Source organism: Lissotriton vulgaris, chromosome 5 (assembly GCF_964263255.1).
Source record: "Lissotriton vulgaris chromosome 5, aLisVul1.2, whole genome shotgun sequence".
In the NCBI taxonomy this organism is placed as follows: Eukaryota; Metazoa; Chordata; class Amphibia; order Caudata; family Salamandridae; genus Lissotriton; species Lissotriton vulgaris.
Genome location: NC_141693.1, coordinates 380,456,496 through 380,744,853, shown reverse-complemented (window position 1 = coordinate 380,744,853; position 288,358 = coordinate 380,456,496). Strand labels below are relative to the sequence as shown.

The following is a 288,358-nucleotide window of genomic DNA, read 5'->3' as shown; positions in this document are numbered from 1 at the left end:
TAGGTCTCTAAAATGAGATGTGTAAAGCCTGGCTCAATCAAAACCGCAAAACTGTCTTAGAGAAATCAATATTTAGCATTACAGAATTGTTTCTTTAAGTAGTACCAAATCATTCAATCTTTTCAGATTTCCAAATACACCATAGGACAGTGTGTAACAATCATTTAAATTTGAGCACTGTAATATCGTAGCAGATATCGTTCTCAGAATCAAAGATCCAGACAATTCAAAATAAGTTATTTGTCAATATTCTTATGATTTCATCAAATTCTTTATTTTTCCGGTTGGGTCCGGACAAGTAGACCGAGAAAGCGCCCATTCTTCTTCTTTTGACTTCCTCCACCAGTACTTATGCCTTGAAAAAGTCTTAGTGCAAGACGAAATGCGTGTTGGCAAATCACGTGCTGGGAGATTTTATAAGAAATTTTTTTCAATAAAGAATTTGATGAAATCATAAGAAGATTGACAAAGAACTTCTTTTAAATTGTCTGGATCTTTGATTCTGAGAATGATATCTGCTACACTTTGTCCTAATGTCCAGTAGTGGGTTTATTGACCCTGAATGAATTATTACTTGCTTTGAATTTAAAAGAGACTAATAAGGTGTGCTTGGGTAGCCTCAGTTTTGCTTTTTCTGTTATATGTTTTTCACAGTTTGTGGGTTCCTACAGCACTTCAGGGTAGTAGGTGCTTGAGGCAAATTTAGCGCACAAATTTTACATATATGTTGTGCTTCACAATATTTGTATCACGCTCTATAAAAAAGTACAAATACAACGTGGTTGTTGAATTGTGCAGACATTTCCTTAGGGAACACTACTATCCAATTTCTATACTGTCATATTGTGTGCTATTGAGCCACAGAGCAGGGATATTCTCTTTCATGGGAAACAAACAAACAGAACATGTGCAAAGGAAGAAACGCTCATGCTCATGTATTCGTGAATAAATATTGTTCAGGTATGAGCATCCGAAACGCATATTTCAGTAGCAGTCCTGATCAAATAATTTACGGGTGCATGCCTTTAATATGCAGTGCACCTGACATGTTCTTAATTCTTATTAGAGCTGAAAAGCAGGTTAAAACAAATAAATTACAGTACCAATAGACAATATAGCTCATCATTAAACTGCAAAATAATGTGACAATGTCATGAGGTTTGGCAAACGAGTTACTCTTTCCTGAAAGGTATTGATATTTCCTGATTTAGTAGCTTGGCCTCCTAAATAGAGATGTGGGGTAGTGATTCCTCACTGAAGGACACAAGTCTTGGTGATAGAGAACTGCAGTCTGACCATAGAAATGGATACAAGGATGCAGATGGAATTGCTCTAGACCACACAGGTTTCTGATGATTGAGTTATTTCATTAGAAAACCTAGGTGGCTAACCTCTGCAAAATCAGCACAATCAACAAAGATTAAATATGAAAAGATTGTACAGGGATGACGTGTGCTTCCCATGCAGTCTTACCACAGGATTGAACTGCACATAAAGCAGTCGTTTCTGAAAGAATCCCTCCTCCGATTTCTGATTATGAGTATAATGTGCTTCGAGGTACTAGGTATGTATATATCTCATGACTCTTAGGGCTGGTCAGAGGCTTCCACACAGGCACAGTCAGTGACAACAGCAGATCAATCCACCAAAGTTTCAGTAGGTTACCCCCAACTGGTATTCCCCAGCAGTTCTGACAGTTAAAAAACACAGACCACTGCAATGTGAGTCAACACATTCGAAAAATGTTCAAAGAGAAAGAGATTTTCTCTCCAGAGGTGTTTCTGGGACTGACATCCATTAATCTCTCCCTAGATTGATTCGTTGTGGTGGCCAGACACTATGTACTGATACACTAGTAACTGTTTTAGGCAGCTGCTTTGATAGGAAACCTTAAGTGTTCCCTTCAGATAGCCCTGGAAACACAAATAGGAAGTGAACTACTACTGACTATCCTTAAACTCCTATGAGTGCAGAATAGATTTTCCACCTTGCAATCACCATTCTAGCAGCTAAGTAAAGATCCACAAATATCCAAATGTAACCTTCACAAAAGGCACAATTTAACGCTCACGTAGGCATTTAACGTGTGCACAATCGTCAGTGTTCACAATTAACATTGCCAAAAGGGTGCCCACAATGTTTGTGAAGATTGCAAGCATTAAAAAAAGTAAACATCAAGGGGCCCTTTTCTACTCCAAGTGTCTGTACTTATTTTACCTAAGAAGGCATTGAGGCATCTCCCTTGGGTCAGCTAATGCGCCCAAACCTGACCAAATGCTGTGATCAGTAAGGACATATGGATATGGGATCTAGAGGGGCAGAGTCTATGATGCAGTGACCACAGGAAGATCTCCACATCCTACAGCACACCTAAAAGCAAAGGGGCAGGGGAACATACAGGGCAAAGGAAACATGGCAGGCATGCCAATGACACAGTTAAGCAGTGTCTTTGGGACAATGCCTCAAATGCATCAAGGTAAAATCCGCTCGCAAAGGGGCATATTCTCAGAATCTGCCCCTTTGCGACCAGTATATTTGCATTTGGGATGCATCATCCCAAATGCAAAAATCGCAAATTAAGAATTTGCTAAATTGCGATTACTTGCATTTAAGGAATCTCAAATTGAGATTCCTTAAATGCAATGCATCAAAGTTAAAAAATTAGCGATTTCGCTAATAGGAGTGGCAAATTACCATGAAGTTCAACTTCACGGTAATTTACAAAAACTTTGAAAAATGCACTTTTGTGCATTTTTCAAAGTTTCATGTTGCGCACACACACATGCCCTAAGAGCATGTGTGTGCGCAACACATGTGCACAGATCAATTTCAGGGGTGCAACAGGGTGTACTTTGGACACCCCTGCACCCTTGAAATCGCATTCTCAATTTGCGATTCGCTAATTGCGATTCGCAAATTGAGAATGTCTTCCCATTCATTCCTATGGGCCTCTAGGCCCATATCAATCAATCAATCATATCATTTGTAAAGCGCACTACTCACCCGTGAGGGTCTCAAGGCGCTGGGTGGGGAATGCTCCTACTGCTCGAAAAGCCAGGTCTTGAGAAGTTTTCTGAAGGTCAGCAGGTCTTGGGTCTGCCGTAGGTGGAATGGGATGGTGTTCCAGGTCTTTGCGGCGAGGTGGGAGAACGATCTGCTGCCTAAGGTCACTCTTCGGAAGCGGGGGACTGTAGCGAGGGTGAGGTCGGTGGAGCGGAGCTGGCGGGTGGGGGTGTAGAAGCTGTGTCGTCTGTTGGTTGTCCGGTGTTGTGGAGTGCCTTGTGTGCGTGGGTGAGGAGCTTGAAGGTTTTCCTCTTGTTGACCGGGAGCCAGTGCAGGTCTCTAAGGTGGGGTGTGATGTGGCTGCGGCGAGGGATGTCGAGGATCAGGCGTGCAGAGGCGTTCGGGATGCGTTGGAGCCGTCTCATGAGTTTGGCCGTGGCTCCTGCGTAAAGGGCATTTCCATAGTCCAACCTACTGCTGACAAGGACCTGGGTGACTGTCCTTCTCGTTTCAGTGGTAATCCACTTGTAGATCCTACGGAGCATGCGGAGGGAGTTGAAGCAGGAGGAGGAGACGGCGTTGACCTGTTTAGTCATTGAGAGGGTGGAGTCAAGGATGACCCCTAGGTTGCGTGCGTGGTCGGTGGGTGATGGAGCAGTTCCCAATGCGGTCAGCCACCAGGAGTCGTCCCAGGCCAAAGGGTTAGATCCGAGGATGAGGCCCTCCATCTTGTCCAAGTTCAGCTTCAGTTGGCTGTTCCTCATCCATTCAGAAACGGCCGTCATTCCTTCGTGAAGGTTGGTTTTGGCGGTGTCGGGATCCTTGGTGAGGGAAAGTATCAGCTGGGTGTCATCAGCGTAGGAGAGGATGTTGAGGTCATACCGATGGGTGACTTGGGCGAGCGGTGCCATGTAGATGTTAAACAGAGTTGGGCTGAGGGATGAGCCCTGGGGTAGGCCACAGATGATCTCAGTGGCTTCGGAGTGGAAGGGGGAAGGCGGACGCTCTGGGTTATGCCAGAGAGGAAGGAGGTGGTCCAGTCCAAGGCCTTCTCTTGGATCCAAGCGTTGTGAAGGTGTGTTCATAGTGTGTGGTGACAGACCATGTCGAAGGCGGCTGACCGGTCCAGGAGGATGAGGGCCGCCGTTTCTCCGTTGTCCAGCAGGGACTTGATGTCATCGGTGGCGGCGATGAGGGCAGTCTCAGTGCTGTGGTTGCTGCGGAACCCGGACTGGGAAGGGTCCAGAATGTTGTTCTCCTCGAGGTAGCGGGTCAGTTGTTTATTGACGGTCTTCTCAATGACCTTTGCCGGGAACGGGAGCAGGGAGATGGGCTGGAAGTTCTTGAAGTCCTTGGGGTCTGCCTTGGGTTTCTTGAGTAAGGCGTTGATCTCGGCATGCTTCCAGCTCTCCGAGAAGGCTGTTGTCTCGAAGGAGGTGTTGATGACTTTCCGGAGATGGAGTGCAATGGATGTGCTGGCTTTGTTGAAGATGTGGTGTGGGCATGGATCTGACGGAGATCCGGAGTGGATGGTGTTCATGATTTTGATGGTGTCATCGTCGTTGATGTTGGTCCAGTAGAGCAGGCGGTTGGTGCGGATGGTGGTCGTGGGGGCGGAGGTCTCAGTGGTTGTCGGGCGGTCGTGGCATTAAAACTGTCGTGGATGTCTGTGATCTTGCGGTGGAAGAAGGTGGCCAGCGAGTCGCACAGGTCTTGTGAGGGTGGCACATCGTTGGTGTTGGAGCTGGGGTTGGAGAGTTCCTTCACGATGTTGAAGAGCTCTTTGCTGTTGTGCGCGTTGTTGTCTAGGTGGTCTTTGAAGGAGGCCCTTTTAGCGGATCTGATGATGTGATGGTGTCTGCGGGTGGCATTCTTGTGGGCGGCGTGGCTTTCCGGTGTTCGTTCACAGAGCCAGATCTTCTCCAGCTTTCGGCAGGTTTGCTTGGAGGCTCGGAGGTCTTCAGTGAACCAGCTGGCTTTCTTGTTGGTATGATTGTTGGAGGGTTTCTTGATCGGGCGAGGGTGTTGGCTCAGTCGTTGATCCACTGTCTGAGTTTGCGGGCGGCGGTGTCGGGGTTTGTATGGTTGGTGAGTGGGCTCTGGGCGAGGGTGGTGGTTAGCTGGTCTTCGGTGACTTTGCTCCAGCAGCGGTGAGGCATCTGTTGGTACGTGGTGGGTTTCTTGAAGGTGAAGTGGATGCAGCGGTGGTCAGTTCAGTGGAGTTCAGTGGTATTGTTGAAGGAGACGTGGGGGCTTGCGGAATAATGGGGAGGTATTCCTTAATTGCGACCTGCAATTTGCGAGTCACAATTACGGAATTTTAAGAATTTGCAATTTTTTGAGCAAGTTCTTCTTGCATAGCATTTTGCTATTCCTTATTAGCGATTCTTTATTTTTTGCTAATAAGGAATCGCAAAATGGATGCTTGATGCATCTGGGGGTTACACCTTTATCGACAATACACTTGGTGGTATTTTGATTCGTTCCCTGTTACACTCTATTCCCTCTATATATCTCTGTTACAAAGAGAAGTTATCATGAAAGTTCTTAAAAGTATCCTTGTGCACGTATTGACAGCCAATGAGATGAATGATGGCAATATAGAACATTGGTGCTCATTGAAAAGAGACGTACCTTCACTGTACCAACTCAATGACATCTGTCAGAATTTATTTAGTGTTCATTGTCCGTTTCACAAAAAAGATGCTAAATTACAATTGAAACAAATTGATTATAAAAACATTTACAGAACTAAGACAAATTATATACCCCACTGATTAAGCCTACCTTTAACTTGAAATAGCGTTGGAATATTTGTTTACTTTGCTATTCATTTCCACAGGGTGGTGACAAACATCTATAAATAATCTTGATAGCCATTTCTGTAATCAATAAAAACATAAATTATAGATGCGAATGCATTCCTATTAAAATGAAAAGCCTCTTTAGCTTGCAAAATCACCCATCGCTTGAAGGCAGAGATTACATTGCAATGCATGGTGGGCAATGTGCCACTGCATATTCATCCCTTTCCTCTTAGAATTAATTTTGCATATCTTCTCTATGAATGTTTCTAGCTTTGCCTCTAGGAAACTAAATCATGTTGACATAACCAATCGCCAAGGGAGACCTTCTGGGAGGAAGTGTTGCGAAGATGTCAGAGGTAGGGAAGGTGACATATTTATCTTAGGAGATGCTGCCATAGATATAATTAAATCAAGACATGTAAACATTATTATAGTTCCACAACAGTTTGTTGGGTGTTGTAAGATTTGCCATATAATTTAGCCTTTGGTACGCCTGATGGGCATACCTAACACAAATATGATGGTACAACCGGATACAATTCCACAAAACAAATCTGTTTTCTCTTGTCTCAACTGCAAAGCGTTCTGCAATGCAAAAGCTAAAATACAACTTTTGGCTAAATGTTCAGAAACTAACAAAATACCGCTTCAAACCGAAGAATGTAGATGAGTAATTGGGACGTCACCTCACAGGATGATACTAGTTGGGTAAAATTATATAAAGGAAGGGACCAGCTTAACTGTTAATCATTAAACAGAAGTGATTCCCCCTTTTCCAAAGAAACTGGAATTCACAAAACGAACATTTACTTTAGTAGAAAATTCAAAATGCTATATAGGTGCATTTCTATAGGCTATGACTGTGAACCAAACCCAGCCCTGGCAAAAATGTTCAACCCATCTCCACTCTCTTCTTCCTCTATCATCCCTCTCTTCTTTAATCTTTCCTCGCTCTCTCTTTCCTCTCATCCTCCTAAAGCACACAGAGGCTCATTTATTGGATTATGGCGAAGGACAGCTCTGCAAGGAACCTTGCTGAGCTCCCCTAAGCCAAAGTGAAAGAACCAGAATGCACCTTATTTATGCAATATTGTGCATTACTGTCTTTCTCCCTACACTGATTGCCGTTTTAGCAGCCTTACGCCAATGTATGCACTCTTGCAGCACGTTGCAAGGGTGCCTCCTTTGCATGCAGAATTATTTTTGTGCAGGAAGGGGCACATTTCTGCACAAAAACAATCTTAAAAGGAATTTTACCCTTTCTATGAGTGCTGCAGAATGCAGCACACATAGAAAGAGGAAAAAACGAGTAGTAAACATTTCTCCTCTTTACGCCTCACCTCGTGAGGCATAAGGCTACACCAGGTTTACGTGACTTTGTAAATCAGGGGCAGCATCAATTTCTATGGCTGTTGTGTGGGAAAGCCCATCGCAACTCCCATGGAATGCCTCCTGGTTGCAGAGGGAGGCGATGCAGATATATGCGGTGCATTGCCTTACTCATGACTCATGATCTATGAGGCCACTCAGAGCCATGCAGGGCGGCTTTGCGTGGCTTCATAAATCAGATTGAGAGCCCTGTCTCGTGTATGTACTACTTTACATGTTGCCAAAGTATTGTCGGGCCCCCTCATAAATAAGCTCACCACTGTGTAGCTATGATGTACCTGGGTGAGCTGGGGAAAGGAACAGAGAACAGCGGAACAGCAGATTTGCTAAAAACAGCATTCAACGGCTCCAGACCACCAGAAAAATACCCAAAGGTAAAAAAAGGATTTTCTAACTGTAGGACAGATACCACGTTTCGAAATGTTCATGGGACTACTGAGGAAATGATACAAATGATAAAATATTCTGATATTTCCAGAAACCTCATGTGTATGTAAAATAAAAATGAGAATCTACTTTCACAATCGAATTTGATGCAGCAGAGAGTAGATATATTTCTTGAATGTGTCCACTGCTTGGAGGTGTAGAACAAGATGTTAATGCTGACTGCATTACTCGATTGATCTCCCTTTACAAGCTTCTAGAAACCTCGGAGGGACAAAGCAAGAACAGACAATATCCACAAAAGCTCTACATCACCCTTTTTTAAGTTCAAAGAGAATTTTATTGAGAGAATAAAGGTATCAATATACAAAAGCTTTAGAGCTTCTTAGCTTTGGCTGCATGACAAGCACATAGTTTCAAATTAGTAAGACAATAAATCGCATATCACGGGTAAGTCAATTGTAGGAAACTCTACCTTTATTGGGCGAAGAAGCCCTAGGGCCAGATTTACTGAAGTTTCAAGCAACGTTGTAAGTGAAATTGCTGAGCTGCTTTTTGTGAAATGGTAAGAGCAGAGATGCACCATATCTTGGGTACTTCTGCTCCCTCCTTGCGCTGGTGGACTGAATGCGGCCTAGCTGCAATGCAGGAACCATTGCCCATAGTGCAAGGGTGACTGTGTAACAGGCAACATTGTTTTTGTACAGTAAGCAATACCTTCCTGCACAACAATAATCTTAAGTGGTAATTTCCCTATTTCTATGTGTGATGCTGAGTGCTTCACACATAGAAAGAGAAAGTAACGAGGAGAAATAACAATATTTCACTTTGTTACACCATCCTCTTGAGGCATACCATTTTGGTGCAGTCCCAGGTTTACTGATTTTATTAAATCTGGGATTGTGTCACATTTCATGGGTGGATGCACGGGTGTGCCAATGATACACCCATGGAATACCTACAACCATGAATTGTTATGCAACGCAGCACATGCTACAGCATTGTATTAAAATTCTTTACAAAGTCACACAAGGTGGCGCTAATCGCTCCTTGCATGGTTCAGTAAACTTGAGGATTTATGTTGCCTTGCATCAACTTCTGTGATGCAAGGACATTGCAAATACTTAATCTATCTGGGCCCCAGTCTTGATATGAGCTGTGGCCTAGCTCCCACATAACCAAAAATTGTAGCTCGAATAGGAAAAGCAGGTTTCTATGTGAAATCCCATTTCTACTATTGTTAGCTTTGATTAGGCGGCAAACACCAAAATAAACATTACGTGTAACAAATAAATAAGGGTACATGCATCAAGCCCGCCATTTGCGATTCCCAAATAATGAATCCTACCAATTCACAATTTGGGAATCGCAAAACGTTAAGCATGTAGGAATTGCAAACAAATTTGCGATTCCTTAACATTACCTAATAGCGATAAGAAAATTCGGAACTGCTATTTGTTAAGTTATGAAGAGGCAGTGGTTGATTGTAGAAGAATATATTTTATTCAGTAATACAACCCCAAAGGCATACAGGGTCCTTCTTTGTTCAGCAACAGTTCTCTTCTGATCTGTTCCCTATTAGTTAATGTGATTCCATTCAATGCTATGGGCCTACAGACCCATATGAATGAATGGTAGTGAATTAGTTAATTGCGGTCACCAAATTGGTAGTCGCAAATATAGAATGCAAACCCAAGGGTGCCTGAGGTCCTAAGACAACCCTAAAGCACCCCACAATAAGAGGTTAGTGTGCACATGTAAAGCCCACAAATGCCCTAGGGGTATGTGTGCGCTACATGGCACTTAAAAAAATGAATTTCTTTGCATTTTCTAAGTATGCACATATTATCATCGACTTGAGATTGATGGTAATTAGCACTCCCTAAATGCACAGTTTGCATTTAGGAAAGGCTACATACATCGGCATTTGGGAATCGCAAATTGCGATTCAGGTAATCACAAAACATTTTGATTACCAAAATTGCAAATGCCAAAACCTACATGTATAGGAAATAGCCTTTTTCAATTAGCAAATGGGCCAATTCTGTGAAACAGCCTGTTTGCAAACGAGAAAAGGCTTGATGCATGTGCCCCTAAGTTTACAATTTAGTTAAAACAAACAATAACGTTAATCAAGAATGAGGATCAGGAATTTCAGACCACTCTCTGGGATCACTGTGCTGGATGGGGCTGCCTGACCTTAGCTTTGGAAGACTGGGGAAATTTGCCTCCCATGTCCTGGGATTTTACTATTGCTCTTCAAACTAGACCAAGTACTAACCCCATCTGAAATGGAAGGTTATTTATAGTTTCCTTACCATAGAAGAATTACCCCTAGGTTTCAGTCTGGATCTGGAGAATTTTGTCTTAGTAGTACCCTTGCGCATCAGTAGGTGGCATTGGTTGACTCAGCGGCTGGGAAGACTTTGCAGTGCCTACTTAGAAGCATTAGATGGTGGTGGTCGCAGCTCATCTGTGCAGATCAGGGGTTCCAGTCTTCCTCTATCTCGATGACTGGGTAGTTGAAGGCGGGTTCGCCCCAGGCGGTTGTCTCCCCCTCCAGACTACGGCAGATCTCCAGCATGAGCTGGGGTTCACCATAAACGTGCTGAAGTCACACCTGACTCCCTCTCAGACACTCCCTTTCATCTGAGCTGTTCTTTTCACAGTGCAGCTTCAGGTCTGTCCTCCTGAGCAGCGAGTCCGGGATATTTGGGCTATATTATCGATGTTTAAGCCTCTATCCCAGATTTTGGTGATAATGATCCAGAAGCTGCTGGGCCCCATGGCCTCCGGCATCCTGTTTGTGGAGCATGCCAGGTAGCATATGTGGGCTCTGCAGTGGGACATGAAGTTACAGTGCACTCAGAAACAAGGGAATCTTTCAGACTACATCCAGATCTCAAAGGGAACTACACAAGACCTGCAATGGCAGATAACGGACCAGTATTGAGGCAGATGCAGATCCCTCTCCCTTTCCTAACCAGAACTCATGGTGATGACCGAATCATCACTCATGGAATGGGGCGGCCATCTGGGAGAGGTGATGATCAGAGGAGTCTGGTCTCCAGCAGAGTCCAAGCCCCACATCAACCTATTGGAGCTTTGGGCGATCCGCCTGGCACTGAAGGCATTCCTTCCTGCCTCAAGGGAAAGGTAGTGCAGGTTCACAGACAGCACCACCACCATGTGATACTGCAACAAAGAAGGCTCCTGGCCTTTGGACATGGCTGGAACATCAGGGCAAGACCCTGGTGGTTTAACACCTGGAAGGTTCCCAGAACACCGGACCATACAAACTCATCCGTCAGAGCCTGGTAGATCACGAATAGCATCTTCACTCGCAAGTGGTCCAAGGTCTTTTTCAGTGGTGGGGAGAGCCTTGGTTAGATATGTTCACCACTGAAGAGAAAAATATAACTGCTTTATTTAAAGGCAGTCCCAGTCAGGGAGGTCTGCTGACCCCAGCAAGCCACCCTCCCTGGCAGTGCTAGCCATTCCCAATGGGGTCACAAATTGCGACAGCCTCATTATTATGCAAGAGGCATGTAATTTGTGACCCCATTGGGAATCACAAACAGTGTCTCAGACACTGTTGTGCTTCCCAATTGGTGAGTTTCAAATTGCGCGTCGCTAATGCGACGCAATTTGCGACTCACTAATTGGTGCATATTACATCTGGCCCCAGGCTTTATGAAGGTAATTTAGTAATGGCGGTGGGAGTTTGGGGTAAAGGATGAATGAGGTCTGGCCTATTGGGGTTGAAAGCTTCTATGTATGGGTTTTCTGAAACAATTGTTTTAAGATGGAGTTTTCTAAAGAACCATAATAATTATAAATGCATGTCAAAGAAATCTTTTTTTCAGTAAGGACAAAAGATAGTTCCTGACATAGTATGCAAATCTCAGTAGTAGTATCACAATGGTTATGGTGTCCCTTGTGGGTTTAGTCATCCTGTTTATTGTTGTGGAGACACCACTTATAACATTTGCATATTTTTTTGTCTTTTGAATGGTGTAAGTTATTCCTAGACGGGGCAGCTAGCGGCGCACATCCTCACCTGCTGGAGCAATCCCTTGGGCTGCATACGCTGTTGGTCTCCCTGCCGCCATTTATAACACCGTGGAACGGCCGCCGCAGGGGGAGACTACAGCTCCCAGACAACAACACTGCACCGCCCACTTCTGCCCTGCAACGTGCCCGGAGGCGCTTAAACAACGGACGCTCCCTCGGTGGAGAGGGGGTCATTCCTTGACGGGGCAGCTAGCGGCGCACATCCTCACCTGCTGGAGCAATCCCCTGGCCTGCATACGCTGTTGGTCTCCCTGCCGCCGTTTCGAACACCGTGGAATGGCCGCCGCAGGGCCAGACTACAGCTCCCAGGCAACAACATTGCACCGCCGACTTCCGCCCTGCAACGCGCCCGGAGGCGCTTAAACAACGGACGCTCCCTCGGTGGAGCGGGGGTCATTCCTTGACGGGGCAGCTAGCGGCGCACATCCTCACCTGCTGGAGCAATCCCCTGGGCTGCATATGCTGTTGGTCTCCCTGCCGCCGTTTCGAACACCGTGGAACGGCCGCCGCAGGGGGAGACTACAGCTCCCAGGCAACAACACTGCACCGCCCATTTCCGCCCTGCAACGTGCCCGGAGGCGCTTAAACAACGGACGCTTCCTCTGCATCGCGGACGCGCGTGGGCGGCGCCAGGCGGAGTCCGGGCAGAGGGCAGGCCGTCTGTGGCCGTCCGGGGCCAAAGGAGGCCGGGCCGTGCTACCCCCCTTACATCTACAATGGGCAAGAGGAAACATGTATGTGCCAAAGATGATGGGGGGGTCTAATGCTAAACACCCCAGAAAGTCAGAAACCATCATCTCATACCTAACCTCAGAAGTAGGGGCCTTGACACAAGAGATTGCGATTGCGGCGAAAGAGCTGGGCTTGAACTCTTGGGAAGCTGATACGGTCTCAGCTGCAAAGCATAGCAGGGTGACACCATTGGAACCTGACATTGTGATTATTAATCGGAAAGCAAGCCCAATATATACTGCCTCTATCACTCCCCAAGAGCCCCCATCCCATCTTTTTCCCATTACACAAGTAGATACCAACGTGAAATCTCACAAGAAATGAAAGTTGATAAACACAACGAGCAGGTTGAGAAAAGACTCAATACTTACTAATCGCTCCGACCAGTGACTTAAGGGGCAAATTGGAAGAATAATTGAGTATTTATTTGTATCACGTCTGGAACCTGCACTTGTTTCCGTTGCCAAGGACATTGTAGACACTTTAAACACCTGTGAGACCTCGAACGACTTGATGCTCTTGGCTAGACAGTGGTGTGAACAGTTCAGCTCAGGAGGAGGCGACATTGCTAGTACTGTTACCATGGCAAGGAGGGTTCGCTGGGTTGGGCGAGGCCATAAGAACATTCCGGGTGATTGTGTGGTGGTGAATTTTAATAACAGGCATGTGGCTGACAGATTATTTTGGGATCGTTCGGATTTAGATAACAAAGGCATAAGACCATTACCTTTGGGATTCTTTTATCCCACACCCAGGGCTTATAGAAACCCGCAGCCTCCCACCAGGCCTCATACCCACCCACATAACAAAAGCTCCCTATCATATCAGGCCATGATGAGCGCACAGAATAAAAGGTCAGAGGGACATGCTCAGGGAGCAGTTACTGCACCTACACTTATTCCAGTGGTATCCATGGTACTCTACCAATCAAGGGGAGAGGTAGATCTCTGCAACCGATTTTCCCCCCTGTCCCAAATGGAATGTAATGATTGACTGGGCCCAGAAATCACGACACAGGGGCTTGGGTCAGGTGGGGCTAACTATATAAAGAATAACCGCCCAGATGCATGTAAAATTTTGCCCTGGATGGATATTATAGCTTTACTATCCCAGCTGTTCGAGGCTCTGTTGGAAGGCCAAAGGGGGGATTACTCTTACTTATTTCTTTAAACCTGGCTGGAACATTTAGGAAACTAAAGGGGGTTTCAGATAATTTCCTCATACTTGAATGGCGTGCCAGTAATAAACATTACCTGCTAATTAACCTATATAATGCTATGGAAGGCGCCACACAGAAGGAGCGTTTTAATGTATTAGAAGAATTTTTGTCAGTCTACAAACTTAATAACTCTTTTGTGGCAGAGATTTTATTAATGGGAGATTTTAACACACATCCATGTTTATATGATTGTCACGGGGATGGCCTTGACGCATACATGCTTGGGAGGGCTACCCACTTTGAACATGGCAAACAGGGCGACGATTTGGAGGAATTACTCCCTAATCTAAACCTACTAGAACCATGTAAAGAAAGCGATAACGAGAGCACTCCAACCTTTATAGGTCGAGGCGCCAATTCCATTATCGACTACATTTTTCTATCCCCCTCTGCTTTGACTAAAACCCTGACTTATAAAGTGTTGACGTCAACATTTAGCGATCATAACCCCCTGGAACTGGCAGTAGATCTGGGGTGCAAGACAATCGGCAATAATCAAAGACTAGAGTCAGCAAGGGATCTATCTACAAAAGATCAAGGCAGACGGTTAAAGTGGGAGGGGGTCGTCCCGGAGGCCTTTTTTGAAGACCTGGTTGCCAAGGAAGAAACAAATATCGGTATTTGCCTAGATGAGCTCGCTGTGGGAACAGGAACAATAACCGCCTTTACTGCAATTTGCAAGCAAGTTGCTGTAAACCTGCACAAGGGGGTAGTCCCCATCCCAGGAAAGCACATAGATGGTTTGATTCCCAATGCTCCAGGGCCCATGAGGCTCTCCTAAATGCCCTGAAAAGGTCCCCGAGAGACAGGATCTTAGTATCCTCTCTCCGCAAAATATACAAACAAACAATCAATAGGCGGAAACTCAAAATCAAAGAAGAGGCTTGGGACAACTTGCGGTCAACAGATGTACTAAGGGACAGTCGAAAGTTTTGGGCCACAATAAACCAGCCTTTCTTCTCAGAGGGTGACAATTTGGACACAGAATGTGTCATACCAGATGATACCTGGCTCAAGCATTTTAAGAGCATTTATGGAGACAAGGATCATCTCAAGATAACCACGGCTTTAGACACTTCTGTACGCCCTGTAACCTGCATTACCTTTGCCCCGGGGGAAGTGGAAAGGGCCATTAGAGACACGTTAAAAAACAAGGCGCCTGGACCAGATGGGGTCCCAGCTGACCTTTACATTATGTACCCTAATTTCTGGGCAAAGATTCTGGCCAACGTGTTTAATGCCGCATCGAAAGAGGGTTGCCCCGTCTCCTGGGCCTCGTCCATTAATGTGCCTATTTTCAAAAAGGGGAGCAGAGGGGACCCCGCTTGCTACAGACCAATCTCTCTGTTGGACTCTGCCATCAAGATCATGGGCAGAGTCATCCTGCTTAAACTGGGAGATTGGATGAAGGACAAGGGGGTCCTCTCGAACCTCCAGTATGGCTTCAGGCAACATAGAAGTACCATGGACCAATGCCTAAATTTACATCTCTTGATTAATAAGTACACCGTTGTAAAAGAGGGCTTTTTATATCTTGGGTTCATGGACTTAACATCAGCCTTCGATCTGGTGAATCGCTCCAAATTGTGGTCTATTTTGTTGGAACTGGAAGTAGACGCACCTTTGGTGTACTTCCTTAGCGATCTTCACCAAGAACTAGTGGCCGCTGTTAGGGTCACGCAGGAAGGCAGATGCACAGACCAATTCAGTTCCAAGCGTGGGGTCAGACAAGGCTACATTCTAGCCCCTTTACTGTTTACGATTTACATCAATGGCCTGGAAAAATTTTTGGGCGGGGCAAGTATGGACATTCCGCGAGCAGGGGGATCGGACATACCGGTCCTCCTGTACGCGGACAAAGCTGTACTGATCGCACGCACAGGCCTGGGCCTACAGAGGCTACTGGACAATTTTGGTGCATTCATGGAGTCCCTAGACTTAAAAGTAAATAGCAAAAAATCCCATGTAATGATCGTCGGGCCCGTAGAAATATCCCAAAGGTCAAAACATTCAGATGCCTAGGTGCGGAGGTCTCAAGGGTTCCGGTGTTCTCTTACTTGGGAGTACTCTTCAATGAGAAGGGTAACTGGGGACCTCAGCAGAAATATAAAAGTAATGCTGTAGCAAGATCAACAACAGCCCTCCTTAGTTTTGCTAAAAGGTTGGGTTCGAGGCCCATGGAGGCTATGCTGAAAGTATACAAATCTAAGTGCTGTGCAATAGCCTCCTATGGGGCATCGATATGGGGGTACGCGCCTGTTGACAAAATACAAATAGCTGAAAATAGGTTCCTTAGAACATTACTGGCGGTACCTCAGTCGTCTCCGACTTTGTCCGTTCATTCTGAATTAGGTCTGGGTTACATATCAGATGACCTAAAAGCAGCTCCATTGATCTGTTGGGCCAAGACGTGGCTCAACGAGGAAATTACCCTTAATCACCTAATCCTCAAAGATTGCTTGGCCCTTGATAGAGCAGATAGTATCCCTTGGCTGGCATACGTTAGAGCGGCGTGTGCCAGACTGGGACGCCCTGAACTATATACAAACCCGGAGGGCATAGGGAAAGAGGACTTGGCGTGGATCAAACACACTTTTCGATCTATGATAGAGGCAGAGAGGGAAGAATTGGAGCTGAAAAAATTAGGAGTTAGAACCATCTATGTTTTACAGTCCTCCCCAGACATGGAACCCTACCTTAAGATTGTCACTAAGCCTTTTCACCGCTTCTTGTTGACAAGATTTAAGTTTAATTTAATTCATCTCACTTTAGGAAGTTTCCCACATTGGGGAAAACCAGAGGACTCCCCACCATGCTCCTGTGACAATTTCTCTACCCAGGACACTCTCCATGTGATTATGTTCTGCGATAAATTTTCCACTGCACAAACAAAATTCTTATATCCTATACTGCGTGAAGCTTGTTCCTGCAGGCCAGACCCGCACTTTTACACTTGCAATTGCTCAGTAGCGTACGTATCATCTTCAGCGTAGCCAGTTTTCTGGTAGCTGCAGCCAGGATAAATAATAAAAAAGATATCAACATGCACTAAGCAAAGCAATGTAGTCTGAGAAGATGAGGGGGGCATCGAGTCCTTTCTATTTCGTAAAATGAATTGGGGTTTTTATATTTTTAGTGTTGTACACATTGTGGTCATATAAATAATGTACTGTTTTGCACAACTCACGTATTGTTTTGCACAACTCATGATCTGTATATAGTGTACATATATGACTGTCCATAAGTGTATATATATTTATTTATTGCACTAACTCTTTTAATTTTTATTGATTGATTTTATGTATAAATGAATGTATGTTTTGCTGCTTCTTTTATGATTTTAATTAATCAAAATAAAGAGTTTTGCCTGAGTGACTGACTGAATGGTGTAAGTTTTGTAGCTGACTACTGAATTGTCCTCTCCAAAGACTCTGATTGTTTTTGCCTAAAAAGGAGGAGTGATACCCTGAAGGAGGCTGGACTATTCTGGTGTTTTCTATTAGATCTGAGTTCTTCTGAATAACTACCAGTAATGTAACAGACTCCAAGATTTTCTTTCCAAAATCAGAAATAGCTTTTGAATTCCATGTTATTGTGCTCTAATACTGTGTTCATTTCAGGCGCCAGCTTATGTCTCGCACAAGTAGTAGCTATATGACGAAGGGGCACATGCATCAATCTAAATACTGGTCGCAAGGGAGCAGATTCGCGACCAGTATTTTTGCATTTTGGATGCATCAACACACATGCAAATTCGCAATTTAAGTAATCGCTAAATTTGCCATTACTTAAATTGCAAATGGATTTAAGGAATCGCAAATTGCGATTCCCTAAATGCAATTCATTATGCAATTTTAAATTGCGATTTCACAATTAAGGATCGCAAAGTACTATCAATTTAAACTTGATGGTAATTTGCGATAACATTGAAAAATGCACCAAAGTGCATTTTTCAAAGTTCCTTGCTACACACACATGCCCCTGGGGCAGAAGTATGCGCAACTTGTGGTCACATGGCAATCTCAATGGTGCATCAGGGTGTCCTTTGGCACCCTTGGACCCTTGAAATTGCATGTGCAATTTGCGAGTACCTATTTGGTCCCATTCATTTCTAAGGGCCTCTAGGCCCATAGGATAGGTATGAATGAGAAGCTATTCCTTAATTGTGATTCGCAATTTGTAAGTTGCAATAAAGGAATGTGCAGGAATCACATTTTTTTTATGTGATTCCTACATGCATAAGTAATTGTGATTCCTAAATTGCAATTTCTTAAAAACCGTAATTTCGGAATCGCACTTTGATGCATGTGGCACTAAATGCATTGTGGAATTTGAGGTAATTGTTAAAATTATAGTGACACTTGGATGCCGAGCGGAATGACATCGGATATTAAATATTAGGTCCCGATACATGCATATAAGAGGTGAGGAGATGTTTTTGTGAGCCATGTTTCCAATTTGTCTAGGAATAATTGGGCCTTACTAACTACTGGTGATGGTGCTGAAGGATCTATTACTGAAGGGACACCTATGATTTTCACAATGTATTTCATAGACTATGTAGGAATATTTCTGTCACTCGTACATCGAGTACCATAAACTGTGGAAAGCTCACGCAGTCTATTGGCTGCACAAATGTAGTTTAAAAGAAACAGGGGCCTTCTTTAGAAAAACAGCTGGAACCAGTGGTGCAACCGAAGTATGTAGAACAAACGTTGCATGTGGAAAAAGTATATATGAACATACTTCAATGATCATGATATCTCAATAAAACATGAATGAAAAAGAGATCCAACAAACTTTACTAGTCAGCTTTTTACTGTTTACCAAAGTACTCAGGGGCTTATTTATGAACTCCCTGTGTCACTTTTGCATCACGAAAAGTGGTACATGCATGACAGGGCTTTCATAAAGATTTATGAAGCCACCCAAAGCCACCCTTGGCTTTGAGTGGACTTATGAATCATGAGTAAGGTGGCGCTGCACAAACTGCCTAGTCATCTTGCTCCACCCCCGAGAGGCGTTCCATTAGCATTGCCGTGGGTTCTGCCACACAACACCCAAGAAATGTGACGCTTGTTTTTCCTTCTTTCCATGTGTGCTGCATTCTGCAGCATATATACAAAGAGGACAATACCTCTTAGGATTGTTTTTGTGAAGGAAGGTGCACAAAAGAAATCTTGCCTGCAACAGAGGCACCCTTGCACCATTGGTGTTAGCCTGCCGAAACGGTGCCAGCGCAGACAAAAAGGCAAGGAACCATATTGCTCAAATACTGTGCATTCCTGCCCTTTAACTTTGGTATAGGGCAGAGTAGCAGGGTCTCTTGCTGCGCTGACATATGCCAAAATGCCATATATGAGACCCACAGTGCACAATTTTTGTGTTTGTTGATGGAATTTTGACCGATTGCGGGTAATGGGTCATCTTCAAAACAATATTATATGTGAAAAGAAGTGCCATGTACTGTGATCAAAAAGTGCAGTGATCCGATGTATTGCTATGCAAAGTGTGCAGCGGAATGAAAGTATAGCATACAATTTCAGGCTACTTACTCGGTGTGAGCAGATTCTATATTAAAGAGGGTGGGATTTGCACCAAAGCTTTTGACAGTGGATGGATGTCACATAGACCTACACCTGGAGTGCATATGTCTCTAATATTGTTTTCCCAATGTTTGTGATTGGTAGCGAAAGGCAGTTGGGCCCAAATATGAAAAGTTGAAAATGGCCAGCATGTGCTGGATGAATACTCCAAGGGCTGTAGCACAATTGACTTTTATTGCGCACTGCTGAGCCCATCACCAGTTTTCTGCACTTGCAGGTTATACAATTAGTCATGTAACTGGAAATTTCTCATAGTTAGCGCTTTATTTTCAGAGAATACAGCTCACACACAGAAAAGGGTAAACCTTGTTCACTATTTCCAAGCAAAACTATCTGCAAATAAAGCAATTGGGAGCATATTATCAAGAAACAGCGTTAAAATTATCGATGTTTTAGTGGAAGGAAACTGATGGAAAAAGTGGCGAAAATGGGCTTGATAATATGCCCTTGTGGATTCCCATAGAAGCCCATGTTCTGGTGTGAACATGGGCTTCCATTGGAATTCTCAAGGGCATATTATCAAGCCCATTATCGCCTCTTTGGCTGCAGTTTCCTGCCGCTAAAGAGGCAATCATTTTAACGCCGTTCTTGATCAAATCCTCCTAACTTAGAGAAATATTCTGCTGAATGAATTCACTTTGCAGACATATTTTGTCCAAAAAAAAATGCATTTCATATTTGATTCAATGTTACAATAATTACTATGTCACAAGAAACAACATCATAAGCCTCATAGAAAATAACATTTTAAAATGCATGTTTTTATTTAATTCTAAATATATTCTATACAAAACACTTATTTCAACGATATACTACACACAACAATCATGTTAATGATTATAATTTACATATTCACCTTGAAGATGCATGCAGCCATTGCATCAATAACAACATCACTAAACCTTTGATGCTTTCCTGTTTACTAATATAGACATTGTTGGAAAGGGGTTATCTGCGCAGATGATTTAGTCTTGTTCTCTTCCTGTGTAGATACCACCCTGGCTGAACTTAAACGTGAATCTGATACCTACGGGAAGTTCTCAGGTTATGAGGTAAATAAAGATAAAACAAATGTCATGGCTTGGAATATGCCTAATCAGGGGGAAGTTTATGAGACAGAATTAAGATACCTTGGAATCACAATAACTCAAAACCACAGGAAAATTCCAACTGCAAAATTAGGCAGAATTTCAAGAGAAGTTGAGGTTCTCCTAAAAAGATGGCAAAACATACAACTCTCACAATATGGCTGTGTTAATTTAATTAAGATGTCTGTTCTCCCAAAGTATATTTATCTTTTTTAATAATATACCATTAGAGTTACCAAAAACTGAGATGCTGAAAATTCAGGGTAGGATCTCTTCTTTTATCTGGGCAGGGAAGGGGATTAGATTGTTTTGGAAAAAACGTAGGCAGAAAGTATCACAGGGTGGTATGGGCCTACCCGACTTCCAACTTTACTGTTGGTCTTATCAACTAAAAAATGCCCGGATGTTACTGCACTCCCCGGAAGACTCCCTGACGGGTATTATTTTCAAAGCTATGTTGGAGGGGATCAGGGAATCTAGATTTATGTATAAATTTGGTTACCCCAAATTCTACAAAAAGGTACGGTTGAAAACGCTGGGGATGGCGGACAAACTTTGGTCGGACTGTCGACTCTGTTTGGGGCTTCCTTATTACAGTGAGTGGGTCCCGGTGTGGGATTCTCCTGGAACGCCGGAGTGCCTTTTAGATGCCCTAGCTACCCACTAAAAGACGCAGGAGTCTTAATATGGTGGGATCTGGTACAGTACAGCAAATGTCTTCCCTGGGAGTTTGGGAATTAAACCACTGCTAGAACTTTGTCCAGATTTAAGTACTACCAGCTTCTGTCATGGTGGAAATGACAAAGTTGGTCATGTAATCTGGATGATGATATGGAGAATGACTTGCAAAATCAACTCCCAAGTAAGAAAGAAGTTCCCCTATGGTTTAACTATCTTCTGGCGGCAGCAGAAAGAAGAATGGATAAGCCGCACCGGGTCTGGGAGAACTACTTGCCCGGCGAAGACTGGAAGGAGTTATTGCAAGTATCTATTGACATGCTTTATTCAGTGATTAAATCTGCTGCTCTCAGAAGAAATCATTTCTTCACACTCCATAGGATATACTGGACTCCGTTTAATGTCTCTAAACTGAGGGGTGTAGGTTCAGCAAGCTGTTTGAGGTGTGGTTTCCAGAGCGCGGATGTTGTCCATATATTAACGTCCTGCCCCAGAATATACAAATTTTGGCTGGAAATCGGTAAGACCATTTCCTGGGTTCTGGGTCTAGAAATGGAGGTAAGCCCAATTCTCATTTTCTTTCGGGTGGCGGATATTCTGGGTGGGCTACGATCTCAGTCTGGGTACATTAGTGTTTTATTTGATATCGTTGGCAAGGAGGGAGAACTGCCTAATGTGGCGACAGGAACGTCCTCTAGTTGGAATGATTGGTGAAAGTCTGTTAAATATTATCGAGCCATAGACCAGAGGGTTAATCTTGTGAGGGGTAGGTCTGATTATGGCTTATTCTGGAACTGGCTGGATGACCTCCCCCGAGTAGAGTCTAGATTATAGATCTTGGATGTAATCTGGTTTGATGTGGATTTTGGAAATTCCCAATGATTAACACCTCTGGGTCAGCTCAAGTTGAGTATAAAAGGGTTTTCCTGTTTAGAATATATCAGCTGAGACTAAGTATCCACAAAAAGCTATATGCGCCAGGGGCGGGACAGGTCGAGAGGTGGCAGTAGCTACGGAGGTCATATCAGGAAAAAACAAAAAAAATCACAACATAAGGTCCAGTCAATGTCTCAATAAAGTATTCCTTTGCTCAACACTGGTAGCTGGAAATAAACAGGCAGGCTTAACTTAGGAGACAGGTGTGTAAAGCATTTAACATCACATACATTACATTAAATAAGTAAGACACAACATGCAATAAAAATCCAAAACCAATTTATAAAAATAGGAAATATTTTGTGATTAAAATGACACCAAAGAAAAAACAAAATCTAATATTGGGAACCGGAGATACTAACTTTTAAAGATTAACTACTTTCTAGTGAATATAAGTGAAAAGCTCCAACTTGGAACACCTGGTTGTGTTTGATAGGGACAAAGTCAAAGTTTGAGGCCCACCACCTTGGAGCGTGGGTCGGATACACTGAGCGGTAGGTCTCAGTCAAGTTTTTACCCTCGCTCTTTTTTCTGGAGTTCTTATTCTCAACGTCGAGTGAGGCTCTTCATAAGGCCAAGCTTTGAGTCAACAACAGTGGCTTGGCTAAGTACATTGCCTTGGTGAAATCCTGGAGCTCCAAAGCTTTTAGCAGGATGAACCTGAAATCCAGACAGGGCTGTGGTGCGACGTCAGTGGCTTTACTCTCGTCGACAGGTCGGTCACCGTATGGAGCTTTTCTACAAAAGTTACTCCAAACCTCTGATGCAGTAAAGTCACCACTGCTTCTTTTTTTTTTTTTTTTAAATATTTTTATTGATATGCAAGATGACAAAATAAAACAGAAGGCAACAAGAATTCATATACGAGTTCATCCGTTTGTAGGATTAAACAGAAGGCTTAAGAGTCATACAAATTAATAGTGTTATAACAATATAAAATTCTCAATCTAGCAGGGTGCCCCAAATTCTGTTAAACTTAGTCAGTGAGCGGATTCCCCTAAGGTTAGCTAAGGCTAGCTCCATAGCGTGTATTTCTATTACTAAGGTCCACCATTTCCAGACCGTCGGTGGTTCTGGGTCAATCCAGGCCCTAGCCAGAGTTAATTTTGCACATGAAAAAAGTATAGTGATTAAAGATGATTGTGGGGATAAAGAGGTGTTGAGGTCTAGTAGGACCGAAGCAGCCGTAGTGGTGGGACATGAAATATTTTTTATTCTCAGTACCCTCGATATGTCGCCCCAAAAGTTCTTTAGTTTGGGGCAAGAGTATAAGATATGAACTAAATTAGCTGCTTCCAACGAACATTTGGGGCATTTGGTACGGCTACTGAAGGAGGGGTTTGATGACCATTTGGTAATTCTTTCTGGTGTGTAATATAACATGCAGGTCGTTCTGTATTGTTGTAGTCGGAGGCTGGATGATCGTACAAGATTATTTATATTAGTAAGAGAGTGCTCTATCTGGTTAGAGGTAATATTTAGGTTTAGCTGGGTACTCCATTTCGCAGCCAGTTTGTCGCTGTCGTTGGTTCTAGAGAGGCTGAGTATTTTATAAGATTCGCTGATGACTGATTTATTCTTATTTGAGTAGAGACAAGTCCAGATATCGCAATCAGAAATATTTTGTATCTTTTTATAGTTGATCAGATAGTCATGGATTTGCATATATTTGAACCTTGAGGATTCCGGTAGATCGTATAGCTGCTTAAGTGTATTGAATTCTAGCAACCCCTGCGAGCCGTACAGATCCTCCAGCGTCTTAATCCCAAGAGAAGCCCAGCTATTAGTGATAGGATCTGTAAAGATAGCCGGGAGACCTGGGTTGCCCCACAACGGAAGTTTTGAGTGATAAAAATTTGTTTTGCAATGTTTTAATATATTATTCCAAATCCTAACAATGTCTCTGGCGGTCTTGAACTTTACCCTTTTGTAGTAATTCGGGTCATTGATTCTAAACAGAAAGAATGAGGAGTCTTGTTTCAGCATAAAAGAATGAAAAAAAAGGGGAGTTCTATCTCCGTGTAGTACTGAGCGTATACGAGTAAAAAATGAGGACCAAAAATATAGTTTGAAGTCTGGGACATTCAGCCCTCCTTTGTTTAGATTATTTTTCATTATTTTTAATGACCTTCTGGCCCTTTTGTAGCCCCATATAAAACTGCTCAGAAGCCCGTCTAGATGCTGAAAAAATGTATTGTTAAGTGACAGCGGAATGGAACGGAATAGGTATACAAATTTTGGCAGAACTTTCATTTTGATAAGATTAATTCTACTAATCATATTTAAGGGCAGTTTGTTCCATTTTTTCAAAACAAGAGTAGTTTTTTTAATCAAGTCGTTAAGTCACCACTGCTTCTAAGCTTACTTCATACTGTGGCCAATAATGTAATCTTTTTTGATGTAGTAGTGATTACAATGTATAAAATTATACATGGATAACAGTGATTTATGGGGATATTTTTCACTGAAGCCTTCTGAGTGACGTCAAATAGTTGTCTAAGATGTCATGCAGAACACCGAGGTGAAAAACATCCCTGTAATTCACTTTTTACCCACCTATAATTTTATGTTATGTATGTTCCCCAAAATCATCTGCCCCTGCCTTCAACTGGCACACAGACAGAGAATGGGAGAGCTATGCATAAAATGCCCTCTCCTTCCTGATGCAAATGTGAAAAATAAATATCTTACATGGTTTTGTTAACTAAATCCCGCTACCTTCCCTGCCTTCCTTTCCCCTCCTGCAGCTGTGCTTTCTGCTTTCAGTAAAAGGAGACAAGCGGAACTGCGCTGACAGGCTGTCATGGAGCCCTGTCAGCCTCACCTGGAATGCCTTGATGGATTCACAACAGTTAATACCAGTTTTGTTATCAACTGCTGTGATGTCATTGCAAGGAGTTATGTCTTTCTGAAACTGAAATAAACTATAAAGGCTCTCTATCAGAGTCATACATAACACTCACATTGGTAGTTCAGGGGGAATTTCAATGATTATATTTAGCTTTTAATGAAGGAAAGGTTGGAGAACCCTAAGCTAAACCATCCAATTGCCATGGCTAGGTTTCCATAACACTTCCCTTCCAGCCTCCCCTTCTAATTACTGGTGCTCCTGCCTATCTGAGGTGGCATAATGTGAGGGTGAGCCTGTGTCCTGTCCTAACTGCCATTCCCTCTTAGAAGACCAGTTTGACTACTCCTAATCTTGCTTTTTGCTCTGCAGCTGCAATTCTCCCCCCACCACAGACTTTCTTTGGCTCAGCTCAGGACATTTCACACCTCATTAAGACAGCTTGGCTCAGTCTGGCAGAGGCTGGCTAATCAGAGAAGGGCTGCTGGAAAGATAGATTTTGGCTAAAAAAAAACCAAGCTCTATAACCTATTTTCCATGATAGTTATGACAAATTTACCAGTGACAAGTTTTTGGATTTATACTAACTATCCTTTAGATACTTTGAAGTACATTTTAACCTCACTTCTATCAATAGTTATACTTTAATGAATTATTCCCATGTTACCCTATGGAGCCATTGTGCGACAATGGGAATACATGAAATTAGCAGTGTTTTGCTCACCAGGGCACATACAACATCCTTTATAATGTCTCTGCTTATAGTTACAAGGTGCCCTACCCCTGGGATGCCTTAGAGAGACCTTAGGGGTCATTTGAGACCTTCGAATTATCTTTAATTCCAAATTCGAATTTGCATCAAATATGCTTTTAAAAGCAGCCTGCAAAGCAGGGCTGACTATAAAACGACAGCAGGCAGCACTGAAGATAACTTAAGTGCATTAAATCTACTAGGCATCTAATTCTACATGACCTACCATTTACTAGGGGCTTACAGGTAGGTAATCATTCCAATTGTAATTACACCAAAATACACAGACCACTGGCCCAGTGTCTGGTTAGCAGAGCCCAGGGCACTTTCAGAGTCATTTACCACCAACATCGATCAAAAATGGGGAAGATCAGGGCAAAAATGATGACTTTCTGACAGAGATTGATTTAAGGTTGCTCCCTTACAAAGGTTGCAGATTTCATATCTACTAGAAGTAAAGTTATATATGTACTATACCAATAAAATGGTCCCACAATATCATCTTCATCATTATCCTCATCATCCTAACATTAAAAAAGATATTTTCAAAAAATTAAACTCTGTACACGTTAAAGGTTTTATGCAAGTTGCACTTAAATATTACGAAAACTTGTTTTGAAAGAAAAACATTGTTAAAATGTGTACTGGCAAATGAGCAATGTGTATTTGAAGAAATCTCATGCAATATATTTTTATTTATATGGGTATCACCAAGGAAACAAGTCCACTGTACTGTTCACTCAACTGTCCACACTGTCAGCAGAAGAAACATCACATGCCTTCAGTGGGAGCATTGACCCACCTGCCAGTTAAAACAGTCAAGACGAAACAGGAGGACCATAAGTTTTTTCTGGCATCACCCATTCACTCTCACAGGTACAATCAACATAACTGCATCCAGTAGTGTTCTGCCTTCAACTCCATCCACCACCAGTAGGCCAACGCCATTGCTCTAGTCCATGACCACCACCATCTGCACTGTGATCAAAACCTGTCTTGCCTTGTTTCACAACATGGAAAAAAAGAAACATCTTTGATGGCAAGATAAGGTAGACATGTGGCCACAACTGAAGGGTCATAAGGCTATTCACAAGCTGCTGACACAAAACAAACTGTTGAGAGGGAGCAGGAGGGGATATTTAAAAATGGCAATGAAATTTGGCAAAACAAGAATGATGTGGCAATGTGGCAGGAGCAGCAACGTGATATAATAATTTGTACTACTTCACACACAGATTGACCTCAGATAGAGGAGCTTTCATGTGAGGATAAAGCAGTGTGTTATTATATTTGATGGTGTCAAGACACTGCCTTTCTTAGTATCATGCCTTCCATCTGCAATCCATGACCAAACACCATCTTCTGTCACCAACCCTCCTTCAACATCTGAGGGTGGAAGGATCAAGTAGAGCACAACAGTGCCACTCATTGCTCCCCATTTCAACTGTGTCCTTGTTCCAGATCCTGTACCCCAACAGTCACTAGTCAGGAGTCATTTTACAGGTTCAGCTGATGTCAACATTGCAATAGTCTCCACGAAGAAATGCATGGACTAATGTCATCCTGTGACACTTGATCTTTTTTATTCATCCAATCCCATCCACGTAATGGCTAAGATTCTCCTTGTTTTTCTCGAGTTTGCTGATTGCCCCTTGAGTGTAAGCAACTACGAACTATCTTCAGACACACACGATTACTCTTTCCAAATTCTCACAAAAAGCAATAAAGTACAAATATAAATACTAGCAATAAATGTACATAAATAACATATTTAGAATGTTTTCCTATGGTTTTAAAAGATTGGTGTTGAAATATGTATAGTTACCTTATGATAAAATGGTTGGGCCCGATTCACAAAGTTAAAGTGGGACTACTCGTAAATGCCCTTTGTCAATACTGAAAGTTGTAAAGTTAGACTTTCTGTATTCCCAAAGGATATTAATGAGTAGTAAATGCTCTTTGTGTATACCGAAAGTCGTAAAGTTAGACTTTTGTCTCTCTTTACCTTTGTGAATCAGAACCTTTGCCTTTATCTGAATGTGTTTTCCTTATGATTTTTTAACATGACTTTGATGAATGTGTTCATATTAAACATATATACCCAAACTATTTATATATTAGATTTTAAAAACATTGGGGCAGATTTACAATAAGTGGCGCATCCCTGCATATCAGCAGGGATGACCACTTATTGTGCGCCACGCCTCCGCCACCATGGATGCGCCGCATTTATAATGCGGCGCACCATGGAGCATTGCTGGAGTTGCGTCGCCAGCGTGACACAGCTCCAGCAAGACTCTGGGGGGGCCCTATCTTGTTAATGCTGCATCAATCCTTACACCTGCTTCAAGCAGGCGCAGGGTTTTGACAAACCATGGGCCTCAAAGTGACTGGGTGAAATCTTGTAGTTTTCACTCAGCCACTTTGAGGAGGCCTTTCTGTGCCAGACAACGTGACGCATCTCCCAGATGTGTCACGTTGTAAATACCCCGCACCATGGCGCAAGGGGCTTGTAAATCTGCCCCATTGTATTTAAAAACAGAACAGAAATGTATTTTGTAAATTATGATATTTTTATTTAGTCATACTGTGTGTCCACACGCTTGTGCTGACTAAAGAAAATGCATGTATTAGAAGTGCTTCAAGATTGTACAATAAATGAAATGTACTTTGACTGTTTTTTGCAATTTTAAAATATGATACTCACAAAACAATGTTATTATTTTATGCATAAGATAAATGGTGAACACTTAAAAACAGTATCCTTATCACCAACGCTAAAGGAGTAAAACACCATCATTGGGATGGGGTGTATAGGCCACCCTGTTCAATGACACCAAATAAACAATACACCCAATTAGGAAATATATATTAGGATACAACTAAATAATGTTCTGTTTTTAAAATAAAAATAATTATATCTCATTATATTTGAAATACTGTTGGATATTTGAGGGAAATGCTACACGCATTATTTCATGCTGTCAACACATATTTCCTGAAGATGGTACCGCTACATATACAGTCATCTATTTCCATGTGGATTTTGAATTGTTTGCTGGCTTTAAGTCCAAGTTAACTTTTTATAGAATAACCCCACATCTGTTAGGTATGTTTTACAAACAGTCAACAATGATGGCCTACCCCTTGTGCGTTCTATGGCTAAAAAGAGTTTTTAGTTTATATTTTATTTTAATCAGACAGAGGGTGTACATACATTCTTCTGTCTGTGTGAATTGCACTTTGTTACAATCTTGTGTGGTGCTATTCACCTATATATATGTGTGTCTGCGTGGTCCACCGCCTATGCCCCTGTTCCCTCTCTCATCCAACTGTGAAAAAAGGGGGAGGGAAGGTTGACAGTGCCTCACGGAAGCAACACCAAGGGGAGGATTCTGACAGGCTGGTACTCGCCTGATTCCTCACTTCTCATCATTAGCTACTGTCAACCCGAAAATAAAATGGGAGAAAAAGATTGTGCAATCAAACCAAACAACCATCATGTGTTTACACGTGTTATATAACCCATTGTGATGTGCCCATATCCCTACCAAAATGGAATACAGACAAATCACCCTTTAAAAAGAGCAAAGCACTCTGGCAACTATATCTTTATTCTGTGCTGTTAGCTCACTCTATTAAAAGTCAACCGACATGTTTCATCACTGTATTTTACTTTACCAGTGATTTCTTCAGGGTTTCGGGTCAGCATATGATTTGCACGTTTTTAATTCTTCCCTTATTGTACCTGTAGTCGGATATAGGACAAACAACACACATATATATATATATCATACATCAGTCATGTCTCAACAGGCAGCACCGTTTCCGGTGCAGGTTAAAAAGTAGTAGATGTGCTTCTGGTTACTGGCGATAGTGAATGATACATTACCAGGTGGCCTCCACTGACGTGCCTACCCGGCCCCCGTGGAAGAATATATCGCTTTGTGGAGCCCCTATCTCTGTAGTGGGTCCCGTCGACCGCCCATAGGTCGGTATCTGTTGTAAGACAATTAAAGGGTGTGAGTCACATCGTACATTTGTCCCCTTAATCATGCCTGTCCTCATCACAACCACTGGTCCTTGCGCCCGCCTTACAACCAGCTTTAATCACATTTTACCGATATTGTTCACTGTTCAGTTCACAAGTCGTGCTAGCCTCCCTGGCTACCCATTGCGCTCAGGGATCTACCGCTAGTGCTCCTTACCGTTAGCGTGCACAGGTATGGTCTCTGCTCACCCCTCGTGTAACGCTGCTGCTGCGGCGTTCCGTATACATCCTCGTTGTCCCGATCACCTGATCGTGACGTGCAAGGAGAACGCCCACACTGTGTGACGCGTCATCGTAGCTGGACGTGCACGCCATTTTGGATCGGGGGGTTCTGTTAATAAAAAAGGGTCCCTGCCGCATTGCTAGTGTATTTAATTGATCTAGCACTTGAACTGCAATGTAATGCAGACTATGGCTGCTGACAAGTTATAGCTGTTATTACAATAATTGTCGGCCGACATCTAGCCATTATTCATTGCAATTAATGTTTTTATTTATATGATGTTTATGGTTTGCTTGTCCAGATGATCACCAGGGCAGTTAAACAATTATCAAGCTTCTGTTTCTGAGCCCTAGATCGAAGGAATTCTATGGCTAATGCTTATACCTCTAGGTTAATGCCAACGTACTCAACATTTACTTCAGCACTGTGTTCCATCATCATGCAAAAAAGTTTAATTATATGGGTGTAGCCCTCAAAGCTGGTACGCATATTGGGGATAAGCCCTATACTGCTGATACTTTATTCCACTCAATAATTTCATTGAGACCATGCTCATCCGTGGACTCTTCAAATATCCAGCGGGCCTCCTTCTTGAGCAGTCTGTTACTCATATTGTGCTGATCTCCTTGCACCCTTTCAATGACTACCCAATGTAAATCCCTTGGTTTATGGTTTTGATTGGAAAAATGTTGCACCAGATTGGTAGAGAGTTTCGCTGCTTTGAGTGTACTAAGGTGTTCCTGGATTCTGACTTTGATTTTTCTAGTCGTTAATCAAATGTAGTGCATTCCGCAGGGGCATGCTAACCTGTAGATCACATTGCATGTGTTGCAATTGCTGAAACTATTTAGGTACCAGGTCTTCCCATTTGTTCTTATGATTGAACTGGTTCTCGTAGTGAGGGAGCAAATCGTACACTCTCCACATAGGTAAACACCCTGAAAAGCTGACATCATATAATGACCAATTGTTGGAATACTGCATTTATAAGCACTTGCAACAGAGTCAAAGTTTATTGATAGATCAAAAATGCAATTCCATCACCAAAATATTCACAATGGCACCATCAATACATCATAATAATTAGTTACATTTACTAGAGAATATAAAAACCAGTGAAAAGTACAATTATTTGATTAAAAACAGCTAATCTTTCCCATACATCTCAGTTTACCGCAGTTTTTCTACTAGGTTTTTGCTTAACTGACCAGCTGCATAAAGAAATTTGGAAGCTGCAATCACAGATGAAGAATCACTCCTGAAGATTCTAAGGGCATTCATATGATTTGTCAAAGATAAGCACCTGCAGAAGGAAAAAATCCAACTACTTCTGGGGTTAGCATATTTAGGGCAAACAAATATCAGATGTTCGTCTGCTTCCACAAGAGAAGTGCACAAGCTGGAATTTGTTGGCCTAGGCTTAGAGGAATACCATGATGCTGTATAAACAGCAATTGGCAAAATCCCATATATAAATTGTAAAACCAGCGTGCAGGTGCACACTGGACAAATGTAATTGAGGAGTTCCTCTGCTTTAGCCACAGGTTTATGCATTAGAGAGATCATGATAAGTCTCCCCCTACTAGACTGATCATTTTGGGCAGCAATCTTATCTCAAAATCTTGATTTAACCATTTGGGCAGGATTAGCTGGGATGAACGAGGGGTCTTCTCATTCTCTTTTTTACATAATTCAGCTACTTAATCTTATTGGAAGATTGAAGTGTGATGATATCAGGCCTGATCTAAAGTCTTGCAAATCTCCGGTGTCCCATAGCTGTCAAATCGGTGACAGAGTAGATGCCGAGTTCAATCAATAATGGCACTAAGGGGGTTTCTTTCCCTAACCCCATGAGGGCTCTAATAACATTGTTTTGTTCTGATTCCCAGAGTGCCCAAATGTAGTTGCCCCATAATTCAGCCCGCTTATTGCCGCCCCTCACATCTGCATTTTATTGATTATTGTTGTGGGAAGAATTGGAACCCAGGAAGAATATTTGGCCAGCCCCTGTCTCGTGGGTTAACGTGTGTGAGCTTTTATCAATCTGTGGTGCCAAGAGGCCAGAGTCAGCCTATCAGATGCCCAGATGTTAGACCTGTCATCCTTAGTGTGGTCTTCCCCAAACCTTTTTCCTGCTTACCTCCACTTTTTGATATATCTTTTTGTTGGCCTTAGAACTGTGAGCACTTTGCCACTGCTCACCAGTACTAAAGTGCATGTCGTTCTCCCCTAAACAATGGCGACAGTGGTATATACCTGATTGGCCTATTTTGTTTACCTGTAAGTCCATTGTAAAGTGATATAACATATCCCATACCCCTGTAATCTAAATGCTACTGGGGGGCCTGCAGCACTGGTTGTGCCACCCACACAAGTAGCTTTTCAAGCCTGTCTCTGACCTGCCATTACAGGGCCTCTGTGTTTGCTACCACTTGGGCTTGGCATTTAAAACCACTTCCCAAGCCTTACATACCCCTTCTATTACACATCGATCACCCCTGAGATAGGCCCAATGCACAGGGTGCTGTGTAACTAAAAGGTAGGACATGTACTTTTATGTTTTTTCTGTCCTTGTAATGACAAACGGCTAACTTTGTTTTCCCACTACTGTGAGGCCTACTTCTCTCCAAAGGTGGGCAGAGTTCAAAGAGTTGCACTACGGGGAATCCAGTGGAGTTTGGCGCCGCCACCACCAACATGACCAGGGGGACTTTGGGGGGACCTGCATCTCCTCTGCGGGCCCCACTTGGTCTAGAATTGTTATTGGTGTATATATCTCGTGACGTAGGCACCAGGGTTAGACATTGCACTCACCTCGGGTCCCTCATATAGGACTACTTTGACACTATCGTTGTTTCAGTAGATTCCCCGTCCACGCTGTGAGATGCATTTAAATCTGTCATCAGGGGCAATTGTATGGGGCGTGGCTTGGACACCGATGGAGCAGGTGGCGTGAGCTGATAGTTCCGCGCCCGATCCCGGCTGTAATCCTGTTGTAACATCCTGCGGATAGCCCAATGTAACAGGGCTTGAATCGGAATACCAGGGGAGCGCTCCGGGCTCCGAATTTTAGCACACGAAGGCTCTGGAGCGCTGTGAAAGCGTCTAGAAGTGCCGGTAATTCGGGGGAGGAGTCCTGCAAAATGGCGGCGGCCGTCGGCTACGCGAGTTGTTCGCAGCAGAGAGATCCGCTGATGGGCTGCTGAAGGGCTAAAGATTCAGAATGCCGAGAGCGTGGAGCGAGCACGGCCTGCCGATGAGCTCCAGTGCCTGATAAGAGGATTGTGGCGAACTGGGGGATGCAAAGTCGGACTGGCAGAGGAGAGACTTCCCCAGCAGGCTAAGATGGCGGCCGCAACAAAGAAAATCTGAAGAGTGCTACACGCCGGATTCAGGGACCGGACCATTGGCGGCTGAACTGTGACATTCGCGGGGCCGTTGCTCTGTGCCCACCCGGCGGAGATATTGAGGACGCTGGAACCGGTGAGGTCGGGAGCGGCTTGCGAGGCGACCACGGAGACTCCCTGGTCTGGGACTGTGAGGGGGGCCCCGGTGTCCTGCAGGCATAGGTGGGAGCCCAGAGGACGGAGACCAGTCGGCGGGCGGGTTCTCTACACGACCCTGGTGAGTGTGGGGCTGCGGGCCTGCGCTTGGTACTGCGGAGGCAGGGGCAGGGACAGGCCTGCGGTGCTGCGCGGAGCGAGGGCGAGAGAGGAAGCGGCTGTGGATGCAGGGACAGCTGGGCCCAGATTGAAGTCGGACGCTGTCCCGAAATGCCATCTTGTGCCTGATTGTTGCGGGGAGCACTGGGTGTACGCTGCCAGGGAACTGCTGCAGGAGCTGCTCCTTTTTAGACTGTGTAATTAAACAACAGGGGGTGGTGATGGACAGAGTTTCTGAATTAAGCAGAATACTCTCACCCAGTCAAGAGATCAAGGCTTGATCCAACACCGTTTTTTAGCTCACTGCACCATCCCTGCTCAGAACTGGCTATATGCAAATTAGTCTATTCCTGGCCCAGTGCATCATGGGAACAGGGCAGACCAAACTACCAAGCCAATTCTTTCACTGGGAAGGAAACAAGCTTCCGGGGACCGGTTTCTGGCATTACAGCCGTCTTCGGCCCAGCTTGCTTGAAACTTGATGGTGCAATGAGCAAGGGACTCACGTCTGAGTATACCCTTCCACGCTTATGGTGGACAAAATAATTAAACAACAGGGGGTGGTGATGGACAGAGTTTCTGAATTAAGCAGAATACTCTCACCCAGTCAAGAGATCAAGGCTTGATCCAACACCGTTTTTTAGCTCACTGCACCATCCCAGCTCAGAACCTGGCTATATGCAAATTAGTCTGTTCCTGGCCCAGTGCATCATGGGAACAGGGCAGACCAAACTACCAAGCCAATTCTTTCACTGGGAAGGAAACAAGCTTCCGGGGACCGGTTTCTGGCATTACAGACATCTTCGGCCCGGCTTGCTTGAATCCTGATGGTGCAATGAGCAAGGGACTCACGTCTGAGTATACCCTTCCACGCTTATGGTGGACAATATAATTAAACAACAGGGGGTGGTGATGGACAGAGTTTCTGAATTAAGCAGAATACTCTCACCCAGTCAAGAGATCAAGGCTTGATCCAACACCGTTTTTTAGCTCACTGCACCATCCCAGCTCAGAACCTGGCTATATGCAAATTAGTCTGTTCCTGGCCCAGTGCATCATGGGAAGAGGGCAGACCAAACTACCAAGCCAATTCTTTCACTGGGAAGGAAACAAGCTTCCGGGGACCGGTTTCTGGCATTACAGCCATCTTCGGCCCCGCTTGCTTGAATCCTGATGGTGCAATGAGCTCCCTTGCTCATTTGCATATAGCCAGGTTCTGAGCTGGGATGGTGCAGTGAGCTAAAAAACGGTGTTGGATTAAGCCCTTATCTCTTGACTGGGTGAGAATATTCTGCTTAATTTAGAAACTCTGTCCATCACCACCCCCTGTTGTTTAATTATTTCCTTTTTAGACTGTGGGCATCCCAGGTCCAGTGAGGTAGCAAGTACTTTGGCGGCACAAGAGAGGCCCATCGACAGGAGGCACTGAGAACGGACTGGCATCTAGAGCCCACCCGGCGTGAGATACGACCTTAGTGACTGATGATTGCAGGATAAGGTGCAGGGGCAAACGTGTGCCTCTAGGGATTCCTTGCCCCTGAGGGGGGTTTGTGGTGAGGCAGTATACGAGACTGAACAGTGGGTGGTAGCCGAGGAGCCAGTCTTGGGCGCGAATAGATACTCGAGGCCTGCATCAAAGGAGAAACTGCTCCTGTGACAACTGGGGAGGCACTGAGAGTGGTGGTCTGAGGAGGATGACGTTTCTCTGTAGAACAATAAACGCTCTGCCAACTATAATGAAGCCGGGGGAGCAGATGCGGTGGGGCAGGTGGACGCCCAGGAACACGGGGATGAGGCAGAGACTACGGTGTCAGAAAGAAGGCTGAACAAACAATTAGATAAAATCCTAGAGGCCATCACTGCGACGAAGGACTCCCTGCACAACGACATCTCGCAGGTAGAGACGGGGCTGGGAATCCTGAAGGCTGACCACTCGAAGCTGGTGGACAGGGTGAAGGACACAGAACTGGTGGTGCAAGATTTGAAGCCAGCGGTAGTGACAATAGAACACAAGATGGAGGATGCGTTGCAAAGATTGGCGATGATGTAGGAAAAGGTTGAGGATGCTGAAAGTAGAAATCGTCGCAATAATGTAAGAGTGGTTGGCCTACCAGAAAAAATTGAGGCTGCGGACATGATAACTTATCTGGAGAATTGGTTCAGGACGCAGGTGGCCCCGGAGGGTCTCTCCCCCTTTTTCACGCTCGAGAGGGCGCACAGAGTCCCGGCCAAGCCGCCCTCGCCGGGCCGTCCACCTCGACCTGTTGTGGCTAGAGTCCTTCACTACAAGGATAGAGATCTGTTGATTCAGAATAAGCGGGCAGTGGGACCTTTTAAAGTGGAGAACGGCACAGTCACGATCTTTCCGGACTACACACAAGAGATACAGAGACGCAGAGCCTCATATTTATCCATTAAAAAGGAGCTCAGAGATGAGGGAATCCAGTATTCACTGCTATTCCCTGCCAAATTACGAATCATCATGGACGGCACGACCCAATTCTTTATGACGCCTGAGGAAGCTTGGTCCTGGCTTGAATCATACAGGGCGGGCACAGATCGAAGGGGTAAGAGAGATGGGGAACAGCCCAAACCACCAAGGATGCACCAGTCGCAACCTATTCGTAAGTGGGTCAAGACTCAGCGGGCCCAGCAGCAGGCACGGCTGGCCGCTGACAAACAAGATGCGCTAGCGGCAATGGCAGCGATAACGGGATCTCAGAAGAAGGACTCGATCAGGGGGTCAGAATCAGAAGACGACAGACGACAGTCAGGGATGGACCTTTCGGATGTGGACAGCTCCAAGGGACCGGATATAACGCCGAGACTGGCGGACGATCTGTAGACGGTAAGGCCTCTGGACGACGATCCGCTCAAGAACGGACACTAGAAGAGCTGGAGTACCTAGTAACTTGGTAGAACACTACAAATGTACCGTGCTACAAAGCGGGATTGTGGAGCGGGGGGCTGGGGCGGGCGCTGCCACCAGTCGGGGTTGAACCAGGTTCCAATTCCCCTTAAGGCAACCTGTAGTGGCTACTGCAGGATAGTTTGGTGTGGGTTTTTGTGATAGTTTGGATGGGGGCTGATACTACGCTATTGGGTCCTGTCCTGGGGGGTACATAATGGGGGTTTCACTGGGTGTTAAAAGGGGGGGAGTTAGCAGTTATGGTGTGAGTTGGCAGGGTCTGGGGAGGGGACGTCGAGGGGAAAGGACAATGGGGCTATTACCTGAATTGAAATGTATCACATGGAACGTGCGTGGGTTGCATACAATGTCTAGGCGTCATAAGGTGCATGCATATTTGGTGCAACGTGGGATTCAGATTGCGCTGCTCCAGGAGACACACCTTAACAAACAAGAATGTATTGCTTTACAAAAGAGATGGAGGGGTCAGGTGTTTGGTACGGCCTATTCGGCGTTTGCTAGAGGGGTCTTGTTATGGGTGAGGGCGGGGATCCCCTTTCAGGTCACGAATCAAGCTATAGACCCGGAAGGCAGATATGTGGCAGTAGAGGGGAGACTGTATGGCAGGGAATTGGTGCTCTGCAGTGTTTACACCCCGAACATAGATCAATCCAGATTCTTCAACATACTATCGGGCGCATTGGCGCACTATTTGGCCGGGCCAATAATATTGGGGGGTGACTTTAATTTGATTACTGACATAGTGCTAGATAGATCACACCCACCACTGGTTGAGTCCCCGATACGCAGAGTAGCGAGACAGAGAGTGGAATGGCAGGACAGATGGGGGCTGATTGACATATGGAGAGGGCACCATCCTGGAGAGAGGGACTATTCCTTCTTTTCCGCACTCCACGAATTGCACGTTAGGATTGATGCGATCTTATGTGATTGCTCGATGGCTCCTTTGGCGACACATTCGGAATACTTGGCTAGGACCATTTCTGATCATAACCCCCAATTGATCTCCATTCAATGGCAGCGGGTGAGGACAGTGATCCCCAATTGGAGATTGAACCCAGATACATTGGAAGACCACGTTTTTAGCGCGCAGATTAGGGAGGGTGCAGAGCAGTACTTCACAATAAATAAGGGGACGGCGTCTACCAGAGGAATAGAATGGGATGCCTTCAAGGTGGTGATGATGGGGATATGCATTAGCAAGCACACTGGGGTAAGGAAAGTCGCACTGGCGGAGGTCAACAAAGCAGAGGAGGCACTGAGGGACAAAGAGAAGCAGAGGCCAGGACACAAGGAATTGCAGGCGCAGCTCCTAGAAGCTAAGGAATTAGTAATATACAGCGAAGGTGCATGCGGAGGGGGACAAAGTAGGCACGCTACTAGCAAAACTGGCGAACCCGGTTCCTAGGGGATGCCCGGTTTTAAGTGTGCGTACAGAAACGGGGGAGATAGTTTATTCCCAAGCAGCGATTCTATCACGCTTCTTAGACTACTATACAACCCTTTATCGGAGCCACATGAGGGCAGAAATAGAGGACATAGAGAACTACCTGACAGGGGTACAGTTCCCACAACTGGAGGAGGAAGATGCTGATAGCTTTAGTCACGCTATTACACTGGTGGAGGTCAGAGGAGCGATTGCGCAGATGGCGAGAAACAAAACGCCGGGTGTGGACGGACTCCCGATAGAATTTTATGCCAAGTATATAAACACTGCAGGAGGTCTTTAATGAGGCTCCCGGGTCCATGAGGGAGGCGCTGATAGCTCCCCTGTTGAAACCTGGGAGGGAGAGCACTGACGTGACTTCTTACAGGCCGCTGTCCATGCTGACGGTGGACTATAAAATACTGAGCCGCACATTGGCCACGAGACTGCTCCCACATATGACGACATTGGTCCATGAGGACCAAAATGGGTTTATTCCCACCAAGAATACATCGGCTAATATTCGCCGCCTCATACGAATATTGGGGAGTAGTCTGAACGTGGATGAGATGCCGGCAGTGTTGTCCATAGACATAGAAAAAGCATTTGATAGCCTGGAATGGGAGTACTTGGACAGGGTGCTGGAGAGGTTCGGCCTGGGCCTCCAGTTTAGGGAATGGACTAAAGTCCTATACTCCTCGGCTACCGCTAGGGTGCGTTTGGGTGCAGTGATATCGGAAGAATATCCGGTAATGAGAGGAACGAGACAAGGATGCTCACTTTCGCCTTTATTATTCGCATTGGCAATTGAGCCTTTCGCTATTCTGGCTAGGTCAGGGACAGCGTACGGGGGCATCAGATGTGGAGGAGATCAGCAATTTATTTCGCTGTATGCAGACGATTTATTGCTGTTCGTAGAGGACACAGATGTGGCGCTGCGGGGAGTGGTAGACATGCTCGCAGACTTCGGAACGCTGTCGGGCCTTAAGGTGAACTGGAACAAAACGTGTATTTTCCCGCTCAGGGCCGACACACCCCAAACATTACTGGTCGCAGACATGATATGGGAGCGGTCGTGCTTCACCTATCTAGGAGTACGGATCTACCATGGAACAGATAACATGCTGGAAGGGAATATAGGACGCTGTATTAGTGCCCTAAGGGGCTGCATGACGTTCTGGGCTACCCTCCCACTTTCGGTGGGTGGAAGAGTGGCGCTGCTCAAAATGGTTGCCCTACCGCGGCTGCTCTATTATTTCCCAACACTGGCAATATGGATTCTGCCTAGGTTCTTTAGGGAACAGCGGTCGCTCACCATTGACTTTCTGTGGGGGCGCGGGAGGAGACGGGTGGCGCTGGACACGCTGCGGAGGCCGAAGTTGAAAGGAGGAATGACGGTCCCTGACTTCGAACTCTACTATCTGGCAGCGCAGTTGCAGGTCCTTACACAGAATGTCGCGAAAGTGTTTAGGGGCCCAGAGCAGAATCTGGGGGCAGGGATACCTAGGCATGTCTTGTCATGCATAGTCATGCAGCAGCAGCTTGATCTGAAAGACTTGACCTTGGAGGAAAAAACTCGCATGCCCACACCAACAGTAGACAGAGGGGAGGGGGGTAAAGGGAGGGGTCCTACCGATGAAAAGTGGATGACTGACTACAAGTGCCGAGGTTGCAGGTGCAGGACTGGAGTGCATGTGAACAGAATTCCCCCGAGTTGGGGTCGACATATAGCGAGGGACGATTAGACAACACACACGTGAGAGGATATTTGTTGGTGGGGGAGAATTACTGCAGACGGATGGCAATGTTCATCTGTAATGGTCATTCGTGAGATGGGATGAGTTACTCGTTGGGGTTAGGGGTTCGGTAGATATAGAAAAGCAGAACCTAAAACACCTGCCGAGCAAATGTGAATGTTTCCGTGGTCTATTATTTTTCATTGTCTATTATTGATCGCCGCCCATCCTCCGGGATGTGGGCTAAATGGCCGTGTGATTACTTATATGCGACCTGAGTATATGATATTTGTTAGGGGTGGGAGAATCGGACCAAACGGTTGTATACTTGCTCTGAATCTGCAATAAAAATTATTAAAAAAAAAAAAATCATGGGCAAGTGCATTGCCACCCAAACAGACATTCTGCACTCGTTAAGGAAGAATCTGAGGTGGCTTGAAAGGGAGATATGCTTGCTCGAATCTGAATTTTTCGAGTCCAGTTATCACACGGTCCTCGTGCAGATTAATGCTAAGATAGCAGAGTTTGAGAAGGCAGTGCACAGAGAAACGCATTACTTGGGGTGGGAGGCTTGTGCCCGCCAGTACGGTGAGGTCGACAGGGCATGCAAAACCCTCGGGGTCTACTTAAAAAGCCATGGGCAAATGACTATATAAGCGAACTGCGCATGGATGAGGACACGGTCCCGGTCAGGTTTGTATCAGTTCAAGCCGAATTGACCAAACATTATTCTTCACTATATGCCGCACAACAGCTGGAGGCACTTCCCGATCTGCTCCCCTTCTTTTACTCCATTGTATTAGTAGGGATCAGCGATGCAAATCAAAAGTATCTGGACGAGCCTTACATGGAAGAGGAGGTGATTAGGGTAATCTGAGCCATGTTGGGGGACAAGGCGCCGGGAATGGACGGATTGACCCCTGACATCTACAAGGAGTTTGTGCTGCTTCTTGCACCCCACCTCCTCAACTTGTATGAGGACTCACTGGAACAGGGCGCTCTCCCTCATCCCTCCATGAGGCACTGATAATGACCATCCGTAAGCCGGACAAGGACCCGATATCGATGATCAACGTGGATATTAAAATCCTTGCTAAGTTGTTAACTATGTGGCTGCTTCCGCTGCTTCCCATGATACATAGGCCCGACCACTGTGGCTTCATTCCTGGCAGGAGTAATGCAGGAGGTGGATCTCTCCCTCTCCGCAGCCACCATATTCCTGGACGCAACCAAGGCATTCAACACGCTCTACTGGCCCTATCTGTTATCACTTCTGTTCCGTATCGGCGTGAGCCCTGCCTTTCTCTGAAAGATTGCATTATTATACTCTTCCCTGACTACCAGGCTGCGGATTAACGGCGTGATCTCCCCTCAGTTTGCTGTGGCTCGAGGTATGATACAGGGTTGTCCACTATCATCCCTCCTCTTTGCCATAGCTATGGAACTATGGAGCCACTGGCCGCCAAATTGCATCAGAATCATGCCCGGAGGGGGCTCGATTTCACGCCTAGGGTAATCCTGGTGTCAAAATGGTGGGTTGCTATCAAAATTCCTCTATGTATTTGTGAATCTCCCAGTCCCCCTCACCTCTGAATTCAAGAGAAGGCTACGCTCAGCCCTGATTTCCCTCGCATGGGCTGGCATGTAACCTCGTGTAACCCGGGAGGCCCTCACGCTTCTGTTTGAGCATGGTGGCTTGGGAGCGACTGACATGGAATTGTACCACAGCTGTGCGCAGGCTCATTTCGGGTTTCATTGGATTTACCCGACCCTATTCATGGCACACACTGCACCTAAAAGTGACCAAGCGGACCCATTTCTGCTACACATGACATTGTTTTGTCCATAGTGTCGACCAGGGCCTGGGATTGACACAGTAGGATGCACGGTTGGAGCATGACAGCAACTTCGCTGCAGAGCACGTCTGCGTCTCACTAGACACCCAGCATTGCCTTTTCACGACTGAGACGGGGTTTGTCAGCGTCTCCGCAAGCTCCAGTTACATATGCTGGGGCATGCTTTCCAGGAAGGCATCTTCAGTGATCTAGATACCGCATTAGGAGAAGATCACACTGGCCTGCTTGACAGAATGACCTACTTTCAATTGCGGGCAGAGAATCGAGCTCAATATCCCTCGTTCCCGATGGCGCCCCAAATTTTCCAAGCTCAAGAGCATTTTTAACTAATCCCTCACCACGCGTACTTATTTCACGTATTTGCTGTGGCATGCAGCGCAAATCTCCAATCTGCGCAACCCCCGCCCAGCGTGAATTGGAGGCAAGCTTGGGAATTCCATTTGGGAAAGGGGTATGGGCCTACTGCTGGGCACAATCAAGAGATATGTCCCCCAATTATAGATTGCAGCTAATCCATTTCAGATACTTTCACAGGCTATATATGACTCCTGTATGACTGTGTAAAGTGGGAATGAGTTCAGATGCGAAATGCGTAGGCTGCAGAATGCCTGAGGCCTCCTTCATGCACTTTGCCTAGGAATGCTTGGACGTAGCGAAAATATTGGGCCTGCGTTTTTGTGGTGATGGATGAAATGTTGGAATGCAGGCTGGAGCACTCTCCGCTTATTGCTTTGATGAGATATGTCAAGGACCTCTCGGCAGACATTAGGAGACTGGCTGCCATAATACTGCTATTGGCCAAGAGGCAGGTGGCTAACTGCTGGAGCTGTAAGCGTAGACTGCTTAGGGATGACTGGCTTAAGGACACTTATTTTTGCCATAACCAATTGTCAGAATTCTGGGAACTCATGATGACACAGGCTACAGATTAATGGTGTGATCTCCCCTCTGATTGCTGTGTCACAACATCTGGGAACCTCTGCAAAGTTTTTTACGAACTCATTCTGTTGACCGCGCAAATGCCCCAGTGCCTGCGGTGTAAACGGCTGCCATGATGCATGCTCTACTATCACGGGACAGCTCCACACGTCGGAGTGCCCCTCTCCCTAATTTGACCAAAGAGACATCCCTTGCCCCCCCTTTTTCCCCTTCCCGCTCCCATTTCTTTTCCCCCTCCCCATGCTGATCTATGCTTCTGATCCCTTTCTCTATTCTATCTACTTTCCTTCTCTCTGTTGGTTAACCAGCGACTGCTGCCTTCCGAGCTGATGCACAGACTGGCAAGAATATGTGCCACTACAGAACTGTGCACGTATGGCTGAGCTACCAACTATCATAATTTGATAACTAGGGCAGTTGAATATATACATGTGCAGATCTACCTTCATATGAATCTCCATATCCCCTCTCCCAGGACAGCATGTCACATTTTTGTACTTGCTAAAAATGTATAAATAAAGTTTAAAAAAATAAATTAATGGCCATCCAACTCACAAGGCAGATGACTCAGCTAGGATCCTTGGATTTCTGCCACCAGCACTAACTAGATGTCAGAACATTTTCTGGTCGGTGGTCGACACTGACTCTAGGAGATGAGCCCACATTTTATGCTCCTTGGCAGCTTTTGCTTGCCTTATTTTAAGCCTATACTGAGCTCTATATACCCTGATCTCCTGGTTGTTTCCATTTTTAATTGCCTTTAGTAGGATATTCTTAGCCTTTCTGCAGGAATGGGTGAACCTCCCTTTTGCGTTGCTCTCTCTCACAGCTTTAGTTGGCCCAGCAAGAAAAAAATCACTGAGCCTGTCAATAGTTTATCATGTCCACCAATGATTACTTCACTATTCACCCAATTATTGACTATGACCTCCACCTGTGCAGAAAGGACCTGCCCATTATAGCATTCGGAGAGGAGATCACTGTCTCCCCTTCACATTTCTAAGGTTATTGGAGACCTTCAACTGTGGCTCATACATTTCTGTTGAATTCAAAGGGACTGACAATAGCCGCTGTTAATTACATAATACTAGGTGATTATTGTCGCTTTTATCCAGTGCTATTACTGCCATGTCCTCCATTTGCCCCATAGCCTAATTTCTAGGAGAATGTAGTCAATAAAACTTGTGTATGTCCCATGTCTGAATGTAGAGACAGATATGGCATTGGAGAGCAAATGGCTGTTACACACTTTCAACCCATAGACTAAAGTAATGCAGGTGCGTAACACAGGCCCCCGCAGAGCGGGGGGGGGGCCGCAGGTCAGTGGGGGATCAGGGGGCCCCCCTGGCCTCACTAGTCTCAGCAGGGACGAAGACGGCTGCAAGCAATGCAGCATTGGGCTTAGGCGCTAACAGACAGTAGCGGGTTAAATGAATGAAACACTCTGACTGTATTAACACAGTCTCACCCCCCTCCCGGAGGCACAGGGACCCCACGCACGCTCCAAGGGCCCCCTCACACGCTCGAAGGGGCCCCGCCCTCACGTCTCTCCTCTCGGCACCCCCAGCCAGCCAGCACACACCACGAGGGATGGCCCGGGCCAGACTGCCTCTATTTAAACATTAGAGGCGTATCACAGGCAGCCCCCGCACATGCTGGGGGTGACGCACCATGCACGTTTGCCGAGTGAGAGACTATTGTTACAGCGGCAAAGAGTCTGAGGAGAAAGGCGGGCGGCTGGCCCATAAACTAAACTGCAGTGCAAATCTTACAAGTAAGTGACAGTTGCACTCGGAGTCAGGCGAGTCCAAATCCACAAATTTGTTTGTTCGTGGCAGCGCGATCATCAGCTGCCTGCAGGCAGGGCCGGCGCTAGGCATGGGCAGTGTGTGCAGCTGCCTAGGGCCTCGCGCTCGGCCTCAAGACAGGGGGCCACCACGCTTCACTGTGAAAGGCCACACTTTCACAGATTGCCCATCTGCTCCTGCTGGGCCCCCTCCCCGCACAATCACAACACAATACACATGCAAGTCTGGAGTCGACCTTGCTGATCACGGCGTGTTGGCATTCCTGGGGGTGCAGGGGTGGGGGGAAGGCAGAGCAGCCAGCCAGCATCACAGTGTCAGGGGCGGAGCAGCACCTCTGTTAAGTACCGGCCATTCCCTGTCTGCATTTTGTTGCCAGGTGACAAAAGGCCCCCTTTGTTTCCAGGACCAGCCGGACACAGGTAAGGGAGGTGGGTGAGGGGAGGAGGGAGCAGCCAGATCAACTGGCTTTTGTTAACTTAATGTATGTAGAACTACCAATGCTAGGGCAGTGTTTTACGAATTGACTCACAGCTTCAAATGCCCAGGGGAGGGGGCCGCCCTTTCCCTGTGCTTCTAAGCACCATAGAAAGCTGCAAGGTACAGGTGTGGGGGGGCCCTTTCTTTGGGCCTCTAAGCACTATAGGAAGCTGCAAGGTCCAGGTGTGGGGGCCCCCTTTCCCTGGGCCTCTAAGCACTATAGAAAGTAGCAAGGTCCAGACGTGGGGGGCCCCTTTCCCTGGGCCTCTAAGCACTATAGAAAGTAGCAATGTCCAGGTGTGGGGGCCCCCTTTCCCCGGACCTCTAAGCACTATAGAAAGCTGCAAGGTCCAGGTTTGGGGGCCCCTTTCCCTGGGCCTTGTAGCCATTACTACTTTATTTGTTCTCCAGTGAAATGAATCCAAAAAATAAAAACAGTTGCTGGAAAGGTCGTCTTTTTTCTGACATTTTTCTCTTCCAACCTGCAGCATTGGGATGGAGAGAAATAAAAGGTTCAAAATGTAAGTTTCTCCCAGTGGGGCAGTATGGTGTTCAGTGAGGGAGAGGATGTGGCACTATGGTCAGAGCTGCCACATTTGGAACTGGGGAACCAGGTTCAGCATTCATGACCAGTCCACCAGGCCACTCTCCTAAGAGAGCACATTTAGTAGGCCCCGAAAGACTTTAGAAGAATAGTGTCTGAGCACCAGCAGGTGGACCATAGCGGTGGCAAGTGTGGGTTAAACTTGAAGGCCTGTCCATTACAACCCTTATTGAAGCTCAACTTGAGTCTTTTGGGCAGGCCTTCGAAGCAGCACACCCTAGTGACTGTCATTGAGGTCATAGGACCCTTCAGCAGGAAGGCTCTAGGGCGGTTCGACCTATGAGATTGCACTGAGTGCTGACTTCGGGTGGGGGAGTCATGTTTGCGAGTATGTTATGTTTCTAAAAGCACTTGTTGCCTCCTTCCTGGCCTCCAACAATTTTGGTCACAATAAAATTGTCATGAATACTCCGATGATTAATGTTCTTCCTAGAGAGAGATGGAGTTTTGTCAAGTGGAAGCTTTGACTTCTTTAAAAGGTAGCGCAGAGGGTTAATGTGCCTGCTGAAAAGAACATGTACCATGCATATCACTAAATCCACATAATTTAAATAAGCCAATGGGTTACTGCTTTTATCAGAGAGATGCTATTGTTACTTGCAGTTTATAAGTCAAAATCCTAACATTGAACAATGAGCTATTAACTGTCATAAGAGCTGCATGCAAACTACAAGGTATAAATTACAGTGTTATGTTTTTTTCCCCAGTCTTTGATTATCCCAATGTTGCAAAAAGGGTTAATTTGGACAAAAATCAATTCTAGTTATTAAATAGAACCCTGAACCATGGTATTGCATTCTAAATTCAGAGTTTGTGTTTTTCCAGATCAATCACTAATGCACCATACTGCCTACTAGTATGATTGTAATGTGACTTCTAGTCCTTTGTCTTATGTAACATTACCTATTGTGATTTACACACGTAGGATTGATTGTCTCCATGTAAAGTGTGATATAAATTCTCTGACACCCTACACTGGTATCAGCGGCTCTGTAAATCAAATTAAATGTATCTGAGAGAGAGTGTGGTTATGGAGACTTGAGTGGCACTGTTAAAGGGTGGTAGTGAGGGAATCCATGGCAGAGTCATTGAGGGTCACCAACATTGTCGCACAGGGCTCCACCAGCGCTAAAGGCGGCTACTTCTACTTCCTACAGTTCTACCACCAAATCAAAAACGTTGATTTGACAACCCTTGAATCTGAAGTTTACCTTCAAGTCAATGTATGATTTAGCAGTGGTCTTGGTTGTTTCAAGTCTTTTTTCATTTATGTACAATCTTTATTTGTTTGCAATGGTGTCTTGTAATTTTGTACTAGGCGTTGTGTTTTTGCACTTAACATAATTCTGGCGAGTAAAGATCCCACACACAAAAAAGATTGTCCTACATCTCTTAGCATGTGTATGCGGGATACTGGTGAGAGGATTTATGTTAAAACAAATTAAGAAGTATTAATGTCATCTTAAGGTAGCACAATAATGGCACAGAAAGATAAGGGAGCCTTTTCAAATTTGCAATTATTTCCATAGTGTGAGAGATTTTCTCTTGTGTCATTTTATATTTTGAATGAACCCGCCCCTCATTACCTCAACAGGATCTCCCCCCTTTATGAGGCAGAACTGGAAATGGAATCTTGCACTCATCTGGAAACAATCAGTTAACGAGGAGTAAATAATATACATTTTTGTGAGAACTGCACCTAGCTTTCCCATCCAATGTGACAAATGTAATCCATTTAATACAGTTTTAAAATATATGGACTTATTTTATATGTATATTTATCTTTTTGTCCATGTTACTGGTATCCAAGTTAGGTCTCTTCGGGATGCCAAATAAGATCAATTGTGCTGAGATGTCAATTTCAGTGATGTCACTTCTTGTGATGTTACCAAGGGCGGCTCCTCCACTCGGGCGGAGGATCGTCGCCCTACTGCTTTCTCACAGTGCGAGAAGCAGAAACACAAAATTCTAAAACTCCCATTTTATGTTTCTGCTTGTCGCACTGCAAGAAAGCAGAAGTGTTTGGTTGGGGGTGGACGGGTCCCTTGCCCACTGCTAAGGGCGCTGACTGTTTGGTCCGGGCCGACCAAATCAGTCATGGGCACTGCACCCTACATGGAGAAAAAGGCCTCCCCATAGGCGCCTGGCTGGTCGGCGTATCGACCAATCACAATGCTGCTATTGCAGCCTTGTGATTGGCTTAGGGAAAGGAGGCTGCCTGCTTCCTGTTCCTGCCAGAGGCAGGAAAGCAGGAGAGCAGGTCAGGAGCTGAGACGGCTACGAGACCTGGGAAGGTACGTTTATTAATTTTTTTAATTACCCCCCGCCCCCCGCGCCGAACCCCTACGAGACCCCTTACCCGTGCATCATGCCGGCCGCGACTGGATGTTACATAGAAATTAGGGGGGCCTCACATCTTCCCTTTCGCCCGGGGACCCAGAAGTTCTAGGACCGGCCCTGCCTGCAGGTCCTGTCTGAATGGGGTTCTCTTTTAGTGTTTTAAATGCTTCAATTTCATGCAGTGCATTGGGCCGTTCTTATTGACCTCCCCTGCTCTCTACCATCATGCCGGTGAATAGTTCGTCCTAACAAAACAACTTCTCTTATGCCAAAAGGTGTAAGAGTCGAGAGGCTGACCCTTCACCTCCCCCTTGCCTACATACTTTTCCTAAACCCTCGGCATCCCCTCCCCAAAACGTAATCTATCGCCTGTTCTGGCCTGCTCCATTCACGAAGCTGCACAGGGTGAAACCGGCTTACGCCTTAAGCTCCCCCCTGGGCACCTTCATTGCAGGGGCCGCCCTGCAGTGCAGCCTGCATTTGGCAAGAGGTCTGTAGAGTTCACTGGTTCGGCTGGCGAGATGGTAGTTGATGGCACAGGAGTAACATCCACGTTAACACACCAGTTTTACTACAGGGGTCAAATGAAAATTAAAAACCGCAGTTGATCGGAGATGTCCATCGTGGTTAGCACACTGACTTTTAGGTCAGGCACAGACTAACTTCTTAATTTTACAGGAGCTTCAGACTTTGTGTCCTGTTCTCCTTTCCAATCAATAAAGATTATATTACCTGTAAAAAAAATCATGCTCATTGTCCACTTTATTCATGGATGCAGTCATTGTAATGCCCACTACAAGAAGGGCAGCCTTTGATAAATTACTCCTTAGTGGAGATATTAGCTCTGGGATACGCCATATTCGATCCTCTTCATAGGATAATTCCTATCTTATGGTGTTATGCTCATATGTACGTTTAAGAGCCCCCACTACAATGAGGTAATGGGAACCTGAGTGGCCAGCCAAAATCTTGTCCAATAGATGGAGAGCTGATGATTCACAGCGTTTCCCAAAGCTTTAATTGTAAATATTTGTTAACAAAGAGGCATACCCTTCGAAAAAAGAAAATATTAAGCCCTGATGTCCCGGGATCCTGCGTGGAGTTCAGTTACTGAACAGGAGGGTGATGTTCTCATCCAGGTGAGAAGTCACTCGATAAATGCCCAGCTGAGGATGTACTAGCTGGGATCCAAAAACTCTTGAAACCACTCCTAAATATATGTTATTTAGCCCAGGACCCCTAAAAAAGACATATTAAATGCTTATTAATGAAGTACCCCATACAGGAGTAGCTAGCTGATCCCTGCGATGTTCCAGCTGAGAATGCCTATATAATTGAATGATCGAGTAATAGAAGGAACACTAAAGTCCAAGAAGGATGGTGATCGTTGTAGGCTAGAGGACGTAGCCAAGGAAGGTTCCCCAGTGTATGGTTGTGCAGTAACAGGCAGCAGACAGCATGGAGTTGGCTACATCACCAGTGGGTGTCACTGGTAGCAAGACCGTGAATATATAAAGGCAAGGGGGGGTTAAGGAACTAGGGGGCATAATATCGAGAACAGTGGTAAAATTAATGCCGCTTTAGCAGCAGGAAATTGCCGCTAAAGCGGCGATAATGGGCTTGATAATATGCCCTTGAGAATTCCAATAGAAGCCCATGTTCACACCAGAACATGGGCTTCTATGGGAATTCACAAGGGCATATTATCAAGCCCATTACTGCCACTTTAGCTGCAGTTTTCTGCTGCTAAAGCGGCGATAATTTTAACACTGTTTCTTGATAATATGCCCCTAACGTTGTTAGATCCAAAGTTTGGGTAGTCTGTCTATGGGCTACAAGAGTATTCAGAGAGCTACCGCCAATATGATGTCAATCCACCTATGTCAGGGAAGAAAGGGCCTCGGCATGGCCTCGCACTTGCATATGAACAATGTGTATGCACTTAATAAGACTTTAGATGTCATAATGAATTAGCCAATGAAACAATAAAAATGCAATATTTCAAAATGTATAATAAATCACCTACGATGATTTTAAAGAACTTGACAACAGTGATAGTCTAACTTTAACAAACGATTTATACATTCTTCATGAGTCTTCAAGTTTCAAGTTTTGTTTATTAACTTTGTCAAAGTCTCCAATCATGGGCCTAGAGAAACTAATCAAGTAACACTAATCGTTACAGTACAAATATAAATACAATTCATAACGTTAACCATTATAAGAGAAGACTGTCAAACTATAAAGGTTATACTTAAAGTATTTACCCTTGGTTTATCCATCACAGGGTTGCATACAAAACTCATTGTCTGTTTCACATTACATTTTCTATTAAATATAACATTGTTCGTAGAAAGTGTCGTCTGAAAACCGTAAAACGGAGGCAAACTAAAATATTTAAACTGCTGTTGTCCTGGAACACAAAAGAGACAATTCTTAATTTCGGCCAATATCGGGATACCATATGTACAAATGATTATTGAAATGAAAACCATCTGGATTGTGATTTACAACAAATCTAATTAATTGGTGACCACTAAGAATAAACAAATATTGTTATATTTTCTTGAATTCCATGCTTTCAATAAGTGTAGCAAATGCAGTAATCTGATATACAATGCTTTTCCTAATATTTTTAATATGCATACATTGAAATTAATGAAAAAGCATAGCCCGGCTACTACCCAGATGTTTAAAAGCAATTGACATATTTTTATGAGAGGCAAATTTTGGTCCGTTGTATACCACAGTTCTTATCTTACATAATTATGTTTTCATGGTTGAGTGTTCAATATGAGTGGTAATACTTAGCACTTTCCACATATAATATCTCAAGTATTTAAGTAAGTGTACACATTCAAGGAAGGTCTTGCTAGCACCATAACATTGATTTTGTCTTTATTAATTGTTAAGTATGCATTTGAGAGGAAGAACCGGATGAAGTGCGCAGTATGACATTTACTCCTCAGAAAGACAGTTTGTCGTCTTGACAGAGTACCCACACTGCGCATTTAGAGATGTCATCTGGCCCTGCGGCCATCTCCTAACCGTAGAAGAACTGCTGCGATGGCAATTTCTGACAATGTGTTAAACGTTGATGAACGGCTTTGTCAAGCATGATGGCCACCTGTCAAACTTTTAACAGGTATTTGCTCTTGCATAGTGGAATTTATTTTAGGAAAGCAAAAATGAATGACCCCCCCTACACCACAAGAGTTATTTCTGTGGTTTGGGCATCATTATTTTTTTTACTGTCTCTCACCACAAGGTTTTTACCTGGTGTTGATAAACAGCATATAAAAATCTAACACCGTCCGCTCTAAACTCTGCAGACAGTGTTATATCATGTGAACCTCTGTACTTCATTGGGGTGACGGAGGCATATGTCAGAGATGGAGGTACAGTAGGCTCCATCCAGGGCCTTAGCTTGGTCAGTAAGGCTGGAGGGAAGAACTTCAGATTTTCTAACACTCACGATGGCATATTATGTTAATCATTATATGGGAAGCAGGGCGCGAGGGGGGCTTAGGGGCAGTGGAAAGGGAAAGGAGTGAGGATTGTGAGGGGTACTTAAATGTCAGGATTTTGTAAAAGAACCATGTTTTAAGATCTTCAAAGCAGTGACAAGTATATTTGTATGTATTTTTGTCTGGGTGAGTGTTTAAAATCCCAGGTGAAACCAAACAGATATCTTACCATACCTGACTGAAACCTCCTGTACCCAACTATTTATATAATAATATATTTATGAGGGGGGTGTAACACCCCAAACATTCCCCCTGAAGCTAAGCCACTGGCTGCACTGCTAACATACTAAAGTCTACTTGGCTGTTGGGTCCCAGGATGCTTGTTTCTGATCCAGGGAAGACAATCAATCAATCAATCAATCAATCATTACATTTGTAAAGCGCGCTACATACCTGTGAGGGTCTCAAGGCACTGGGTGGGAAGGGGGGCTGCTACTGATCAAAAAGCCAGGTCTTGAGAAGTCTTCTGAAGGCCAACAGGTCCTGGGTCTGTCGTAGGCTGGTAGGGAGAGTGTTCCAGGTCTTGGTGGCGAGGTAGGAGAAGGATCTACCGCTTTCGGTGGTTTTTCGGAAGCATGAAACCGTGGCGAGGGCGAGGTTGACAGAGTGGAGGCTGCGGGTGGGGGTGTAGAAGCTGAGTCAGTCGTTGAGGTATGCTGGTCTGGTGTTGTGTAGGGCTTTGTGTGCGTGGATGAGCAGTTTGAAGGTGATCCTGATCCTGTTCTTGACGTGGCTTGACATTTCCGGCTGGACTGTTCCCATGAAGCTCAGGGTCAAGACTGATTTGCATATAGCTTTGTCAGAACTGGGGTGGCGAAGTGAGCTAAAGAACAATGATGGATTCAACCCAGATGTGTGACTTGGGCGAGTGTCTGAAAGGTTTCAGCTCTCCGTCCATCATCTCCTTGGGTTTGCTTTGTTCTCCCTAAGTTGGCAGGGCATGCCCAGATGTGGGTCCCTTGCTCACTTTGCCACTGGATCCAAGCTAGCCTGGCTGATGAGGGCTGTTAGCCCGAAACCGGTCCCAGGATTCTTGTTTCTGATCCAGGGAAGACATGGCTTGGCAGTTCAGGCTGGACTGTTCCCGTGAGGCACAGGGTCAAGACTGATTTGCATATAGCTGTGTCAGAACTAGGGTGGCAAAGTGAGCTAAAGAACGATGATGAGTGCAACCCGGATCTGTGGCTGGGGGTGAGTGTCTGAAAAGTTTCAGCGCTCCGTCCATCACCTCTTTGTGTTTGCTTTTTTAGCCAACCCAAAACATGATATTTGTTGCATAGTTTTCCTCAGGAAAATCATTTGCATGGTGTAAGGCATGCTCTAAATAAAGCCTCGTTGCACTGAACTGGCCAATCCTTTGTTCCCCAAAATGGGCCTAATAAATCACAACCAGAAAAATAAGCAAACTTCTGACCAAATGTTTTTGAACTACCCTGTGGTAATGTTCCCATTGTGTATAATTAAAGATAGCATGTGGAGTACTTGCTTTATGCAATAAATGGTGACCATAATGTTGAAAACAGAACATTTATCATAGTTAGTCGTGACGTTGTATAGTTCATCAGAAGAAAAAAACTGTAGAATGCTTAATATATTCTAGCATTTCATGTACTATATCAATATCCCAAATATCGGAGACAGTACTAGGGTTAATGATGTAATTCAGAGAAACACAGAATATATATGTTACTCGTAGAAGTTCTGTAGGACCATACCCATCATAAGACACCCTATGCCAAACAATACCATCAGGAACTGGAACAGCTGAAATGTTCACCAGGGAAAGGTTTCTTTGTACTTTGTGTGATGAAGAATGTGGTGTTAGAGCCAAGTCCACCAGTTGTACAGCAGAGCGTTCTAGGAGATAGTGTTTATTCAGAAACAAGAAAAAGACTTTTACAAAACCAATCGAATGGTCAAGAAATAGTAACAGAATTATAAACAAAAGGTGTAATCATGGAGGAACAAATTATGTCTTTTTCAGCCAAAGATAGAAAACACACAGTTTCATAAGTAAAGGTAGAGGTAGAGATGCCTGTGGATCAGATGAGTCAGAAGAAATGTCATCAAAGTCAATGAAGTAGCAGTCCGATCTATTTTTGGCATCTCTGCAGGTTGTTTAGAACTGGGAGGGGACTTGATCTATGGTACATTGACTTAAAATGCATTTGTTGGACAACATAAACCTTAGGATAATGCCAGGCTGATTCTATGCACCCCCTCAGGATATGTTGGCCTAAAGTCCTGCTAGCTTACAGTACCTCCATAAATTCCCCTAAGCCTAATAAATGGATGTGGCAACCTCAGAACATGACAACCCTGTCTTCCCAAGGAATTGTGCTAACAGATCTAGAACCTTTTTGCTCAGTCACTTGTGCATACCCAGAGAGATAGACCATAAATACACAAAAAGGCATTTTAATATTTATTGAACCATTGTGATTCTTCTGTAAAATATATGCACTGAAATGATTAATAGACAAAAGCAGATGAAAGTGATTAGCAATATGAGAACAATGAAAAGGATAAACAATCCCACCATTGTGCTAAAGCAGTATTTATGTGCTGGCATGTAAGTGCGGTGTATATTGTACTCTTACAATAATCTCCATAACCTAGTTATCCAAGGTGGGTAATCTGCCAAAAACCCTTACTAGATGGGTGAATGTGGGTGAAATGTGGTCAGGGTACCATTTGGTCACAAGTTAGCAATCCCTCCCTGCAGAGGGAAAACAGGTATCAGCTGGGCTGAGACTCTGACAAACAGCGACCTCATAGTGTCAGCGCCAAGACACCTGTTAGTGTATTTGAGCTATAAAAATACCCACGTAACATAACATAACAAAGTTATCCTCTGATTTGGACACGGAAATGCATGTGTATATATAATAAGCACATCCATGCTTCTGTGCCAAGGCTTCAGCCAGGTTGCAATTGTTTATCCTCTTGTGATAGCTGTGTTGCCATAGGAATAAACAACAACTTTTGCACAATATACATTTAGGCCTTGTACTAAATGTTCAAGGCGTTGTGATAATGTTCGTACGAAGTGGAAATCTAAGCAGTATGGTTTCACAGAAACTAATTCTGCACTGTCACGCATGCAAATGTGTGTTAAAAGTCATGGTGTAGAAAAGAAGACAGCTTAACAAATGTGTGCATGGAAAATGGCAATGTTTCTTCCTGGACCTGACCCAGCTATGTGACAGCAGGATGATGAGAGTCCAAAAAATTATCACATCATCTGCGTACAGAATAGCATTTAAGGGGGTATTTCCTATTCTATGATGAAATTCATTGATTGAGTCAAAAATACTTGGTAGGCTGTGAATATGTATGGAAATCAAAATGGGCACTAAAAGGCACCCCTTCTTTCGACAATTGAGTAGCTTTATTTTAGGGATTACAACTTCCTATGTCCCTAATACCACTTGTGCCCAGTTCCTTAAATAAAGGTATATACAAATCTCAGAAAATCAGCCAGAATGCCAAGGCAAATCTACTTTCACCAGAGGGTTGGTCAATCCATATTATCAAATGCAAAAATAGTCTATAAAGGTGGTTTAGTGCAATTGCCCACTTTGTATTGCATATTTCTCAATAACAAGTTGTTAAGTACATATTCTGTCTAACATGGAACACTGATTCCCAAACCCAATTTGTTCCATGGGAAAAAATCCATTATTATTTTCACTCCAATTTTGCAGGTGATCTAGGATGCACTCTGAAAATATGACTGCAATTCGTTTATATTTTTGAGAAGACCTACATTATTTCTTTTATTTGGGTAAAATTGGTGCTCCTTTCCATGATTGGTGAAGACACCCACATTTCAGACTTTCGGCAATAATTTGCTTTAGTTACATTCACAAATACTCAGGGTTTGCTTTTGAGTACAGCAATAGGAAACCTATCATGGTCTTGCACCTGTGATCATCTTTCAGTTTTTATATACATCATTATTTGTTTATCTGTGGACAGAGAGAGAAAAATAACATCACAAAAAGATGATTGGCCGGTTTAGAGGTATCACCCCTCATCAGTGAGGCTAGCTTGACTCCAGAAGCACAGCGAACAAGGGACCCACGTCTGGACATACCCTTGGCCAGTTAGATAGAACATAGCAAACACAACAAGATGATGGAGGGAGTGCTGAAACTTTTCAACTACTCACCCCCAGTCAAGAGGACTGGCTTGTATTGATCTTTCTTTGGCTCACTATGCCACGCCAGTTTGGATCTAGCCATATGGAAATCATACTTGATCCTTCTCACCATGGGAACTGTCTAGCCAAACTGCCAGTAATGCAGTGTGTCATCCCATATTTACAAGGTCACATAAAGCCACCTTGCGTGGCTTTTCATGACTTTGTAAATATGGCCCCCTTTCACCCATTACTCTGTGTGAAAGGGTGTTGCTGTGGGTGTTCCCCTGCAACATTCATGAAACATGACACATTCCAGAATTTACAAGGTTTTGTAAACCTGGGGATGCATCAGATTCCTACACCTCCCAAAGGGAGGAGTAAGTGAGGCACAGCAAGGAGAAATACCTTTACTTCTCTTCTTTTTCCCTTTTCCTACGTGTGCCGCATTCTGCAGTATGCATAGAAAGATGAAAACACCTCTTGTGATTTTTTTTTGTGCAGAAAGTTGTCTCTTCCTGCAAAACAACAATCACCCCTACAGCACATGGCAAGGTGCCTGCAGTGATGCATGGCAGTCCATTGTGCACCAACGCAGGGGAAAAGGACAGAAATGTGCAGAATCTTGAAGATACAATGAATTCCTGCCTTTCTCTTTTGACACATGGCAGTGCAGCAGGAAGGCTTGCTGTGCATCAAAATATTGTAAACGAACCCCCCAGAGTGTGGAGCTGCGCTAAATTTGGAAGCGTCTAGCTCCAACATTTCCAAAAAGCACTGTATTTAAAACAATATGGTGCGCCACTGTGTTTTCCCTAGCGCTAAACTTAGCTGCCTTGCACCCATTCAGGCACCCTTGCACCATTGTGCAAGGGTGCCTGTATTGCAGGGATTCATTGTTTATGTGCAGAAGGTGTCCCTTCTTGCACATAAACAATAAATCAATAATGACGATGTGTTACTTTTATGTGTGGTGCATTCCAGGCACACATAGAAGTAGCAGATTGTCTTTATTTAATGATTGTTTATGTGCAGAATGGGACAACTTTCTGCACATAAACATCATTATTGGTGCTTTGCTCTTTCTATGTGTGCTGTAGAATACTTCTGTATTGTATTGTATTGTAATTTCATTTATATAGCGCTTACTACCCCTGACGAGTCGTCGAAGCACCTTTTGGGCAAGTAGTACGCTAGTATGGAACCCATAAAGGATTAGTGTTCAATTAGTATAGTGAAATATGAAAGTCATTTGAATTGTGGGTAAGTTAGTCAGTTATTTGGATTCAGAAGGATAGCGGAAGGATAAAAGAGGGTAAGAGGTTTGCATTTATACGGCGCTTGCTACCCTGATGGGGTGTTGAAGTGCTTTTTTGGCGAGTAGCACACTACTCTGGAACCCATAAAGGATTAGTGTTGTATTAGTATAGTGAAATATGAAAGTAATTTGAGTGGTGGATATGTTAGTTAGTTATTTGGATTGAGAAGGGTAGGGTAGGGGAGGGGTATAAGAGGGAAAAAGGTTTGCATTTATATAGCGCTTGGTACCCCTGATGGGGTGTTGAAGAGCTTTTTGGGCGAGTAGCATGTTACACCCGAACCCATAAAGGATTAGAGTTAAAAAATTAGTATAGTGAAATATGGAAGTAATTTGAGTGATGGATATGTTATTCAGTTATTTGGATAGGGAAGGGTAGCCGAGGGATAGAAGAGGGAAAATGGTTTGCATTTAAAGTGCTTGCTACCCCTGATGAGGTGTTGAAGCTACTCTGGAATCCATAAAGGATTAGTTGTGAATTAGCAGGGCTGGACTGGCTACCGGCCATTTTGGTGTGCTGCCATGATTTGTTGATGGGGATCTGTGTGTGCTTAAAACCATTTTTTTTGCTTTGTTTATTTAAAAACACAGGTCCCCTTCAACGAAATCGCCCCCCACCGCAGTGAAATCAGCCCCGAGCCTGACAGCACACCAAAATGCCTGGTAGCCAGTTCGGCCGTGGGAATTAGCGTAGTGAAATATGAAATTTGAGAAGTGGACATTAGTCTGTTATTTTGATTGAAAAGGATAGTGGAGGGATAGAAGATTGAAGGATTTTGACTTTTTTTGTTTGTTTTGGATGTCATAGCAGTAAGAGGAGGCTGGGGATGAGTAAAAAGGGAAATGGAGGGGAAGAGTCAGAGGGAAGAGTTTAGAAAGGCTTTTTTGGGGGATGAGTATAGTAAAAGAGGTGTCAGATGATGCAAGGAGGGGTAGCATAGGGGAGAGTCTAGCAAGGGTTATTTGGGGGATCATAGTAGTGGTATGGGTTTGGGATACATGAGAGAGTGGATGTAGAGGATATATTGATAGAGGTATCGGGTGAGAAATAGAGTAGTGCATTGGAAAGAGTAGTATAAAGAAGTTTGAGATGAGTCAAAAGTTGGGGTAGAAGATATATTGATAGAGGTATAGGGTGAGAAATAGGGTGAGAAATAGGATAGTGCATTGGATATGCATTGGATATGAGGAATTTGAATAAAGTAATAAATAAATAGATCCATGAGTACATGAAAAGTATATAGATGCATAAAGGAGGTGAGTATATGTAGATCAAACATATTGATAGAGGTATAGGATGAGAAATAGGGTAGAGCATTGAATATGTTTTTTTAGGAGAAAAGTAATAAATATATAGCTCAAAGTACATGGAAGGAATATAGATGCATAAAGGAAGTAAGAATATGTAGAATATGCATTAGATAAACTCTGGTTTTCAAGTGTTGTTGTGGTACTCACCGAGTGTCTCGGATCCTTGAGCACTTTTTACTGAGTATCTGGGATACCCTAATCCTCCTCACTAGTAATCACTGAGGATCTCAGATACCAAAGCCCTGTTCACTGAGTGTATCAGATGTCTCATCCCTGCTCACTGAGACTCACTGAGAGTCTCGAATACCCAAGGCCTGCTCACTGAGACTCACTGAGTGACTCAGATACCCGAGTTATTCTTCCTGAGACTCCCTGAGTCTCTCAGATACCTGTGTACTGCTCACTGAGACTCACTGAGTGACTTGAATACCCGGGTCCTGCTCACTGTGACTCACTGAGTGACTTGAATACCAGAGGCCTGCTCACAGTTACTCACTGAGTGTCTCGGATACCCAGCCCTGCCCACTGAGACTCACTGGGTATCTCAGATACAAGAGATCTGCTCACTGGCACTCATTGAGTGTCTTGGATACCTGAGCTCTGCTCCCTGTGACTCACTGAGTATCTTGTATCCCCCAGCCCTGCCCACTGATGCAGATATAAAAGTGATGTTCCAGCGGCGCACAGTGACTTGTAAATGAGACCCCAAGTTTCTTTATGGGCAAATATGTTTTTTACCTAAAAAGTATTTTCTTTAAAATGTTTCACTCCTGCACAATTCTAACCACCCAAAATGATTTTTTGCCTACCGCTCATGTAGTGAGCTGCTGGCAATAATTGTAGATGAAGAATGCCCGCCACCCAAGCAGGTCACTCTGCTTTGCATATTTAAATTGATCTGATCTCTTTGGGGATTATTGACTTTCCTAACTGTTACTGTCACATCGATTGTCAGATTCGATGGTGTAGATTTTGTGTTTATGAAAGGTTCTTTAGTACAAACCACTGAATAAGGATCCGGGGTATTTGCACTCACTCATATGGCTGAGATACCCGCCACCCCCTCTCAACACAATCCCCAAGGATGGGAAACCGGAAACAGTTCTGAAGTTTTTGGAAGACGGGAGGGAGTGACCCTCCCGGCCGTATTTATTAAAATATGAAACAAAATTAAAACATTAAATCAACAGTTTCATATTATGTACAATTTCATTACCACATTGCGATGTTTGGCTAACCTTAACATATTCTCTAATACAAAGGTTCTCCTAGCCGAACTAACATCCTACAAAACATTTACTTGAAATTTTGAAATTGTACATCCTAACGTTTAAGGGCCAACGGCAAGGTCGTAACCGGTGTCAAGATCCCTAACCCAGAAATATCCCCCTCACTTGTGAGGGGCGACCGCACAGAGGCGTACCTCAAGTGCAACTACCAATTTCCCTTGACTTGACGGGGGCCCCAAAAAACTCGATGCCACTTAAAGGTCGTACGAGGACTCGTGTGAGGTATCTAGAAGGTAGCGTAGACCCCCCCCCAAACCCCACACAACTTACCACATCTGCCGTCGCAGACGTCCTGGCCCCGGGAAATTCCCCAGGAGGGGGCTGTAACCCCTCCTACCCAGGAAGGGGCCTTGACCGCCTTTCCTTTCCTTTCGGCGACCCATCCTTAGAAGGGACCGCCTCCCCGTTGAGGGGCCAATGGCCACCTCCCCCGAGCGCTCCCATCCGTAATGGGTGACGCCCACTCATAGGGATCTTCCAATTAGTGCTCACCGATCATGACCTTACCGCCCGACCAAAATAAATACGACAATGCTAACTAAATTACTAAATAACTAAATTATGAACAAGACAGTAGAAACACAACTTTATTAACAGCATGCTTTTACTGATGAACACTAAAGCAGAATTACTTTATTTCACAAAACATAACACACATTTACCATTCTTTATTGCATACTCAAAATCAACACGATAATAACCACAACCTGTAAACGAAAATCAGAGTTATCCATCAAACTTTTCAAAACAACTTGCTGTCCTCAGGGGCTGGTGGGTGGGTCAAAATTGGCTCTTCGTTCCGTCTCGAGCTCACGTGCAGCGAGGAGGTGCAGCTTCAGAGCACAGGAACAAGAGGATGCTTTCTTGGCTTGTTGCTCCTTTTATCCGTCTTCAGGGCGGGCGTAAACCCGCCCCTGCCAGCCCCCAGGGCGTGGCCGGCCGCGTCAGTGTCTAGGCCAACCCACTCTAGGGCGGGAAAAGGCGCGCCCCGGCTACGCCGCTTCGGGCATACCAGCCGAGACTCGCCTCCCGCCCAAGATGGCTTCACGGGGGGATCGTGGTACTCCGCCATACGTTCGGGGGGACCGAAAGGTCGCCCCTTTCCATATGGCTGAGATACCCGCCACCCCCTCTCAACACAATCCCCAAGGATGGGAAACCGGAAACAGTTCTGAAGTTTTTGGAAGACGGGAGGGAGTGACCCTCCCGGCCGTATTTATTAAAATATGAAACAAAATTAAAACATTAAATCAACAGTTTCATATTATGTACGATTTCATTACCACATTGCGATGTTTGGCTAACCTTAACATATTCTCTAATACAAAGGTTCTCCTAGCCGAACTAACATCCTACAAAACATTTACTTGAAATTTTGAAATTGTACATCCTAACGTTTAAGGGCCAACGGCAAGGTCGTAACCGGTGTCAAGATCCCTAACCCAGAAATATCCCCCTCACTTGTGAGGGGCGACCGCACAGAGGCGTACCTCAAGTGCAACTACCAATTTCCCTTGACTTGACGGGGGCCCCAAAAAACTCGATGCCACTTAAAGGTCGTACGAGGACTCGTGTGAGGTATCTAGAAGGTAGCGTAGACCCCCCCCCAAACCCCACACAACTTACCACATCTGCCGTCGCAGACGTCCTGGCCCCGGGAAATTCCCCAGGAGGGGGCTGTAACCCCTCCTACCCAGGAAGGGGCCTTGACCGCCTTTCCTTTCCTTTCGGCGACCCATCCTTAGAAGGGACCGCCTCCCCGTTGAGGGGCCAATGGCCACCTCCCCTGAGCGCTCCCATCCGTAATGGGTGACGCCCACTCATAGGGATCTTCCAATTAGTGCTCACCGATCATGACCTTACCGCCACAGGCCGGATAGTTGACCGGCTATCCGGACCCCCCACAACACTCCTACCTAAAGGTCATGTTTTAACGTCTTCAGCCAAGCTATGAAGTCTCCTATGAGTAACTCATTCCCCACCCGAGACAAATGAACACCATCCCTTAGATACATACCGTCATCAATAATACAACCATGCGAAATAGAATGCAGTGTATTGGAACGGAACAACCTACTCACTTTATTATTAATTTTTCTTACAGAATGATTCAAAGCAGGAACAGAAAAGGCCCCCCGCCACACTTTTCGTGGGATCATATGGGACCACGCAATTGTGCACCCTGGAACTCTCCTCGCTAACCAACTTACAGTGGAAAGCATCGCCTCAAGAAGAAGTCGTCTACCAGTGGTGACCAAATCATTGCCCCCAAGATGTACTATGACTACAGACGGCGGTGACCTCGTCCGCCCTAGCAAGCCCTCGAAAAAAGATTGAAACTGGTCAATACAGAGACCGCCTCTTCCGTAGAAGGACACACTGTACCCGTATTCCCCAGCCACGTGAATCATGTCACCTGCCTTGAATACGTCCGCGGCACGCCTCACGTATGAGTGGCCCACGACCCACACCTCCTTTTTCACAGCCGGTGATGTCTGACCGCTGGCCCGGTGTTGGGTCGGCTGCATAGTCCGCCCCGCCTCGTAGGCTTGCGCAACTGAAAACCAAACAAAAAACAAGAAGCGTGAGTACATCATTACAGCTTCACAACCTGTGCAACCGCACATACCTTTTATAACAACTGGAGGACCAACGCCCCACACGTTTAACTTGTTCAACACTCAGACCCTTGGCTGTAGCCTCTGTAGCAGCCCCTATCCGAAAGGAATGGGTCCCAAAGTCGCCCGGGTTCAGGCCCGCAGCGGTAATCGACATCGCAAGCACCCGCTGAAACTGAAACCTTGTCAGTGGGGTGGCGTCGGCGTGTCTCAACAAGGTCCCCCCCCCATGATGCCACCCTTCGTGCTAAATAATCCTCTAAACACTTCACCGGGCACATGGAGGACCCGGGAATCCTGTGTATGATTACGCAATCACCCATCCCACTTTGATCGGTCTTGGACCTGACAAACGAGACAGTCAGTGTCTCCCCTCTGATCTGAACGTGCTCTTCGCACAGTCCTCCCATCACATCCAGCTTGTTCCTCGCCACTAGTTCGCTTACCCGCATAGCCCCATGAAATGCCAGCGTAAAAGCGGCTCGGAATAACACTGTCTCAAACTGAGATGAACATGTTGCAGGGAGTCTGGATAATAACAGGGCCAACCTATCCAAACCTATCGGGCGCCTCTCATCTACTCTGCGACCCTCAAGGCGTTGCCACCCCCGTAGCGCTTTTTGTACAACGAAAGACGCTGTCGGGTCCTGGATCCCATGAGCCCTAGCAACAAAGGAAATGGCAGCCCGATGCCTCTGGGCCGTAGCCACCGATTTCCCCGCCAGATGTAAAGACATCAGAAAATTCACTACCCATTCCTCCTGGCCCCAAAGCTCCCCTCTAACAGTCCCCAAAAAGGCCAAATAGGAACGGAACGCCCCTTCATATGCCTTCCTCGTCCTGGGTGCTAAACTCTCTCCCACGAGGTTACGAAGTTCGGGGCACCGAGAGACCAGAGAGCTTCGGGAAAGGGTGCCGGCTCCGGGTCCGCTGTGGGCAGAAAACCCCAGAAGGCCTGTATACGAAAACGAGAAAGGGCATCAGCCACCTGGTTCATCACCCCCGGGACATGTCTTGCTTTAAATAGCACATTCAATTGCATACACAGTAATACGATTTCCTTGAGTAGTCTCAAAATCCATTTGCATCGTGCTGCCTGGCTATTGATACACTCAACCACGGTCATATTATCAGACCAGAATACCACAGAGTGATCTCTGAAACCTTCGGGCCACGTTCTCAGGGCCACCAGAATGGGGAAAAGTTCCAGGAAAGCAATGTTACTTGTCAATCCACTGTCATGCCACCATGCCGGCCATTTTTGAGCAGACCATCGAGTGCCGAAAATGGCACCAAAACCTACGCTCCCTGCCGAATCTGTCCACAGCCCTAGCTCCTCAGAGGACACAGCCGGTTTGTTCCAGACAACTCGACCATTGAAATCCGCCAGAAATGCCAACCAAATGCGCATGTCCTGGCGAACCTCAGCCGAGAGCCTTGTGCGATGATGACCCTCCTTCAGGCCGACCATGGCTTGAGCGATCGAGCGGGAAAAGGGGCGGGCCATTGGTATAACTCTTAGGGCAAAATTCAACTGTCCCACCAACTGCTGTAATTGATGCAGCTTAACCTTAGACTCACTGATACAGATTTGCAGGGATGCCCTGAACCTTAACACTTTGTCACCCGGTAAACGAAAACAACCTTCAACGGAGTCTAACTCGATCCCCAGAAAGTCGAGGGACCTGGTGCCAATGGCACGCCAAACTGATTCATTAAGACACAAAATGCAGCCAAAGCCTGCCCACATTCCGGATCCCCGGCTGCCCCCAGGAACAAAAAATCATCGAGATAATGCATCACATGTTGAAAACCCGTCTTCTTTGTGAAGACCCATTGTAGGAAACTACTGAATTTCTCGAAATAAGCACAAGATATAGAGCACCCCATCGGCATACACCTATCCATGTAATAATGACCCTGAAACATGAAACCCAGGAGACGCTGATCGTCTGGATGTACCGGGAGCAACCGGAACGCTGACTCGATATCAGATTTTGCCATCAGCGCACCGGGCCCCAGGCGATTCAAAATGGCTACGGCCTCATCGAAGGATGCGTACCGCACCGAACACACTTCCGGGTCTATCGCTTCGTTTACGGAAAGACCACGTGGGGCTGATAAATTATGTATCAGCCGAAACTCGCCCGGGTCCTTCTTGGGTACCACCCCTAAAGGGGAACAAACAAAGTTAGCAACTGGCGGTACACTAAACGGACCAGCGACTCGACCTCGAGTAACCTCCTTCCGGATCTTTTCCTGTACTACGGTCGTATGCTGTAAGACCGATGTCTGGTTCTTACATTTAGCTACACCCTGAAAGTCCCCCACTGGGATGCGGAAACCATATGAAAACCCGTTCCGCAACACCCCAGCGGAAGTACGATCCGGGTATTCGCTGAGCCAGGGAATCATTGCCAGGGTATCAATCGGGGTAGGTAAAGGCGCCCCTCGGACAATATTAGACCTGTTTGGCGCCTCCTCTACCCCCGTTATCACCCGTTTTGGCTCTGCACGTGGACTCAGGATGGGATGTCTGCCCACACCCGCTACATTCGTGTCTAAATTTGCATGACCCCTGGGGCCTAGTACATTTACCCCTGTTAAAGTTCCAACACACCCCCTTTTTACCTGCGTTGCCGGCAGGCCTCGAGTGATTGTCGGTGATTGTCGGTACTCGTACCTGATCGAAAGGGCGTCCCCGCATATTGGCGGGAGGATTCGCCAACATTACTCCCTATCAATGGCAATTTCAACATACCAGTATCCTCCATTTTGGACCAGGACACAGAATCATAACAATCCCAAGTTAAGCTTTTATCATGTTCTTTTGCTTTTCTGAAAATATTATCATAGCAGAACCAATGATTGCCCTCGTGTGATACGGAATACCCCATGATCCGTGACTGATAAATCGGCAATTCGGGTAGCAATTCGGGCCTACGTTCACCCAAGATGGATGTAAAAACCCCCCACGCTTTGCCCCAATTGCCAATGTTTTCATTTACCTTAAAGGCGGCCATCTTTGCGCGCCAAACACTCGGCTGCATGAGGTCCTTCTGGCCCTTAACATGCTCCATCTCATAATGATCAGTAAGCAACGAGAAGATGTTTATATACTCTCCTGCCCAAATCTTCTCTTTAATAGCTAGAGGGACATGCTGACCTAACTTTTCCCTTCGAGAGGGTGCCGACTCATCCCTCGCAATCGGCAATGGCCGCTTACCTGAACCGGACGCTGTCCCTGCGACTGAACCGGTCCCCTGTGGATTCTCCACTGGCGCAGCCGGCGTGGATGCCCTCGCTGCTTCCCGTGTTTCACGCAGTTGCTTCATCAACACCTGCGCGTCGACAGCCGTGGCGCCCTCGCTACCTTTACCCAACCACGCTGCTAACTGTGCTGCCAGCTCGGGCGGCATATCTTCCCCGGACACGGGGGTGACCACAACGGGAATCGGATTCCCTTCTTCCGGCACGGGAGTGGGTGCTTCGAGCGGGGTACTGGGATCCGGGATGCCTCCCCCAGCTGCTCCCCTCCTGGGCCTCTTGCCTTTTCCTCCCGGGGCTTCTCCTGCCAAAGGACGTTTCGGCCCCCCTTCCTCATCCTTGTCCGCCATTCGCCTCTTTAGGTCGGTCACCTCCTTCATGAGAACGCGCAGCATCTGGTCGGTAGTCATACGCTTTCCCGCCTTCTTCGGCATTCTCCAACAGAGTATCTGGAAAACAAACAAGAACGATTATAACGCTCAAAATTGGCTCTTCGTTCCGTCTCGAGCTCACGTGCAGCGAGGAGGTGCAGCTTCAGAGCACAGGAACAAGAGGATGCTTTCTTGGCTTGTTGCTCCTTTTATCCGTCTTCAGGGCGGGCGTAAACCCGCCCCTGCCAGCCCCCAGGGCGTGGCCGGCCGCGTCAGTGTCTAGGCCAACCCACTCTAGGGCGGGAAAAGGCGCGCCCCGGCTACGCCGCTTCGGGCATACCAGCCGAGACTCGCCTCCCGCCCAAGATGGCTTCCCGGGGGGATCGTGGTACTCCGCCATACGTTCGGGGGGACCGAAAGGTCGCCCCTTTCCATTTATTTTGCAAAGCAAAAGTTTCATTTGGGGAGGTGATCATATCAATCGACATCATATGGAAATGATGTTTCTCAGTGAGGATAGTTTGTACTTCTGACTTTAGGGTAAACCCACCCTTACTCTTGGAATATCTTTTGAGATGGTTACTGGTAGTATACTTTTAGTATTAAGTCATCACTAAAACGAAATTCGGAAATAGATCTACATTGTAAAATGTGCAAGATTCTCTGGTGTCTTCATGTGGAACCAACTGCTTGCATATATTGTGTCCATATGCAAAGACGATTCTTTAAAAGATTGGAATCTGTATAGCAGACCTTGAGGTGGGAACGTTGGTACTATTGGACCTAAGGTCATCCTCGCTTTTAATGAATGAAAATCAGGCTAGTGTTCATGTTAGTAACTGAGAACAGCTAATGATTCATACTGAGGTCGTTGTCACGGGTGTAAGAGTCAAATGTATGTAATTTATATAGCAATAGATGTTCTTCATGATTCTTCAGGATTTTGTGTGTCTTACATCCTTTGTGACTTTTGACTTTATTTTGTTGAATCTCTTTAAAAATAAGAAATACATCTCTTAAAGATGTTTGAGTCATCATTCAGAACTTCCCCCTATTATGTGTAATTTACAATTATGTTATTTTCTTTTTGCTTTCCGTTGCCGACTCTGCAAATGACTCATTCGGTGAACAGATTTGATCTATTTTGTGTTATTTATTCTGACACAACAACCTTCTTTTGAAGAGGGGGTTTCCATTTCATCAGACACTTGGAAGGCAACTGATGGTTCTGCAGTGTTTAAATGAAGGGCAATCCTATTCTTCACCGGCTCTAGGGTGGTAAGACTGGCGCAGCCGTACCTGGAGCGGTGCTGTGTTAGAAATAACAAGGGTTTAAAAGCACCTGCTGCAGAGTTCCTTGTATGTCCAGTAGTTTTCAGGCAACAATAAAAATTTCAAGATAACACTGGTGATTAATGGTCCTGCTGGAGAGAGATCAGAGTTTTGACTAGTTGGAGTTTTGACTCATCATAAAGTAGCACAGATGGTTAATACACCTGCTGCAAAGAACGCATACCATGTAGATCACACAATTGTATTTTATGCAGATAGCTCAGTGGGATTCTAAGTTTGTCACAGCAATCATTTTGTTACCTGCAGTTTATGTTACAATTCTCAACCAACCAAACAGCCAACCATCAACAAAACTATGTTCTTCCTACCTCTCTCTAGCCCATACTATCCCACATCTACCTAAGCAGAAGTGGAGGGCGCTCCCTCTCCCACAACGCAGCAGAGACATTCTCCACATGAAACTCTGGACCATCATCTCACTTCAGGAATTCCAAATGGCCTTCAAGAACTGGCTGTTCGAATAAGCTTCCGGGACCTGCAAGCACCTGGATACCCTATTGGGTGATTAGGCTTGCTTTATAAATCCTGTTTATTAATGGACAACTCAAATATAACAGAGTGACCTGTGAACTGCCATCAAAGATTTTCATGCACATTGCTTGGTAAATGTTTTTGTTTTTTCCCCAGCCTTTTTTTATCCTAACGTGTCTTCTTTTATATGGAAATACAATCTTTTTTGTAAAGCCAGCCCCAACTACTGAGGTACATTTAAAATCCTGAGTTTGAGCTTCTCCAAACCAAACACTCTTAAAATATCATGACGACTGAATGACATGGAATGGAATGAAAATGAGATTTGTAAAGCACTCTGATGCCCTGAAGTGTCTAGGCGCTGAGCTTGTTGCAGGTGGCTGATGATTTTGAGAGAAATAAGAGGGAGATAAATGATGGAAGATACAGGTTATAAAGCTTTCCTGAACGAAAGCAGATCAGTAGTTGTGTTTTCATTTCAATAGAAAGAGTTCTAAAGACATAAGGTGCTGGTTATGAAACTCTTTCCACCCCATTGAGATTTTTTAAATCTGTGAACAACCAGATTAAAGGCTGAGGCAAAGCGGAGTGTTCTGCAAGGAGTGTACCAGCAAAAACATTTCCTAAAGAATTTGGTGTCATAACAATGTAGTGCTCTATAGGCAATGCAGAGAGCTTTATAATCAATGTGCTTTTTGACAGGAAACCAATGGAGATGCCGAAGGGATGAGGATACTGATTTATGTTTGGGAATGCCCAGAGGAAGTCGAGCTGCTGCATTTTAAATGATCTGAATTTTGTTCAAACATTTTTTTCTGGTTGACGAAAAGGGCATTACAGTAATCTATTCTTGAGCGAACAAGAGAGGTAGTCACTGTTTTGTGCTGGTCTTTAGTCATGAAAGTGAAGATTTTCCTGAAAGTTTAATTTTTAAGAAGGAAGCTCATGTATTTAAATGTACATGACCCTCAAATAAAAGTTTGCTCTCAAAGATCACTCCTAGCTTTTTGACTTTAGAGGAAGGTATTGGAAGTGTGCCGAGTTCTGCCGGCCACCATGAAGGGGACCACAAGTGGGTATTTCTACCAAAAAGTAGGACCTCCATTTTTCCAGAGTTGAGCTTTAAACAATTTCCCATTTCCCAACATGGTGCATGCAATTGTGAAAACATGAAGCCGTTTCTACCAGGTTGCTTACCACAACACAATGATTTGGGTGTGGACAGCGTATGATATTGCTGAGAACTGAAAGGACCTGGTCAGTTTAGCGAGAGGAGCAACATAATTGTTAAAAAGGATAGGGCCCAAGGATGAGCCCTGAGGAACAGTGCATGGCAAAAGAGGAAGAAGGGGAATTAAACTCTTCAACTGCTACAAATTGCTTTCCGTCAGCAAGAAAACACTTCAAAAGGGCAAGATACTGATAGAGGAAAGACGGCCGCGGAAGATATCATGATTAACGGAATCACACGCAGCCGAAAGATCTAATAGGATCAAGCTGGAATTACCTCCTGCATCAATGGTCTCTGATGCAGTAATCAATTCTGTGGTGTGGTGGCCTTAAAACCCGAACTGGGATGCATCAAAATGGTCATGTTCCTCAATGAAGACTGTAAGTTGAGAATTTATAGCCTTCTGAATACTTTTTGCTGGGAACGGGAGGCGGAAGATAGGATGGTAGTTGTTCATGTTTGAAACATCCAGATTGGGCTTCTTAAGGTGGGGGAGGAAAGATGCTAATTTCCATTTTAGTGTAAAGTAGCTGGTACTTAGTACCTGATTAACATTTTTTGAGAGGTTCTCTGAGATGATTTTGAGTGCTAGAAAATTGATTTTTGGGGTGCACAGGTTCAAAGGGGAACCCTATTTTATTTGAGTAATGAAGCTCAATACTTGAGTTGGGGAGAAAGAAGAAAAAGTGGACATGATCCCAGGATCTTTGCCTTGTTCCGAGTGAATACACAGATAAATAGGAACTCCCTACACTGCCTTGATAGGGTGGCTAAGCTCCTTCCGGGGAGTCAGACCTGAGTTTGTGATTGACTAACAAAAGGTAAAGACTGCATCTACCTTTTCCTAGAAGGAGGACGCTAAGGCGTTGTAGAAATGTTGGCTAATATTATTATTTCATTTTTCAGGGGGCTTAGTTAATTTTTTGACTGTTGCAAAGAGCTCTCTAGAAAAGTTATTTGCTGATTCAATCTTGGGAGTGTAGTAACTAATTTTTTCCTTTTGAATCAGATTTTTGTAAAGTAACAAGGAGTCCTTGTAACGTTCTTCATTTAAAGGGTCGTTGTTGACATTCCATTTCCTTTCGAACTGCGGCAAGCCTGCTTCTGGAGTCTCAGGTTTTGCGAAAATTAGGATTTTGGACTTTTCAGGGCCTTGAGAGGAGCTAATTGATCTAAGGCTGAGTTTATCCAAAGATGATATGAGCCGTGCTGTCAATATCAGAAGAGGCTACTGGCGGAGTAGAATCTGAAGTCATTTCCAGAAGATCAGACTTGGAACTGCTGTGATATGGTTTGTTTACTATTGAACATAACCACCAAGTGATCTGACCAGGTCAGATGCAAAGTGGGAGGGATTTATAAACAAAGGTTGTCTGAGAAATGTCCGTCAAGACAGTGGCCTGCTGACTGTGTAGGTCCCCGCAATAATTATTCTAATCCTAACCTGCTCATCACAAATCATAAGGGAGGCTCAGTCACTATTAGCGAGGTCATCAAAATGGTGGTATAAATTACACACCACAGTAAAATCAGAGGAATCTGCTTTAGTGTCTAGTAGCTAGCAAAGATGCTGCATTTGGGCCTGGGAGGCATTAGACCAGCAGGCCATTAATAGAGTAGAACTTTGGGGCTGATTAAAATGTTGTTCGGAAATTTTTCAGAACAAATCAGCCTCGGAATTTTTTCTGAATGAATCAGGTTCTGTGAGTCAGAACGACCGATTACGATGCTTCTCAACATCGTTCAGTTTGACTTGCATTGATTTCAATGGGAGCCTGTGCTCCAAATGAGAACACAGGCTCCTGTTGAAAAAAGCGTTGGTTGGAGAAAACCTTGCACCCTGCGGTGCACACCCAATGATGCCTGCCACATTGTGCATGTTTGGATTCAGGCCTCTCTTGGGTACCCAGACTGGCCCCAACCGGACACATTCAATAGAAGGGGGCTTGCAACGGTGTGCCAAAGACAGACTCCTACAGCCATTTTGTGTGGGGTAGACCGAATCATAATGACTGTCTGTATTAGTCATTGTAACCGTTCGCTTAGAAACCGTGCCCGTTGAGCTGTACGATTCGGCTCCGAAAGACTCAGGCTGTCCAAATGCCTTTCAGAACCAATTTGGACAGCCCAAACATTTTTAAGGCATCATAATCGGTCTTTGGGAAATGTGTATGATTAGCTGGGAAACAATGCTTCTGAATCGGATTCTGAGATACTGAATCCCATTTGGAGCCTTTCCGAATGACCTCGTAATCAGCCCCTCTGCAAGTAAAATTTTAAAGAATAGGGCTTCAAGTTCTTGAAAACCATAATTTCCAACTAACGAGGTTTTGAATGGATGATGGCTAATCTACTCATCTAATTAGGAGAGTAAAATCTGTTCTATTTGAAGTATAGATTTTGATACAACTGAATACATTGTAACATTAAGTGCAATTAACGTAAAAGCAATAATGTCAACAGTGTCATAGCGCTCAAGCTGAACACACTTACAATACTCATATAGCCACAAGCTGGTCTGAAAAGGCTTGTGTTGCTGTTCAGAAGGGATCTGCCTGACAGTTAAGGCAGAACTGTTCCTATTGAGACATATGCCTATTACTGTCTGAGGTAGCATGGTGGGAAGAAAAAAAACATTGAACTGTATTGCGGCCCAGTTTAACCCCTCCCATGCTCCTAACGAGCTCAGCTCATCATGAGCCACTGTGCTCGTGTGCTCATGACGAGCTGAGCTGGTCACGGCCATTAAAACGCTTGCATATTGGGCTAATTCCCCTGCTATGCTGAGCGTTCTACAGAAACGGGTGTGGCCATGATGAGCTCAGCTCGTCATGAGCACACGGGCACTGTGGCTCATGACGAGCTGAGCTGGTCATGAGCACCGGGGCGCTGTGTGCGCCCCACCGCCCCCCAGCACAGGGGAATCAGCCTCGCAGCCAAGGGGATAATTTCATGTGTTTTTGAATATTTCAAATAATCCTCCCATCACTATTAGTTTTTCAATGAAACTGGAGAATAATTGTATCTAAGCATATTCTATGAAATGTGCAGTACCATGCTCTGTGTTTTGGGTTGTTACTTCCTAAAGTATAATCCAATTCCTGAGCACACTTTTACATATGAAATGCACAACAATTTTAGAATACTCTGTCTTTTGTTCTTTATTTTCTTTTTTCAAAAGTGCCTGGCCAACACGTGTTTTGTCATATCAGTTATTTCACACAACTTCTTCAGGGATGGAATACAACAAGATATTTTGGGTTGTAGTGTGTAAACATTCACAACTCATATAAATGTTTATACTGTTGGTGGAAACCAACGAAGGTTTACCTAGGTGTAGTGGCACATTGCTAAAGAAATATATAATGCAATTGTTGAAACTTATCCTTACCACCCTTTATACATTGGAATTTAGCCATCACCCTAAACATAATTCTGAATCAATAAGTCCAGTGTGATTGACTCATATAACCCAGAGTACATGCATATAGTTTTGCGGGACATGGTGCAATTCATAACCCTCATTTAAGGGCCGATTATGATTGCGGAATTTCCGCATCCTCTGGGCCGGCGGAAGCCACCGCCGGCCCAGAGGATGCGGAAAAACCGCAGCGGACCCACCAAAGACCCACCGCCACATTAGGATGGCTGGTGGGTCCTGGTTTCTGTCTGCAGCTTTTCCGCCTCGGTTGGCTTACAACCGCGGTGGAAAAGCTCTAATATGGTGGCGGTGTCTCTCAGACACCGTCCACCATATTAGGATGGGCTTCCAAAGATGCTTTTCCGCGGCGGGTTTTCCGCCGAGGAAAAGCATGTGTATCTTCACTGCGGGGGCCCGTTACGGGCCCCCTAGGTGAAGGGGGGTGGGGGTGCACATGGGGGGTACCTATGGCACCCCCCTGCATTTGTATACAGAAATCGGCAGGCACCGCGCGGTGGCTGCCCCTTTCTGCATACAAATGCATTGTATGCATTTTTAACATTGCGGCGGGTGCAGCTTGAAGCTGCACCCGTAGCAATGTTAAAGATATAGGATGTGACCGCCACCATGGCGGTCACATCCTAATCAGCACAGAGGGAACGCCGCTGCCCATGCGGATGTTCCCTCATACTCTGGGGTCGCGGACGGACTCAAGTCCGTCCGCAATCCTAATGACCCCCATAATGAAAATTATTTGTGTAAGCAAAAGTCCAATTGAAGCCCATGTTAGATGTGAAGGACATCTAACATGGGCTTCAATTGGAATTCCACAGAGCATATTATCAGGCCCATTATTGCCGTTTTAGCTGCAGTTTTCTGCCGCTAAAGCGGCGATAATTTTTATTGCCTGTCTTGATAATATGCTCCAAAGTGCCAGTGGGCCCCACCTGCAACCACCGGCTGCCAGCAAGCACGATTATTTCCCCAACTATACATGGGAATTTGATTTAAAATACTTCATTGAAATACGGGGGCGCCCCCCCTGCCAGCAGCATTAAAAAAAAAGAACCAATAATAACCCTGTGTTTATTATCTTTTTATTTTGTTTACAGTAGTCTTGGGGTGGGGCCATGGAGATAACAGGCCCCCACAGGGAATGGCATGCACTGTTATCACTGCCCATGAAGGTTTGGCCAGTCGTCTCAGAACTGCCAAACCATGCGCATTAATGCTCTCTCCAACCCACCTACATTGCTGGGTTGGAGAAAGCAAAGCACAAGCTCCAGGTCTCCCTGTGAGCACAAATCATTGATGCGCAGGCCAATCTTGAAGCTGCTCTAATGTGTGAGAACAGCTTCAGGATTGGCCGCAGCGGAGTAGGAAAGTCTCTGCCTGCAGTGAAGCCACGAGAGGAGCAGAAGTCAGCGATGAGGCGGGCTGCAGGTGACAGGTAAGGCCTTTTTTTAAATCCTTTTTTTTGTTGTTCATCATCTCCCTCCCTCACCCGCCCACACCTCTCCTCCCCCTCCTGCAGCTACTGTTGAAATATATTTTTATTACCAGTTTTCTTCTAAATTATGCATGCATTATGTTGTCATTTCTTTGGCTCGGTATTTTGAATCTAGTGCCTGATCAAATATTTGACTTTGAACTAATCATAAACAGCACCATATATCAATGCGTAGATCAAATCCCACTCCACTGCCAGTCAGATGCAAACACAAGGTTCTTGAGATCAGGAGTGCACTAAACAAGCATAAACCATCTATCACCTATCACGCTGGGCAAGTGTTGTGTATTTGCTTCCAAAAGACATCCGATGATGTCCAATATATTTTACATAAACAGATCCAAATTGGAGTACAATATTTTTACCATGCCTAAAGCTTTTTGCATCGGCACTAAAAATGTATAAAAAGGAAATCTGTATTAGCAATTACACATGCAAATAAATGTTCTGTGTTGCTATAGCAACAACAGTTCTAGGGCAGAGCAATGTGATAAAAAACGTACATGCAGTAAGGGATTAACTGTGAGGTGCAAAGTTATAATGGCTTCCTTTATCATTCTGTTGTGTAAATCCTTGAAAAATGTTTATATAATTCATCAAAAGCTCTCTCTATGACTTTCAAGTTCTTCAGTTTCCTGGTGTTTAAATAAGTGTGACCTTTCATAATGATATATAAATGTGACCGTCTAGCAGAACTGAAGACAATTGCTATGAGGCATGTAGAAATGTCTCATATTTGTCAACATTAGCGGCCATGATAATTTGCCTAGTGATAACTCACTTTCATCTCTTTTTGAAGGGCTAAGATTTAGGAAGATGACATTTAGGTGCAGTATGTTAGGTCACTTCAATATACATATATATATATATATATATATATATATATATATATATATATATATATATAAATAAATTCCTTTATTCTGTTTAACACGTTGGCAAACCATAAAAGCAAATTTTTTTTAAAATACAGAAATATAAAATCTACATAAGCATACAAATATTTGATCCAAAATAAGTCAATACTTCAATATACAATCTTATACATTCCATAAAATACAGTTTATTGTGTGTACGGATAGTAAAAAATGTTTTATATTTCACCAACCCCCTTTTCAGTGTACACCTAAAATGGCTTTCAATGCACAAATTCAACCAATTATAGCTATTCTACAGTTTGTTATCTAGTAGTTGTATTTTGGTTGTGTGCCCTTCAGTTCAAAGTTGTGTCCTGAAACTACAACATGGCAACAACTACTATGGAGTAGTCTTGGGCAACAAAGAACTCCCTTTCACAGGCCATGTACACGATTTGGAACAGTCTTCCTTGTCAATTCCCAACTCACAGTACTTTACACCTCTATATAAATAAATGTCCATCTATTGACCTAAATATGATGACCCTATTCTCTATTCATTGAAATTGTTTCAATGTATGCTTTGCTCAAACGTTCTACCATGGAACAGATTAACAGGAAGATAATGTGAGTCTCTATCACCCACTCCTAGGAAAGGAAGACTTAAGGGGGATTCATCTTCCATTTCTCCACCTTGTTGACAATTGAAAGCTGACCCACCTAAGATTAGGTGATCCTGTAAGGAAAGTTTAGTTCTCAAAGCTCTTTTTTGAGTTGAGGTCCTTTAGAATGTTATAGTAATGGGACAACAGCAAAAACGTGTAGATGTCCCTTTCATCCCACTCTTGATCCCCCACTTTATGTAGAGAGAGTAGATTGACTGTTTTGTGCCTCTAGTTGGCTCTGATATTGAAAACCATTCCCAATCACTCAATCTTCTGCTAAGACACTGCTTTTACAGGATGAGAAGCACAGTTATTGAAATTAAACCAGACTTTATGATTTATGATCTAAGATCTGTGAAACGTGAAACGTGGTGCTTTCAATCCATAAAATGAGGAATGTTGGATTAATACAATATCATAGGGTGCTCTCTGGTCCATAGTTTCAGACGTGGTGCCTGGGCACTCTCTTTCACAATGAAAACCTTACCAACTAATGAGTGGTTAATACTTTAAGTGGTTATGTGGCCAGGGTGATGAGGATGGGGCAAAGGCATCTCCAAAGATGTACCATCTGACAGTATGTTACACCATGATAAAGATTGAGATAAAGAGACAGCATTGGAAATCAAGTTGGTACTGCGTAGTGTCTGAGGACCCACCTTAACATTAGTTGCCGTGGCCACATTTTATAAATGCCCTGATTCTTCAATAATAGTTTCTATTAATAATTAAGCATTGGCAAATCCAATGTGTCTGGTTTTAATATTTTAATGGATGAAATATCAACACATCAAAGCCAAACAAAAAAAGGTGGACTGAAGGCTTACTTGTCATCAATTCAACCCTGTTTTGGTTCTCTTTGAAATAAAGGTTGGATGGTATGAGAACTTCCATTTTAATCCTTCGTTAGGTACCATATGAAAATAACTGAATGACTGTAATGAAGGACTCTTGGTCAGCCACCCAACCTTCTTTTGACAAAGAAAAGTACAGATGAAGGTATTGAAGGCAATGGAGCCTTCAATGTAACCCACAATTCCTTTCTATACAATTGATAATTAAGTACCCATTCCGCACATGCCTTTTATGCATGGTCACCTCAGAACTGTTCTCCAGATCTGGATCATAATTCTGCTGGCATTATCACTCTGTGCACTATGACACTGCTATTCTGTGAAACAGTGTGCGCTTCACCCCTAAAATGATGTTAGTAAAATTAGCTTCACCCATTTGGTCTTCTTACCTTTCTTGTAAAACCATAACAAGTGGTGTGAAGCTGCACCAATGGCATTAGTTAAATAGTATATTTAAGCTGCATTTTATATTTACACCACTCACATATATGACAAAATATATGGCTGCCAGGAGCACCATTGTACTGTGGTTGGGCTATAGTTTAAAGGCTTGGCAGAAAAACATAGCAAGGTAATGTGCCTTTGCCACGTAAGAAACATACTTTTATATTATAATAAAATATTTCCAAACTGTGCCTTGTAAGCCCACAAGACAGGGTGTAAAATAAATAAAAACATGACACACTATGCATTTAAAATGTGAGCACTCACTTTAACAGCAGGCCTATAGGTTTGGCTACAATTTACATAGGATAGGCCGTGATGTGGTTAAAATATTTAATTCTAAATCTCCACCTGGGAAAATGCTACAAAACAAATTCACAGTTATTTCCTAATTAATTTCATGAATCATCTTTAATGGTTAAATCAGATTTGTGATATCTTAATTAGAAAAGTAACAGAAAAAATGTACTTTAGATGCACCAAGGAAGAAATGATTTAAGGTTCTGCCATTGATCTCACCTCCAGAGCTGAAATATGCATAATTAGTTGGGAGAGTTACATAATATGGCTGAATAGACAATGTCCTGCCTCTGCTTGGAGGACAGACAGGGTGGTGTTAAACGATGACCACTTAGCAGCATTTAGCTATTTAGGAGTGAACCGGAACTGTTGGTGGAACAAAGGTGAAACCTTGACCTCTGGTCCAAGGCCAGCACTCTCCCCAGCAGCTCCGCCTTACAGTTGGACTGCTCCAGCACAGAGCCCTTCTCCGAGCAGGGTTCGAGTCGGCAGCTCGTTCCTGCGCCGCAGGTTCTCCTTTGCTTGCAGTCTGTTCCGTTTTCACTGACATTTCCCAGTGTTTCTTCCTTAATTGCTTCTCCTCATAGTTTGGTCATTGTTTGCCTCTGTGCACTGTTTTACTGGGTTTTCTTCTTTTTTTCTTTTCCCCAAGGCACTTGGTCATATCCTTTCTGCCGCTGCTGCCCCTGCGGCCCCGCCCCCCGATTCAGCCCGCTCCCACTTCCCTATTTCTGCTCCTGTTCTCCTCCCCTACCTAATGGCAACCGCTTCACGCGTGCCTAAGGCAAGCTCGTCTGCATCCGTCCGCGACCGACTGTGACCAGCACCAGGAACCCTGGTTCTCCTAGACCCCACCACTACGTCTCAACCACCCTACATGCACTCAACCCTGGAAGACACGACAACAGCGCAAGATCCTCGCCAAACACTACCCATCGGCAGGTCTCGTGCAGACCCTGCCGCAGATCCTTCACCATCGACTAAGCTCCCACGACCGCCAAAGGCCTGCCTAATGCATGCACTACCGAAACCCTGAATTGCATCCTTCTCAACGTGCGCTCCCTGCTCCGATACGCCATATAAATCTGGGACCTGATCGACACCCTCTTGCCCAACGTCGCCTTCTTCACAGAATCCTGGACAAATGCCACCAAGATCCAGAGAAAGGACCGCCCGAACCACCCTGGAGGAGGACTCGCAATCGCACACAAGACCCCCCTCCGACTCTCCACATCCAGCAAGAATAACCCACACTCCAACACAGAACACCTCCACTTCCAGATCCAAACCAGCCCCAAGACCATGCTACGTTGCACCCTCATCTACAGACCGCCAGGACGATTCAGATGCTCCGTCCATCACCACCCCCTTTTGTACCGCTTTAGGACGTCACACCCAGCACGCAAGTACCATTGCGGGGCTCGGCGCACCCCACGCCATCACCTCCAAGGACTACATTCTAATCGGGGACCTGAACCTTCACCTCAACAACTCGTCAACCCACCAACCCACAGAGCAGGTCACACGCTCAACCCCATCTTCTCAGGAGAAACAAATATCCGCTTCAGCCACACCACCTATCCCCTCAGGACCGACCACCACTGTGTCCACTTCACCTTCAACAGCACCTCAACACCCAAGCCCGCCCTCCATCAAACCCCCCCCTCGCCACGACCGACACCAACACCGCAGCCAGGGAATTTCACTGCTGGGTCTCCAGGCTCACACCTCTCTGCCTCCCAGCTAACCAATGCCCTTTGAAGGTCGATTGGTTCGCCACAGAACTTCAAGAAGCCTGACGCTCATGCAGATGCCTAGAGAAAACCTGGAGAAAACCACAGAAGCATGGAACAACCACAGGAGCGCCCTGAAGGAATACCACCAGCGCATAAGAGACACCAAGCGGACCTTCCTAAGAGACAAAGTACAGACCAACGCGACCAACGCCAAGGAACTGTTCAACGTCATACAGCAGTTCGCAAACCACACCTGAGAAGCCACAAACGTCACACCTTCCCAGGAACTCAGCGTTAAGCTCAGCTTCTACATCCACCTGGGAATCAAGGCCCTCTATGACAACTTCAGTGAACTAGCGCCGGACCCCACCCCCCTATCCACCACCCCTTATAAGCCAACAATCAGGTCTGGGATCCAGCTATCGTTGAACTCATCACCGCGACCATGAAGAAAACACACTCAGGAGCACCAACGGACCCCTGCCCACCACACAACTCTTTGTGTTAGCAGCACACATATTCCACAGGCCCGCCACAGTCATCGCACCTGAACTAGGACATACCATAAATGCCTCCCTCAGATTCGGCATCTGTCCAGATGACTGGAAACAGGCAGAGGTGAAACCCCTCCTCAAGAAACCACCGGCCGACCCAACTGACCTGACAAACTTCGGACTCATCTCTCTCCTCCCCTTTGTGGCCAAAGTCACAGAGAGATTCGTAAACACCCAGCTGACCGCCCTCATCTAAGATAACTCCATCCTAGATGCCTCCCAGTCTGGATTCCGCAGCAACCAGAGCACCGAGACCCTCTTCCTCGCCTCCACTGATGACATCCGCATGCTACTAGATCAAGGACACACTGCTGACCCCTCTGCAGCCTTCCAAACCTTTTCAAATTGCACGATCACAGCCAGACTTCATGACGTGGAGATGCAAGGAGCCACCCTTGACTGGATCCAATCCTTCCTCTCTGGCAGATCCCATAGGATTCGACTCTCTCCCTTTCTCTCCAAACATACGGAAATCAACTACAGAGTACCCCCGGGATCATCACTCAGCCCCAGGCTCTTCAACCTCTACATGGCCCCCCTCGCCGCCATCGTCAGACAGCATTGACTCAGCATTGTATCCTACACCAACGACAGCCAGCTCATCCTCTCACTCACGAAGAATCCCAAAGACACCCGACACTGCTTCCAGGAAGGAATGAAGAACGTGGCAACCTGGATGAAAGACAGCTGCTTGACGCTCAACTCAGAGAAGATCAAGGTCCTCATCCTCAGACCCTGCACCTCCTCCTGGGACAACATCCGGTGCTCTCAGGAGTCCACCCACCCCTACAGACCACACTCTGAACCTCGGCTTCATCCTGGACTCCCCCTCTCCATGAACTACCAGATCAACGCTGTCACTTCGACTAGTTTTCACTGGCTTTGCATCCTCCGTAAGACCTTCAATTGGATCCCCTCTTACTGCAGAAGGACTGTGACCCACGCACTCATAACCAGCAGACTGGACTACGGCAACACCCTCTACGCCGGAATCAAAAGAGCTCTTCTACACAAACTCCAATCCATCCAGAGCGCCACAGCCAGACTTGTCCTTGGGACACCGTGTCATGAGCTCATGAACCAACATCTACGAGGCCTCCACTGGCTCTCTGTCAATAAGAGGGTCACCTTCATACTCCTCACCCACGCCTACAAGTCCCTTAACAACATCGGACCCAAATACTTCAACGAGAGAGTATCCTTCCAAGTACCCGAGAGGAACCCCCGCTCCGCCGACATCACCCTGGCAGTGGTCCCCTGCATCCGCATAAACTGAACAGGTGGGACACGATCCCAGGGATCTGAGATGGACTGTCCTCGAGAAGGTGGTGGGCGAAACACATAACCCTGAAAATACATTAGGAAGAAAGTAGGCCAAATGGATCTTTTCCGAACGAGCAGATAGGTAGGGATTGAACGATTCCATTGAATGGAATGAAGTCAGTAAACATTGAGATCGGCAGGCAATTACATGAAAATATTGAGGCATGTAGGTGGAGTAGAGTATTCAGCCCTCTTGCAATCAATAAAGAGTGAATTTTTCCGTATCCAGACCATTCTTTTATATCTAGACTATTTCTGAGCCATGATGAGAATTGGTTTTCTGGGGAGTGTCTATACATATTAGGATGTTGTCTGTGGGCAATGCTGGGAGTTTATCTCTCAGTTTATCGCTAAGTTTAGCATGTACCCATAAGAGTTTATACACCTCTGTCTATCCCTTCTCCTCCCTGTGCCTTTGTCGATGGGCATCATGATCATGGCAGAGAGATAGGGAGGTAATTATTGGTAGAGGTAGAATTTTAGTAGGATCATCGAGTTTGGTCCACTTGTCATGATGTTTTGGGTAATGAAAGAAGCTTGTGAAAGCAGGAGTTGGCATATAAGATCGAGGTATTGAACTGAGGATGAAGTGAAAATGAGGCTGCTATTTGCTTTATGATAAATTGACCTTGTTGAATGGTCTGCTAACTAAGTGTATAAATTATGAGGTCTCACACAATCTCTATAAACGAAGTAATGTTTGCAACATAGAAGTGGATCTACCAAGTAAATAATAATAATAATTTTCTGTATTGCCTTTTAGGAGATGCAGGATGCATGATACAAAGTTGCTAAACATCTTGCGATCATTTCTGGAGTACATGACATTAGAACGCGAGAATACTTGATTTGAATTGAAAAACTTTATTTGTAAACACTAGTCAGGGGCGCGGTGGGCAGTTTGCCTGTTCTAAGATGGCAGTCATCGGAACACCAAGAGCGTGTTGATGCCGGAAGCTGACGCGTCGAGAGGGCGGGGCTAAGAGCGCTGTAAATTCCCATGGCGGTGTTAGCTCAACGCTGGTGGGACTCGGCACGGGTAAGGAGGCTGGTGACCTTAGGTTACACAGAAGAAAGGTGTGACAGTCAAGGGAGGTATTGATAACATGAACTGTGGAGAATGCCATGTGGTTGTTTTAAGTGAATGACGGATTGGAATGGGGAAAGTAAGTTTTTTTGGACCGGGCACAATACTTAATGGCAGAAGACAGTGATACAAGTAATGTGGGGATTGAGTGATCCACACGAGTGCATAATTCGTGTTGAGGGTGACAAGTTTGAAAAGAGTGATAAGGGCAACAGAAGCTAATAATTCTTAATGTCCTATATGTTGTTCTAATATATGTGCAGGGGGCTAGACATTGGATAGTCCTGCCGCGGACACGTGATCAGAAGACACAGTGTCCTTAATGGTGACGGTTGCAGGTATGCAGTGACTTTGTAACCGTCAGGTAAATAATGTGTGCTGAAATTGCAGCTAATTGTGTGCTTTGATAAACTTTGGATTCCATTATGCCTCCTATGGAGGCAGATGGATACTCACGACTGACTCTTGTTTTTAATACCATCAAAGGTATCAGGAGAATTTTAATGTGCAGACTGAGAGTCTGAACCCCCATCAGCCCTGATGAAGTTGTGAGAAATTGTTGCAACAAAACATGTTGACAATGTTAAATTGATTATGGTTAATTGGTAACCATTTTTAATTGGGTGGGCTTGCAGCTTGGATTAAAATTGGTTGGCCAGCAAGCCCTACCGGGTTTTAAAGGTGAGAATTATGTTCACTGGTTCTCACAGGGGTTCAATGAGCACACTGATTGAATAGCAAGCACAGTTGCTACATTCACTATTACTTTTTCACTACATTCTGTTTAAGGGAGAATATACGCTTTTCTTTCTTTCTTTCTTTCCACACACAAAGAGAGAGAGTGGCCGATGTTGATAAGTGGGTAAACTGGCGAGTACCAGCCAGCAACCCCTTTGGTGTTGCTACAGTGTGGTACTCTCTCTCCTCCCTCACACATTTGTCTGGGTGGGAGGTGGAATTTAGCCTGGACGATGGTTTTTAAAAGAGTAGAGATAGATACACTGTGACAAATCAGAGTACTTTATACTTGTATTACCAAGCACTGACTGAGACTACCATGAATACGACATACCTCTGTTTCCTTTCTGCAGATATTGTGTGACATAATACAGATAACTGAGATCCTACAAAACCCCAGTGAGAAATATCACCATTTACTAAGCGCATAGCGCACCACTGCAGAAGACAAGCCTAGTTGATTTCAGGTACCCATTTTGATATACTGCTTGCCACATATACACGATGTGGGGAAAGACACCAACACGGAGAGGTCATAATCTCATGATTGTTCTGTTGTGTCTACTAAAGGTACGACAACAGCAAATAGGTGGGAATGGCCCTTATACCTTTATCCTCACAATAGGATCTCCTTCCTCAGTCCCATTCCTTGCAGTTTGTCTTGCGATTAAGAGGTAGGGCTTATGGAGTTGATCCACATCATCGACACAGGGCATGTCGATGGCTTTTCAGGTAGGTCTATATCATCTCTGCGGTGGCCACTTTGTGGGCTACTAAGTCCACTTCACCTGACATACATCTGATAAAAAGCCCTGCTGGAAGAAAACTCCTGACCTCTGCTGGAATAACAAGACTCATTCAAGGGATCAAGGACGGCTGACTCCTGCTGGCACCCAGGGATTGGAACTGCTCTGAAACCATCCTGTATTTTGCTTCCTGCTACAGAGAAACAAAAATCACAAAGGCTCTTGAATTTAAGAGTGCCCAGCTGACCACAGACCTGCTGGAGACCTGACTGGAGAGAAGCCTGGTGCCTAGATTGCGTGCCATAATGAGGTGGGAGCTTCAAGATTGTCCAGAAGGAATTAATAGGCTTTCCAAGGAAGGTGGCACCCTGATTGAGCAAAAAACATGCTCTTCATGCTCCAAGTATTTTACTGCTCAACAAGCAGGTCAGATGGTATGCTGCCTGGTGGAGCCCTGCCCGCTACAGTTCCACTCTGACCTTGGACACCAAAATGAATGGCTTTAGCAGTAGTCCAGCTTTGCTGGGCCTTGCTCTGCTGGACAATAATGGTGTTCATCTTAGAAACTAATGGCCACATGCATCATTGCACCCGTTTGCGATTCCTAAATTGCGAAAATTAAGGAATTGCAATTTAGAAATCGCAAACGGCAATGCATGAATAATTCGCAAATATTTTTGCGATTTCTTAATTTTCCTTAATTGGGATTCACATTTTGCGAATCGCAATTAAGGAAAACCTTCCCATTGAGGCCCATAGGAATCAATGGGAAGGCATTAACATTTTGCGATTTTCATTTTGCGAGTCGCAATTTGTTAATGCATTTCAAGGGTGCTGAGGGGGGTCTAAAGGACCCCCCCTGCACCCTTGAAATGTTTTTTTAAGTGCAAGTTTCACACACACATGTCCAAAGGACATGTGTGTGTGTAACATGACACTTTCAAAAATGGTTTTTTGAGCATTTTTGAACGATTTCGCAAATTTACACGAGGTTCAACCTCGTGTTAATTTGCTCCCCCTATTTGCGAATTCGCATTTTTTTAAAACATTCATGCATTGCATTTAAGGAATCGCAAAAATGTGATTCCTTAAATGCAATCGCATTTTTAGAAATCACAAAAAGTTACGATTTCTAAAAATTGTTTAATGCATCCAAAAAAGTGATTTTGCGATCGCAAACGGCCGAATTTTGCGATTCGCACCGTTTGCGACTCCAAAATCGCTTGATGCATGTGGCTGTAAGTCCGGAAGGAAAAACCTTGACTGCGATAGCCTGCTTGAAGTATCCAACATGTCTTCCATCGTGGTGGACTGAAAATTGTGACAAGGTCCCTGTCAACTACAAACTGTTGTTTTCCAATAGTGCTTTATTGTTCTGGGATTTCATTGCCTTAAAACTTCAAAGTGGACATTTCTGGTTCCCCTTATGTCATTTGATATTGTATATTTTTTGTACATAAAATGTTTCTCTATTTTTCTGTGTGTTTGGAAATGTCATTGCTTTGTACTCCGTACTTTGAAATCGTTGGTTTCACTTATATATAGCACACACTTCTCTGGGAATGGCCTGCTGCTTGCGTCATAGCTACCATGATTTAAGCGGATATTCTCTCAGAACTGTCTTTTGGCCTAACAAGATTGTGTTTATTAAGTTGGTACGGGTTACACCCCTCACAAAATGATAACCCAATTTCTGACACAGCAGCACTCATGAGAAGTCACCAAGAGGGCAGAGCAGTTGGAGGGAACAAGGATTGCACATAGAAGATAGAGGCAGGAAGGCAATAGGAGAAAGTGGTGGACGGAGGACCATGGTACGTGTAGAGCAGAGGTCTTCAAACTTTTGGATGCCGAGACCCCCCTGTCAACATTTTCAAGCGTAAGGACCCCCTCCTGACAAAAATTTCTAAACGTCTAGGTTATGAGGATGGTGAGGACCAAATTATGCGACAGGCTTGACTAAATTGTGTGAGTAGAAAATGTAAATAATGTTCTGTGATGCTGCATATTTTCGGGTAGCATTGCTTTATTTAGAATTTTTTTAAACACAGTAATACTGAGGAAAGATTTCACCCCACCAGTACCAGTTTATAACCAAAATACAGCAATTAACATCAGAAAGATGTCTAGTCAACCTCTGTGAAGGGCCTCCCAGTCCGCAGGAATACGCGCTGCCACATTAGAAGCTCACCTGGCCATGGCCGGGAGCAGCAGGGGTCCCTTAAAACCCTAGCGGTCTTGTGCAGAGTTAAGCAGTTTACCCATGCCCCTTTCCTCTCACCCCCTTCCTTCCACTTCCTTCCATCCCTCTCTTCTCTCCTCTCCCAACCCCGGATCCCTCTCTCACATTGCAGGCAGATGGTTATTAGCCCCAGGACACCTTTTGGTAACAGTAGCGCACTACAATGTAAATAATAAGCAGAAGCAGGGTATCCACTAGACCCGAAATTCGGGGGGGTGGGGTCTTAACACTCCCAGCCAGGGCTTGTCCAAGCACTGTTAGCATACGGTGCAACAGTCTTTCCACCTTCTCCATGAATTCCCTCACTACCACTCACCAACAATACACCTCATCTCTCTATAGCACCTGTCTGACAAACATTTCATTTTTTTATAGCGCTACTCATAGTTTACTCGCACTCAGTTCTGTGATGTGCATGGTACATCTTCTTTGTACCAGGCACTTTAACCTTCTGCACTGTGTGGGTGACAAGAGTGCCCATGTGACTGCACGGTGAGCAATGCAACAGTGTGAGAGTAGGGTAAAAGGAGTGACTGCAGGGTGAGTGAGGTGACCATATGAATTTGGGTTCAGCGGTAAGTGCAGAGTGGGACAAATTAGTGCATGGTTAGTGATGGCCTTGTTTGAGTTAGCTACAGATTGAGCAGTAAGGGGGGGACAGGTGAGTGAAGTGTCACATGAGTGCAGGGTAAGAAGTGTGCTCGTGTGACTGCAGGGTGAGGTACAGAGTGAACAATGCAAGCAAATTTTTAGTGCAGTGATCACTGTGAGAGCAGGGTGAGCGGGTGATTGGTGTGAGTGCATGGCGATCAGTGTGAGTGCATTGTGATCAGTGTGAGTGCATTGTGATCGCTGGGAGTGCAGGGTGAACGTGAAAGTGAAGGCGAGAATGGAAGTGAGTAGTCTAAAAGCAGGGTGCATTCCCAGAAACTTGAAGCGTAGGGTTTCAGATATAAGTTAAACTATTGCTATAATGGCATTAATCAGGGTTCGAGGGTGGAGGAAATTAAGAATGTGCTGATCCTGTAACAAACTTCCAGTCTAATGATTAGGGTTACCAGCTCATTATTTTGATGGCCCAGAAATAAGCAGTCACCTACAGCTGTATTTTTTTCACTTATCTGTGAATACTTAGAACAGCAAATATAAATAGAAAGCACTTTTAATTGTGTTCTAGGGATGCCTCAATGATCCATGACTAATAATTAAAGAGAATAAAGACAGAAAAGTCACATAACTAATTAATACATACTTTTTTATTTATAACTCAATTTAGTGTCAAGAGCAGGTCTCTGCAGGATCTTTAAACAACACATAGCAGGGATGTTTCTTTTGGCAACCCAACTTTATATTTCTTTTCATTAAATGCATTCTCACACTACAGCAGTAAGTGTAAAAATACAAATGTAAGGATTAGGCAGAGTGGGGGACCAGGGGGATCACATTTAATGAGTGTCTGCCATCTTAAAAGCGATCATGATATAACTTAATTCCCAATGCAGGTGAGGCACTTTTCAGCTCTCAGATAACAGCGGTCGCTGCACAGCTGGAGTCAATGTGTGCCACTCATTTATTAACACTTCGCCCCCACGCATGCAGGCTGTGGATGGCTCCAATGCAGGATTCAATCAACAGGCAGTAGTGGTACATAAACAGACTGTGATATCACTTCCTGAGTTTCCACTCATAGATCATGTGCACTTTTGTTTCACCCCAAACTCGATCTTCATTTAGAATGCAGAAATACATGCAGTCATTTCTTCTTTAAAAAACTATCCCCCGAAATCGCATTTCTTTGTCTGCTCCTAGCCATCCCCTCACCACCACTTCCTGCTGGTCAATTTAACTCCATCTCCCCTAAAGCATAGTTTAATGTGAGCGTGTTTAGCTTCGGCGCCTCGCTATGCCTTCCCCATCACTGCTTGTAAGGTGGCTGTTCTGTGTTTAAAAAAAAGAAAGGCGCTGCTCTTCAAACGCTTCAGCAGGTCTTTAAAGACCATTAGCATATTTACATGCCTTTGTTAACTGATTACCAAAGCTTAGTTTTTTTTATGGTTCCAGTACCCCCTGGGCCCTGGAACCATAAAAAAACTAACCTTTGGTAATCAGTTAACAAAGGCATGTAAATATGCTAATTGTCTTTAAAGACCTGTGAAAAACTCGGGATGGAGATAAGACTCCAGACACTGCCCAGCCGAGGCCCCAGGAGCGCGAGCTGCACTGCAGCAGCCCGGGCTGAGACACAGGATGGGGGAGGAGGGGGGCTGAAGCCCTGGAGGGCAGGGCAGAAGTGTCACTGTGAAGGCGCGACCCCCTTTGCATCGCTCCACGGCCCCCCTGGGGGTCGCGCCCCACAGTTTGAAGACCCCTGGTGTAGAGGAACAGTGGTGGCTTGCAGAGGGAGTGCTGTAGGCGGTGCAGCAGGGTGGAGGAGGGGCAGGGTGTCGGGTTAGTGAAGTCGGACACACGATGGCCAGGAGTAAAGTAACTAAATAAATAAATAAAACTATTTACCTTGCGCTCGCTGCATTGCCAACTCGGCAATGCAGCCGAGTTGGCTGCAGCTACTGGCCGTCATATGTCTGACTCCACTGCCCCCCACCCTGTCCATTCCCCACCCGCCCCACAGCACTCCTTTGCGAGCCACCACTGTAGAGGAAGGAGGGAGGGTAGAAATGGCAGGGAGATATGAGAAGTTGGTACGATGAGGAAATCAGGGCACACAAGGGAGCGAGGAAGAAGGAGGAAAATATAAGAGGATGAAGGGTAGGGTGAATGGGGATTATACAGAGGAAGGAGCAAATAGGTGGAGGGAACAGAGAGAAGGAACAGAAAAGCAACAGAATAACTTATGTGGGTGAAAGTCAGAAGGAGTGGGCAGGGAGGGCTACTCTTGCAAATTGCTATCTTTTTAATGGTATTCCTGCATATTTTTGCCTTCACATGCAATAGTAAAGTGCTTGTTCTTCTTTTCAAACATGGTACAATTGGCATGCACCTAATTGGCACATGTATTTACTTATTAGTTCCTAGTATCTAGTTCTACATGTACCTAGGGCTGGTAAGATAAATGATATTGGTGGCTGCGCCACTCATTGTGCCACCCACTTCAATAGTCTTGTAAAGCATGCCCCCAGGCTGCGACTGCATCCGAGGTGTGCAGTTTTACATTTCAATTACCACCTGGCAAGTCCACTAGCACCAAGAAAATGGTATTTAAAAGTCTTTTGCTGGCCAGGGAGTTGGAAGTTGCTGCTCTATTTAGAAATCTCCTCGGAGACAGACAGGCTCAATCCACACTTTGGACTTCTGCAGTCCCTTGTTAATTTGAGGTAAATTTATGTATACATTTTGGGGAACTGTCTTCTGCTGCCTGCTACACTGTGGGAACTGTCATCTGCTGCCTGCACTTGCCACGGGCGGACTTCATCGCCCAGAACCCCTTGCTGAAGGGGGGGAGCCGCCAGGCGCATAAGTGCGCGCACCGCCGCCCGTGACGAGGGAACTGTCTTCTGATGCCTGCTACACTGCGAGAACTGTCATTTACTGCCTGCACTTGCCGCAGGGGGACTTCATCACCCAGAACCCCTTTTTGAAAAGGAGGATCTGCCAGGCGCATAAAAGCATGCACCGCCACCCGCGACGCGGGAACTGTCTTCTGCTGCCTGCTACACTGCGGGAACTGTCATCTATTGCCTGCACTCGCCACAGTGGGACTTCATTGCCCAGAACCCCTTGTTGAAGGGGAGGAGCCACCAGGCGCATAAACGCGCGCCCCGCCACCCGCGACACGGGAACTGTCGTCTGCTGCCTGCTACAATGCGGGAACTGTCATCTACTGCCTGCACTCGCTGCGGGGGGATTCATTGCCCAGAACCCCTTGTTGAAGGGGAGGAGCGGCCAGGCGCATAAAGGCGCGCACCGCCGCCCGGGAGGTGAGAACTGTCTTCTGCTGGCTGCTACACTGCGGGAACTGTCATTTGCTGCCTGCACTTGCCACGGGGGGACTTCATCGCCCAGAACCCCTTATTGAAGGGGAGGAGCCGCCAGGCGCATAAACGCGTGCACCGCCACCCGCGACGCGGGATGTGCCCGGGCAAAGCCCGGGACAAGGGCAAGACCGTCTTAGGCCGGATGAGGCTGGACTGGGCAACCTCTCTAATATCTATAATTATTGAACGGACCATGAGGTACTTTTGACTTTACACAAAAGTTGGATACTCGCTCAGACTCTAGCATCTTTCTAAGCCAGGTTTTGATACAATATCCAGTGGTGTATATGTGTTTATGGTTTATCCTCTCTGATATCTTGTTGTTCCTCTGGATTGCAATAGTATGGTATGGGGTTCCTCTTGCCTTCCTTTCTTATTAGAGAAGTTTAATATTAAGATGGAGAAGCGGGCCTGTGTTGTGAGGCAACAAAGTTTAGCTCCCCCAAAAAGCAAATCTAACCCTACGTCCATAGATAGAATGCTAGAGAAAGCACTAGGAGTGGTGGCCACAGAAATAGAACACACAGAGAGGCGTCTATCCATCACCCCAAATTTAGAGTTGAGCCCATTAGTCTGTGACTCGCCAGTTGATCTAAGGGCAACAAGGGCAACAAGTATAGAGTCCACTAAAGATCAATCTACTGTGGAGCCATTGAGTTTAGAGCCACCCAAGGTCACTTCCCCAAGGTGCCCAGGAAGAAAATGTACACTGAAACCTAATGCAAAATTGCCTGCAAGAAGGAAAAAAGCGCAGGAATTATGCATGGAAAAAGGCAACCTAGGGGGGAATCAAACTCAGGCCAGGTTAGAATCCATCAATGACCAGCCTGTGTGGGTTACACTGCTGGTGACGAATCTCCAGCAGCAAATGAGAATAATTGTCAAGGAAGAATTAATCCCTGTATTGGCAAGGCTAGATGGGCTGACAGTAAAGTTGAATGGATGGCTAAAAAATAGAGAGATGACTACAGATACAACTAGCACAGTTAGTACGCCGTGGGCCCAGGCCACTACGAGTAATTTGGTAACTGGTCCCCCTCTAATTATAAATGAAAGCCCAGTGACTATAAATCCGGTAAATCAGGACCCCCCACTGCCAGTAAGAAGAGGGGATTTCGAGAAAAACTCCAGGCAGGGGGCGTTTGACACTACTCCAAATCAGGATTGCAGCGTTTTAGAACGCAAAAAGCAAATATATTCCCCCCCAACCATAAATCTACCACTGGAGTCAGCACCATACGTACTGGTACTTGCAGGGGTTCCAGAACTAAGAAAAGGATTAGTAGAAACGCATCAAGAGCTAAAAATAAAACCATTCACTGGTTAGCAAATCATAGCAATTTTGGTTATGGAGCACCGAATGAGCACCGAATGAGCGCCGAAGGTGCGCCAAAGGTAAGCCCGTCTGCGCCCGTCTGTGCCCGTCCATGCCTGGCCCGTGCCCAGCGCCAGACCCCCTGGTCCCCGCAGTCACCAGCCCACCCGCCGGACCTACCACGCCTCCGAACTCATCGCACTCAACGCCGGCCGAACCCCGGGCTGCTACCGTGCCACCCCGAGTCGCACCCACGGACCCTTCGGCTGCCACTCCTGCAAGTTCACCTGCATCCGGACCTGCACTACACCTGCTCCGACCAAGACGAGCAACAGCAGCAGCCACCTGAAGTGCATCCTGCTCAATACCCGCTCCGTCCACAGACACACCGTCGAGCTCTGGAACCTGCTCGACTCAACAGCCCCAGACGTCGCCATCCTCACGGAAACCTGGATGAACGCCTCCTCAGCGCCCCACATCGCCATCGCCATCCCAGACGGCTACAAGATCATCCGGAGGGACCGCATCAACCAGACGGGAGGAGGCATCGCCATCATCCACAGGAACACCATCCGCATCACGACCAACACCGACGACACCCTCGCACCCGCCGAGCACCTGCACTTCCAGATCCACATCAACCCCAAGACCACCCTCAGAGGCACCCTCATCTACAGACCCCCGGGACCACGCACACAATTCAGCAAGGACATCGCCGACTTCATCAGCCCGCACGCCCTCCCCTCCGCTGACTACATCCTCCTCGGGGACCTCAACTTCCACCTGGAGAACAACAACGACCGCAACACCACCTCCCTGCTGGACAACCTCGCGAACCTCGGACTCAAGCAACTGGTGACCACCCCCACCCACTACGCCGGACACACACTCGACCCCGTGTTCTCTTCCAGCAAGGAAATCGCCTTCAGCCACGCCACCGGACTCCACTGGACGGACAACAGCTGCGTCCACTTCAGCTTCAGAAGGACCACGATCCACCACCACCACCAGCAACAGGTTGCACGCAGAAGCTGGAACAAGATCACAGCCGACCAGCTCGCTACCTCCCTGTGTAAGAACCCACCCACCAGCACTACGAACCCCAGCCAAGCGGCCACCAACCTCACGAAGTGGATCAGCGACTGCGCAGACGACCTTGCCCCCCTAAAGACCCCGCCGAGCAGACCCGGCAGCAAGAAAGCCCCATGGTTTAACGACGAACTCAAGAGCTCCAAGAAGAACTGCAGAGCACTTGAGAAAGCCTGGCGCAGAGACCCAACACCGGACAACAAGACTGCCCTCAAGCTCGCCACTCGAAAACACCACCAACTGATTCACACCACCAAGAAAACTGCATTCAAGGAACGACTGGACAACAATGCACACAACAGCAAGGAACTCTTCAACATCATTAAAGAGCTCTCCAACCCCAATGCCGGAAACAACAACATCACCCCTTCGCAAGACCTCTGCAAATCCCTCGCCTCCTACTTCCACAACAAGATCGCAGACATACACAACAGCTTCTGCACTCAACCGACGCATGCCACGACCGAACCACCGCCCCCCACCACCACCCTCCATGCCTGGACCCCGGTCAGCACCGAAGAGACAGTCCGCACGATAAACTCCATCCACTCCGGATCTCCGACCGACCCCTGCCCTCACCACGTCTTCAACAGTGCCGACATTGTCATCGCACCCCACCTGCGGGACATCATCAACACCTCCTTCAACACCGCCACCTTCCCGGAGAGCTGGGAGCAGGCCGAACTCAGCGCCCTACTAAAGAAGCCATCAGCCGACCCCACCAACCTCATGAATTACCGCCCCATCTCGCTGCTCCCGTTTCCTGCAAAAGTCATCGAGAAGACCGTCAACAAGCAGCTGGCCGCCTTCCTCGAGACGAACGGATCCCTCGACTTCTCGCTGTCTGGCTTCTGAGCCAACCACAGCACCGAGACCGCCCTGATCGCAGCGACCGATGACATCCAAACCCTGCTCGACAACGGAGAAACAGCGGCCCTCATCCTCCTTGACCTCTCCGCGGCCTTCGACACTGTCTGCCACTGCACCCTAGTGCAGCGCCTCAGCAACGTCGGAATCCAGGAAAAGGCATTGGAGTGGATCATCTCCTTCCTCGCCAGTAGGACACAGAGAGTCTGCCTCCCCCCGTTCAGATCAGAAGCCACCGAAGTCATCTGCGGCGTTCCTCAAGGCTCCTCGCTCAGCCCAACCCTCTTCAACGTCTACATGAGCCCCCTCACAGCCATCGCACGCCAGCACAACCTCAACATCATCTCCTACGCCGACGACACCCAGCTGATCCTCTCCCTCACCAACGACCCCGCCACCGCCAGAGCCAACCTTCACGAAGGGATGAAAGAGGTAGCCAAATGGATGAAGAACAGCCGCCTGAAACTGAATTCGGACAAGACGGAAGTCCTCATCCTTGGATCTTCACCCTCTACCTGGGACGACTTCTGGTGGCCCTCCGCACTAGGCAGCGCACCCAAACCAACAGACCACGCACGCAACCTAGGCTTCATCCTGGACTCCTCCCTCTCCATGACCAGACAAGTCAACGCCGTCTCCTCGTCGTGCTTCAACATCCTGCGCATGCTACGTAAGATCTTCCGGTGGATCCCCACCGAGACAAGGAAGACGGTCACCCAGGCCCTCGTCACCAGCCGTCTGGACTACAGCAACTCCCTCTACGCTGGAACCACCGACAAACTCCAGAAGAGACTCCAGCGGATCCAGAACGCCTCAGCAAGACTCATCCTGGACATCCCCCATCGCAACCACATCTCCAGACACCTGGAAGACCTGCACTGGCTCCCGGTCAACAAGAGAATCACCTTCCGCCTCCTCACCCAAGCAAACAAAGCCCTACACAACCAAGGACCAGGATACCTCAACAACCGCCTCAACTTCTACGCTCCCAAACGCCAGCTTCGATCGACCGGCCTCGCCCTCGCCACCGTACCCGCATCCGAAGAGCCACCACAGGGGGAAGGTCCTTCTCCTACCTCGCCGCCAAGACCTGGAACTCCCTCCCGACCCACCTCCGCCTGACCCAGGACCACCTCGCCTTCAGGAAGCAGCTCAAGACCTGGCTGTTCGAGCAGTAGCGGACCCCCCCCCCCCCCAGCACCTTGAGACCCTCCGGGTGAGTAGTGCGCTTTATAAATGCCTTGATTGATTGATTGATGGATAGACCTAGAGAGTCAGGGCAGCCCTATAGCCCCAAATCATGAGACTGAGGATGGTCTAGCCAGAGGGAGCATGAGCGGCTCCCGATGTCAAAACCGCCATGAGTGTGGGTCTACCCACCTTGAAAATTCTCAACAAATACTGGATTTAGGGCTAAAACTCCTGGATGCCATTGGATCAATAAATGTGTCCCCAACCAGTTAATATCAGTGCCCTCTAATAAGAATGTATTAAATCCCCAGGTAACAAGGGTTCTGTCCTGGAATATTGCAGGTCTTAACAATAAATTAGATGACCCCGAATGGGAAACTTTCATTAACCATTTTGAAATCTGCATGTTTCAGGAAACCTGGGCAAGAAGAGAGGTCCCAACCAGGCTATGCCACCTTCAATATTTCAGCAACTTCAGGTGGACTGGGAGACCATCCAGGGGCCTTACTATTTGGGTGGGATCACACTTGGGATGTATATCGAAACAAATTGATACAGAGTCAATCGACATTTTAAGTGTTTTGCTACAGTTTTCTTCAAAGCCCCCTCTTGTCCTGATGAATGTATACTCAAGACCTACTTCTAAGGGCAATGAATCCAACACGTGGAAGAGTTAACTACTTTCCTAGGTTCTAATTATTATATTAGGAGGGGATTCTAACTGCCAGTTTGAGCCGCTTGAGGGATTACCCCCCGATAGCTTACTTTATGAGGACCATTTTCTAGAAATTCCAGAGTCAAGATGCCCGAAAGTTAAAAAATGGTCTGCATTGGTGATCCAGATAAGTTGTCTCATATTGAGACACTCTCTACGAGCTTGTAAAGGGAGATCCTTATCCGAATCATCGAATGGCTATACGTTCTACAGTAAAAATCGTGGGTTTATATTAGACTATATTTTTATTAATTCGCACTCCTGGTATAGGATGATGGATTTAAAAATTATCCCACGCTTAGATAGCGATCATCATGCGCTAGTAGTAGAACTCAAAGCTTTGAACATGGGAAGTTCGTCCCTCTCAGATAACCCTATTGATTCTAGGGTGGTGGTTTCCAATTATAGGAAGAGAGTGAGATGGACAAACTTTAGCCAATCTGAGGACAAATTGGGCAGTTTATATGATGCCTTGTTACCTGTTCTTACAGAGGCATCCACCTTATGTAGCCTAAGCATGGATGGTATAGATTTATAGCAGGCTGAATTGAATCATGGCAAACTAGGAAAAGCCACTTTTGATTTTTTCTACCCAAATAAAATTATGAAGCAGGATAAGCCGCCCCCCCACCCTTGGTATAATGCCTCTTGCCGTAAGGCTAAAAAGGCATTAGTAACATCTATTAAAGCCAAAGACCGGCCTTTAATAAGGACAGCAAGAGTAAACTATAAAGCGGTCACACTAGAAGCCAAGAAATAGTGGGAAGACGAAAATTGGGCCACCATAAAAACTGCACTAGGAGACATGAGGACCTTCTGGGGAGTTGTAAATTTAGGTACGACCAACCCCGTAGTGTGGCTGAACCAAATGTGGATGAAGAGGTCGGCCAGGAGCAGTTTGAATTCCTCTATGCCAAGGAGCGACTGTCCGGTGTTGATTTTGCCAATGGCTATGACCCGTTAGTGGCTTGCCCCAAAGCTAACCAGGATTTAATCCCCTTGCCTGATGGTGTTGTGGGTCCTAGCATAAGTCTAAAAGAAATAAAGGGCGCACTGGCAAGGATAGCTCCGGGTAAAGCCCCAGGCCTGGACAAGATACCTGGAGACCTCTTCATGAGTGAACCAGCTATCTGGGCCCCATATTTTTGGATGCTTTTTAATGCAATAATGCACGGTATGAAGATCCCCTCGAGCTGGCTTGGTGCGGAAATAATTCTGATTTTTAAAAAGGGCTCCCCACTCCTCACAATCAACTATAGACCTATTAGCTCAATAGACATTTCGCAAAAAGTATTTGCACGCGTCTTACTCCTCAGGTTACAATCATGGATGGAAGAGAGGGGGGTTCTGTCCGCCCTGCAGGCTGGGTTCAGGGAAAAGTTGTCGACCCTGGACCAAGTAATAAGATTGCAATTGTTGTACTGTAAGACTGTAAGCCTGCAGGGGGGCAGTTTCTACTTAATTTTAGTAGACCTGAGATCTGCATTTGATCTAGTTCCTAGGGAGAAACTATGTCTGGTTCTGGGTGAGAATGGGGTCCCTGAATATTTAATTCGACTTTTTAAACGCTTACATGAGTGCAACTATGCGCAAATTAGGCATGGCAAGGATGGTAACCTTACAGCACCTATACCCATTAATTGTGGTGTACGCCAATAATGGCTTGATTGATGCCCTGCGTGCAGAAAAAGACTTTGACGCCCCTAAGTTAGCCTCCCGTAGAATCTCGGCAATGATGTTCGCGGATGACACTCTATTGGTAGCTAAATCGCCTATGGGGTTACAAAGGGTCTTGGACAAATTTGAGATCTTTTGTAGTGAAAGAGGTCTAGAAATAAGCAAACAGAAAACCCAATTCATGGTGTTTAACCGCCCAAAAAGCACACGTCCTAACCCGTCTTTAAATGGTAAACCTCTTGAGAGAGTGTCATCCTTTGTGTATTTAGGTATTACAATCTCCGAGTCTATGGAATGGGGGGCTCACATCTAGAAATCTACGCTAAAATTAGCGCAATCTTCAGGCAGCATTCTGAAGGTTTTTAAAAAGTCTAGCAAAAGAATAGCCAGCCCGGCGATAGGAATCTATAGGGCTCAGGCTAGAGGCGGGGCTTTATATGGTGCAGAGTTATGGGGTCACCTAAAGCTTGAGAATCTAATGCAGGTGGAGAACAAATACTTAAGACAGTTATTTAGACTGCCACGCGGCACTCCGTTGGTCCCACTACGACTTGATATGGGAATAACACCAATTGCACAGGTGGCAAGCCTTAAACCTATTATGTACAGGCGCCGCCTGTGGACTACCCCGAACTTATATCCTATAGGGAGGAACTGTCAGAGGTAATGAGGGCATGGGGCGCTGTAAAGTTCCCGTGGTTCGACCACATTAAATCCTTGCTATCTAGCATGGGCTTAGGGGATTGTTGGTCTGAACCTGAGTCAGCCTGTTCTTTAACATCTAGGAAACAAATGAAGGCACGTTACAAAGAGTACAGACTGGCCCAACTTCATATTTCCGCTAGAACCGGGAAACTCACTAGAGTCTTTATAGAAATAAAAGACATTCCTTGCTTTGAGACGGTAGTAGATCTTATTAATCCACCGGCAGCAAGGAAGCTCTATTTAAAGTACAGATATGGGGTCCTCCCTCTTCGCTGTTTTACATTTAAGTGGAGAGACCAGCAAAGGATTCAGTCCCGGGCGTGCGAACACCCCGAGGAAACAGAGCTCCATGTTTTCTTTAGCTGACCAGGCTATTACAAAGCAAGGAAACACTGGTTGGTTCAGATTTGCAGGAATCTTGGCAACAGGAGCTGTCTTGAAGTATTTAAGATATTGAAGTCTGATTCTAGTATCCCAACAGTCTATTCAGTTGCAGGCTTTTTGTTCTCCATGTGGTGCACAAGAAGGTTTTTTTTAAATCTTGTAATGCTGTATCGATCCTGCCATGATGAAGCAATTGTGTTAAGCATAGTAAGCTGGCTTAATCATTTCGTATACTCTGTATAGCTTTAAATTTAAGGGCTCCTGTTTTTTTAACATGTCCTTATTTAGCTAATTTATGTATTTTTATTGTACTATGCACTTTCCGAAACTTATTGTGTAACCTTCGCCTAGACACAACACACTAAAAATTGAATGTATTTTAACATGAAAAACATGTGCACAATTAATTTATTGTTTTTTTAATCATGACTGATCGTATGATGTAATTTTAGATAGGATTGATTGCTGTGTTTTGCACTTTTTAGGTTACTCTGACCAAAATAAAGTCTTTTTGAACTGACTGTATTTAAAAGTAGGACATGTATATTTAATATTTACCTGTCCTGCCTTTCTTAACGGTGGCAAGGCTGGATTTCCCATAGGTTAACAATGGCTTACACTATTGTGTTTAATAAGTGCTACATTAAGTTTAGGACTAACTAAAGAAATTAATTTAATTTTAATGGTAGTTATAAATCTAACTTGATGGTAAAGTTGAATTTTAAATAACTATTTTGGAAATTACACTTTTAGAAAGTTGCAATTTTTCTGCCTAAAACCAAAAGATTTTCCTGCCAATGTCCAACACATCCTGACCCCTGATGGCTCCCCTGTGGTGATATGCGTTTTGCTGCTCCCAGACTGCGGACAAAGGCAGGCCCGGACTGGCCATAGCGGGCACTCCCCCGGTGCACCGCACAGGTGGGGGCCGGTTCTGTGCCCCTGGGGGCTGCTTTTGTTACAGGGCCGGTTTTGCAGCATAATCGGCCCTGTACCAAAATCGGCCAAAACCAGCCATGGCAAAGAGCTTGGCAGCACCTCCAACGCCCCCCCCCCCCAAGTGGGGAGGGGGACCGGCCGAGCACTTTGCCAGGGCCGGTTGTTGTTCCCAGTCTGGCCCTGGACAAAGGGGTCTGGGTATGGGTGGCCTGGGGGCTGTGCCCCGACCCTTCCTGAGCTTCAAGGGATGCCTAACATCTCACTGGTATAGGAAGAACACAAATAGGCCTGCCCCCCTTTTGGCTCTCTAGCCAGGTTGACTTCAAACCCAATGAGAGGGGGAAGAACTAAACAGAACTAGTTTACAGGATGGACAAAGTATTGCCCCCACCCACAGACTGTCACTGGCATAAAAATGTAGAGACCTCTCCTTAGGACTAGGTCTGGGCAGAGTACGCGAGTTCTGCTACGCAGAAGAAGAGGGACTGTGGTTTTGTGCCATGACTGCCACAGAGAGGTCAGGTCCTCCCTCCTATCCTGCTCAGTATGACCCATCAGGTTGTGGATGGCAACTCCGTCACACCTAAACATCCTTTGTGTGTGGCTGTCTAGGTATTCAGGGTTGCCACATGTATGCCTAGTACTAGCTTCCAGGTGAGGGTGACCCCTCACCAATAGATAAATGTTCTCTAGGGCAAACCTTTTCACTGTGACATCAGTTTCTGGGGGTTTGACCCTGAACAATCCTGCAGTGCCATGTTCTCCCTAAATCCAACATGGTACACTCTTTCCCCCCTTGTAGAGAGCCATGAGTACACCGGGAGGTACATGGAGGGAAACAAGGAACACCCCCTGCCAAACCAGTTCTGGAACAAGGTTTCACCCCACGGGACCTGATGTTACTCTGGCTAACTGGAAAAAGTCCAGGCCTAGGCTTGAAATACATCTGCCTGTGACAGTAGCTGCCCCTTTAAAGCTTGTACAGTTGGTGGTCATGGTCTACAGGCCATCCTGAAAGTTATGAATGAATGAAAGTTAATTTTTATAGCGCAACTAAGCCCGGCGGGCGTCAAGGCGCATAACCAAAAAAAAAATAATAATAATACCAGCTATTAAAGTATACTCTTATTGTGGGTAGGCCTTGATAAAACACCAGGTTTTAAGCGCTTTTTTAAAAAAGGACAAAGAAGGTTGAATCTTAATCTCATGGGGCAGCGCGTTCCATAATTTGGGGGCAACAATGGAAAATGCTCTATTTCCCCAGCGTACCCTTTTGGCACGAGGAACAACCAACAGATTCATCTCTGAAGATCTAAGAGATCTACATGGCAGATAGCGAGTCAACAGAGCGCCTAGGGGATCAGAAGAGCCGTCTGACAGAGCTCTGTAGGCTAGGCATAAGATCTTAAACGTGATCCTCAGATGAATAGGGAGCCAATGAAGACTCTTTCTTGCCATGGTGGCAGAAGATGCGTTGGGAAGTGCCAGAACAAAGCGAGCAGCCGCATTTTGCACAACCTGGAGTCGATGAATGAGTCCCTTGTTGGAGTCTGCATAGAGTGCATTGCAGTAGTCCAACCTGGAACCCACCAATGCCACTACCACCTGCTTACGTGCTGAGAGAGAGAGATAATGAAGAATTCTCTTAAGAATTTTTATGACCCCCCAACAAGTGGCGACCGTGCGGTTGACCTGTAGAGTCATGGACAGAGAGGTGTCAAAAATTACGCCAAGATTTCTGGCTGACTGGGAAGGAGATGGACAAGTTCCCAGCGAGGACGGCCACCACTCGTTAGACCAGATATCCTGGTCTTTGCCAAAGACCAGGATCTCAGTTTTGTCGCCATTCAATTTCAGGGAATTCTGAAGCATCCAGTCAGATACTGTCTGCATACAGATCCTGAAATTGATGGCAGATGTTGAAACTGAGTGGGCCAGTGACACCATGATTCAGAAGTCAAGGAGGTTACACCTCCTCTCAGCCAAGTCCCTTTTCCTCCCTTCTCCTGAGATAAATTCACACCTCCCAGCATACTAGCAGGTGACAGTTGGCGGGTAACTAAATTATTTTAGGGAGGGATATGCCAACTTATGGGTATTTCAAATAGTAATCTAAAATCCAAATTTACCATCAGATTGGATTTTAAATTCCTATTCCTGAATCCTGGAATCATGGTTCTGCTAATCCAAAACTGGAGTTATACATTATCATGTTTTATAAGGTACCCTAGTGCTTTTCTATGTGAGACATTCTTGTCACAGTGAAAAATGGCATTCGAGATTTTTCACTGCCAGAACATCTAAAATGTATGTACAAAGGTCCTACTTTTTAAATACCCTACACCCTGCTCTATTAACGTCTACCTATGGGGTGACTTGCGTGTATAAAAAAAGGTGGTTTTAGTCCTGGCAAAGGGTTTGTGTTGCCAGGTTGAATTTGCAGTTTTAAAACTGTGCCTTAGGCTGCAGGAACAGGCTTGAAGACACGCTTTATATTGTAATTTAACAGTGGCATAGTAAGTGCTGCAGTCCAATGGTGACAGCAACTTCCAAGCCCTGGTTACAGTGGGTACCAGGCACTAGGGACTCATAGGACAGTTAAATATGCCACTCAGGGATTAGCCAATACCACATGTTTTTTAGAGGTCTTAGCCCATACATTGGGCACTGGACATCAGCGCCCCAGTGTGCAGTCATTGAAATAGCACTAAATCCAGAAAAACCTGGCGGCAAAGAGTTGGTGTCATTCTGTAAAAAGGGCATTCTCTCACAATAAAGCATACACCTTATACTGTTTAAATGTTTCAATATCGTAATTGTAATATTGATTGGAGAAGCTCATCAAGTTTGGGATTTATATTAATTGAAAACCAAGTTTCAGATAGGCAAATATTGTCAATAATGTTTTTTTTATTAGGACTTGAGAATGGGGGCATTACTGAACACAGTGTTGACATAGCAGTGGTCATCTTTCTGCTAATATGGAGATGAGCAATTTATGACTGGGGAACCAAGTGACATATATATGAGAGCTTTGCGTCATGCTTGCACCACGCAACATGGTACATGCACAACGTAAATCTCCAAGTCATATTTAAGGAGCCACGCAAAGCCACTTTGCATGGCTTTGAATGGCTTCAAAAATATGGAGTAATGCAACGCAGTGCAAATTGCTGTGTTGCATTACTCTGCACAAGGGAGGCGTGCTATGCCCACTGCAATGAGTGTTCTGTTAAGTCAATATTCAGGAGAACAAGTAGTTTGGAAAGTAAGTTTATTCCAAGTTAAGAGGCAATCCCTGGCACACATCCGATGGCTCCGTGCAACTGCAGTAACTGATGTACATTAACATGATAACACAGTGTGGTACGTTGTAAACAGTATAGTGTAGCGAGGAATACACATTTGAAATAAAACATGTCACGAGATACATTTGAAGGTAAACACATGCACGTGAATGCCAGCGCGAAGCATGTCAGCGCGGAGTAGGCAAGCACGAGATAATATGGATGCCAGCGCGAAGCAGGCAAGTACATGAGAACACAACACACCTTCCTCCCTTATAAAATGAACAGAAACAAAAAACAAAAAAAAATAAAATAAAAAAAAATAAGACTCAAAATTTTCCTATCAAGTAGGCAACAAAATCTGACAACCATCCTGGTTTTTTAGTGGTTCTTTTCTGTAAAGGTACATTATCACCAAGGGAATGAGAGATACCCTGATTGAAATTCTTGGTGCTGGAATGACAAGGTGTCACATCTCCACTAAGATTGGTGTCGCTGGAGGTGGAGCAACAGGGTTCTTCCAATACAATGTTTCTACTCAAATCCTCATCTAAATGTGAAAGGTCAGAATTTTTTAATGTAGAATCTTTATGATAAACACTTTTATCAGCTTTGAGAATGGCAATTCTACTTAGGTTCCAGACTTTATTGTCTGACAATCTTACAGGATTTTTTAAGATTTCAATGACTTCAAAAGGACCCATGAACGCACTCTCCCCTTTCTTGACCTTCCAGGGTTTTTTAACTTTCACCATCATCCCAATTTCTAACTTTGGATCTGTTTTAGAACCACATTTCTCATCAAAATGTTTCTTATTAGAACAATGTGTACGAATAAGGTTCTCTTTGACCTTCTTCAGATCCACACTGGAGAAAGAGGACTTCACTAACCATGATGGATTCACCTTGGTTCTAGGAGTTCTCCCCCTCATGATTTCAAACGGGGAATAACCAGTCATTGAGTTCATGGTTGTTCTATACATCCAAATTTTTTTAAAGACTTCAACCTCCCATTTCTTATCATCTTTGCCAACAGCCTGTATGGCACTCTTGAGAACTCTATTGAACCTCTCTATAACTCCATTGCCACTGGGATTATATAGTGAGGTGGTAGAATGCGCTATGCCAAGCCTAGCAAAATAATCTTTGGCTTTCTTTGAATTGAATTGAACTCCATTGTCAGATATAATCCTTACTGGCAGTCCCTCTTCAATGAAAACTCTATCTAAGAAACAGAGTACTGAATCAGTATCTATTCCTTGAACGATTTTGATCACAGGCCACTTAGAAAAAACATCAATTGCTGCAATTACATACTTAGAATCACAACCGACAGGGCCCATAATGTCAATAGCAATGGTCTCCCATGGATTGTCAGGAATGGTGTGCGCCCCCATATTTGGCTTCAGAGTGACTAAAGACTTGTCAGAGTTCGCACATACGACACAATTCCTCACCATTCGCTCAATAAACACATCCATCCCAGGCCACCAAAATAGACGCTTAACTTGCTGTTTAGTCCTGACCATGCCGCTATGTCCTTCATGACTTTGTAAGACAATAGTTTTCCTCACACCAATCGGTGGGACAATACGTTCCCCTCTCTTAATGATGTCCTCACAACATGAAAGCTCTGATCTTACTTCCCAGAAGCTCTTCAAACTAGAATCAAGATACTTTTTATCAGGCCAGCCACTTGTAACATATTCTGTCACACATTTTAAAGTCTCATCAACTTCACTTTTCTCTCTCCACAAAGACTGATCTATGGAAATAGGGCCTTCATCATGAATTAAAGCAATTTGGAAATCGTCCCACTCATTATGCAAATCTTCTTGAATAGGTAAGGGCATCCTAGACAAGAAATCAGCGGAAACATTCTCTTTCCCAGGTACATATTGTATGTCGTAAATGAAATCCTGTAAGCGCATGGACATGCGCGCAATACGAGCAGAGGCTCTTAACATTCCTTCAGTGGTGAGAAGGCGTACCAGTGGTTTATGATCACTCCTCAGTACACACTCTTTGCCCCAAATAAATACTCTGAAATGTTCCAAAGCCCATATGCACGCTAAAGTCTCCCTTTCTATTGTGGAGTACTTTTCTTCAGCAGGGGTTTGGAACATTTCAGAGTATTTATTTGGGGCAAAGAGTGTGTACTGAGGAGTGATCATAAACCACTGGTACGCCTTCTCACCACTGAAGGAATGTTAAGAGCCTCTCCATTATGTGTGCACAAGGATATACCCTTTCCCCACCACAAAGTTACTGGTCAGCAGGCAGTTCTCCTTGTATGCCATGGATAGAATGGAAGGCATATTTCTTAAATTACATACCACCACAAAGTTACTGGTCAGCAGGCAGTTCTCCTTGTATGCCATGGATAGAATGGAAGGCATATTTCTTAAATTACATAGAAACTTTAGATGCAAATGGTAAGATGAAAGCCCCTGAAAAAAAAGGTATTTTTTTGCATTCACTAGGACCAGAGGGTTTAAAGGCATTTAATCAATTACCTATTTCGCAAGCCAGTGGGGATATGAATGTCTTTGATAAGGCTATTTATGACTTTGATAAATATTGTTCTCCTAAAGTTTGTATAGGAATTTCTAGATTCAAGTTTTTCCAGAGAAAACAGCAAACTGAGGAATCTGTTGATAATTTTGTATCTTCTTTAAAAACTCTTGCATTAGATTGCAAATTTGGCAACTTACAAGAAGATTTAATTAGGGATCAAGTTGTCATGCACTCAAAGAATGAAACGATACAAGAGAGGTTGTGGATTAATGGTGATGAGAATTTAAATTTTATTTTATCCATTGTGAGAAAAGCAGAACTCTCTTGTAGGAGTGCACAACAAGTTAAAGGGAAGGAAGTCTCTGTCAGTAAAGACATTGTATCCAAAATTAACCAAAAGTATGATAACAAAAAAAGAGATTTTTCAAAAAAGAAACAGGTATTTTCTCAAAAAGGGAACTCAGAAGGTTCCAAAAGCAATTTAAGGTGTTTTAGGTGCAACAGTAAATCGCATTTAGCTAATGACAAAAGTTGCCCTGGTCTAAAACAAAAATGTTCAAATTGTGGCTTAATGGGTCATTTCACTTCTGCATGTAGAAGGAGTAAAACTAACCAGAAGGTGAAATGCATTGAGTTAAGCGACTATAGTGATGATGAGGATCTCAATGATTACTCTAACAACTGTTCCTTTGTTCTTAATATAAAAGAATCTGCCATTCTGAATGTTAATGATACCACTATTAAGAAAAAACCTTTATGTGATATGATTATTGGTGGTGTAAAGATCAACATGTATGCAGATTCCGGATCTCCTTATTCTATTGTGTGTGAATCTGTTTGGAGAAAAATGTTTGTTCCCAGATTGGGCAGTCATCTGGAGGAAAGTGACATCAACCCAGAAGGGTATTCCGGCGGAACAATAGATATTTTAGGGTTCAGGACTCTAGTCTTCAGATTCAAGAATAGAAAATGTATTGCAAAACTATATGTTTCTAAGAAAGGTCCTTCAGTGCTTAGCTGGTTTGATTTTGGAAAACTTGACATCATACTTGATCCCAATAGTCCCAATCCTGTAATGTTAGTTGATGAACAGAATGGGATTTCTTCACTAATGTTAAGTAAATTTCCTAACGTTTTTTCTAAAGGTATTGGGAAGTTAACCAATTTTAAACATGAAATTCGGTTAAAAGAGAATTCTTGCCCTAAAGTGCATAAAGCGAGAAATATACCTTTTGCTGTCAGGGAAGAGGTGAAAAATGAATTAGATGGTTTGGTGGAAGGGGGCATAATAGAAAGAATCGAATCATCTGAATGGGTTTCGCCCATAGTGGTTGCCAGACGGGCCAATGGTAAAGTGAGACTCTGCATTGATCTTCGCCACCTCAACAATAATATCATTGTAGATCAGTTTCCTCTTCCTCGCATTTCAGAGATGCTATCTGTGGTTGGTGGTTCTAAGTTTTTCTCAACCATAGATTTATCTGCGGCTTATCACCAGATAGAACTTAATGAGAAAAGCAAGGATTTAACCGCATTCATTACACCTTTTGGGTGTTTCAGATTCAACAGGATGCCTTTTGGTTTGGCATCTGCGGCAGCCATCTTTCAAAGAGTAATGCAAGATATCCTGAAAGACTGCAAAAATGCTATCTGCTTTCAGGATGATATTTTGGTGTTTAATGATGACAAAGATAAACATATTGCCGCTTTAGAAGAGGTGTTAAGTGCGCTTAATGTACATGGCCTCACTATAAAGCATGAGAAGTGTAAGTTTGGTGTTCATTCTGTGAACTACTTAGGACATGAACTCTGTGAGGAAGGTATCAAACCCAAACCTTCTCTCTTAGAAGCAATTAAGTCTGCACCTCATCCTCAATCAAAGGATGATGTAAGATCATTTTTAGGATTAGTGGAATTCTATGCAAGGTATGTACCTGATTTTTCATGCAGAACATACAACATTAGGCAGTTAATAAAGAATAGGGTTGTTTTTGAATGGACTGATGAATGTGAGAAGGAGTTTCGTGATGTGAAAGGTGCCATTTGCTCTGCCAGTGCTCTTGCTTGTTTTGAACCATCCTTACAAAATATCATCACTACTGCTGCTAGCTCGAAGGGCCTAGGAGCTGTGTTTACTCAAAAGACTAAGGAAGGAAAAGAGGTTGTTATTGCACATGCTTCTAGGGCTCTTACCCCTGCTGAAGAAAAGTACTCCACAATAGAAAGGGAGACTTTAGCGTGCATATGGGCTTTGGAACATTTCAGAGTATTTATTTGGGGCAAAGAGTGTGTACTGAGGAGTGATCATAAACCACTGGTACGCCTTCTCACCACTGAAGGAATGTTAAGAGCCTCTGCTCGTATTGCGCGCATGTCCATGCGCTTACAGGATTTCATTTACGACATACAATATGTACCTGGGAAAGAGAATGTTTCCGCTGATTTCTTGTCTAGGATGCCCTTACCTATTCAAGAAGATTTGCATAATGAGTGGGACGATTTCCAAATTGCTTTAATTCATGATGAAGGCCCTATTTCCATAGATCAGTCTTTGTGGAGAGAGAAAAGTGAAGTTGATGAGACTTTAAAATGTGTGACAGAATATGTTACAAGTGGCTGGCCTGATAAAAAGTATCTTGATTCTAGTTTGAAGAGCTTCTGGGAAGTAAGATCAGAGCTTTCATGTTGTGAGGACATCATTAAGAGAGGGGAACGTATTGTCCCACCGATTGGTGTGAGGAAAACTATTGTCTTACAAAGTCATGAAGGACATAGCGGCATGGTCAGGACTAAACAGCAAGTTAAGCGTCTATTTTGGTGGCCTGGGATGGATGTGTTTATTGAGCGAATGGTGAGGAATTGTGTCGTATGTGCGAACTCTGACAAGTCTTTAGTCACTCTGAAGCCAAATATGGGGGCGCACACCATTCCTGACAATCCATGGGAGACCATTGCTATTGACATTATGGGCCCTGTCGGTTGTGATTCTAAGTATGTAATTGCAGCAATTGATGTTTTTTCTAAGTGGCCTGTGATCAAAATCGTTCAAGGAATAGATACTGATTCAGTACTCTGTTTCTTAGATAGAGTTTTCATTGAAGAGGGACTGCCAGTAAGGATTATATCTGACAATGGAGTTCAATTCAATTCAAAGAAAGCCAAAGATTATTTTGCTAGGCTTGGCATAGCGCATTCTACCACCTCACTATATAATCCCAGTGGCAATGGAGTTATAGAGAGGTTCAATAGAGTTGAAGGTAAACACATGCACGTGAATGCCAGCGCGAAGCATGTCAGCGCGGAGTAGGCAAGCACGAGATAATATGGATGCCAGCGCGAAGCAGGCAAGTACATGAGAACACAACACACCTTCCTCCCTTATAAAATGAACAGAAACAAAAAACAAAAAAAAATAAAATAAAAAAAAATAAGACTCAAAATTTTCCTATCAAGTAGGCAACAAAATCTGACAACCATCCTGGTTTTTTAGTGGTTCTTTTCTGTAAAGGTACATTATCACCAAGGGAATGAGAGATACCCTGATTGAAATTCTTGGTGCTGGAATGACAAGGTGTCACATCTCCACTAAGATTGGTGTCGCTGGAGGTGGAGCAACAGGGTTCTTCCAATACAATGTTTCTACTCAAATCCTCATCTAAATGTGAAAGGTCAGAATTTTTTAATGTAGAATCTTTATGATAAACACTTTTATCAGCTTTGAGAATGGCAATTCTACTTAGGTTCCAGACTTTATTGTCTGACAATCTTACAGAATTTTTTAAGATTTCAATGACTTCAAAAGGACCCATGAACGCACTCTCCCCTTTCTTGACCTTCCAGGGTTTTTTAACTTTCACCATCATCCCAATTTCTAACTTTGGATCTGTTTTAGAACCACATTTCTCATCAAAATGTTTCTTATTAGAACAATGTGTACGAATAAGGTTCTCTTTGACCTTCTTCAGATCCACACTGGAGAAAGAGGACTTCACTAACCATGATGGATTCACCTTGGTTCTAGGAGTTCTCCCCCTCATGATTTCAAACGGGGAATAACCAGTCATTGAGTTCATGGTTGTTCTATACATCCAAATTTTTTTAAAGACTTCAACCTCCCATTTCTTATCATCTTTGCCAACAGCCTGTATGGCACTCTTGAGAACTCTATTGAACCTCTCTATAACTCCATTGCCACTGGGATTATATAGTGAGGTGGTAGAATGCGCTATGCCAAGCCTAGCAAAATAATCTTTGGCTTTCTTTGAATTGAATTGAACTCCATTGTCAGATATAATCCTTACTGGCAGTCCCTCTTCAATGAAAACTCTATCTAAGAAACAGAGTACTGAATCAGTATCTATTCCTTGAACGATTTTGATCACAGGCCACTTAGAAAAAACATCAATTGCTGCAATTACATACTTAGAATCACAACCGACAGGGCCCATAATGTCAATAGCAATGGTCTCCCATGGATTGTCAGGAATGGTGTGCGCCCCCATATTTGGCTTCAGAGTGACTAAAGACTTGTCAGAGTTCGCACATACGACACAATTCCTCACCATTCGCTCAATAAACACATCCATCCCAGGCCACCAAAATAGACGCTTAACTTGCTGTTTAGTCCTGACCATGCCGCTATGTCCTTCATGACTTTGTAAGACAATAGTTTTCCTCACACCAATCGGTGGGACAATACGTTCCCCTCTCTTAATGATGTCCTCACAACATGAAAGCTCTGATCTTACTTCCCAGAAGCTCTTCAAACTAGAATCAAGATACTTTTTATCAGGCCAGCCACTTGTAACATATTCTGTCACACATTTTAAAGTCTCATCAACTTCACTTTTCTCTCTCCACAAAGACTGATCTATGGAAATAGGGCCTTCATCATGAATTAAAGCAATTTGGAAATCGTCCCACTCATTATGCAAATCTTCTTGAATAGGTAAGGGCATCCTAGACAAGAAATCAGCGGAAACATTCTCTTTCCCAGGTACATATTGTATGTCGTAAATGAAATCCTGTAAGCGCATGGACATGCGCGCAATACGAGCAGAGGCTCTTAACATTCCTTCAGTGGTGAGAAGGCGTACCAGTGGTTTATGATCACTCCTCAGTACACACTCTTTGCCCCAAATAAATACTCTGAAATGTTCCAAAGCCCATATGCACGCTAAAGTCTCCCTTTCTATTGTGGAGTACTTTTCTTCAGCAGGGGTAAGAGCCCTAGAAGCATGTGCAATAACAACCTCTTTTCCTTCCTTAGTCTTTTGAGTAAACACAGCTCCTAGGCCCTTCGAGCTAGCATCAGTAGTGATGATATTTTGTAAGGATGGTTCAAAACAAGCAAGAGCACTGGCAGAGCAAATGGCACCTTTCACATCACGAAACTCCTTCTCACATTCATCAGTCCATTCAAAAACAACCCTATTCTTTATTAACTGCCTAATGTTGTATGTTCTGCATGAAAAATCAGGTACATACCTTGCATAGAATTCCACTAATCCTAAAAATGATCTTACATCATCCTTTGATTGAGGATGAGGTGCAGACTTAATTGCTTCTAAGAGAGAAGGTTTGGGTTTGATACCTTCCTCACAGAGTTCATGTCCTAAGTAGTTCACAGAATGAACACCAAACTTACACTTCTCATGCTTTATAGTGAGGCCATGTACATTAAGCGCACTTAACACCTCTTCTAAAGCGGCAATATGTTTATCTTTGTCATCATTAAACACCAAAATATCATCCTGAAAGCAGATAGCATTTTTGCAGTCTTTCAGGATATCTTGCATTACTCTTTGAAAGATGGCTGCCGCAGATGCCAAACCAAAAGGCATCCTGTTGAATCTGAAACACCCAAAAGGTGTAATGAATGCGGTTAAATCCTTGCTTTTCTCATTAAGTTCTATCTGGTGATAAGCCGCAGATAAATCTATGGTTGAGAAAAACTTAGAACCACCAACCACAGATAGCATCTCTGAAATGCGAGGAAGAGGAAACTGATCTACAATGATATTATTGTTGAGGTGGCGAAGATCAATGCAGAGTCTCACTTTACCATTGGCCCGTCTGGCAACCACTATGGGCGAAACCCATTCAGATGATTCGATTCTTTCTATTATGCCCCCTTCCACCAAACCATCTAATTCATTTTTCACCTCTTCCCTGACAGCAAAAGGTATATTTCTCGCTTTATGCACTTTAGGGCAAGAATTCTCTTTTAACCGAATTTCATGTTTAAAATTGGTTAACTTCCCAATACCTTTAGAAAAAACGTTAGGAAATTTACTTAACATTAGTGAAGAAATCCCATTCTGTTCATCAACTAACATTACAGGATTGGGACTATTGGGATCAAGTATGATGTCAAGTTTTCCAAAATCAAACCAGCTAAGCACTGAAGGACCTTTCTTAGAAACATATAGTTTTGCAATACATTTTCTATTCTTGAATCTGAAGACTAGAGTCCTGAACCCTAAAATATCTATTGTTCCGCCGGAATACCCTTCTGGGTTGATGTCACTTTCCTCCAGATGACTGCCCAATCTGGGAACAAACATTTTTCTCCAAACAGATTCACACACAATAGAATAAGGAGATCCGGAATCTGCATACATGTTGATCTTTACACCACCAATAATCATATCACATAAAGGTTTTTTCTTAATAGTGGTATCATTAACATTCAGAATGGCAGATTCTTTTATATTAAGAACAAAGGAACAGTTGTTAGAGTAATCATTGAGATCCTCATCATCACTATAGTCGCTTAACTCAATGCATTTCACCTTCTGGTTAGTTTTACTCCTTCTACATGCAGAAGTGAAATGACCCATTAAGCCACAATTTGAACATTTTTGTTTTAGACCAGGGCAACTTTTGTCATTAGCTAAATGCGATTTACTGTTGCACCTAAAACACCTTAAATTGCTTTTGGAACCTTCTGAGTTCCCTTTTTGAGAAAATACCTGTTTCTTTTTTGAAAAATCTCTTTTTTTGTTATCATACTTTTGGTTAATTTTGGATACAATGTCTTTACTGACAGAGACTTCCTTCCCTTTAACTTGTTGTGCACTCCTACAAGAGAGTTCTGCTTTTCTCACAATGGATAAAATAAAATCTAAATTCTCATCACCATTAATCCACAACCTCTCTTGTATCGTTTCATTCTTTGAGTGCATGACAACTTGATCCCTAATTAAATCTTCTTGTAAGTTGCCAAATTTGCAATCTAATGCAAGAGTTTTTAAAGAAGATACAAAATTATCAACAGATTCCTCAGTTTGCTGTTTTCTCTGGAAAAACTTGAATCTAGAAATTCCTATACAAACTTTAGGAGAACAATATTTATCAAAGTCATAAATAGCCTTATCAAAGACATTCATATCCCCACTGGCTTGCGAAATAGGTAATTGATTAAATGCCTTTAAACCCTCTGGTCCTAGTGAATGCAAAAAAATACCTTTTTTTTCAGGGGCTTTCATCTTACCATTTGCATCTAAAGTTTCTATGTAATTTAAGAAATATGCCTTCCATTCTATCCATGGCATACAAGGAGAACTGCCTGCTGACCAGTAACTTTGTGGTGGGGAAAGGGTATATCCTTGTGCACACATAATGGAGTAGGCTGTAAGGCTTAATACAGATTCACTATAAAAGTACAAACAAATGATCAATAAATGTTAAAGAAAACGGGATGGTAATCAATTCGGATAAATCAAAGTACTTGTAGGTTGATGAAGGAGAAGAAAAACGAGTAGTTCCAAGTTCCTTCAAGAAAACGATGTTTTGTTGTAGTTCTGTACCACAGAATCAAGAAATTCACCTTCCTTCCTTTTCTTCCTCACGCTCCGTAAGCCAAGAAAATGCTTTCTTCCGTTTTTTTTAATGAAACTGAAGGAAAACGGAGAAGCGGGAAGTCACCTCTTTCCTTTTTACTAAAATGGGCGAAGAGTAGCGTCTAACGGAAATGCGCTAATCTTTTCCTGCCCACAATCCTCTTCCGCTTCCCAATTACTCACACGGAGATGCTCAGGCAGAGTGTAGCAGAAGACTGAAGAGAGGATAAGAAAAGGTATGCAGGAAGGGTTAAAATATGATTAAACCACAGTAGATTCTTCAGCAGGGGTAAGAGCCCTAGAAGCATGTGCAATAACAACCTCTTTTCCTTCCTTAGTCTTTTGAGTAAACACAGCTCCTAGGCCCTTCGAGCTAGCATCAGTAGTGATGATATTTTGTAAGGATGGTTCAAAACAAGCAAGAGCACTGGCAGAGCAAATGGCACCTTTCACATCACGAAACTCCTTCTCACATTCATCAGTCCATTCAAAAACAACCCTATTCTTTATTAACTGCCTAATGTTGTATGTTCTGCATGAAAAATCAGGTACATACCTTGCATAGAATTCCACTAATCCTAAAAATGATCTTACATCATCCTTTGATTGAGGATGAGGTGCAGACTTAATTGCTTCTAAGAGAGAAGGTTTGGGTTTGATACCTTCCTCACAGAGTTCATGTCCTAAGTAGTTCACAGAATGAACACCAAACTTACACTTCTCATGCTTTATAGTGAGGCCATGTACATTAAGCGCACTTAACACCTCTTCTAAAGCGGCAATATGTTTATCTTTGTCATCATTAAACACCAAAATATCATCCTGAAAGCAGATAGCATTTTTGCAGTCTTTCAGGATATCTTGCATTACTCTTTGAAAGATGGCTGCCGCAGATGCCAAACCAAAAGGCATCCTGTTGAATCTGAAACACCCAAAAGGTGTAATGAATGCGGTTAAATCCTTGCTTTTCTCATTAAGTTCTATCTGGTGATAAGCCTTTTTTTCAGGGGCTTTCATCTTACCATTTGCATCTAAAGTTTCTATGTAATTTAAGAAATATGCCTTCCATTCTATCCATGGCATACAAGGAGAACTGCCTGCTGACCAGTAACTTTGTGGTGGGGAAAGGGTATATCCTTGTGCACACATAATGGAGTAGGCTGTAAGGCTTAATACAGATTCACTATAAAAGTACAAACAAATGATCAATAAATGTTAAAGAAAACGGGATGGTAATCAATTCGGATAAATCAAAGTACTTGTAGGTTGATGAAGGAGAAGAAAAACGAGTAGTTCCAAGTTCCTTCAAGAAAACGATGTTTTGTTGTAGTTCTGTACCACAGAATCAAGAAATTCACCTTCCTTCCTTTTCTTCCTCACGCTCCGTAAGCCAAGAAAATGCTTTCTTCCGTTTTTTTTAATGAAACTGAAGGAAAACGGAGAAGCGGGAAGTCACCTCTTTCCTTTTTACTAAAATGGGCGAAGAGTAGCGTCTAACGGAAATGCGCTAATCTTTTCCTGCCCACAATCCTCTTCCGCTTCCCAATTACTCACACGGAGATGCTCAGGCAGAGTGTAGCAGAAGACTGAAGAGAGGATAAGAAAAGGTATGCAGGAAGGGTTAAAATATGATTAAACCACAGTAGATCGGTGATCGTCTAACTCGTAGAATTTAAGACAGTCCGACTTGTAGTTTTGAAATCCCGTTGAGAGATGAAACACACGCGTATTCATTAGCGTGTTTAAAATCCATCGAAAATTTTTAAAATGTCAGGAAATTGCCTCCAAATGGTCCGTGAATGCTCCGTCCCTCGTCGCCAAATTGTTAAGTCAATATTCAGGAGAACAAGTAGTTTGGAAAGTAAGTTTATTCCAAGTTAAGAGGCAATCCCTGGCACACATCCGATGGCTCCGTGCAACTGCAGTAACTGATGTACATTAACATGATAACACAGTGTGGTACGTTGTAAACAGTATAGTGTAGCGAGGAATACACATTTGAAATAAAACATGTCACGAGATACATTTGAAGGTAAACACATGCACGTGAATGCCAGCGCGAAGCATGTCAGCGCGGAGTAGGCAAGCACGAGATAATATGGGTGCCAGCGCGAAGCAGGCAAGTACATGAGAACACAACATGTTCCTATGCAAATCCATGATTTTTGATGCCTCCCCAGATTTATCAAACTGGTAAACCTGGAAATGCACCAAAAAGATATGCCTACCAGGTGAGGTGTAACACGGAGAAATATCTTTATTTCTCCTTGTTTTTTTCCTATTTCCATGTGTGCTGCATTCTGAAAACGCCATTATGGACTGTGCATATGCAGCCAGATGCAGGCAGGTGGCCCCTCCTGCACAAAAACAATACTGCCTACAACACACCCACCCTCACACCATGGTACAGGGTCCCTACGTGTGAGCTAGGCTGCCAAAACGGCATCAGTACAGGAGGAAAGGACAGGAAAACACTGTATTATATAAATACGGCACATTTCTGCATGTTCCCTGCGCCACAATTCTCGTAAATATGTCCCCAAGAGACTTGGTAGAATTAGGCGATGGATGGACGGCTGATGGGTCTAGATAACTCACAAAGCCATCCTGTGCCAGGCATGTGCACAAGGAGGTGGATGATACTAATTTAATTGTTTTTGACAGAGATCCAAATGGGAGGATATTGCATTATGGAAAAGGTGGCAGCTGATTATTTAAATGGAAGAGAGAGAATAAAAGAACGAAATAACAAGGAAGAAAAACACTCATTTAATTAACAAATGGGTGCCTTATGTTGACCACATAGTGCAATAAATTGATCACACACAATGTAATAATGGGCGTTAATATTACCTGATCAATGATGATCAATTGTGTGTGAAAGATTAAAGGCTGAGTCAACCCTGGTAGAATTTGCTTTGAAACGCAAAACGCTCACTCGGTCTATTTTACCTGTAACATAATGGAAGGTGTCTCAAAACTCATGGGCATATTATCAAGCAGGGCGTTAAAAATTATAGCCGTTTTAGTGGCAGAAAACTTCCACTAAAGCGGCAATAATGGGCTTGATAATATGGCCTTGTGAATTCCAATAGAAACCCATGTTCTGGTGTGAACATGCGCTTCTAATGGAATTCTCAAGGGCATATTATCAAGCATATATCGCCGCTTCAGCAGCAGTTTTCTGCCGCTAAAACAGCGATAATTTTAACGCTCTGCTTGATAATATGCCCCTTAGTGTCCACAAATGCGAAAACATGGGGGCATATTATCAAGCCTGTGCGCTAAAATTATCGCCGCTTTATCGGCCGAAAACGGCCGATAAAGCGGCGATAATGGGCTTGATAATATGCTCTGTGGAATTCCAATCGAAGCCCATGTTAGATGTCTTCACAAATTATCGCCGCTTTATCGGCCGAAAACGGCCGATAAAGCGGCGATAATGGGCTTGATAAAATGCTCTGTGGAATTCCATTCGAAGCACATGTTAGATGTGAAGACATCTAACATGGGCTTCGATTGGAATTCCACAGAGCATATTATCAAGCCCATTATCGCCGCTTTATCGGCCGTTTTCGGCCGATAAAGCGGCGATAATTTTAGCGCACAGGCTTGATAATATGCCCCATCATTTTAAGGGCTATAAGTAGCAGCTAAAAACAAATGGAGACTACAAGAAATTGTGTGCACTTTAGCTTGAAAAAAGAAGCACCAAGCTTTTTTCCAAATTTCCAAAATTATTCTGCTCTGCGCTAAAGTGGAAAAAATAACTGCAGCAAATGCTGCCCTTCCAAGCCATTCATAGTGCAGGAGTAGGGCTCTGGGTGCTCCCCACTAATGTCAGTACAGGGTGAACTGCTAACCCAGTTAGAATCTGAATTGCCTAAAAAACGGAGAACTGAGAAGTGGCCTAAAAAGTCCCAAGTCAATTCGCGTATTTTCTTGCATGTGCCCTTCCAATTCACAATAACCGACAGAGCTTATATTTCTAGCTTTCTTTTTGATTCCTCAAAAACATGTTTGAAATCGCTTGCTGCGTTGAAAAAAAATACAACTGCTTTCGGTATGTAACGCAACTATGAGATAACTACTTTAATTAGTGATGAGTACACGTTCGAGATATAAGTCCTTCATGATATAAAATGCAGTCACGCCATAGGAGGCGGAATGATGCATTTAACAGTCAGTAGCCTGGGGTGAGATTGCGGCACTTTTATTTAGGGAAGCCAAAGCCCTTTCTATGTATATAATACATTATTGATCACAGCGGGCCTTGCAGTCAGCTGACATGTCAAGACAGACCGAAGAACGAGGACTGGCATCAAAGCTACGGACAATTTGGTGTAAAAAGAAGAAAAAGAAAATTCAGATTAAAAGAGAGAACCTGAGATGAATTCTGGCGGTAGTTCAGACTCGTTCCATCCTGCAATTATTAATGCAATAGGGTCCTCTTCACATTCCTTAACATTTTCAGGATTAAAAAATGGCATTTATGTGATGGTACACCTATGGAGCCACTCATCGAGTTCGGTTTCTACAGCAATTTAGGGATTCCCTTGTAGGATGAAACAAAGGGTCTGAGCTCTCCAGGCTTCAAAAGTTACCCCTTTGTCGAGTACCTTTGCTCCAGAACGTGTGCCACACATCTTATAAATTACAATGAGAATTCCGCTTCCATATTGACTCAAAAATATTGTCTGACCATAATGCTGCGATCAAAATATCTTGACTGCAAAATTATTGTGACCACAAGTATTAATTGCAAGTATATTGTTTTTTTTCTGTTCTGCAATAATAATGAAGTTTAGAATATCATTTACTATAGTATTTTGTGTTGTATTATGTTTTTATTTAATTATTTCTTTGTCAAATTGATCAGTAATTATTTATAGTGAATGTTATAGTAATGTATATTTTGTGGGGAGTTCTTGGGTTCATCGAGGGAATGGATGGGTAGTTTTGGAATCTATATTTTAATGTATTTTAATTGAGGAATATGTTATTTATTTATATGTTGACAATTGTCTAGTTATGTACTAATTTTATCTTTGGGTTTGAGGGCTTTATTGGTGGACTGAATTTGAAAAAATGTAAACAAAATAAAATTGATATAACTTGGCTAATGCATCAATTGGGCAATTTATTTAACTGCAAAGTAGATTTCTATTTCTGTAACTAATTGTAAAATGTAACTTTTCATATATTTTTAGAAAAATAATCTATTAATTATTCAAGGACTTGTGTTTATTGGGGGTTGGGTAGGCAGTTTTATTTTATAAGTATATATTATTGATTATTATTTCATATTTCATTTTCCAAAGTTAGACAATGGTATTTATGTGTTCACTTGTTTTAGAACCTTACAATGAGTTATTTTTAGTTTTGGGATGTGGGATATAATTGGTGAAGTGGATAAGTGGTCTTTAAATAAAAATGTGTGTCTATTCATATTAATTAATGTATCTATTATACATGTTAATTTTGAATATAGTGTTTTAACTTGCTTATTTTTTATTTCATAGAATAATATGATATGTATAATTTTCGTAAACATTAAAAAAAACTTTTTTATTACATTTGTGGGTTATATATTTGAGTGGCTGGGCAGTGTTTTCTAACATAAATAAATATTTTAGAAAGACCTAAAAAGTTGAATGTATGAAATTTCAAAATTGTAAACTCCTTTCTTAAATTTGAAAACTATTTTTCACTATCATAAGATATTTTCTTTTTAGTTTTTGTGATATATAAGCTTTTTAAAAATTCTGATAAATGTTTACATTTTTAAAATGTATTTACATTTTTTTATTTATAACTTTATTACATTTAAGACTTTTGTTTTGCATTGTATTTTGTTTAAATGCCTCAAAGTGTGTAATTATATTATTCACATGTACTGAATCTGACCCCTCTAACGTAAGCTCTTTCCCAAAGGCATGTTTGTTTGGCGTTGTAATAGTTAATCCGAAGCCGACTCCACCAATACATCTACCTTCCGCAATGTCTGTTAGATTGGAAGTAGTCTGAACCTACCCCATGTATACAGTTTTCCCTCTGTTAAACTGGAGTTAGGAAAGTAAACTCGGCATATTCCTACTGCCTCCCAATATGCACACTTGCCAATGTTTGCTAGATTGGAATTAGAACTGTAACTCTGATCCCTTCCTCCACGTATTCGCTTTCCCGAATGTTTGTTGTAGTGGTCTTAGAGTAGAATATTTTTTGTTAATGTATTTTATATTTAATAAAAACCATAACAAAAAGTGACACATAGGTAAAATCGTTACAAAATTACAGGTTCATAAATTATTATCTAAAAATTGTGCAAAGGCCTGTCTGTATTGATAGAACTAATCGGATTTAAAAGCTCCACCAAACAATACAATGTTAATTTGATAAATGTAAAATTGAGGAAAATACAAATTGGTCAGGGATTAATTGAATCTTATGTATCATATATCCTGTTGCATTGAATTTAACCTGCCAATATGGAAAGAATCACTTTAAAAACTTCATGAAACCATTGGCCAGTTGTATATCCGACGGTTTAAAACATTAATATGCTACCTGTGAGCAAAGTCTAATGTTAAGCCACCTAAATGATGGAAGTAAGAATCTCGAGCATTAATTTGCAAATCTTGGGCAACAGCAGATTAGGTGGGCCAAGGATTACTTCCACGAAGAGCAAAAAAGTAAACTTGAGGAAGAGAATTTACGATTCCATGTTTCAGGTGTCTGCCAAGATCGAATAGACCAAATCTTGAAAAACGATTTTCCCTTTCTGTGATTACTGTCTTTGCCTGTGGTTGCTGCAGTTTAAAATTATAGTTTTACCTTGCCTGTGATTGCATATTTTATCACCTGTTTCGTGTTTTAAACTTGTCCTGCCCATGATTGCTTCCATTTAACGTGTTGAATTGTCGGATTTGCAGTCCAAACTCTGTAGTTTTTCACTCTCATTCCTGGTGACTGTTTAGTTTTCCCTTCAAATTTCTCCTTTGCTCTGTGCTAGGACCTGTATGTTAAAACAGTGTGCCCCCAGCCACCATTTTGTTTTAACAAGCCAGTGAAACCAGCCCCCTGCCTCCCCCCCCCCTAGCAACAGGGATATTCTAACCAGAGGGTGTTTCTGTGAGCTGTGTAAACAGTGTTTACTAGGGACTGTGCACTTCATTTTTTGGCCAGGAGAGGGAGTAAAGTTTTATTCACACATTATTGTTAGATTTCAAGTTATAGAGGCCTTTACCTGCAGAAGTCCAAAGTATGGATTGACCCTGTCTGTCTCCTAGGAGATTCTGAACAGGAGAAGCAGCTTCCAACTCCCTGGCCAGCAACCCTTGTCTGAGGTCGCTGGGACCTTATATGGTCTGCTAGTGGTTGGTACATGTATACACTGATTGGTGGTTGTATCTGATGTTTCTATTGGATTAGGGTTAGTGTCCTCATTGGTTGGGTATTTGAGTTTTCTGATTGGTTTCTGGATCTGTGAGTCAATCAATGTAGCGTTGGGACTAGGGCTAGGGTTAGGATTTCTATTGGAAGTAGGGACTAGGGTTTCCTGTGTTATTGATCGTTGGGACAAGGGCTAGGGTTAGACCTTTAATTGGAAATAGTGATTTAGGGCTTCTGGTGTGATTGGTTGCTGGACTAGTTGTGGGAGTAAAAGTAGGGTTAGGCTTTCTATTGGGAGTAGAGACTAGGGCTACCTGTGCCATTGGTTGCTTGGGCTTGGGTTGGGACTACTGGTAGAGCTAGGGCCTCTATTGGACATAAAGATCAGGGTTTTTGATCTGATTGGGTGCTTGGACTAGGGCTACGAATGGCTGTAAGGTCCTGTTCTCCTATTGGTTCTAGATTTTTAGGGCTAGTGTTGTGATTGGATAGTGTTAGGGCTAGGGTTACCATTGGCTGACGGGGTCACTTGATTACTAGTGCTTTAAAAGGCCAGGGTTAGGGAATCTCAGCCCGGCATCTCAGCTAAGGGCGGAGAGGACAAGGGCAGTTGCCTGTTTGAGCCCGTTTGAGACTGACCAGGCCCAGGGCCAGAAATGCTGCCCATTTTCCCATTTAGAAATACATAGCCCACACAATCCACATCCACAAACAGAGCAACACACTCATACCAAATATACACGCAAAACCCTATGCACAGATTAATGCACCAGCATGCACTACAAACCCAACCAAATTACATCTATACACCCTACTATCCCAACTACCACACTTATCCAACATCACCTACAAACAGTATACAACTCTGGGGCATAATACCAAGGGCCTTATTGCCGCTTTAGGGGGAATTTTTACCGCTAAAGCTGCGATAATTTTATTGCCCTATTACCTAGCTGTCGCTAACACCAGTTAGCGACAGCTAGTAGGAGATAGCGATCATCTTGGGGCCCCCTTTGCATGCCAGCGATAATTATCGCTAATGACTTGCAAAGTGGGCGTGCCAAGATGTTAGCGACTGGAAACTGTTGCTTACATCGCTATCTCCTATTACCTACTTTTGGAAATATTCGCGCTAAGCGCGAATATCTCCAAAAGCTAACGCCTGCCCAGAGCAGTTCTTAGCCATGTTATTCAATGGTAGGTGGATAACATGGCTAATAGTATTAGCTCGGTAATGCATGAATATCGCTGACTTTTCAGCGATATTCATGCATTTTGACCGATTTTTATCGCTTCTGAGATAAACCTTGATAATAGCAAGGTTTATCTGCGATAAAAATCGGCGGAGCTTGGCGATAATAATATTGCCTCTAAGCCAACATAGCAATAATAATCGCTAGTTGTTGGTAATATGCCCCTCTATTCTATGAATGAATGAATGAATGAATGAATTTGGAATTTGTATTGCGCGACTTAACCCGGAGGCATCAAGGCGCATCTGATGGAAACAGCTGAGAGGTGGGTGTCACCAGATGAGGCAAGTTACAGGTAGGCTTCTGTGAAAAGCCATGTTTTTAGACCTTTACGGCAAAGGGCAAAGGACGGCTGGCCCTTAAGGTTGGCTGGAAGCGTGTTCCACAGTTTAGGGGCAAGGAAGAAGAAGGCCCTACCTCCCCACCTAGCCTTGAAAGTTTGAGGGATAGACAAAAGGTTTTTGTTAGCCGATCGCAGGGTCCTGCCCGGAGTGTAGAAGGACACAAGAGACCCAATGTCCTCAGAACCCAATCCGTGTAGAGCACGGTAGGTAAGGAGTAGTACCTTAAAGTTTATTCTGGCCTGTACCGGCAGCCATTGAAGGTTTTTTCTGATCCTGGATCCAGAGGAACATCTGGGGGCATCAACTACAAACCTAGCTGTTGCATTCTGGACAAATTGTAGACAATGGATGAGTTTTTTGTTTAACCCTAGGTAGAGGGCATTTCAATAGTCCAATCGAGGAAAAATGAGAGCCACCGCAACCTGTTTCCTGGCATCCGGGGAGAGATAGTGTGCAAGTTTCCTAAGGATCATTAATACACCACAACAGGTGGAAACAGTCCTATTGATTTGTTTATCAAAAACAAGTGTGGTGTCGATGATAACACCCAGGTTGCGGGCAACTAGGGATGGCTTGGGGCATGTTCCGAGGGCAGGCGGCCACCAATCAGCTGACCAGACATCTTGTTTGCCGCCAAAGATGAGGGCCTCGGTCTTTTCCCCATTTAGTTTGAGGAAATTTGAGGTCATCCAGCCTGCCACGGCTTCCATGCAGTTCCTAAATTTTAAGGCTGTGGTCTCAACCGAATGAGATAGGGAGACCATTATCTGGGTGTCGTCAGCGTACGACAAAACTTCCAGTCCGAAGGATCTTAGAAGTCTCGCTAGTGGGGTCACATATATGTTGAAGAGTATGGGGCTCAAGGATGAGCGCTGTGGGACCCCACATTGCAAAGGCTTGGCGGATAAAGGGAAGTCGCCCAGTTTGACTCTTTGTGCACGATGGTTGAGGAAGGATGTCAGGAGACCCAGAGCCAGTCCTTCCACTCCCATCTCACTAAGACGAGTGGCCAGAATGGAGGGGGACAGGGTGTCAAAGGCGGCCGTAAGGTCGAGCAGGATCAGAAGGGTAGTCTGACCACTATCGACCTTGGCGCGGATGTTGTTGACCACCACTGTAAGGGCTGACTCTGTGCTGTGCGCCTTCCGAAAACCATGCTGAGAGGGGTCTAGCAGGTTAGCTTTGTCCAGGAAGGTGCTAAGATGGTGATTGAGGTGGGCCTCAAGCATCTTGGCGGGGGCAGGAAGAAGGGATATGGGGCGGAAGTTTTTTAGGATCCCGGGATCCAAGGTTGGCTTTTTCAGAAGAGGCTTGACAATAGCCAACTTCCAAGTCACGGGAAAAACACCATTCGAAATGGCCAGATTCATTACATCTAGAAGGGGGGCGGGAGCAGGACCTCTCTGCAGTTCTTCAAAATTTTAAGAGGGCAGGGGTCCAGAGGGGATCCCGATTTGAGTTTGTTGAGATGCTCATTTAAAACTGGACAGGATACCTCGGGGAGCCAAAGGCGGACTCGGCCAATGGGGAGAGACAGGTGGCGAGACGGGCTCCTGGATAGAATTAAGGGCTTCTAGTGCGGAATAGATGGCCACGATTTTGGTGTGAAAGAACGAGGATATCTGATCGCAGAGATTTTGAGATGCGACAATGGGATCGGGAAGCTGAACAAGAGAAAGGGAATCTACAATTTTGAAAAGGTCTCTAGGGGAACTGAGGGAGGTTGTCAGATTGGAAAAATATGACTGTTTGGCTGCCAGGATTGCAGCCTTATATCCTGTTATAAGATTTTTGTGTTTAGTTCTTTCATCTGGTTCAGGGTGGGCTCTCCAGAACCTTTCTTGCCTCCTACACTCCTGCCTAAGGATTCTGAGGGAATCAGAGTACCACGGGGCCGACGGGCGTTTCCTAGCACAGTAGTGTAGTTTGGGAGGGGCAAGGATGTTAACTGCCTCCGAGATAGTATTGACAAGCTCCCGAGCAGCGGTATCCGTATCAATTTTGGGAGAGAACTTAAAATTGGCGATGAAAGGGCCAAGGGACTCGTTGTTCAGTCCCCTATAGTTCCTTTTCAAAGCCCAGTTGTTATTATCCTTTGCGGGCAGGTCCTGCAGTCCAGATGTGAACTCGATAGGGATTGCCTTATGATCAGACCAGGAGAGGGGGAGGGGAAGGCCTGCTTCCAGTCGAGGATCGTTGGTAAAGACCCCGTCCAGTGTGTGGCCGCCGGAGTGTGTAGGTATACTACTAACTAATCCACTCATCCCTAACACAACGCCAATCAACACCATACATAACTACATCCCATCCAGACACATGCTCCCTGCTGTAATTACACCTAACAGACCACCTTTTATCACTAACAAACAAATAATCATCCTTCCATCATTTGTCTAACAAGCACCCTCCTTTCCCTTCTACCATAATAACACTAACGCACAACACACACACTGCACACCAACACACTTTTTAATTCTTGCAACAAACCAGTCTAAGACAAACACTCTTACCTCTACTTCATTCCCTCCTACACACAACATACACTCTACTACACTCTAGATTCCCGGCAGGTGGTGTAGACAGCATTGTTCAAGGCACACCAGGCTCATTCAGGTGCAAATAAATCTCTTCCCAGTACTCTAAATGCAGACCAGGTCTATTCAGCCCAGCCCTGACTCATCAAGGAAAGGCAGGACACACCTCAACCCCCCCAACCAGTGGCTGTCAGACGAGAATGCACATCACCAGCCCCTGTCACTCCAAAGCCAGACAGTTAATCCACAACCCAGCAGAGGGACATAAGGTGGCTAAGCAAGAGAATACCTACATTCTAAAAGTGGTATTTTCAAACATGGACCATAAAATCATCTTTACTAAAAGATGCATTTCTACATTCTGAGTTCGATGATACTAAACTCCATTTCTCTATCTTGTCCCAATGGGAAGTTATACTTGTAATATGTTACTAAGTATCTCCCATTCTATCCTATGGGAGAGATAGCCTTTATATAGTGGAAAAACGAAATGCACTGCATTTCACCATCAGGACATGTCCTACCTTTCACATACATTGTGCCCTTGAAGGGGCCCCCCTGCAGGATAAGTGGAAGTGGCACCTCTGGTTGACCTCTTCATATAGGACTTTCACAGGGTACATGTCTTGGGGGGGGGGGTTATGCAAAAGGCCTGGCTACGCCACTGTCCGCAGGTCTGCTTCCAAGGCTGTTGGTGCTTCTTCAAGGGTTGTGGTCTGTGGGTTCAGGTCAGAAGCAAGGGGTGCAGTGGACTAGAGGGGGGGCTGTGTTCCACTCTCAGTGTCCCCTTCAAGAGTGCCCTCTGAGCGTTCTCCCACATGTTCTAAGCTGTGAGGGGCCCAATGCCCATCCTCAACCCCCCTCACGGCTTGGGCAGGGTGGCCCTCTTTCCTCGTCTGCACTGGGGTCTGAGGCACCCTTGTGCATACCACAGAGAGGTGCAGAGGCAGGCACGGTCCAGGCACCTGTCAAGAACCTGTGAGGGGGGTAAAATTATAGTGCTGCAAAGCTACATCAATCACTCTTCTACACAACCACCTCCTTCGTAGCAGAGGTGACCCAGGCCACAAAATATTAGAGGTTGATGCACAAGAGTAAAATGACTGGCTGTGTGACCTTCAGAAGTGGGAACAATGGTAAAGGTGCTTTATTTAAAGAGCTCCACGCCTTTCGGATGAACGTCTGTCCCCGAAGGCACCTACCTGTGTGGATAGAGGCCGCAGAACCCCCTGGAGCGAATAACATGCGGGGCTGTGCGCCCCAGAGCCCAGGAAGCAACTCCCCACCCCTCAAGGAGACGAAGACCATGTAGGAGGGAGGCTACAGAACAGTAAAACAAGGGTCCCTTTTGAGGATCAGCATACATGCTCTTTGTTACGCTGGCTTTCCTTGTCATGGTTCATTAGAATAAGCTGCCCCTCCCTCATTAATGACAATAAAGTACATTTGCAGCCTGATTCATCAAGGTGAATATTTGCTATTCACCAAGAAATCGCTAAATAAATTGCGATTTCTAATTATTCCTTAATTGCGATTAGCAAATTGCTAATCGCAATTAAGGAATATCTCCCCATTCATTCCTATGGGCCCAAAGGCCCATAGGAATGAATGGGAAGACATTTCAATGTGCGAATCGCAATTAGCGATTCGCATATTGAAATTGCGATTTCAAGGGTGCAGGGGTGTCCAAAGGACACCCTGTAGCACCCCTGAAATGTATGCTACATTGGTGTTGCGCACACACATGTCCCAAGGACATGTGTGTGTGTAACATGAAACTTAAACTCTAAGTTTCCGCTATTTACCAGGTTTGACCTCGCGGTAAATAGCGGGAAATTTTTCTGAATTCGCACTTTAAAAATGTTTCAAGAATAGCATTTAAGGAATCTCTAATAGAGATTCCTTAAATGCTATTCCTCGCAAATATGCGAATTCTAAAATAGTGATTTTTGCATTTGGGATGATGAATCCCAAATGCAAAAATACCGCTCGCAAATGGGCCAGATTCTCAGAATCCGGCCCTTTGCGACCGGATTTAACAATGATGAATCAGGCTGATTATTCCTTATGGATCAGCATACATGGCCTTTATTAGGCTGTCATTCCTTGTCACATGATTCATGAGAATGAGACAACCCTCCTCGCTATGTAAGAGTGCAGCAGGTGCAGTGGCACTGGGACCCTGCAACATGGGGAGCCGCTTCACCTCAGTGTCTGTTTTGTACTATAAAACCTGGGAGTGGCTTTTCCAGTCTCCTTGCTTGCGTTGGGGCCTATCTGCCCATTAGGGAAGGGGGGAGCATGCTGGGTGTGTTGGGCCCAAAGCCAGAGAGGGGGGGGGTTTGCCACGTATAGTTTTCACACTTGTCTCAGAGGCTTGTATTACGTTGTGTGCGTGACTGACAGCCAAAAGAAACCAGGCTGTGGGCCCTGTGTAGAGTGAGGTGTGTGACTGATGGCCCGGCTGTAGGTGTGTGTGTGTGGAGTGAGGTTTATGACTGACAGTCAGGTTGTTGGGCCCTGTGTGGAATGAGCTGCATAAGTGACAGCCAGACTGTCGATGTGTGACTGGCGGCCAGGGTATTGGCGTCTATCTAGAGTGAGTCGAGTGAATGTGTGGGGTTCGCAATCAGTATCCTTGCGGTGACACTAATTGTGTTGTTGCGGGTGGGGGCCGGCTCTCGTTGCAGTCTGGTTTACTCACTCCCTGATTGTTAATGAGTGACCTGTGGTCTGGAGGGAGGTGTAGAGAAGTCCTTCTGGACCCCGGGAGGAGGTAAAGGACTCTTACATCATGTGGGGGTTCAGGTGGGGGACGAAGGGGGGAGGGGCTGTGGGATGGACAATTGAAGAGGCCAGGGTTGTAGGGACAGAGGAAGCAAGACACATAGCACAGGGTGCCCATGGGGGGGCAGGTACCAGGGGGAGCCTCAGGGTGCAGAGGATGGGATGCAAAGAGGGCAGGAGTATCGGGAAGAGGAGTGCAAAGAATCCAGGAGAGGGGTCGATCTCACTGAGAGGAGCAGTGTTGAGGGTGAGAGGGTAGTAATAATCCTGAGGAAGAGTTAATGATCGGGGGTATAAAGGGGAGCAGATAACCCAGAAGAGGGGCCAGTCGGTGTCAGTGAGAGGGTGGTGTAGAGGGAAACAGATAATCCAGAAGAGGTATTGATGTCACAGCAAGATGGAGTGTTGAGGGTAAGAGGAGAGTAATAACCCAGAAGAGGGGTCGTGTCAGTAAGGGTGGTGGTGTAGCGAGAAAGAGGGGGAGATAAGCCAGACAAGAGGTTGGTGTCACTGAAGTAGATGGTGCGGATGGAAAGAGAAGACGGCCCGAGGCTGGACTGTCAGGGAGGTGAGAAGAGAGAGTGAGGGGCATCAACAACCACAGCAGCGGGCTCGGAGGAGATGAGCCACTCACTCCTCTAGCGCCTAGTCAGCCGCACCTACAGCAGTGTCACAAGCAGTGCTTTGACACAGGACTGTCAAACGTGGTAGGCAGAGGTGAGAAAAGGGGATACTTGTCAGAAACTTTTACAAGGTGCGCGTTCGGCAAAAGTGTAAAGAAAAGGGGTGAAGAAGGTAATGAAGAATAGGTGCTTACTAAATGATTTTAAAACACGGTTACTCCAGAGTTCTTGGGGAGGGGGTGCTAGCATGCAGGTCAGCCGCTGGAGAGGGGAGGATCAGATGACTACTTCTGCACCAGGCAGAGTGCAGGTGAAAGCCACCAACATCACACAACTAAAGTCACGTGGGCTGAGAAAAATCAAAGTACTTCTTAAGGAGAAAGAGATAAACGTGGGGCTGTGGGGGCCTGCGTTAGGCCCCTGGGCCCCCTAGCACCATAAGTCCTAAAGGAAACCCTTGAAATATGGTTGCAAGTACCTGTATGCAGTATATGTTTCTTTCTCCATGGGAAAGCATTTCCACGTAAAAACGCATTTGTGTGAAAGTTTTACTTACCTGTAAAACTTCTCTGTGTCAAAATGTAGATTAGCTAGTATCATCAGAATGTATCTATGATAGATCAGTACATGGACTATCTTAATTAATTGTATCTGGAATTGAGATCCGTACACACACACACACACACACACACAAGTATTCAAATATATCAAATATGAGTGGGATAATTGTGAAAATAAATGTGTCAGCGCAAAATCTCCCAGACTTCAATGCATGCGTGAAACAACTCTATTTGTTGATTTCTTTGCTTGCGGCTGGGCTAGGAGTATGAAAATGAAATTGTGATATACTTCTCTTATGCACTCAACAATCTGTTTCAATCCTAGGGCTTACTGCCTGCACCTTTGCCATTAATTCACTACTGTTAAATTCCCAAGTCTAACAATGTTAGCATCCACCTGTTACATTTTCAGGAGTGGGCACGGCAGGGTTGCAGAGAACTGAGCAAATTTCATTTGGCAAGAGATAACTTTTTTTAAATACTCTGCAGCACCATCTGTTAATGTAGCCTCACAGTAAAACTATACGGAACTGGATTTCAACTAAGACGGAGCTACAGTAGGGGCCCCTAGAGTCAGTGCTTTAATGGGATGAAAAAACTGGGGGGGCCTCTCAAAGGGGCCTGGCCTATGTAATTAAGGGTGTGGCTTAAAAACAAATAAGCTTAAAAGTTGTGCTTAGCATAGTGTGGACCCGACTTGTATTTTACTGTTTCTGTCATTGCATCCAGATATGTGATATAACAAACAACATCATACCTACAACAAGTCAGGACTATTGGCTTTGTCAATGGTTGTTAGTGGCATAAGCTAAATACGCAGCAACTATGGCTTGTATATAATATTAAAGCCCTAGTCACCCCATCACGACAATTTTTGCTGCTCCTGAGTTTCAGAAAGAGAAGGGAAATCCAGAGAGAAAATGATTCTCTTCAAAGGATATCCCTTCCCCTACAATGCTCACCTGGCATGACATCATGCCGTAACTCCTCCGCTAGTGAGAAGTGAGCAGTGCGAGCAGCGCACAACCATGTGCCCGCTGTCACTGCAGTCCGGAAAAAAACAGACCACCTGTGCCAAGGCTTAATACAGAGCCCGATGGAGACCAGTTTTGAGGCCCCCTTTAAACATTTTTGGTGCTCAGCACAAGTGAGACCCGGCCCACTTAAAGCTCTGCCTAGAGTTATGTGATTCTTTGGTAATGTCCACTTAATGATGGATTTGCCACATTTGGTATATAATCCACCAGCTGATGCCTAATATGCAGAGTTCAACAAAACGTCTTTTAACTCCAATGGATTATAAACACATTTTTTAAGTGCAACTTGTAGAGTTACACATGGACAGGTGCTTTGAAAAGTTTAACAGTTCATCTTTCAAATGCTTTCTTTTTGTATTCAGGTATCAAATGAGATGAAACCTGAGTTTGCCTAGAGAGGCTTTAATGTACATTAAAATATCAAAGTAGAAAACAAATACTGCCCCAGAATACGCAGCATTATACCGCTTAATTGGCCTATTTTGCCGCATAATTTAATCAACTTGGCGTCATAATTTGACTTTAAATTGGCACATAATTTATGCCGTTTTTCCTATAACTATTTTCCATCCTGCCCAATTGTACTCAGGCCTGTAACACTTCCTTGGTTACTGCTTAGTTCCAAACTTCTGAAAGCTGCACAGTACATAGAAATGCACGTTTCGAGCTGCTTGAAGTACTGTCGTAAAACACTGCACTGCATTTATATATTTGCTGGTTTAGTAAAAGACTTGCAGAGAACACAAATATAAGTCATTTATAAAAAGGTAAAATAGTTCTTGAGATGCCGTTCGGTTCACAAGCAACACTGTAATTTCTTCTAAGTATTCCCATACCTTTTCCTTTTCAGTTGTTTGTCATGCTGGTTAGCTACAAGAAAGCTGAAGCCAAGATTCCACCTCGAAATATATAAAAAGGTCATGGCCCTTTAGACCACCACTCTGCTGCAGTGCTCTTCTCTCAGGGGGCCCCTGGAGCTCGGAGGCCCCCCGCAACGCGGGGGCTGCAGGGGCCTGTGTTACAGGGGTCCCTTGGGCCTACCTTATGGGTGACTCACATGTAATAAAAGGGAAGGTTAGGGCCTGGCAAGTGAGTGCGCTTGCCAAGTCAACATGGCAGTCACAACTGCACAGAGACACTGCAGTGGCAGGTCTGAGAACCCTTTGAAGGGCTGCCTGTGTGAGTGGCACAATCAGTGCAGCAGGCCCACTAGCAGCATTTGATTTCCAGGCCCTGGGCACACACAGTGCACTATACTAGGGACTCATAGTAAATCAAATAATCCAAACATGAAAACACTAATCTATTTACATAATTTACCTGGAGAGTATATGCACTGTAGCACTGAATAGCAGTAGTAAAGTGCCCAGAGTCCTAAAACCATAAAACAGGGTCAAAAACAGGAGACCAAAAAGCAAAATGTCTGGGGGTAAACCTGCTGACAAGGCCAAGTCTAACACATCCACAGGAAACACAGTGAGTGAGACACATGGCCTCACTACTCTCCCATATTTCTCACTTTCCCTCTTTTATGCACATGCACACACACAGCTTTCTAGTTCACACCTTTTCGACCACCCTTTATTTCACTACTTCTCATCCTTCGTGTTCACTTTTTCACAGTTTCTTCTTGATCTCTCTTCCACTCACTTATGGTACTCCCTGTTGTAGCTTTCTCAACCCGTTCCTTTACCACAATTGAACTCTTTACACTTATCACTTTCTTTCTAATTTTCACTTTTCATGTCTTTCTGTGCTTCTTACTCTTTTCATGGCCCTGTCTTTGTATTTTACTCCCTTCTATACCACACCTTACCAGGCTCTCCTCTACCCTTTCTCTCCCCACTCTATCATTAAATTATCTCTCCTAGTTTTCTCTCCTTGCCTCCTCCGCAGGTACTCCTGAGGTCGGTGTGCTTGCAGGGACCACGCTGCTGCAGGATATGTGCAGAGAGTCTGATGGGGTAGGGACAAGGGCAACATGAAACCGGTGTTCTGCAAGGAGTTGAAATTACGAAATGGCCCACCACACCTGCGCTCCAGAGAGGCTGCTCAGTTTTCCAACCCGCGTCTATCATGTGCTGGCCAAGCAGGAAAGGGGTCAGATGAATGACACTGCCGGCCTCATAGAGTGAGGAATGGAGTGAAAATTGCTCTTCTCAGCTGGGCTTCAGCGATGCCGCCTGTACTCAATCCCCTCTCTTTGCTGGTCTCAATCTGCTCACATAATCCTCAAGCCAGCCCCATATGCTAATGGACCTGCCTAGCAAGGGAACTGGTGAAGAAGCTTCCAGCCCCAGCTAAGAGGTTGCAAGATTTCATCTGTTCCTGTTGAAAGCTTTGCTAGACCATGATTATGCCCCACAGAGCCACTGGCAATGCCAGACAATACTGCTTCCCGCAAATTCTTTTAAAACAAGTCCCACTGGTGAAATAAAATCAGCCCACAAACGGGTCTCAGGCACCGGTCTATCGGCCATAATAGTCAGTTTACCACACTGACCCTGCTGAAACCTGTTTGACACCAAGGGATTAGGTCAAGCTTTGCTACCTAGGTTTTGAGATCTTTCAATAGTAGTCATGGTCATAGATTTGTTCCAATTTCCATCAGGGCAATCATTCTGTCAGATGCGTTCATAAGATTTTTGCTTACAATGGGCACAGGACTGATCCCTGCCAAGAAAAGGAGATTGAGCTGGTGAAGCAGCAAGCTCTCTAGACCAGATGAAGCCAGTTTGTCGGATCCTCAATATTCAACTTCTAAAGTTTTGCTGAAAGGTTGTTAGGACCTTCAGCCCCATCTGCTCTAGCCTTTGTGATTGCTACGGTCGGCCACTGTAGGTCTCGAGCACTGGGTAGTAAGAAGAGGGCCACTTCTTTTTGAGAGCAGATGACAATTGATTGCTAATGTGTTCACGCATTTGGACGGTGTGGGAAAGGGACATGTGATTCTTAAGTCGCTGCTGGTACACTATTGCCTGGTTTAATTGCTTTTGCTGAATGCATGGAGTTTATATGAGCCAACACATTTCTGAAATCGTTTCTTCTGCAAATATAATGAAGAGCGAGCCATTCTTTGTCCTTTTTAAAGTGTCTTGCTTCCCACAGTTGTTTTTTATAAGCATCTGTCAGGTTGTCATCTTTATTGCTTAGTCAATAAAAACCATAACGACCATTTGAAAATGTGCAAAGAAATACTATAGTAATTATAAAGTTGCCTTGCCAAAAGAACAAAGTTAAATATAGCTTGATAATAAGATTAGAAAAGTATGTTTTCAAATGCGTTGATGAAATTCATTACAATGTTTAGCCTCTATTCCACTAATATTCATTTAAGAAAAAACATCAATTTTGTGAAATGTAACACACCTAGGCCCACATGCATCATTGTGTCATTTTGCATTTCTTAATTTGCGAAAAATAAGGAATCGCAAATTAAGAAGTGCAAAATGCTATGCATCATTTTTTTCGGTATTTCTTTGTGATTCGGTAAAAATCGCAATTTTTACCGAATCCCAAAGAAATACCGAATTCTTAAGTTAATTTTCGCAATTCCCATTGATTCCTATGGGCCAAAAGGCCCATAGGAGTCAATGCAAATTGCGAGTGGCACTTAGAAAATTTCATGGGTGGAGGGGGGGGTCCAAAGGACCCCCCCATGCACCCCTGAAATGTATTTTTCGCATCATGTTGCACACACACATGTCCTAAGGACATGTGTGTCCGTAACATGAATGTTGAAAAAAAAGCATTTTCAACATTTTAAACACTTTTTCCAAATTTACCGAGTGGTTCAACCACTCGGTAAATTTGGCACCCTATTTGCGAATTTTCACTTTTTAAAATAATGATGCATTGCTTTTAAGAAATCGCACATCTGCGACTTCTTAAAAGCACCCGCAATTTTAGAATTCGCAAACATGTTACGAATTCTAAAATTGCTTCATGCATCCCAAAAAGCACTTTTGCATTCGCAAACGGCCGATTTTAAGGAATCGCACCGTTTGCGAATGAAAAAGTGCTTGATGCATGTGGGCCCTAGACCTCTCGATAGCAAAGTGCAATAGTGCTTGCAAGAGACCTTCTAAAAACAGCATTGGTTTTCCGTCTGAATGGTACTAATAAATGTATTATCAAAAGCATTATTGAAATACAGGGAGTTACTAAAAGCGATGCCTAGAATATTAAGGAATGGTCCAAATTGTAAAATTACCTTGCCAAAGGAACAGTGTTCAATATAATTTTGATAAAAGCATTAGAAATGTATGTTTTCAGCTGCGTTGATTAAACTCATTACAATGCTAAGCCTCTGTTCCACTGATATTCAGACAAGAAACAACCTTAATTTTGGGACATGTAAAAAGGTGCCAAACAGAAAAAAAATAATATCAAAAGAGTTGCTAATATCCAGAGCGTTACTAAAAGCCATTAAAGTATTATGGAATGGACCAACACCGCAGTTATGCCCTTTCAAGATCCGCTAGACCTAATTCCGCAGGGTTGTTTAAAAGTTTGGGGCAGAATTTCAAGCCCCTTGCGCTGCCAGTGCATCACTTTTTGTGACGTACTGGCAGAGCATTTCTCTGCCCCATATATGCAAGGACAGGAAAAGTCACCCTGCGTAGCTTTTTCTATCCATACATACTGCCCCTTCACACCCAGCACTTTCCAAGAAACGGGCCTTCCATGGGTGTTGCTGTGGGTGTTCCCATGCAGCAACCACGGAACCATACACATTTCCAGATTTACAAGGAATCGTAAACCCAGAAATGCGTCAGTAGCGAGGCGCAATGAGGAGAATGCTTTCTTATCTCCTAGTTTTTTTCCTCTTTCAATGCGAGCTTCACTCTGCAGCACACATTGAAAGAGGAAAATGCATGTAGTGATTGTTTTCGTGCGGGAAGGTGCTGTAGGCTAATTTTATCCTTGCATGCTTTTGGAAGCTGGCTATATTAATGGCAATTAAGTGTGTAGTGACTGCACTATATGTTAATGCATGATCTCTGCCCTCAACTAAGCGCTGCTTAACCAGGTGATTAGTGTCCAAAGTAAGCTCCACACTGTGGTACCATTCCGTTATGAAACTCCTTGTTGCTATTGCCTCTATATTGCTCCTGTCTCAATTTAACCTATATCCTGTATAGTGTGACCTGACCCCAGGCCGCTCCCCACGACGCACGGCTCCCCTGATCTGGCCGAGTCGCTGCCCCACTGCTCCGCCGGTTTGCCCCTGATAACTGTGTTCCTGTCCCCCCTGCACTGCCAACCTTTTCCTCCCTGGTAATTGTAATTGTATTTTCATCATTGTAAATTGCTTTTTTGTCATTTGTATTTGTATTTTTGCTATTGTACGGTAATTTAGGTGTCCCTTGCAGCCCTCTGTGCCCCCCTCGCTCCCCGCTTACCGCCGCTGCTCCCCGTGGCCCTGCCCCCTTTCCCTTCTGTACCCCCTGCCACTTGCCCATTGGCCGCCCCGCTCCCGCCTCCCAGCTGCTTCCGCGCAGCGGTCGCGTGGCTGGTGCGCCGAAGGCGCACCAAAGGCAAGCCCGTCTGCGCCCGTCCGTGCCTGGACCGCGCCCAGCGCCAGAACCCCTGGCCCCAGCCCCAGCCGTTACCAGGACAACCGACTGAGATACGACACCGCCACCCTCACCACACTCAACACACGACGACCTGCCGCCTGCCACCGAGCCCCCCCGAGGCGCACCCACGGACCCTTCACCTGCCTAGCATGCAAATTCACCTGCCTCCGAACCTGCACCCCACCCACCGAACGCAGCAACAACAACAACAACCACCTCAAGTGCATCCTCCTCAACACCCGCTCTGTCCACAAACACACCATCGAACTCTGGGAACTCCTTGATACAACAGCACCAGACGTCGCCTTCCTCACGGAAACCTGGATGAATGCCTCCTCTGCACCCGACATCGCCATAGCCATCCCGGATGGCTACAAAATCACCCGGAAGGACCGCATAAACAAAACTGTAGGAGGAATCGCCATCATCTACAGGAACACCATCAGCATCACAACCAATGCCGAAGACACACTCACCGCCACCGAACACCTACACTTCAATATATCCACACCGACCCCCAGACCACCCTCAGAGGAACGCTCATCTACAGGCCCCCGGACACAATTCAGCGAAACTATCACCGACTTCATCAGCCCGCATGACCTAGCTTCACCAGAGTATATCCTCCTAAGGGGACCTTAACTTCCACCTGGAGAAAAACGACAACAACACCACCACCCTGCTCGACAACCTTGGCAAACTCGGACTCAAGCATCTGGTGGACACGCCCACCCACCTCGCTGGCCACACGCTCGACCCCATCTTCTCCGCCAGCAACCACGTCTCCTTCAGCCACTCCACCAGACTACACTGGACCGACCACAGCTGCATCCACTTCACCTTCAAGAAGACCACATCCCACCACCACACGCTACAGATCCCCGCAAATGCTGGAGCAAAGTCACTACAGACCAGCTGACCACATTGCTGAGCCAGAACCCACCTGTCGACACCCCAGACACATCGACGCAGCACACAATCTCGCACAGTGGATCACCAACTGCGCTGACAGCCTCGTTCCACTGAAGAAACCCCCAGGCAAGACTAGCAACAGTAAAACCTCATGGTTCACAGACGCCCTCAAAATTGCAAAGAAATCATGCCGAACCCTCGAAAAGGCCTGGCGCCGCACACGGACATCAGAAAACATGACAGCCCTCAAGAGCGCCACCCGGGAATACCACTAGATGATCCGCACCATCAAAAGGACATTGTTCAAAGAGCGGCTGGACAACAACACCCACAACAGCAAGGAACTCTTCAGCATCGTCAAAGAGCTCTCCAACCCCAGCGCCAGCAACACGACATCACACCGTCACAAGACCTCTGCAACTCCCTCGCCACATTCTTCCACTGCAAGATCGCAGATATACACGACAGTTTCAGACCCCAGACTCCCGCTCCAGCCACCAAACCAACAACACCCACCACCAACCTCAGCGCATGGACCCACATCACCACTGAATACACCACCCGCGTCATGAACACCATCCACTCTGGCTCCCCCTCCAACCCATTCCCTCATCATATCTTCAAAAAAGCTGACGCCATCATCGCACCCCACCTCCGGAATGTCATTAACAGCTCTTTCACATCAGCCACCTTCCCCGGAAGCTGGAAACACGCAGAAATCAACGCCCTTCTGAAGAAACCAACAGCGGACCCCAAATACCTCAAGAATTTCCGCCCCATCTCTCTCCTCCCCTTCCTGGCTAAGTCATCGAGAATGTCAGGTTTCACCTTGCCGCGCCTGCCTAAACTGTTAAGACTACAACTTCCATGAACCTTTGCTACAGGAAGTATAAGGGCTGGAGGAACCGGGGGAAGGTGCGCGTAATTCTGAGTCCGTTGTCAGTTGTGTTGGGGAGTTCCAACCGTCGTTTGCTTCAGGAGCTGCTGCTCTTGGTTCGGAGCGATGCGGTTGTGGATCCAAGGTTCATCTAAAGGTACTGTTTCATGTATACGCTGGAAGCCGTTGCTCGCGTATAATCCTGCTAGTTTGTTTCCTGTATTCTAATCGGAGGAGGTGCATCGACTAATGCGTGCCGGTTGTGGCATTTGGATTGCCCCGCGGAACGTAGTGGCAAGACGCTGCGCGTTGCCGTGAATGTTGTTGTGCTTGAGGAAGGAGTTTTCTGTGTTTTCTGAGCAGCGGAGCATAGTGGGGTTCTACACGTGCCCGTGTGCTAGTGGTAAAAATAGATCCGGAGCAGAGTGGTGGTCGAAACAACCCGCTGCCGGATTGGTTGTTTGTTACTTTTTCTTCACGAAGAAGCGGAGCATAGTGGTGGTCACAACCACATGTTACCGTTTCATCAATGTATAAAATAGAAACCCGCAATATTAGGAGCTTAGAGGTGGTTGCAACTTCATGTTGCCTTACAATGTTATGGTATTGATTTCTTTCCAGTCTGGGAGTGTACATTGGAAAATTCCAGATTAGAGTGCTTTCAGAGACTGTTCTCTCTAACTCTACCAAGGCCGTAAATTCATCTGGGGGAGCGGACATTCAGGGGTCTAAAAATGAGGTTAATACAAAAGGGTCATTACGAAGTTCACCTCCACATAATATGGTGTGTAAATACAGGGGTCTTGGTCTGTGAGTATGGTATACAGAAACCTAGTTATGATGCTAACCAGTGTTTTTGTTTGCAGGAGAATGGACTAGGATTTTCTTATTACTGCTGGAAGAATGATTACAGCTCGATAAGGTATTAGAGATTCTAGTGAGAATTATTGAGGGTAGTGTTGAATACTGCTTAGTATTTATATATGTTATGGGCTTTGTCATTTCAGATCCCTTGTCCCTGCTGACCCTTTCCCTTCCCCGGTCTTTTCTTCTCCATTTATCCCTCGCCTGATGGTTCGAACACCCTGTGTTTATATTCAGGGTGTTGGTTACATCTGGAGGTGGAGCCATTTGTTCATCATCCGGATCCTACGAGGCGGGCCCTGACAGAGAAGGCCGTCAATAAACAGCTGACCGCATTCCTCGAAGAAAACATCTCGCTCAACCCATCCAAGTCCGGATTTCGAGCCAACCACAGCACCGAGACCGCCCTCATCGCAGCCACCGATGACATCAGGACCCTGATGGACAACGGAGAGACAGCCGCTCTCATCCTCCTGGACCTCTCGGCAGCCTTTGATACCGTCTGCCACCGCATCCTATTAACCCGCCTCTACAACACTGGGATCCAAGGAAAGGCCCTGGACTGGATCACATTGTTCTTCGCCAACAGAACCCAGAGAATCCGCCTCCCTCCCTTCCACTCCGAAGCCACCAAGATCATCTGCGGCATACGCCAGGGCTCCTCACTCAGTCCAACCCTCTTCAATATCTACATGAGCCCCCTGGCCACCATCGCACGCAAATACAACATTAGCATCATCTCCTATGCCGATGACACCCAACTGATACTCTCTCTCACCAAAGACCCTCTCACCGCCAAAGCCAACTTCCAGGATGGAATGAAAGATGTCGCAGAATGAATGAAGCACAGACGTCTGAAGCTCAACTCGGACAAGACGGAGGTCCTCATCCTCGGACTATCCCCATCCGCCTGGGATGACTCCTGGTGGCCCACGACACTGGGCACCGCACCGACACCCACGGACCATGAAATGAAATGAAATGAAATGAAATGAAAAGAATCTTATAAAGCGCGACTTAGCCCGAAGGCATCAAGGCGCCTAACAGAAACAACCAAGGAAGTAATAGAAAAATAACTACAAGTACGCCCTTGCAAACAGCCATGTTTTTAGTGTTTTTCGGAAACGCAGAAGAGAAGGCTGAGCTTTAATTTCACATGGAATGGTATTCCATAGCTTAGGGGCGATTGAAGAAAAGGCCCTACCGCCCCATCTGCTCTTGCGGGAGCGAGGTACCACAAGCAAGTTCTTTGAGGAAGAGCGTAAGAGTCTGCCTGAGACATAGGGGGCCAGCAGTTTCTTGACCCCTCCTGCACCATTGCCAGAAAGTGCACGATGAGTCAGGCAGAGCACTTTAAAGGTGATCCTCGCTTCAATAGGAAGCCAATGTAAGGCTTTCCTAGCTGCTGTTGATGACGCTAGTCTGGGAGCGTCCAGAACAAATTTGGCAGCTGCATTTTCGGCGGTCTGAAGACACTGTGTTAGGCTCTTATTCATACCGATGTATAGGGCGTTACAGTAGTCGAGTCGCGAGGCGACAAGTGCTACCACCACTTGCTTCCGCGCCTGGGGGGACAGGTAATGTTTTATTTTCCTGAGTATTTTGATGATCCCCCAGCAGGTAGCAACAGTTCTATTTACCTGCAAAGTCATGGAGAGGGCAGGTTCAATCAGTACTCCCAGATTCCGCGCTGACTCCGTGGGCGTGGGACAAGACCCCAGCGAGGGCGGCCACCAAGGAAACACCTCGAAACCTGGTTATTCGAGCAGTAGCGGCACCCCCCTCCCTTCAGCGACTTGAGACCCTCACGGGTGAGTAGCGCGCTCTACAAATGTATTGATTGATTGATTGATCCTCCTAGCAAACCAGTTAATTCTCTTATATTTTGGAGTTTGTTTGATGTGATAAGTCAATGGCCAAAACCACGCTCAATCAATCAATTAATCAGTGAACTTGTAGAGCGCACTACTCACCCGTGAGGGTCTCAAGGCGCTGAGGGAAAGGGTTGCTGCTACTTTTCAAAGAGCCAGGTCTTGAGGAGTCCTCTGAAGGTGAGCAGGTCTTAGGTCTTCCACAGATGGATGGGGAGGGTGTTACAGGTCTTGGCGGTAGGGGGAAAGAGAAGGCTCTGCCACCGGAGGTTGTTTGTTGGATGCGCGGGACAGCGGTGAGGGCGAACTGGCAGAGCAGACCTTGCGGGCGGGGGTGTAGAAGCTGAGTCTGCTGTTCAGGTAGGCTGGTCCGGTGTTGTGAAGTGCCTTGTGTGCATAGGTGAGGAGCTTGAAGGTGATCCTCTTGTTGACGTGGAGCCAGTGCAAGTCTCTTAGGTGTGGGGAGATATGGCTGTGATGAGGGATGTTGAGGATCAGGTGGGCGGAGGCGTTTGGATGCGTTGTAGCCGTCATAGGTGTTTGGCCTGGATTACTGCATAGAGTGCATTGCCATAGTCCAGTCTGCTGCTGACGAGGGCTTGGGTCACCTTTCTTCTGGTTTCGGTCGGGATCCACTTGTAGATCCCGCGGAGCATGCGGAGGGTGTCGTAGCAGGAGGAGGAGATGGAGTTGACCTGCTTCCACATGAAGAGGAAGGAGTCAAGGATGAATCCTAAGTTGCATGCGTGGTCCATAGGTTTTGGTGCTGTTTCAAGTGAGGTCGTCCCAGGCAGAAGGGATGGGGCTGAGGATGAAGACATCCGTTTTGTCTGAGTTCAGTTTCAGATGGCTGCTCCTCATCTACTCAGTGACCGCCTTCATTCTTTCGTGGAGGTTGGTTTTGGCGGTGTGTGGCTCAAACAGGCTCAAACCGGCTCAAACTGGCTCAAACCAGCTCAAACCTGCTCAAACTGGCTCAAACCGCCTCGAACCGGCTCAAACCGGTTTAAACTGGCACAAACCATCTTGAACCGGTTCAAACTGGCTCAAACCGGCTCCAACTGATTCAAACTGGCTCACACTGGCTCAAACTGGCTCAAACCGGCTCAAACCGGCTCAAACCGGTTCAAACTGGCTCAAACCGGCTCAAACTGCCTCAAACCGGCTCAAACCGGTACAAACCAGCTCAAACCGGTTCAAACTCGAGCAGTAGCGGCATCCCCCTCCCTTCAGCGCCTTGAGACCCTCACAGGTGATTGATTGATCCTCCTAGCAAACCAGTTAATTTGGAGTTTGTTTGATGAGATAAGTCAATGGCCAAAACCACGCTCAATCAATCGATCAGTGAACTTGTAGAGCGCACTACTCACCCGTGAGGGTCTAAAGGTGCTGAGGGAAGGGGGTGCTGCTACTGTTCGAAGTGCCAGGTCTTGAGGAGTCTTCTGAAGGTGAGCAGGTCTTGGGTCTTCCGCAGATGGGTGGGAAGGGTGTTTCAGGTCTTGGCGGCAAGGAAAGAGAAGGCTCTGCCACCGGAGGTTGTTTGTTGAATGTGCGGGACGGCGGCGAGGGCAAGACTGGCAGAGTGGAGCTGGCAGACGGGGCTTTAGAAGCTGAGTCTGCTGTTCAGGTAGGCTGGTCCAGTGTTGTGAAGTGCTTTGTGTGCGTGGGTGAGGAGCTTGAAGGGGATCCTCTTGTTGACGGAAAGCCAGTGCAAGTCTCTTAGGTGTGGGGTGATGTGGTTGTGATGAGGGATGTTGATGATCAGGCGGGAGGATGCGTTTTTGAAGCGTTATAGCCATCATAGGTGTTTGGCCGGCACTCCGGCGTAGAGTGCATTGCCGTAGTCCAGTCTGCTGCTGATGAGGGCCTGGGTCACCGATCTTCTGGTTTGGGTCGGGATCCACTTGTAGATCCTGCGGAGCATGCGAAGGGGGTTGTAGCAGGAGGAGGAGATGGAGTTGACCTGCTTCCACATGGAGAAGGAGGAGTCAAGGATGAATCCTTAGCTGTGTGCATGGTCCATAGGTGTTGGTGCTGTTTACAGTGATGTCGGCCACCAGGAGTCATCCCAGGCAAGGGGGATGGGGCCGAGGATGATGATGTCCATTTTGTCTGAGTTCAGTTTCAGACGGCTGCTCCTCATCCACTCAGTGACCGTCTTCATTCCTTTGTGGAGGTTGGTTTTGGTGGTGTGCGGCTCAAACAGGCTCAAACCGGCTCAAACTGGCTCAAACTGGCTCAAACTGGTTCAAACTAGCTCAAACCATCTTGATCCGGCTCAAACCGGTTCAAACTGGCTCAAACCATCTCCAACAGGTTCAAACCGGTTCAAACTGGCTCAAACCGTCTTCAAAAGGGCTCAAACCGGTTCAAACCAGCTCAAACTGGCTGAAACCAGCTCAAACCAGTTCAAACTGGCTCACACCATCTCAAACTGGCTCAAACCGGTTCAAACTGGCTCAAACTGGCTCAAACCGGTTCAAACCAGGTTCAAACTGGCTCAAACTGGCTCAAACCGCTTCAAACTGGCTCAAACCATCTTCAAACTGGCTCAAACCAGTTCAAACTGGCTCAAACCGGTTCAAACTGGCTCAAACTGGCTCAAACCGTCTTCAAACTGGCTCAAACCGTCTTCAAACTGGCTCAAACTGGCTCAAGTCGGCTCAAACTGGTTCATACCGGTGCAAAACGCCTCAAACTGGTTCAAACTGGCTCAAACCGGCTCAAACCGCCTCAAAACTGCTCAAACTGGTTCAAACCGGCTCAAACTGATTCGAACTCGAGCAGTAGCGGCACCCTCTCCCTTCAGCGCCTTGAGACCCTCACAGGTGAGTAGCCCGCTCTACAAATGTATTGATTGATTGATTGATTGATATTCCTAGCAAACCAGTTAATTCTCTTATATTTTGGGGTTTGGTTGATGAGATAAGTCAATGGCCAAAACCACGCTCAATCAATCAATTAATCAGTGAACTTGTAGAGCGCAACACTCACCAGTGAGGGTCTCAAGGTGCTGAGGGGAGGGGGTGCTGCTTCTGCTCGAAGAGCCAGGTCTTGAGGAGTATTCTAAAGGTGAGCAGGACTGTCAGGATCCAACCTTGTCTAGCCTTGATATGCTATGCTTGTTAAGATGTGTCCAGCCTTGATATGCTAAGCTCGTCTGGATGTTAAGATACTTTAGCTAAATGACCTGATTTGCTGTAACAATGTCTCTGAGGTTGCGCGTACCATTGCTTGTTATCTTTACTGTTGTGCCAATGCTTGTTCAGTAACTATGCCAGTAGCAGTGCTTGGTATCTTTTCCTCGCACTACCAATGCTTGTTGGAATCTCAGCCAGGTTTCAGGATTTTCAAATGTCTTAGTTTGCTGCTGTAGTCTTTTGTCCTTCTGCAGCTCCTGTACCTGAAACCAGGGCTATATAAGGTGCCACGCCCTGGAAGCCGTGCAGATTATTCTTGCCGGTTCCTGAGTTACGTCGTCTTCAGTTCCAGTCCGGTCTTCGCCTCCCGAGAGCAGAGGAGTCCCGTAGCTGTTCCATTGGAGTTCCGCAGCTGTTCCTGTGTAATGGTAGTAATCTACCACGAATATCCGCTTGCAGGAAACGCAGGTCGGATTTACCCTTTCTTCCTTTTAATCACGAGCGCAAGACGTCCCGGCTGGAGATTTCTTCGAGATGCTCATCAGCCTTTACGCGAATGGCAGTTTAAGTACAATTCTTGTTGAACACTTCAGATTTATTGCCTGCAGCCCATTCTAAGTCGGCTTTTGTAAACACTCGTTCGTTGCCAAAATCTTCAGCGCTGAACACAGCCCTTCGAAAAACTAAGACTTGTTTAACCATTTCTTATCTTGTTGTTCAACCAGCTGTACCGTGGAAGTAACAGTACAGTTCCTTAAATAGTGCTTAGCCTTGGTGATTATTTGACGTGCATTGTGATACTTTAAGTTGTACTACATTATATAATAGAACCTTAACCTTCTGATTACCATTCGAGGTTCGTCTCGAAATACATAGCAATACTTCAGGATATCTTTGCATGAATCTAATGCAAGGGTTTGGCGTGATATATTGTTAATGGTTTTCTTAAATTGTTGATGGACATAGTATACTGGATAGGAAACAGAAGTCATTCTATTTTAATTTAAAGGTATAGCAAATGCTAGATTCACAATGCTCAGTTTAACCAGACCTTCTTTCCTAGGTACAGGAATATAGTCCAGTTTAGTTTCTTAGCTGGAGAGCACAGGAGTTCGAGTGTTCCAGTGTTTTTATTCTCGTTCCAGATCTCCCTCCCCGCAGTACCCTCCCTTACCTCCCCTCGTCTAGCCACTTCGATCCTCTGCGGAACTTGCTAAAGTGCAGAGTTGAAGCTGCTGGAAGGTGGGCTTTTGGGTACTGCTCCCGGGGAACATTAAGTGGACTTACAAATTAAGTTCCTGACAGAATAATCCGCCCAAGAATTTTGTTCCTCCTGAGCAGTACTCAAAATGGCCACCATGAATGATCTCTGTGCCATGATAGGGAACTTGCAGAAAGAACTAACCGCTAGTAGGCATAAAACTGCAGCTTTAGCCAGTAAGGTTACACATCTACAGTCACGTTTGGACTCTGTGCCGTCATCAGGTCAACCTCAAACGAATGCTTCTAGTTCTTCCCCATCTGTTTCAGTAACTGTTCCTACGTCTGTTCCTTTGGCCCAGCCTGAGAGGTTCGCTGGGGAGCCAAACAAATTTCAGACCTTCTTGACTCAGGTTCAGTTACATTTTATGGTAAAACCAGCCTCATTTCCTGATGCTCAATCCCGAATCGCCTTTTTGATCTCCTTTTTAAGTGGAGACACAGCAATGTGGGCGGTTCCATTGGTTCAATCTGATGATCCTTTATTGTATAATTGGGTGCAGTTCAAACGTGAATTTGAAAGAATCTTTGATAGACGCACTATCACTGGATCAGCAGATAGAGAACTATTGGAACTAAGACAGGGAAACAAAGAATTAGTGCACTATCTCACTCAGTTCAACCGTCTAGTAGCCGAGACCGAATGGCCTGGGGCAAAAAGGGCCGCCCTATATTATCAAGGACTAAGAGATGAGTTGAAGGACCTCATAGCTCCGATTGACCCACAACCTCGATCATGTGCAGACTTAATAGCACTTAGTCTTCGTTTGGATCACCGGGTAGCGGACCGTAAAGGTGATAAAAAGAGAACAGATGTCCGAATCTTTACTAGGGCAAAAGACAGATCACATTCTAGTACACAAGAGACCGCAGAGCCCATGGAAATCGGAAGCTTAAGAAAACCTTTAACTTCTGAGGAAAAAGAAGCTCGGCGAAAAAACGGCCTTTGTCTCTACTGCGGAAAGAAAGGCCATTTCGTTAGAGATTGTTCTCTTAAGCCTAAGAACTCGTGGTCACGGGACAAGAAGGAGAACAAGTCGGAAAACTAGAGAACTCGAATCTGGATCAGGAGACTTTTTTGAGTTGGCAACCTCCTCCTGAACAGTCAATAGCGAATACCTTACAGTTAACTGTGCCACATCTAACTTTGAATGTTCATTTCATCTTACCTGATCAGAAACAGATTATGGTAGCAGTAATGATTGACTCTGGTGCTACCGGAAATTTCATTGATTCTAAGTTTATTTCCAAAACCAACATACCTATACTCACAAAAGCAAAACCTGAAATCGTTTACGCAGTCGATGGCACTCAGCTGACTTCAGGAATGATCACCCACTGTACCAGTCCCCTTTCTATGATCTGTGATTCAGGCTTCAGAAAACACCAAGAGACCATTTCTTTCGACATTATTGATGCACCTCAATTCGGAGTTATCTTAGGCATCCCTTGGCTAACCCTGCATAACCCTACCATCGATTGGGTAAAACGTTCAATCGAATTCACATCCCTGTGGTGTAAGCAAGAATGTTATGGTCCAGAACAGGTTTTGAAAGAATCTCCAAGTGCCTTCCTTCATACTGCTTCTGCCCTTTACATCTCTACAGCTGCTGAACAAAACATAGTCTTACCACCTACTTATGAAGCCTTCGCTGATGTTTTTTGTGAACAGAAGGCCGAAACTCTACCACCACATAGGGACTATGATTGTGCTATTGATCTAGTACCAGGGGCCAAAATACCCTGTAGTAGAATCTACGCTTTGACCGATCAGGAAAACAAACATCTTCGTGAATATCTAGATACATTTTTGAAAAATGGTTTTATTCGACCCTCCAAATCTCCTGCAGCCTCTCCACTCTTCTTTGTGCCTAAAAGTAATGGAGAATTACACACTTGTATTGATTATAGGGCACTCAATAATATCACCATTAAGAATCGGTATCCACTACCGTTGATCCGGGTACTTCTTGATCAAGTGCGATCTGCCACAATCTTTACTAAGCTTGATTTGCGAGGCGCCTACCACTTAGTCCGTATTCGACCTGGCGATGAGTGGAAAACTGCGTTCCGAACTCGCTTCGGCTTGTTTGAGTATTGTGTAATGCCATTTGGCTTATGCAATGCTCCAGCCGCCTTTCAATTTTTTATTAATGATGTCCTTCGAGATTTTCTTGACAGGTTCGTCATAGCATACATTGATGACCTTCTAATTTTTTCATCTTCAACTGAGGAACATATACAACATGGTAAAACCATCTTAACCACCTTGAGAACCCATGGTTTGTTTTGTAAACTGTCCAAATGTGAGTTCCACACTACCAAGGTTGAATTTCTGGGGTTCATTCTTTCTCCATCTGGTATTACAATGGCTCCCAGAAAAATTCAAGCGATTCTTGACTGGCCTACCCCAACTTCAGTAAAAGACATTCAACGTTTTTTAGGGTTCGCTAACTTTTATCGTCGTTTTATCAAAGATTTTTCAACTCTGGCAACCCCTTTAACTCAGTTATTGAGAAAGAATGTGAAATTCGTTTGGACCATAAACGCTGAATCTTCTTTTCAAATTCTCAAGAAAACCTTTACCCAAGCACCTATTCTACGACATCCGGACACAGAAATGCCTTTTATAGTGGAGGCTGATGCTTCTGATTTCGCAATTGGAGCTATATTGTCACAAAAAGATCAAAAAACTAATGAACTACATCCCATTGCCTTTCTATCCAGGAAATTTCTGCCAGCAGAATCCAACTACACTATAGCAGAGAAAGAACTCTTAGCCATTTGTTATGCTTTCAAGGAGTGGCGTCATTACTTATTAGGAGCTAAGCATACCATGACAGTATACACGGATCACCGCAATCTACAATTTCTGAGATGTGCAAAGGCTTTGCCTCCTAGGCAACTTCGTTGGACACTGTTCTTTGCAGAGTTTGATTTCGTTATAACTTTCAGACCTGGCACTAAAAACAACAAAGCGGATTCTTTGTCACGGTATGACTGCAAACCTGACGATGCTCTTCAAACCCCCAAACCTACGAGCATGCTATCAAACAACCAAATAATAGGTGCCACAATGTCAGATGTCTTCTTTCAACAAATAAGACAAGCAATGCCAATACATAAACTTCTGACTTGGGTGCGAGAAGGATCTAATAGAACTATCCATCAAAACCTGCCTTTTTCTCGGATCTCTTGTTTGTTCCAACCAAAAAATTACAGACTCAGGTTTTACAGTGGTGTCATATTAGTCAGCTAGCAGGTCATCCTGGCATCGCAAAGACTAAAGACCTGGTTCAGAGAAATTTCTGGTGGCCGACTTGGAAAAAAGATGTGATCTCTTTTGTTCAAGCCTGTGACATTTGTGCTCAAGCTAAGGGGGAACATGGGCGCAAAAAAGGCCTTTTGCTTCCTCTTCCAACTCCAACAAAAGTCTGGGAAGACATCGCGATGGACTTCATAACTGACTTACCAGAGGATCAGGGTATGACTACCATTCTGGTAGTAGTGGATCGTTTATCTAAAATGGCTCACTTCATTGCCTGCAACAAACTCCCCTCTTCCTCTCAACTTGTGCAACTCATTTTACAACACGTGGTACGTCTGCACGGTCTTCCCAGGTCCATTACCTCCGATCGAGGTCCGCAGTTCATTTCACAGTTTTGGAAGACCTGGTGTAAGGCTCTTCACATTAAAAGTAACACATCCACTAGTTTTCATCCAGAATCCGACGGACAAACAGAAAGAGTTAACCAGATTCTTAAACAATATTTAAGGTGTTTTCTGTTAAAAACGCAAGGCTCTTGGATGACCCTTTTGTGGGAAGCAGAATTTGCATACAACAACCTGCAAAATGCTTCCACTGGTCTGTCACCATTTTTTGCTGTATATTGTCGTCATCCTCATTTCACACCACTGCTTCTAGCTAATCAGAAAACCAATATTCCATCTTTGGATTCACATTTCCGAGATATGAAACGAATCACAGAAGTCTTACGTAGAAATGTTTTAAAAGCTAAAGCTACTTACAAAAAGTTTGCAGACAGAAAGAGACAAAAGGGGCCTAACCTCCAGGTAGGGAACATGGTTTGGCTTTCTACAAAAAAATTTCAGTTCAGGAAACGTTACAAATTTCATCCGAAATTTATTGGTCCATACAAAATTGTTCAATGTGTAAACCCTGTAACGTATAAATTACTCCTTCCAAAAGACATGAAAATTTACCCAGTATTTCACATCTCTCTGTTGAAAAAGGCAACCGCCAAAAGAAGAACTCGTCCTCCTGCAGTGCATGTGAAAGATCAGGAGGAATTTGAGGTGCGTTGTGTGAAAGACTGTAAACGCATTAGAGGGAAACTATGGTATTTGCTTTCATGGAAAGGTTATGGTCCAGAGGAGGATTCTTGGGTGTCCGAAGACAATGTTCATGCTCCTTGTTTGGTGCGAGACTTCCATGCCAGACATCCGAATACTCAGTTCTAATCCTCGGGAGAGGGGTGTCTCCATTTTTGTTGGGGGGCACTGTCAGGATCCAACCTTGTCTAGCCTTGATATGCTATGCTTGTTAAGATGTGTCCAGCCTTGATATGCTAAGCTCGTCAGGATGTTAAGATACTTTAGCTAAATGACCTGATTTGCTGTAACAATGTCTCTGAGGTTGCGCGTACCAATGCTTGTTATCTTTACTGTTGTGCCAATGCTTGTTCAGTAACTATGCCAGTAGCAGTGCTTGTTATCTTTTCCTCGCACTACCAATGCTTGTTGGAATCTCAGCCAGGTTTCAGGATTTTCGAATGTCTTAGTTTGATGCCGTAGTCTTTTGTCCTTCTGCAGCTCCTGTACCTGAAACCAGGGCTATATAAGGTGCCACGCCCTGAAAGCCGTGCGGATTATTCTTGCCGGTTCCTGAGTTACGTCGTCTTCAGATCCAGTCCGGTCTTCGCCTCCCGAGAGCAGAGGAGTCCCGTAGCTGTTCCAGTGGAGTTCCGCAGCTGTTCCTGTGTAATGGTAGTAATCTACCACAAATATCCGCTTGCAGGAAACGCAGGTAGGATTTACCCTTTCTTCCTTTTAATCACAAGCGCAAGACGTCCCGGCTGGAGATTTCTTCGAGATGCTCATCAGCCTTTACGCGAATGGCAGTTTAAGTACAATTCTTGTTGAACACTTCAGATTTATTGCCTGCAGCCCATTCTAAGTCGGCTTTTGTAAACACTTGTTCGTTGCCAAAATCTTCAGCGCTGAACACAGCCCTTCGAAAAACTAAGACTTGTTTAACCATTTCTTATCCTGTTGTTCAACCAGCTGTACCGTGCAAGTAACAGTACAGTTCCTTAAATAGCGCTCAGCCTTGGTGATTATTTGACGTGCATTGTGATACTTTAAGTTGTACTACATTATATAATAGAACCTTAACCTTCTGATTACCATTTGAGGTTCGTCTCGAAATACATAGCAATACTTCAGGATATCTTTGCATGAATCTAATGCAAGGGTTTGGCGTGATATATTGTTAATGGTTTTCTTAAATTGTTGATGGACATAGTATACTGGATAGGAAACAGAAGTCATTCTATTTTAATTTAAAGGTATAGCAAATGCTCAGTTTAACCAGACCTTCTTTCCTAGGTACAGGAATATAGTCCAGTTTAGTTTCTTAGCTGGAGAGCACAGGAGTTCGAGTGTTCCAGTGTTTTTATTCTCGTTCCAGATCTCCCTCCCCGCAGTACCCTCCCTTACCTCCCCTCGTCTAGCCACTTCGATCCTCTGCGGAACTTGCTAAAGTGCAGAGTCGAAGCTGCTGGAAGGTGGGCTTTTGGGTACTGCTCCCGGGGAACATTAAGTGAACTTACAAATTAAGTTCCTGACAAGTCTTGGGTCTTCCGCAGATGGGTGGGGGGGGGGTGTTACAGGTCTTGGCGGCGAGGAAAGAGAAGGCTCTGCCAACGGAGGTTGTTTGTTGGATTTGCAAGACGGCGGTGAGGGCGAGACTGGCAGAGCGGAGAAGGCGGGTGGGGGTGTAGAAGCTGAGTCTGCTGTTCAGGTAGGCTGGTCCGATGTTGTGAAGTGTATTGTGTGCATGGGTGAGGAGCTTGAAGGTGATCCTCTTGTTGACGGGGAGTTAGTGTAGGTCTCTTAGGTGTGGGGTGATGTGGCTGTGATGAGCGATGTTGAGGATCAGGCGGGCGGAGGCGTTTGGATGCGTTGTAGCCGTCGTAGGTGTTTGGCCAGGATTCCTGCATAGAGTGCATTGCCATAGTCCAGACTTCTGCTGACGAGGGCCTGGGTCACCTTTCTTATGGTTTCGGTCGGGATCCACTTGTAGATCCTGTGGAGCATGCGGAGGGTGTTGTAGCAGGAGGGGGAGATGGAGTTGACCTGCTTCCACATGCGTGCGTGGTCCGTAGGTGTTGGTGCTGTTTCCAGTGAGGCCAGCCACCAGGAGTTGTCCCAGGCAGAGGGGATGGGGCCAAGGATGAGGACGTCCGTTGTGTCTGAGTTTAGTTTCAGACAGTTGCTCCTCATCCACTCGATGACTGCCTTCAGTCTTTTGTGGAGGTTGGTTTTGGCGGTCTGCGGCTCAAACAGGCTCAAACCGGCTCAAACCAGCTCAAACCGGTTCAAACTGGCTCAAACCGTCTCGAACCGGCTCAAACCGGTTCAAACTGGCTCAAACCATCTTGAACCGGTTAAACCGGTTCAAAAAGGCTCAACCCCTCTTCAAACTTGCTCAAACCAGTTCAAACCGGCTCAAACCGACTCAAACCGGTTCCAACCAGCTCAAATCGGTTCAACCCGGCACCGTCTTTGGCTGAAACCATCTTGAACCGGTTCAAACCGGTTCAAAGTGGCTCAAGTGGCTCAAACCGTCTTCAAACTTACTGAAACAAGTTAAATCCAATTCAAACGGGCTCAAACTGGCTCAAACCGGTTTAAACCAGCTCAAACTGGCTTAAATGGCCCAAACCGGCTCAAACCGGTTCCAACAGGTTCAAACCAGCTCAAACCGGTTCAACCCGGCTCCATCTTCAAACTGGCTCAAACTGGTTCAAACTGGCTCAATCTGGTTCAAACTGGCTCAAACCGGCTCACACCGGTTCAAACTGGCTCAAACCGGTTCAAACCGGTTCTAACTGGCTCAAACGAGCTCAAACCGGTTCAGACTGGCTCAAACTGGCTCAGACCTGTTCAAACTGGCTCAAAATGGCTCAAACCGGCTCAAACCGGTTCAAACCGTCTCAAACTGGTTCAAACCATCTCAAACCGGCTCAAACTGGCTCCAACTGGCTCAAACCAATTAAAACCGGTTCAAACCAGCTCCAACAGGCTCAATGCGGCTCAAACTGGCTCAAACCGGTTCAAACCGGTTCAAACCAGCTCAAACAGGCTCAAACCAGTTCCAACCGGTTCAAACCGGCTCAAACCGGCACCGTCTTCAAAGTCGCTTGAACCGGTCCAAATTTGCTCAAACCGGCTCAAACTGGTTCAAACTGGCTCATTCCGGTTCAAACCAGCTCAAACAGGCTCAACCCGGCTCAAACTGTCTTCAAACAGGCTCAAACCGGTCCAAACTGGCTCAAACCGGTTCAATCTGGCTCAAACCGTCTTAAAACTGGCTCAAACCGGCTCAATCTGGCTCAAACTGGTTCAAACCGGTGCAAACCGGTTTCAAACCTGTTCCAACCGGTTCAAACCAGCTCCGTCTTCAAACTGGCTCAAACCGGTTCAAACTGGCTCAATCTGGTTCAAACTGGCTCAAACCGGCTCACACCGGTTCAAACTGGCTCAAACCGGTTCAAACCGGGTCAAACCGGTTCTAACTGGCTCAAACCGGCTCAAACCGGCTCAAAGTGGCTCAGACCGGTTCAAACCGGTTCAAACCGTCTCAAACCGGTTCAAACCATCTCAAACCGGCTCAAACCGGCTCAAACTGGCTCAAACCAATTAAAACCGGTTCAAACCAGCTCCAACAGGCTCAAACCAGTTCCAACAGGTTCAAACCGGCTCAAACCGGCACCGTCTTCAAAGTTGCTTGAACCGGTCCAAATTGGCTCAAACCGGCTCAAACTGGTTCAAACTGGCTCATTCTGGGTCAAACTGGTTCAAACTGGTTCAAACCAGCTCAAACAGGCTCAAGCAGGCTCAAACCGGTTCAAACCAGCTCAAACAGGCTCAACCCGGCTCAAACTGTCTTCAAACTGGCTCAAACCGGTCCAAACTGGCTCAAACCGGTTCAATCTGGCTCAAACCGTCTTAAAACTGGCTCAAACCGGCTCAATCTGGCTCAAACTGGTTCAAACCGGTGCAAACTGGCTCAAACCTGTTCAAACTGGCTTAAACCAGCTCAAACCGGCTCAAACCTGCTCAAACTGGTTCAAACTCGAGCAGTAGCGGCACCCCCTCCCTTCAGCGCCTTGAGACCCTCACTGACCCTAGCTGACTACAAGTAAGAGAGGCGCGCTGTGCTTTATTCTGCATTTTTAAACTAGAAGCATTTGTTTACATTGCCAACATTGGAGCTTACTTTTTAAATTGTCAGTTCGCCGTATCTGTTATTAATTGACTCCCTCGCTCCCTCGCTTCCCCGGTCCACCACTGACTCGGTCAGCTTTTTGTGGAGGGAAGACTATTAGAGGAGCACCCGGAAGTGACTATGACTTCCGCCCTGCATCCTGCACCAATTAGGGGCCCGGCACCATAAAAGCTGCAGCGACTATCGTACTCCCTAGCTGACTACGAGTAAGAGAGGCGCTCTGCACTTTATTCTGCATTTTTAATCTAGAAGCATTTGTTTACATTGCCAACATTGGAGCTTACTTTTTAAATTGTCCGTTCGCCGTATCTGTTATTAATTGACTCCCTCACTTCCCTGGTCCACCACTGACTCGGTCAGCTTGTTGTGGAGGGAAGACTATTAGAGGAGCACCCCGGAAGTGACTATGACTTCCGCCCTGCATCCTTCACCAATTAGACGGGCCCACAGTAGTTTAAAGAGACTGGAGGGGCGGGAGTGCAGCAGACGAGCACTGCGAGCACATCCTCAGCACACCGAAGACTCGCCTAAGACAAGCCCGTCTGCGCCCGTGCGCGCCAGACCGCCGCCAGACTGCTGCCAGGCCCCCTCCATGTGGTAAAAACTTTAAATGGCCACTATTAAATACTCTCGCTCAGAGCTACTTTCCCTTAACACCCCTCATTACCCTAGTAAGAGAGAAGACCTCCCTCTACACGCATCGTTGCCCTCTCCCAGCCCCTTACGTGTTTATACGGAAACATGCGTTCTCTCCCTAAGCATGCTTTTGAAATATGGGCCCTACTCGATCAGGAATAGCTATTGCTCTACCTACGGGCTACAGTATTTTAAGATTAGACAGGACGGGTAAAAGAGGAGGAGGGTACAGCAATAGTCTATAAATCATTTATAAAACTTCTGGCCATTGACACACAGATCACTGAATGGGGTGAATTTCTTATCTTTTCACTAGGCCTAAAAAACAGAGAATCCTGGAAAGGAGTGCTTATCTACAGACCACCAGAAAATAAAACCCATTTTGCTACCCAATTATTGGAAATTCTGGCCCGCATGTCCTAGCATGTAAAAATGTCTTGTTAATAGGAGATTTTAATTATCACATAGAACTGCGGCAAGATACGCATACCTCTGAATTAATGGACAACATTAAGGCAATGGACTTGACGTTATTAGAAATGGGTCCTACCCACAAGGCCGGTCACACTTAAGATTTCCTATGTACCAACTCTCAGGCAGTTCAAATTGTCAAAATCTACCCAATCCTATGGTCTGACCATAGGATAATAAAGTTCAATATCAGAGTCAATGCGATCAAACCTATCCACTCAAAAAAGGTAAAAATGAGCAGGACCTGGAATAAAATCAACTCAGTCTCCTTTGCTAGCGTCTTTACGCCTCCCTCTGTAACCCATAACTCTGATCCAGATAAGGTGGTAAAGGATCTAGACAAAGCAATCAACATGGCACTGGATCATATTGCCCCAAAACAGCAAACTAAATGTCCAAACACAAGATCCCCTTGGTTCACTCCAGATCTAAAATTAGTGAAACAGGCTGTGAGGTGCACCGAGCGGAAATGGAGGAAAACAAAAAATCCTTCGGATAAACAGCTCTACAAGTCGGCACATAAAGAATACATGAGCCAGACAGCCACAGCGAAGACAGCTTATCAAGGAACCAGAATAGAATTAGCTGGTAACTCACATAAAGAACGATACTCTATAGTAAAGGAATTTTGCAAACCCTCTTCCTGTCAGCCACACACCATCGAGTCCCAAGAATGGGCTGACAGGCTCTCCACTTATTTTAAGGAGAACATTGATATAATTCATAAGGCCTTTCCTAGAGAGACAGAACCTCCTAATACCATTGACAATTACACAGGTCCACCTAATCTGCCTACCCCTGAAGCTACATCCCTGCCTAAACCCCTCTCTGAATTCCACACTGTAACGGTGGGAGAAGTCACAGATAAATGAAAGAAAGTAAAATCAGGTTCCCCTAGTGATCCCGCATCTGCCCAGAATTTGACAAAAATAACCCCTGCCATGCTGACTGAAATAACGGCTATCTTTAACCTATCAATAGCCCAAGCCATCTGTCCTGTGTCCTGGAAAGAAGCAACTGTAAGGCCCATCTTAAAAAAGAACAATGCTGACCCAGAGCAACCTGTAAATTATCGTCCTATCTCCCTTTTGCCACTATTTGGCAAAATATCGGAATCCTTAATCAACACCCAATTAACCAAACATCTAGAGGACAATATGCTACTGGACACCTCCCAATTGGGCTTTATAGCTTGCCACAGCACCGAGACCGCTCTCCTGGAGGTTGTGGATAACATCCGGCTGTCCCAGGACGCCAAGCAAACGGCCATCTTGATTTTACTAGACCTTTCGGTGGCCTTCGACACCATCTCTCATAGTGCCCTACAAAAACGGCTGGCTGAGATTGGTGTCGAGGGTAAAGCACACAGATGGATTCAGAGCTATCTGACAGGGAGGCGGTCAAAGATCAAAATAGGCTTGTTCTCGTCATCTTATGTGGACAATGACAAAGGTGTCCCGCAGGGTTCGATCTTAAGCCCAACTTTATTTAATATATATCTATCGCCTTTAGCTAAAGTAATCAAAGCACATGGCTTTGAGACGGTATCTTACGCCGATGATACCCAGATCCTGATAACCCTAGGACCAAACCACTTAGATGCCAAAGTGAGATTCCAACAGTGCATGATCTCCATTCAAGAATGGACGATGACCAACTACTTAATGCTAAATGCAGAGAAAACAGAAATTCTGTTACTTGGTAAGGCAAATAAAATCTGGACGGAAGAATGGTGGCCACCATCTCTAGGTCCTTGCCCAGCCCCAAAAAACTCAGCAAGGAATTTGGGAGTCATCATCGATGACAAACTGACCTTGTCCCAACACATAAAAAAAGTGGTGCACACCAGCATTGGGCTAATGAGAAGCCTCAGAAAAATCTTTAAGTGGATTCCACTCGCTTCTCGGAAACCCCTCATTCAAGGCCTCATAATCAGTCGCCTTGATTATGGAAACGCACTATTGGCTAATGTGAACAAATGTTCTTTAACTAAACTTCAGACCCTGCAAAATTCTGCTGCAAGGCTGATTCTTGACCTCCCTCCCCGCACCCCATCAGCTCCGTGCCTCAGAACTCTCCACTGGCTCCCAATCAGAAAACGCATCAAATTTAAAATATGCTGCTGGTGCAGAAGTCCATCCATAGACAGGGACCAAAGTACCTTCAGAGAAAGCTCCAGGGCTATTGCCCAGGAAGGACTCTACGTTCATCAAATAAACACCTTCTAAAAGTCCCATTGGTTAGGACTGTCAGAAATGGGGATAGAAGTTTCTCTAAAATAGGTCCCACCACTTGGAACTCTTTACCACTGTCTATCAGAACTGACCCTAACCACAAAACTTTTCGCAAGAGTCTTAAAACCTGGCTCTTTTAAATCCGTTAATTACCCCCTGTCTCTCTATCTTTAGTTTCAGCAAGCGCTCTGAGACCGAACTGTGACATATGGCTATATAATAATAAATACATAAACATAAACATAAACAGGTGAGTAGCGCGCTCTACAAATGTATTGATTGATTAATTGATTGATCCTCCTAGCAAATTAGTTAATTCTCTTATATTTTGGAGTTTGTTTGAGGAGATAAGTCAATGGCCAAAACCGCGCTCAATCAATCAATCAATCAGAGAACTTGTAGAGTGCACTACACACCCGTGAGGAACTCAAGGTGCTGAGGGGAGGGGGTGCTGCTACTGCTCGAACAGCAAGGTCTTGAGGAGTCTTCTGAAGGTGAGCAGGTCTTGGGTCTTCTGCAGATGGGTGGGGAGGGTGTTCCAGGTCTTGGCGGCTAGGAAAGAGAAGGCTCTGCCACCGGAGGTTGTTCGTTGGATGTGCGGGACGGCGGCGAGAGCAAGACTGGCAGAGTGAAGCTGGCAAGCAAGGGTGTAGAAGCTGAGTCTGCTGTTCAGGTAGGCTGGTCCGGTGTTGTGAAGTGCCTTGTGTGCGTGGGTGAGGAGCTTGAAGGGGATCCTCTTGTTGACTGGGAGCCAGTGCAAGTCTCTTAGGTGTGGGGTGATATGGCTGTGATGAGGGCTGCTGAGGATCAGGCGGGCGGAGGCGTTTTGGATGCGTTGTAGCCATCGTAGGTGTTTGGCCTGGATTCCTGCGTAGAGTGCATTGCCATAGTCCAGTCTGCTGCTGACGAGGGCCTGGGTCACCTTTCTTCTGGTTTTGGTTGGAATCCACTTGTAGATCCTGCGGAGCATGCAGAGGGTGTTGTAGCAGGAGGAGGAGATGGAGTTGACCTGCTTCCACATGGAAAGGGAGGAGTCGAGGATGAATCCTAAGTTGCGTGCGTGGTCCGTAGGTGTTGGTGCTGTTTCCAGTGGGGTGGGCCACCAGGAGTCATCTCAAGCAGAGGGCATGGGGCTGAGGATGAGCACCTCCATTTTGTCTGAGTTCAGTTTCAGACGGCTACTCCTCATCCACTCAAACTGTCTCAAACCGGTTCAAACCGGTTCAAACCAGCTCAAACAGGCTCAAACCGGCTCAAACCAGCTCAAACTGGCTCAAACCGGTTCAAACCAGTTCAAACTGGCTCAAACTGTCTTCAAACTGGCTCAAACTGGCTCAAACCGGCTCAAACTGGTTCAAACCGGTGCAAACCGGCTCAAAGCGGTTCAAACTGGTTCAAACCGGTTCAAACTGGCTCAAACTGGTTTAAACTCGAGCAGTAGCGGTACCCCCTCCCTTCAGCGCCTTGAGACCCTCACGGGTGAGTTGCGCGCTCTACAAATTTATTGATTGATTGATTGATCTTTCTAGCAAACCACTTAATTCTCTTATATTTTAGAGTTTGTTTGATGAGATAAGGCAATGGTCAAAACCACGCTCAATCAATCAATCAGTGAACTTGTAGAGCGCACTACTCACCCGTGAGGGTCTCAAGGCGCTGAGGGGAGGGGGTGCTGCTACTGCTCGAAGAGCCAGGTCTTGAGGAGTCTTCTGAAAGTGAGCAGGTCTTGGGTCTTCTGCAGATGGGTGGGGAGGATGTTCCAGGTCTTGGCGGAGAGGATAGAGAAGGCTCTGCCACCGGAGGTTGTTCGTTGGATGTGCAGGAAGGCGGCGAGGGTGAGACTGGCGGAGCGGAACTGGCGGGCAGGGGTGTAGAAGCTGAGTCTGGTGTTCAGGTAGGCTGGTCCTGTGTTGTGAAGTGCCTTGTGCCCATAGGTGAAGAGCTTGAAGGTGATCCTCTTGTTGACGGGGAGCCAGTGCAAGTCTCTTAGGTGTGGGGTGATGTGGCTGTGGTGAGGGATGTTGAGGATCAGGTGGGCGGAGGCGTTTTGGAAGCGTTGTAGCCGTCGTAGGTGTTTGACCAGGATTCCTGTGTGAGTGTATGTCAGTAGTCCAGTCTGCTGCTGACGAGGGCCTGGGTCACTGTTTCGGTCGGGATCCACTTGTAGATCCTGCGGAGCATGCGGAGGGTGTTGTAGCAGGAGGAGGAGATGGAGTTGACCTGCTTCCACATGGAGAGGGAGGAGTCGAGAATGAATCCTAAGTTGCGTGCATGGTCCATAGGTGTTGGTGCTGTTTCCAGTGATGTTGGCTCCCAGGAGTCGTCCCAGGCAGAGGGGGTGGGGCCGAGGATGAGGACGTCCATTTTGTCTGAGTTCAGTTTCAGACGGCTGCTCCTCATCCACTCGGTGACCGCCTTCATTCCTTTGTGGAGGTAGGTTTTGGCGGTGTGCGGCTCAAACAGGCTCAAACCTGCTCAAACTGGCTCAAACCAGCTCAAACCCTTTCAAACTGGCTCAAACCGTCTCAAACTGGCTCAAATCTGTACAAACTAGCTCAAACTGTCTTGAACCGGTTCAAACTGGTTCAAACTTGCTCAAACCGTCTTCAAACTGGCTCAAACCAGCTCAAACCGGCTCAAACCGGTTCCAACCGATTTAAACTGGCTCAAACTGGTTCAAACAGGCACCGTCTTCAAACTGGCTCAAACCGGTTCAAACTGGCTCAAACCAGTTCAAACCAGCTCAAACCATCTCAAACCGGTTCAAATTGGCTCAAACCGGCCCAAACTGTCTCAAACCGGTACAAAGTCGCTCAAACCGTTTACAAACTGGCTCAAAATGGCTCATACCGGCTTAAACTGGTTCAAACCGGCTCAAACTGGCTCAAACTGGCTCAAACTAGCTCAAACCGGTTCAAACTGGCTTAATCCAGTTTTAACTCGCTCAAACCATCTTCAAAGTGGCTAGAACCGGTTCAAACCAGCTCAAACTGGTTCAAACTAGTTCAAACTGATTAAAACCGGTTCAAACTGGCTCAAACTAGCTCGAACCGGTTCAAACCTGTTCAAACTGGTTCAAAGTGGTTCAAACCAGTTTAAACCGGCTCAAACCGGTTCCAACCGGTATAAACTGGCTCAAACTTGCTGAAACCAGTTCAAACTGGCTCAAACCGGCTCAAACCGGTTCAAACTGTCTCTAACTGGTTCAAACTGGCTCAAACCGGTTCAATCTGGGGCAAACAGGTTCAAACTGGCTCTTGGCGACAAGGAAAGCGGCGGCTCTGCCACCAGAGGTTGTTCGTTGGATGTGAGACTGGTTCAAACCGGTTCAAACTGGCTCAAACCGGCTCAAATCGGTGCAAAATGGCTCAAACCAGTTCAAACTGGCTCAAACCTGTTCAAACTGGTTCAAACCGTTTCAAACTGGCTCAAACTGGCTCAAACTGTTTCAAACTGGCTCAAACTGTCTGAAACCGGTTCAAACTGGCTCAAAATGGCTTAAACCGGCTCAAACCTGTTCAAACCATCTCAAACCGGCTCAAACTGGCTCAAACCGGTTCAAACAGGCTCAAACAGGCTCAAACCGGCTTAAACGAGCTCAAACTTGCTCGAACCGGTTCAAACTGGTTCAAACCAGCTCAATATGGCTCAAACCGGCTCAAACCGGTTCACACTGTCTCAAACCGGCTCAAACCGATTCAAACCGGTTCAAACTGTCTCAAACCGGCTCAAACTGATTCCAACTGGTTCAAACTGGTTCAAACTTGCTCAAACTGGTTTAAACTGGCTCAAACCGGTTCAAACTGGTACAAACTGGCTCAAACTGGCTCAAACTAGTTCAAACTGGCTCACAATGGCTCAAACTGGCTCAAACCGGTTCAAACCGGTGCAAACCAGTTCAAACCGGTTCAAACTGCCTCAAACCGGTTCAAACCGGCTCAAACCGGCTTAAACTCGAGCAGTAGCGGTACCCCCCTCCCTTCAGCGCCTTGAGACCCTCACGGGTGAGTTGCGCGCTCCACAAATGTATTGATTGATTGATTGATTGATCCTTCTAGCAAACCACTTAATTCTCTTATATTTTGGAGTTTGTTTGATGAGATAAGTCAATGGTCAAAACCACGCTCAATCAATCAGTGAACTTGTAGAGCGCACTACTCACCCGTGAGGGTCTCAAGGCGTTGAGGGGAGGGGGTGCTGCTACTGCTCGAAGAGCCAGGTCTTGAGGACTCTTCTGAAAGTGAGCAGGTCTTGGGTCTTCTGCAGATGGGTGGGGAGGATGTTCCAGGTCTTGGCGGCGAGGATAGAGAAGCTCTGCCACCGGAGGTTGTTCGTTGGATGTGCAAGAAGGCGGCGAGGGTGAGACTGGCGGAGCGGAACTGGCGGGCAGGGGTGTAGAAGCTGAGTCTGCTGTTCAGGTAGGCTGGTCCGGTAATGTGAAGTGCCTTGTGTCCATAGGTGAGGAGCTTGAAGTTGATCCTCTTGTTGACGGGGAGCCAGTGCAAGTCTCTTAGGTGTGGGGTGATGTGGCTGTGGTGAGGGATGTTGAGGATCAGGTGGGCGGAGGCGTTTTGGAAGCGTTGTAGCCGTCGTAGGTGTTTGGCCGGGATTCCTGTGTGAGTGTATTGCAGTAGTCCAGTCTGCTGCTGACGAGGGTCTGGGTCACCGTTTCGGTCGGGGTCCACTTGTAGATCCTGCGGAGCATGCGGAGGGTGTTGTAGCAGGAGGAGGAGATGGAGTTGACCTGCTTCCACATGGAGAGGGAGGAGTCGAGAATGGATCCTAAGTTGCGTGCGTGGTCCTTAGGTGTTGGTGCTGTTTCCAGTTGGCCTCCAGGAGTCGTCCAAGGCAGAGGGGGTGGGGCCGAGGATGAGGACATCCATTTTGTCTGAGTTCAGTTTCAGACGGCTGCTCCTCATCCACTCGGTGACCGCTTTCATTCCTTTGTGGAGGTAGGTTTAGGCGGTGTGCGGCTCAAACAGGCTCAAACCTGCTCAAACTGGCTCAAACCAGCTCAAACGAGTTCAAACTGGCTCAAACCGTCTCAAACCAGCTCAAATCGGTTCAAACTAGCTCAAACTGTCTTGAACCGGTTCTAACTGGTTCAAACTGGCTCAAACTGTCTTCAAACTGGCTCAAACCAGCTCAAACCGGCTCAACCCGGTTCAAACTGTCTCAAACCGGCTCAAACCAGCTCAAAACGGTTCCAACCAGTTTAAATCGGCTCAAACTGGTTCAAACAGGCACCGTCTTCAAACTGGCTCAAAACGGTTCAAAGTGGCTCAAACCGGTTCAAACCATCTCAAACCGGTTCAAACTGGCTCAAACTGGCTCAAACTTGCTGAAACCAGTTCAAACTGGCTCAAACCGGCTCAAATCAGTTCAAACCGGTTCAAACTGGCTCAAACCGGTTCAAAACGGTTCAAACTTGCTCAAACTGGCTCAAAATGGCTCAAACCTGTTCAAACTGGCTCACAATGACTCAAACTGTCTCAAACCAGTTCAAACCGGAGCAAACCAGCTCAAGCCGGCTCAAACTGCCTCAAACCGGTTCAAACCGGCTCAAACTGGTTTAAACTCGAGCAGTAGCGACAACCCCCTCCCTTCAGCGCCTTGAGACCCTCACGGGTGAGTTGCGCGCTCTACAAATGTATTGATTGATTGATTGATCCTTCTAGCAAACCACTTAATTCTCTTATATTTTGGAGTTTGTTTGATGAGATAAGTCAATGGTCAAAACCACGCTCAATCAATCAATCAGTGAACTTGTAGAGCGCACTACTCACCCGTGAGGGTCTCAAGGCGCTGAGGGGAGGGGGTGCTGCTACTGCTCGAAGAGCCAGGTCTTGAGGAGTCTTCTGAAGGTGAGTAGGTCTTGGGTCTTCTGCAGATGGGTGGGGAGGATGTTCCAGGTCTTGGCAGCGAGGATAGAGAAGGCTCTGCCACCGGAGGTTGTTCGTTGGATGTGCAGGAAGGCGGCGAGGGTGAGACTGGCAGAGCGGAGCTGGCGGGCAGGGGTGTAGAAGCTGAGTCTGCTGTTTAGGTAGGCTGGTCCGTTGTTGTGAAGTGCCTTGTGTGCATGGGTGAGGAGCTTGAAGGTGATCCTCTTGTTGACGAGGAGCCAGTGCAAGTCTCTTAGGTGTGGGGTGATGTGGCTGTGGTGAGGGATGTTGAGGATCAGGTGGGCGGAGGCATTTTGGAAGCGTTGTAGCCGTCATAGGTGTTTGGCCAGGATTCCTGTGTGAGTGTATTGCAGTAGTCCAGTCTGCTGCTGACGAGGGCCTGGGTCACCGTTTCGGTCGCGTTCCACTTGTAGATCCTGCAGAGCATGCGGAGGGTGTTGTAGCAGGAGGAGGAGATGGAGTCGACCTGCTTCCACGTGGAGAGGGAGGAGTCGAGAATGAATCCTAAGTTGCGTGCGTGGTCCGTAGGTGTTGGTGTTGTTTCCAGTGAGGTTGGCCCCCAGGAGTCGTCCCAGGCAGAGGGGGTGGGGCCGAGGATGAGGACGTCCATTTTGTCTGAGTTCAGTTTCAGACGGCTGCTCCTCATCCACTCGGTAACCGCCTTCATTCCTTTGTGGAGGTAGGTTTTAGTGGTGTACGGCTCAAACAGGCTCAAACCTGCTCAAACTGGCTCAAACCAGCTCAAACCGGTTCAAACTGGCTCAAACTGACTCAAACCAGCTCAAACCAGTTCAAACTAGCTCAAACTGTCTTGAACCAGTTCAAACTGGTTCAAACTGGCTCAAACCATCTTCAAATTGGCTCAAACCAGCTCAACCCAGCTCAAACAGGCTCAACCCGGTTTAAACTGTCTCAAACCAGTTCCAACCGGTTCAAACTGGCTCAAACTGGTTCAAATGGGCACCGTCTTCAAACTGGCTCAAACCGGTTCAAACTGGCTCAAACCGGTTCAAACTGGCTCAATCCGGTTCAAACCAGCTCAAACCATCTCAAACCGGTTCAAACTGGTTCATACTAGTTCAAACTGGCTCAAACCGGTTCAAACTGGCTCAAACTGGCTCGAACCGGTTCAAACCTTTACAAAGTGGCTCAAACTGGTTCAAACCAGTTTAAACTGGCTCAAACGGGTTCAAACCGGTATAAACTGGCTCAAACTTGCTCAAACCAGTTCAAACTGGCTCAAACCGGCTCAAACTGGTTCAAACTGGCTCAAACTGGTTCAAACTGGCTCAAACTGTTTAAACTGGCTCAAACTGGTTCAATCTGGGTCAAACAGGTTCAAACTGGCTCTTGGCGGCGAGGAAAGCAAAGACTCTGCCACGAGAGGTTGTTCGTTGGATGTGAGACTGGTTCAAACCGGTGCAAAATGGCTCAAACCAGTTTGAACCAGTTTAAACCGGCTCAAACCTGTTCACACTGGCTCAAACCGCTTCAAACTGGCTCAAACTGGATCAAACTGGTTCAAACTGGCTAAAACTGGCTGAAACCGGTTCAAAATGGCTCAAAATGGCTCAAACCGGCTCAAACCGGCTCAAACTGGCTCAAACTGGTTCAAACCGGCTCAAACAGGCTCAAACCGGCTCAAACTGGCTTAAACCAGCTCAAACTTGCTTGAACCATTTCAAACCTGTTCAAACCAGCTCAAACTGGCTCAAACCGGCTCAAACTGGTTCAAACTGTCTCAAACTGTCTCAAACCGATTCAAAATGGTACAAACAGGCTCAAACCATCTTTAAACTGGCTCAAACCGGCTCAAACTGGCTCAAGCTGCCTTAACTTGGTTCAAACCGGTTCAAACTGGCTCAAAGCAGTTCAAACTGGCTCAAACTGTCTTCAAACTGGCGCAATCCGGCTCAAACTGGCTCAAACTGGCTCAAACCGGTTCAAACCGGTGCAAAGCAGCTCAAACCGGTTCAAACTGGCTCAAACCGGTTCAAACCGGCTCAAACCGGTTTAAACTCGAGCAGTAGCAGTACCCCCCTCTATTCAGCACCTTGAGACCCTCACAGGTGATTAGCACGCTCTACAAATATATTGATTGATTGATTGATCCTCCTAGCAAACCAGTTAATTCTCTTATATTTTGGAGTTTGTTTGATGAGATAAGTCAATGGCCAAAACCACTCTCAATCGATCAATCAGTGAACTTGTAGAGCGCACTCCTCACCCATGAGGATCTCAAGGTGCTGAGGGGAGGGGGTGCTGCTACTGCTTGAAGAGTCAGGTCTTGAGGAGTCTTCTGAAGGTGAGGATGTCTTGGGTCTTCTGGAGATGGGTGAGGAGGATGTTACATGTCTTGGCGGCGAGGATAGAGAAGGCTCTGCCACCGGAGGTTGTTTGTTGGATGTGCAGGAAGGTGAAGAGGGTGAGACTGGCAGAGCGGAGCTGGCGGGCAGGGGTGTAGAAGCTGAGTCTGCTGTTTAGGTAGTCTGGTCCGTTGTTGTGAAGTGCCTTGTGTGCATGGGTGAGGAGCTTGAAGGTGATCCTCTTGTTGACGAGGAGCCAGTGCAAGTCTCTTAGGTGCGGAGATGGAGTTGACCTGCTTCGACATGGAGAGGGAGGAGTCGAGGATGAATCCTAAGTTGCATGCGTGGTCCGTAGGTGTTGGTGCTGTTTCCTGGCAGAGGGGATGGGGCCGAGGATAAGGATGTCCATTTTGTCTGAGTTCAGTTTCAGACGGCTGCTCCTCATCCTTTTGGTGACCGCCTTCATTCCTTTGTGGAGGTTGGTTTTGGCAGGGTGCGGCTCAAACAAGCTCAAACAGGCTGAAACTGGCTCAAACTGCCTCAAACCGGTTCAAACTGGCTCAAACTGTCTCGAACCGGTTCAAACCGGTTCAAAGTGGATCAAACTGTCTTCAAACTGGCTCAAACCGTTTCAAAACTGTTCAAACTGGCTCAAACTGGCTCAAACCAGTTCAAACTGGCTAAAGCCGTCTTCAAACTGGCTCAAACCAGTTCAAACTGGCTCAAGCCGTCTTCAAACTGGCTCAAAATTGCTCAAACCGGCTCAAACCTGTTCAAACTGGCTCAAACCGGCTCAAACTGGCTCAAACTAGCTCAAACTGGTTCAAACGGGCTCAAACCGGTTCAAACAGGCTCAAACTGGTTCAAACTGGCTCAAACCGGCTCAAACCAGCTCAAACCAGTTCAAACTGGCTCAAACTGGATCAAACTGGCTCAAACTAGCTCAAAGCAGTTCAAACTGGCTCAAACTGGTTCAAACTGGCTCAAACCATCCTCAAACTGGCTCAAACCGGTTCAAATCGGCTCATACCGGTTCAAACTGGCTCAAACTGGCTCAAACTAGTTCAAACCGGCTCAAAAAGGTTCAACCCAGTATAAACTGGCTCAAACTGGTTCAAACCGGTTTAAACCTTCCCAAACTGGCTCAAACCGGTTCAAACTGGCTCAAACTGGCACAAACCGTTCAAGCTGGCTCAAACCGGAGGTTGTTCGTTGTTTGTGAGGGACGGCGGCGAGGGCGAACTGGCAGAGCGGAGCTGGCGGGCGGGGGTGTAGAAGATGGGTCTGCTGTTCATGTAGGCTGGTCCAGTGTTGTGAAGTGCCTTGTGTGCGTGGGTGAAGAGCTTGAAGGTGATCCTCTTGTTGCCAGTGCAAGTCTCTTAGGTGTGGGGTGATGTGGCTGTGATGAGGGATGTTGAGGATCAGGCAGGCGGAGGCGTTTTGGAAGGTTTGTAGCCGCCGTAGGTGTTTGGCCCGGATTCCTGCGTAGAGTGCATTGCTGTAGTCCAGGCTGCTGCTGACGAGGGCCTGGGTCACCGTTCTTCTGGTTTTGGTCCGGATCCACTTGTAGATCCTGCGGAGCATGCAGAGGGTGTTGTAGCATGAGGAGATGGAGTTGACCTGCTTCCACATGGAGAGGGAGGAGTCGAAGATGAATCCTAATTTGAGTGAGTCGTCCGTAGGTGATGGTGCTGTTTCCAGTGAGGTCAGCCACCAGGAGTAGTCCCAGGCAGAGGGGGTGGGGCCGAGGATGAGGGCCTCCGTTTTGTCTGAGTTCAGTTTCAGATGACTGCTCCTCATCCACTCAGTGACCACCTTCATTCCTTCGTGGAGGTTGGTTTTGGCGGTGTGAGGCTCAAACAGGCTCAAACCGGCTCAAACCAGCTCAAACTGGTCCAACTGGCTCAAACTGGTTCAAACTGGCTCATACCGGTTCAAACCGGTTCAAACTGGCTCAAACCAGCTTCAAACTGGCTCAAACTGGCTCAAACCGGTGCAAAAAGTCTCAAACCGGTTCAAACTGGCTCTTTCAAATGGGCTCAAACTGGCTCAAACTGGTTCAAACTGGCTCAAACCGGCTCAAACCGGTTCAAACCATCTCAAACCAGTTCAAACTGGCTCAAACTGGCTCAAACGGGTTCAAACTGTCTCAAACCGTCTTCAAACCAGTTCAAACTGGCTCAAACCGGTTCAAACTGGCTCAAACTGGCTCACACCGGTACAAACTGGCTCAAACTGTCTTCAAACCGGTACAAACTGGCTGAACCCTGTTCAAACTGGCTCAAACTATCTTCAAACTGGCTCAAACCGGTTCAAACTGGCTCAAACCGGCTCAAATCCACTCCAACCAGGTCAAACAGGCTTGAATCTCAAACCGGCTCAAAACGGCTTAAACCGGATAGAATCTCGAACTGTTTCAAACCGGTTCAAACTGGCTCAAACCGGTTCAAACTGGCTCAAACTGGCTCAAACTGGTTCAAACTGGCTCAAACCGGCTCAAACAGGTTCAAAATGGCTCAAACCGAATCAAACCGGTTCAAACTGGCTCAAACTGGTTCAAACGGGCTCAAACCAGTTCAAACTGGCTCAAACCGATTCAAACTGGCTCAAACTGGTTCAAACTGTCTCAAACCATTTCAAACTGGCTCAAACTGGCTCAAACTGGCTCAAACCAGCTCAAACCGGCTGGAATGTCGAACTGGCTCAAAGCGGCCCAAACCGGCTGGAATCTCGTACTGGCTCAAACCGGCTCAAACCAGCTGGAATGCAGAACCTGCTCAAACAGGCTCAGGCAGGTTCAGGCTACTACTCTGCCCTTAACAGGCTCAAACAGGCAACTACCCGTGTCCTCTCCGCCCTTAGTTGAGACGCCCAAAGCCTGGCCTTTTCATTAGCCCTAGAAATCAGGTGACCCCTCCAGCCAATGGGAACTCTAGCCCTAACACTATCCAATCACAACACTAGCTGGGTGCCGTCGGCGTAGGAGATAATGTTCAGGTCGTGCTTTTGAGTCACTTGTGCGAGGGGGTCCATGCAGACATTGAACAGGGTCGGGCTGAGGGATGAGCCCTGTGGCACGCCGCAGATGATGTCTGTGGCTTCGAATCGGAAGGGTGGGAGGCTGTCTGGGTTCTGTCAGAGAGGAAGGACGTGGTCCAGTCCAGGGCCTTCTCTTGGATTCTGGCTTCTTGGAGGCATGTCCTTAGTATGTGGTGGCAGACAGTGTCGAAGGCAGCTGACAGGTCCAGGAGGATGAGGGCTGATGTTTTGCTGTTGTTTAGTTGGCGGCTGATGTCGTCTGTGGCGGCGATGAGTGCTGTCTCGGTGCTGTGGTTCCGTCTGAAACTGGACTGGGATGGGTCTAAGATGTTGTTGTCCTCGAGGTGGCGGGTCAGTTGCATGTTGGCGATTTTCTCGATGACCTTTGCCAGGAAAGGGAGCAGGGAGATGGCCCGGAAGTTCTTGAGGTCCATGTGGTCCACCTTGGGTTTCTTGAGGAGGGCGTTGATTTCGACGTGCTTCCAGCTTTCTGGGAATGTCGCTGTCTCGAAGGAGATGTTGATGACCTTCCGTAGTTGGGGTGCGATGGTTCTGTCTGCTTTGTGGTGTAGGCAGGGGCCTGTTGGTGAGCCTGAGTGGATGGAGTTCATTACCTTGCCGGTCTCGTTAACGTTGACTTGGGACCAGGAGGTCAGCTGGTTGGTGCAGGTGGCGTTTGGGGTGGGGGCTGTCTTAGTCGGGCGGTCGAGGTGTTGAAGCTGTTGGGGATGTCAGCGAACTTGTGATGGAAGAAGGTGGCCAGTGAGTCGCACAGATCTTGCAAGGGTGGGATGTCGTTGGTGCTGGAGCTGGGGTTGGAGAGTTCCTTCACTATGCTGAATAGCTCTTTACTGTTGTCTGCATTGTTGTCCAGGCGGGTTTTGAAGGAAGATCTCTTGGCTGTTCTGATGAGTTGGTGATGTCTGTGGGTGGCTTCCTTGTGGGCTGCGTGGTTGTCCGGTGTGCGGTCGTGGAGCCATCTCTTCTCCAGTTTTCGGCATGTGCGATTGGAGGTTTAAAGCTCTTCTGTGAACCAGGTGGCTTTTTTGCTGGATTGGCTGCTGGAGGGTTTCTTGAGCGGAGCAAGAGTGTTGGTGCGGTCTTCGATCCACTGTCTGAGGTTACGGGCAGTGGTGTCTGGGTCGGTGGGGTCTGTGGGTGGGTCCTGGGCGAAGGTGTGGGTCAGCTGGTCTTCGGTGATTTTTCTATAGCAGCGGCTAAACAGCTGTAGGGTGCGGTGGTGCGTGGTTTGTTTCTTGAAGGTGAAGTGCATGTAGCGGTGGTCGGTCCAGTGGGGTTCGGTGGTGTGGTTTAAGGTGACGTGGGTGCTTGTGGAGAAGATGGGGTTAAGCTTGTGGCCAGCGGCGTGGGGGGGTTCACTGACGAGTTGTTTGAGGCCGAGGTTGGCAAGGTTGTCGATAAGGGTGGCGGTGTTGGTGTCGTTGTTGTTCTCGAGTTGGAAGTTCAGGTCCCCCGAGGAGGATGTAGTCCGTGGAGGCGAGTGCGTGGGTGCTAGTGAGGTCGGCGATGGTGTCGCTGAACGGAGCCTGGGACCTGGGGGTCTGTAGATGAGTGTACCTCTGAGGGTGGTGTTGGGATCGGTGTGGATCTGGAAGTGCAGGTGTTCGGCGGGGTTGAGAGTGTCGTCTGCGTGGGTGTAGACCTGGAGGGTGGATTTGTGAACGATGGCTACGCCTCCTCCAATTACATTTGCGCGATCCCTGCTTTGTAGCCGTCCGGGACGCCTATGGCGATGTTGGGTGCCGAGGAGTCGTTCCACCAGGTCTCGGTCAAGAAGGCAACGTCTGGGGCGGAAGTGTCGAGCAGGTCCCAGAGCTCAAATGTGTGTTTGCGTGCAGAGTGGGTGTTGAGGAGAATGCAGCAAAGGTGATTGGGTGTAGTCCTTGGAGTTTTGGTGGTCCTGTCACAGATAAAGTTACAGGTGAGGCAGGAGAAGGGTCCGTGGGTGTGTTTCGGGGCGGCCTGGAAACAGCGGTGGTCTCGGCCAGTGTTGAGAGCGTGGAGGATGTTGGTGTCCTATCGGAGTCTGGTATCATGGCGTACGCGGGGTCCAGGGGGTCTGGCGCTGGGCGTGGTCCAGGCGAGGTGGGCGCAGCTGGTTTTGCATCTGACACGCCTGCGCAGCGGCCGCCATTTAAGGCGGGGAGGAAGGAAGGGAGGAGAAGCTGGGAGGCGGGAGCGGGTTGCCGAGGGGGCGGGGCTGCAGGGGAGCAGCGGTGAGAAGCAGGAGCTGGGATGCAGAAGGAAAAAAGGCGGAGAGAGGGGGGGAGACGGGCAGGACGCAAGGTCAGTGGCAAAGCAGCACAAAAGTCAACAGTGGGCACAATCAGAGGGGCCGAAATGAAAATACACAATAACACAGGCAGAGAAAACAGTGGAGCACAAACCAATGGGGCACAGCAGTCGGCAGCAGGATCGAACTCACAGCTCAGCGGCAGCATAGGGGGAAGTCACAGGCACACCCGTGGAGCTGTGTGGCATGAGGAGCGACCTGGCCCGCGCTCTGAGTGAAATGGTCACTTTCAAAGCTTTCCAGAATATTGAACATCTTGAAGGGCATAAATAATTAGTCACAAAAGTTATAGGCTAGTATTTAGGCTGAATTTGGTTATTCTGGTAATATTAGCTGGTTTGTCTTCCTGAAATCTTCACTTGATGCAGACCCGTATAGAGTGAAGATGATTTATAAATGTCCTGCACAAGCTAGAAACTTTTTGGCATGGAAAAATGCAGGACGGAATTCCATGTATTGAGTCATGAAGTTCTGATATCTCATAATTTGAAATGTCTTGTGGAAGGTTATTTTTTAGGTTCTTTTTTAGCAATAATCCGGCAGTTACAAGGTAAATTGAACTTACTTATTATGCTAAAATTCTTGGTGATGTTTGCTACTGAGATTTGGCTGTTGGAGTAATGTAAAGATGTATTATTAAAAGTGAAGCTAGCCAGAATTAGAATTTTCAAGAGGCGATTAACTTTGCTTATAAGAAAGTCTGACTGGTCATGATGACAATGGAGTCTATATACATTGCAATGAATATTAAGGCTGCGGTGTGGTTGAAGGCGATGTGGGTGCTTGTGGAGAAGATGGGGTTAAGCTTGTGGCCAGCGGCGTGGGGGGGTTCACTGACGAGTTGTTTGAGGCCGAGGTTGGCAAGGTTGTCGATACGGGTGGCGGTGTTGGTGTTGTTGTTGTTCTCGAGTTGGAAGTTCAGGTCCCCCGAGGAGGATGTAGTCCGTGGAGGCGAGAGCGTGGGTGCTGGTGAGGTCGGCGATGGTGTCGCTGAACGGAGCCTGGGACCTGGGGGTCTGTAGATGAGTGTACCTCTGAGGGTGGTGTTGGGATCGGTGTGGATCTGGAAGTGCAGGTGTTCGGCGGGGTTGAGGGTGTCGTCTGCGTGGGTGTAGACCTGGAGGGTGGATTTGTGAACGATGGCTACGCCTCCTCCAATTACATTTGCGCGATCCCTGCTTTGTAGCCGTCCGGGACGCCTATGGCGATGTTGGGTGCCGAGGAGTCGTCCACCAGGTCTCGGTCAAGAAGGCAACGTCTGGGGAGGAAGTGTCGGGCAGTGTGTGTTTGCGTGCAGAGTGGGTGTTGAGGAGAATGCAGCGAAGGTGATTGGGTGTGGTCCTTGGAGTTTTGGTGGTCCTGTCACAGATAAAGTTACAGGTGAGGCAGGAGAAGGGTCCGTGGGTGTGTTTCGGGGCGGCCTGGAAACAGCGGTGGTCTTGGCTGGTGTTGAGAGCGTGGAGGATGTTGGTGTCCTATCGGAGTCTGGTGTCATGGCGTACGTGGGGTCCAGGGGGTCTGGCGCTGGGCGCGGTCCAGGCGAGGTGGGCGCAGACGGTTTTGCATCTGACACGCCTGCGCAGCTGCCGCCATTTAAGGCGGGGAGGAAGGGAGGGAGGAGAAGCTGGGAGGAGGGAGCGGGTTGCCGAGGGGGCGGGGTCGCAGGGGAGCAGCGGTGAGAAGCAGGAGCTGGGATGCAGAAGGAAAAAAGGCGGAGAGAGGGGGGAGACGGGCAGGACGCAAGGTCAGTGGCAAAGCAGCACAAAAGTCAACAGTGGGCACAATCAGAGGGGCCGAAATGAAAATACACAATAATACAGGCAGAGAAAACAGTGGAGCACAAACCAATGGGGCACAGCGGTCGGCAGCAGGATCGAACTCACAGCTCAGCGGCAGCATAGGGGGAAGTCACAGGCACACCCGTGGAGCTGTGTGGCGTGAGGAGCGACCTGGCCCGCGCTCTGAGTGAAATGGTCACTTTCAAAGCTTTCCAGAATATTGAACATCTTGAAGGGCATAAATAATTAGTCACAAAAGTTATAGTCTAGTATTTAGGCTGAATTTGGTTATTCTGGTAATATTAGCTGGCTTGTCTTCCTGAAATCTTCACTTGATGCAGACCCGTATAGAGTGAAGATGATTTATAAATGTCCTGCACAAGCTAGAAACTTTTTGGCATGGAAAAATGCAGGACGGAATTCCATGTATTGAGTCATGAAGTTCGGATATCTCATCATTTGAAATGTCTTGTGGAAGGTTATTTTTTAGGTTCTTTTTTAGCAATAATCCGGCAGTTACAAGGTAAATTGAACTTACTTATTCTGCTAAAATTCTTGGTGATGTTTGCTACTGAGATTTGGCTGTTGGAGTAATGTAAAGATGTATTATTAAAAGTGAAGCTAGCCAGAATTAGAATTTTCAAGAGGCGATTAACTTTGCTTATAAGAAAGTCTGACTGGTCATGATGACAATGGAGTCTATATACATTGCAATGAATATTAAGGCTGCCTATTGGACACCCAGAGTTACCTAATTATAGTGCTGGTGAGTGAGTTGAGACAAATCTGTCAATGAATTTTTTAGTAGACACATCAGGTTTCGTGGTAACAGAAAATGTTGTTGCCTTTGATAAGCTCAAACTCTTTTCTTATATTCATTATCCTCCGACGTCCTGCAGCAATCCAGGAGCAAACATGGACAGCATTCTGGTGATTTGAAAAGAAGCTACGTATGATGGTTGATGGTGGAGGTCACCTTTGCCCAATGAATAATGCTGGATAGCCTAGCAGGACACAAGTCCTTGGTGATCCAATGTTCCAATTAACTTGGATGGTCACATAGGATGTGGGTATACTGGTGTGGGTATACTGTCTGTAACCATTTTAGTAGATTTTAAGAAAATGGCAGGACTCAAAAAGGCTTCAATGGTTGTGAAGATTCCCGTCTTAGCAGTGGGGGGGGGGGGGGTAATTGTTGCCCGGCTGGATTTTCAATTCTTGTTCCCATTTTCTGATTGCATCTCTGTTTTAGAAGATCAGAACTGCTATCCATTGTTTATGCCTCATGACAAGAGTTGATTCTAAGTGGCCTTTCATTGTGAACGAGGAAAAGACAACTTATTTGATGCCATCTGAGTTTATGAAACTTTGTTTGGGGAGGGCACCGAATAGGCAAAGCAAATGCCTGTTGACATTTCCTTTTCAATGATAATTCAGATGAAAAATGAATTGACTGCCTTGTGCTCCATTAACATTGCAGTATACTTTGAAAGATAATGTAATCTGCTGTGTGTTTCACTGTCCTTGCAACGCGGCAAAATGATTTGCGTTTTCTGTTATATAACCACAAATGTTAATATGAATGTACTTCATTGAGGTAAACTGACGGATCAGGCTCAAAGGCTGAGTTTGCTCCTTGATGGAACTCATTTTGAGTATCTGAGTTCCACTCTGGATGATAGTTCCACTGGGAGGTTAATTGACTGCTCTGCCAGTCTTGACCATTGCAGCATTCCGTGGGACATATTGTGTGCTGCTCACGATGTGATTGGACTTGCGAGGCAGCACGATGGTTACATTGTTCTTTTATCTATCTGCAGGTATTAGGAGGATCATTCTTAAGTGTGATGGGATCTAAATGATCTTGCTGAGCGACTGTGTTTGTTCCTTGGCAGAACTTGATTGTGCCCTGTGGAATGTGTCCAGATTTGTAAGTGTGATAGGTTTGACTTTTTCAGACCAAAGTGATCATGTGGAATTGTGAGCAGTTGAGTTGTGCCTTGGCTTACAGTCTGTAGAAATGCCTAAAGATATTAGGGTCAAGAGAAATTGCCTCAATTTGATTATTGCAAGTGCTTTCATAGTTTTGACATCCCTGATTACTTATCTGCTGAGGTTTACAAACCTTAAGGATGACAGGGTCCGAAAGTGCACCATTCTGTGCCTTAATGACTTCTATTCTGATTTGGATGTAGTCTGCAGGCTCCAAGATGGTCCCGAGGAGGGACCTGAAGAGTTTTTGGTCTGACAAGGAGTGTAATTAGCAGGTTGAATGCTCAAGATTTTATCTTTATGTGAGACAAATGGACTTCAGCACTTTCCTTCTTCTCATGAGGCTTCAAAGCAGTGGCTGGTATTCGGCCCAGATGTAATTTAAGGTCCTGTTTTGTTACCTCAGAGTATGATCTTTTTGGGCTTGCAGGGGCTTGTTTGTTTTGGATTGTGGGTCAAAATGGCTTGAAAACATGGACAAAACCCCTGGCGTTGACTGTTATGGGTCATTATCTGAGTTATGAGACCTGTGCTTGGCACTCATGCTTGATTGGTTTTTATTAAATGTCACTTGTCTAAAATAAATAGTTATTTTGTTGTCCTTCTTCAAATTGTTAAGTTTTTGAGAATTTTTGGGGGGAGAGGACAACCTCAGAAGTAGGCCTGGGAGTAGTTTGCAGACTTTTGCTAGGAGGAACTCCGCGAAGTTACAAAAAAAACCTGCAAAGTTCCGCGAGTGGTGGAGTGCAGTGTGAACTGCAGTTTGTTCTAGTATTCCTCCTGCTCGGGTAGACATTCTACCCGAGCAGCAGCTCGCGCTCGTGAATTTATCATTTGCGATCGCGAGCGAGGAAAAACTCCACTGCACATCATGAAGCAGGGTTTACTGCACTCTGCGAACTCTGCAGAGTGCAGAAACTCCGCAAACCCGACGAACCGAGCGAAGTTCACCGCTCAGGAATACTCTGAAGTTGGGGATTTGTCCAGAATGGCGGTCTTATAATTTTCTTTTGGGTTCGCTGTCATTTGATCCTAGGTGATGATGGTAAAGTTGAACTCAATTGGGGGCTTTTGCTTAGTAGGAATACTGAACATTCCTTTGGCTTCAATTTCATCCTTGCAAGTGACGGCACAGTTTTCAATAAAGTGATTGCTCTGCATTCCTTGGGGTTGGGGATTCTACTCATTTCCCCCAAGGGAAGGACTTCCAGTAATTTTCGTTGTGGCATTCATCACTTGACTCCCTATGGTTTGGTGATTAGGCTTTGAGCAATTGCTTAACTCCTTAGCTGCGGCCATTATTTTGGCACAGTGCTGGGCATTCCAAAGATTGGGTGGGGCCGAGTCGGCTGTTGAACGTTTGAAGCACCAGACAGGTAATGCTCTGAACGTTCAGTGGCCGACTGCAGCAGCTATGAGGTTAAGGAAAAGGTAAAACGGAGGCGTCTCACTTGGTTTGTAAGGGGACTATGACAAGTTTCAGGTCATTGATCGGAATTTGTAGTAATTGGGGTACATTTTTAAGTTTGCCTAAGATAGGAAAACATAAGATCGCAAAATGCAGGATTAAAGATTAAGAGCCTGTTGGATGATGGTGGTGTATATTGATGCTACCTTATTGTCTAATTAAACAAGTACTGAGGCAATGGCTTGTAGGAGATCCAATTGGGCATCCATTTTATGGGAATTATTTTTTAGATCTGTGATAATGAAGTCAATAGTTTTAAGAATGTCTTATGGCTTGGTAAGTTATCTCTCAGGAGTAGCTATGGGGAAGTAAACACTGTTGATTTGAGAGTCTAGCATAGCTTCAGGAAAATGTTTGAAAAGGTTGGAAAGCTGAGAGCTTTTTGGAAGGCACAGGTTGTTTCTACTTTGACTGACTGCTGCAGGGAAACTGATTTCCAGTGTGATTTCCAGCCCCGTTTCTGGGCTATCAGGTGCCTGGGGAATGGGAGAGAAAGGCCTGTCAACATGAATGGAGCCACTCTGCCAATCATTAAATGTGGACTTTTAGCAATTCAAGGTGAGGTATTTCTGATTGTTTAATTCCAGTAAGTGACACAGCTGGAGCTCCACATTTTACATTTAGACCACAGTGACCAGTTGCCTTTGTGGAGTAATTTCTTATGAAAATTTGCTTTGAAATTTCTGGCAGACGATTTGTTTTGGCTGCTTATGATCAAAAGTAGATAAGGATTTGTAACAAATGAAAGCAGCAATCAAATAATGAAGGTTGAAGACTGCAAGCTGATACTCCCTATTTCTGCTGGGCACTGAGCACCAGGATGAGTTGAGGACTTCAGCACACTAGAGCTACAAAAGAAGAACCGCTGCCCAGCTTAGCAGTTAGCTTACTAACTGCAGATTAATTTTTGCTGTTCAACGTCTACATGGTCCCCCTCACACAAGTGGCCCACCATCACGACCTCAACATCATCTCCTCCGCCGACGACACCCAGCTCATACTCTCCCTCATCAAGGACCCACACACCGCCAAAACCAACCTCCACGAGGGAATGAAGGCCGTCCCCGACTGGATGAGGAACACCCGCCAGCTCCGCTCCGCCAGCCTCGCCCTTGCCGCTGTCCCCCGCATCCAACGAATGACCTCTGGTGGCAGATCCTTCTCCTACCTCACCTCCAAGACCTGGAACACCCTCCCTACCCACCTACCATAGACCTAAGACCTACGCGCCTTCAGAAGACCCCTCAAGACCTGACTCTTCGTGCTGTAGCGGCACCCCCCTCCATAAGCGTCTTGAGACCCTCATGGGTAAGTAGCGCGCTTTACAAGTAGTCTGATTGATTGATTGATTGATCTACTGGTGATGACCTTTGCCAAAAGAAGGGATGTAAACAGCACTGGATATGTAGTGCCTAAGATCGAAGTTTTGAGGCACAAGAGGCACAAAGCAAGCTAGCTGCAAGCTGCACTGAGGCTGCCTTCACCAGGGGCCATTGCCAATGCAAGCTTGTGCATCCACTGTCCTTCTGAATGCTGCGTGGGCTTCCAAGACTCTGAACGATTGAAGGTGAAGGAGGTTGAGTGCAAGGAACACGAAGCACAGGAGGTACAAGCTCTTCCTCTGGGGTACGAGCACATCTGGCCGTTTTCCTCAGTGGGGGTCAGATGTACTAATCTAACATATATCTAACAAACACAAGGGAAAGTGCGTACTTGGGTGGAGCATGGGTAATTTTACTATTCTAGCTCTAGTCTAACAAACACAGGGGAGCATGCAGACATTGGTGAGTAATTTACTATTCAAACTGTAAACTAACTAATATTGGGGAACGTGCATATAATGGAAAGGGGTTGTTTTGCTTTTTGGCTCCAGTCTAACAGGCATGTGGGAAAAAACATGATTTTTAGGATGGGGTTTGATTTATTATTATAAAGGCTGGTCCCGGAGAGCAGAGGCTGTGTTGACAACACCAACAACCTTTTGCTGCCTCTAGGGGCCAGATGTATAAAGAATAGTAATAGCAATTGCCAAAAAGCGAGTTTTTGCAAAGCACTATTTGGTAATCGCTAATGTTAAAGGGATTATTTAGCTCCTATTAATAAAACAGTGATTTGTAGTGGGTCCCAAATAGGCCTACCTCATGAATATTAAAGAGGAAGGCGGCAATTTGTGGCCCACTATGATTTGCTGCCATCACTGGGATGATGGCCTGCTGGGGTCAGCAGACCACCGTGTGTGTGATTGCTTTTAAATAAAGTGATCATTTCTTTACTGCAGTCCATTTTCCTTAAAGAAAAATGTGATGCATTTAAAAATAACAAATGGAAAGTTTCATTTTTATTTTTTAAGAGTAGACAGTGATCTGTGGGACCATTGTCTGCTCTTAAATAATATTTATTCAACCATTCTCAAAGAGGAAGGTGTCCTAAGGGGACCGCTTTCCATCTGTAAATGGCTTACCACCAACTTTGATTTGGTGGTAAAGTGTGAGGGCCTCATTTATGAGTCTGTGCATCACTTTGACGCCGCCGGTGCATCACTTTTTGTGATGCACCAGTGGTGTAAAAAATGCGCCTTGTCGCATCATATTTACAAAGTGACGCATCTAGGTAGATGCGTCACTTTGTAAACCCCATGCACCACATTATACCTGCACCAGGTATAATGTATGCAGAGGGGCGTATTGACGCAAGATAGGGTCATGGAAGTGACGCAGTGAAATCTATGAGATTTCACTGCGCCACTTCTAGGACTCGAATGCGTCAAAATCTTGCGCCTGCCTCACAGCAGGCGTAAGACTGATGCAGGCCCTTTCACATGGGGCTTGCCCCATGTCAAAGGGCACATTGCTGGAGTTGCGTCACTTTTGTGACACACTCCAGCAATGCGTCACTTTTGCGCCTACAGATACGTCAGAAATAATGATGTATCTGTAACTCATTGCGACATGATGCGTCATACTGTAAATATGACGCATCAATGGTGCCGCAAGATGAGCGCAATGAAAAGTGAAGCATCGCTGTTTTCATGCAGTGATGCGTCACTTGTAATAAATGAGGCCCTGAATGTTTTGCGACCATATTTCGGTCAAAAAACAGTTGTACATACCAATGCAAATCTGTATTTGGAAGGGATGCGCCACACATGACCCTTCAAACTACCCATTTGAAAACAAGTTACCAAATCGCAGTTTGTGCTTTGTACATTGGAAAAGACATTTTTGTACAAGTCAAACAGCCTAACTCAAAAAGTTAAATATGTATATATTTTTGAGAGAATAGTGCATATTTAATTGCAAAATATTGTATTACTCTATTTTGAATTTAAAAACTAATGCAATATTTGTTTTTTTCAATATCTGTAAATTTGTTGCAATTAATAACATACATCACTTTTAATAATTATTAATGCAGACAAATATGTGTATGTATGTGGAAATTTATTTTTTAAACTTTAGAAAAATAATTTCAATTTAATATATTTCCCTGAGTTTTTAATTATTTTAATATTAAGTTAATTGTGCTGTAACAGTGGTCATTTTGTTACTTGTTTGAAGTAAATATCTCAGATGAATTTACATTAAGGTTTAACATAAAATATTTTGAATGTTTATTTTTGAGTTAATTCAACTTTTTTCCCAAGTACTTTACCATACTGTTTTATTTTAATTCCCTACTTTCATTATGTTCTATGGTCTGGTACATTTTGGTAATTTATATTTTTGAACTTCGAATTATTTGTATGTAATATTGATGATATGGTTCTCAATATTTTGACAACAATATTTATGTATCACAATAATATTGTGATCAATATTCTGTCACACCATATTACAATGCTGAGCTAGGAAAAGCATTACTGCATCATATTTCAATGCTCGTCAAGGAGTAGGTAATTGACACATGAGGGTTTGTCATGTTAGTCACCAATACGACTGTCTCCTCAGTTTGAATGTTCAGCAACGAAGACAGTGTAATTTCTGAAGCAGACCTTTGCCAGCATACCTCTCTATTTTCTTTGTGATGTCATAATTGACAGATTTGATTAAAGGAAATCAACTTATATAAATATTCATGATTAAATACCCATTATTAAGGTGTATGGCATTAGAGTTCTGCATTTATAGATAGTACCATATGTGTGTGTAAATATTTCTAGTGCTGACATTTCAGTGCACGTTTGATTATATATAACAACTGCAATTTTTAGCAGGTCTAAATTTAACAGCTAAACAGTTATTTTCAATATACTAGTGTACGCTTATTCAATCTGAAATATGTCCTGCAGAGCAAATCAATAATTGCTGAAGATGCAACATGCTGCAAAATACAGAATTAACATTCGCACAGCATTTTGGCATATAACTGTGATGAATGGCGTGTCACAACACTGCTGCAAGCTAAGATATGATGGCTTATGTTAATGGTTTCATCAGAAAAATAAACCTAAGCTGTGGCATATGGTTTGAAAGTTTAAATATGTTTTGAGCACAGAGTAACCAAGTGATAAGGACCATATGTTGTTTTATTGTATGATTGGTGCGTAACGGACGTTTACAGGGATGTTATAGTTTGGCTCAGGTTTTACTCATACAAAACCAGTGAAACTCAGCCATTATACTTAGAAAGCTAACGATAACTAGCACACCAGCAATGCACTGCTTATGGTTTCACATATTACATCACTCATTACGTGGTCAGTGACATCACTGATGACATAACTGATGATATCTCTAATGACATCCAGTGACTGTGAGTGTTTTGAAAGTATGTGTGTTAAATATATATACCAAGGTGTATTGTTGAATCAGTGGGTGTACGAGTGCCTGTTTGGATGATTCTTTGGGTGTGTGACTTACTGTGTGTGTGAGTGATTTAGTCAGTAAATGTAAGTGACTGCTTTGTGAATGTGTGTGTGTCTGTCAGTTGGTTTTTAAGTGACTGTATGGGTGTGTGAGTTTCTGCATGGGTGAGTGATTGGTTTTCCGAGTACCTCTATGGGTGTCTGAGTGTCTATGTGGGTGGGTGTAGGGGGGGTGTGACTGCGTGTATGGTTGAGTGAGTGGATGAGTCAGTGGCTGTATGGGTTAGTACTTGTGTGAGGAGCTGTATGCTCGAGTGAGTGTGTGTACAGCTGTGCCAGTACGTGAGTGCTTGTGTCAGTGGTATATGAGTGAGTAACTGGGTATCTGAAAAGCAATATAGGTGAGTGATGGGGTATGTAAATGACTATAGGTGAGTGAATGTGAAAGTGTCTGTATGGGTAAGTGTGTGCTTGTGTCAGTAACTGTATAGGCGAGTATCGGTATGACTGAGTGGGTGTGTGTATGTACCTGAATGGGTACGTAAGTGGCTGTGTGATTGTATCGGTGAGTGAGTAGGTGTGTGAGTAGCTGAATGGGTGAGAGCCCTTGACATATCCACTCATATACTCGTACAGCTACTCCCTGCACTTTCAAAAATATATATGTGCCCCGGGGAGGTGGCAGTCCCCAGGGCTGCAGTGGGTCATGTGTTCCCCTTCATTGGACTGAATTATTCCCGGGGAGGTGGCAGTCCCCCATCATTACTTCAATAGTGCCCCGGGACCTGTTTACTTCCTCTGATTTTTTTTATTGAAGTCTTGTCCGCATGTGTGTGTATGTGTGTATATATATATATATATATATATATATATATATATATATATATATATATATATATATATATATATATATATATTATATATTTATATATATATTTCACCTACTGGCGGTCGCCAGTAGGTAGTTATAGTTAGGACCTAGATTCCATATGAAATTCACGCCATGCCGGTGGACGAATCTTCATGAATTTCTCCAAGAAAATAGCCTGATCGGTTTCGCTCTTTCCCTGAAAGTTTGGGGATGATTCGTCTAGCGGGGGCCGAGAAAAATGGTGGTCCCAAAACGTGTTTTCCCCATGCAATTTTCCATAGGGACCTTTAGCCAGGGCTACAGCCCGAACGGCTGAACGGAATTACATGAAATCTGGCAGAGAGGTACAGTTCTGTTCGCAGATTATGCTTTCTGTTATATGGTGTAAATCCATTCAGTAGTTTCTGAGAAAATTGCAAGTAAAATCATAGCGATATCTAGAGACGGAGTTCAGCACGCGTACTGAAATCCGTTCAATTACGAGCACGAGCTGCATGCTGATTGGCTGTCAACTGTCTGTCAACTCTCGAAACCAGGAAGTGTTGGTGGCCACCTTGTGCCTCGGTAGAAACGAGTCACAAGAAAACAGTAAAACAAAGTTGCAAAGTATGGGAAGGGGGCAGGCTTGAAACATTCTGACCCTCTAGGCTTGCTCAGGGGGTCGTACATGGATGTTTAGATTCTTTTATTTTTATTTGTTTTTTTAAGAAAAATCGTGGCGTACGCGTACGGAAATCTGTGGAATTACGAGCATGAGCTGCATGCTTATTGGCTGTCAACTGTTTGTCAGCACTCCAAATCAGGAAGTGTGTGTGGCCATCTTGTGCCTCTGTAGAACCGAGGCACAAGAAAACAGTAAAACAAAGTTGCAAAGTATGGGAAGGGGGCAGGCTTGAAACATTCTGACCCTCTAGGCTTGCTCAGGGGGTCGTACATGGATGTTAAGGCTCTTTTATTTATTTTAATTTTTTTAAGAAAAATCGTGGCGTACGCGTACGGAAATCTGTGGAATTACGAGCACAAGCTGCATGCTGATTGGCTGTCAACTGCCTGTCAGCACTCCAAACCAAGAAGTGTTGGCTACATCATTTATTTTAAGTATGCTGGGGGTCACGGGTCTCCTACATTCTTCGGGGAAGGCCACCTTCCTGGGGCAGTATTATTTAAAACAGGGGGGTCTGTGATGACACGGATTTCCCAGCTCCGGGGACTTCCACTTCTCGGGACTTTAAATGTTATGAGGGGGTCGCGCGGCCTTCTTACTGGAAACCTTGATGGCCCTGGGGACCATCATTTCCCATGGTCGGCTATTGCAGTGTCTCCGGATGCCTATCCCCGGGACACTGCTGTTTGCTATGGTAGGGGGGGAGCGCCGCGGCTCCCACTTTAGTACAGCGAACCGGTTTCCTATTTGAAAGAGAGAGCAAGTTAATCTGCTGTGTCTTTCAAGTAGGAAAGCAGATTGCTTTTCGTTAGAGAGAGCAGCATGTAAGCTGTTCTCTCTGAGAAAGCAATGCCGGCTCTCGAAGGATGCGGGGAGCCGGCTGGGACTGTGGGGGCATTGGCGTTCTCTTCACGGTCCCCAATGTTATTTTTTGAGTCCCAGGGGATGGGATCCCTTTGCAGCTACTTAAACATTTGTTCATATAACTTTTCCAAAATCTTTTTTTGTGTTGGGGAACAGAGTATTACTATAGTAACTTTGTCATCCATGTATCTTTTTTACTTTTTCCTTATTTGAATTCCGCTTAATTTACAGTATGTTTCTACCTTTCTTCAGAATGAGTTCCACAGCGTAGCGTCCGTTGCAGTGTTCTTAGCCTTTTTGTTCTTTTGGTGACTTACCAGTTTGTGTTCAAGATTCAGTGATCTATTTGTGTTGCTTTCCTTTGTGTTTCTTTTATGCAGACTTTTTTGTGTATGTTGTTTTGTATCTAACTTTATTTATTCAGTGCTTCATCCAGTGTTCTATATATAGGAGTACATCTGTAGACATGTAGTTTACTCCTTTCCTTTGCCTCTCTCAACCCTAATTGAGAACGTAATGGGGTGAGTCAAACTAAGACAGTGCTGTCGTCATTGTTTTAGGTTTGCAAAACAGTAGGAAGTATAAATAAATAAATAAATAAAGCACTTGAGACAATGCAGAGTGGCACTGTATTTATTGTATTTAATTTTAGAATATTTTGAAAATAATATACACTAATGTACAAAATATTGGTTTAATTGTAACATGGTCAGTGATGGCTACTGCCCCTCTCCCTGTGTACCCACATCAACCCAGAACACATTGACACAGAACATGATTTGTCTTTGGAAGGCGGGGGATCGCAAGACCCCTCGGCCGCATTTATTAAGATACAAAATAATAAAATTGTTAAACAAAATATACAATTTTTTATGCAAAAATATTCAGGAACATTAGATACAATCATATCGACAAGTATGATCGGCTAACTTTAACAAGATTCTAATACAGCTTGTTTCCTCACCAAATCTAACATCCTCATCTGAAAATTTTTGCATACTAACATTTATGGCCATATGGCAAGGTCGCTAACCGGTGTCAGGTCTTATAAGCTGCGCCTTTACCGCAGGTGCGCATGCGCAGCCGGGCCCGTTAATTACCGGGTCCACCCGTGCAGCCGAGCCTGTTAATTACTCGGTCCACCCATGCAGCCGAGCCCATTAATTACTTGGTCCACCCCGTGAACTCCATTTAACCACTGAAGGAGGGCCCTAACTCGCGTCACCAGCTGCCCCTGAAGTTCTAGGAGGGGCCAGTGACCCCTCCTCCCCCTGGGCGGACACCTCCAAAGGATGATGCCGCCCCCTCAGACCTTAAATTAGCTGCTCACCGGTCATGACCTTACCGCCACAGGCCAGCATTGTTATCTGGCCTCCCCCCTTCCTACTCCTGAGAAAGGTCATATTCACCTCGCAAATCCCTCTAGCCATGCTAATATGTTATTCGACCACAGTACATTCCCGGCCTCAGTCAAGTGTACCCCGTCCCACAGGTAGAAATGCTCCCCCCAAATACACCCGTGGGGAATCGTCTGCAACCGGGGGGGCTCAAAATAATTTGTCCAACTGTGTGTTGATCCTCTTTACCGAGTGATTTAACGCCTTGACCGAGTCCCCCCCTCGCCACTGCCACCGCGGAATAAGTTGCAACCAAACTACAGTGCAACCCGCGCATGTCCTGGACACCCACCCCGCAGTGGAGATAATTTCTTCTATCAGGATGCGCCTCCCTTGCTTGGCCAAATCGTTCTCCCCCAGGTGAAGTATCACCACTGACGGGGGGGCGGGTTGTTAAGATAATAGTTCCAGAAAGTAGTCTTTGAACTGTCTGATGCCTAAGCCTCCCCTCCCAAAGAAGGAAACAGAGAACCCCTTTTCCTCAGCCCTTCTCTTCCTTTCACCTGAAAGAAACACGTTTTTTGTGCGCCGCACATATGAGTGGCTCACAATCCAAGTCACCAATGTCTGTTGATCTTCTTGTTGCTTGTGTTGCGATGCTGTCGTTTCTTGCCGACATTCGGCGAGTTCCTCCCCCGCGTGACAGGTTCGAGAAACTTCAAAACCAGAAAATACCAAGCGTGAGTCATCTTGCCATGTTATAGCATGTCAACACGTACATAACGTTTGTAACATTCAGACGACCATCTCCCAATCCTTTTAACATTTTCGACTCGGAGTCCCCTTACAACTGCCTCAGTTGCTGCCCCAATTCTGAAAGAATGGGTACCAAATTCCGTGGGATGCAGGCCTACTTTTGCGACCGCCAGCTCCAGGACCCTCCTAAACTGATACCTGGTCAATGGTGTACCATCTGTGTGACACAATAGTGCCCCCCCCCCAGCGTACCCTCCCGCTGCCTTCTAAAAGCCTCTACATGCAAGACTGGGCAACAAGGGTTGGTCCGAGCCCGGTGGAGCACTATGGTATCCCCCCGTCCCTCCTGGTCGGTTTTCGATCTTTGAATTGTCACCCACATTGTATCTTCCTGGATCACCACACAGGCCACTTGAAGGCCTCCCAATTTGTCCACCTTTGACTCTGCTACCAGCTCGCCTATTCTTAGAGCTCCATAGAACGCTAGTGGGAACGCAGCTTTGAAAAGCAGCACCTCCCATGTTGAGCTACAGACGCCCTGGAGTGCCAACAATAGGGTTGTGAGCCTTACCAGCCCGATCGGCTTTCTCGCATCTGTCGAGTGTCCCTGTATGCAACGCCAGCCCCTCAACGCATTGCGCACTACAAACGTGTTCGTAGGGTCCCTCATGCCCTTGGCTTGTGCGAAGAAGGAAACTGCCGCCCTGTGCCTATTTGCAGCTGCCACCGAGCGACCTTCCCTGTGCATCAACTCTAGGTATGCAGCAAAACTGTCCTCCTGCTCCCAGCTAGCCTCCCACTTGTGCCCTAAGAAAGTACAGTAAGACAAGAACGCCCCTTCGTATGCTGTCTTGGTCCTGGGGGCTAAGCTAGATGCAACGAGGTGCGCTAGTCTGGGGCACCAATCCACCAGAGAGCAACCGGAAAAGGTGCTGGCGAGGGGTCTGCTGCTGGAAGCTGCTCCCTGAATACCTGCATTTTAAAGCGAGAAAGGGCGTCAGCTGCATTATTCAGAACGCCTGGCACATGTTTGACTTTGAAAATCGCATTCCATTTTAAACATTGTGGCGCAATCTCTTTTACCAACCGCAGTATGAGTGGACGCCTTGCTGCTTGTTGGTTAATGCATTCTACCACGCTCATGTTATCCGACCAGAACACCCCCGACTGATTGCTCAGGTGCTCGGGCCAAACCATCAATGCTACCCATATCGGGAATAGTTCCAGGAATCCAATGTTGGTGATCAAACCCCACGACCCCCACTCCTCAGGCCATCTCTGGGCAACCCACTTGGTCCCCAGGATGGCGCCAAAGCCCACGCTACCAGCATCGTCCATCCATAAACCCAACTCTGCTGATGTCGTGGGGGGGCCGGGCCACACTATCCTGCCATTAAAGTCCTCCAGGAATGCCATCCATATCCGCATGTCCTGGCGAACCTCGGATGACAACCTAGTGCGGTGATGTTTCTCTCGCAATCCCCTCATGGCTTGGGTAATTGACCGAGAGAAGGGGCGTGCCATTGGGATGACCCGCAATGCAAAGTTCAGTTGACCCACCGTCTCCTGTAGCTGTTGTAAGGTAACCTTCCTTTCGAGTAGGCACTGGCACAGAGCCGCCCTAAACTTAATCACCTTGTCTTTGGGTAACCTGAAGCACCCTTCCAATGAGTCGATTTCGATACCCAGGAATTCCAAACAGGTGGACGGGCCAACCGTCTTCCCAGGCGCTAGCAGAACCCCGAAAACCCGCATGAGCACGCAAAACTCCTGCAATGCCCAAGCACACTCCCGAGTCCCCGCCGCCCCTAGAAAGAGGAAGTCGTCCAAATAATGCATGACCTGTTTGTGGCCCGTGGACTGTCTCATGACCCACTCTAAAAAAGAGCTAAACGTCTCAAAGAATGCACATGAAATGGAACAACCCATAGGCATGCATTTATCCATGTAAAATTTGCCTTCAAAGGCGAAACCAAGGAGGTGGTGGTCCAACTGATGAACCGGCAGAAGACGAAAAGCAGATTCAATGTCTGTCAATGTCTGATTTAGCCATTAATGTGCCCCACCCCAACCCCCAACCCCCGCAATAGTTCCACTGCCTGGTCAAATGAAGCGAACTTCATACTACAAATACCCTCATCTATAGCATCATTCAAGGATGCCCCTCTTGGCGCCGATAAGTTGTGAATCAGTCCGAACTCGCCCTTTTCTTTCTTGGGTACTACACCCAATGGTGAACACACAAAATCGGGCACTGGCACTTCCAGGAATGGACCAGCTATCCTACTCCTTTTCAATCTTAGCAATCACTACTGCCGGGTTATGCTGTACCGATAACTGATTCCTACAATGAGCGCTGCCTGTGTATCCCACTGCTGGGATCCGGAAACCTTGGGAGAAACCTTCCTGTAGTAAAGCAGCCGATGCGTGGTCTGGATATCTGTTCAACCATGGGATCATCGCCAAGACGTCAATGGGTGTGGGGCCAACCGTGCCTTCGCCACTATTCTGGCTTCTTCCCCCCTCTCTGACTTTGGTTACCATTTCTCGAACTGCATGTTGTCTCAGGGTGAGAGGTGTGACCGCAAATGGCGCAGGCATGTCGGAATTTACATGGGCCGGCCGGCCTCGCACAGGAGCGTTTTCCTTTCCTCGCCGCCCCCCCTATTCCTCCCCGGGAACTCATTTCCCTGTGCTGCCCGAAAGGGCTGCTGGGGTTTAGCGGAGAACACATTGGCTACACTACTAGGCTGGTCTGGGGCCGTGTTCCCTGAGAACTGTTTATGCCACGACAGCGAGTCAACCTTGTGCCATGTCAATGACAAGTCAAATTCCTTAGATTTTCTGAAATTTACATCATATTCCTTCCATGCCTCCCCAGGGTACTGCTCGCTCCACCCTACAATCCTGCTCTGGTAGCAAGCCATCGCTGCCAGTACATTCGGAGGGCGTTCAACAGTGATAGCCGTAAGGATGGAGAAGGCCATGATTCCAATTAACCAGAGTTTCCTCCACCCTAAACTTAGCACACCGTACTCTCCATTCGCTAGGGTGCATCCATTCTTTAAGTATTTTGGCATTCTCCATTTCCCTATTACATTATCCTCTTACCGTCGACGTCCTACGTGTTCTACGTCCCGTAATCCACATATCCACTATAAACCGGTATATCAGATGAACGCTCTGGCACGTACAATCCACGCTCCGACTGTCTGCTTCTAAAGTCACGCTCACACACACTCCAACGGCAATCCTCGACCTGCAAGATAAGAACAGAAAATTAGGAGGCCCCGAGCGCGGGGCACGACCAGTGTGGGGGAGCGTCAGGCGACAAGAAGGGCCACCTGAGCGCTCCCCCCTCCTTTATTCTCGGGAAGAGGGTGGGCCGCCCCCTCCCCCTGCCCCTCTGACCCGGAAGTCTGCACCACGCCTTCCGGGTCAGGGATCGGGCGCCGGCCAACCGTTGGTGTGGCGCACACCTCCCGCGTAATCATTGGACGCCGGGAGGCAAGGGAAGAGGGGATCGCCGCACGCCCGCATGGCCGAGGGCCCCCCTTTTCAGATATTTCATATATATCATCACATATGCTGATATTACAGTGAAGATAAAATTAAGTGTTTATGTTTTTGTACAAGGACCTACAACATCAGAAATTCAGTATGGAAAATCAACAAAATTATGAAAGACGGTTTCGACATTAGTAACAGCGTCATAGAAGAGCTAACCATAAAGTAGGGAGAATGAAGAGGAAGATATAAATGCTGTAGATATCAGGTGTGATTTTCTAAATTAACCTTTAGATTCTGATTTTGTGGAAGCATTAGATGAGATCGAGTATGATCAGATGAATTTGTGTAATCAAGAAATTGAAGTAAATCATCCCAAGCATAGTCAGCAGAGCTTAGCATAAGGAACTATGTAGGAGTTTCTAAGTTCCTTAGCATACATTTTAGTTGTCCATGACGAGGGTACCAGTACTCATTACTACAACGCTGACATGCTATGAGATTAATGAGGTGAGATTCCAAAATATTATCTTTCTGCTGTACTCTATGCATACATTTGTTTGTTGAAATATTTTGTAGATGTAAACGTGTTTTCAATATATTGAAATGTGCATAAGAAGTCCAGACAAATCACTATCAAACAAAAGATAGAACAAATATGAAATAGATTGTTGAAATCTTGGATTTTCTGCATATAAAATTGATGTCTGGTATTCAGATGCAGGAATCTGCACAGGTCGGTCATCATACCGTCCTCTTTTTTGGGTGGGAAGGAACTGAGGGAAAGGACGATCTTCCAAGCTTTTTTCCCATACAGTCATGGGGCTTCCCTTTGCTTCTTTCATTTGGAATAACTCTATAGTATTCCCCATAACTTCTTTAGAATGAAGTGGATGAATACTGTAATGTTCGCAGATTTCTTCAGTTATGGAAACATCCAGCTTTTCAATTTGTCCAGATGGGAAGTCAGTATCTTCTACAGTTATTTATTCTTTTCCCACATACACATTTTTGTAATATTATATTTTTTATAGCAGATAGAACAGAGGTTGCCTTTTTCACTTTTCTAATATCTGCTAATTTTTGCCATATTTTCTTACTCTTAGTAGGAACGCCATTGACAAGAATACCTAAATGTTCAGACTGTACATTTTCTACACCAATTGTGTTTTAAGTAATTCAAGTTTGTATGGAATTTTTTCTGTAGTGCTAGCACTCTTGGTGTCTAGTTGTGAACTGTACTGAGAGGAGAATTGATTGAAGGCACTTCTAATCACACATAGTGAAGAGAAATTTACATTGAAAGCTGAATTAAAGTTGTGAACCCCGCTGTATTTAATGTAGATCGAAGGTACTAATTGATACAAATATTAATGAATGCTATTTTGTACAGTTAATAGAATTTGAGGACAGAGTTCAATTGTCTTTACGGTAAGAATGCAAGGGTAGATCCAATGGTGTACTTAATGTACAAGGAAAGCTGAATTGAAGTTGTGAATCTGGCTGTCTGCAGTGTACATTCAATGGTGGACTGTATATTCTGTAATCACGATTGAAATGAAAGATAGAACTTGTATGGAATGCATTGTCAAAATATGTATGTTTCAGGGGCATAATAGTTCAAATCTTGACCTGTGTTGTCTGTAGTATAGACTGTCATTCAGTGTTCTTTTGGAAGTGCCAGACAAATGTTGTTATTGTACTAAACCTATAACTGATATAAAAGAAGTTCATGAAATTCAAGAATAATAGATGACCCTAGCCAAGTAAGGTAGCAAGTGTGCAAATTTTTAACTGTGTTTGGGTGGGGTAGTAGCTACATCAAAAAGGCTTGATAAAGGGCCTTGAGTGAGCGTATAATTGATTGAAAGCACTTCTCAGGACACATAGTGAAGAGAAATTTACATTGAAAGCTGAATTGAAGTTGTGACCCCTGCTGTCTGTAATGTAGATCGAAGGTACTAATTGATACAAATATTGATGAATGCTATTTTGTATAGTTAACAGAATCTGAGGACAGAGTACAATTGTCTCCATGTTAAGGAAAGCAAGGGTAGATCCAATGGTGTCTTTAATGTAGAAGGAAAGGTGAATTGAAGTTGTGAATCTGGCTGTCTGCAGTGCATATTTAATGGTGGAGTGTATCATCTGTAATCACAATTGAAATGAAAGATAGATAATTTATGGAATGCATTGTCAAAATATGTATGTTTCAGGGACATAATAGTTCAAATTGTGACCTGTGTTGTCTGTAGTGTAGACTGTCATTCAGTGTTATTTTGGACTTGTAAGACGAATTTTGTTATTGTACTAAACCTATAACTGATGTAAATCAAGTTCATGAAATTCAAGAATAATTGATAACCTTAGCCAAGTAAGGTAGCAAGTGTGTATATTTTTAACTGTGTTTGGGTGGGATAGTAGCTACATCAAAAAGGCTCGATAAAGGGCCTCGAGTTTGAATCAGAATATAAAATTGAAGAATAGTTGATGACCACAGTGAAGAAAGGCATCAAGTAGGTTTGTGTATGTGTGGATGATATGTTGATTGAGTGGAAGATGAATAAGGTAAAAAATAAGAATTGCTGAAGATGTGCAAGCTACCCATTTCCTTGTAAGGGAAGTGGGTGTTTCAGTTTTCTAGTCCATTACACCGACGGGGTGTTGGATTCTGCAGTGGGAGCCTGAGAAATGGGTACCATATATAAGGAGGCAAGCTAGTGCAGAAAGTACACACACTGTGCGGTAGAAAGGACGCAAGAAAGGACGTAAGTGTGCAAATTACCCACTGCTATTCATGGGTAGTAGTTAACAAGAAGGGTCAATGAAGGGCCGGTAGTTTGAATTTCAATTTCAAGAAGAATAATTGATAACCCTAGTGAATAAAGGCTGCAAATGTGGAAACTTCTACAACAACAAGGCTTAATAAAGGGCCTTGACTTTGAATCAGAATCAGAATATGAAATTGAATAATAATTGATATTCCCAGTCAAGAATGGCAGCAAGTGTTCACTTTTAGTACAATAAATACATTAGTAGATAGTGCTCAAAGCTTTATTATTTTTCAATAATAAATGTATTCTAATAATATCTCATAATTTAAGTGCCATTCCAATGCAACTTCATCAGATATGTCATTCAGATCAATTTCCTTGTCAGAAGTTTTTGATTTAATTTATGCTAAAATGACAACATAATTTAAAACTTCCTGAAAATTTCCATCAAAGCTTTCGTCTTCAAAATCACAATTCATGTCTGCAGCACTAATTTCTCCTTCTTCAATCTCATTGCCTGTGACAGATACGATTAGTTCTTCAATTATACTCAAAGTAATATCCAAAATCTCCTGAGTATGAGGCTCAATAAAGGGCCCGTAGTTTGAATTTTAATAGGAAACAGAAGATTTGATAACCATAGACTATACTGTCTCTTTTTTAATATTGTTAGACTTTACGCTTTTGTTTATACTTGAATGGCACGAAGTGCGCAAATTACCCACTGGAGTTCACGAGTAATAGTTACCAAGAAGGCTCAATAAAGGGCCTGCACTTTGAATTTGTATTACAAGAAGGACAATTGACAACCCCAGCCAAGAAAGGCAGCAAGTGTGCAAATTTCCCATTGCTTTTGGCCGGGGTAGTAAGTAAATCAAAAAGACTCGATAAAGGGCCTTGAGTTTGAATCAGAATATGAAATTGAGGAATAGTTGATAACCACAGCGAAGAAAGGCAGAAAGTCGGTGTATGTATGTGTGGATGATATGTTGATTGAGTGGAAGATGAATAAGGTGAAAAATAAGAAATGCTGAAGATGTGCAAGCTACCCATTTCCTTGTAAGGGAAGTGGGTGTTTGGTTTTCCAGTCCATTACACCGAAAGGGTGTCAGATTCTGCAGTGGGAGCCTGAGAAATGGGTACCACATATACGGAGGCAAGCTAGTGCACAAAGTACACACACTGTGCGGTAGAAAGGACGCAAGAAAGGACGCAAGTGTGCAAATTACCCACTGCAATTCATGGGTAGTAGTTACCAAGAAGGGTCAATGAAGGGCCTGCAGTTTGAATTTCAATTTCAAGAAGAATAATTGATAACCCTAGCGAAGAAAGGCTGCAAATAAGGAAACTTCTAAAACAAAAAGGCTTAATAAAGGGCCTTGACTTTGAATCAGAATATTAAATTAAAGAATAATTGATAACCCTAGCCAAGAAAGGCAGCAAGTGTGCACATTTCCTACTGCCTTTGAATGGTTGTAGTTCTCCCAACAAAAAAGCTTGATAAATGTGTAGAAAGTGATGTTGGGGAGAGTGATTCTTCCTTTTTTAATTTTTGATGAGGTTGATTGACTATTTGACGTAACAGAAAAGTTTATCGCAATAAATGCATAGAAATTTAAGGTTACCAAAATCAAGATCAGTATGTGAGTATGGACTGCTTGCTGAAGATGCTGTTGCAGCAGTTGATGTGGTTGGTGCAGCAGCAAATGGGTTGTCCTGCAATCTCTATGTTGCAGCTCAAGTGAAGTTTTTACATGTCGCACCATAGTTGGTGTGCCAAAGGAGTATTTTTGGGATGGATCATCCCTTGAAAGAGTTGTTTGTTAAATTTTTAGATTAGTTTTGGAGTATTAACCTTCTTCTGGGGTAGTAAAATGAGAAAAAGGTTCGATAAAGGGCCTTGACATTCAGTCAGAATATGAAAATGGGGAATAATTGATAATCACAGCCAAGAAAGGAAGCAAGTGTGCATCTAAAGCAACAAAGTTCTGTGGAGTGTGTGATGATGTGTGGTGAAAGAAGCACGGATTGGTAGCAAATATTTAAAATCAAGTTTTCTAATAAATATTGGTAGTCCATTCACAGAAGTAAGTTGAAGTATATTTTCAAAAAGTATCATGTATTTTTTTCTAAATAAGTCATCTCATTCAATACAGTGACATGGTGATGATTTGTGGTACACTGAGTTAGTAATACCTTTGGCGCTGAGCGTGAATGTACCCTGTGATGATGTGTGGTCAGGGTGAGGTACAGTAATTGAAGTAATGTCTTTTGTTGATTGAATTCTGCATCAATTCCATTTAAAAGGGACAGTATGTCTCACTGCGACATAAAAGTGTTTACTCTTGTTTGTGATTATTTATGGTGCACTGAGTAAGTAGTATCTTTGGAGGTGGGCTTGTATGTTCCCTGTGCAGTGTGGATTGAAGGCAGTTGTTAACAGACATAGAGGAATGTTTTTTGTCACTTATTTAAACAAAATGTGAAACACATATAGTAGAATTTTGTCTGCATTAAATCATTGAAGGCTGAATTTCCTAGTGTTCAAAGTTTAAGAAAATGTGAGGATATTGTGCAATGGTCTGTGTTTTAAGTAAATCAAGATTGTATTGAATGTTTTCTGTAGTGCTGGTGCTCTTGGTATCTAGTTGTGAAGTCTTTTGAGTGCAGAATTGATTGAATTAAAAAAAAAAAAATTATTGAAGTTCTTTGGGCCATAAAGTCAATACAACCACAAAAAGAACATAGAAAGGGTTAACGCAAAATACATTCAAATACTGAAAAGGGCAGCATTTTTAACATAAATACATTAGACCAAACCTACTCAAAATAAGAACTCCAAATTTTATCAAACTTCCTCGTCCCTCCAATTTGCTGTGCGTATAATAATTTACTCCTTCTTACATTCCTCATTTTTTGAAGCCATACGTGGAACAAAGGGACCTGAGTTGATCTCTAATTTTGCAATATTAAAGACCTTGCTACTGCCATTGCTATGTATAGTAATTTAACCATTTGATCTACAAATTCAAGTTCAGAATCATAACCATACAGCATTAATTTCACATTATACGTAATCTAAATCTCAAAGTAAATTTCCAAAAATTGAAAAATCTCATTCCAAAAAGGTACAATTTTAGAACAATGAACTATAGTGTGAGACCAGTTGGCTGGGGTAAATTGCTGACATCTAAAACAATTAGCAGAAGTATTAACGTACATTTTCGAAATAACCGCCAGGGTGTGGCATAAGAGCCATTTATTAAAAAATAACATTCTTCTCCAATTAGAACCACACAACACACTAAAGTTCAATTTATTTAAAGTTTTCCAAACATTGACAGAAAGAGCATGATTTTCTTGATATTGCCATTTTTTAATGGCTTTCAAGCTCACGTCAACCTCAATATGATGAGCTAAACAGCGTTTCCATTCCCCAGGTTTCCTTGACCGTGAAATCAAAAACAAATCATCCCATAGCTGAATAAATGGACAAATATTTCTAGGGTCCAGTTGTTCCAACATCTTATAAATCAGAGTATAAGAACCCATTAACAAATAATTCCCCTGAATCAACTCTTGCATCTCACCAGGAGTTAGCCAGACTTCATCCCTTAAAAAGTCTGCTAGGGTATTAAACCCTATGCGATTCCAATGTATTACGATATCTGAACCGATTTTAGTCCCTGTATGTATAAAAATATATTTTAAGGGGTCCTAGAATTGAAATGCGGGAGAGTGTTTTTTTAAGGAAAGCGTCCCGTCGCTTAAAGAAACATTTCATGATCTTATATCGCACTAGTTTTGGAGATTTGGGAATTTGCAGAGGGGAGGGAATTTGAATCTCATGACAAATTAAATAAAAAAAAAGTTAATAAATAAATTTGGGCCGTGCATTGCAGTTATAATTCGCTCTAAATATTGGGCAAAATATGCGCTATAATAATCTTTAATATTAGGTAGACAAAGACCTCCATGTTTTATCTCTGCATAGAGTGTCCCTGTTGCTAATCTAGGAGTTGTTTTAGCCCAAATAAACCCTGAAAATAAAGATTCTACTTTTGAAAAGAAAACCGCCGGCAAAGAACATGGGATAGTTGAAAATAGAAAATTAAAAATCGGGAGTACGGACATTTTAATCAGGGCCACACGACCTAAAATTGAAAGTGGCAAGGGATTCCATCTAGCGAAAATAGAGTGTATTTTCCGAAGAAGAGGCTCAAAATTAAGTTTATATAAGTCTGATACCGAAACGGAGAACAAGACCCCCAAATACCTCTTAGGCCTTGAGTTGATACATCCAGCTAAATCTGGATGCAAGTTAAAATCCGTACCTCCACAGACTAATATTTCGGTCTTTTTTTATAAAGCCACCGATAGCCACCTAAGGTTTCGAAATCCTCAAAAAGCTTTAAAGCCAAAGACTGAGATTGAATATCCTGCTTAATTAATAGCATAATGTCGTCCGCGTACATTTTAATTTTAGCCATGGAGGAAATCGGAGGGACAATATTTATGGAATTACGAATTGCTACAGCTAGAGGCTCGATGAAAAAAGCAAAAAGAATGGGGGACAAGGGGCAGCCTTCCTAGTCCCTCGCTGAACCGGCACTCTGCCCGCCATAACCGAATTAATAATTATGTTAGCTTTAGCACCAGTGTATACATTTTGAATTAAACTAATAATTTGTGGGGGAATTCCAAAATGTGCTAAAATAACAAATAATGTTTTCCAAACCACCAAATCAAAAGCCTTTTCTGCATCTAACAGTAAAATTAAAGCAGGAATCTTCTTAGTCTGAAAATAATCTAAAGCCTCAACCAAAAAGTGAGTGTTAGTAACCGGTTGACGTCCCGCAATAAATCCATTTTGGTCGGGATGAATAAGATCCGCCGCAATGGTATTAAACCGCATTGATAGTAGTTTGGTAGTGATCCTATAGTCAGTATTCAGTAAGGTGATAGGCCTATATGAGTTAGGGTCTTTTGGGTCTTTACCTTTTTTACTGACAACAGTACCTTCACCGAAAGAATCAGGTACCTGCCCACCGTCTAACATAGAGTTTAACAATTGAAGCAATAAGTCAGAAAAAGAATTAAAAAAAACCTTAAAGAATTCAGCTGGAAGGCCATCCGGGCCACAAGCCTTACCAATTGATAAATCCTTGACCGCCAGTTCTAATTCAGTCTTAGTGAATGGGCTCGACATTGCTTCCTGATCCCTTTCAAATCTATCTAAAAAATTAACAAGCTTAGAGTGATCTATAATTTGATGTTGACTGTATATCTGTTGGTAATGAGAGAGCATTATAGTACCGATTGCTGCAGCCTGTGATGTCTCTATACGTGTAGTGGGGCATTTTATCAGACATATCTGGTTCACGGCAGCTAGTTCTTTTGCCTGCCAGGCCAAGAGTTTGCCGGTAAAGTTACTCTACTCATAAATTTTCTGGGATTGTCTTCGAAATTGCTCTTCACTCTGTTAAAAAATGTGTGCTAAGTTCAAGTTTTGCTTTATTTAATTTATTTTGAACAACACTAGAGGGATCAAATTGCCGTAGTAAAGTTAAGGTATTTATTTGTTGATACAGTAAGTTTCTTGCTTGCTTAACAGCGAGCCATTCGGATGCATCCTTGCTTATTATGATGCCACGGATAAAAGCTTTCAACGAATCCCCAATGATGTGAAGAGGGGCAGTATCCGTATTACGTATTATAAACTCTGATATCTCCAGTTTTAATGAGATAATCCACTTATCATCCTGTAAATATGCCTTATTAAATAGCCATCTTTTAGGGATTTTAATATCTTCTCCAACCACAAATTCAATAGCCAGCATGGCGTGATCTGAGAACCCATAGTGAAAGAAGCTTTGACAGGAAAATTCTAACTGCCTGGAGGCCAAAAAAAAAATCAATGCAGGAGGAAGATATATGTCTTCCCGACCAACAAGTAAAATCTTTTTTTTGTGGATTATGTAAGTGCCAAGGGTCACAGAGATCAAGTATTGTTATATTGTGACTAATAGATCTTCGCGATTTGGGCTTAAACTGCTTTTTAGACAAAACAGACGAATCCAATTTTGCATCCATAAGAATGTTAAAATCCCACCCAATCACAATGTCCCCCCTGAATATATACAATGATTGAAACAAGTCATCATAGATTTGGTAACAATCATCCATTGGGGCATAAAAACAGACAAAGGTAATCGGCCTGTGCCTATCTTTCACAAAACATGTAACCCAACACCATCGTCCTTCCCCGCCCTCTTCAAATTGGAGAATCTCAGGATCTAATTTGCGATTTACAAAAAGAGCTACACCTCGTTGAGATTCTTGAGAGCATGAAAACCCACGATGTGAGGCCCAGAATTTAAACATAGAAAGGTTGTCAATATTTGCAGCGGAGATATGGGTTTCTTGCAACATTACCACTGCTGGATTCTCCGTTTTAATCCAAGACTCAATAGCTCACATTTTTTTTTTGTTATTCAATCTGTTTACATTGAAGGAAATTATTTTTAGTCCCCTAATAGACATTATAAGCAAAAAGTTTCTACACCTTAAGATGAGCATTACCCACCATCGTCATGCCCTTTCTCAGTTCAATTATACTACCATCCTTACCCAAAGACACTTCAATTCTTTCACTTTTTCTCCCCAGAAACAGCCATGACCTCCCAACGTCCTATGCCCTACCCCGTGGCCCTGCTCCTCATTTTCTTCTCCCTGCCATTTTTTTCTAAGTAAGTCATCTCATTCAATACAGTGACATGGTGATGATTTGTGGTACACTGAGTTAGCAATACCTTTGGCGCTGAGCGTGAATGTACCCTGTGATGATGTGTGGTCGGGGTGAGGTACAGTAATTGAAGTAATGACTTTTGTTGATTGAATTCTGCATCAATTCCATTTAAAAGGGACAGTATGTATCACTGCGACATAAAAGTGTTCACTCTTGTTTGTGATTATTTATGGTGCGCTGAGTAAGTAGTATCTTTGGCGGTAAGCTTGTATGTTCCCTGTGCAGTGTGGATTGAAGGCAGTTGTTAACAGACATAAAGGAACGTTTTTTTCACTTATTTAAACAAAATGTGAAACACATATGGTAGAATTGTGTGTGCATTAAATCAATGAAGGCGGAATTTCCTAGTGTTCAAAGTTTAAGAAAATGTGAGGATATTGTGCAATGGTCTGTGTTTTAATTAAATCAAGATTGTATTGAATGTTTTCTGTAGTGCTGGTGTTCCTTGTATCTAGTTGTGAAGTCTACTGAGCGCAGAATTGATTGAAGGCAGTTCTCAGCACACATAGAAATTTCAATGGAAAACTGAATTGAAGTTGTGAACCCTGCTGTCTGTAATGTAGATCGAGGGTACTAATCGATAGAAACATTGATGAATGGTATTTTGTACAGCTAACAGAATCTTAGGACAGAGTAGAATTGTATCTGCGTTAAGGAAAACAATGTTGAATGTAATGCTGTCCTTAATGTAGAAGGAAAGCTACATTAAAGGTCTGATCGCAGCTGTCCGCAGTGTAGATTGAAGGCAGTTGTTGACACAAAGATTGATGAATGCTATTTTGTATAGTTAACAGAATGTGAGGACACAATACAATTGTCTCTGCCTTAAGGAAAGGAAGGCTGAATGCAATGTTGTCCTTTATGTAGAAGGAAAGCTGAATTCAAGTTGTGAACCCAGCTGTCCGTAGTGTAGATTGAAGGCAGTTGTTCACACAAAGATTGAAGAATGGTATTTAGTTACAGATAACAGAATCTGAGGAGACAGTATAATTGTTTGTTGCTTAAGGAAAGAAAGGCTGAATGCAATGCGGTCCTTAATGTAGAAGGAAAGCTGAATTGAAGTTGTGAATACAGGTGTCCCCAGTGTAGATTGAAGGCAGTTGTTGACACAAAGATCGATGAATGCTATTTTATCTTAGTTAACAGAGTCTGTAGTGAGGACACAGTATAATTGTCTGTGCGTTTAGGAAAGGAAGGCTGAATATGATGTTGTTCTTAATCTAGAAGGAAAGCTGATTTGAAGTTGTGAGCCCAGCTGCCCGCAGTATAGATTGAAGGTAGTTGTTGACAGAAAGATCTGTCAATGCAAGTTGTACAAGTTAACAGTATCTGTGGACGCAGTATAATTGTGTCTGTCTTAAGGAAAGTAAAGCTCAATACAATGGTGTCCTTAATGTAGAAGGAAAGCTGAATTCAAGTTGTTAACCCAGCTGTCTGCAGTGTAGATTGAAGGCAGTTGTTGACACAAAGATCGATGAAAGCTATTTTGTCAATGTTTGCATAACCTGAGGACACAGTATAATTGTCTCTGCCTTAAGGAAAGCAAGGCGGAATACAATGCTGTCCTTAATGTAGAAGGAAAGCTGAATTGAAGTTGTGAACCCAGCTGTCCGCTGTGTCGATTGAAGTCAGTTGTTGACACAAAGATTGATGAAGGCAGCCACCGCACCCTAATAACCATCCTCTACAACACTGGGATCCAAGGAAAGGCCCTGGATTGGATCACATCATTCCTCGCCAGCAGAACCCAGAGAGTCCGCCTTCCTCACTTCCACTCCGAAGCCACCAAGATCATCTGCGGCGTACCCCAGGGCTCCTCACTCAGTCCAACCCTCTTAAATATCTATATGAGCCCCCTCGCCACCATCGCACACAAACACAACATCAGCATCATTTCCTACGCCGACGACACCCAACTAATACTCTCCCTCACCAAAGACCCTCTCACCGCCAAAGCCAACTTCCAGGACGGAATGAAAGATGTCGCAGAATGGATGAAGCACAGCCGTCTGAAGCTCAACTCGGACAAGACGGAGGTCCTCATCCTCGGACGATCCCCATCCGCCTGGGACGACTCCTGGTGGCCCACGACACTGGGCACGGCACCAACACCCACAGACCACGCTCGCAACGTGGGCTTCATCCTAGACTCCTCCCTCATGATGACCAAGCAAGTCAACGCAGTCTCGTCCTCGTGTTTTAACACCATGCGCATGCTCTGAAAGATCTTCCGGTGGATCCCCACCAAAACCAGAAAGACGGTCACCCAGGCCCTCATCACCAACCGACTGGACTACGGGAACGCCCTATACGCAGGAACCACAGCCAAACTGCAGAAACGCCTTCAGCGCATACAGAAACCCACTCCACATGACTCATCCTTGACATCCCTCGGCAAAGCCACATATCCCCCACCTGAGAAACCTGCACTGGTTCCCTGTAAGCAAGAGGATCACGTTCAGGTTGCTCACCCACGCACACAAAGCGCTCCATTAACATGGGCCCGAATACCTCAACCTCCGCCTCTCGTTCTATAACCCCACCGCCAGCTCCGCTCCACCAGCCTCGCCCTGGCTGCCATCCCGGAGGAAGATCGTTCTCCTGCCTGGCAGCGAAGACATGGAACTCCCTCCCCGCACACCTACGACTGACCCAGGACCATCTCACCTTCAGGAAACACCTCAAGACCTGGTTATTCGAGAAGTAGCGGCACCCCCCTCCCTTCAGTGCCTTGAGACCCTCACAGGTGCGTAGCATGCTCTACAAATGTATTGATTGATTGATCCTCCTAGCAAACCTGTTAATTCTCCTATATTTTGGAGTTTGTTTGATGAGATAAGTCAATGGCCAAAACCATGCTCAATCACTCAATCAATCAGTGAACTTGTAGAGCGCACTACTCACCCGTGAGGGTCTCAAGGCGCTGAGGGGAGGGGGTCGGGCTAATGCTCAAAGAGCCAGGTCTTGAGGAGTCTTCTGAAGGTGAGCAGGTCTTGGGTCTTCCACAGATGGGTGGGGAGGGTGCTAAAGGTCTTGGAAGCGAGGAAAGAGAAGGCTCTGCCACCGGAAGTTGTTCATTGGATTTGCGGGACAGTGGTGAGGGCGAGACTGGTGGAGCGGAGCTGGCGGGAGGGGGTGTAGAAGCTGAGTCTGCTATTCAGGTAGGCTGGTCCGGTGTTGTGAAGTGCCTTGTGTGCGTGGGTGAGGAGCTTGAAGGTGATCCTCTTGAGGGGGGGCCAGTGCAAGCCTCTTAGGTGTGGGGTGATGTGGCTGTGATGAGGGATGTTGAGGATCAGGCGGGCGGAGGCGTTTTTTGTATGCGTTGTAGCCGTCATAGGTGTTTGGCCGGGATTCCTGCGTAGAGTGCATTGCCGTATTTATTTAGTGTGTTTTGTACAGCGCGCAGCTACCCCAACGGGGTGTCCCGGCGCTTCTGCAGGTTTGCTGTGTCTTACATCAGTGATTTTAACAAAAGAGGAAGGTTTTCAGCGCTTTCCGAAAAGGCATCTCCTCCTGAATCATCCGAATGGAAATCCGGAGTTTATTCCATTGGGATGAGGCACATACCTGGAAAGTTTTTCCTCCGGAATGAGCTTTTTTAAATCTGGATTCTGGCACTGTATTTTTGTCACAGGGTAACACTGCAACATTGCTTGCAGCGCGGTTCAGCACCAAAAACATGCATAAATGTGGGCCTAAGACTTATCTCCTTTTTAATACCAGCTATTTTCTGGTCTTAAATTCCTGCAGATAACGAGCCTTAGTGCAACTTTTTTTGTTGCTTCGCGCATCTGGGCCATCCTTGCAAATAGGGCAGTTAGCTGGAGTTTTTTGGATATTTAGAGGTGCAAAGCCTAACTTGCATGTCATTAGCAAAAATTATCTCTGGCATGCAAGGCGAAAGAAAAACCGGCTGCTATCCCTGGAAAGCTGTTGCTAACGCCTGTTAGCGACAGCTTGCTGATAGGTAGATAAATATATTGCCACTTTAGCGGCAAAAAAGTTCTGCTAAAGCGGCGATAAGCCCTTCCTAATATGCCCCTCATCTTTGATATAAATATGAAAAGAGCTTACATCTTTCCTCGTTTTCCTTGGATTCTTTGTCACCTCATTTTCCTCCATTTATATTGGCTGTAGCATATTTTCCTACATTTACCAGTGTTATTTTTAAATTTGCACTCCTGCAATGCCTTGTTAAAATTCCCCCAGATATCTAGAAGCATAAAATCAATGTAGTATTTATAGAATTTAATTGATGATCTGAATACGTTCTAGGTTTGTAGAAAGATGTTTTTTTCCAGCTTTGACCAGCAGCATCGTCCGTCGAGGAGGTGGGACCTTTCAGCGTTTAAACCCAGATTATGCCTTAATGTTTTCCTTGCAAAAATTAAATAAACTCTTTTCTGAAGAAATGTCACAAAAGTAAATCCCTCATTTATGCCTAATTCTACTGGCGTGTATTATTTGCGTGGTGAAATATAATACCCTCCATTGGGTCGACGTGTTTTTATGTTTGCTTTTTTCTATAGAAATATTCTTGCCCTAATTATATTTTTTGAATGAGACGGTATTCTGCACAGCTATAAGTCTTGCGAACCATTTGCATCATCACATTATGGTCGATGTAAGGCCTTTCATTTGTGCACTGTAATTTGTTCCAGACGACAAGTCTCACACATAAGCAATGCGATGCAGGTGGGAAATCAATAGCATATTTTAGCACCATTCTTTATTACAGGCTTGTTCGATCCCACCACCTGGGAGAACCATTACTGACAACATATTTTTGGCACAACAGTCCATTTTGCTCTTCTATGAAATCTGTATTCATTATGCCCTGAGAATTAATACATTAAAGGATAATAAACAGCACTTAATCTTGCATACATAGATTATGGTATTGATCTATAAACTGTCGAACCACTTGTTACTGCGACTCATTGTTAAACACACAAACGGTAATGGGAGAATATCTACATTAAGTACAACCACTGTCCTTCGTTCAGGGTAGTGTTCCAACCAATTGTTATTTTACCCACCATGCTACCTCAGATTTCACACAGCCATATGCAAATCAGTCTTGACCCTGCTACAATAGGAACAGTCGAGCCCAAACTGCCAAGTCTAGTCCTTTCTGAATTGGATCACAAGCAACCCAAGACCGCTTTCACTCTGATTAGGGCTCTCCAGTCGGATGTAGCTTCAGTTTTAATGCATCTGCTAAACGGGATGCAAATACATGTCAATGTCGCAACCAAGTCATAGCTGAAAATCGCAAAATACCGCAAATAGTTATAAAAATGCACGGTTTGATACATTTCCACCTGAAAAAGGCAGAACAAAAAATATTGCAAAGAACGAAACTTATTCCATGAATTTTATTGACCGTGTTTTGTCATGAGTATTCCGTGGTCTACCAAAAACCCAGGGCAGGTGAGAGGTAGACAGTTGCCTTCTGGTGACATCTGCTCAAGGTTCTTTCATGCCGCAGCGCTTTTGATGTGTATTAGCTTGAGGGGGAAGAAACAGTTTCAGGCATAACCATGACAGTAATTGGAAGATTACAAAATATGAGAAATCCATTTATTTTTTTATATTAAACTGGGAGTGAACCTGGGATACCAAAAACACCCAGATTTGCTCTGCTGGCGAACCTGAGAAACTGGAGATGTGATGGCAATTTATGTGCTTGTGCACTTTGAGCATCTCTACCTTATAAAATGAAGCCTAGGGAGAACAATATGAACTTACTGAACTAACCACAAGCTGGTTTATTTGTCTGATCTTTGTGGTTTTCCCTGTGTGTTTTGTCATGGAGAAACCTACAATCTGCCTATGAACCGAACAGCCTGTGGTTCCGTGGTGAAAATAAAGATTCCTGGACAACAATGCTAAACTCTATTTCTCTTTGACAGTAGTGTGCCCTTTGAGTAAAAAAAAGAATTATGAAAAGTGATGGGTGGAATACTTGAATTAATATCAGCCATTGTTAATTACGCAGGTCTGCATCTTAGTCAATTATTAATTTGCCTACCTCGCAACTACAGAATATGACCAGCCACATGCAAATCAACCAAGGTCTTGCTCCAATAGGAATAGTCCGGCATGAACTTCCAAGCCATATGTTCTCTGTACCTGAACACAAGCAACTCAAGAACAGTTTCGGCCTGTGCCTCTTCCATAGGGTTCAGCGAGGTTCCAGTAGCACAGTGAACTTGGGACCCAATGTCGTACTAATTCAGTAAGCCTGTACTCCTGGGTAACATAAGCATCAAATCTATGGTGACTACGCCCACTCATACCATCAGAATATAATGACTTAGGGCCATGTGTAGGTAGGTCTTTTGCGTTCGCAAACCACGAAATTAGCTTCTGTGGTGTCTCTGGTTTCAGAGCTGTCCAGTTTGGCCACGCCCGTCACTGCCTCTGGCATGAGGGTTGTCTCAACCAACTCCTCCAGGGGTGTCGGTTCAGGTGTAGTGGAGCTCCCACCTCCAGTTGCCTTAGCTTCTGCCAATCTTGTGGCCACCCTCTCCTTGGACCTTTGCCTCATATCATACCATCGCTTCCTTAGGTCCTCGGTGGTACGATGGGTCACGCCTATGGCATTTACCTTTTCTTGTATGTCTGACCATATTTTCCTTTTTCTGGCTTCAGGGTACAAGAAGTGAGGCTTTTCCAAACAGGAGGTCATGTTGCCTCACCACCTTCTCCCTTAATACCTTCAACTCCCTCTCGGAAAATGTCTGTTTTCTTTTCCTGCTCTGTTCATCAGCCTGCTTCTCCCCACCCTGCTTTTCAGCACCCTGGGATTCCATTTTACTAATTTTGAAGTCAGAGGCAATTCCTCCTCTCTGTCTCTCAGCTAGCAACTGACTCTGGAACAGGTGCAGGCAATCAGGTGCAGCATGGAGACTCATACTTCCTGGTTGTGATGTCATCATTCTGCACCTGAATTGCTCTTTCCCGTTTTTGCGATTCCTTATTAGCGAATTTTCAATTAAAAAATTATAATGTACTCAACCAGCGTTATGTGGGAAATAACCTCACCTCACCCGGCACCCGGTCGGGATAAAAATGAGGCCCTGGGTGAGGTGAGGTTATTTCCCACATAACGCTGGGTGAGTACATTATAATTTTTTAATTGAATTTCCCGACATTATTGTCTTGGATCAGGAGGATAATTGCCTCTTGATAAGTGAGGAGACTTTTTGCCCCTTACTATTTGTGTGTTGTCTGTTCTGTCCTCGTTGTGACTTAGGGATCATAGTGGATACCTGTCCTGACAGTACACATTTGTCTGCACTATCTTCCTTTCTTTTAGGAAAAGGACGATTTATCTTACTATCCGCCAGCCAACATTGGGGCTCCATGTTCCTGGTAGGAGTATGTATATTGTTTGAATTTACACTGTATAAATTATTTACTTTGCAGTCGCTTTTTCCATCACGGTCCTGAAGAAAGCTGGAAACTTCACTCCTAACAGCTGAGACATGTTGACCAAACTGCACTGCGCCAACATATAGTTATATTTTCAAACTATTAGGCGCCTTTTTAATCTTAACACTAGAACAGTGCCTATTAAACATATTTTCTGTCCTAATAGTTATTTTTAATTTCACATATTTTTTACTGAGCACTGCACATCTATCAGCACCACTTGAAATACACTGTGGCTAGAAGGTTACCTCGGTCATCCATCTCTGCACCATCATTAGATGGGTTGGGCGAGATTTGGATCAACCATCCGTATCCCACGTGATGAAATTCCGCCACAATGGTGGGCTGATGGGAGTTTCTTCAGCCGAGTGTAATTTCTCTTATCCACGATCTTGATTGTTACTTGATTTCAGAACAGCACACATTCTTCCTGACTATACACCTCTTATTGTTGTTATGGATTGGGTTGTGAGGTTTTATGGTCAATAAACTAACCCATTCAGACCCCCCTATCTTTCTGTGTTTTTGTATGGCAGATGTATCAAGACTTTTGCGACTCGCAAAAGGCATTTTAGCATTTTTAGATATGTATAAAAAGATCGCAAAATAAGGAATCGCAAAAAATTGCGATTCCTTAATTTGCTTAAGCATTTAAGGAATACCAAATTTTGCGATTCCTTAAATGAGATGTATGCAACTATTTGACATTGCGAATTTGGGTTAGGAAATCGCAAATTACCACCAACTTGTAGTTGGTGGTAATTTGCGATTTCTTTTAAAAATGCCCTATTTGGCACTTGTGAGGGTGGCATGTGATGCACATACATGCCCATAGGGCATGTATGTGTGCCACATGCACACACATGTACATTTTAGGGGTGCAGCAGGGTGTCTTTGAGACACCCTTGCACCCATGAAATAATTCTCAAATTGCAATTAGCAAATTGCGAATTTGCAATTTGAGAATTATTTCACAATCATTCCTATGGGCCTCCTGGCCCATAGGAATGCATGGGAATTATTCCTTAATTGCGAATTCGCAAAATACGAATTCGCAAATAAGGAAAAATAAGGAATCGCTAAAAATAGCGATTTTGTACATACATTTCATTTTGCGATTTCTAAATAGCGATTCCTTAAAAATCGCTATTTAGAAATCGCAAACTCGAATCTTGATACATCTCCCCCCAAGTAACTATTTGACATTGCGAATTTGGGTTAAGAAATCGCAAATTACCACCAACTTGAAGTTGGTGGTAATTTGCGATTTCTTTTAAAAATGCCCTATTTGGCACTTGTGAGGGTGGCATGTGACGCACATGTAAATTTCAGGGTGTCTTTGAGACACCCCTGCACCCATGAAATAATTCTCAAATTGCGATTAGCAAATTGCGAATTCGCAATTTGAGAATTATTTCACAATCATTCCTATGGGCCTCCTGGCCCATAGGAATGCATGGGAATTATTCCTTAATTGCAAATTCGCTAAATGCGAATTCGCAAATAAGAAAAAATAAGGAATCGCTAAAAAATAGCTATTTTGTACATACATTCCAATTTGCGATTTCTAAATAGCGATTCCTTAAAAATCGCTATTTAGAAATCGCAAACTCGAATCTTGATACATCTGCCCCAGGTCTTTCTCAGAATCTCATAAAATGAACAGGACAAAGTAAAATGCATGGTATCCCGGGGAGATACCTGGTCACAGCCACAGGGTGCTAGAAAGGAGGTCTCTTGCCAGTCCCGAGTAACTGGGGCAACAGATTTAACCTAAATCTGGTCAGCAGTAATTGAGCATGGCTAGAGTTCAGAACTGTGAGGTAGGATTCTATGGAATGGTTGGTTTTCAATACCAGATAGCCTCCCCTGACATCCTCTGGAGAGCCACAGATTCTCTCCTTAGTAGTCTGTGTCTTAAAAAAATTGTCACTAACCCAGCCACGATCTGCCTTTACAGTCTTATTATGACAAGTATATAGATTCCCCCTTCATATATTCTGAAATGATATCTTAATGTACTTTTGCGATGCAAAATCAAGGGATAAACAGTCCTGCAATAACGCTCTATTTAAATTGCTGTTTTAGTCCAGAGGGGGAGAGCTATAATATTAGTGAGATAGCTTCCCTCCAGCTCTTCATGCACTAAAAAGGAAAGTGTCTTGGGACACCAAGAGGGCATCTGAAAAATATAATTTTGGCAACCTGAAGGAAGTCAAGCGTGATATAGCCCCACATGATACTCCCATAGGTTGCTTTGGAGACACGTTTAGCACTGTAAAATTTTAGCAGGGCGCTAAGTGGTTTCCTACCCAATCTGGAAGCAGATTTCCAGACTGTAGTATTGGTCCTAGCAAGATCATACAGCTTCCCTTTTATCAAAGTATTCCTGAGTATATCAACATCAAAGAAGACACCCCGGTATGGGAAGGTATTGACCCTTGTAAGGGTCTATGTACCTATCTTGAAGGTTTGTGTCTTTGCATTTCTTCAGCCAGTTACCATCACAGGACACTTCCTTATGTTGGTACTGAGATCTAGCTCTTCTATAAAACTGAGAAATGCATTTATGAGGGCTTGAAAACCCCTGGAAGTTTTTGTCATGAATACATTATTGTCCGCATGGAGCAGGACAGGCAGGAGCTGACCTTTTACTTGGGGACAATCTATTCCCGCTCCACTAAAACCTGTTCAGTTTTGTTTGTATATAAGGCAAATAGAAAGGGGGCCATGATACAACCCTGCCTGACACCACCATATCCAAACTGAAGTCACTAGCATCCGGCCACTGTGCTACTTAGACGGGATCCCATCGCGGCCCCCCTACGAGTTAATTAAGGCTCGCACGGAAAAGGCCCGTATTATCGAGCTCCTTATGTGGAACAGACCTCCGGTCACGGCTACTACTTCCAAACTGAAGTCCCGCATCGAGCCCACGCTCAATACTAGGCTCCATCGGTCACAATCAACTCGACCTGTTTTGGCAGGCTTTTATCTTCATTTCGATTCCTCCGAATCGTCACCCGGCATCAACTGTAAACCGGAACTGTTTGGCATTGAAGCCTTGTTCATCCACGACTGGCCCACCCAGCACGGCTCGTGGCTCACTTGACAAATCAGGCAAAGTCAAACTCTAGTCCTGAAGATGATCCCACTATATTATTGGAGATAGGGATCGAAACGTTCGTCGACTGTTTTGCAGTACTGCTTGTTGTATGACTTTTAACTTTCTCGGCAGTTACTGTGGGTTTGTGCTTATTCAAGAATTTCTTGCATTGTATTATAAGCCACCCTGTTCTCCCTGTTTGCCTGTGAATTCTTTGTCTTTTCCTTTGTATTGTTTCCTTTTGACTTGGTACAGGCTTGTGCCCAGTTATTAATGTGCGAATTGTTTTCGCTTTACTCTACCTATTCTTACTATTTTGAAAATAAATACTTCTAGGTCCGGCTGGACACTGAAGAAAAAACACAGCCTTTATCTTTAGCCTGTGAAAATCAATCCTCTAGATATCTTAAAAAAGCTAGGACCTTTGTAACATAAAAATAAACCACGCTTTGTATGAAAGCTATCTGTGCAATGGGAATCGGAGGCATATCTGACTGATGCCACAGTGTGGGCATGGAGAACCCTCAAGAAATAAACTATGTCCTGGTCAATCTCCATGTCCAAGATGATTCTCCAGAGTTTTTCCCGAATACCCAGTCAAGGGCTGAGGTTAAATCCATGAACATATTCCTTTGAGGCCGCTATGTATTTTATTCAAAATTAGATTAAGATTCAAACCCTGGTCAATATTTGATCTCCAAGGTCTAAAGTCATATTGGTGAGCAGATAATATGGTATGATCAGGCTGTTGTGCTATACAACAAGACTCCCCACAGGACTTTAACAACAGAATCAAGCAGCGAGATAAGTCTCTAACACAGTGGACTATCCCTGTCTCATTTTTGAATACTTGGACAGTAGTGTGGATGCCCAGGAGGAAGACTTTCCTTCATAGAGGTATTCAAAACATTAGTTAAGATGGGGGCCCAGGTGTCAATGTCACTCAATTATAGATCAGAAGAGATCCCATCAGGTCCTGATACATTGTTTTTAGATAGGCCCAAAATTCTCTTTTCTACTTAAGCCAAGGTGAATACAAGGCAGGATACCCTTTCAAGAAGCAGTACTTCCTCGCTGTTAGCTAAGTCTGGCCCTCCATTGTATACCCCCTCGAAGTGGGAGACCCAACTACCTGCGTTGATGTGATACACTAAGAAGGGAGCATCAGCCTGAGCAAAGAAAGACTGATTAATGATGCCCCAAAACTTAGCACTGTTCCTTAACCCTTTCGATGCTCATGACGAGCTCAGCTCGTCATGAGGCACGGTTGAGCTGTGCTTATGACGAGCTGAGCTCGTCATGAAACTATAGTATTCAAACAAGTTCAGCACAGGAGGGGAAAAGTCAAAGCAGCCAAGGTGTTAAACAACCAGGGTCAAGAAGATTATCACATGCTGCATCTATAATCTAAGTTTTTAAGCCCGTTTACTTCAATTTTGTAATTTGGTCAACATTGCACCACCAGAAAAGTGTCCCTAAGGAGTGCCTTAAGAGGCTATTTAAACCTCCCTAGGCATGTGAGCACCTTTTATCGAATCATTTTGGGACAACAGGGGCTCTAGGGCCCAGAAGACAGCTAAGATACTCTGAGTCTACACAGGTGACATGAAAAAAAGCATCTAAAATCGTTTGGGAACAAGAAGAGCCATTAAAACAGGTTGGAATCTCTTTTATACATTTGGTGGAAAGGGTATGTCTGAGATGCTTTGGGGATACATGTGACAAATGTAGCCTTCTACCTTGACTAGGGGACTTCAAAATCCCCCTTGATCTTCCAGAACTCAGCTTAGATGCCTCACCCCAGCTGAAAGAAATACAGTTAGGTCTATCTTCTTTCGGGGGCTGCACTGAATTTTAACCTCTAAAATTGAAAAAAAATAAAAGGTAAAACAAAAATAAAAACTATAATTGAGGCACAGTCTCTGCCAGTAAGAGTCAGCTCAGCACACTTGTAGAGTTGACAAGTTCATCCAATGCGAAGAGTAAATCATACTTGTCAAGGATAGAATTTAATAAGTTCCCTTGTGGGGGTTGATCCAAATGCAGACTTCTGGTGATAGACAACTAAGAGGCTTTCACGGTAGGGTAGTAGGGTCCTCACACAGGTGACAATTAAAGTCTCCCATTAGTATGATGTTGGAAACCTCCCATTTATTCCCCACCAGTTGGACAAGAAAAGAATCAAAAGTATGTAAATTATCAGTATCCTGCAGGCAGCTTTTAGCTCTGGAAAAATGTAACATCAATGTTTTGTTGACCCCTACAAAAGATAGTAATAATGTTTCTAAGTTGTCCGACCCTGTGTCAAAAATCTCAACATCCCTTTGAACTGCAAGAGATATAAAAACAGTCTGTCCACCCTTCGTCCGAACCCTTTCGAGCTTCACATGCTAGAATGGAATAATACTTATAACCCTCCAAGTGACAACTGGCTATAGCTCTCCAGTAAGCATATCACTCTATACACATAGCGGGATTACCAAATTTAGATCCAAGACCTGCTATGTTCTAGCAAATGAATCTGATATATTTGGTGGCCCAGTTGGTTATAGGTACTGTGTGTCAAGTACATGTTACAAATGAAGGAATCAGGCTGGGTAAGTAAATCACACGTGTCTGGGGGGCTAAGGGGCAGGAATCGATTGGAAGCTTCCAGCTTAAATGGTACCACTAGGCCCTTGTTCTAACTCAAGAGAGTCTAAGAAGGCATACGTTTTAGACTATAGGACACTTGATCTGGCGTGTAGAAGCATCCCAAGGGCAAGGCTAAAAGTGTGGCTCTTGTGTCTGATCTAATTGAGGCAAAAAACATGCCTTGCTGTATTGGATCAATTAAAGTTAATAATCACACAATCTCCTTTAAAAGACTTCCAGAAAGCATTTCTACAGCGCCTCATCCCCCGTAGCTGGGCCCCGCCAGAGAGCATCCGCCGCCCAGTGGGGCTTGACATCGGCGAGATGTGCAGCGGAGCGTTCAGGGCTCCCGGAGCCGAGGTGGGAGAGCCGATGCGGGAGAGTCCGGGTTTGGCCCAGTAAAGCGGAGCCGCGGGGCGTGGCAGAGGACCCCAGCGAAAGTGTCCGGCTTGAGAGCGCCTCGGGCGGGGGCCTGCTACGCGAGAGCCGGTGAGCGGGAAGTGGGCTATTCTGGTGGCCCAGAAGTTCAGGGGCAAGGTCCTGCAGAGGGGGGCGGAGGTAAAGGGGAGGTTGTTGTCTTATAGATTCTCCCTCGGGGGGGAGACCTTCACGGTCTGTTCTATTTATGCCCCAAATGAAGGCCAGGAGAAGTTTCTACATTCCGCACTCACAGAGATGGCCGCGTCTCCATACCGTCATGTTCTGATGGGGGGCGACCTGAACTTGGTTATGGACAATGTGCAGGATAGGTCAGCGCAGCGCTCCACTCAGGCTGGGACTCTCTCTGCTGGGGCGCTGGCTAGACTAACGGACTTGGGCATGGTGGACCTATGGCGCCGCTTTCATCCTACTGGAAGGGAATACACTTACTAATCAAATGCCCACAAAACCTATGCCCGGCTGGATTACTTTCTGGCCTCCCCTTCGCTCCAAGCTCTGTCAACGGAGGTGGAGATCGGGGCTGCATCCCTCTCGGATCATTCCCACATGTGGCGGTGTTTTCCCTGCCCCCGCTCTTACACACACCACGCTGCTGGAGGCTACGCGACTCGCTGCTGCACCGCTCCGAAGTGATGGGGAGGGTCCGGGGGCTATTACGGATTACCTGGCGCATAACAGCAGTGACTCTACATCCCTAGCCACTCACTGGGCGGCGTTAAAAGCAGTTCTGCATGGCGAGTTCATAGCGATCTCGGCTGCCGCGAACGTGGAGCGCACACGGAAGCGATGAGGAAATATAATTTTTGATCGAGTAGTGTTCCCCAGCGAGTACCCCACCGTCTCCATGTACTAGCTTACAGTGCATGTAATTTCCCTCCTGCGCCAACTATGAAGACGCAAATACATTTGCGTCCATCTTTAACATGTCCTCTTTCAGATCCGCCATGAACGGATTGAATATTCAGTTCCTATATATACCGTGCCACCGTCTTTTTGTGGTGCACTTTGCACGTTTTTCAGCTCTGGCGAAGTAGGCCCAGATTATGCCATTGAGCCTTTTTCGAGTTCTTTCCTGCTTCCTGACTCCGAGGGCCTCAGCCCAGGCTACCTCTGTACCAGTGACCCCCACCTTATTCCTTGCGCGGCTCCGGCGCATAGCCTAGCCTCTGCCTGCCAAGACTGCATTCAACCTTCGAATTATCTGCTCCACTCCTCGAAAATACATTCCTGTCTCGTAGCTTAAGTAAACATACTCCCAGCTGCAGGAGCAGAGGGCCCAGTCTTCTGTCTCCGTGCAAGTAATTCATAGACTCCGTTGCCATGGTAGGCCCATGCCCCCTCACCCTGCATGCCGACATGTAGACGCATGTACACGCACTCACAACCAGTATAGTGTAGTCTTCGCCCGAGAGACTTTTCCCCTTCCAGATATTACAGTTCCTTAAACATATGATATCAGATATGATTTGGGATTAGGTTGATCTGACATCCTAGACTTATGTCTACCCTTGTAGTGCTAAATGTCAAGTCCCCTTTGCCCTCCAGTTATACGTCAGCTCACGTCAAGCTGCTGCGCGCGCATCTCTGCCATATATTTCTGCTGACATTGCAGGATTCTCTTATGGATACACCTACTTGTGACCTCATGACAAGTGACGTTTCTAATACACACCTTCATGCACGCCTATTGTAACGCCTTTTTCATGACGTTTCCATGTTTTATCTCTTCTTTTCCAGCTGTTACGCCTACTACATGCTCATACATTGTAATGCATTGACTATATATATGTACTTCTGTAAACAATATGTTGTCTGTCTGCCCCTTCCCGAACCTATGTGGTGACGGAATGGTATGCCACCTTGGCTCGAGCCAATAACCCAATTCCTTTTACAGGAATAAAACCCTTTTGAGTTAACCTCAATATCCCGGATTTTGCCTCTTATTTATCTGAGTTATTCTTATTGATTATTGATTATAAATTATGCATAGGTAATCGATTTTACCACAGTTTTGGCGCCCGTATAGGGACCCCTCCCCCACCCCACGCGCCGGAGGTGCGTTGCAGGCCTAGCCCCCTGCCACAGCCGGACGGACAATTACGCGTACCCGCAGGATTTCCTGTATCTCCCTCAGGCCAACGGAGGTGACTGAGGCTGCGATCGACACCCAGACGAGGCGGTGAGGAGTGCGGAGGATCCCGACCTGAGCCTAGCTGAGAGAGCAAGATCCGTGGTATACCGAGGCCCACCAGATTCCGAAGTATCTGCGTCGAGTCCGAATCCAGTCCGAGCCCAGTCCAGTCCAGGGTTTCCGAGGCCTTCTGTTTCCGTGCTTCCTGGTGAGTACCGTTGCTAGGGACGCATCCTGATGTGCGCATTAGTTTGTGCCGGTCAAGACGGGTTCGGGTACACGAGCCTGTTCTGCACTGTTCAGCAGTGTATCTGTACTGTATAGCAGTATATCTAGTTTGCACCTGTAAAAGGTGTATCTGTGCCGTTTAGCGGTACATCCTGTTGCACTAGGCTGGTAGGTTTGTCATTGTAATTAATGTGGTTTGTCTTTGAAATGTTTTGATGTGTCATTCAAATGTCGTGGTATGAGTGAATGTTCGATCTTCATTATTGTGCTTAAACGTGTCTTATGTGTTCATGTTCATATCTAAAGTAAGAACCGAGTAGCCAGGTTTCAGAATGCCGTTGTTTTCCAAACTAAGACAAATAAAAACCCGTAAAGGGGTTCTAGAAGAAGCTGTTCCCATTCCACCTAGGGACACTCCAGGGTACTTTATGTACCATAAACACGGCCTAGATGCTGTTTTATTTCTCGACTTGTGGGTAGACTACACTAAAGACTTGTCAGAGAATCAGAGATGGCCCGCTGCAGGGACATGGGATGCAGATTGCATCATGAGAGTAGAAGAAGCATTATGGAAAAAGAAAGCCAGACAGTCACAGAAAGATGCCATCGAGTTATGGCGTAAAGAGTCGCATAGGCGCACAGAAAAAGCTCACAGACTAGAGGGAAAGAATAAGGAGGAGCCCGACAAGGCCCAAGAAAACGTATTAGTTGAGGAAGGTATCAGAGTAAAATTAGAACAAGTAGACAGACAGCGAAATACACTTGTGAATGGCATGTACCCTATCTTGTCAAAAGGCCTGCCTAAGGCCTCTCCAGAAGTACCGAAGGACCTACCACCCCCATTGCTCCCGACTAAAACACACCAGAGGACAGCAAAGGACATTTTCCTTTCTTCCTATTTAGACGATGTGGCTCCCACATATGTTAATACCGCATTGCCACCGCCACCAGTGCCTGCACCTGACGGTCAGGACGGTCAGGACAATTATGCTCTTCCTCCCCGACAGGCTACTCCTCCCCGGATTCCTCCTCCTCCTACTTCCCTTGATACGAACCCGACTAACCCTTTCGGAGCCGGTGCCTCAGGAGGCGCGTCCGGAGGGACAGGTTTCCAGACTCCGCCACAAGCCCAACGTCTGAGCTTTAGAGAAATAGCGCAGCAGCGTACACCTAGAACAGACATTACAATTTATGGAGATCGCCTTGCAGACTGTAGATATGATCCAGTACCTGGTAAAAAGAGTGACGAGAGAATGTTACTCGCATCAGTACGTTTACGGCGAGTCACGAACTTCCTGATGACGTTACCTGGAATGACAGATCACTTAGATCGAATATATACGTTTGTTCAGACAGGAGTAGGGCCTGAAAGTATTAAAGAGGCCATGGCCTATCAGAAAGTGGATACTAAAGGCAAGTTATTGCGGTTTCTTATAAACTGCTTTATTAGAGAAGTGGATAGGCCGGGTATGAACCCGGAGGATGTAAAAGCACTCCACAAATGGGGTCAGCATATAGCGGATGGACAACATGACAAAGATGCCTGTATAGATAATATGTACCGAAGAATCAGAAAGTCAATAATTAAGATGCATGAGAAAAGGCAGCCTGTACCGGAAATAGATTCAGACAAACAGGAATCCTCAGAGGAGGAGGCAGAGGAGGAAGCCGAGACATCAGAACAAACCCAGTTGCCAGCTAGAGAAATGGTGGCTTACGTAGGTAAAGGAAGACCATTTAATAATTCAATGCGCCCAGTGCGCCCGGAAAGTAAAAGAATATATCAGGAAGCCATGTGTAATCCTAGAACACCCGAACACTTATTCCAAGCTACTGACAGAGTACTTCAAGAGCGCATGGGGTACCATGTACTCGATTCCATGGATGAACAAGAATTAGCCAGGTCAGCCGTGCAATGGGCTGACAGCTCTGAGAAATATGGTGATGATGCGCTAGCACATACGTTCTTGAACTTGACACCGAGTGAACAGCGTTTAGCTGGTATGTACATGATACAGCACCTGCTCTTATTGTATAAAAGCCAACATTCTGATCCAGGCCCTCTGCCTGATATACTAATTGAACTGGTCACGAACAGATGGAAAGGTCTAAGTACTGACCTGATTAAAGTAATTCTAGAACACCGTCACAAGTATAGTGCGTTCCTATGTCCGCAGATCAACTCAGCACCCGTTATGGAACGAAGGACCATGTATTACATGGATAGACAGAATCCGTTGCGAGAAGTGCACCCCGTGCAGAACGCAGACAACACGCTTAGACGCGTGTTTGTGTATACACCTATAACTAAAATTGAATTGTTAGAGATGAAGAAACTAGTACCTAGTCATGATAAAGACCCTGCAGGTTTTCACCGTGAAATAAAAGACATGTTATTAATGGGCGATTACACTTATCCTGACCTTATGAAAATACTGAAAGTACTACTACCTCCAGGCATATACGAGAAACTTAAGGAAAAAGAGTGGGAGGTGGGAAATGCAAAGATTGATTGGGCTGGATTACAAAATGAAGAAGATACCCGAGTTCCAGGCCTAGGGCTTGGAGATAAAGTTAAAGCGTTACCAGGTTTATTAGTACAAGTGTTGCCACGCTTATTGAGTACGAAAAAGGAGGATTGGGGTGCAATTTCAGCATGTAAACAGAAACCCGATGAAGATACTAGTGATTTCTATACACGATTTGAGAAATGTTTTGGTATTAATAGCGGTTTGAAAGCAAGTAGCGAGTCATATCCACATCTTTTTGTAACAAAACTAGTCGAGAATTCTTTACCCCAAGTTAAGAATAGAGTATTGAAAGTAGAAAGCACTTGGCAAGCTAACACCCCTGCACAAATGTTACAAATGTTACAGTACCACCAGAATAGACTTAGAGAAGAACAAGAACATGAACAAAGACGTATGAAAGATACAAAAATGAAAATGTTAGTTGCTCAGTCGGTTCCTGCCGACGGTCAGAAAAAGGGTGCGACCCATCCCGGGAATCCAACAGTTCCTGTAAAGGGTGTATGTAATTATTGCAAACAGCCAGGTCATTATATAAACGATTGTGCAGTTTTGAAACATAATATCGCCACGGGTAAGACTAAAGAGAGACCGCGTCCTCCTAGACAAGACCAGACTTCACAACATGTACCGCAGAATATACAACATATTGCACCCATGCCAGCCTCCACACAGACCGTAGCGATACCCCAGCAACAGCCCATTACCGCAACACAAAACACAACACAGCAAATGTATCAGTATGCACAGAACGATTACCCTGATTACCAGCGATACACATGAAACAGCCTAGAGAGGGAATTCCGCTTGCCTCTTATTGAAGTTCCTGTAGATCAGAATGGTCCCTATGTACATAGTCAAGTATTAGGGAAAGACAGAAAGTTCCTCATTGATACAGGGGCAAGCAGAACCACGATAAGCCACAACGAAGTACCAGGGGCACCCCTCTCAGGCTCCCAGAACGTGTCCCTTGGATTTTCAGGAAAACCCATTATTAACGAAGTATCACAACCCCTCCCTCTTGCAGTAGGTCCTCTGACACGGACTACAGATTTATTGCTTACGAAATCATGTCCAGAAAACCTGTTAGGCATAAAAACACTGAAAGCTCTAGGAGCGATTATTTGTTGTTCTCCTGAGGGAGTACGATTATTCTTACGAGATTTCAAAGGCCATTATGTATTGAGAGATATGGATCCCCGGTTGCAGAACGTCCCTGCGCACTTGTGGGCGCAGGGCCCCACTGATGTAGGTTGCATGCACATTACCCCGTATCGAGTCACACTCAAGGCAGGAGTGGTATTACCACGAATTCGACAATACAAGTTACCCCCAGATGCTGTAGTGGCTTTACTGAGAATCATTGACGAGCTGATTGCACAAGGAGTGGTTGTGGAAACTGACTCCAACGTGTGTAATTCTCCTATCATTCCTGTTCTTAAACGTACTGACCCAAATGCTCCACCTGTTTATCGATTAGTTATTGATCTACGCGAATTGAATAAATGCATTGTACCACAATACCCTGTGGTCCCAGATATCTCTTCATTACTAACTGCTATTGACTCAGAAGCGACGTTCTTCACTGTAATTGACCTCAAGAACGCCTTCTTCAGTGTTCCCATTGATCCGGAAAGCCAATATTTGTTCGGATTCAGTTTAAATGGACGATCTTTCAAATTTGCCCGTGCACCTCAAGGGTTCACAGAAAGCCCCAGCATCTATAGTCAAGCACTGAAAAAACAACTCGATAGCATCCACATGCCGGTACACACTGCTCTGCTTCAGTATGTCGATGATCTGCTGATCACCGCTCGAAGCGAACCCGAATGTGAAACTGCTTCTCTGACTGTTCTGAACTTCCTGGCCGACAAAGGACACAAGGTGTCTCCTTCGAAGCTACAATTCTGTGTTCAGCAAGTTGTGTACCTGGGTCACTTGCTGTCCAAAGTGGGGAGACAGCTCACACCCGATCGCATTCAGTTAATCGTAAACATGTCACCACCCAGAACACAAAAGGAAGTGCGGGCTTTCATAGGCCTCACTTCATACTGCAGACAATGGATTCCCCAATATGCATTTCTAGCAAAGCCACTCATTCAGTTAACGACACAGGAGGCAGCGACTTCGTCCGTCCTCCCTTGGACTCAGGAACATACACAAGCTTTTGAAGACTTGAAGAAAGCCTTATGTCAAGCACCTGTTTTAGCAACACCATGTTATAGTAAGCCTTTTACGCTTTTTGTCACAGAACGTGAAGGCACTGCCTTGTCAGTCCTCACTCAGGAACAAGCAGGTTCACACAAGCCTTGTGCTTATTTTTCTAGCACATTAGATCCAGTAGCCCAAGCCCTTCCGGCATGTTTGAAATCAGTTGCAGCAACAGCTTTAGCAATCAGACAGAGTGATTCTATTGTGTTAGGACATCCATTGACAGTACAGGTTCCACATTCTGTAGAAGTCCTTTTAAATCGTACTCAGACCCAACACCTGACTATAGCAAGATTGACAGGTTACGAACTGACATTGTTTCAACCACATATTGAAATCAGACGCTGCAGCACATTGAATCCTGCCACGTTATTGCCGGTAAGTGGAGTAGATCCATTGGCACATGATTGCATTGAAGTTATCACTATCACAACAAAGCCCAGACAAGACTTGACAGATGTTCCGTTACCGGATCCAGACCTGACACTGTATGTGGATGGATCATGTATGAGAACAAGGACAGGTGAATTAGTGGCAGCTTACGCTGTCACGACAGACACGGAAGTCATTGAGACCAGTTGTATTGACACTTTGTCAGCTCAAGCAGCAGAGCTTATTGCTCTGACACAAGCATGTATTCAAGCCAAAAATAAGAGAGTCAACATATATACTGATTCACGTTATGCATTCGGAGTCGTTCACGACTTCGGAGTCCTTTGGCGAGAGAGAGGTTACTTAACTTCTCACGGTGCCAACATCCAACACGGTCCCCTCATTCAAGCTTTATTAGACGCGATACATCTACCCACTGCAATCTCTATCATGAAATGTAAGGCACATACCAAGGTTACTGACACCATTTCCCAGGGTAACGACCTGGCAGATCGAACAGCAAAGCAAACTGCTCAGAACCGAACTCATGTAACTGACCAGACACAAATAGTGGTACCATCACATTGTATGACAGTTAGGGATCCCGCACATGATGTGATCGACATACAGTCACATGCAACACCAGATGAAATTAAGGAATGGACTAAACTAGGAGGGGTCCAAACAGATCAGGGATGGATGACGAAGGGAAAATCTACATGGTTTCTCCCCGATTCTATGGTACAAGTCATTATTAACACAATACATAGTCCAGCACACCTAGGAGAGAAGGCAATGCTAGACAGTATTCAACACATATGGTCCAATAAAAACTTACGGGCAGCAGCCAAACAGAAAGTGCGTACTTGCATGATTTGTGGTCAGTTCAATCCAGGTAAAAGCATCCCCGTAGAGCAAGGTGGATTTCAGCCTCCCGATCACCCTTTTGAAGTCCTCCAGATGGATTATATCCAGATGGAACGTTGTCGAGGATTTAAGTATGTCCTCGTAGTCGTGTGTGCTCTTTCCCGATGGATAGAGGCATACCCAGTTCCCGATTATACTGCACCGACCACTGCCAAGCAACTGGTTCGTGAATACTTCCCACGGTATGGTTTGCCCCGTATCGTGTACTCAGATAATGGCCAGCCGTTCTCATCCGCACTAGTGGAAAACATTACACTCCTGTTAGGTTACCAGTGGAAGTTCCATTGTGTTCGGCATCCCGAGGCAGCAGGTCTCGTGGAGCGTCATAATCAGACACTGAAAATCCGACTTTCCAAGATTTGTAGAGACAAAGGTATAGACTGGATAGTTGCCTTGCCGGTCGCCCTCTTCTATATGAGGATGGTGGTCCATTCCCGTTCTGGGCTATCCCCGTACGAAGTGGTCTTTGGTAGGCCACCGAATATGTGGGGGACGCCTATTCCACGTAAAATAACTGATGTTGATTGTCTTATGCTGACAGATTACCTTGCCTCCTTGATGTCCGCACTACAATCTTGTCGTTCACAGGTAGCTGCAGCCTTTCCCGACAACACCGAAACGAAGCCCCATGAGGTGGTTCCTGGTGACTACGTTTTCGTCAGGAATTTTGATCGGAAGAGCCCACTGGAGCCCCGCTGGCAATCCCCGAAGTTGGTTCTGCTCACGACGAGGACAGCTGTGAAAATAGAGGGCAGGAAGGGATGGCTGCATTCCAGCCATATTAAAAAATATTTCGGACTTCCTTCGGACTTGGACTCTAAGCCCTGCCCTCCTCCACAAACTGACACGAAACTCCCTTTGGCTGAGAAAACTGCTTCAGAAAATTACAGACTGAAATTACGATCTAGCAAGTCAGACAGTTTAATTGTTTAAGTCCTCCCCTAGGTGAATCGGTTAAATTAGTTTCTGACATGTATCCCCTAGATCGAGATAGAGAGAGAGATAGACAAAGACAACATAAGAAAAATGCATATTGCAAATCACTTCGTAGTCGCTGTATAGTGACACTACTTGTTATGTTTTTTTTAAGTTTGCTGGTTATTACTGCTAGTGTTCTACTGCACATATACTATCCTATATTCAAGCGTACACAATCTGCCTATAATGCTACTGCTGAACATTCTTTTAGTGAATTACCGCCTCACGAATTGTCCTACAGACTTGCGCTGCGCAATAACACTTTTATTAGTATGTTACATCACTCCCATCAGACTACCAATGCTACTAATTGTTGGATATGTGGTCGTCTCCCTCCTTACCAAGAAAACAAAGGTGTTTTGCCCCTTTTCCCATACCCGTTCACTCACAATGGCACGTGTGGTGCATGGTTTAAAATGCTCAATTCCCTAGTTTCTACTGCTGCTATTTACGAAGGTAACTGGGTTTGGGGAAACCTGAATTTAGTTCTGCTTAAGGTATGCTACCCTGACAAGGAGGGACTCCCCGTAGATACTGGAACTGATCTAGAAAATGAAGTATATGGATTAGGTAATTACACAGTTACATTTATGATTTTGTCTGTTGAATCCGAAGCTGCTCCTGTTCTACCTGCTATGGAAGTATTGCCCGTTGCTGGTGAACTCTGTGTTCGCAAGAATGGTTCCGTACACTTAGGTCATAGTAAATGTACCACTGTAGTCGATTTCACTGATCATGGTAGATCCACGTTTAGGGCCTTACGTCACTCCTATTTTGTTTGTGGTCATACTGCATATGTCCGTTTGCCTCTAGATTGGGATGGTACCTGTTACATTGCATTCCTTCTGCCACCTGTTTTCCTAGCCCCTCCTGACTACCATAGAAACACCAATCTGGTTAAGCATAGATACCAGAGAGATCTCCCGCTTGTCGATTACACTGAAACTACATGGGAACAATATACAGATTTCAATAAAGGTTTCTTCCCCTACCTAGGTACTGTTTCAAATAGTAAACTAATTCGTAGATTAACCAGAACCCTCGAAGCAGTGGTACTTGAGACCACTTCAGCTCTAGGTAACTTAACGGAGGAACAGTCCGCTATGCGGGTTGTTGTTCTTCAAAATCGTCTTGTTATTGACGTCATCTTGGCAGATAGGGGTGGAGCTTGTAAGGTCATCGGGTCAAGCTGCTGTATTTTCATTCCTAATAACGCGCCAACCGTGTATAAAGCTATTACACGTCTCCATAAAATTGCAAGTTTAATTCATCAGACTCCAGGCACCTGGACTTGGTCCGGTTGGTTCTGGACAACGTTGTCAGCCTGGGGGTGGAAGATCCTATCCCTCCTAGGTATTGGCTTTCTCGTAGTATTCAGTTGTTGCCTGTGTCTCCAATGTGGTCCGGCGATTTGCGGCCTGTGTGCCACTTCATGTGTCCCGCATCCAAGTTCCCATTCAAAGCGCGTAAAAGAAGAGCAAATGATGTTAAGTGAACAAGTTGATCAATTAATGAGAATCGATGTATCATGAAGGGTCCGTGGGGAACAAGGAGGGAATGAGGAAATATAATTTTTGATCGAGTAGTGTTCCCCAGCGAGTACCCCACCGTCTCCATGTACTAGCTTACAGTGCATGTAATTTCCCTCCTGCGCCAACTATGAAGACGCAAATACATTTGCGTCCATCTTTAACATGTCCTCTTTCAGATCCGCCATGAACGGATTGAATATTCAGTTCCTATATATACCGTGCCACCGTCTTTTTGTGGTGCACTTTGCACGTTTTTCAGCTCTGGCGAAGTAGGCCCAGATTATGCCATTGAGCCTTTTTCGAGTTCTTTCCTGCTTCCTGACTCCGAGGGCCTCAGCCCAGGCTACCTCTGTACCAGTGACCCCCACCTTATTCCTTGCGCGGCTCCGGCGCATAGCCTAGCCTCTGCCTGCCAAGACTGCATTCAACCTTCGAATTATCTGCTCCACTCCTCGAAAATACATTCCTGTCTCGTAGCTTAAGTAAACATACTCCCAGCTGCAGGAGCAGAGGGCCCAGTCTTCTGTCTCCGTGCAAGTAATTCATAGACTCCGTTGCCATGGTAGGCCCATGCCCCCTCACCCTGCATGCCGACATGTAGACGCATGTACACGCACTCACAACCAGTATAGTGTAGTCTTCGCCCGAGAGACTTTTCCCCTTCCAGATATTACAGTTCCTTAAACATATGATATCAGATATGATTTGGGATTAGGTTGATCTGACATCCTAGACTTATGTCTACCCTTGTAGTGCTAAATGTCAAGTCCCCTTTGCCCTCCAGTTATACGTCAGCTCACGTCAAGCTGCTGCGCGCGCATCTCTGCCATATATTTCTGCTGACATTGCAGGATTCTCTTATGGATACACCTACTTGTGACCTCATGACAAGTGACGTTTCTAATACACACCTTCATGCACGCCTATTGTAACGCCTTTTTCATGACGTTTCCATGTTTTATCTCTTCTTTTCCAGCTGTTACGCCTACTACATGCTCATACATTGTAATGCATTGACTATATATATGTACTTCTGTAAACAATATGTTGTCTGTCTGCCCCTTCCCGAACCTATGTGGTGACGGAATGGTATGCCACCTTGGCTCGAGCCAATAACCCAATTCCTTTTACAGGAATAAAACCCTTTTGAGTTAACCTCAATATCCCGGATTTTGCCTCTTATTTATCTGAGTTATTCTTATTGATTATTGATTATAAATTATGCATAGGTAATCGATTTTACCACAGCGAGAGGAGCTGTCGATGCGGACACAGGAACTTGAACGTATATACCAGTGGACCGGGGCGCCGAGGATCTGGAGGCAGTTAGGACAAGCTAGACAACAATTGGCAGCATTAGATCAGGACCGCGCGGAATACGTGGCGTTGAGGGTGCGACACCTATACTAAACGGGGGGAGACCGCTGCGGGAGACTGCTAGGACATGCCCTTCGGGAAAAACAACGGAAGCAGGCGGTGTGGGAGATTGTCTTGCCGGATGGACGGGTGGTCACTGAGGACGCGGACATTGCAGAGGCATTTATCACCTTTTATACCTCCCTGTACACCGGGTCGGTGCATGACCCGGAGAATGTGAGAGGTTCTTGGCCTCAGTCCCCCTCCCTACATTAACCCCGGAACAGTCAGACCTCCTGGAGCGACCTATCCGGCCGGAGGAGGTGATTGCAGTCATTTCGCGCCTCAAAGTGGTGAAAGCACCAGGACCGGATGGATTCACGGCGCTTTTTTACAAGACGTTTTGTGCACAGGTAACGCCTCTACTGACCGCTCTCTTTAATTCTTTTGCGGACCCCGGGGCGATTACGAGTGATTTGCTGGAGGCCACCATCTCGGTCATCCCCAAACCGGGGAAGGATCACTCACGGTGCGAGGAATACCGCCCTATATCCCTGCTCAATGTAGACCTCAAACTCTACACCGGTATACTAGCGTCGCGCCTGGCGCCACTCGTGCAGGGACTGATTGACCCGGACCAGGCTGGATTCATCCCTACACGCCAGACCGTAGATAACACTAAAAGGGCGCTGCATCTGATTGAGAAGGCCGAGAGAACGTCGGGGGAGTATATGATGCTCGCGATAGATGCCGAGAAGGCATTCGATCGAGTCCACTGGACTTATCTGGAGCGGGTGATGGTGCAGGCCGGGCTGGGCAACCGATTCCGTGCGTGGGTCCTTAATTGCTATTCTTACCCCTCTGCGACGGTCCGAGTCAATGGATACGCCTCGCCCCGATTCCCGATAGAACGTGGCACACGGCAGGGGTGCCCACTGTCGCCCCTGCTCTTCGCCTTGTATGTAGAACCACTAGCACAACTGATGCAAACTGCTCCCAAGGTACACGGTGTCAAATTCGGGGCATTTGTCCATACCATCAGCATGTATGCTAACGATATCCTTCTGTCCTTGTCTTCCCCGGATATGTCTCTCCCGGAATGCGTGGAAGTCCTGGAGGCGTTCTCCAAGGTGTCGGGGTTTAAGATGAATATGACCAAGTCAGAGGCCCTAGACCTCTCTCTAACCCCGCACACACTGGCCCACCTGCAGGGGGCCAGTGTGTGCAGGCGGCACAACTGCAAACATTGGAGGAATGGAGCAGGTGGGAATCGGACAAACACTGGCTCTTCCAGGACCAGGCGGTCGCGGGCCGCCCACTCGAGGAGGTGCCCTTCCTCCACCGTCAGCACCGCCCCCCCAATCGCTATGCCTCATATATCACGAGGATATCACTCTAGGTCTGGGATTGCACCAGTCTTAAGTCCGAGCTGACCACCTTTCCCTCTCCACTTACTCCCATACTTGAGATCCCGGATTTCATGCCCGGGATGGATGCAGTTGCATTTTCGAAGTGGCGCCCGGCGGGCTGTAGAGCCCTGACCCACATGTATACAAGGGAAAGGATTATTCCATTCGAGACTTTCAAGCAAGAATACCATATGCCAGAATCGGAGCGCCTCCGATATCTCCAGGCCCGGCACTGGGCCTTACATAGCCAGGTGGGGGAGGGGGCTGACCGACGGCTGCGGCCCTATGAATATTGGCTGCTTTCGAGAACCTCTGATAAACATCTAATCTCTGATCTATATCGCACTCTCCTTGACCGGTACTCGCGGGTGTACAGCTCAGGCAGGGCATGCTGGGAGAGGGAGTTGGGACGCACCCTTAGCATCACAGAGTGGGATGGCATCTACTCCCGCGCGCAACACTCTGCTTATCACATGGGTCTGACTGATACGCTCACCAAAATAGCCACATATTGGTACTATACAGCTGAGAGACTACACGAAATAGACCACAGAAGAGAGGCAACGTGCTGGAGAGGGTGTGGGGAGGGGGGGTCCCTGACCCATCTATTATGGGATTGTATACATCTGAAGGAGTATTGGAAATTGGTGTTGGATGAGATCGATGCCCACTTTGATACCGAACTGCCCCGCTTCCCCTCTTATATCCTGCTGGGTTTACCAAACCCGGTCACATATCCCTTGCGTTCACGCAGGGGCAGGTTGATGGCCATTGCGCTGGGCTCAGCATTGCAGAACATTGTGTCCCTCTGGCGCACCTCACATGCACCCACCCTTCAGGGGTGGCTTCACCGCCTGTGGGCGGTTCTAGGCATGGAGAAGCTCCCCCTAGTCGGGGCGGGGGAAGGGAACAGATATGCAGAGTTGTGGCAACCATTCCTTTCCCTGCTGGCCATGGAATTTAGAGAGGTTACGTGTCATAAGTATCTGCGTCTGTTGCGTCTGAGCCGGATGGAGTCTGAGAAGACTAGTTGTTACCTGCGGAAAGTGATGGACCTGGACCCGGGGGGAGGGGGGTTGGAGGGGAGGTAGAGTTCAGGGGAGGTTCGGGGAGGGGTGGTCTTTTTCTGGGTTTCTTGTTTTGTGTTTGTTGTTTCCCAACATCTTGACAAAGGTAGCCTTTGCAGTAGCAACACCTGTTCACCAGGGCATGGAGGGGAATTCCCCGAGAGGGTTATTTAACGGGGGGTCGCTGAGGTTGTGATTCACGATCTTCTCATTTCCCCCACCTCACCCCCCCCCCCCCCCCGATTTATGACGCGGCATGCCCTTCGGGGTTGTAGGCAGCTTGCTGTGTTAATTGCTGAATGCATCTTTGCCACCATTGCAACGTCAACACGGTACCAAGCTCTCAAGCCGGCCCATTGGGTTGTAGGCGACTTTGTCTTGTATGTGCGCTTCTACAATACTAATAAAAAAGATTTAATACTAAAAGACTTCCAGGCGCTTCTGATCCAGTGCACTCATTTAGCCAGATAAATCCAAGCACCAAGATGCACCCCCATGGTTGTATGAGCCCCTAACCAGTGCATCATCTCATTCTTGAGTTGCATATAGTCCTCTGAAGGGTCAGAGTGATGTGGGGGAACATTCTCAGTACCACCACATAATGAGTCACCTCCGGGGACAGGTTGAGGTTAAATTTGGGATCTTGTACCTGTTGGAGATTTTGTTCTAGTTGGCAGGGAACATGGCAGGGTTTAAATTAATTTGTGGCACAGATTGAGTGTGTTTGACCTATGTATCACCATTCATTCTGCCTGTAGTAGATGGCCAAACAGCCTCATTAGATGTCATCCAATGCAGGCCATAAACTATGTTTGGGGCCAAAGCAGCGATGGGTCTAGCAGGCCCTCTGTGGATACTACATCCCTGGTAAACCTCCTGTTGTGATTTATGGTAAAATGGATGGCTCAGATGAGGAAACGACAATTTGTTTTTTAATCAGCTAATCAATCTTATCCAAATGTAAAGAAACAAGGTCCAAGAGTTTGGTTATCAGCTTCTCGATCTTCAGATAAAAACCCTCAAGAAGGGTTTGCAAGGTGACAAACCCCCTTGGCCTGACCTGGTCTGCTTCCCTAGGCGGATGTCCTGCTACCTTACAAGGGGATAAATCACGCTGTCTAGGATCACTTTTCTCTCTTCTCTTTCTCTTAGGGGCCTCTGGCTTCAGTTCAGTTGACAATGCGGGCTGATGTATGACTGCTTGTGTTTTTATACAGGGTCATTATTGCATAGCTCTGTATTTGTATCCTGTTCTGTGTGAGTGATAATGGCGACCGGGCCAAAGTCAGAAGTCTTTGGATGTTTGTTAAACAGGTATAGCCATGAGCCTGTACATGAGGGATCAACTCCTCCTATATATTAAATATGTGTTCATAAAGCGCACCCACTGCTGAGAACAGGTATATTAGGATGGATGTCTTACCCTGTGCCATCCTGGGTGCTGTTCCAGCCTTAGCCAAGGGGGCCTCCTTGGTGGGACCTGCTTTCCTTTGCTCATGTTGTCACTTGACGATTCAGTCTAAGATAGGTGCAGAGAGGCCCATCATGACCCCTTTTTAAAGAAGTTAAACATCAAAAACAAACGGATATTTTGATTAACTTTTAAATCTATCTTTTGAAAGACCAAGGCCTAGATGTAGGTAATTTCATTTTACCACTTCTTAAATACCGAATTTTACCGATTCGGTATTTAAGAAGTGGTAAAATAGAGGGGGGGGGGGGATGTAGGTATTTAAGAATCGGTATATACCGAGTCGTTAAGATTCGGTATTTACCGATTCTGTAAATACCGATTCGGTAATGCCCATCGATTCCTATGGGCATTGAAGCCCATAGGAATCAATGGGCATTACCGAATCGGTATTTACCGATTCGGTAAATACCGATTCCAGCAAGTGTGCAGGGGGTGTCACTTTGACACCCTCTAGCACCCCAAATACTGGCTTGTGTGCTTGTGTGCAATGTGGCACACATACATGCCCTAAGGGCATGTCTGTCTGTCACATTGCACAGGTGTGCATGCACAAATGTGCATGCACACCTGAATTCGGTATTTTACCACACAATAGGATTGTCTGGTAAAATACTGACTCTTAAGGGCCAGTGGCACTGTAAACTGTGCCACCTACATTTGTAATTACAGAATCGGTATATTTACCGATTCGGAAATTTACCGAATCGGTAATTTTACCGAATCAGTAAATATACTGATTCTGTAATTTTCAGCCCCCTACATCTGAAAACCCTAATACCGGTCGGAAACGGCCAAAATCGCCGTTTCCGACCGGTATTAGGGCTCCTACATCTGGCCCCAAGTCTTGTCTGAGGCCTTTAAAGCAGGAAGTTTCACTAAAGGGTATTGGTCGTTTTGAATCAGATCTGATATTTCAAGTATTATACAAGATAGTGAGTGGGAGTTGGGGAAATTCATGTCAGAGTTAAATTCATTGGGTGCCCAAGTGAGATTTTCAGCTCTACTGCAAATTATGTGGAATAATAAGATGCATAATATCAGGAACCCGAAAGAGGCCGGAAATTTCTTGAGCAGATAATGGCGCAGTAGAAACATAAATGATAAACGCTGGAGGAAGTAGAGCGGTTCAATCTGTATGATTAACAACATACCCGATTTTGGTTTAGGCAGGGTTCTCCAGGGTGGGTTGGGTTCAACGACGGATGAAATTTCACTTGAAATTCCATGGTTGAGAGCATTTGGTAAAAAAAACCTAAACAAGTCTCAATCACAGAAAATTAGAGCAAATGGGTGGAGTTATGAGAAAAGTGTGAAGGTCGTTTTTTTAAAGATAAAATATCTAAGATGTCTGAATTAATGAATTACACCTCACTCAATGTTCTAACATGGAAGCTAAACAGTCTTAGAGTAGCCAGCAGAAGGCGAAGAATTCTGCAATACTTGAAACAGGCCAACTTTGATATTATATTATTACAAGATACTCACTTAACACAGGATGAGTGGCAAGACATCCTGGTAAAACAGAAAAGGATTGCGTAGTCAATATATATGAATCAATCATGCTGCGCAAAGAAGTGGGCTTGTTCATTAGGAAATCTATTATTCCATTATAGGGGAGTGTAAGGTAGATGCCGGGGGCGCTGGATCATAGCTAACATACAAATACAGACTGCCTGGTATGCCTTGGTGGGGTAATCAAGCCCTCTTTCGACAGCTTTTAGAGATTAAAGTGACAATAATACTTTGAGGCAATTTTAAATTGCTATCAAATCCAAGTATAGATAAATCTTCCATAGGGAAATCAACAAACTCACCAAAAATGAGAAGATATATCGAGTCAAAGATGGAAGACTTAGGTTTGATAGATATATAGGAGAGAAAAGTCTAAAGAGATTTGAGGAAATCAACGCTTTACTTTTCCCAATAAAAGCATGGGCATGCCTCTAGAATCTATTTTTTTAGGGTGGACAGTAGGCAGGTCATTAGAGTTAGGAAAGTGGAACATGTCCCAGAGCATCTAACTGATCACTCCGTGGTCAGCTTCAAAATTTATATTATGGTATGCATATGAGGTCTATATTAGGGTAAGAGTAATCAGCTTAGCAGCAAAAAAACATAAGGAGGAAAGATGTAGGGTAAAAAATCTAGAAGATAATATCTTAAGGTCCTTGAAAGAGAGAACCTTGCAATAAGATGATCAGGACATGAAAGATAAGGAAATTAAATGTACAATACAGGAACTAGTTTACTATCTATACTGAATTGTATGGAAAAAAGGAGAGGCCAGTAAACTAGCTCAATATGAATATGGGGAAGGATGCGGGAAGCTCCTTGCTTGGTCAAGAACTATATATATGAAAAACACCATCAGAGAAATAGTGTCTAAAGAAACTGGTAGGCAGTGTACAGAGAATCTAGATATGAATAGCATTTATGGATGTTTTCCAAGAGTTATATGCAGAAAATCTTTTAGTCTTTGAGATACGGTTAAAGGAATACCTTAATGCAATTATCCTGTCCTTGCTTAGAGGTGACCAAATGCAGATTCTTAATCAGGAAATTAGTCTGGAGGAAGTCAAAGCTGTAGTCAACAAGTTAAAGAGAGGTAGCACCGCCAGCTTGGACGGCATACCTAATGAGTTCTATAAAATGCTATGCTAACTCCTGTCATGGCCAAGCTGATAGGTGGAATATTCTCAGAGGACCAGCTGATTCAGCAGTTGTGGGATGAGGCTGCTATTAGCTTACTTTTAAAACCAAAAAAGACCCATAGAATTGCGAGTCATAAATACCAATTTCAATACTATATATTGAGACTATAAGATCTCTACGTAAGTTTCGCCAAAGAGGTGAGAGTGAGTAATTGGAGTAGTGGATCAGGAAGACCAGATGGGTTTCATTAAAGGCCGACAATTCAAGGACTTAATTGGCACTGCAGACTTGGCTACTGTGAATAAATTGGCATTATCTGTCCTCACATTTGACGTCACAGAGGCCTTTGATAGAGTAAGCTGCCCTTTTTTACTTCTAACTATTCATAAATTTGGTCTGGGTGAGAATTGTGCCAAAGCAATTAGTTCAATATATAGGAAGCCAACAGCTAGGATAATAGTGAATGAGAATCTGACTTCATCGATTAAGCTAGAGAAGGGACAAGACAGCGGTGTCCCCTATCCTCCCTACTCTTTGATCTATATATTGAACCAAAGCAAATAAAATAAGGGCAAATCTGGAAATCTTGCCATTGGGTGGGCGAAAATAGTGCCACTATATGCTGATGACTTGTTGGTTTTCACACAGTATTATGAAGGTTCTCTCCCAGTGCTATTGCTAATTTTAAGTGATTTTGGAGACGTTTATGGCTTGAATTAATCAACAAAATACCGAGATCATGTCATGGAACACACAATTAAATAACTCCCCTATTAAACAAGAAAGAAAGGGGCAGATTTACAAGCCCCTTGCTACACTTTTATGCCACCATTGCATCACTTTTGTGACGCAGCGGAATCGTAAACATTGCGCCACGTTGCAACACACTTACAGCATGACGCATCTAGGGAGATGCGTCACGTTGAAAAGCCCTGTGTCGCAGTATACCTGCGTCAGGTATAATGTATGCAGGGTGGGCGTTCCCGCGCAAGAAAGCCTCATAAAAGTTACACAGTGAAATCTGCAATATTTCACTGCGTCACTTCTACGACGCCACTGAGTCAAAACCTTACGCCTGCTTGAAGCAGGCATAAGGAGTGACACAGCACATTAGGAATAGGCATTGCTGGAGTTGCGTCACGCTTGTGACATGACTCCAGCAATGCGTTACCTTTATGACAACAGATGCGTGACGTATCTGTCAATCCCTGTGCCACAGTGTACCACATTGTAAATGCGACACATCCAAGTGTTTTTTTGCATGACGCATCCCTGTTAAAATGCAGGGATGCATCAGTTCTTGTAAATCTGCCCCATAGATATCTTAGGATGCTGGTGAATCAGGACCTTCCTAAAATGTCCCAAGAGATATTAGTGCTTTGTTATGATCTTGGGGCTGTCTTCTACGTTAAATTTTAGGTAAATCTAATTTGGTGAAAATGTAGATTCTGCCAAAATGTACCCTAATTTTTAACGCTATTTTAACGCTATCCCTCTTTCATTCGATCTATAATCTATTAAATAATTACAAAGAGAAATTACATGTTTTATTTGGTCCCGTAAGGGAATGAGGATCACATGGAAGAAACTAAAAAAAACAGTGGGTTGTATTGCAGGGCCCAACCTCGGTCTATACTGCTTGGCAATTTCAGCTAAAAAATATAAGATCTCTCTTGCCAAATGTTGCTGCTTCTCCCAGGCTCCAAGCAATGACAAAAAATGTGCCTTTCGGTGGTGACTTTTTTCTTTTTAAATTAGGTCATCTAACATTTTACAAGAAAGTCAAATTAAAGATCTCAAGTGTGGCATGTGAGCTTTGGTACTAGGCCAAACAAATTTTGAGGATACCCTATCATAGCACATTTGCACATATATGGAATTCACCAGAGATCCCTAATTGCCTACATGATAAATGTCCATCCCACTAATGGCGGCAAGAATAAACAAATATGGTTAACTAATACCGGAAAAGAAAATTGTCTCCTGGGAGTCCCTGACTATTTCCACAAATCAAAGTCTATCTAAATTTAAATTTGATCAATGATTAAGTTGGGCACATGGCCTAGGCAAAGATGGGGAAGGAAAGAAAGAGTGGGAAGATAAACTGCGGTCCCTTTCAACACAAAGACGTTTCCAAGTGATTTTGGATGATGGTAAAGGGTGAGGATGTGACTTCAATGCCGCCGGATGAGATCTGGAGGAGGGTCCTGCCAGTGACAGATTTAACACATCTATGGCAAATATTGATGCTCAATTTATGGTCAGAAATAAAAGCTGTACCTCTCAGAAGAAACCATCTATTTATAGTTCACAGGGTGTATTGTACCCGGAAAATGCTATCAAAGCTGAGAGACGGAGAAATCAAAGCCTTCTTAAAGTGTGCCATGAAAAAAGCATACGATGTACACATGTTTCAGCAGAGCCCTCGAAACCAGGTCTTCTGGCAAGAAGATGGTAAGGCTATCTCTGAAACTTTGGGAAATGGTATTTAGGTAAGTCTTGCTCTGGTGATTTCTTCTGTTAGGTGACAGGTCACAGATAAAACTAAAAAAAGGCATGCAATTTGCTTTTTGTTTTAATATTATTGGCAAGAAGGGAAATTTGTTAAAAATTGGTGTCCTCCATGCCACTAGAATAAATGGACTGGGTTAGGTCAGTCAATAGAGTAAATAGCTTAGATGGTTGTGGCCTATCTAAAAAGAGAGCCGGAATTTGGGAGGTGTAGGAGACCTGGGTTAAGAAAACTTTCGAGGCAACACCTACATAAGGTGCAATGACCATGAAACAGGTGAAAATCATGGCAGGGAAGAGGAAAAACACCCAGGTTGATAAAAATCCTCAGTTTGCCTGGTTTATCGGAGGACCGCATACAGGATTTTAGGAGAGAATGGTTGGAACCCTTGAACAAAAATAATTTCATCTCCTTTGGCATTTCACCGGGGCTCATACCTTTCATGAAAACCTATTCATGAATGAGGGCTCAAGAAAAAATATTTTTTTTAAAAAGGAAAGATGGTGCCTGTAGTCCTCCAGGCTGCTCTCTGTGCTGCAGGACAAGGCACTGGCTTTTAAGAGCTACTGAGCCACAGGCGCGGGGGTGCGGGTTTGACAAGGTGGCTCCTGCCACAAGTACTGGTGGTGTTAATAGTCCTCCTAGATGCTCCCCCATATGTCATTTGCGATGTCATAAATGAGGTCATAAATGAGGTCATAGAACTTGTCATGGGAGCTGTCTGATGTGAGGTCAAAAGCATTGCATAGCGACAATGCAAAATATAGTTAGCACTGGGAACTATAACTAGTGAATTTCTATGTTCATAACATTAATGTGGACACTGACAAATTCACCTAAATATAATGTTACTCTAACCTATTTTATTTTCCAAGTTTTTCGTTAACTGCATGTATGGTAGAATGACTGAATAATATATCCTGTGTGTGGACATTATTCTGAAAGGGAATTGATTGTCTATTGTAACTTAACGGGGAAGGATGCACTCCTCAGTTCTTCTGACTCTCAGATTGAGATATTTTCTTGGCAAGTTCATAACAGTGTAATAGTATACTTTGTATAGTTTTTGTATGTTGTTTTACATTAAAGTCATTATCATAATTCAGAAAGAGGCTAATCTGTTTTTGAATACTTAATAGTATTTAATTCATGTAATAAATATATTTTTTAAATGTGCCATATCTCGCTAGAGTTCTATATTTTGCTTGAATCTACTGTTTGTAGTTCTTTTTAACATGGTGAGTTATTATTTAACATTAATATGCAATAAGAGTCATGAAAATATTGTTGTAATATTCATTTTTGTAAAATAATTTTCAAAAGATAGTGACTCTTGCGAGATGTTTTGGGAGTCGAACACACAATCCCCATTGTGGACTCCACGGGGTATGTACTTCCTGGATGGCTCTTGTGACCCTCTCCCGAGATTGTATATTTGGAATTAAGCTAAGAGCAGTGTTTTCTTGTCATTCTGAACAAAGTAACAGATTACAGAAGTTGTTTATGTTAGTAAAATTGGCTTTGGATTGCTCAATGAAATATATAAAGCAATTGTATTTTTAAGAGCCCACGAAACGCTGGCAGACTTTTTATTAGAGGTCTGGGTAAGGAACCACACCCTAAGGAAGGATTGTGATCTATTCTTATGGATGTCTGTTTTTTTACAGAGAAAGATTTCACCCTTTTGCCTTTATTTCACTATTGGATGTTGGTGAGAGTGGACATATTCGGCTTGCTCTTTTATCCTATTTCCCTTTGAGCTGAAAAATGTCTTCATCTGATTCAGATGAACAGCCAGGGGCTTCTGCACCACCTCAGCTTTCACAGCCAGCCAAGTCATTCTTGGTGTGGCAATTCATTGAAATGAGGGCAGTATGTGACCTGCAAACTTCACATCAAAGAGTTCAGCTGGGGAGAAGAAATAAACTATATAATATGAGTACCACAGGGATGTGGAGACACCCGAGGTCTATGTATCCGCAAATGTTGCACGGGCAGAGCTGGCTCATGCCACTCCTTTTTGATTTTAAGGAGATGCTGCTCATGTTTGTTTGAGTCCTCAATTGCTATGTTGTTGTCCTACTATTTAAAAAATAAATTAATTAGCAAACAAATATTACAAATTTTGGAAAGCCATTTTTAAAAAATAATTGTTCAAACCTGATAACAAAAATGGCTCTTTTCAGAGATACCTTATAGTTTTATGATTTATGTTGTTTGCACTATGTTTCCCTTTTTTTCCTTTATCCAAAGCTCTCTAAGACTCTTGCGAGTGTGTTACATCCTGGTAAGGAATCCCAGAAGACTTGGAAGGTTACAGATGATAAGTTTATTCTTCTTAGATGGTAGATAGGTTTTCCAGTATATATGTAATTAAAGCCCCACCAGGAGCATCCTCTCTGCTGCTCAGCCCAGGATCCAACTGACAGTCCACTCACAGAATACCAAACACTCCAATGACATCACACTTACACTAACATTCCACTCACACTGGCTGAACAGCAGAGGCAGAGAAACAGGGAAGATGTAAGGTAAAAACCTTAGATATAACAGAGTGCTAAGGAGGCAATCCAAGGGGGCAGTGCTTCCTGGTTTACCTCCCACAAGATTGTACTTTTTATAATGAACTTTGCATTTACACTTGATGGAGCAAGGTTTCACATATTCCGAAACTTGTTTGTACTCAGCCCTCAAATAACTTATGATATATTAACCAACATGTTTTGTTTACTAATATATACATTTCACAACATTTCTAGTATCTAGGGGAAGCTTTTCAATGTGCTTTTACTAACAGTAACTTTAATGCATTAAAATGGCTGCTGAAAACGCGGGAAACCTTCTGCACATGCGTTTGCCACACTCACGTGGTGTGACTTACTTCTATGCTTGGTGGGAAAACTTTGCTTCTGCGCACTAATGCCAGAAACGGCTGCTTTAATTTTCACATGCTAATGCTAATGCTGCAGCTTGTACTAAACTTGCTCATTCTAAAGTAAAGGGAATAGAGTAAAGATAAGTGGTATACAGTGCATTCATTTATTTCTGAATTCTAATTTGTTTCTTTTTGACTTTGCTACTAGCTTGTACTTTGAGACTGACCTCTACACATCTTCCATCTTGGATGACACTGCACATGCGTACTCAGACACTGAATTTGCTGAAGCACTGGCATTGAACCTCTGCCAGCCCACTTCTTACCCACGATGTTCCTGGTAACCTGCTCAGCTGACCTCTAGAAAGGAAGCTACCAAATACAATGTATTCAAAATGTGTACCAATATTGTTGGGCAGAATAAAATCATGGGAAATTAAAATTGTGGGTGGATATTCAATCAATATGATTTGAATTAAAATGACATCATCTTAATATGGTGTGATGACCTCTCCTCGTCTTTCCAACCAATCATTGAAGTGGAACACATAGATTTGCAACATTTAGGGGTGGTACATTGCCCTTGAAATGGTATAACTAAGGTAGGCTTAGCTAGAGAAATTGTCCAGCTTGTCCGAATAGCTGACCTGTCAGTGACCCAACGCACTCAATAGGCGATCAAGAGCAGAGGTGCTGGCGGAGCACTCTGTCAGAAGGATTGATTACCCAATCAGGGTATTAATTGGCTTTCCTGGATAGAGGAGTGTGACGCTGTCGTTGCACTTAGCTGAGGTCACCTGTCCTGATCCGCACCTGTCTTTTTCCGTCGGCACCTGATTAGTCAGGAGTCTGGTCCTGGTTCGTATTTTGACCCAGCCCGTGGCCAGGATTGGTCATTGCAACATTCTAGGTCATTATGATCAATGTGATACATCCTTGAGCTATTTCCCTTTCTCATTCTTCCCAGGTACCCATGTCTAAAGGGGTTACTGTGATTTCTTACAAACTTTATGTCCTGCTGGTTTTATTCCTGCTTGTAAAATTTATGGTCACGAGAGTGTGGCCCTTTTTCAAAACGTTCCAGAGTCTGTGGTTATTATAAGAAAGGTAAATGTGTTTAAATACCATCTGATTATGCTAACTCTCTGATCCACAGGACTTATAGTAATGTGACAAGGATTGGTAATTTATGGTTTACAGGTATAAGCCCTAAATCGGACCTCTGGGCAAAACTGATAGAGTGATTAAAATAGTAAATTAGTTAGGCAGGACTACTAATTCAATGTGTGAATGTTGTATGGGCCCAAGGTGAGTATGGTAAAACTGAGCTAGTCGGTCCCTGCACGCTCTATCACACTGACTATGCCCTGTTGTAGTATGAATAATGTATGCACACCAGGATAGTAACAGTGTGTTTATTTAAAAAAAAAGGCAATCCATTATATAATTGTAGAGAACAATAATCCACTTATATTTATGTAAAGATCCCACTTGTTTTATCTGCATGAGAAGAATATTTTTTCAAAGCACACATTGATACTCAATAATTTACTTTAAGCCCATTCATTAATATTAGAAATATTCCAATCACTGCTTTTTTCATGATCTCATGAGAGTCTTGTTAGATCTTAAAAAAGAATTGACACTTTTCGTTATATTATTGCTTGCGCCATATAGTCTCCATTGGAAGGGTGTGAGTACATAGCCTCTCAAATGAGACCTTTTCACAGAATAACAGCAGTGCACAGTATGGTGTAAGAAGACACTGGAATGTCACTGACACCTATCCACAGCCTAAGAACTGTTTATAGACGACTATGGGGAGAGACTGAGCTCTCAAGTGAGACCTTGCATGAAGGTAACCAGTGTGTAGAGTAGGGTGTAAAGAGACACTGCTTCTCCTCTCACACCTTTCCCCAGGTTCAGTAGTATGCATAGGCTGCATGATCGCAGCGTGTCTTTCTCAAGACGGAAGTGTGGAGTGCGATGCACGACAGTCCTTGATTCCAGGTCGGAGTGATTCGTCTGAAATGGGAGGGCGCAATAGGCTCAAATCCGCATCTGTTAGGATATTAGTTCACTGATGGATGGTACTTAGTCTCATCGATCGGCTGCATTGTGTAAGCTGACACAATGCAGCCGATCGATGAGACTAAGCGCCCTCCCATTTCAGTTGAATCACTCCGACCTGGAATCAAGGACTGTTGTGCATCGCACTCCACACTTCCGTCTTAAGAAAGACCCGCTGCGACCATAGACACAGGCGCCAAAGGGTCAAAAAGGCGACATTCTTCAAAGGCCTAGTACCTCTAGGATTCTACACAACTGAAAGAAATAATAAGAATCTCTAGACACAAACCAGTACATGGCCACCAGAGAAAAATACTTGTATATATTTGTATATATTGATTGTATTGGATTGACTCTTCACTGTATATACTTCTTCACCACGTGATCACTATTCACCATTGTCACATATTTGCACTTTTAATTCACCTTGACAGTCGATGTACGTATGTATGGCACATCAATTTGAATGAATTTAATTCCGATAAATACATAGTACAACTAATTGTTCTCAGGTCTTTTGTTCATTCATTGTGAGGCCTGGTATTTTGTTTTCAGAGGGCGTTCTTTGATTTTATTAACAGTATTTTTTAATTATTTGTGTTTCTACCCAACAGAACCACTCTTTAATTAACCATTTATTACCCAGGTTCTGAGGGACACAGTGTCACCCCTTTTTTCTTAATAATTAGGCTTGTAAAGTATCAGCATAGTAATCCATATACTTGTTTAAAAATGTGTAAAATATATAAATACATTTTCCTACCTAATAACACTTTATTTTTATTGGACTTAAGTGCTACATTTCACACTGTGTTCCACCATATTCTTTTGCAGCGCCTAGAGAACATTGGCATTAGTGGCCAACCCTGGGGTAGCTCTCCTCATTTCTTTCGGAAAGATCCCTTCAAGTGATCGTCCTCCCCCTTTCTGTTCTCAGACGCACAGTTTGCACGATTCTGCCCTGAGTCCAACCCTTTTTAATATTTACATCCAACGCCTGGCAGCGTTGGCAAAAGATATGACTTTGACTGTGGTCTCCTACGTGGATGATACACAATTAGGGAACGCCTTATCAGACAACCCAGCTCAAGATGCCGCTAAGTTCAAAGAGGATTTAAAAGTGGTTGCAGAATGGATGACATTGAACTGCCTCCAACTTAACGCCACCAAATATGAAATCCTGCAGGTGAGGAAAAACACTCATTTGTGGAGTGAGCAATGGTGGCCTTCTGTCCTTGGTTCCCCACCTTTACCTAAGCACACAGTAAAAAATCTGGGCTCTTGGTTGGATTGGCACTCTCCTTCCAGCCGCAAACCAATTTTGTAGCTGGAGTCTGTTTAGGACTCCTTTGAGGTCTCAAACCTCTGTTGGGCTTCTTTGAGGCTAGTACCCAGCAGGTTATCATCCAGGCCACCATACTGTCTAGGCTGGATTATTTGAATTTGAATTTAAAAACATTTATTCAGCGCACTTTTACCCAGCGGTTTCATGGCGCTATGAGTGATTCAGTGGACGGCAGCGGCTGGGAGAGGTTAAGCAGTGTAAGCTTGCGTAAATAGGAAGGTTTTGAGACCCTTCCGAAACTGGAGGTAAGAAGGTGATGTGTGAAGGGCAGCAGGGAGGGAGTTCCAGAAAGCTGGAGCCAGAGCAGCGAACCTCGCTCCACCAGCCTTCTGTTTTTTGAAACGAGGGGTAGCTAGAAGGGCCAGATGCATGGAACGAAGTTCTCTGTCTGGAAGGTAGGGCTTGATAGCAGAGCATATGAACTCTGGGGCAGTGCCTGATCTAGCCTGGTAGGTGAGGCAGCCAAGTTTGAAAAGGGCGCGCTCTCTCACTGGGATGCCAATGTATTGCTTTGAGCAGTGGAGTGGCCCGGTGGTATTTAGGTAGGCCATGAATCAGGCGGGCAGCCTGATTCTGTACCAACTGCAAGCGGTGGATCGCATAGGCAGGAGCTCCATTGTAGATTATGTTGCCATAATCGATACGAGATAGTACCATGGCCAGCACGATAATTTTTAAAGCAGAGGGGAAAAAAAACGGGAAACTTTCCTGATTATTCTGAGGGAAAAGAAACAAGAAGAGACCACTGAACCGACTTGTGAATGAACAGTGAGTTGTGGGTTTAAGAGGATCCCAAGAGTTTTTACTTTGGGTACAGGGAGTGGAGGGACACCAAAGGACGGGGGCCAGAAGGAGGGGGACCACGGACTGCAACCACCTCCGGTCAGGACCAGCTCGGTCTTGTCCGGGTTGAGTTTGAGGTGGTTGCAGTTCATCCAGTCCTGAATGAACGTCATGACTGTCTGGACATTCTGGGCGGATGATGATGAGTGGGAAAGGTTGAAAATTAGCTGGAGGTCATCTGCGTAGTTGAACACAGTGACCTCCAGCTGCTGTAACATAAAAATGAGGGGGTAGATGTATAAATTAAACAAAAGAGGGGAAAGTGATGAGCCCTGGGGGACCCCGCACTCTACCTTGCGGGAGGTCGCGGCGAAGCCAGCCAGATGGACCGCTTGAGCTCTCCCGGCTAGGAAGGACTCGAGCCATGAGAAGGCCAAGCCCTCTATGCCCGCCGCCCTGACACGGTTGAGGAGGATGGAGTGGTCCACCGTGTCAAAAGCGGCGGACAAGTCCAGGAGAATCAGGGCTTGCGGAAGGTTGATGTCGATACCTTCACGCAGTTTGTCCATTACTGAAATCACCACTTTCTCCGTAGAGTGCAGGGGACGGAAGCCGGCTTGACAGGGGGAGAGGCAGTGATTTGCCTCTACATGGGTGCTCAAAGTGGTCGTGACATGGGTTTCAAGGACTTTTGCTAAGTAGGGCAGGAGGGAAATAGGGCGGTAGTTGGAAGGGGAAGATGAGTCGGCGTCAGGTTTTTTTATGATTGGAATGACAACCGCTGATTTATGTGGGCTGGGGACAATGCCGTGTGTGAGCGAATCATTGAGAAGGGTCAGGGGTGGTGTGGGGCAGGCTGAATAGATTTCCTTAAGGATGTGAGCTGGGGCAAAATCCAGGGGGGAACCTGATTTAACCCGATGAAGCAGAGGGAGGAGTGTGTCATTGGTTAGCAGCGGAATAGTGGTCAATTTGATAGCAGTGGGAGGTGGGGAGGGGTTGACAAATGTAGGGGGAGGCGGGGGAATATTGTTTTTGATTTTGGCAACTTTGTCTATGAAGAACTCGTTGAGCGAGTTGCAGAGGGACTGGGAAGGGGGAATGGTAGCCGTAGCTCTACTGGATGATGCCAGTTCATGGATGGTGGAGAAAATTTCCTTCGAATGGGACTCTGCTGCCATTATTCTGTTCGTATAAAACTCAGTTTTTGCTTCGAGAATGCCTCTTTTGTAAGTTTGTAGGACGGACAAATAAGTTGCCTTTTGAGCGGGGCTGTAAGTTCTTCTCCAAGCTCGTTCGGCCCTCCTTGCAGCTAATTTCTTTTCTTTGAGGTCAGGGGTAAACCACCGATTGGCTGCATGGGCCCGCTTGACTGTGAGCCGCCTTAGGGGAGCGAATTCATCGCCCGCCAGGGTAAGCCAGTTGTTAATAGCGGCCAGCTGGGAAGTAGCTGCAAGGCCTGAAAGGTCAGGGCTGGTTTTGGCCAGGGTTGAGCAGAGAGAAGTCATATCGGTTTTGGCCCATTTCCGGACCCAGATGTTCTTGGGGAGTTGGGGTTTGGCCAAACGCACTAGAGCAAGGGAAAAGGTGATAGTGGAATGATCTGACCAGGAGCACGGGGATATTGTAGGGGATGTGGACGGGACATTCAATGACCAGATTTGGTCTAGCGTATGGCCATGTGTGTGGGTGGAACTGTGAATGAGCGGTGAGAAATTCAAGCTGTTCATGAGGCTGGTGAACTCTTTTGATTGAGGGCTTTCGGCAGGATCATTGGGCCAAAAGTTGAGGTCTCCTAAGACTAGTACTGATGAGTTGTTGATCACCAGAGTAGCCAGGAGGGTCTGAATACTAGAAAGGAAAGAGGGAGTGGGTTGGGGAGGACGGTAAATTAGAACGAAAGTGAGGGATGCCTGGTGAGAGGTCGAGCGGGCTACGAGGTGGTCTACGTCTGGGATAGGAGGGGAAGGGAGAATCTGAAAATTGAGGTCAGTACGGGCTATTAGGGCCACTCCTCCGCCCCGCCTGCCTTCTGGGCGGTCCGCCCGAATGGCAGAATATGAAGGTGGTAAGGTGGCTAGTACGTTGGGCAGGGAGTCGGCCTTGAACCAGGTCTCAGTTAAAAATAATAGATCTGGTTCATGGGGGTCGATGTAATCGAATAGCTCGTATTGGTGATTGACCGCAGACCTAGTGTTAAGGAGTGTGGCCGAAGTGCTAAATACAGGAGCGAGGGGGGCAGATGGTGATAAGGGAGCAAGGGGAGATGTGGTGGACGACGAGGCTAAATGTGATACAATCCCGGGAGGGAGGTAGGGAGGGGGGGTGTACAGACCAAGATGCACCAAGTAAGTAGTTGTAGAGGGGTCAATGGTGCCTGGGGCCCAATACGAGCACAGCAGAGAAGGCGAATACGTGGTTAAACGGGCAGCATCGCGTGCCCCTAGCGCCCGGCCAGTCGCGGACAGGCGCAGACGGGCTTAACTCAGGCGCAACTCCGGTGCGCCTCCGTCGCGCCCGCTGTGCCCGTCCGCTGCGCTCCCGGAAGCACATTGCTTTTTATGCCCTGCCTCCCCAAAAGCGCTAGACCGCTAACTTCGGCCAGGCTTCACGACCAACACAGCCCAAGATGGCGCCTCGCCCTCCACTCAAACAGCACTGTCAGCTGCGGTGGAACGGGGCGAGGGAGGCCGCAGGAGGGACAATAATATGCACAAGGTGCGGTAAGAAATGCGGTAGTTAAAATGAGTGCTCCAACATGATAACTGACAATTTAAAAAATGACTTAGGCGCCAGAATCTAAATCATGCCTGCGCACACCGAGCAGCCTGACAAGCTTAACGATGGAATTAGCGAGCTTCTAGGTTGAGAATCAGCTCACGCCACACAGAATCTCTCCAGCAAACCTTAGGCGCTGCCACCGACCTAAAGGTTCACAGTGAGCCCTGCGCTGCTTGTCTTTTTATGCCCTGCCTCCCCAAAAGCGCTAGACCGCTAACTCCGGCCAGGCTTCACGACCAACACAGCCCAAGATGGCGCCTCGCCCTCCACTCAAACAGCACTGTCAGCTGCGGTGGAACGGGGCGAGGGAGCCCGCAGGAGGAACGATAATATGCACAAGGTGCGGTAAGAAATGCGGTAGTTAAAATGAGTGCTCCAACATGATAAGTGACAATTTAAAAAATGACTTAGGCGCCAGCATCTAAATCATGCCTGCGCACACCGAACAGCCTGACAAGCTTAACGATGGAATTAGCGAGCTCTTAGGTTAAGAATCCGCTCACGCCACACAGAATCTCTCCAGCAAACCTTAGGCGCTGCCACCGACCTAAAGGTTCACAGTGAGCCCTGCGCTGCTTGTCTTTTTATGCCCTGCCTCCCCCAAAGCGCTAGACCGCTAACTCCGGCCAGGCTTCACGACCAACACATCCCAAGATGGCGCCTCGCCCTCCACTCAAACAGCACTGTCAGCTGCGGTGGAACGGGGCGAGGGAGGCCGCAGGAGGGACAATAATATGCACAAAGTGCGGTAAGAAATGCGGTAGTTAAAATGAGTGCTCCAACATGATAAGTGACAATTTAAAAAATGACTTAGGCGCCAGCATCTAAATCATGCCTGCGCACACCGAGCAGCCTGACAAGCTTAACGATGGAATTAGCGAGCTCTTAGGTTGAGAATCAGCTCACGCCACACAGAATCTCTCCAGCAAACCTTAGGCGCTGCCACCGACCTAAAGGTTCCAGATTATACCAGTGCTCTATATTTAGGAGTTAATAGAGCAGAGATACAGTGCCTCCAGAGAATACAGAATGAAGCAGCCCAACAATTGTTTGGGCTCCTCAGGACCTACATACTTTGGAGTTCATTAATAGACTCCACTGGCTCCCTGTGGAAAAGTTTGTTCTTTTTTAAGCTTTGTGCATTACTCACCGTATTCTTTACCCCAATCGCTTGAAATCCTTGTAGACCGCCTCATATCTTACACGCCCATCACCTCCTGTGCTCTTTTAATCAGCACCTGGCAGTTATACTGCGGGTTAAGCGAGTCAGTGCCGGAGGGCACTCTTTTCGAACTTTAGCGCTCAAACTCTGGAACTCCCATCCAGTGAACATCAGATGCATTCACAATCATGCTGCTTTCGGTAAGGCCATAAACAATTATCTGTTCTCAAATTAATTGGTTGTGGCATTTCCTCTGTCCTGTCTTCCTTCTGCTGTCTGAGCTTAGTGCTGGGACGCCCCTTGGATGGGGCAGCCATGCATTCTATACATTTTATAACATAGCATAACATATAGGTAGCAAACAATAAAACTACTACTTACCCACTTCTAACGTCCTAACACAGAACACAGCCAAAGTGTTGTAAAAACAATATGGTTTTCTAAAAACAGCCATTACCCAATTATATACTGGCTTGCCATTGCCTTTTATCACGGTATACTGCAATGTTACTGTGGTATACTTTTGCCCAAAATATAACGAAGGTCTGGCAGTATTATTGTATTGTGGTAACCTTGCATCACGTATGGTGTCACATGGGCAACACAATACTTGAGTCAGATATGCAAGGCAATAGAAGGCCACTACTGTAGTCCTGCGTTGATTTGTAAATCTGGAGAAACCCGAAGGCAGCTCAATTTGCTGTTTTGTGTTATTCCGCACACCATATTCTAAATTGCTGCTAAATTTTGCATACATCCGTAAGCCACTCCACTGAATGTCACTACACTTAACACCAATCCCCTCTGCAGAATTCTAGTATACACCACTCCAGTGTATACCATTTTGCTCTACACCACTCCACTCACCATGTTACCTTATGCTGTGCCAGTATACCCTATTCAACTCTATATCCCTCCACTCTATGCGTCTCTGCTGTGCAAGACTCCACTCCAAGTTATTACACTGTACACAACTCCAATGTGTGCCACTACACTCTACATTCCTACTCTGTATGCACCTCTACACAATGCCACTCCATTCTATGCCACTCCACTGTACACCAATCCACTGGACGCTACTCTACTGTACGCTATTCTACTGTACACCACTCCACTCTATGCTATTCTACTGTATGCCACTCAACTGTGCTCTTTCACTGTATGCTACTCCACTATGCGTTAAACTACACCACCCTAGTGTATGTCACTCCACTCTGCACCACTCCAATCTACTGTGTTACCTTCGAACCCATTCCACTGTATGCCACTCCACTGTATGCTATTACACTCTACTACACTGGAGTGTACACCGCTCCAGTCTACACCACCTCACTGTTTGCCACTGCAATGTACACTACTCCAATATACAGTATTCCACTCTATGTCACTCCACTGTGCACTCCTCCACTCTACAATATTCCACTGTATGACACTCCATTATACTCTACTCCACTTTTTTCCGCTCCACTACATTTTACGCTAGTGTGTTGAACACCACTCCACTCTTTGCCAATCCAATGTTGGCTATTTAGCTCTACCCAATTCCACTGCTTCTATGCTACTCCACTGTATACCACTCCATGTTATGCTAGTTCATTAGACGCCACTCCACTGTACACTATTCCACTTTATTCTATTTCACTATACGTCTGTCCACTTTACGTTATTACTTTGTATGCAACTATGATCTTCACCACTCTACTCTGTTATTCCACTCCTATCTGCAGCACTACACCATACGCCACCCCACAGTACACTACTCCACTATAAGCTATTCCACTCTATACCACGCAACCGTACAGCACTCCACCCTATGCCACTCAACTGTATGCCACTCCAGTCTATGCTACTCCACTGTACATCGCTCCACTGTACGCTACTCCACTACATGCTTTTCACTCTACACCACCCTACTCTATGATGTTCCAATGTATGCCACTCCAATGTACTGTCTTCAACTCTATGCTACTCCAGTGTACTCTTTTACACTCTATATAACTCCACTCTACAAAGCTCCACTACACTATTTTCCAATTTACTAGACTCTAATCCATCCTATACACATACACTCCACTGTAAAAACTTGTATTCAACTCCATATACACTCATTTGTACAACACTCTTCTCCGCTCTATGACAGTTTCCAACACTGCGGCATAGCACTCCACTCTTCTGTCAGAAATGCTACTGCAATTCATAAGTTTCTTCAACTCTATGCTATGCCACTTCAGTATACGCCACTCCACTCTACGCCACTCCACTCTTCTACAATCTACTGTATGGTATTCCACTGCATGCTATTTCACTGTATGCTACTCCACTTTACAGTAGTCCAATCCACACTACTAGAGTGTATGCCATTTTTCTCTATGCCGCTGCAGTGTACGGCACACTTCTCCACTCTTTACAACTCCATTCTATAAAGTTCTATTACACTTTATGGCACTCTGTGACACTCTACTCCACTCTATCCCTGTACACTCCACTGTCCAATTCAATACTCAACTTGATGCCCATACACTTCATCATACATCACTCTATTTCACAGTATAACACTTTTCTATTCCAGTGTACTCTGCTTCACTATACTCCACTCTACTACTCTTTATTCCACTCTGCTCTTCACTGCTCCAACGTCCAACACTCTACTCTAATGTATGCAGCTCCACTCTACAACGCCATGCTACACTCTATGTCACTCTATGACACTGTACTCCACGGTTTGCTCATCCACTCTATGCCACTGTACCACATTGTACAACACTCAGCGACACGCCATTCCACTCCTTTCTAATCAATCAATCAATCAATCAATCATCTGAAATTTGTAAAGCGCGCTACTCGCCTGTTAGGGTCTCAAGGAGGGGGAGGCGCTACTGCTTGAACAGCCAGGTCTTGAGTTGTTTCCTGAAGGAGAGATGGTCCTGGGTCAGCCGAAGGTGGGTGGGGAGGGAGTTCCATGTCTTGGCCTCCAGGTAGGAGAAGGATCTTCCTCCGGCGGTGGTTCTGCGGATTCGTGGGACTGTGGCGAGGGCGAGGCTGGCTGATCGGAGCTGGCGGGTGGGTGTGTAGAATGTGAGGCCGCTGTTGAGGTATTAGGGGCCCATGTCGTGGAGATTCTTGTGCGTGTGGGTGAGGAGTCTGAACGTGATCCTCTTGTTGACGGGGAGCCAGTGCACGTCTCTCAGATGGGTAGAGATGTGACCGTGACAGGGCATGTCCAGGATGAGTCATGCAGAAGGGTTCTGTATGCGCTGGAGTCTTTTCTGGAGTTTGGCTGTGGTTCCCACGTAGAGGGTGTTTCCATAGTCCAGACGGCTGGTGACGAGGGCCTGGGTGACCGTCTTCGTAGTTTGGGTGGGGATCCATCGGAAGTTCTTTCGGAGCATGCGCAGGGTGTTGAAACAGGATGACGAGAAGGCGTTGACTTGTTTGGTCATCGTGAGAGAGGAGTCCAGGATGAAGCCCAGGTTGCGTGCATGGTCCGTTGGCTTGGGGTGGAGCCCAGGGCCGGGGGCCACCAGGAGTCATCCCAGGCAGAGGGGGAAGGTCCCAGGATGAGGACTTCCGTCTTGTCTGAGTTCAGTTTCAGACGGCTGAGCCTCATCCATTCCGCGACATCTTTCATTCCTTCCTGGAGGCTGGCTCTGGCGGTGGTGGGGTCGTTGGTGAGGGAGAGTATCAGCTGGGTGTCGTCAGCATAGGAGATGATGTTGAGGTTGTGTTGGCGTGCGATGGCTGCAAGGGGGCTTATGTAGACGTTGAAGAGGGTGGGGCTGAGCGAGGATCCTTGCGGAACGCCGCAGATCACTTTGGTGGCCACGGATCGGAACGGGGGGAGGCGGACTCTCTGGGTTCTTCCGGCGAGGAACAAGATGATCCACTCCAAGGCCGTTCCTCGGATTCCGGTGTTGCTGAGGCGCTGTATTAGGGTGCGGTGGCATACGGTGTCGAAGGCTGCAGAGAGGTCTAGGAGGATGAGGGCAGCTGTTTTCCCTTTGTCGAGCAGGGACCTGATGTCGTCGGTGGCTGCGATGAGGGCGGTCTCGGTGCTGTGGTTTGCACGTAAACCAGACTGCGAGGGGTTGAGGAATCCGTTCGTCTCGTTTGTTGACGGTCTTCTCTATGACTTTGGCAGGAAAACGGAGGAACGAGATGGGGCGGACGTTCTTGAGGTCCGTGGGCTCTGCGGTGGGTTTCTTCATGAGGGCGCTGAGCTCGGCATGTTTCCAGCTCTCCGGGAAGGTGGGGGATGCGAAGGAGCAGTTAATGATGTCCCGGAGATGGGGTGCGATGATGGAGTCTGCTTTGTTGAAGATGTGGTGTCGGCAGGGGTCGGTTGGGGAGCCAGAGTGGATGGTGTTCATCATGCGGGTGATGTCTTCGGTGCTGACTGGGGTCCAGGTGCAGAGGGTGGTGGTGGGGGGCACTGGTTCGGTGGTTGGATGCGTGGTCGGTGGGCCGAAGCTGTTGTGTATGTCGGCGATCTTGTGGTGAAAGAATGAGGCGAGTGAGTTGCAGAGGTCTTTCGAGGGTGTGTTGTCGTTGTTGCAGGCACTGGGGTTGGAGAGTTCTTTAAGAATGCTGAAGAGTTCCTTGCTGTTGTGGGTGTTGTTGTCCAGTCGTTCTTTGAATGTAGTCCTTTTGGTGGTGCGGATCAGCTGGTGGTGTTTGCGGGTGGCGTTCTTGAGGGCTGTCATGTTTTCTGTTGTCTGGTCGTGGCACCAGGCTTTCTCGAGGGTGCAGCAGGTTTTCTTGGAGTTTTTGAGGTCGTTGGTGAACCACAAGGCTTTCTTGCTGCCGGGTCTGCTGGGAGGGTTATTCAGTGGTGCGAGGTCATTGGTGCAGTTGGTGAGCCACTGTGTGAGGTTGTGGGCTGCTTCGTTGGGGTCCGTTGTGTAGGTGGGAGGGTTCTGGCTGAGGGAGGTGGTGAGCTGGTCAGCGATGATCTTACTCCAGCTTCTGCGGGGAACCTGTTGTAGGTGGTGGTGGGTCGTGGTTCTCCTGAAGGTGAAGTGGACGCAGCTGTGATCTGTCCAGTGTAGTCCAGTGGAGTGGCTGAAGGAGATGTGCTTGCTGGAGGAGAAGATTGGGTCAAGCGTGTGGCCGGCGTAGTGGGTGGGGGTGTTCACCAGTTGCTTGAGTCCGAGGTTGGCGAGGTTGTTCAGCAGGGCGGCGGTGTTGCTGTTGTTGTTGTTCTCCAGGTGGAAGCTAAGGTCCCCTAGGAGGATGTAGTCTGAGGAGGTTAGGGCGTGTGGGCTGATGAAGTCTGCGATTGCTTCGTTGAATGGTGTGCGCGGTCCCGAGGGTCTATAGACGAGGGTGCCTCTGAGGGTGGTCTTGGGGTCGGTGTGTATCTGGAAGTGAAGGTGCTCGGCGGCGGTGAGGGTGTCGTCGGAGTAGGCCGTGATGCGGATGGTGTTTCTGTGGACTATGGCGACGCCTCCTCCGGTTTGGTTGGCGCCAGGGGCGTAGCTAGATCTAGTGGCGCCCAAGGCTATCCCTCAGATTGCCGCCCCTGGAAGGGGGGGAGGGGTACTGGGGAAGAAAAATGATGAACACTTGAAAGAGGTCCGAGAGGCATGTAGTATCGCCGCTAATAGTTACCTCGATCATGCAAGTTAAATGCACATACATGACACGGTCCAAGGCTTCACAGTTGAATACACTGGTGACAGGCAGTACAAAAGAGAACACACAGGGCCTCATTTATGAGGCCCCTTGCGCCATCGGAACTTCACTTTTCATGAAGTTCCGTGGCGCAGAAGCCTGCATGTTATTTATCAGGCAGCAGTACGCCAGTTTTTGTGGCGTACTGCTGCCTGATAAATATCAGCCCCTTTAACGCAGTGTTCTGCGTTAAAGGGGCGTGCAATGGGTGTTGCTGGGGGCGTTCCCAGCAACATCCATGGCCTTTTGACACTGCCCCAGATTTACGAGAAATCGTAACTCTGAGGCAGTGCCAAAAGCTTACGCCTCCCCAGGGGAGGCGTAAGGGAGGCACAACAGGGAGAAATGTCTTTATTTCTCCTCGTATTTCCTTTTTCTATGTGTGCTGCATTCTACAGCACACATAGAAAGAGGAAAAGCCTCTTGTGATTATTTTTGTACAGAAAGGTTTCCCTTCCTGTACAAAAATAATCTTCCCCGCAACTCAGGCACCCTTGCACCATTGTGCAAGGGTGCCTGCGCTGGCACAGGCAGCCCATTGTGCGCCGGCGCAGGGGAAAAGGACAGGAATGCGCCGTATCTTATAGATACGGCGCATTTCTGCCCTTTTCTTTTGCCGTAGGGAAGCGCAGCAGGAAGGCCTGCTGCGCTTCCCTACGGCAAAAAGTCATAAATGAGGCCCACAGACTGCATGATCTATCTGGCGAAACACCGCGTGTGACATCCATCAGAGAGCTGCGTGAACAATTAATTGCTGAGAGGAACTGGCAGCTGGCTGGGAAACTCAGGACTTCATTTTCGAAGAGTAGTGGGCTACTCTGCAATATCATGACCTGATTGATCACCATTAAGGCCCCCAGGTTCGGCCTTGTGCTCCTTAAAACCACTAGAATAGAGTCAGCTGCCAGGCAAGTAGTTAGGAATGTGCCTGCTGATGAGCATTTCTGAAAATCAAAAGCATTTTTTTTTCACAGGCACATTAAAGCATTGTGTCAGCTGAATTTATAAGTCTGCCATATAAGTTGCAGAGAGATGGAGGAAGGGAGACACTGGCATAGTAAAGAGTGGGCAGAAAGAAAGGTTTGGAAAGAGGAGAGAAAGGCAAGAGGAAGGAGGGGAAGAGAAGAGGGAGAAAGGAAAGAGAAGGAAGTGGTGAAAGGAAACAGACTGAGGCAAGAAAAAGAGTGTAGAGAGAAAGAGGACGTGTGCCCAGATGTAAAAATTATTAGGGACAAGAGGGGAAAAGGACGAAAAAGATGAGAGAGAGAGAGAATGGAGAGGCTTGATGAAGACCAGTGTTTCATTCAAGTTTTCAACCTATGATGCCAGCTCTGTCCCAACTACCAGTGATAAATGAGCTGAGGATGGAACCCGCTTTCTCCCCACAGTGAAATTATCTTTTAATAATTTTTTCATATCATAAATCGCTTTCTTCGAGCTGCTGCCTCTCTCTTAAAGGGGCATCATCTGAAGAAAAAGCAACAGGCCTCTCCTGCACCACTAACGGGCACCACCAGTAAGCATTCCAGAATGCTGTTTATTTGATGACTGCAATGTCTGCTTGGATATTGATACCTATTGTGACTTCATTCACTAGATGGCCCTTTAATAAACGGTATTAGGTAGCACACACAGTATGATTCAGACAGTCTTGTTGCACAAATGGGTGCAATGTCTGATATTTATATGTTTCCCTCAGCTTCGTTCCTTGATTTTGCTCGCTAGAAGGAGTGCAGAAAGCATTGGACAAGTTTGGGGAGGGGGTGATGGGATGGAGCAACAAGGAGTTAGTGTGAATGAAGCAGTATTTAGGAGGGAAGCAGCACACATGGGAGTGAGCTAAAAAATGTGCATTCTAATGGAGTCCTGAAAGGAAAGGTTTGAAAAAAGTTCCCTGAATGGGAACATTGGAAGGATACGAGTGAGCCAATCAAAATGATGATAAAGACATATGCTCCCTGGCAGGGCCAAACACAAGAAGAAGAAGAAAAGCCATAAAGTAAGAAGCAAGCGACCTTGAGTGGTCATGTGGCTCAGTGGACTAATGCACCCACTGCAGGGGCCAGTGTTCCACCTCATGGTCACAGGTTCAAATCCCAGCAAGTCCATTAAACCTTTCATCCATCTGAGGTCGATAAAATGAGTACCATTGAGTTGGGTAACAATAAACATCTGATATTCAGCGCCAAGAAGCCTACTGTCTGTGTGCTTATCCTGTGTTGTTTTTTTGCCTTAGAGCTTCCCCGCCCCCCCATGTTGTGCACTCTTTTGTTGTTTCTTCTCCCATCGTTATTTTCTCTCTCCGGTAGGCCTCCTTTTTTCCGTACCCACTCATCCCGTTACTTCCTCCTCTCGGTGTTGCCCCCTGATCCTTGCTTCTTCTTCCCCCTGTATTGCTTCACCTACCAGCACCACTGGTTACTTACACCTCCCCCTCACAATGTTTCTTCACCCAACCAGCTTATCCCATAAGGTAGCTGCCAAAGATCAGTCAGTCAGTCAGTTACATAATAGGGTCAGGTCTTCATAGGGAAGCACAGTTTTCTCTCACACTCCCTCTGCCACCAGATACTAACTGCTAAACAGTGTTTAATTAAGATGCAAAAAGCATATTTGCAAATATATTGCCACTCAATCAGTGAAATAAATAAAATATACATGTTGACACAGAAGCAGCCAAGGAGTTCACTTTGCGTGCCTTCAAAATCTGTTCCACTAGCAGGCCACTGGTTTGAATCCTGGGAGGGCCGCCCAGTTCATCATGCTTGTGATGTCGATAAATATGTACATTTGAGTGGGGGTGTTTTTTTTTTATAGTTGTCTGCATCTGTTGCAGTCTGTTAATATTGATAAATATATGTTTGTATAATAACAAAACGTGCAATGTCTGATATTTATATGTTTCCCTCAGCTTCGTTCATTGATTTTGCTCGCTAGAAAGTGTCACTCGTTGCCATAGAAATGTCACTCATAATTACACTGAAAAAAATTATTAAAATGTCATTCATTAGAATCTGAGCCACTCAGACGCCCACCCCTCTGAAAACGCTTAGGTAGCTGAGCTACTGTTGCTCCCCTCTTACCTCACTTGCTCCAGGGTCTCTACTCTATGGCAGGCAGGGGTGGTTGGTTCGAACTTGAAGTTCGAACTTCATTCACCTAGTCACTTCAAGTTCTGCTGCTCTCTGACTGCAGCAGCCAAACTCCAGAGCCAACAAATCGTCCAGCCACTATTCGCCCAGCCACTTACTGCATAGCTGCCAAGGTTTAAGAATTGCTATGTATGACATTTTCATACTTCCAGTGCAATTGTGAGTGACATTTCAACGATTATGAGTGACACTTTCTCAAGAGCAAAATCACGGAAAGAAGACAAGGTAAACCTTTAAATATCAGAAATTACACCCATTTGAGCAACAAGAAACTGAGAAGATCTGAAAACTGCTGCAAAGCACCAGAAATGAAAGGGTGACTGCAGTTCTCAGTAACAGAGGGCATAAACTGCAGCTGCTCAGAAGATATTAATCGGATCGTTCATGACCACACAGTATCCTATGACCACACAGTATCCTAAAAAGCAAATTTTATAGCATAGCAAGTGCAGCTAAGCGATTATACTGTCTCTCGGTCTCTAGCGCGTACGCTGGCAGGTATTCTGACTTCTTATGTGTCACATTTTCATGATTTCACTGTACACATGAGTGACATTCAATGGCAACATGTGACAACATGTGTAACACATACAGTGACACTTCCACAAGTCAAATCAAGCAATGAAGTGCATTGAAATAGAGATCCGAAATTGCACACTTTCAAGTAATGAGAAGTTTCAAAAAGATATTGAAACGACTATAAAATACCTGAAAAGGAAGTTCACTCACCTACTGCCCCTTTCTAAGATGATCGTACTGTCATCTGTCAGCGGTTCAGTGCTGCAGAGAGTGTGGCCTCTAAATGCGGCCTCAATAGGTACTCACTTAGGATTGCCACTTTTTGCAGAAAAAATACCAGCCACCATTCCTTTAACAGTTTGCTAAGGCCTTGACTTAATTTTTAAGGGAACTTTATATAAAATTGTCCGTATTCATTTTTGAAATACACTTTCTGTCTTTTTTTAAATTATCAGTCAGGTGTTCTTAGGGCAGCTTGGGAACACAATAATGTTTTTATATCATATGCACGGCTTAAAGTATGTACAAATATGGGTAAAATACCTTTTGTATTTGTCAAGATATTAAAACGCTTACTGTACTGGTGTCGGTTTTCTAATGCAGTTTTCTCTGATAATTTAGCTGAATGTTGTTGGTGCTGGCATGATAGTAGATAGGCTGAAGCAGTGGTTATCCTTCCTGGGGCTCAGCACTGCAGTGTGTTCTGGCATTCATTACACTGGACTGCTCTCCTTTAACTTAGGCATCATGCAGGTGCACACTACACCAGACGCTGAGGCAGGAAATTGACAATCAGACACATGCACTAGTTGGGCATATGTGTTGCTGGGCTGGCGGACCAATAATTAGATCATGATGCCATGTTGTAGCCAGCGTATGATGACAGGGCCACTTGGCTCCTTCCCTGGCATTTGCATTCCGGGGTGACGGTGACTGCACAGCGGCCGAGGCCACTCAGGCGTCATGCTGCTGAGTGATGCTGCCCGCGTCCAACACCAGTAAATATATGCGGCACCGTCCACACACACTGAGTGAGTTCATGTGCCCGGACGAGGACAGGAAAGTTACTCGGTCCTCCCCTGGCGCGCGGCAATCCATCTCCGGTCGAGTTCCCGCTTAAGTTCCTACCAATCCCAACCTCACTTCCTACATCAAGGATGTGAGGTCACATCCCTCCCCCTCCCCGGCAGCACTAGTAGGCAACCACTGCTGAGGGCAGGCGCCGCGAGTTACAGTGTATGAATAGGCAAAGGCCTGCACTGTACCTAACTGGGACGCGCGCAAATAAATTATAAATGCGCCGCGGCTGCCACGGGCCACCAGTGCCACCCCCAAAACAGTGCCGCCTGGGGCAGACCGCCCTCCCCCCTAGCTAAGCGGGAGGTTGGCGCGATCCCTCCGGGTGATCGGGTAGCCATCCGGGATGGCTATGGCGATGTCGGGGGCTGAGGAGGCGTTCATCCAGGTTTCTGTGAGGAAGGCGACGTCTGGTGATGTTGTGTCGAGGAGGTTCCAGAGTTTGACGGCGTGCCTGTGGACGGAGTGGGTGTTGAGCAGGATGCACTTGAGTTGATTGTTGCTGGTGCTTGGCTTGGCGGGTGCGGTGCAGGTACGGAGGCAGGTGAGTTTGCAGGCTTGGCAGGTGAAGGGTCCGTGGGTGCGTTTCGGGGTGGCTTGGTAGCAGGCGGGGTTACGGCCAGTGTTGAGTGCATGGAGGGTGGCGGTGTCGTAAGTCCGTCGGGTGGGCTGGCATCGTAGAGGGCCAGGGGTCCTGGCGCTTGGCGCGGTCCAGGCGTGGACAGGCGCAGATGGACTTGCATTTGGTGCGCCTTCGGCGCCCCAGCGGCGTGCCCGATGCGCACGTCCGCTGCGCGGTCTCTGCGACGTCTCCATATGAGGGAGGCTGGGAGGGAGGAGCAGCTGGGTGGCGGGAGCGGAGCGGCGAATGGGCAGGGAGGGGGCGGGGCCGCAGGGAGGCTTTAAGATACGCCACTCCACTACATCACACAACATTCCACTCTATGACACTCTCCTCCACTTTACAATACTTCATTCAATTATACCCCACTCCACTACACTCTTCTTCACCCTACTCCACTCTAAAACACTCTACTTCACTCTATAACACTCTAAAACACCCTATTCTACCATAGGACATGACAGTCCACTCTTCATCTTGCCGCTCCAGTCTTGATACTTTACTCCACAATAGGAGACACCATGCTTCTACACTATATAACACAAGAATGTATGATATGCCACTCCACTCGATTCTACCACTCTAATCCACTCTACAATGCTCCACTCTACAACAATAGACTTTAGAACATTTTTAACCACTGTACTGTACAATACTCCACATAACAACACTCCACTTTGTAGTGTAGTTCCTATATTCCCAATAGGCTCTGCGCATTGGAATAATATAAACAGCAGTGTAGACATAGGACTGAGGTCGACTAGGTCTCTACTGACTATATTAGACTTATTTAGTTTTGCCAGCTAGCTCAGAGGTCACTAGAAACTTTCTTGAATGTTCAGGAAAGAGTTAACTCTCCGGATTTAGACAAGAAGGGATTAGCTTCTGACAACCATACAAATACAAACATGACAACTTTGCTCCCTCAGAATAGAGTGTATCTCTAGAGTTGTGTGAAAACTATAGGCATCTATTTCACTCAGTCAATCGTGCATACTTAGTTTCACCAGAGTGCAGAGAAATAGAGAGACAGGCGTTTTCAATAAAAAGGTGTTATTTTATTGAGCAGTCTTCTTTCTCATGCAAGAGAAATGAATTGCCACAATTGCAATACTTATTATGAGGTAAAGTGCGTACAGTAAAAGTAGTAGTATGAAATAATATTGTAAAAGCATAGATATGGTTTCTTAGCCAAATGATACTTTAAAATAGATAAATTATATACATACATAAAACCATTGACTAACGTACTCAACTGGTGCTTCTAACTACGCCTACCCCGATGTACCTGACCTAAGCCTAATACTTGGGAAGGAGTAAGTAAGTAGCAGTTTAAGTTAAGTTGGTTAAGATTGTTTTTGCCAAGGATCTGAATCAAGAATTCTCTTAAGGGTTAGGTCAGCTCTGTACCTTGGTACTAGAATGTGAGAGGTCTGGTATCTCTTTCTTCAAACTCGATCTCCCAGCAACCCGCAAGGGTGACGCGGGAACACCGGAGCTGGATTTTCTCGGCGTGAGAAAAAGTAGCTTCTCCAGGGCGTCAAAGGGAAGGGGGGCTTCCGTGGGCTCTCGCATCAGCTGGGCTCTCGGGCAAGTAGATAGCCGCTCTGCTCCAAACCACCGCGTCTTTGCTTAAGGCAACTGTTGGTATTTTATACCTGAAAGGTGCCGGGTTTGACGTAAGGTTGGACATAAGACGTCACTAAGAACTAACAGTTCTTTCTGGACTCCAGGAGTTCTTGTTCAAATCAAAACAAAAGCAGGGGGGAATGTCGAATTAGGGTCCTAGATAGAAATACAACACCCACTCCACAGATTAATGTCCATCATTACTAAAAAACTAAGCAATAGTAAACATATACCAATGCATGTGTGTTTTCCAACCCACCCCAAAATACATATTTCGCATCTGGAATGGTATATGGTAAATACACGAAAATTAGTATTGGTACTGTACGCTTTTCAAGCAGTGTCATCATTCAGTTAAATGCATATATATATCAGCTGAATGATTTGCGAAAATTACACATGAAATGGCTCTGAATACAGAAAAGAAGGTCGAGACCATTCCATCACATATTGTCTCTAGTATCCTAAAAATGGAAGCTCTGTTCTCTAAGAATAGTTCTACTTTAAGCAGAGTACCATGTGCCATAAAAAGTAAATATTTTGGAAAATGGAAAAAAATAATTTTGTTTTCAGGGGAAAAAATAGTTCCAAATGTTTTCAGTAGCTTTGTTTATCAAAACTGAAGGCCGAATTCAGAGTTCAGGGAGCGTTGTGTGATCATTGTTTTTAAATGTTATTCTCGTTGTTAGGAGAGAACATCATATCAGACAGACTCGCAAAAAATTGCTCTACAACATCAGGTGAAAGTTCGAAAATGCTGCAACTGTGCAGTTTGGAGCGTGATTGCTATCATCGATGTTTGGATCAGCAATGCTCACAGAAGGTTGTACCTGTTTGGTGCTGCTTTCCTCTCGTACCTCACCGCCACCTACTCGTAGTGGTGAAGTCTCAACGAATGCCGTCATCAGAATAGGTAGCCGCTGGGGACAACACGATGCATGAGTCATTACATGACCTAGCAAAGTATCGATTTCCTTTGGTACTGCTGATGGGAGTGTAAGACAGACGTCCAACACGCATTCTTCTCCGCATAGCAGACATCGAAGCACAGGTAAGATGCAATCCTGCCAGATTGGTCTGAATGAAAGAAACCAGGTTGTATTTAGATCTCTTAGCTGGGCCAATCCGAGGACCTTAGTGATACGGTCTTGGTATTGTATTGCTAGGATCGTTTCTTCCATCGTTGCTGGAGTCTTGTCTGTGGATTGGCTTGCCATATCGGAGCAGAAGGAACAAAAATATAATTCCTGCCACGAGTCCCAAGATTAAGGGTAGGCCGCCAAAGACAGAATGGACAAAATTCGGGAAGATGCCCAGAACTGTTTCAAAGAGTGCTAACAGTCCCCAAAAAACTGTCTTAAATACATGTGCGATGCCACTGGTATCAGACATGTTTAAGATTTGGCTTAACATTTCTACGAAATGCACGGGGCAATTTTGTTGATATCCTTGCCACTTGCAGATCATACGTTTCTTTGGATGACATTAGAGGCACAGTTGTCTGTAAAAGAATAGACTTCATTCTGCTTAAAGTATCAATTCGAATAGAAGAGATATTCAAAGAAGGCCATAACGCAGCCCCCATATCTGGATTGCTGTGTGGATACAATACTTGCATACAGAAAACGACCCTGGAAGTTACGGTCACGAGATAAGCTTTCCCTGGCACCATCTCACAACAGCTGTGGTCACTTATTAAAACGTAACTCCCGCTACTAAGTTGTCTGAGAAATGGCTCTATTTGTTTTGCAGGCGTGCCATGCAGGTGACATGAAAGGTTATTTGAAGACCCTTCGCAGGCTCCATGCAAGTTAATACCTTGACACAGAAGTGTACCGCTTAGTTATTTTTTACATATGTTACCACTAAGGAATACATCCTTTTTCCCTTCACAATAACATCTGTGTGTATAGGGTAAACCCCATGTTGATTTGATGTATTCTCTACCCAACCTTTCATACTGGCCTGTAGGTATATACTCTTGGCAGTATTTAAACTGGAAAGTTGTTATCGGAATTGAAAGTGTTCCGTGTATTATCCATTCAATGACAGCTCTCTCTGACATTGTCAATGGTAATCTCTCAAGTTTTTCAATGCTAAGAATTGTATAATCTGCTCCTTTTTGTGCCAAACTGATTTGTTTATCTGTAAGGTTAAAGATACCGAATAATGACGTTGTGTTGATTAAACGCCATGGTACGTAGCCTGAACGCAGATTTTGCAACGTCCAACCAAGCTGTACAATAGAACGTAATTAAGACTGACCATGTTGTAACATTAGTAAGTCCTGCTCTATTATATCAATCGCAGATGATACAATGCTGTCCAATGAATATATTCTGGAGGACAGAGTCATTAACCCATTGTCCACCACAGAAAGTGATGTTTCCAAATTTATACGGTCGATTTCTTGTATTTTTTCTGCTGTTTCAATTTGCATTACTTTCCAAGCTTCGTTGTACGCAGCGTATATACCGGCCGCTATGAAACATTTTTGACGCTTGTTTGAAATCACGCAAGTCAGCACCGTCTTTAAGTAAAGTTAAGTGTTGCTTTATTTCAGCCAGTGTGGATTTCTGTAGCCACTCAAGGCATAGTTTCCCTACACTCTATGTTTTAACTATCCCTGGATGTTGTCTCTGGGAGTATCTTGGGTCTGGCCTGGTCATTTTGAACCCCTGTGTTTTGTTCAGGAATCTATCTTGACAGTTATTTGTGTCTGTTGGCCAGATCAACCACTTTTTTCCAATCAGGATGTGTTCTTTTTTGATGTAAAATATGGGATACGTCTATCTCCACATCTGTAGTGCTATCACTATCAGTTATGGGTTTCGGAATAGACGGTATATTTAAGTCTTTTATCTTAGCTAAGCCAAGACAAGTAGTTTGTTGAATTGTGTCATTCAAAAATATCATTTGTTCTGGGATCATGCAGGCCCTAAATAAGGCTTCTAAGCCCTGTACTTCCCAATCTTTGGTACCCCAGATTGTTTTTGTTTCAATGTTGTTTTTCCAAAATTCAAAACCAAATGTAGACATTTTGTCATAAAATTTTTCAGAATAAATCAATTTAGTATTTGTCAACATTGTTTTCATTCCTGTCCTAGCTAATATTTTAAAATAAAACTTTTCTGGATCACTGTTGTAAACCCTGAGAAGTACTGGAATTTCTCATAAAAATGTTTTCGAGCTGCCTTTTGGTGGTGTTGGACAGTGTTCCCATTGGTTATAAGATAAACATTTCTAGGCTGTGCAGTTTTATGCAAATAGTGATCACCAAAGTGATTATAACAGTATAACTCTTCATAATTCGATGAACCCTGTAAGTAATCATGTTCAGTAAATTTGGCTGACATTACTAAATCTGACATCATATTATTAATGTTCACAAAGTCCCAATCATCAGAGAAAGTACTTGGTGTCACAAAGTCACATAATGAAACCTTGAACTGATGTGGGTATTCCAAGAGTTCAACTGGGCCAAAAATGTCATAATCAGTTCTGTCCCATGCTACCCCACCGGGTATTGGATTGGCTGAGATGTTTACTGATGACAGTTCTCTTTTCTCGATGGAGGATGTGTGAGGCTTTAGGAACAAGTTGATGTTCTGATTTGCTGTGTCTATTGTACTATATTTTCCATCAATGAATTTTCCCAAACATAGAACCATGATGAGCCAAAGCAGGAGAGTAAGTACACCTAACACAATCCAAAATTCAATCCATGGTGAAATCAGATATGTTTCTTTTAGTTGGAAAGAAAGTTCAATTACTTTGTCTTTGAAAGTTTTTGTTGCAGGCGTTTCTTCATGCTCACTTGGATCTTCTGAAAAGTCGTCAAAGTTGATGAAGTAGCCAGATGCAGTTCTGTCAATTATTGGAATTATTTCCAGATTTTCATTTGCTTTTGCATTTTTCTTTGTTTCATTAGAACAGTCAGAGGCTACATCATTGTAGATTGGTGTTTCTTGACGAACTGTTGCAATTTGGGTTTCAAGAGGCACAAGTTTCATGGCATTATTGCATAGTCCTTTTTTATTCACTGCAGATTTATCAAATGTGATTAGTCTCTCAGTATGAGCCTCTTGGATTGTAGCAAATTTCGGTATTCTGCTATTTCTTGGGAGTCCACTGGGCCTACTACTTATTATTGGCCACATGATTGTAGTTTTACCAGGTCGATGGATACTACTCGGTTCTCCTTTTTACCAGCAAGGGGCGGTAGTACAACTGATCTCGTCCGCTGATAGGTAAGACAGGTACTGATTTTCTGTAAGAAGTCCCGAATTCCTTCTTCACCGCGATCTTCTCTCTGACCAGATCCCCAATCTTTGGAATCCAGACAGGTCTTGCTGGGACAGGTGGTTTTTCTTCAGTGGTTGTCGGCTGTTGTTTCAACTTTATGTTACTCAGGCTTTTTCTTGTTTCATTTAAATCCTGTAAAACAGCCAAACGGTCTTTGATATCAAAGGATTTTTCTTCTACCACTGAAGTGTGACAATCAAGATCCTAGATGTTCATTCTAGCACCAAACAATAGTTTGTATGGAGTGAGACCTTTTAGAGAATTTCTTGGCAGATTATTAAGACTACGTTGGACACTTGTGAAATGTTTGACCCACCCATCACCTGAACCTAATACCCTCGCCAATATAGCTTGCTTTATGTCCCGGTTTTTTCTTTCCACTACCGCATTTCCCTCAGGATGGAAGGGAGAAGAGTACCGCAATGCGATGCCCATGCTGTTCATGGCCTCTTTGTAAGCTCGAGAGCTAACCGCAGGACCCTGATCAGAATGTGGTACAAAAGGGGGTGGTAATGGACGGACCATCTGAACCAATCAAACACTCACACCCAGTCAAAAGATCTGGGTTTAATCCATCACCGTTCTTTAGCCCACTCTGCCACCCCAGTTCAGACATGGCTATGTGCAAATCAGTCTGACCCTGTGCCTCATGGGAACAGTGCAGCCCAAACTGCCAAGCCATGCCTTCCCTCGACCGGAAACAAGCTTCCGAGGACTGGTTTCTGTCATTCAAGCCGTCTTCAGCCCGGCTTGCTTGAATCCAGTGGCAAAGTGAGCAAGGGACTCATGTCTGAGCATACCCTGCCACACTTATGGTGGCCAAAAGCGGTACAAAAGGGGGTGGTAATGGACGGAGCATCTGAACCAATCAAACACTAACACCCAGTTAAAAGATCTGGGTTTAATCCATCACACTTCTTTGGCCCACTCTGCCACCTCAGTTCAGACATGGATATATGCAAATCAGTCTGACCCTGGGGCTCATGGGAACAGTCCAGCCCGAACTGCCAAGCCATGCCTTCCCTCGACCGGAAACAAGCTTCCGAGGACCGGATTCTGGCATTCCAACCGTCTTCAGCCCGGCTTGCTTGAATCCAGTGGCAAGGTGAGAGCGGTGATGGATTAAACCCAGATCTTTTGACTGGGTGTCAGTGTTTGATTGATTCAGATGCTCCGTCCATCACCACCCCCTTTTGTACTGCTTTTGGCCGCCATAAGTGTGGCAGGGTATGCTCAGAGGTGAGTCCCTTGCTCACTTTGCCACTGGATTCAAGCAAGCCGGGCTGAAGATGGCTGGAATGCCAGAAACCGGTGCTCGGGAGCTTGTTTCCGGTCCAGGGAAGACATGGCTTGGCAGTTCGGGCTGGACTGTTCCCATGAGGCACAGGGTCAGACTGATTTGCATATAGCCATGTCTGAACTGGGGTGGCAGAGTGAGCTAAAGAACAGTGATGGATTAAACCCAGATCTTTTGACTGGGTGTGAGTGTTTGATTGATTCAGATACTCCATCCATCACCACCCCCTTTTGTACTGCTTTTGGCCGCCATAAGTGTGGCAGGGTATGTTCAGACGTGAGTCCCTTGCTCACTTTGCCACTGGATTCAAGCAAGCCGGGCTGAAGACAGCTGGAATGCCAGAAACCGGTCCTCGGAAGCTTGTTTCCGGTCCAGGGAAGACATGGCTTGGCAGTTTGGGCTGGACTGTTCCCATGAGGCACAGGGTCAGACTGATTTGCATATAGCCATGTCTGAACTGGGGTGGCAGAGTGGGCTAAAGAACGGTGATGGATTAAACCCAGATCTTTTGACTGGGTGTGAGTGTTTGATTGATTCAGATGCTCCGTCCATCACCATCCCCTTTTGTACCCCCTGATCAGAATGAGCATGCCAATTGCGTATATGCCGATAAAGACTCGCAAATCTTTTTATAACAGTTCTGGCGTCAGCCGAGTGCTGCTGGTCTAAATTTTTAAGTTAAATTTGTCTTAATAATTATTGGGACGCATTTCTCTGGTTGGATTTCTGCATTATAGATAGCCTGAAGCTTTGTAACAAAGATGTCCAGGCACTAGTCTGGTCCGGTTCACAGCTGCGATCTCTGTTGCAGTCTGGACAATCCATTTCAAATTTGTAAATTTGCACGCTCATTCCCGGCCACCAGTACTCTGATTGTAATTCTATTAAAGATTTCAAGATCCGTTGGTGCCTCGGACCCAGTCCCATGTGTGCGCTTTCAATCAAGAAAACTCTCCGGTTCGTGTTTGGAATTACTCTATCCCCCACTCCAGGGATTTGAGGAAAAAAGGAACGGAGTTTGCATCAATTATGTATGTATTACTGAGTGGATAGTTGAGAGGTAATGCCGCATAATCGCCTTTTAATGAGGCTTTTACCACCAGCATGTTTTCCCCATCTGTGTGCTTTTCTGAACGCTTTTCAGTGGCTACGGAAGCCGGTTGAACCGCTTCCGCTGTGGCTGTGTTAGCCAATGAATTCCCTGCAACGTGAACGCCATCACGTTGATGACTCAGTGCGTGTATCATGTGAGTCTTCTGTAGTTCTTTCTTTAAAAGAACTACTTGTTCCCAAAGCGTTTTATGCTTTATTGTGGCACCTGTGTCATCTGTGTAACCGTTTTTACTCCATGTCTGCACGTCACTTTTGTAAGACTTGACGCAGAAATGCGAATCGCAAACTATTAGTGTCGGGAATTCACGATTGGCATTTTCAAGCGCCATCTTTAAAGATCTTATTTTAGCTCGCTGTACTGAACAGTTTCTGAGTGATTCAGTTTTGGTAATCATCGGTTTGAATTTACCAGAGCGCCAGCGACCTTTAACAATCGCGCATGCTGCATTGTAGGAAATTTCCTCTACATCGTAGTGTTGTGCATATCTGTCCATGTAGATTACTCATGTGTACTGTTCGAGAGGCAGAATTTCGATTGGCAGAGGATATTCTTGTTCGTATTCTAGATTATCTAGTTTTTTCAGTTTCGGGTCAAAATAGTATTTCAAGTCTTCTGTAGCAAGGGAAGTTTCCCATTGTACCCATTTTGGATCTAATGCCACTGTATTCAGATTGCGTGGACTTGTTAATGCCTCAAGGGCTGGTTCTGCAGTATAAACAGTTATTCTCTTACTTAGGCCAGGGCTCTTTCTTTTGCTACAGTAGTTTGAACCGCTGTCAGAATTTTTTCTGTAGAACTGAATTTCATTTCAGCTTTAGTATACAAATGTGATTTGTAAGCTATAGGTACCGTTTCTCCCTCATTAGAGGTTAGGTATGTGAATCCGCATTTTCCTGGGATGACTCGGATTACAAGATTGTGTGTGTTTTTGCATGTTTGCAATTTTGTTTTGGTTAACATGTCTGTTTGTAGTGATCTTAAAATTTCTGTGTGTTTCTGAGTCTAATTTATTGGTTTGAAATCAGGTCTTATTAATTCATAGAGAGGTTTAACCCTCTCTGCATAATTTAGAATGTATGTTCTTCCGAAATTCAGGAAACCTAGTACTGATTGTAAATTCTTCAACGTTTTTGGTGCAAGAAGTACAGCACATTTCTCTAAGAAATTGTCAGCTAGGCTCTTGCCTTCACTTGATAATTCATATCCTAAAAACAGGACAGTTAGATGGGCAATTCGGGACTTTTTAAAGTTGAATTTGTAACCCTCTGAAGTGAACCCAAGTATTATGGTGTTCACTCTTTTTAAGTGAGTCTCCAGGTCATCATCTGTGAGATAGATGTCATCGGCATAGGATAATGCCTCATCGTCGTATATTTGTAGTAACTCTGTTACCCTTGCTGAGAATAATCCTGGGCTATTCTTGAATCCCTGTGGGAGTCGACGGAAGTGTTTTTGTGACCCCATTATTGAGAAAGCGGTCAAATACCTGCTTTCAGGTGCAATGTTTTGACAAAAGAATCCATTAGAGATATGTAATGTTGTTTTATATTTTTTGCGCACAATATTATTCATTAGTGCTGCACTGTGTGAGTTTTGTACTGCAAATGTTTTACAACAAGTTAAGGTGTCTGTAGTCCAAAACTAGACGATATGAATCGTCTGGCTTGGAGGCAGGAAAGAAAGGATTGTTCATTTGTGAGGTGCATGTTTCAATCACCCCTTGATATTCAAGTTGATCTAAAATCTCCTTGACCTGCTTTTTACCTTCTTGTTTAACTGGGTACTGCCTTTGTGCGGTGGGTTGATTTTTTAACTGGATTTTGTGGTGAGGTGAATCCTCATCCCATCCTACATAATTTTTATATAATGCAGGAGCTTGGGCTGCTGCCCATTTTCTTGCAAGTGTATATGTTTTATGAATTGGTATAAGATTAGCGAAGGCAGGCATAATTATTTCTTCCCCGTGAGGGCACTCCCTGATAAACTCTGGTGGCCAGTCTTTTTCAGCTAACAGGATGTCATAGCGTTTCGAAAGGTTATCCCAAAAGAGACCCCTTGCTTTCCTCGTCTTGTCCCCTCGATACACAATGTTATTTCGTATATTTTATGAGGTTTGCTAACCCTGGTATCTGCAGTTTCCACCTGAATGTATTCATTTGTGTCCACTGTCTCCAGATGATTTATCAGGATCTTGCGAGCTATGGTCACTTCTGCTGCGCCTTCTAGCGTTGTCTGGGCTCACTTTCCGTTTTTCAGTTGTGTCCTCAGAATCCTTGGCATGTTTAATCTTCATACTTGCTACCTTCTTTCTGGGATATTGTGATTTATTACTTTGATGAGCAGGTTCTTTCTCTTTGGACTTGACGTGCTCTTCTCTGTGTTCTGACCGTCCTCTCCTTTCCGATTTCTATGAGGAAGATCGAGAAAGATTGAGTGAGAGGGATCGAGAGGGACGTGTATCAATATCTTGATATCTATCAGGTTTTCTCAATTTATCCCTATCTCTAAGGTTGTATCTTTTCTCAGAGGGCTCCCTGTGGGGGGACTTGTTTCCTCAGTCTGGAGATTTTTCTCTTCGTTGAGGAGACCTTCCTCTGGACTGAAATCGTTTTTCCCTGGGAGTGGACTGTTTATTACCATCCAAACTCCTTTTTGGAGTATTCAGATTATTTTTAATAAAGGTTTTTTCAGGAGTTTCAGTTAGTTGGGGTTTTACCGGTTTCCCACCCAAACTATCTCTTCCTAGTTCTTCATGGCATTTTCCTATGATTCTGGCAAGTTCAAATGGTTGGTCTGCTATATCTGTCTCCTTCAATTTCTGGCAGATAGTTATATCGTCCCTTGCCAATTTAACTAATTCTCTATATGCCTTTGTTAATTCTTTTAGTTTGACCAGGAGTTCTTCGCTTGACATTGTTTCAATATCTGGGTGTGTTGCGTAGCTGGCTAGAACCGGCCCCGTTGCTCCTGGTCTACCTAGTGGACCGTGCCTGGTGATGTGATTTTGATGTTTTAGGGCGCCATTAAACCAGAGAAGATGCTCTTGTTAATTTAGTGGGATTTCAACGTCCTCGAAAGGAGTGTATATATCCGGAGGTTCCTCTATTTTGTAATAGTGGAATTCTTTTGTTATGGCGTTTGCTGCTGGAAAGTGTATCCACGAATAGAATACCTCTGTTTGCTGATATTCATGGGCCTCTACCACGAATATGACTGTACCACCTCGTGATGTCAGTCCATTTTCTATAAGTTTAAGAGTTATAGTTCTCCTTACGTTGACCGGAATGAGTATAGCACTCGGGTCATTTTCTTGGATGGTTGTGTCATCCGCTATGATTTGAGCTGCTATTCTAGCTTGCTCCCTTTCTCCGTCACTTTCTGACATTTTTTACTGACAGAGAGCTCTTTGTTGCAGATCAAGTTTCAAGGAAACAAAGATTAGGTGCACAATATTTTGGAACACTGTATCCTTCAACGTTGACTAAACCAAAAACTAATACATAGGAATCTCTTCCTACTAAGTTCCGGCGGATATTACCCTTTCACCCACTCCAGACATCTTTTGGAGTTTTTACGGAAAAAGGGTTCTGTGTGAAAAAGCACAACTGAGTTACACTATTGTCTTGCCTTTGATTATCGCCTTGTCAAACGTTGGGCGCCATGTAGTGTAGTTCCTATATTCCCAATAGGCTCTGCGCATTGGAATAATATAAACAGCAGTGTAGACGTAGGTAGGACTGAGGTCGACTAGGTTTCTACTGACTATATTAGACTTAATTAGTTTTGCCAGCTAGCTCAGAGGGGACTAGAAACTTTCTCGAATGTTCAGGAAAGAGTTGACTCTCCGGATTCTGACAAGAAGGGATTAGCTTCTGACAACCATACAAACATGACAACTTTGCTCCCTCTGAATAGAGTGTATCTCTAGAGTTGTGTGAAAACAATAGGCAGCTATTTCACTCAGTCAATCATGCATACTTAGTTTCAGCAGAGTGCAGAGAAATAGAGAGACGGGCGTTTTAAAAAAAAGGTGTTATTTTATTGAGCAGTCTTCTTTCTCATGCAAGAGAAATAAATTGCCACAATTGCAATACTTATTATGAAGTAAAGTGCGTACAGTAAAAGTAGTATTATGAAATAATACTGTAAAAGCATAGATATGGTTTCTTAGCCATATGATACTTTAAAATAGATAAATTATATACATAAATCAGCTGGGCTCTCGGGCAAGTAGATAGCCGCTCTGCTCCAAACCACCGTGTCTTTGCTTAAGGCAACTGTTGGTATTTTATACCTGAGAGGTGCCGGGTTTGACGTAAGGTTGGACATAAGACATCACTAAGAACTAACAGTTCTTTCTGGACTCCAGGAGTTCTTGTTCAAATCAAAACAAAAGCAGGGGAGTTTCCCGGGCTGCTGGAGGCTTGGTTTGTTTAAAGGACGGGTTGTGCTTTCTAGGAGTCGATAGGAGGAACCGCGCTGTGCTTTGGACTGCATGGGCTATTACTGAATATGGATATGATTCTTATGCCTTTATAAGGGTATTATTAATTATAACCGCATAAGGGCATGAATCGGGAATATCGAATTAGTGTCCTAGATAGAAATACAACAACTTGACAACACTGAATTCTACGATTTGAAACATATTTTTATAAAAAAATGTAAACAAACATTGAAATTCGAATTAAAGTTTAGTTCTAGTTAGGAAAATATTTTTCCGTATGCATTTATCATCTCTTGAGGATGCTTTCAGGTTCACCAGACAAGTATTCCAATAACCCATTATAGGGTGTCTGTGAAAACATTTGGATTCCTCTCTATGTAGGGCTTTACCAGTTTCCTGAAGGCATAACTGCAGAATTTGAAAGAAGTGGAGGAGCTGGCCTTCCAATTTGTGGCATTGGTTAACTTTAAGAAGAGCAAGATTGGCACAGCGAGATGCTACTTTGTCTTTTTTAGAGTGTTTTTAGACACCTAGGTTCATGGCCAGCCAATTAAGGGGTAAGGTTTTGCTGTGAAATAGGAGAGCAACTCTAATATACTGTGCCAGTAAATCCCTAATGTGGGTCATGCCCACATCAGGCATAGCACTTTACCATGTCTGCGGAGTAGTGAGGGCAGGTGGCATGTCATTCACCTGTGGGAAGTGCCTATTGATGGCTGTGGGTAAGAGGCATGTCCTATTTACAATATAGTATTGAATGACTTTGAATTTGACATTGAGGGAAATGGAGTGTGGATAAGCTGGAGTGTTAAACAATTCCTTTCTGTGAAACGCCCTTGCTGCCTCAGCCTCCTATTTATCTCGCAGGGGTGAGAGCATAGTGTGAGGATGGAGACGTTTGAGAAAAGAGGAATATGTCTGCACTATAATCCCATGGTGTAGAGGCTCTGTATAAATGCATATGGCCCTGGTTTGGTGTCTAAAATAACCAATGGTGGTGGATAGTGTGCCGGATGGAGCTGTGCATGAGAAACTGCCCCTCATGGAGAGCATCTGTTCCTTCAGTGTGGCGAAGGAAAGAAAGAAAGGAGGCAGCTATCTTCAAACAAGTCCTTAAAAGTCGTGAGATTGGAGTTATGTCAATGCTTCAAGTCACCCTGTGAGAGACGACCATGCAGCCCAGGGAGGCTTTTAGAGGAAAAGACTGGGTATACAGAGTTGCCCTTGGCACGCACTCATGCTGCTCTGCAGTCAATGCATCTGCGGCAATGGTGGTGCACTGTGAGCAGTGAGAAACAGCGGTAATTTGGTAGTAAATAATAAAACCTCCATCCTTCACAAACTGTCGGCCTTTCCATCAGCACTCACCTCTAAATCATTCATTTAATCATCTATCGCAGGTTTTTACCATGCACATTTATTATTATAGAAATGTTTGAAATTAATTCATTTTAATTTATGCTCTCTGATATCATGGTTTCTGTGTTTTCCACTGAATGCACGTTTACCCTTTTTATTACAATCGTTTTTGGTCTTTGCGTTTTTTAAGTGTTAGCTCTATCGTTTTTTTCATGATTTGTTAGCTTATACAACCCTCAAACCAGGTAATCTTTGCAAATGTTTCAGCTACCAAATTGTGAGTCAGAATAAAATCTATGAGGAAAGGATGATTTGAACAAGCAAGTTCCCTCCTATTAGTTGTAAAAGGAACTACAGCCACAGCTCATATCAAGAATGTGGCTGCTCACTTCTCCAGTCTGTCAGGTCAATTGCCTACAAGTGGAAGAAGTGTGTCTTCATGACACTCCAAACCTTAGGGAAATATTCACATATTTCAGATGTATGGGCAATGCTTCTCTGGGGCAGAGAGGCCTAGATGCAGACACTTTATCCACCTAATCCTTTGAGATTTGGTAGACGGATAGATACACGTTCAGCGTAATTAAACACTGATGTCTTGATAAAGGTTAATGCTAGAAGATTTTGGTTAAGTATCATGGTCAAGTCCATGAGGAGACTTGCGGATCAGGCACAACGGTTTCATTTGTAATAGCTCTTTTGCTCAAAGTCAAAGGAATGACCTCAGAGTAGTTGTGATTGGCTGCTGTTCCTTAGACAAAATATAAATTAAGCAGCATGTTTCCGAGCTCTTTGTAGCTACCTTAATTTATATTGTGATACCATTACATCAACCTTTACTCTAATCGATACATGACATAATGACAGCCAGTACACTTTTCAGGGAGAAAAGGAAGTAGGATAATTACAGGCTTTTTCCTCAGACCATGCATATGCAGCTACATCCAAGCACTATTGAAGGTGAGAATACCATTGCATCCAAACACCAGTACACTGGGTATTCGGTCTGAAATAGAAAGCTAGGGCCTGATTATGATGACGGTTGGACTATTGTTCGACCGCCATCCTGTTGGGAATGGGACAGCCTGACCAGCTGTCGGCGGTCCCGCTACCGGTATTACGATGCAAACGCCTTGTGTATATTTTGCATTGCAGTGTTTGCTGCGGGCTGCAGCACACGCCGCAAAACAAACAAAACATATTTTGCATATCCCAGCACTATGTGGCAGGCACCATGCGGTGCCTGCAACATGCTGCAGGGATATGTAGGGGGGCACCCATGGCAGAGAACTAGGGGGAAGGGGGACCCAATAGTGGCCCCCAAAAGTCACTTTCAGCCAGCCTTTTCATCGCCGGTTAAACACCATGAAATGGGCAGCGGAAAGGGACATTGTAATCCCTATGGCGGGGCCTGAGCAGGCACCGCCACCATTGTAGGGATTGTAGACTGTCCGACGGGCTCCTTGACCCCGCTGGATGCGCGGCGGGCAGCCTCTCCGCTCACCTTCCATTCGCCCGCCATCATAATGCAGCTGGCGGTCAAGCAGGGTTGATGGCGGTGCAACTGCCACCAACAGCCTGGCAGTGGCGGTCCCACCGCCAACATAATCAATGCCCTTAGCCTCCTAAGTCTCTTGTTTTTTTTCAGGTATATGTAAATCAGTACTCAAGGTCTAGCTTAAAAGGAGGTGATGGAGAGTTGATTAAGGGTGCAGTACAACATACTTATCACTGTTGCAATGTGAATGGCCAGCCATAGGTGTGAGTCTTCATAGATATAAATAATAATAATAATCAGTAATTAATATTATTTCAAATTAAAGTCTTTTATGGCAACGTGAACACAAAAATCAGTGCAGAAAACAGATATGGTACACAATATAATGATAATACCAGGGCTGGTGGCTGAAAAAACTATATAGCATTCTTAATCGCTTTTTTAGATTATGGCAAATTCCAGAAAACTCTTGAAAATTTGAAAACACAACACCATACCAATGTTGTTATGGTACTGATGAAATGAATGAATCAATCAATGGTTGCAAATATATACTGTACACAATCAAAATTCGACTCTAAAAAGAGCATCGTAAAATTGAGGATCTCAAACAAATAATAATCAGAAACAGTGACAACAAGCTGAAAGGACCTGGTAACCAAAAATGTAATGCAACAGTAACCTACAATTGCTTCTGGAGAACTTTGTCTCAAAATATTAAAAAGTATAACATATGTTGATCTTTCTAGTGTGAAATGACAAGTGGGGCCCTTATGTTGCAAGTCACTCAAAGTTTGCCGTCATTTCAATAAAGCCAGATTTCCCAAAAAACACAATTTTAGACTTCAGCAATATACCTACTATGTTATATCACTCAGTAACGCACTGATAACACAGAGTTTTGAATAGTCATCAATTTCAAAAACTAATTTTTAATTTATATGCAAATGAAGGGACATTCATGCATCTCTTAAGAGTCGATATAAGCAATGCTGTTTGATTATTTATGTTGAGAGCACAGTGATAGCTGTTTGTAAACTTAAGCAAAAATTCTGCTAGCACCTAAACCACTTCTAATAGCTGACACTTTAATTTTACCTCATGAGATTGCTTCACTAATTGAGGTTTATTAAGAATTACAGACAAACACATATCTTAATATTTATTTCATTCTAAATTACCTGCTTTTTGAAAAACCTGTCTTGGAGACAGGCCAATGATGAAATTAATACTGGTTTGGTTGCTTGTCTTTCACACTCAGTCAAGGTAAGCGTAAATCGTCGAATGTACATATAGAATATAAAAGAGCGTGCATGTTCAGACAAGAATTAGCACCATCCAAATCAGTGCATGTCTTTCCCTTTTAATACATATAGAGCACTGCCTTACTAGCGCATCAGATTTGCAATTTTCAGCACTACATCAGAAAAACACTGATTTTATAATAGTAGTTTTAGGGATCAAACTGTATATAAAACATGCAATAATTGTTACTGTGTAATACAGGAGGGGCTAAGAGAACGCCAGACACCAACGTGGTTACGATTGACGTTTGCAGCAACCGTGACAGCCAGTGAGTTAGTGGACGTGTACACACTCACATGCTAAGAGGGTTACAGGTATGCCCATGCGGGGCAATAACCCGGAATATATAAAATAGACAACCATTGGTGCAGTGTGGAGAAATTGACCCACGCCCTGATGAAATGATATGATATGATATAAAGGCTTTTGTAGCGCGCTCTGTTACTAAGATAGTATCCTGGCATTGAAACATGTGGACTTTTAAATCAGCAGACACACAGCACAGAATAAATTTACTTAGCCAGTGTGGTCTAGCTCGATTTTAAATTGGGAAGGGCGGTGTTTCAGTTCGGATCCCACTATTCCTTATCGGGTTGATACTGCCTCACACTTGGATAAGCTAACTTGTGCACAGGCAGCACTTGATACCATACCTAGCACCTTGTATTTTGCCTTTTTTCTTCTTTGTCTTACTTTATCACAGTTTGTGTTATGGGTTGGTGGCTGCTGATGATGAGAACCTGAGGATGCAGGCGAGTACCTGCCTGCTCACTCCCATGGTGTTACTTCCGTGAAGAACCGCCAACCTTTTCTCACCTTTTTTTACTATTTCTCTATGTTCATATGAGTTCGGTCATGTCACACCAGGGGGTGAGTTTTTCCGTGGGAGACTTAACAAATTAACACAACTGATTTTTATAACAGAATGATGATCCAGGTCCCTCCTGTACAGACGGTATAAGGTTAACAGCTGGTCCAGCACATAAAGCTTATAGACTGCAATGGATTGGAATGGTTCTGAGTAATATATTCCCCGTGTGACCAGTTCTATTGTTGTTTTTGACTGGTGACACATCCCAAACATTTCTGCAAATGTCGAAATCTGGATCGTGAGTAAATTCACATGGATTTCTTATCATTTTTTACTCTATAGAACTGGATTTGCTAGCATTTGTGGGCTCTGGGTACCCCAGAGGCTGCTAAATACCCCCCCAAAAACAAGTCCTGACGCCCAAACATGTCAACTAATTGGCCAGCACCAGTTACCATATTTGACTCTTAAGTATGGCTACAGCAAAGTGGCGCAGAAATCATGACAGTGGCATATGTGTAAGGAGTGTGGAGTTAACCCACACACAAGTCACTCTAAAAACATGGTCTCAGGACTCCATCTACATCTGCAACCCAGGCTGTCTGCATGCAGCAGCCACATAACAAAATAATACTGTTGACTTTTTTGAAAGACTACTTCTAAAATGTGCTAGGTCTCCAGTAGCAAGTGCCTTGGACCTCACAAGGACGTAGGTGTGTAATGGACAATAGTCGGAATATCCAAATATGGATCTGGCATGAATGTATGACGTTACAACGCATACATTCACAACTCTTACCATCACAACGCAACTTGTCCAACGCAACATTCATTACAACACATGCTTTTACAACGCATGCCATTACATCCCAGATGCTATTACAAAGCATACCATTACAACGTAAGTATAGTTAAGTATTTAATTTTATTAATATTCATTTATTCTTAAAATATATAGTTTCTTAAAATTAATTTAAATTAATGAATAATTGTATTTAATATACTTTTATTTTCTATAATAAATCCTGAGGGGTGTAATAGTAGGGTAAGTGTTGAATAGTGCAGGGGTTTAAATTACTTGTCTAACTCCAGGGGGGTAATAGTAGGGTAGGTGTTGGATAGTGTAGAGTTTACAATTACTATTCTAACTCCAGGGGGTGTAATAGTAGGGTGAGTGTTGGATAGTGTAGGGGTTAAAATTACTAAATTAAAATAACTTATATTAAACATTTTGTTTTAAATTATAAATAATTAAAATAATTAATTTAATTAATTAAAATTAAATTATTATTAAATAATTAAAATACTTACCCATACTTACGTTGTAATGGCATGCGTTGTAATAGCATCTGGGATGTAATGGCATACGTTTTAAAGCATGCGTTGTAATGGATGTTGCGTTATAAAAGTTTAGTTGTAGTGGTAGTGCGTTGTTAAAGTTGCGTTGGGATGGCTGTTTCCCATCTGGCATGTTTCTACAGTAACACGATACAAAATCATTATTTACTGTTGTTTCAAGTATAAAGTCACTATCTCACTAACATGGCTCAGGAAATACTTTTAAGTTAATCGTTATAGTATCTGTGCCTGAGATAATGCAACAGCAAACACCAGAAGGTTCAAACAGGGGAGTTTACATTTAGGGACATTAACATTAAGGAATGTGAGGAGAGAGAGAAAGGAGCAGCAAATGTCTACATAAAAGACAGGCGTTCAAACTGATAGAAGCATGTTTATATCAAAACAAGAATGTAGTGATGGCCTTTCTTTGAAGCTGGGTTTCTGATACCCAGGTTGGCTCATGTCCCCCTAAAACAAAGGTCTTCAATCTGTAGGGCGCGACCCCCAGGGGTACTGTGGATTCATGGGAATTGGGTGCACATACCTCAGCCTCTTCAGTTGGAGTGTCATTCAGGAACACTCCTGTGCTGTGAAACCGAAGCCGGGCAGTCAGCTAAATATGCCTTTATGCCAGTGTACTTCTTGCAAGAAATGCAAATGTGCACAAAAAACTAAATCTACAATTGTGAAGGGAAAATTGCAAATGTAAAGGATGCTTGGCATCCCGTACTGGCTTTAAATGATCGAATTACTTGAAGCTTTGTGATGACAAAGATTTACTCTTTTTGAACTGCAGTGTAAAGCGTTAACAACTCAGCTGTGAAATGCATGCTTTTAATTGTCATTGTATTTACATGGCGCTTACTATCAATGGGGAGGTGCTGCAGGGTCAGGTATGTAAAAATATAGCATTACGTACTGTCTGGGTATTACAAAAATCTATATTATCGAAGCACCATTTGATCGGAAAATGTTTTGCGCATTTTGTAGCAGCCTATCTTCTACAGTGTGTAATGCATGTTTAAATAATGATTTCCATATTCGTAGTGCTTTCTGTCACAGGCCGTGACCTCGTAGCATAAAAAATATACAAGTCACTATTCTCCTCTGCACCAGCCGAGGTTTAATTCTGTGGCTCTCTGGTTACACACAGACCTCTGCAGTGCATTAACTAGTAGATGTTTCATAATGTATTATAGTGCATTTCCCACTGACTAACACATATTTATACATATTTATTTTTCATTTAACATGCCCATTATTTTATATGTAACTACCTGATGGTGAGTGACCTAAAGGCATAAATAATATATTTTTTTTTTTGCCACACCTTTGACACCTCCCAATGTTTAGGCTCTGGTCCTCTAGCCAACCCCCAAACATGACTGAAGTCAACAGCATCAAAGTAATATAACAAGGAGTCAGTTTGTGCTAAATGTTAAAAATAAATTGCCATAAGTACGATTAGTGTAAATTGCGACTTGCAATTTGCGCTCGATTGCCAGTCACAATTTACATTGTACACCAGTGTCAGAGACACTGATTGCGATTCGCAAAATAAGAGCCTCATGAATATTAATGAGGCACTCTCAATTTGCAACTCCATTGGGAATGGCTGGTCCTCCCAGGGATGGTGGCCTGCTGGGCTCACCAGACCTCCATGTCTGGGACTGCTTTTCAATAATGCAGTTTAAAAAAAAATGCAGCCCGTTTTCATTATAGGAAAATGGGATGCATTTAAAAAAGAAAAAATTAAACATTTTCGTTTCTTTTTTTAAGGGCAGGTAGTGGTCCCTGGGACTTCTGCTTGCCCCAAAAAAAGATTTCCCCCTGCATTTGCAAACGGGAAGCGGTGCCCTGGGGACCCCTTCCTGTTTGTGACTGCATTACCACCTTCTGGAAGAGGGCAGTGAATTTTGAGTGTTTTGCAACCGTAATTGCGGTCGCAAAACATTTGTACATGGCTTGTGAATCGCTATTAGGAATGGAACACCCCTTCCTAATACCGCGTCACAAAATACTTTTTTGCGAGTCATAAATTATTCGCGACTCACAAAATAGTGTTAGTACATGGCCCAGAGGAAAATTGCATGTGCAAACGGGTCACAAACCCATTTGCCCATGCAAATTTCCGTCTTACATCTGGCTCAAAACCTTTTTCGAAAGACAGTATGAAAGAAAATTAAGGGACCAAAATTAAGGGATTTAAAGAAAGCATCTTGCTTTGACCTTACAGTTGGCATATTTATATTATGATGTTCAGCAACTTCCAATTCCATGCAGGTGTGGGCAGTATAAATACCTTGGCTCTCTTTTGTTAGGGATTCTTTTCATGCTATGGGCAGGGAGGACTTATGGACTATTCCCGAAGAATCGTGTGTAGCTGTCTCCAAAAAACACTTAGCTAAAGCAGTGAAAGATTTCAAATTGGCTAGCCTAATTCAGGCAGTCAAAACCATGAGTCTAACGTATGGTTTCTTGGTTTTTTAAGTCACATTATCAGTTTGAGCAGTTTCTCCATTAAATACAGCCCCTTCTAGCAAGGAATTTGTTTCTGAAATTTAGATAAGGGACGCTCCCGCTATTTACAGTAACTAATAAGTGGGCGGGCGCTACCCATTGCTTTTGTCCTGGAAGCCTGGTGGAGGAGGAAACAGTGATTAACGCTCTCTTCTTCTGCCCGGCATATAAACAGTCCAGGTCTAAATGGATCATGCAACTGTGTAGAAATCTGGGTATCAGGAACCATTGTGATTTTTTTAGGATCCTCAGATCGGATACAAACCCAGTCTATGTTGTTGCAATTTCGAAATTGCTATGTGACTAAAACGAAGGTATTTGTTAAAGAACGGGACCTAGTTATTTGTGATTTTGCTATTTTAGTATAATTATTCCGGCAGCAATATTTTGGGTGTTGCATCTGTGTGAGAGATAGAGTGCTCCCCAGCTGGTAGCCCTACTGACAATGGACGTCTAAAAGATTTAGGGCTTTTTAGAAATGCTTTTATATGTTTTTATTTTTAAATTATATTTTTAAACATAGGTTTTAATCTTGCTTTCCTTATTACTGAGTCCCAACTACTACTACACTTGTATATACCAGTTCTTATAATGAAATTGTATCTTTCTTTACTGATTTGGATTACATTTTATTGTATTGTAAATTTAAATGTGCTTTTATGGCTGTAATAGCCGCAATAAAGTTTTGAGGAAAAAACTTCCGATTCCATGCAGCTGTAAAAGCAAAGCCATCAGCATCCCATGAAATATAGTATGGTTCTCTTCAGATGCCTTGCACTAAAGTTTCAGCTCATGCATTAACGCTAATATACCCAGGGCCTTCGGAAATATGCGATTGTGTGGCTGCTGTGATTTTATCATAATTATAGATTTGCTGTGTTTGCCACATAATCCATCTTCTGCCACATAACCTGCTAGTATTAACAAAAAAATATTTTTAATACTAAAACGGTAAAAAAATTACTAAAAAGCAGGTGACGTGTTGCCACACAGTAGGAGGCCCTTTGCAAAGCTGGACTGGTTCCCTTTTCGTTGCTTATTGCTATATTTGGGTGTTTAACTGGTACTAATGAGGTGTAAACACAGATTGACCATTTCTATGTTATCATTCCAATAAGTTTTGTCAAATTATGTTTTTTTTGTGAAAAATAAAGTCCCATCATGCTTTTGTCAGTAATTCTTTTTGGAGACTTTTTGTTTGAACTGTGTGGTCAGCCTCTGACACTGAGCCACAGTCACCCACAAACCTTTGGCATGCTAAACACTATTTAATGGTATTTCCCCACCGTAAAAATCGATTTGCTGTGGGAATTGGGGACCTTCATGGTTGTCGATAGTAAGGAGAACCAGGTCCTAGACATATGTGTCAGAAGGGGTTCTCATGCCTCAAAATGTTGACGGGGGGGTCTCGGCAGCAAAAAGATTGAAGACCTCTGACCTAGAAACATTCTGGGTAGGTTTTCCACTGTTGAGCAGAGGGAGGTACATCATTTTAATAGGCAATCCTGTGGACGGTTGGCATACCTTCAACAGCGAAAGATTTTGAAAATAGCCCAAAATTGTCAAGGAGACACAGAAAAGGTTGGAAAGGACCCTCTTTGTGAACCTAGCTGGAATTGGTTAAGGAAAATCCAACAAACAATGCTGAGGTAATGCCCCGGTTACTTACCGGTAATCTTCATTACTCCGAGTATAGTCTTCCTCGCCACATGATTTACATAGTGAGCTTTAGCTCCACAACAGAACCCTCCAAAGCAAAAATAAACCACCTCCCACCCCCTCCCAACATGGCCGACCAGTCCCACCTGACCTCTATAAGAGGCGGGCCGGCCCAACCAATCAGCCTGTTCTACCAAGCAAACAATGAAGCCGATAGCCAGACAGGGAGGGGGGGAGGGAACTCATGTGGCGAGGAAGACTATACTCGGAGTAATGAAGATTACCGGTAAGTAACCGGGGCATTACCTCCTCGTAAGTCTTCCTCGCCACATGATTTACATAGTGAGCCAATACCCAAGCCAACAAGGCTTCATTGACCACCATAACCACAACACCACATGGTGATGCAGAGAAACCAACCCAAGGTTGATGTAAACAACTGAAAAGAAAACAGGGACCACAGGAAACCTGAAATCAAGACCTCCAGGAAAAGGAGGCCAACCAGGAGCCGCAGCTCCAGCACTCAGAAAAGGCCCCAGCGAAGTCCCCCCCGGGACTGCTAGAGACCCACGTACCAGGCGGGGGACGACCACGCCGAGGACAGATAACACTCCACAGAGGAGACACCCACGAAGGGGGCCCAGGGAACAGAGCCATACCTCGCGGACCGACCCCGGGCCCCCGCCGGATCCACCGAACCCAGCGAATCGTAGGGAAGGATGCCAGCCCGTGTAAGCCCGTGAGCCAAGGAGGAACGATGGCTAGTGGCCCGGACGAACCGGGCCCAAAAGGCATAACACAGGTCATCCCACCGGGAAAGGAAAAACGTGCGGCTAAGGGAAGCCAAAACAGCACGCCGAACCACCAGCCCGGACAAGGGAGGAACCACGTAGGCCGGAAAAAGCGGGAAAGATACCACCGGAGTCCGAGGCCCCCGGGAAGGGACCCCGGGAAGGACACGGGGGACATGCCGGAGGAGCAACCCCGACCGGCAAAACCCGCAAGAAGGGCGTGGAGCGGAGGAACGACCCCCGCACGCCCATCCGCCCAGCAGACACCATCGCCCCCAGGGAAACCTGACAGGCGAGGAACCGCCAAGCCACCGAGGGCCGGGGCCCAAAAGGGCGGGCCCCGAAGAGCTCGTAGAACGAGAGAGGGAGTATGCCAGAGTATCGCGATGTGCATAGCGCACGTATCACCCAAAGGCAACAAGGTGCGGGGCTCGGGAACCCGACCTGGTAAACCCCTGTGAGATAACCTCAGCAGGATACAAGGCGAGGGCCAGGCATCCCGCCGCAAGGGGCCCAAGTGGAGATTAGGCAAGCAACTGCCCAGAGTTGCAGAGTGTGAACACGTGAGACGAGTAGGCACCGGCATGAGGATTCACGAGTCCACGGAAGTAATGACGCCCAAGACCCACCGAGGCGGGGAAATGAACCCTGGACCAGGACCATCTCAGCTACCGGGACAGCCGCCTCCAACCCCTGAGCCACACAGCTCCACTAACATGGAACGCTCCACGAATAAGCGTGACCTCCTTGCGCCGGAGCCGCGGCAATCCTCTCAGTATCGTTCCAGATCATGTATACGTGCCGCCGGAGCGAGCATTGGAACAATCGCGGGAACCCAGCAGCAAAGCCCCAACCCCCGAGCAAGCATCCTCCTCCGCTCCAGGACCAGGCCTGCACAAGGAGGCCGGCCAGCCGACAAGCGCCGGCTCAACACCGGCGCCGAGAGCGGGGGACCCAATCACTGTACTGGAAGAACCGGGATCGGCCAGGCGGCTCGAAGCGCCAGCTCGGCCAAAGGAGAGGGAACCCGGGGCGGAGGACCCCGCCGGGAGCCAAAAACAGGAATGCCCCAGGGCATGCGAGGCCACCACGCGCGGGTGCCAGGCACATCACACCAAAACAAGTCCATGCGCAGCCGGGACGAGCACCCAGGAGCACCCCGGCCCTGCCCAAGCGAATCCCCGAGGACCCGCGAAATCAGAGGGCACGGGGGAAACGCGTACATCAGTCTGAAAGGTCACGCGAAAGACCGGGCAATAAGGCCTCGGAAGGAGGCGTAGAAACCGGTCCGGAGGGCCGAGGCCCCCCCCCCCCCCGAACCGATCCACCGGAGGCAGACCGAGCCGAGGCACCAGGCGCCGAAACACCACCGGGACAAGGCGGGACAAGGCAACGAAGGAAGATTCGACATAGTCGAGCCGGCACAGAGCCGGACCCCGGGAGAAGGATGGCCCGAAGGGACAGGACCGGCGAAACCGGCCCTTCCAGGGCGACTGACCCGGTATATGGAACGCCTCACGAACATGTGAGTCCACCTTGCGCAGGGGCCACGCCAATCCCCTCGGAATTGTCCCAACTCATGGATATGAGTTGCCGAAGTGAGTACGGCCCATACCTGGGGACACCGAAGCATAGGTGCCAAGGCGGCAGGTCAGGACCAAAGGATGCCCCATATTGGCCGGATTCGAACCCTGGCCTGTGAGGGCTGTCTGCACCAACGGTACCAGACTTACCTTTGAGCTATAGCTCCTTTCCCTGACTGACCCAGAGGGAAGTACCGGGTCCAGGCACCTGACCCCCGAAGGAGGACAAGCCCGAGACAGGACCCGAAGGGACCACCGCACCTAGAACAGGGAGCCGTCAGAGGAGAGACCCCGCCTGACGTGATGCCTCACCCACGAAAAAGACGAGGCCGGGCTGTATCAATTGCCCAGACAGGGAACACCAGGACTCCCTCCCGGCGAAGAAGATCCCCCAGGCGGGTCATGAGCACCGGGCCAACCCACGGTTCAGAAGGCAAGCCCAACAGCGGTACCCGCAACCGAGAGTGGGGACCCCCACTCGCAGTCCGGCCTCCCAGGCCAACCCAAGGGCCACAGAATAGACAAGGGGAGGAGGTGGCATCCGAACCCGTCGGGAAGGGGGGACCCCGTGGAGAGGCCGCAATACCAGCAAGACCGGTCACCGGCCAGCCAGCCCGAAGATCCTAAGAACTGCGACCGCCGCGGCCCAAGACGGGACGCAACGGAGGCGACAGCCCCCTACCCCCCCCGGGAACCCCCAGGAGTGAGAGGGCCGAAAGCTAGGATCCAGGGGCGAATATTGAAGCGGCAGGACCAGTACGAGACCGGAAAACCGACACCCGGGCCCGGGAGCCAAAACCTGACCGCCCCGACCGACACCCCGAAATCCGGGTGGAATGGCCGAAGGACCCCACCCCTGAAAGGGCAGGTCAACGTTCCGGAGACTTGCGCAGAGAACGCCCCCAGGGAAACCCCGGGAACAACCCCCGCCGCCGGGGGAGGCAAATGCAAGCTCCAAACCGGAGCGAAACACTAAGTAAGAGTGCCCTCCCCGCGTTGGGGCCCTGTCACACTACCCAGTAGCGCAACTTGAGACAAGACCGGCGTACTACACCCCCGCAAGGGCACAAGGCGCTTGGACGCCAGCAGCTGTAGACTCAACCCGTCCAACCCCCTGAGGCGAAACTTTCACCTCGGGATACCACCACAGCATCGGCAGGATTCGTCCCGTGGACTGTGAGGGCCGTCCGCACCAAAGGCACCAGACCAACCTATGAGCTATAGCTCCATAGTCCCGGACACCCCCGAGGAGGAGGTCAGGCATCCAAAGCATTGTGGGGGCCGAACGTGGGGAAAAAGCAAGCAAAAGCCCAGGGAAGCAGAGCAGGACTCCATGCATGGAAAAGGTCCCGAGGCGCGACTAATCCGGTCCCCGGACTAAATCGCCCCCCAGATCCGCCGAGGAACCGTACCCAGGTCCCGGGCCAGACCACTGCCAGTGGGCCCTACTCCCCCCCCCCCGGGTACCGAGAGGGAGAGAAAGCCAGGAGGGGGCGGGGCACCCCGCCTCGCACAGACCCCTAGAAAGGAAGGCGCCGGAAACCGGGGGGGCCCTCAGACTGCGACAGAAGGGGGGGGACACCCCCGCCACCCCGAGGAGTACCCAGCAGTGCCAACACACCTGAGCCCGGCGCATCCTGACGGCCCATGCCCCGGAGGATAACCCGGGCTTCCAAATAGAAGTGTACTTGCAAGCGGCAATCCCTAGAGAAGAAACGCACTCACCGCGTAGATACAGACGCATTGGCAGGATTCGAACCCTGGCCTGCGAGGGCAGCCTGTAAAATGTCATCACCAGCATTGTTATATCTACGCTTGGAGGCGCTGTACCAGGGAAGCTCGCACTGTGCCTCCATCCGGGTGCCTGCAACAACACGCCCAGCTCCACCACACGCAAGCCGCGTCAAAAACGCAGCGCCAGCAGGAGAGGGCCGTGTCCATTCCAAACGGCCGCACCTGGCGGCAATCAAACCCCGCCCCTGAGGGGCGGAGGCGCCCGGACAACATCAGCGCGACAAACCGCCGCGGCCCGTAGGGCCGAATGCAGAGACACGCACGGAGGGAGGCGGCCGCGACCAGCGCCGCGCTTCCGAGACCCAGGCAGGCCGGAAAGGTATTGTAAAACAGAAACGCATTACAGGGCTGTCTGACGAGGACCTGTAGCAGTCAGAAATTGGCTAAGATACGGAATTTAATACCCTGCATCCCCCAATTCTTAGCACCGGCTCGAACCCAGCTTCTCGCAGGGAACCTTCCCACTAGAGTGGCATTCAGTGCAAGTGAGCCAAGACGGTACGCAGACTAAACATTACATTTAGGAAGGATGCTTAACGCAGGACTCATGCAAGATAAATCTTCACAACATGAGAGACAATGCAATATCCAGGCAAACATTACACGTTTTAGTCATTACCTGCACGTAGTGCACCCAGACAAAATCCCTGCATTCCAACAGCACATTTTAGAGACTACATTCGGAATTGAAGTCAGTAATCTCGTAGCGCTGCCTGCAACTATGGCTGTGCGCCACAATGCATTGGGATATATCCCTGGGTAAAGGCACGTGAATGAACCCCTGCCCTCACGGGCGAGGTACAACACACAGGCTCTGCGTACCAAATGTACGGCCAACATGTACAATCCACACATGCGACCAGCGCATTGAAAGCCACCGGAGCCCCAGCCCACACACAGGGGAACCAGCGCCGGACCCGAAGCCCACCAACGGGCAAGGGCCCTTCAGTAACGACCGGGGGAGACACGGGCATTTACAAACACTCCACACCCCCGGCCGCCCCCCCCCCCTGTAGACCCATGGCACGCTAGAGCAGCACCTAACCGGCCCCATAGGACCGGGGGAAGGAAGAGGGGGGGGGATTTATTAGGCATAAGGCACTCGAGACCGCTAGAGCAGGTCCTCCACCTTAAACCCCAAGGGCCAGCTCACGCCGGCCCATCTTACCTGTACCGTGCTCTGGAGAGAGTCGTGCAGAACAAAAAAAACAGGCTGATTGGTTGGGCCGGCCCGCCTCTTATAGAGGTCAGGTGGGACTGGTCGGCCATGTTGGGAGGGGGTGGGAGGTGGTTTATTTTTGCTTTGGAGGGTTCTGTTGTGGAGCTAAAGCTCACTATGTAAATCATGTGGCGAGGAAGACTTACGAGGAGGTAATACTATTTCTTGGGTGTCCCACCACCAGGTATTCAGAACAAAAATTAACTTGGAAAAAGATAAGAATGAGGAAAAGCATGCTCTCTGCCTCTGAGATGATTTGGACCTTGGATCCTGTCCTTCCTTGTAACCAAACTGTAAAGGGTCAGAGCAGCAGGTCTCCTTCTCTTTAGTTCTTATGCGTATCTTGGAAGAAGAACCAGCTAAACTAAACATTGTCAGGGCCTTTGCTGAAGTGAGTTATTGAGCCTGTCTCTCGTTCTGCTTTCTGTCCTTTGGTACGCCAGAAGCTGTTTCTAGCGTTCTGAATCTTTAAAATTAACCAAGCAAAGTATATTCACAAACCTAAAATGTTTGGACTTAAAAGTTTGTTTCAAATTCTAAAGCCTTGGGACGAGGTGCCAAAGCTACTCAATACAGATGCAACATAATATCCTGATCATTACATAGGACACCATTCATGTAAATATGTTATTATGTTGTTCACAATTTTATATCTTTAAAATAATTGTAGAAACTCCTCTAGTCATTTTATGAAATATAGTTAAAGTGTCCACTAAATGACAATCTGTTTTATGTATGTCTGCTTCTTCAGATTATTTGCGTTTTGCTCAAGTATGTTTTCTAAATAAATGGAACTCCACCATGGTCACCAACCACAAAGGGAGCTAAAAGCTGAAACATTATGTGTTAACTCTTAGTAGGCACATAGTAGTCTGTAGAAAAGGCTTTCCCACCCCTTCTATAGTAATTCTACTAGGGTACCAAGCATTACTTTTAATAACAAGGAGTACACGTTCATAACTTAGTGCACAGGAAAGTCTTTTTGCGTTCACAGAACACCAGGAGGTTTGATTGCTATTTACCTTAAAAATTCTGACATACATTTCTTAGTGAGTACTTGCAGGGGTTGCTATATCTTTGTTTGTTCGGCAATTGGACGTGAACACTTCCTCCCCACTCCTAACTGGGGAGGCACAGTTCATGGAATTTTTGCATCCTTAGCAGCCACGGCCCGTGGAGAGAGTTTCGGTGGGGCGAAGAGGCGGGGCGGGGGAGGGGCAGGGTGGGGATTGCTAAAAACTGGAGTATGGATAATTGAAGGTAAGTGAACAATTTAATAAATAAAACGAATTTCGTAGCGCACCCTGCATCGCAGATGACCAATCTTGCCTCGCACAGTCTTGCTAAAAATATTTTTTAAACTAATATTACCGCAACAGTCAACCACATAGTTGACTGGGCACGCTAATGTTTTCATCATTATGAGTGTTCACTTCCTTGAGGAAACCCATTCAAGTTAAAATGCTAAGTAAATCTCTCACCACCACAGGCAATGTTATGCCTCTGAGAGCGAAGACTTTTATTGGTATATATTCCTCCTTTTTTGTTTTCCAAATTTGTTCATCTGCTGTGGATGGAGACCTGCTGTCCCTGTCTCAGGCTCACATGGACTCGAAAATAGTGTGTCATTTCTGTTTCAATGCATATTATGGACGTGCAGGACTAGACTGATAATGTGTAATGACATCAAGGTGGAAAGTTGAAAAGAAGTTACCACAGTCAGGTAGGAACTAAACTTCTTTATTCTTAGCCAACAGGACGGAGAGGTCAGGGATGCAACCTCTCCCTGTAAACTCCAACTGTCCACATCCACATTCCAGAACTCCTCTACATAGGAGTTCTGGTTATACGTCATGAGCAGAACCCAACACATCTTTCCCCTATACAGAACAGAAAACTTGAAACAAATACAGCACAATAAAATATGTAAAACATCTCATAGAATAAAGAAAAGAATTCTAGTTAAAATCATATAAAGAATTAAACAACAAAATCACGTAGAAACATGTTATCACACTACCTATACATTACATAGTCCTGAAATGTATTAGGTAACTTTGTTGATCTAGTAGAGTGTTCCCGAAGAAGAGAACTGGAAGATGTGGAAGGTAGATCATCATGCGTGGTGGTTGTATTAGTACCAAATGAATTGTACTTATTGGAAACCGAAATTTTACTTTTATTCCACCACCTACCATCTTGTAATTGCACAGCACTCTTATTAGATCTTACAACAAGCTGTGGCTGAGAAAACTTAGATGAACCCTTTGGCAAGATTCTAGGACATTTAACTCGTACAAAATCCCCCACTTTTACTTTGAGTTCCCTTGTGCAAGGTTGAATGTATTTCTTTTGAGCTTCGGCTCTTTTCTTGGTAACCTCTTGTAACTTGGTTATTGGTACGCTGAACACACCCATCCATCCCCTCAACATTTTTGAAGAAGGAACTCGACCTCTAAGTAATACAAAAGGAGAGACTCCTGTGTCGGAATTGGGTGTAGTGCGTACCGCCCATAATAGATTTTTAAGTTCCTTTTTACATTTAAGTTTACTGGCCTTGGAGAGTTGTATGTTTTCTTTAATTACCCTATTAAACCTCTCCACAAGGCCATTACTCCTAGGGTGATAGAGAGATTTTTTGGTATGTTTTATATCTAAGAATTTTAAAAATTCTTCAAATTCTGATGACTTAAATTGACAACCATTGTCGGATATAATTTCATCAGGAATCCCATCCCTAACAAAAAGGAATTCCAGGAATTCTATGATGCCAGAAGTTGTCGGAACCTTAACAAATTTTAATTCTGGCCAACGGCTGTAATAATCCATTACTACAATACCATATTCTAGAATACCATGATCTGTTAACTTCAAGGGACCAATGATGTCAATTGCCACTTTAGACCATGATTTGGGAGGAACTTCCACAGCTTGAACTGCACTGGGGACAGTCACCTGAGTCTTATCGCTGATGGCACATTGTAAACAGTCCCTGACAAAATGTTTGACTTGTTTATCAAGACCAGGCCACCAGAACTGTTCCCTGATCCTCCTCTTCATGACCCGTATGCCTATATGCCCCTCATGAGCTAGGGTAAGTATCTTATTCCTCATACTAGTAGGAACTACTAGAGAAGTAGAACGGAATAATAAACCATCAATTATTGACAACTCATCAAAAACATGTTTGAATTTTTCAATGGAATCTTCAATGGAAGACTGGGAGCTCCACCCTGTGAGAATCATGTCCATCACCTTTTTGATGTCCTCATCACATAAATATGAATCTCTCCACTCACTCTCTAAAATGGCACTACATGACTCTAAAATTGCAAAACAAAATACATCTCCATCATCAACCTCCTCTATATTATCCGTGTAATTGATACTTGGTAAGCTAGATAGGCAATCGCGAAAATATTCTTTTTTCCTGGAACATATTCTACTTCGAAATTATGTTCCAATAATCTATATTGCCATTTTGCTATGCGTGGTGTTGCCTTTTCTCCACCTTTTGTTGTGAACAGTTGCACCAACGGCTTGTGATCAACTCTTACAGTGAATTTTGAACCTCACAAATAGTGTTTAAAATGGACAATGCCTCACCAACAAGCTAAAGCTTCACGCTGAGAATATTCTGTTTATGAACATGAAATACGATTAGTTTAATCGCCTACAGTTTGACGCTCAGTGCGATAGAAATTCTTTCTTCTTTCGTCACTTTTATTTATGTGCGCTGTGTAAATGCGTGCATATCGCAGTTTAGGTAATTGCGCTGTTTAGAAAAAGCGCGTTGCTGGGCAACAGTTTAACAATGCCTAAACACTTCCTGACAGATGGAGGCACGCACAGGATTACGTGATGACGTGCCTGTGGAGTCAAGAGCAGAAGCAGGCAGTCTCGAGCCGAGCTGAACGCAGATAATATTTTAAGCGCTTTTATGACGAAAAAGGGCACATAACTCTTCAATTAGGTGACTAGTCCTAACAATTTACCGGATAGACACCAAGGATGAAGGATTTCGTCGAGAATGAAGAATCAATGTTCCTGGGCCGGACACAGCTGAAACCTTCAAGACTGCTTCGCCGACTTGAAACAGGAAACTGCACACGTGGTTGTCCTGTTGGCACCTCGTCGCCAGTGAAAAGAAGTTACCACTGTCAGGTAGGAACTAAACTTCTTTATTCTTAGCCAACAGGACGGAGAGGTCAGGGATGCAACCTCTCTCTGTAAACTCCAACTGTCCACATCCACATTCCAGAACTCCTCTACATAGGAGTTCTGGTTATACGTCATGAGCAGAACCCAACAAAAGTGGTAGGAGTGCAACATTATAAATTAGCTATATCAGGCAGGGCTGTCAGAGACCAGTCACATATGTTAAGTTATAGAGTGTGGATTAATATAGCATTTCCCATATCTAAAAATGTCTTCTGTAGCTCGTCTACATAATCCTCAAAATAGCTGCTGGATAACATTTGAGGCCCTATCTCTCACACAAACCAGTTTTAACGTATGTTTACATCAAGCAATCCTTGGCTACCACTCCAAGTAACAAAATCTGCGTAATGCTTATAATAAATTAAATGTCAAGATGTCTTTGGGGCTACCTTAAAAGATATAAGGATAAAAATAACAGTCAGTGGTGCATGCACACACCGCACCCTAACCCTTTAAACATTAAATCTAAAGTGGTGTTCCTAGTTGACTGAGGTATGCACCCAGGCTAGGCAGGAACCACGACTCTAGTCAAGGTTAGCTAAGTACACACTAAAAAATTAACCTGTGCCCATCCTCTGGTAGACCAGAAAAATATGCCTTATTATATTTTGAGGAAAACAAGACCAAAACTACAAAAATCCAATGTATAGAAGTAGAGATATTTAATTTTAAAGGAATAAATGCAATAAAGCACTTAGAAGCAAGTCGCCCTAAAAAGGTCACTTTCAGTTGCACTGGACTGGGTCAAAGTTAAAGTTCGGGCTGGCCGCAATGAAGCACTGGCTGGGTACAGGACCCATGCAGGCCCCGGTGAACAAGGTATCTTTCCTGCTTGCAAACAGGGGGATGCGCCAATGTGGAAGCCATGCAGGTGCAGGATGCGTCGACCTTCTTCACGCAGTGAAGGCAATGCGTCATTTCTGAAGATGGAGTCAAGAGATATTGAGCAATGCGTCGGATTCCGCCACACAATTGAGGGAATGCGTCGATCTCACCAAGCTGCAGAGGAGGTGGTATGGTGTCCAATGCGCGGCTCTCTGGAGGCAGAGAGCTGGTTAGGATGTGCCAATTTTACTCCTGCAACCAGGTTGATTCACTAGTTCTGATACACAGGAGATATGTCAAGATCCATCTTGCAGTGTCTGAGACACTTCCAGTGAGCCAGGCACAGGAGATGGGATAGAGACTTTGATATCCCTGAGTCCCAAGCAACAGGAGACAATGCAACAAACCCTTGCGATCACTTAGAGTGAAGGTAGAGCCCAGCTCTCCTTCAGCAGAGTCAGAGAGCAGCAGGCAGCAGGGCAACAAATAGAAAAGTGTGGCTTCCACATCAGCAGTCCAGTTAAGCAGCACAGCAGCTCCTCTGGCAGCGCTTCAGTTACAAGTCCGGTAGTGTCTGATTTTAGGGGAGCATAGACCCAAAAGCGCCTTTGATTTGTGGATGACCTTAAAGTATCTTGTAAGTGCACAAGTATCTCTTTCAACCTATTCCTGTCTGCCATGCTGCCTGTGAGGGATAATCAGCCCTTTATGTGGGGACAGGACACTGCCTATTCAAGTGAAGTGTTAGCCGTCCCTTCCATCCTGCGTAGGCAAGGCCATCAGAATTCTGATGCATGTAGATGAGTACACAGACATACAGATCTTTCCTGTGTTGTGTCTGTCTAGAGGAAATGCACAAAGTGTAGCTGTCACACATCCCAGACATATTTTGGCAATAGGCTGTCAGGCACACAGAGCAGTAAGTGCAGAGAGATGTCCGCTTTCAAAAAGTGCGATTTCTAATGCAGTAATGTTCAATCCAAGTTTACCTGGGAGGAGGATTTATCTTTAACATTTCAAAGATATGAAACATGAAACATGAAAAGTTACTCCTCTCTAATCAGGAATTACAGCTTAATAGTGTATTAAAGATCCCCCAATGCTAGCCTATGAGAGGGGTAGGACTCACAGTAGTGAAAAACAAATGTGGGTGTTTTTCACTACCCAGACATTTTATCATTAAACACACTTGTCCTAACTTTTACTTATGTCGCCCCCTGCCCTTAGGGTTACTTAGTGCCTACCTTAGTGGTGCCTTATATGTAATTAAAGGGGAGTTTGAGGCTTGGCAAGTAGGATAAAATAGCAAGTCGGTGTGGCAGTAAACTGCACACACAGGGACGGCAATGGCTGGCCTGAGGCAGGTTTGAAAGGCTACATATGTGGGTGGCACAATCTGTCCTCCAGGCCCACTAGTCGCATTTGACTTACAGGCCTTGGGTAGGTGTTATACCACTTCACAAGTGACTTACTAGTAAATCAAATATGCTAATCAGGTATACACCAATGTCCCTATGTTTAGGGGAGAAGCACATGCACTTTAGCACTGGTTAGCAGTGGTAAAGTGTTCAGAGTCGTAAGGCCAACAAAATGAACCAGCAAAAAAGAGGAGGTAAAAGGCAAAAAGTCTCGAGAAAGACAACCCTAAAGATGACAGGTCCAACATGGTGCAACAACATAGATAGCACAAGCAGCAGCCGGTGGCCACCCTTTAACAATAATGACTGAACACACACAGCACAGTGAAGAGAAGAACACGTTCCCCTGAGACACAAAAAGCATGTTACTCTTGAGCAGAAGTATACCCATCTTTACTCCGATCAAACATAGAACATGCAAGGCGCATCTAGGAGTATGCATAAACTGATACAGCAACAGAAGCAGCAATGAAAATAATCCTCACACGGACCAGGTATCTTGTTGGCAGTGCAAAGCCAGTGTTTGGGCACTGGTATGCCATGGGATCCTCTTGACAACAAAGTTATCAGTCACATGTACTTTGCAGGGAACGAACGTTTGCCCCTAT

At 45.1% G+C, this 288,358-nt stretch overlaps 2 non-coding genes across 2 annotated transcripts; both read right to left on the bottom strand.

The window, feature by feature from the left end:
• Window positions 1-277,400: 277,400 nt before the first annotated feature.
• Window positions 277,401-277,507, bottom strand: LOC147710928 (U6 spliceosomal RNA). Its single transcript, XR_015296280.1, has one exon. It is a non-coding gene; the product is annotated as a U6 spliceosomal RNA (small nuclear RNA).
• A 682-nt stretch (window positions 277,508-278,189) lies between these two features.
• Window positions 278,190-278,296, bottom strand: LOC147710927 (U6 spliceosomal RNA). The gene has a single exon (XR_015296286.1). It is a non-coding gene; the product is annotated as a U6 spliceosomal RNA (small nuclear RNA).
• Window positions 278,297-288,358: the final 10,062 nt, after the last annotated feature.